This window comes from Sylvia atricapilla, chromosome 5 (genome assembly GCF_009819655.1).
Source record: "Sylvia atricapilla isolate bSylAtr1 chromosome 5, bSylAtr1.pri, whole genome shotgun sequence".
NCBI lineage: Eukaryota > Metazoa > Chordata > Aves > Passeriformes > Sylviidae > Sylvia > Sylvia atricapilla.
The window spans coordinates 35,766,564-36,054,921 of NC_089144.1; the positions used below are offsets into that span (position 1 = coordinate 35,766,564).

At 38.2% G+C, this 288,358-nt stretch overlaps 1 protein-coding gene across 1 annotated transcript; it reads left to right on the forward strand.

The window, feature by feature from the left end:
• The first annotated feature begins 10,495 nt into the window (after positions 1-10,495).
• Positions 10,496-217,196, forward strand: TRHDE (thyrotropin releasing hormone degrading enzyme). The gene is made up of 19 exons (XM_066319185.1): positions 10,496-11,443; positions 16,964-17,237; positions 48,565-48,691; positions 91,948-92,102; positions 97,885-97,998; positions 109,650-109,787; positions 125,887-125,952; positions 143,361-143,426; positions 145,868-146,055; positions 165,782-165,870; positions 174,902-175,035; positions 175,134-175,189; positions 192,307-192,454; positions 194,543-194,640; positions 195,135-195,242; positions 206,768-206,935; positions 207,454-207,594; positions 213,973-214,054; positions 215,901-217,196. Exons 1-19 carry the CDS (start codon positions 10,638-10,640, stop codon positions 216,042-216,044), a joined length of 3,102 nt encoding a protein of 1,033 aa, XP_066175282.1. The 5' UTR covers positions 10,496-10,637; the 3' UTR covers positions 216,045-217,196.
• Positions 217,197-288,358: the final 71,162 nt, after the last annotated feature.

The following is a 288,358-nucleotide window of genomic DNA, read 5'->3' on the forward strand; positions in this document are numbered from 1 at the left end:
GTCTGACTCAAACCTGGCTATCTATACATGGGCACAGCTGCCAGTGAGAAGGTCAGACTGCATCCAGCTGAGGCTGAAAGGCATCATGCTTGGTGTGTTTGGTAGGAGACTGACCTGGCAGAAGCACAGCTCATGGTGTATGCCTGTTGTTTCTGATAAAGCAGAAGCTAAAAACCCCTCATAGAAAAATGGAATTCAGTTCTATGAAGTACTTCCAAAAAATAACACAAGGACCTTTTCTATGAACAATGGTTGCAGTCCTGAGTATCCCATCACTTTTTTCTTTAGAGTATTTGTTTTGTGCCATTACACTCACTCTCATCATTGATTCTTTTTCAGAATTTCAGAATGTCAGGACTTCAAGTGTGTAAAAAACCCCCAAATGTATATTCATATCTCATTTTTAAGCATGCAGCCATTTCTCAGTACAGTAAGTGCAATGTTCCAACAGGCAAGTTGCCAGTCTATGTCTTCTGGTGCTGGTAATTATGTAGAAGCACCTGGTAACTGATCATAGTCTGGTGTTTGTGAAGGTTTGGGAAGGAAAAGTGGGGAAAGAGTGATAAGAATAACTGATGCATGGTGGAGTCATGCAGAGATGGCACTCTGTAGCTGTATCCTCTGCAACTGCTGAAATGTGAGTACAGGGTGAAAGCTCTCCCTTTTGCTGTGCGTCATTCTTCACTCAACCTTATTGTAACTCCTTTCCCTCCCCATCTTCTCAGTAGAGAAGCATTTGCCCATCGTTGTTTGGCAGTGGGTGGCTGTACAGCTCACAGTGAATTTTGGAACATGATCGGCTATCCCAGACACTGCTATCTTAGTGTTTCCATGGGGTGTAGCATCCAGACACCATACAGTCATCAACAGCTCTTTTCCTCAAAGGGTTTCCAGTGTTTGGAGGGGTGAAGATAGCAAAGGGGCTATGGAAGAAGGCTGTAGCTGTACTTACAAGTCAGCTGCTGAGTTTTCTCCAGTCTGGGCTAGTGAGCTGTTAGACCATCCTTTCTATTGCTTCACCTGTGTTTGAACTTATCTAAGGCTCAGAGAAACTGCTGGACATCTACCTACTTATTGGTAGGGGAGTTTACTGGGCTTTTCATGCTTGGAAAATCTTGAACTTCAATGCCTGCTGGGGCATATGCTTCTGTGAAGCTCCTTAGTCTCATTCCATCAAAGAAATAGCAATATCCGATCATGGGAAATGGCATTTTCTTCTGTCTTGTATTTTTTGTCACTTGTCATTTGTATGATCATATGTCTTAAGGTTGATACCAAATTTCACTAAAACCCAAGGCTACCATTTAAAATAACCCCTCTCCATACCAGCAAGATTACTTGAAATGTGACTGTTTGATTAAATTTAAGAGATTTTCAGGGATGACTTATTTTGCTTTATAAGCTTGTATTTAGTAAGAGAGAATGCATAGGAGCTGGCTAGACAAAAAACAGAATCTGTCCATTTGAAGTGCTTTTAATGTGTATGCAGAACAAAATGGGAGCCTAAAATGTACAAAAAATTTATTTTTCTTGTAGCTTTCAAAACTGTCAGCATTAAGACAAGCAACAAAAAGAATTAATGAAAGTAACAAAAAGGGCTCTTTAAAAATTAGAAACATCAGAAATTTTCTCTCTGCTCCTTTCAAGAAGACAAACTGACCGTAATTCTACTGTCCACAGTCATCCAAGTAATGAATGAGCAGTGTTTGAGCTGTTCTGTAAGGTGAGGGGACAGCTGAGTCATTAGTGTTGTATTAAAGAATGTTTATCGTGACCACACTCCAGCCAAGCTTTGATCTGAATGTCCTTTGCAGTATATGTCCCTTGACACTTTTAATTTTTATATATGCTTCTTAATTTCTGTGCTTTATCACCAGAATGAAAAGCTGGTGTATGCAAATCCACCCTGACTTTAAGCAAGTATGTTGTGATGCTGTATCTGATCATTCATCTTTTCCAAAAGTAGGATTAGTGGGAGTTTACAATTATCTAGCTTTACTTCTCTTGAAAAGGTGTTGCAAAATTAATGTCACTAACATACAAAACCATTTTTCTTGTGGCAAAAATCACACAAGCCAGAGCTTGCCACTTTCATTTTCAGGGTAAGTTTGATGATTATCCTTTAAATGAGCATTGATTTTTTTTTTTCCTGTAGATCCCATTATTTTCAGTCCAAAGAGATTGTTCTGTCTTCTTGCATACCTATTATAAATGAATAGAAAATATTTTCACCATACATTACTGCTGTTTTTCTTTAAAAAAGAGATGCCTTTAACCCTTACCTAAACCTCCCCCCTTCCCCATGATGTCCCGAATGCCAGATCCAAACTATTAGTGCAAGAGATCTTTCTGTGCTTTTATAACTGGCTGACCCACAAGGTGGCACTAAAGAGAAAAGTGACAACTTGGCTAATAAAAAGTGAAAACCAAAGGCAAAATACCATATGCTGAATCAATATTATTTTAATTAGAAGCATAGTTCCTTTATTGTCAGTTAAATTTTATTTTGTGAAAAGCCTTAAAGCTATATAGTAGCTAGGATGGTTCATTGCCCCCATCCCACATCAAAAGTTAAGTTTTTAAAAGAATGAGCAAGACATAGGTTGTCTGCTTATCACAGCTCCAGAATCTTAAGGAAGGTCATTGTGATCAAAATGTAGTTTAATTAATTTTCTTCTCTAAAGAATAAGGAATTCAAATGAACTAAAACCTGAAAACTTCTTTTCAGTCGTTAGTCATGTTGGTAAGAGATAAGACACCAGGAATTATTTATTATTGCCTGCAATGTGGATTTATTTTCTACTGGAATGTTTTGATTGTTTAATTTTTTGGCTTTGTTGTTAAGTGCTTTGGTCTTACTTAACAAGCAAATTATTTGAAACACTGAGTTCTGTGATCACGAATTTTATACCAACAGGGGTTAAATCCTGCCACTTTGATGATGAATATGAATCCTCACCAAAAATAGTGAGGATAATAGTGAAAACTCTTAATAGTGAAACTCTTTTTGAGATCCAAGTTTTATGTGAGTAGTTAGATTATCACTTTTCTAACAAATAAAAGTAGCAGCCCTGACTTCTGTAGACTGTTCTGTAGACTGCTGACGCGAAGCTTACAACATAATGAAAAAAATATATCTGAGTAATTTTTAGACCTTTAAAACCAGACTAGTTACAATATTTTAATTTTTCCTGAGATGCATGCCTGTGGTTTCAGTACTATTATGGGCGATAGGGGGCAGGAGTTTACTTGCAGAAACAAACTCAAAACAGTACTAATGCATTATGAGGAAAATCCTTAAATCTATTATGAAAGATTTTTCTCTGAATTGAGCAGTGTTACAGAATACCTGGTAGTGGGCTCTAGGGCCCATCAAATGATCACATATTATATTGGTAATGTATTTTGATCCTTAATGAAATTGCAACTTACAACCATCCTGGAAATCAAGAGTCACCGTGGGTAACTTGAAAGACTTGGATCTAGAATTATTATTAAGTATGATATTTTAATGTATTTTAAATGTTGGTTAAATTATCAATGCTGCTCCTGCATTTAGAATAGTTTTATCACCACAAATAGTTACTTGTTTTGGGTTTTTTTAAATCAATAACTGGTATTCTACATTCAAAGACCTTGTTCGATTTGCTCACATTATTCGTGAGGAAATTGAAGCATCTAATCCTCAGGATCCCAGTAAAATCAAGCCCAGACAAATTTTGGCTAAAAAGAGAACTGAGACAAACAATCTTGCCAACTCAGCTGAACTCCTCTTTCCTTTAATAATTTGTGCCCCCTGTTTATGACTCCCCTTTGGCACTTGCTCAACTTTAAAGGCCAACCCAAAGAAAGTCATGTTCTGGCACGTACCAAAGTTCTTTCTTGGAATGAACTGTAAAATCACAGCAACCATAAAAACACTGACTTGTTTTCCTTGCAGTCCTTATTCAGAGAAAGTTTGGAATCAATCAGCATTTAGACTAAGGAATCTCACAGTGATTCTGTTTGTAGGTGCTTGTGATTATTTTCTTCTTGAAAGATCATTCTTCTTGAAGGATTGCTAAGGTCTGTACTTCCCCCAGCTGTTAAATTTTGGTCACATTTCTGAATATTTTATGCTTATGCTGGACATTTCACAAATCAAAGATCTCTAAGGTATTTTGATTGTGAAGATCTCTGGAGATGATCATTGAAAGCTGAGGTGAGTATCAGTGCACTTCTTAGGGAGTCCATAGCAGGATACAAAAGGTTACGATGGAGCTGACAAAATACATTCATATTCTCATATAATGCTTACTGGACACAAATATGGGCCTGAGGCAGGTCATGATAAAACACAAGTATTCTTGCATAGGGTGAGACCCTCTAGATAAGCTGAATCAGGAGACCCACAAGAAAACATCCATATTTTTTTCACTGTAAAATGGAAACGGGGTATTGAAAAAAACAAAAGAGTACAATATGTTTATAATGACTATAGTGTTACAAAATACACAAATCTCTGTATTGAAATCCAATTCCAGAAGTCTGAATATTTATAGTAGAGTTTAAAGGATAAAGAGATTATCCACAGACAATTTTAAAAATGGGGTTTAATCTAAATTTCAATGGAAGTAAACCCTTGTCTTGCCCACTACAATGTCTCTTGTATTTTTAATGAAAAAGGTTCAGTAGATAAGACACAATCTAGACATGTAAATGCTGGTTCTTAATACAATCTGGAGTTTCCACAAGTAATTCCTCTTCTCCCCCTGAGACTAACTTCTTACTACTAATTGATTCCAATTAGCCAGTTTTAAGTGTAATTATTCAGTGCAAGAAACAAACACTATTATATCTATGCTCTACATTCCACTACTAAAAACATGGCATTATTGAACTTGTGGAATTGAAATGATTCATTCTCGGAAAAAAGGTATCTTCAAGAAGCTGTGTTTAAAAACACTGAGAAAAAAAAATTGTAAATAAACTGGAATATACTTTAAGTAAAACTTGCTACTGGGGAATGAGGACACTTGTTTTCCTTCTTAAATTTCTGCTGTAACGAAGAAAAAGAAATGTAAGGAAGAAAAAGAAAAATCAGTGGCTGGGTAGATGTGGATAAATACGAAAACATAACATCTGGGGAAAAGAATACATCTCAGACACCCAAACTGAAAATTTAAAATATTTAGGTCTCATATGAAAGCAGATACTCTTATCCTATGACCTGCCAAAAAAAATGCTGACTTTCGAAAAATTAAAAAGTATTATGACTTTGTAGGGTAGTATGGAGCAGTTTAAAAGGACTGGAATATAAAGGAAGTAAATTCCCCAAGAAGTGTGGCAATGGTGTGATTTCAAGGCACAAGGTGAATGGAAAGCAGCAGGTGGTCACTGAGGCCTGGTGGTGCACAGACAATGCTCTATTGATGCCTCCTCCGATGCAACTCCAGAGGAAAGCAAGAGGTGATGATAAGAGAAAAAGGAAGGAGGGGAAGAGAAGGATCAAGGTTACTAGGGAGCCTCTCTGTCCTGTGGCAAACTTCCATCTTTTCATTCCATAGGACTTTACCCACAGCACCAAGCCCCTTCCTCATGTATCTGTTCCTTTAAAAAAGAAAGCACAAAACTTGTCCAAGATAAAGCCATACCTAGACATCTGGACACCACTAGTTATAAACTAAACATAAATAGTGCTTACTGCCAATGAACTCAAGTTAAAAAGGTCATTTATACAGGTGACATGAGGGTGAAGGAGCAGAAAACAATGGAAGGAATGTGCCTTTTCTTGGGATGTTTAAGCCAGCACAAATCACTGTGTGTCAGCTTGTTTTACAATCCAGTGTTTTCACTTTTAATTAGAAAGTCTTTCCCTTAGCATTTTTCTTAGCAGCAATTTTTAAACTTAACAGAAGGTGTATTCCCCAATGCCATATGTTAAACTTGACATGTTACTGAAAATGTCTTTTGGAAAAAAACAAAACAAAAGAAAACCAAGTAAAAAAACCACTAAAATAGGACCACTGTCCCATTCCACTCTCTTTGGCCTACTTGTAAGCCTCAAGAGCACACAGCTGTCCCATTAGGCAGTGTCAATTTTTGAGGAATTAGTCATAACTGGGAAGCCAATGGATGATAAACTGATAATTTCCTCTTTGCTTCAGTGGCAACCTGCATGTCTGGAAACAGTTATCCCCCACTTGGTCTTGTAACAGCTAGATGGAAGCTGTGTCTGTGGGGAATGAGTAGTTCATAATGCTCTGAGAGGTCACCTTGTTGATGTTTTTTGACCAATATATTAGTAGGCTATGAAGTGTAGAACATTTTAGGACTTAAACAGGAGGGATTAAGACCTATGGGTATCTTTGACTTTAAAGTACACAAAGAGAATCCAGCTATGACCAGAGAAATGCCTGACTGAGGCTGAAAGGATCAGTGGAACACTGACTGATGTAGTCTTTTTTCCCCTGTAATTTTTCCCAGTATAAATTCCAGTAGATTTTGGGCTTTGCCTAGAAGGACATTTTCTGAGTTTTTTTTTTTTTTTCTTTTCTTTTTTTTTTTTTTTTTTTTTTTTTTTTTTGGTGAGTAGTGCCAGTATGATAAAATGTCTGTAAACCTCTGCTATATCCAGATGAAGGATGGATCACCTACATTAAAAAGCAGCAACAGTTAGGCAGACTCAGAAAAACGTAATGGGCCAATCCCTGGGCTGGATGAACTGTAACAAGCTGCATGATACACAATGAAGTCAGTAATTTGTAGTGCTTTTCTTCCAAGACTGTACAGCACCACTGTGAATACTGAGAGGTGCTGTGTGCAATCTTACCGTAACATAAACTACAGCTTTATGCAGGTCCCTCATCAGCTCTTTGGGAGCCAACCTATAAGCTGGTATAGAATTGGAAAATGTGCTATCTGAAGTTTATCCATGTTTCCTTTGATACTTGTCTAGGGAGGGCCATCTCCATAGAAATTCAGTTAAGGTGAGACACTTTTATTTTGTATGAGTACCTGAAACCCTAGGCTATAAGCTCATAAAATGAGATTGCATACAAGATGCTGATGGCCTAGGGGAAGTTTTGAACAATAAGAAGTCATTATCAGGATCTGGCTGAAAAAATGATCTGATGTATTTTGAAACAGTCTTTGCAGAAAGACCAAGGAGTTGCAAGTTTCAGAGGCAACACCCATGAAATCCATGTCTATGTTTATAACTGTGGACAAATGAAAAACCAGTAATTTTTCCCAGATGTACACACAAGTTTTTTTACGAGCCCCATGTCTTTGCATTTTCTTCAGCAAACTGGCTATATATAACAGTCTGTATATGAAACTACTTGCAGAGGGTAGCATTTGAGAACAAATTACTAAGTTAATACCTTCTTTGACCTGTATCTGGTCAAGCTGTATTTTGGAAACTTGTCATTACTAATATGAAGAAGAGGTTAATCTGGTAATGTGAAGTTTCAGAATGATGGATGAATCAAGGCACATGAGCTATTTAACACAACACCTAGCTGCACCTTCTTATTGTAAGTCTTCAGACTGACATGCCCAAAGAGGAGGGGTCACAAACCTCTCAGTACTTTGTTTCAGCAATGATGAAGTTTGGAGGTGAATCTAGACAGCCTTAATTCCCATCAGTCATGCCTTGTGCCACTTCTTGGAGTGCTATTCCAGCTTGGCTTAAAATAATCAGCCTCATGGCTCCTTACTAGCATGCATCTTAAACCTTTTACATACCCTCTCACATATTGACCCTTCATAGACTAATATTGCCGAAGTCAAATTGTGTGACTGACTCCCTCAGCAGGGATTGGAAGATCTCAGCCTGGAAAATTACGTATTTGTTATCTGCACATCAAGAATGATGCCTCTGTGCTGTCACACACAGTTGTACCTCCCTCTTTACAAGCGGCAGAGCTGGTTAGCCTAACTGCCTGCTATTCACCGCTTTTCTGAGAAGGCTTCACAAAAACCTTAACCTGTGAAACTTGTAACTATTCAACTGTATTTAATTAAAAATTATTAGAAATAGTTATAAATGGGACATACTGTACCACTTTATTCCAGGTTACTTCTACTCTTGAATCACATCTTTGCCTGAATGTCTCCTTGTACTGCTGACAGAAACAAACATAACTGAAAGGGCAGTACAGAGAGATGGAAAACACTGCCTATTTTACTAATGCCTGATACTGACAGCCTGCACACAAAATCTTAAAAGCACTCAGGCACTTCCTTTTGTGCCCACTTTTAAAGGGTTTAATGAAACATATAGAAACTGACATTTTAAACCTGTAGCCTTGGATGCTATTTTGCCATGTCAGTTTCTTTTCTTTTTTTTTCCAAATCACATAGCAATAGTTTTCTACCTTTCTGCATCAAACTTCAGTCAACAAATAATGAAGGCTGTTTTCAGATAAAAAAATGTTTCTGTTCTTTGACCCCTTCTAACTGGTGGGCAGCCAAGTATCACCACAGGAAATATGTGGTAATGCTAGTTATTGAGCAAAATCTTAGTCCTCCTAGGACATACAAACACAATACAATTAGCAAGTGTATCAACATATTCCTAATTAAAAATTGTTAAGATTAAAAACCGTTTTTTGGAGTGTGCCGCCAGATAAAAATAAAGGCTCATTTCTTTCCCGAGGCAGCAGACCTGAATACAATCCTTCCATAGGAATATATAGGGAAGCTAATAAACTCCTTATACTGAAACTGGTAATCCTTAAACTGGTTCGAGTGTCAATAAATGTTCATTTGTATTCTGCAACAGAGTGCAAAATGATGTAACACTTCTTGAAGATGTCGAAGATTCAGGACAAAGAAAGATTAGGCATTTCCTCTTGCAGTAAAATGGCTAATATATCACATTTCATAAAACTCTTCAGATTTGCTTTGCTTATGCAAGAAGTGTAGGACTTGATTTTTATTTTTTCTTCTTTTTCTTCACTATGGAAAGTAAGGCCTTTATCCTGCGAATTGTTATGTATGCATTTAACTTGATGTACAGCATATATTCCCATAGATTCCACGGGAGTGAATGCCAAAGATAGACACATCTGTGACTGCTTACAAGATTGGAGCTAAAGAGCTTCAAAAAAGAAAATGAACAGAGATAGTTTTTGAAGTATGCAAGCAAAATAAGGGGAACAGAGATGCTTGCAGACATTGATCTAGATCCTTGCTGTATATATTAATTCTGTGTTTTTGCAGATCCTATGTTCAAAAGTTCGGGCACAGGTAGAAAAAGTAGGCTGATTCAGTTTTCCAGACAGGGGTTCACTCCTAGGGGTACTCAAGCCAAGTGTTGCTGTATTATCGCAGGCAGCATTTAACACATCTTTAAATCCCTCCAGCTGAGGAGTGGGGGTTCAGCATCGGCAGGAATGAGAGTAAGAGAAAGAGTCCTGAGGCGCGGAGTAACGGCAGGGGGATTTCTGAAAGTACCAGCCAACGCTTACTGCGCGATTTTTTTCTGGGCATATTAATCCTATCGATTTAAGTAGGAGTATTTATCCTTTTCTGAGCTCCATCCTCACGTTAGTATGACAGCACTATTGTCGTTCAAGCACGTAGTCGGCGGTTCTTTATTAAGTCTCTATAAATATGACACAGTAAGGGCATTCAGTATTTACGTGGAGAGCACACGCATTCGCGTGTAATCCCGGGCAGTCCTGCGGCTCGGAGGCTTTGCAGCCTCCCCACTCCCGGCGCAGCCCGGCCCTCGCCCTCCGCCCGCCCCGGCCGGGGCTCCCGCCGCCGCCTCAGCGACCTCCCCCGGAGCCGCCGCGTGTGACACACCGGAGAAGAGCCTCCCTCGTCCCCGCGTCGCCTCCGCCCGCTCCCCCGGGGCGCCGCCGTCACCGCCGGCAGCCGGAGCAGCCGCTGAAGCCGAGGGGCGGCGGGGCTTGCCCGCCTCTCCCCCCTTCCCATCCTTTCCCTTCCCTTCCCTCGCCTCTCCCCGGTGCCTATATATAGCCGCCTCTGCTCGAGCCAGCCGGGAGATTGCTCTGTACCTGCAGGAGACAGGAAAGAGAAAATAAGAGGAGCGACTCTCCGAAGCCTGACCCGCTAGCAGGAAGAGGAGGACGGACCCGGCCCGCGCCGCTGTCCGGTGCCGCGGCCCCCGGTGCCGGGCGAGCCCCGCGGGGACGGGCCGACCCGCGCGCCGGCGCCCCGGGGGCGCGCATGGCTCGGGCGCTGCCGGGGCCGGGCGAGGAGCCCGACCCCGGCCCCGGCGGCTCGGGACGCGGGGCAGAGAGGGCTCTCTGCGGACGGCGGCGCTAGCGGGGGGGCCGGGGCGGCAGAGCCCTCCCCCTTGGCGCCGAGGCGCGCTTGGCGGCATGTGCTGAAGTGCCCCGCAGAAGCTACACAAGTTGCCTGCGCGGCGTGGCCCGGCGGCCGGCCGGCGGGGAGCGCCCGCCGCCTCTTGCCTGACCCGACCCGACCTCGTCTCGTTCCCCTCCCCGAGGGCTGCTGCTCCCCGGCGGGGCTCCCGGCGGCCAGGGTGATGCGGCTCGTCGGGAAGTGAGACTCGGTGCGTCCCACGCGGGCCGAGGGCCCCCTGCCTCGGAGTCTCCCATGCTTTCGGGGCCCCCTCGGGTGGCGGCGGCCCCGCGGGAGGCGGGGGTGGCGCTGCCGTGATGGCCCTGGAGGAGAAGCGCCCGCCCGTCACCCCCATGATGATCGAGGAGGAGGCCGCCTTGCGGAACGGCAGCCGGGGACTGCCGCCGGGACCCTGGGCCGAGGCGGCGGGGCCAAGACCCCGCACCACGGAGCGGCACATGGCCGTGCACAAGCGCTTGGTGCTGGGCTTCGCCGTTTCCATCCTAGCGCTGCTGGCGGTGACCATGATCGCCGTGCTGCTCAGCGTCCGCTTCGAGGAGTGCGGCGCCGCAGCCGACGGTCCGCCGCGGGCCGGCGGCAACGGGAGCCTCTCGGGGGCAGCCCGGCAGCCCGACGGTGCGGGGCAGCCCCCCGGCAGGCCGGAGGAGGAGGCGCGGGGCGGGGAAGCGGCGGAGGAAGAGGAGGAGGAGGAGGAGGAGGAGTGGCAGCGGCGGCGGGAGCTGCCGCCCTGGGCCCGGCCGCGGCTGCCGCGGCACCTGCGGCCGCTGCATTACAACCTGATGCTGTGCGCCTTCATGGAGAACTTCACCTTCACCGGGGAGGTTAACGTGCAGCTGGAGGTGCGGAACGCCAGCCGCTACATCGTGCTGCACGCCCACCGTATGCACATCGAGGCGGTCCGCGTGGCCGAGGACAAGTTAGCCGGCGGTGTGCGGGTGGCCCGCACCTTCTTCTATCCCCAGACCCAGGTGTTCGTCGTGGTCCTCAACCGCAGCCTCGAGGCGCAGAAAAGTTACAACCTTAAGATCATCTACAACGCCCTCATCGAGAACGAGCTGCTGGGCTTCTTCCGCAGCTCCTACGTCCTTCACGGCGAGCGAAGGTAGCGGACGGGCCGCGTCGCTTCAAACACACACAACTCGGTCCGAAGTTGGCGGCCCCCGCGCCGAACTTCGCGTAGGGCGGCGCTAGGACCCGGGGCGGCCGCGGCGCCGCCAGGCGGGTGATGCCGCGGGCTCCGCGCTGCCCGGCCCCGGCGGTCCCGGCGAAGGATGCGGGGCTCGGCCGGCTGCCCGGGGACTGGGCTAGGCAGGGGAAGCGGCCGGCCGGCTGGTAAGCGCAGGCCAGGCTTCGCCTCCCCCGCCACCTCTCTCTGGACATCTCTGTAGGGCTCGGCTGTCAGGGCAGAGATGCGGAGGTTCGCGGGGACCGCGAGCACTTCCTCGCTCCAAACCGCCGGCCGGTGTCGTGAGACAGCCGTGAGAGCGGCTGGAGGGCGGCCGAGGCTGAGGAAGCACGCGGGAGCGAGCGGGGGCGGGCGGAGCCGCCTCGGGCTGCGGGGCGGTGCGGGCTGGGGCCGTGCGGAGGCCGGGCCGGGGTCAGCCGGGGCCGCCGGCAGGGGAGCGCCCCGCCGCGCCGGGGACGGCTGCGGGCGGCGGGTCGGGAGATGGCCCAGCGCAGACCGGGGACGGACGGCTGCAAGGAGCAAACTTGCAGGGGTGGCACCAGTGAAGGAGACCGTCCGCTGGCTCCTTGTCAGGGCAGGCCCGGAGCGGAGACCCGGGTCTGTTTCGCACAAAGACTCTGTGTCAGGCTGCCGCGTACCTTCGTGTGACAGAGCCTTGTCAGGTTACAAATAGCAGCGTGCAGGGCAGCGAGACTTCGGTTTTGTTTTATTCTGTTAGGTACAGCAAAAACCTGGTGGGATGTGTTTTCACATAAGGTGAATCCGTTTACGCTTGCTGCAGCTGTGTCGCTGGAGATTTACATCCTGTGACCCCGCAAACCTGGTACGTTTGCGGGCAGAGCAAGATTCAGTCTTGATCTGTATTTACTCAGGTGGTTAAAGCCCCTTGGGTCCCCGTCGAGGCCCTTGTTGCGGTGGGCAGGGTTACTGTGGAGGGCCCCTTTAGCCAGTTACAGAGGCTTTCTTTTTAAAGAAGGTGTTTTCTACCCACATTGAGAGGCTTTGTAATGGAAAAGAAGGCGAGATAGCCTTCTTGATAGTTTTGGCATGGTTTATAATTTTAGAATTAGATTCTTTTTAAGCTGTCCCTCTTTGAAATATCTGTGCAGTAACAGGTTTTCTTTTCCTGAATCGTAGTGTTTTAGATTGTGGAAACAATCTTAAGTGAAACAAAGATTTTATAGTTGGAAGAACTGGGCAAAAATATTAAGACATGAAAAGCATCCTCACCAACTGAATTAAGTCAAAAGCCCTTTTATTAAAACGTATTTTCATTATTATGATTACTGACAATTTTTTAAAGCCTGTTATTATGACTGCAAGCAGGATCAAAGTTAAGTTTTTGCAATTTGTCATCACAGTGAAATAAAAAGGAAATTTGAAAAAGCACAGTTGTAAGAAAAGGTGCGGAAAAAATGCCTTTTATCACGGTTGACTGAATGGTTGGGGTAATTGGGAGTTCTTACAGACCTGTATTGAAATGGGCAAATCAGAAAACAAAATACTGTTAACAGCAGGGGGTATAATTCACTTTACAAATCTGAGAAGTTATTTAAGCAGTTATTATTCTCGTGTACTTTGACTCTGTGTAGGAATAATTGAGCTGTCAAATAGGTGTGGCATTGACATTTCTCTGGAGTTACTGTACTACACTTCAATACCGATCCCCTAGTTAAGATTTAGAAACTATCACCACCAAAAAAAAAAGGTCTACTGACTGTTTCAGTCATCAGGATAGTTTAGAACACGGAGTGGAAAGCAATGGTAAAGTATTTTTTGGACTGCTGTGTGTAGCTTTTCAGATAGAAATTACTTTGTTTTTAATACACTTAAGAATAGTCATGGGCAGAATACTTGCCTTAGGTAAGGTAGCATTGCTGTACTGAAATCAGTAGCATGTTTTTCCTTTACACCAGCTCACTTATATTTCTTTTGGTAAAACATTTTTAACGCTGTAGTCATTGCATGGTTGTAGTTTCAGGTGTTAAAGAGAAGAAGTGATTTTTCCTTTTCAACTGTCACAGGCTTAATGACTCAGTATAGTATAAAGTACTATAAATAATGGGTATTATTTAGAATAATACCCATTCTAAATCAGGAAACTTTTTTTGATCAGAGAGTGCTCTTACAGTAACAATTTGCATTCTGATTAATAACCCATTTTTTAATATGATACATATAACCATTTTTAGTCCTCAAACATGGTCAGCTTCTGTTATGATACCCAAACAGACTTGCATGCTCTGGGAGTCCTTGCTGTTCCAGCAGGGCTTTATTTTTTTGACATCTTTATATTCAATTAAAATACAGCAGCCTCATTGGAGTAGTACTTGCTCTAAAAGGGTCTAAACTATCATTTTTCACTTTTGTTGTACATGAGGAGCAAATAACTCTGGTGTGAGGCATCACAAACATACTAATGCCTTCACTTTATGACTTTTTTTCCCCCAAAAGTTAGTTTCTCTGGCCTTCACAGGTGAGCGGTTGTAAATCAGCCTGGAATGTAAAAGCTGCGTAAAAGTATTTATTTTCTGACTGAAGTCTTTCCTGTGGTACTTGAAATGTACCACAAATGCAAGTGATATGCTACAAATTTACTTTGCATTATGTGATAGAATATCTGACAGTAATCAACACAAATACAATACAGAGCTACTGCAGAGTACTGTATGAGTGTGCAGGCATAATATAAATGAACCTCAAACTTCAGCATGAGTGAAAAGGAAAAAAAAATCTTGTATCACACAGACAAAACAAAGACATGTTCTTCAGTCTTGTAACAACTAAGATGTCAAAATAGATAAGGTTGTTGAGGAAACACATCTTCCTTTAATAGACAAGATGGAATTAAAACACCTGCAAGTTATTGCCATGGGTATTTTGAGAAGACAGACTATGAGCCTGTCATTCTCTCAAGTACAGCCTTTTAGGTGATATTTTTGGGAGCAGGATATAAAAGTGTTGGTACCCAGAGAGGTGTATAAAGGGAGGGATAAAACAGTCAACCTGCCCTTCACTTTTGGCATGCTGTAGGTCTGCTTGTTTTACTTGAACACAGAGCGAAATAGATAAAGACAGTGTTTTGGGTTTAGCATGTTTGTTTTCTTTAAAGCTAAATGGTTAGGGTTTTTTATGCAGTTTTAAAATTTTGTTTGTTTTGCTTCATGGCACAACAAGCAAATTGATGTTTGATAGTAATGACATGTTATAAATACCACTATTATTGGTAGTTGATGTATTTTTAGTATGAAATATTGACTGCCTTGTGTTTGCCCAGTTCTGGCTATGTGGATATATCTGTCTATGTGAAGATGAAGAGTTTACCAGGATTTATTAGCCTGGTGAAGGGATTGTTTCAGTGGCCTAATATGTATTAAAAGGTGACTGATAAGATCTCTGCGAAGTGGGGTGAGATGTGGAGAGGGGATAGGGGGAAGCTTCCTTATTTAGAGAGTATCACAGTATGAGCAGTATTTCCTAAGTATGTGTTTACGTGTGTGTCTGAGCTCATTAAAATTGTTAATTGCAGAGGAAAGTTCATAATTCTTGCTTTATTAATAACAGGCCAGTACAGTTTTCCATGCTCACTTGAAGCTTCTGTTGATGTCTGTAGCTGTTTAGAATGTGCCTAGATTTCAGAATCAGGTCCACTTGAAATACTTTGCATATAAATTAAGTTGCTTTGCTTAATTTAATTGGCTGATTTGGCTTTGTTGCCGTGGTGCAAATCCACTGATAATATGGGATTTTTTTTTGGATTAACACTGGGATATCTGGCACCAATTTTTTACCTTAGATTTAACAACCTTATCCAAAATGATGGTTTTAATAATCCATGATTTGTAATGAAGCAAGAAAAATGTGATGAATTCCTTCAATAATTTTCAGCCAAAAAAGGCTTTTTATTTTAGAAAAAAGACTGGTAGTAACTGCTCCAGTGGAGAGAATTTTTTAAAAGTTTTTAAAAAGTCATCCTTATTTGCAAGAGGTGACAATTCACTGGAAAATATATATCTAGTTCTGTCATGCACTATAGCAAGAAAAAGGTGTAACATTTCAATAAACTTATTTTTTCATTGCCTCCAAGATACGTGTAAAATCCAAAAAGTTTTAGAAGAAGTTAATTAGAGACTTTATTTTCCCAGGGCTACGTATGTTTTTTGCCCCATCAGTGTTAGTGTCATATTGCAGATTAATGGTTATAGACTGATTAATAATAGGTGCCACCATTTTCATTACATCAAAGCTATTCACCCATCCTTTTCCCTCAGAGGAATAACAGATGATTAGTCAGCCTCTAAAATTTTGATAAATGTTTGCCTGGTATCTAAAACTGCACAGTTATTTCCACAGATGAAGCCTTGGAAAGTGAGACATGAATCAATAGCACTCAAAAAGCCTACATACATGCTACCTTCACATTTACATTGTTGGCCCATGGTAATTTTCTCATTCTGTGTGCCTCCAGAAAGTACTCTTACCAAACTCCATAATTCAGCCTTTTAAGTGTAGCTTCTTGTCTGCAAAAAGATCATGGGTTTTCCCCAAGTGTGTAAAATATAAGTCTCTGTCCAGAAAGCTTTCTATTCTGTGTCTGGATCAAAATTTATTTAGTTCCAAAGAAAGCAGCTACAGGTTTAATTGTCAAGCTAAAGCCATCCCATTCTTCCCATATGTGCTTAATAAATACCTTTACCTCTTTCAGAGATCTTTTCATAATTTCACCCATTAACTGAGAACATGGATTTGCTCTCTATAAAATACGCCAGAAAAGAAAAGCACATGTAGAAGAATGGTGAAATACTTTGTGCTGGTTTAATCATTTGCTTGCATTTGTGATTCTGCAAAGCTCACAGAATGGTTTTTTTGGACATGCACAGACACAGCAGTGCTGTATAGTACTGCATCCCAGACCTACGTGCAGCCAGTAGGGAAGTAATCAGCAGTGGAAAACAATGACCATCCTGAGTGCACTGTGTGACCGTGAGTTCTCGTGCCCAAAGAAAGGTAAAGCGCCCTGTCAGTGTTTCAGGGCAGAGTGAATTCTCTGAGGGCTGTTAAATCCTGGTTTGAACTGAGTGTGCTTGTTTTACATTGGATAACCAGCAGTGGCTCACTTTTTTCCCCACATGTTGATGAACAATACTGCTAGCACCTGAAGTTTGATGCGAGATGAGGGTTGATTTATTTAATGTTAGTGTGGTGTCTACAAATTTGTAGAAAATTTGTGGACTATTCATTTGTATCTATTGCATTGCAGTAGAGGTAGTAAAAAAATGATCAAGCAGTGTTCAAACACTGTGTATTTTGTACAGCTGTATTTTTTTCCTCCTTTAAACCACTATGGTCAAGCAGTGTCTTATTTGGTACGTCTATGAATCAAGTGCTCGGCACAGTTAGTAATCTGTTTTTGTTTTTTGTTTCCTGCTTTTCTAGGTTTCTTGGTGTTACGCAGTTTTCTCCTACTCATGCCAGAAAAGCCTTCCCTTGCTTTGATGAGCCCATCTACAAGGCCACGTTCAAAATCAGCATCAGACATCAAGCGACTTACTTATCTTTGTCCAACATGCCAGTTGAAACTTCTGTTTTTGAAGAAGATGGATGGGTTACAGATCACTTTTCACAGACCCCTCTCATGTCCACCTATTACCTGGCTTGGGCAGTGTGCAATTTTACATACCGGGAAACTGTCACCAAGAGTGGAGTAGTTGTAAGTATTTCTAATATACCAAATACATTTCATTACCTTGAAAACCCTCACTTTTTGTAAAGGGATTGTACCAGCAAATGCTTAAAATATTTTCTTAATTAGTATTTTTAAAGTTTGCTGGTCTGTTTAATGATTGTGTGTATTGTTTCGGACCTTTCCTGGAGGTTTGTCTAACATTTTTGGTTTGTCATGTGCCCTTTTTAAATGGTTAGCTTAGTAGGTGTAGTTATCTGAAGAAATTTTAAACTTTTAAATATACCATTAAACTACACTTTGGTTTTCTTGGGAAGTTTTTTCTTGTTTTCTGTAGCCTTTTCATTTCCAATGTTCATGAGATTATTAAAGTAGTAATACTGGTAAGGTTTCCAGTCTCCATCCTTTGGTACTGACGTGTCCCTTGGTGTGCTGTATGCTAGCTCAGGAGGCTGATACAGTAATTTCTCTCTTAGATTTTTCACTCAGGAGCAGGACTTTGCAACCTATCCACTTCTTGAGGCTGCTGGAAGCCCTCAGTTTCTGGACCTGGTTTTTGCAATTATGGTATGATTCCAGGAGTAACACCTTGAGAAAAAAGAGAGAATATCCTTTATTTATGTCAGTTTTGGTTTTGTGTACAAATATCAAGCTCAGAACTGTATAACAAGCCAAAATATACATGAGAAATGCTGTCAACTTAATAGAATATTTCACAGCACTGTCGTCTTGATTTTTCAGGTGAACTTACAGAGAAACCCTTCCTACTTAGTTACTGTGAATAACGAAACAGAGCTGGTTCTGGAGGAAGTAGAGGACTAGACAACAGTTTGAGCTGTGAGCCTGAGCAAAGGGGTGTTTTTACCTTATACTTCAGCAAATGCCATATGATTTTGTGCTGTAGCCTAGGGGCATGAGGAAGGGCTGCTGAGTGCTCATAACAGGAAATACCCCCTTAAATGCTTTGAGCCATTTAGCTTAAATCCTTTGAGCCAGTGTGAGCATTGTGCTGCAGTGGAGGGAGCTGATCCACCTTCTCAGAGCCAGAGGTATTCTTGGCCTTCCTTGTACCAGCTGTCACCTCTATACAGCCATATGATCTGGCTGAAATCTGACCTGAAAAATAACTGTAAATGTGGTAAATTTTCAGCCAAAACAGTTCACTGATCTGCCTTTTTCTGCTACTGCTGGAGTCGTAGCATGGATTCAAGGCTTTGCTGATGGGAGGTAGACCCAGGACAGCACTGGTGTATCTAATTTAGACTATCCTGAAGGGATCAACAAATCTTGTTTTTTTACTGGAACAGCTGGGTAGGACACTGGGGACCGTTCTTCATCCCTTTTATACCATGACCAGCAGACTGTGACACTATTCTTCGGCACCACACAAGGACAAAATATGACTAGGAAGTGGTTCTCCTGAGGTGCTTTAACCTATAACGATATGGGAACTGCTGAGACTTACGTAATAGTCATAGGATCATAGAACAGTTTGGATTGAAAGGGACCATAAAGGCCACCTAGTTCTGAATCCCCCTGCCACAGGCAAGCTCACCTTCCAGTAGACCTGGTTGCTCAAGACCTGTATGCAGCCTGGCCTTGAGCACTTACAGGGATGGGTCATCTGCAGCTTTTTTGAGCAACTTGTGCCAGTGTATCACCACCCTCACAGTAAAGAATTTCTTCATAACACCTAATCTAAACCTGCCTACTTTTGTTTTGAAACTGTTACTCCTTGTCCTGTCTCTGCTATTGGCATAACCAATTATTTGAAATGTGGAGGGTGGGCCTCAGGACCATCAACTTGAAACATGCAACCTACTTCCTCCTTAACTCATTTTCTTGTAGTATTGTTTAGAGCTCATATCCTGTAGACTTCAGCTGCTTTAATACATTCGATGCCTTGAAAACAGAGGCCCACTTATGTCTTGTCGATAACTTTCTGCTGTTCTTGTGTTTCCCAAAACTGTTCTCAAGACTTTCAATTTAAGTCTTGAATCTGAAGAAAAAATCAAATATTCTTTTGTTAGAAATTTGTGGTTACTAGAGCCTTATAGTTACGCTTGAGTCTGTTGGTTCAGCACATGTCCCTTCCACCAGCCTGACAGTACCACTGTACAGAACTTTGCCAACAAATATGAAAATTAGTAGGTTAATCTTTGTGAAAACTTGAAGACCAAAATCCTACATAGGTTGAGATTGTCTGTATTCCATGAAATTGTTTGGTTGGTCTAGAGTTTGAGCTCTTGTTTTTTAAAAAAAGCCCTTACCACAGCAGTATATTAATGCCAAGGAATACCGAAACAGTTTGCACTAGGCTATTGGTTAAATATGTCTTGCTATTTTCCAGTTCCATTTGGGATCTCATCATCTTTCATCATGGTTCAGTTCTGTTGAAAGAGTGTCTTTTAAGGTATGAAATCACGGCAAGTACTTCAGCTCAGAGCTGCATTCTTTCAGATGAATTGCTGAGGTAATCCATCTTTTTGAGTCTCTTATATTGCAGTGCCAGGAGTTCATGGGCGCTACTGGGTGAATTTGAAATTATCCGAATCCCTGCACGCAAAATTTCAAATTTCTTAGTTTCTTTCAAAGCCCCTTTTTACTAAAATATAGTTACCCCCATATCCATGACACTTAACTTAAATATACAATAAAAGTAAGTTTGCTTGTAAAAATGAATGGATTTTCATGAAAATTACCCAAACCTTCAGCTGAAGCATCTTGATAGGCTGTTTCTTATATTGGTGAATTTTCATTTTAATTAATGCTGTATATATTATATTTGTTTGTAGACACCTAAAAGATTCCAGCTTGTATATAGTTTTGCTTTTCTTTTGACACTTCCATGAACCTGATTTTGGTTCACAAAACATTTTGGGGGCAGTGGGCTGTCCTTTTAAATTTTGATAGCATGCTAATGACTATAATCTCACTTCTCTTCCAGCTGACCAGTATTAATGAAGTGCTATGGTCAAAGGTGGATAAACTCTGAGGAATAGAAGTAGCTATGAGATGAAAAGCAGATTTTTTAACTGCAAAATTGCTTAAATGTTAACTGTTCATTTTTTCTCAAAGAATGCCACTGACCTCAAAAATTAGTTTAAACCTAAGAATGACATTCAATACAAGTCAAGTTTTAAATAGAAACTGCCTTTTGGAAAGCTTAGGTAGCCAATCAAAATACTTACGTGGCTATAGTTCTTGCATGAAGGTTTTTTGTATTTCATACCCTAAAATTAATTGGGAAAAGGGAATTAAGACAAGCAGTTCTTTTTTAGGAGCATCCTGTAGTGGATGTGAACCATTATCACATCCATAACTCTTCACTCCACATGGGTCTGATCCAAATCCCTTCCAGATCAGGTAATTTAAAAGCTGAGCTGACTTTTTATATGTATTACAGGTATATAATGTTATTCAGATTCAGCTGGGATTACAGGAAATCACTGGACTTGCCTTTGTTTTTAGGCGAGGACTTCATTCCAGTAGAAAGGACAGTGGTGCAGTCATCTGTGCTGCTATGGACCAAGGAGCAGTGTGGTTCTACCAGGGTGGTGCCCGAGTAATGCTGTTTTGAGGGAGGAGGGGTGCCCTTGCAAGCAGGCTTAGCTGATCAGTGTATGGCTCTACTAGCAGCTGCAGCTGGGGAAAATCATGGGATCTGTATACTGTCATCTTTGAACAGTACAATAATCCAGAAAACTCCGCTTACCTCCACATGCTTGCTTGCTTCTAGTCTTAGGTTGCATTTCCTAATCATGCATCTTATGTTCTTTGTCAGTAATTCTTAAAAGCAAAATATTGCTGGTTGGATTATGTTGTCTGTCACATCATCTCTGTGTCTCTTTCCTTCATTGTTGCCTTTATTTGTGTTTTCAATCCACCAGGCCTTTTCCTACTATTGCTTTATTTTTTCCCTGCTTAGATTAGTACTTGTATTCTCCAAACCCTCTGTTTCTCATTCCTTTGTCAGGTGAACATGGAAAACTTGCTATTTCCTGCATGGCTTTTCAGTGTCTCGTAAGTTATTTTAATTCATTTTTTCCCTGTAAATTCTTTCTCTTTTTGAGTTAGTGGAAGGAGGGAGCACATAGTGTATCAGTGGAGATGCATGTATTGCTGGAAAAGATGTTTCTGGGAGATTCATCTTCTACTATTCCTTTTTGCTATGGATGGGATGTGGAGATAGGTATGAAAATAAAATGCCAACTGGCAGCACTAAAGTGTTTCTCATGTCAGGGGGAGTATCTGCTAAAAACAGAAAAAGAAAATGTATGGAAAGGAGTGAAGTCAGGAGGAATTGTGGGTGCAGGGGTTAAAGAGGCGAGTGCAGACAGTACCAGAGCAGATGGGAAGGAGCAGCTGTGAAAGAAAGTGGCTATCTAGCTGGGTGGTGGTGAGTGGGAGGAGAAATGCTGAAAGAAGGCAGTACCCAAAGGAGAATTTTGCGTGGTTTCACTTTTCTTACCCCTGCTTTTATTCTAAAGTGGTGGCAGCACCTTTTGCAGGACTAGCAGTGTATGCTTGACCACAGCTGGGTCAGCTGCTCAGGGTAGGACCTCCACTATCTGACTGAACCCATGCACGTTCCATTTTGAAAAGACCATTATGACCAGGTGTGTCTTGGTTTCAGCTGTATTAAATGTTTCTGTAGTGCCATCGATGCTGAGTACTTTGTCATGATACAAAGGCCTTAAGGCTGAGAAAGATCTTAACAAATTATACCAGAATAAAGTCAACCTTTACTGCACTGCTTTTGTTTTGGTATTTATTGAAGATGTAATTAATATTCACAAGCTTTAAAGTACATTTAAGTCTTACTCTATCCAGTGAGGAGGAGCTCTAATAATCTGGCTAAGGAAAAGTAAGATAATTGCTGTTTCTGTGCTTTCTGGCTTGCCTGCATAAAGGTCCTGGCATTGAATTCTCTTGGGCATGTGCTTGGGGGGGCTCACTCAGTTTGGCTTAATATAACTAAAGAAGATACAGTAGTCTCAAAATTGGGATCCATGTAGTAATAGTTGCTTGATTCTGTGCAAGTGAAAATTAATTTTTGTCTAGGAAGAGCTAGTGAACAGAGTCACATAAGCAGATTTAGGTCAGAATCAGTATGTGTCCAGCAGCTCATGTTGGTTTACTTCCAGCATGGGACCATGGTTTTATTCATGTCCTTAGGACAAGGTGACTGGATATAGTACAGTGCTTCTAGCAGGACAGCTGTGTTGGGCATTCCCTTGTCTGAAGTGTGATGGTCAGTCTGAGGAGACTAAAGAGCTGACTTTCAGTAATAATCTAAGAAAAAGAAAAAAACCCATGTAGAACAGCAGAATAACTTTTTTCACTGTGACTTTTGTCATTTGTTAGTTGCTAGAAAAAACTGAAAATATAAGTCTTGTTTTAAAATAACTATGCACTGACTATGCAGTTTGGCCAGTAACTTTTATAAAATTATTTTGTATTTGAAAAATGTATTTATATTTTTATCTAATAATGAGAATGACCTCAAGGCCAGGCAGTTTCTCTCAGCTAATGACTACCTGGGTTAAGGCCTGAGGCTCTTCCTTAGGCCCTCTCTTCAGCTGATGGTAGTAACTGCCAGCAAAGTCTCTTCATCAGTTATTATTTATTAATCAATATTGAAGCAATTATACATGAGATAATTCTTTGTGGGTGAGCATATTGGTTACAGCAGAATGGTTTCGCTATCAAAAGCAGAACTGGTCTTCAATTAAAATTTTCCTCCCCTGCAACCTGAATATAAATCCAACTCCAGAGTTCTGTGCTACTTTTCAAGCCCTGCAAAGTAACTTTTGTTAGCCCATCACTTACCACTGGGAGGCCACACATTTATCTGATAAACAGGTAACAGCTAATACATGAAGTACCAGGCATATTTCTGAAGCCTGGTATAATGCAGACTTGTAATATTGAATCTTTATATATCTGTGAATCTTATAATGGTGCACTTTTTTTTTTTTTTTTTTTTAATTTTATTACTAATGTCCCAGACTTGCCTTCTTCAGAACAACTTTCATTAAACAGTTAAAAATAAAATTCATGCTAGGAAGAGTGTATTGGGAAGCATGCAATTACATTGAGCTAGAAAAGCACACATGGTTATAGATAGGTGTGTTCTTTCCTTTTTGTGTGTGAAATTTTCTCTGTAGTAACAACAGGCTGGTTCTGAAACTATCTTTTACTCAGTTCAGGGCATACTACTGTGAATTATTTTAGGTGGGAAGCTGTGTTATAATACAATAGGAATCCAAAGAAATTGTAGTGTTTTCAGATTTTCCGCGTCAATATTTGTTTACCCATTCTGTTTCAGGTTTGTATATTGAAAATAACTTCTGGTTTATTAATTTTTAAATACTGTAGCTACAAAACATGCTACAAACAAACAAACCTATGTGATCAGCATCCACGCTAAACTGAATATGCCAGGGAATTTGTTAAAAACATAAATTGCAAACTTGCACTCCATTTTTATTGATTTCTGGTTGAATTTGCAAGTTGAATGCGCTAGGAAAACACTGTACATTTATTGTGCTTACTCCTTTAAAAATTACTCTCCATCAGCACTTGTAGTACATGCTGTATTTAAATGTGATATTTGTTTTACTAATGTCAATGCCCAGGTGCGCTCTGCAAGTAATGCTATTGAATTGAAAGACTTGAGTTTGTTTTGTTTTAGTTTAGGAAGATCACCTGTAAGTATCTGGGGGCAGTGGTGTACTTTGTATGTAGCAGCAAGAAGACTGTCAAAAAGCACAAATCACTTTCTTAATTTGTGGCTGTTTTGTAGGTTTATGGCTTGCTGAAATTACTGTGAGGAGAGAGAGGCAGCACGATTCCTGGCCTCATGGTTGTCAGAACAGCATCCTAATTGTAATTCTGTACATTCAAGAGCAGTTCAGCCTGTAGCTGCTTCATCTGGGGTCTCTGGCTAATGAAAGAAAAGAAAGGTCTGAGACTTAGCATTTCCCACTCATTCCCTGCCATTTGCCCAGAGGAGAGTGAAGTGCCTGCAGTTCCTCCTACTTCCCACATTATGAGCAAGGAAAGGAGGGAGATATAAGAGAAGAGACACTATTTCCCTTCCTTTCATGTGCTAATGAGCATATGCTTAGTAGTATGTGCTATGACAATGCAACTCATAGTCAAGACTAAACACTTGAGCTGCACTCTGCTTTTTGCATCATGTTGTTTCATGTCTCTCTATGCTTCTTATGTTGTGCTGTCATATTTGACTTCATTAACTTACTCGTCTGTCCTTGGCATCAACACGAATTCTGCTTTTTGACATCCAAGGAAGTAGCAGGAGTCTACTAGCATGTTCCTGTAAGAGTCATGCTTTTGCTATAAAAGCAAAAATGATGTGCCAAATAATCTGTAGGAGGTATCTCACTCCAGGACAACATAAAGGTGAACACATTCCTGCACCAGCCTGAACATCTGTCAGTCAAGCCAGTGCTTTCCTGAGTATTTACTGTAGTAACTCTGCTCTATTGCAGTGAAAATGGATTACAGACTTAGTTGACACCTAGCTGAGTGACAGATACAGTATTTGTTGATGGAGGAGAGTGATGTCTGCTTTTATTTATTTATGGACCAGTGTCTCCTCCTGGGTTTAGGTAAATTTTAATCATATTTTTCTTGCAGGAACAAGAAATTTAGCCTGTTTTTTCCCAATTTTTATAGTCAGTGATGTGAAAGTAACTGCTCATTTTGGAGATTCATGCATGTTGCCAGTCCAAGCCCTCTTTTTGGGGACAGTCAGTCAGGTGTCTGTAATGTTCACCTTTTAGGCTTGCCTTGACCTGTTGTTTTCATGTTGGAAAACCTGCACAAATGCCACCTTATTTTTGCCTTTGTCCCACGGTTTCTTGCTGCCTGGAGGTTTATGGTATTTACCCCCCTTTTTACTGGTAGAATTGCCATTTTGATTTTCTTCTATGGTGTTGTAGGGTTGACAGAGCTCTTTTGCTCTTCCAGTGGGGTGCTTTCACACTTCAGTTCCTTTTTTGAAAGTTTTTGTTAATCAGGTGCTGGAATAGAATGAGAAGCTGGAAAGCAGTGCTGTGGAAAGAGCCTTGGGGGTCGTGGTTGATGTCAAATTGAACGTGGGTCAGCAGTGCTCTGGCAGCCAGGAAAGGCCAAGCCTGTCCTGGCCAGCTGGGCACGGGAGGGGATTGACTTTGTCCTGCTCTGCTCTGCACTGGGGCAGCCTCACCTCGAGTCCTGGGGGCAGTTTTGGGTACCACAATATAAAAAAGGTATTAAACTATTAGAGAGTGTCCATGAAGACATGAAGAAGCGCCATGAGGTGGTGAAGGGCCTTGAGGGGAAGCCTTGTGAGGAGCAGCTGATGTCACTTGGTCCGTTCAGCCTGGAGAAGAGACTGAGATGAGACCTCATTTTGTCTTCAGCATTCTCATGAGGGAAAGCAGAGAGGCAGGTACTGATCTCTTCACTCTCATGACCAGTGATAGGACTTGAGGAAATGACATGAAGCTGAGTCAGGGAGATTTAGGCTGGATATCTGGAAAAGATTTTTTCCCCGGACTGTGCTTGAACACTGGAACAGGCTCCCCCTGGTTACAACGCCAAACCTGACCGAGTTCAAGAAGCATTTTTACAATGCTTTCAGGTACATGGAGTGATTCTTGGGGATGGTGCTGTGCAGAGCCAGGAGCTGGACTCAGTGATCCTGTGGGATCCCTTCCAACTCAGCATATTCTGTGAATTTGTAAATGTGCTTTTCCAAGGTCTAGGCTCCATGGCTTCACATGCCTTTTCCTGCTACTCTCCAGGGGTTGTTTTCACAGGGCAAACTGCAGCAGTGGAAATAGCGAGGCTGATTGGCTGCCTTGTAGGCAATGCTCTCATTCTCAAGTTTATTCCAGCTCATAGTGGTTGCTGTGACTGTCCAACTGCTCGAGCTGGGCACGTGGCCCCATCCCCTGGCACGCCTTTCATGCACTGGGGTGGGGACAGGTGCCAGAGAACCAGCTCTGTTGGCATGGTTCCACTGAATGGTACCCCTAGGAGATCCTCTGCTGCTCCTGCCTGGCAGCTTTCTGGCTGCTGCATGCTGTTGAGACCTAGCAAGAGCAGTTAGAAATGAGAACTGAGCGTGTTTTCTTTGTATTTGGAACAGCATAATTTGAAAGCAGATTATGTATCTCTTTGAAGGGTAAATGACCTAAAGTTTATTAAAAAAAGTTGTCCCACAGTGGATTATCATGAAAAATGTTTAGCAAAGCATTTTGTTTCACAGCATGCAGTGGCGCTGTGTGGCAATGTGGGACAGAACAAGAAAACGAATATTTTATTTATTTGAAATGACTGAGTTGAGGAGAGAATAAGAAGCAAAAGGTGGTTTATTAGCATTTACCTCCTGGGGTACCCACACTTTTTTTCCCTCTCACCTCCCTTTTCCAAAGCATGGTGATAGTTTGGTAGTCACAGCAGCTTGGAACCTCAATTAAGAGTTCATATCCTCAGGATGGCAAGTAGTACTTCAGTTAATAAAGGTAAAAGGAAATAAAAGGTGGAGGAAGTAAAAGCTGAATGAGAAAGAAGGGAAATGGATTCCTATGGAACAATTTCAAAGAAAGTATACCTACTGAATCATTTGCATACCACATGCATTTCTTGTAGCTCTTCAATCCCCTGGCTAAATAAATCACAGACCATTGTTGAACAATAATAACATCATGCTGTGTTTTGTTTTACTGAAAAGTGTTTCTATATATTTGAAATTTGATAATGTTCTTTTAAGTTTGTTCTTGCACTTTAAATACCATGGGAAAAAGGGAAACTGATTTATACCTGATGAGAAAGCTTGATAGTTTTATTTTTTTTGTCTGATAGGTGGATGTCTGTTTTTCAGGTAGAAGTCAAACTCTGTATGTGGCAGTCCCAGTGAGTGATGAGATGTACTGCTTAATTCAAAGTCATATGTATTAATGCATATGCATTCATAAATACTTAGATTTTTGGTTACTGCTGCATCAGAGATGACATACATTGTTGGTGTTTTTTGTCCTCTCACAAGACGAAAGGAATAATTCTTCTCATTCTTTTCTCAATTTCTTACTGAAATTCTACTAACTGTATTTGGGGGATGGAAAAGGAGTGATGCCCAAACTTGCTTTTCTTTTTGTCATTAAGCTTTGCTTTCTATTTCTGAGCAATTCTGTATGTTTAACACATTAAATACGCAGTTCTAAAGTAAAAGAACAGAGTGATCACAGGGACTATCTGGTTTATTTCAGTCCACAGTACTTTTACTATACAGCCTTTCTGCAATAAGTGCCAGCAGAGGTGATAGTAGTAGCATTCTGTCCTTCTTTGGAAGTCTCCTATCATGCCATGCTCAGGTTATATTCAGTCTTCATTGTGATCTCTTATTATAACTATAAAATAGGGAACGGTAATTTGTACTTGTGTTCTATTTTACTTCCTCTGGGGCTGTTGAGTATTTATTCTTGAGCCAAGACCATTAGGTCTGCAGTGGAAATTTAAACAGTTAATATGAGCCATTCTAAGGTAGCACTGCAGTCACTGATGATCACTTTAAAAAAAAGTTTTAATAGGCAGAGGATTAGGAAATAGACTGTATTAACTTTCTTACTTAAAAATATTATGTCTCCTGTGGACAGCATAGCAACGAGTATATTAAAGTTAATAGCTCCCAAGAGAGCAAAGATGAATGCCTTGGGAATATGTATCTTGATGTAGAACCAGGAAGTTTGAAACTTTTCCTTGTGTCTTGGTATTGCTTGGCTTGTGATGATCCACAGATGACCTGTCATTCACAGTGGCTGAGGCAAGTACTGTAGAGTCTGCCAAGGGAGCTTACATTAACTTCTGACCAGGGGAGACATGTGAGGCATACAGAGGAGATTGGGTGGTAGCTTAAGAGTTAAGAACCTAGTGCAAACCTTTTCAGAATAGTGATGTGTAAAGCATAAAGAGGCTGGAGAAAGTGAAAGGGGATGAAGAAGGCCACCTCTTGGAAAACTTGTGACTCCTTGCTATGAAACAACTTCGAAATGCTGAACTAGCTTGGAACATGAGAGCTGCTTGAGCAGCAGAAAAAGTTCAGTGAAAGCATAATTTAGGTATGGAAATGAAGATAAGTAATTTGCATGGTTACAATAGGGCATATTATAACATTTGTCTTTACTACAAAATACTTTGATGAATCACACATGACTAGGAATGATTATACTACCATGAAGTATTGTGAGGATAAAAAGGATCTGTGAATCATAGTGCAGCTGGTAGTGTAGAGTTGCCTGGCTTCACAGTTCTGTTATTCAGGGTTGATGGCTAAGAAGAAATATCCTGAGTGCTGTTTTGTATGTACATTTGTGCTTTAGCAGCATTTGAAGTATTTAAATACATTTAATTATACATTCTGTTCCGTAACTGATCTCACCAGTACAATGACACCTCGCAGTACCTACATGAGGAAGTCCGGAAAAGAACAAAACTGATTTCCCAGCAGAATCTATCTGCTTCGAAAGATACTTCCTCTTAAATGCAGACATGATTTACTGATGCTGGGATGTTCTCATTAAGTTGAGCTGGTGTTGTAATTACAATTAAAAGTTGAAGTGCTTTTTCATATGTTTGAGTTCTGTCACCTGAACTTGGACCAGCTCTGCTCTAATATCCTCCAACCACAGATTTTAATGTAATTTTCTTTCTTTTTTTGGTGACTGCTTTGTGGCTTCTGGTCACTTCAGACTCACTGTCTTTTAGGTCCAAGGAATTGTGTGTTTTCCTTTCAGCAGACTAAGTGCTGGTGAGACATAGATTGCATTTTACTGTTTTGAGTAAAGCAGTGTAGTTGAAAGCTGCTGCTGAACAGACTTGTGTTGTTCCTCCCCCTCCCTGGCCTGCACACTTTGCTGTATCATTGTCAAATCTAGTGACTTGTGGTTGGGCAGTGAGCCTGTAATTATCCAATGGGAGACTAAAAATTTAATGACCTTTTGACTGAACCATCTTGTCCCATATGTGGATAGTCTGTGGATCTAATTTGAGAGGAGAAGGAAATGCACAACTGTCCTTTTTTAGTGATATGCCATCATAAATGTGGAGAAAGAACAATATAAAACTCTGTGAAGATATTTTGCCATTCTTAATGACTCGTGGAGGTGCAATTGAGAAATATGACTAACCATAACTCTCTAACTTTGTGAAACATCCCTCTAACCATGAGTCTTTCACATCCAAGCTGCTGTCGTTATTGCCCAGGTGGAGAAGTTAATTCCGGTGCTTGGTATGTATGAATTACAAGCAAGATCCTTTAGAAGAGTGAGATGTTACCATTACTCTATCTGTACCTCATCTTCTTAATTATTAAGAATCTGTTTTCATTTATTTTCTGGAGTCTAGTTGTATTGGTCACTGTAGTTGAAGGAAAATGTCCTGTTATCCCCAAGGAAGAGGCACTGTTTAAGGGACTCACAGCCAGAGCTGGTCTTTGAGTCATGTTAGTTTACAGTGAGATTGTTTTTTTCCCCAGTATTTACTGAAAAGCACAACACACCTAATGTAAGAACAGACACAGAGGAAAATATTTTCCTATGTCCTATATGGAGACCAGTTTAGAGAGGACAATCAGTGGAGTATTACTTCTAAACTCCAGCTTGTCAGTGATCCTGACCTGTAGTTGCACATGGGCCACTGGCTTAATAGCTGCCAAAGGACCTGCTTTCTGTGAATGTACATTATCTGGTTTGGAAGCTGTCGCACTTCACACTCTGACAATCAGTGGCAACGAGATCTGTATTTTACTTACACATGTCATTTACTTAAATGCATTTATTCCACATTTTCTTTGTCTTCCCTCTCTTTTTTCTGTGATGATCAGTGACTGTTCTCCATTTGCTGTGTGCCAGTCCTGAGTCTATAGATAGTTTAGCTGTCCTTTTTCAGAATTCAAAAGTACTTAATCTCTCTTTGCATGGGATTCACTTCCCATCTCTTCTTATTCTTATCACCTTACTCTCTGAATTTTAAGTTCTACAGTGCCTGTTTGAAACACTGAACAAGAGAGAGGGGTGGTGCCACAACTGCCTACAGTGCTCAAAGTTTATATGCTTGAGTTTGTTCTGTGGCATAATAATTTTTTTGGTTTTTTTCTTTCCTTAATCTGTTGTTACTTTGTGTTTGCCTGTTGAATATTTGTTGAGCACTGAGCTGACATTTTCAGAGAGCTAGCCACAGTGATTCCCGGGAACTCTTCTCTGAGTTATAGCTAATGTAGACTACTAATGTGTATGCATAGGTAGGGTTATATTTTTCTATTTACATTTCTTCACACTGACTGATGTTAGTACATATGACTGTTCTGAATAATTCTGTACAGACTGGACAGACTGGACACTTCTTATTTGTCCACATTGGTTCTGGACACATTCCTTGTTGCTTATCTCTGCTGGTGTGGCAGGGTTTGTGACACTCATAAGAGTTCATGACTGACAAGAAGATGGCAGTCAGATCTTCTGTTTTGTGGCAGGAAACTTTTATGGAAGGTGACTAAAATGTCTTGCTGAAAAAGATGCTGATAATGTGATAATGTATATGCCTAATCATGTGAATAGAGAATGTAAAGGTTGTTGTTGGAAGTCATGGGTAGTTATGGTTCAGGTCACTTGTTATGTAAGAAGTCTGATAACATTAGCAGTTTCAGTTGTGCTGAGATTGACCAACGCCTTCAACTTTTCTGAGTGCATTTTAGCCAATGTATCACGAGTGTTCAGTAGTATTCTGAATCCTTCTTTAGGTTCTATTAAGTCTGCTAGACAGACTATCATTTCCTGACAGCAGAGGTGCAGATACCATCTCGTGTACAGGCACGCACAGCGTAGAGACCTTTGGGATCTGAAATGCAACTGAAGTGTCTGCTTTGTGAAGCATCAGCTATAGTGTTTCGACTGTAATTCTGTTATATTTGTTTTTTGAACAAATTTTCATTCCACTTTATTTCAAGAGGGAGGTATTGTCTCTCATGACATTAAATACTTAGGTTTTGTTTTGGTGGGAAACAAGGTTACAGCAATCCTGATTCAATACTAACAAACGAATAATGGCAAGTTCAGCTGGTGAGTTGAGAGTTTCAGTAGTATGCACATCATTAGTGAGATGCTAACACATAAAGGATAAGTACCATCAGTTTAGAAAGATTTTTTTCTTTATATTGCTATTTGTCCTGATTTTTATGGAATGCTAGTAATCTAAAAATATAACAAGTTGAATGCAAAAAAAAAAAAAAAAGTTAAAAAGTAATGGCTCTGGTATATGGAAAACTGCTTTTTTATCATTTGTTTTATGATTTGTTTAAATATACAAGGCTACACTGATAGGAGTATACCTTCTGTTTTTCATGGGAAAGATATTAGAACTGTGAGTGAAACATCATTAATTGTTTGAAAGTCTGTCTATTCTAGAGAACTGTCCAATGAAGTTTTTAACTGATCTTTATGTACCTGGACAATGCCAAAGATACAGCTTCTTTGGAAACCCCAAAATGGAAAAAAGTTGGACCTTCCATACCTGAGCTTTAATCTGAAAGAGGTTGTCTGTGGTTTTGTGCCATTTTCTGCTCATCAGCATTCAGCAACACTGCAGGATAGAGGAAAAGTACAGAAGCATACGGAAAAGATAAAAGGAGACTGGGAGCAGAAAAGATAAATGACTCTGCTGTCAGTGCAGTATAATGAAAATCAAATCAGTGCTTGGCAATGCACAATTGCCCAGTATGGCTAACCGCAGACAGTGTTTTGAATAAAGTACATGCCTTTTGTATTTTATTCTTGTATTTATATGAAGAAAAATTACTTGGTTATTAGTTGATTGCAGGAGAAAGAGATGTCCTGATTCTGTAAAATTCTGAGAATGAGTGTGACTTAGATATTTAGTGTCTCTTTAGTGATTGGCTTTGCCAGTAATGGAATTTTGTTGTTGCCAAGGTAAAGCCTGTTCCAGCCACTCTTACATTGTTTAAACAGGGTATAAAAAAGATTCTGCTTATAGGATACATTCATCTTAAAAGTGTAAAGGAATTATTTGCTTGATAATGCTTACAAAAGATATCTAGGAGTTAATGAGCTGCTAGGTTCTGTTTCAGTGTGCTCACCGCTGCTCACAATCCTTCCTGGTCTGGCAGGTATTGGCTGGATGGGTTGTCCAGTGCAGCTCCATTCTAGAGACTGCTGCTGAGCTGCCATCTTCCACCAGCTCTGTCGACTCTGTTGATGGTGATGATTCCCAGTGGGGCCAGCTAACCATGCTCTATGATTTTATACCTTTGTGTTGGTACTTTCGTCTTGAATCCTTGACCTTGATGATGTCTCTCAATTATCTTAAAGCTTGTAACTTTCTGTACTGACAACAGTATGTAGCTGTTGTTCTCTCCCTCCAGACTTCCTGGACTCTCAGTTTTTTTATAAAAACTCTCAGTTTTTATACAGCTAGGCAATACCAGAGATGGACCTGGGCATGCAGGCGGCTGAACTTCTGGATGGTGAAAGCAGAGCTAGCACTGAGGGTTATAGACTGTAGTGGTGGTATCTACATGATCAAGTTACACTAATTGAAAGTAACAGTAGTAGTAGTAAAAAAAAATAAAATTGCAAACTTACTGATTTCATTTTATAAAAAAAGAGAAGTGCATTTTCCACACTTCTCATTTTATTTTCAAATAAAATTTTACAAGTTATTATGCATTAGCACAGTGCTGTACTGCTTGTGGTAAACTTACAATGAAAATGGAAGTTGTTTTGGGATATGCCTACACTGGAATCAAAACACAAAAAGGAATCCACAACTCTGAAAGACTTCTGCAAACTTGCATTTTGTTCCCAATTGGGTCTGAGAATGTATTTTTAATAAAGTCTTGAACATCTGCAAACTGTTTGCAAGCTGGAATTTTCTTCTTGAATTCCACAGCTGACTGTGGATCACAGACTCTGTAATCATGAATGCTGTGTCTCCACAGTACCTATAGTACTGTGTATACAGTATAATACTGTTTGCAGTATAGTAATATAATAATCATAATAATAGCAATAATGAAATCCCTTCCCTCCCAGTTAAAATTCAACATTCTGGATAGCATTTCATACTAGTATAATGTGCTACTGGCTGTTTATGATGACTCAAAATTACTGCAAATGGCCTCTAAACACCTTGTACAGCTGAAAATGCATTTGTTTTCTGGTTTGTTCTTCTCCAGCGTCTTCATTTCAGTAAATGTATCTCAGAATCCACATGTGTACAGGAAACTTCTGAACTAGAGCTTGTTTTCAGATTAGATTGCAATATACAAACCTGTTGGGAGCTCTGGTTTTGTGTCCACAGAATGGTCTTAATTTGTTGCTAACTCAGGAGTTAAATGAGTCAGAAATTTTCACAAGGTGTTACTATTTCATCCATTCCTTTACTTTATAAGTATTTGTGTTGGTATTAATTGTTGTAAGTTTTGAGTCCTTGAATATGTTCATATGAGTGCAGTGCAATGTATAGCGAGGAAAGCTGCCGTTACTTAAACTAGCAGGGCTAGGTAATGTATCCACTAAAGTCAGGTCTAGAAATACCACTCATTTAATTGGAGAGACTGTATAATTGTGGTGATGCTGTGTAAAGTGAGGCTAAAGGCACTGCAGATCAGCTCTTAAAACATTGCAGCATTCAGTGCAGGCAAACCCTTGAATTTGTATTTGCTTTCTAATCTCAGTTATCTTCTGAAGCTGCAGGACCAAAATGGCAGGAAGTGTTGTCACATTTTTTCTTTACTGTGCTTACTGGCTTTCTTATGTGAGCAGCCTTGTATATTGGTCTATTTCCATAATTCTCAAGCCTTCAGTGACCTAGAATTTGGAGTTTTTTCCAAAATACCTGCACTTTCCTGAGTGTGATGAAGATGCCTTGGTTTTTGTGAGCTCAGAGGCCACCACCTATTAAACTGGTTTTTTTAAACATTCACAGAGCTTTCAGGATGCCTGTTGTTCAAGAGTGTGAAAAGCCCTTAGCCATCTCAGCGCAAATGACAGTGAAAATCAACATTCAATCAAGAGTCATTTCTCAGAGTCTTGAGTGTGCTTTGCAGAATGTGCATCAGTGAAACTTGGGTTAGAGAAGATCTTTGGAGTGACCTTGGCTGCTGCTTAGGGTTCTGTGTTACAGTGTCCAGATACAGAAAATAATGGAGAAGAATGTGGAGAACAATACCCGTTCAGCTGACTTACAGCTATTGCACAGCTCATACTTGACCCCATTCCTGTGTTGGCATAAAATGAATGAAGCCCATTTGCTCTTTTTAGGAAGTGATGAGTAATTCTCAGTGGAGTGCAGTGCAGATACAAGCATGAGGATCCCTTAATGGGATCTGGAATGGAAAGTGGGATAGCATTGTCAGCAGAGCATTGTGTCCCAGGTCATTTGCTGTGTTGCAGGTCAAGATTTATTAGCTCAGACACGGCTCTGCCTCTGCCATGCACGTCTCAGAGTGGTGCTGGATGGTAACGCACAGCGATGCTGTGCCTGCCAGCCGCTCTGTGCCAAGTCTGCTCTTGAGAGGAGCTCTCCTCACAAGCAAGGTCAGTTGAAGTTGCTCTCATCTCTGTGTGTCTTCTCTTCAGAAGTTTACCATTTTATGAGCTCACCACCTATAGGCCTGCAGTCAAAATGTGTTTAGTTTGGGTTTCTTTTTTTTGTGAGTGAATGCAACTCTTTCATTTTGTTAGGGAAAAAAAAGAGGTGAAGTTTTCCAATGACTGTTTAACATAATTTGTGACTACTGACCTTTCTTATTTTTTTTTCATGAGCAAGCTGGGCAGTGTTAAAATGCAGTAAAAATCAGGAGACCTGTTTGGATTTGTAAGTGTAATGCACAGAGGTGCATGGGCTGGGTAGCATTTGGGAGGCCCTGAAGTACAGCAGCTAAAGTTGGCTGTCTCATAGCCTTAATCCCTTGGGTTGGGCTAATGAGATTGACTGATTCTTGAACCAGGGAACATTTTAAGCTTTGGCCTTCCATTTAAGAATGAGTCAGTGCTGTGAGCATGCAGTCCAGCAGCAATACTTCTCCCTGGGATTTCTTTCTTATTCCCTCATCTTTTTTTTTCCCCCTTGCTCTACCTAATAGAAAATGGCAGCTTTGAGCGTTCTCATGGGAAAAGTATAGTAGGTATTTTAGAGGCAGTAGCCTCTACTTGAGAGCTTTAGGGAAAACTTGCAACAGAATACTAGTCAATGATATTTATACAAATGTTTTTCATGGAAGCTTCTGGTAGCAGTTCCCTTCACTTTGTAGACTGATTGAAGACTCTCAAATTTTTATTAGTTTTGTTTTCTCAGCCCAGCTCCTTTAGTCTGCTTTTATTCTTACTAGTCTTTTCACATCCACATGGTGTGGCAGTTTGTTTGTTGTGGAAATCAAATTTTCAAGCTCAGGGATTCTAGTCTTCAGTGATATTTTGTTGCATATATTAACAGTACAGGAACTGTGGGACAGTGTTCTTTGTCCGGCCGAGAACACTCAAACACTAGAAACTTTGGGGAAGAGGGCTATTTGAAATGCTGTTGTGATATGTTAAACTTAGAGGAACTTTCCTTGCAAGGTCCTGTTTTATCCTTTCCACTGCTTTTATCCTATGGAAGCTTCCAAAAAATGCAAAATTTTTGATGTCTATTTGCTAAAGTGCACAAATGCTGTTGCTGCCCATGCACTTTTGATATTGCCACAGTAATTGTTCTTAATGATGGTTAATCTGCAGATCCTCCAGTTGCAGATGCAGTTTATGCTGTGGGTGGAGATACAACAAGAGCAAATAAAGGCTACCATTTTAAAGGTTTACCTTGCACTGTGCAGTCAGGGTATGTCTCATGAGAGGGCATGCTATCTTAGACTCTAAGAAAGTGTTAAAAAGAGAGAGACTAATGAAGCTGTTATATTGATGTGAATGTCAGCTGGAAGCTAAGCAAGGGAATAGCTTTCGTCCTCAGCTAGAAAAAAGGGAAGGACTGTTCAAACAACAGTGATCTGATCCACTGTCAGCAAAGAAACATATTTGTGCAGTCTATTTTATTATGCTAGGATCTGAAGTGGTGGTGGTAGAAGCGTTTTTGTATTCCTATTTCCCCAGTTGACATGCTGTTTAAGACTTAAACCTTTAATGCAAGTTCAGTTTTGCCTGTGATATGATCACTGTGCTTGATACTAGGTGTCAGAAAAACTTTCTTCTCTTTCCATCTTTCCATAATCCATTGGAACATGTTGTTGCTTTGTGCTAGTTAGCTTCCTGGGAAAGGAATTGTCTTGACTTTTTTGTAAGAAAGGGTTTCTTTTTATAATTGATCCTGTCATAACACTGTGTTTTAATCTGATGCTAAACAACACATTGGTATAAATGAAGAGGTCAGCTTTCAGCAAATTGTTTTGTTTTAGGAAACTTGGATGACAGTCATGCACACCTAGTTTAACCTCAGTTGCTTAGCTGACTGGCTGGCTGTTTGGATATAAACCAGATACGGTGTTTGAGCTGTGACTGATGAGAAAGTCTTAGCAAATTGACCTTTTCCATAGCCATGCAGAGGACATTGCTGATTAACTCAAATCTTCCAGACAGGAAATATATCCTGAGTAGTGCAAATTTTAAGGTGAGAAATGTAATTTTAATGGTAAAATGTGCAAAAATATTTTTCCTAATCATCTGAGTGTTTCATATATTGGAAGAGATTTGATTAATAACCCTGCAGTTAAACATTTTATAGTACTTTAATTTAAACAATTCACATGTTACATTAATGTGTATTTTGTAGACTAAAACCGGCATACTTCAGAGTCATCACATTTACTTGCTTTAGTCTTTAAGTGTCAGAGTACTTAAATTTTTCAGCTTCTTTTGTCTTAAGGTGCAGGAACTTCAGTTTGGTGCTTAATTGTGTCTCCTGGCTAGTGATCAGGTGATGAATCACTTTGTTTCCTGTTTGTGGCCTTGATCTTTTTCAGATGGGAGTCCTGACATGGGAATAATGTTCTGATTGATTCAGCCCTCTATTTTGTTTTCTCTATTTATAATTGCAATTTGCCTTTGAACTCCTTTTTTTGGTTTTCATGTTTTCACTGAGATTGGTGTTCTCAGAAGGGGGCTGAAATCCTTCCTTGGAGATGTTAATGATAGATAACTACCTCTCTCCTAATTTGCCCATGGTTTTATCAGAGGCTAGTTGGAACAAAAGCATTTGAATATTATTATTGCATTTAGGTTTTTTTGGTTTTATTTTTATATTTGTCTGTCAATTTGGAGATTTAAAAAAAGATTTGAAACATTAGTTGAGAATGAGAACCAGAGCTCTTAATGAAGGTTTTTAGTACATTTTAGTGTGTGTTCATACAAAAAATTTGATTTCTTTTTCCCTATTTCATGGTTTGTGGTTTTTGTTTTCACTGGCCGAATTGCCTGTCTCTTTGCTCCTTTTAGCCTGAAGGAGCTCTCAGTGTTAATATAGTTGTTGATCTTATTGATGAAACCTGTTTTTGGTTGTGTTATGTCTTTTGTGCCAGTCAGAGCACAAAATTTCCCATGTGCATATTTTTCTCTCTCCTAAGGGCTAGGTACAATTTTTCACAAAATCTCCAACTGGATCCAGCACAGTGCAGACTTGTCTACAAAGTGCTCTGTTTCCTCAATGCCTAAAAGTTCTAAAGGATACTTTAAAATTTAGCACCCTATGGCTCTAACCTGTTTACCTTGCAAACAGTTTTTCTATGAAGTTGACTGGTAGCTCACAAAATACTTTGCTGTGTTTCACTTGCTTACTGCTACTGTTTAAACGTGTTGCATTGAGTAAATGCTCAAGTTTGCAGGTGAGCTGTGCTTCTGCTTTGCTTTTCTTGTGATTGCATTTTGTCAGTGGTTCCCTTTATTTACCACAGCTTATTTTTTTTCCTTAATACTGGTCAAGATTACTGCAAACATATGATGAGTAGAGTGAAATGTATGTCTGCCAGATTTGGGTTTCCACTGTGGTTGTGCTGAATCTGTGTGGAGCAGGAGAGTACTGATATGCCCTTGCATTCCATTCATCTTTGGTTTGTCACGTACAGTCTGTCTCTGTCTCCTCCTGTTGTTTTTTTTTTTTTTTTATGCTCTGGACAAGTACAGCACTTCACTCAGTATCTGTTTTGTAGGGGACTACTATCTTGACATGTCTTAAAGTAATTACTTTTAAATGAATAATAAAATAGCCATTGCCTTTAAACAAACCTAAATAAGTCTCAGCATGGTAGCCACCTGAGAAAAGGTGTTACGGGAGTGGGATGGTTACTCTTAGACATGAGTTAATGTGGGGAAATTCAGTATTTGGAATGCTTCTAAGTTAAGCAATTTCAGGGATTCAGGTCTACAGTTTGGAATGAAGTTCAGGTTTGATTTTTGAAAAACATATTATGACTGAGGAACCTAAAACCAGGATTTAATTTTTTTTTTTTTTAATTTGTGATGTAAAAGGTGGTGTTTTTCAGAAAGTGTATTTTGGGAATAGTAATTTGTTGATTTATGACGAAGAGATGATTCATAAGTTTGGGGAAGTGATATTCAAGTTCTATATCTGGCTCTTTTTTAGACTTTCTTCTGATATTAAGTTCATCTTTCTCTAACTTTCATTTACAAAATGGAGATGATAACAGTTCATTTTCCCAGTGTTTCGCCTGTTACTCTTTAGTCAGAAAGACTGACAGTAACAAACATCTCTTACTTCTATTTATGTAGTTGACTAAGCACAGGGGGATTGTGCTGTCACATTGACAGTCTCTAGGCAATGCCAAAATATAAATAAGCAGTTATGGTGTTTTCATATTATCATTTGAAGTGAAATTACTCTATGGTAACATCTGTGTGCTTGTGTCAAAGCAGTCTCTAGCCAGGTGAAATTGGGCATTCTGTAGGGCTGCTGAACATTGTAGGCCACTTCTTAGCACTTTCTTTAAACTTGTTTACTTCTTAAACTCTTCTTTTTTAACCAAGAGTAGATGGAATATTATTTATGAATGATGTGTGATATGAATGCTTTGACTATAAAATAGGGAATAAATAGTACAAGAGAATTCAATCCAATCGCAGGCCAGCCGAAGGAAATCAGAATTGGTGTTAACCAGTGGGATACAGCTACTGCAGTTACTTTTTTCTGGAGGAATGAGCCATTCTCACATCATTTTACCAATGGGGTTGTGATACAGAACTTTTATGTGTAATAGGTAAAAAAATGTAAATCTTTGTGCTTTGTTACTTGAAGCTATGTTGATTTTTCATCACCTACAAAGGACTGGAAGGAGCTTTGAGCACTGTGAATCTCAACAATTTAGACACTGAATTCCCTACAACAGCACTCTGGAAGAACTTCAGCCTTGCTCTTACATTAAGGTTCTCTAATAACTCGTATTTATCTATAACCAGGCTGTCGTGGTCCTCTCTTTTCTCCACAAATGTTTTTTCTTGCTGTTTCTAGCCCTGAACCCATGGTGGCCAGGTGAGGAAGCTGGGCTACCTGGGCACTACCTACCTGGTTTAGTTAGCTGACTTGTCTGGCTGGCAGGTTGCTGTGAGAGGAGATAAACTCCAGTGTGATGTAATAGAAGAGTTGAGCCCAAATGACTATGTGGTGGTGAGATTGTGGTAGTCTTAGTTGGCTGCAATGTCTCTGAAACGGTGTCTGTAATTACATTTGTTCTACATTAGTTGTTAACATGTTCACTTTCTGTCCCTGAGCCATTTCAATGAGATGATAGAGATTCTAAGTGCTCTAAATTAATCTTAATGGCACTGTGGTCAGTGGCATAGCCAGTATTTTGTTGTATGCCAGTTGAGCACTGGTTGGATTTATGTGTGAGTGCAGCTCATTAACTTTCCAAAGTATTTTATGATCTCAGGTTAGAAATTGCAACATGTCTGCATGACAGTTTTGCGTCCGCTTAGAATGAATATATTGTTGCACCTTTGGCTGGAGCAATTGCATTTGTTTTGGTTCAGGTGAGGAATTGATGAGGCGACTAGATGCTTGTCTCATGCAGTCATGTTCATTTAGAAAGGGGCTGCACGAAACTATTCCCCCTCTTTCACAACTCTGAAAGTACCTGGCAATCTTTTTGTTTAATATTTCTCATTTGCCCACTGTCACCTGGAACTCCACAGGTTTCTCTCAGTTCTTTCTCCTTCAGGGTCATACTACAAGTTTTTGTCCGGGAGTTTCAATTAGTTCTGTTGAAAGCCTCTTTCCCTTGCCCTGAAACAGTGTTCAGGTCCCCCAGTGCTTGCATTGAGTTTTCTGAGATGTCTCTCTACTGCTGTAATTCCCTCAGTGACCATTTCTCTCATATACATTTTATTTTTAGTGATGGCTTCTCTTATTTTAACTGGTCTCTTAAACGAGTCTCAAATGAGGATTCCAAAATTATGTTTGCTTACTATAAAAAAGAGTTCCATCCAACCTCTAGCAAAAGTGTTTCCTAAGAAAGTATCAGGTCATTGAATGCACGTTGGTTTCAGCTAACTCTAAGAAAATTCTTCAAATTCTTAAACATGTTTTGTTTTATTTATATTCAAGAAAGGCTCAGCGCAGTGCTGTGTGTGACTGCTCAGTTGGGAGTAAAATAATCTTTTAAAGGTGATCTGTGTCTTTGGTATTCAGTAAGCACATTTCATTATCATGAAATCTTTTTTGAGTATTGCCCATGATGAGTAATGAATAGGAGATTGAAACAAGGCATTCTTCTGTAATTTCCTCCCATTATCACGTCTAACTATGTTCACTAAAGCAGAATTGATATTTCAATACAGCTGCCTCTCTCTCTCGTTTACTTATCAATGTTGTAAAATTTATTGCATTTGCACCATACAGAACTTGTGGAGGTTTGTGCACATGTGAAACAATTCATACACATTTTTAGTGGAACCTGGCCTGTAGCTTGTTTGTGTGTGTAGTGAACTGTTATTTATTTTGAATTTTTCACATTTAAAAACCCATTTGAGATGCAATATCTTGTTTGCAGAAGTGATCCAGGGAGTTCACAGCTGAGGCTGTTGGATCTAAACATATGTCCGCTATTTTAAATGTGTGATGTGACCATAGCTTTATCTCTGCAACAATAGTAAAAGCAATACCTGTGCCTCAAATAGTCAGTGAGCAAAATGATAAAAGATTTCATATTATCAAGTAAATTGAAGCATTTGAGTACAGACGCAATGCATGTGTTTTTTAGCTGAGTGTGTCACTGCTGAAGTCGCTGCAGATGACATAGAGCAAAACACTTTTTAGTCACCTTTTATAAAATTTGTAAGTGCTGCTCTGTTAAAATGTTAGGGCCTTCTGTAACTATAACCAGTGTAAAGGTACATTTGAGGTTAAACACTAACTTAAAATTAAACTAACGCACAAGCCCTTTCTGAACTGAGATTTTAAAATCATTTTAAGATCCTAGATGTGCCAGGGCTGGGCAGAGCCTGTTGGGATAGTCACACAGAGGACAGGAGCTTGCCTCCCAAAAACAGTGCTTTATGTGGAGTTTGCTGCCTTTGAGGAAGAGATTAAAGAACAGACATTATTCCCAGGATGGCTTTGCTGACACCAGATGATGAGCAGAAACATCTGTTTCATAATAGGAAAGCACTCCAAGCTGCTTTAAAACACCTGACAAAGTTACTTTTAATTCTGTGTGAAGTAGGTGGGAGGGATAGCTATCCTTAATTGTGAAGTGGATTCCTGTGTTGATACAAGGTTACCTAATCCATGCTTGCCTGAGAGAACAAGATTTATGATTGTCACCAGACTTATGCTCAATTTTCATACCCTTTGTGTGTGCAGACTAAAGTACATGTAGCAAAATGGATCAAAGACAGAAGAAAGGGAAAGGGGACCTCTAGACATTAGCAAAACAGGTATATGGCATCCTTGGAACATTAGCCATGTTTGCTTGGAGAGATGCTGTAACAGTGGGAAGTTAAATGAGAGCAAGGCTCAAGTCTCTTTTTGTTCCCCATGCCTATGTGATGTGACAGTGTTCAGGGATGGGAAAGGCTCTCTGTGCATGTGGGTGCCTTTGGGAGTGGTTTTGTGTGGTGAGATGGTTGGCAATATCTGTGATGTAGGTGGTGTCACCCAAGGGTTAGGGATTATGTATGCCTCTTCTCCCTTTGTCAGCCTCAAAGCTGACCTTGTTGTACCTGATTCTGTGACAGACATACAGCAATGGTTATCACTGTGTAAATCCTGCATCAGGCTGTTTTCAAGATTCAGAGAGCCATTTTCTTCACAACACAAGATGGAAACGTGAGATCCAGTCCTGCTTCTCATGATCTGATCTATCAGTGGCCATGACCAAAGCACAGCCCTTTATTTAAGGAGCTGTTTTCTTTTTTTCTTGCTGTGCAACTGACTAACAAGGACTGCTTGAGTGGTGATCTGAAAACATGGACTGTACACATGGCAGATGCTGTTGGTGAAGGTTGCCTTGGTAGAAGTGTCCTTAGCCCAGAGGCTGGACCAGCAGTGATCGCCACAGATCACTGTAACAATCCAAGTGATAGATTTAGACTGACATTTACGTTGTCTCCAGAATGTCTGAAAGCCCCTGTAGTTAACAGGAGACATTCAGTTGAAGTCAGTGGATGCTGTTTTAGGCCTTTAGAGCCTGATGATCCGTCTACTTTCACAAGTCTTTCCTTGCTAAAATAGAGGTCCACTTCATTTCCTTGGAGCAGGATTTTTCATCCAGTGAGCTGTGATTCCCCCCAGGGCATGAGGAAGACAGTGATGGCAATTGCAGTGGTCTTAAGACATGAAAAAGTTGGCTAAACATTTAAAGAAAAGATGCCTTGCAGAATGAATGCAGACTCTTATAGAGGATTATTGCGAGCAGTAAACTTTACTATAACAGTAAATAAAAGAATACAAATGTGAATATGAATATGAAGCAAGGTGATGCTCCCCTAAAAACATAACAGCACTGCAGGGACAAAGGTTTCAAAGGGGCTACACACATGAAACAGAAGGTGACAGAGAACAATGTCTTCAAAAGCAGGCTTCAAATGTAGAAGTGCATATTTAATTCTAAAGAAAGAAGTGGGCTCTGGTGTATGGCATGCTTCAGGCATGCAAACTTCTTACTGTAATATCCTGATTTCTGCCCTGGTTTTCAAGTTCCTTAATTCCTTGGGAAAGCAGGTTGGCCAGCTTTTGGCAAAGATTTTTAGTATCTTCAAGTGCCAGAGGAAGAACATTGTACAGTTCTCTCTGGTCTTCCTTTATCTTTAGTCAGTTTCTGTAGGGGAGGAGGTTGGACCACAGTCTTTTTGCAATTAGACACATGTAAATAATGGGTTTTTCCTTTTTATTGCCGTGATCAAAATGCTGAATGTATTCGATATTCTTCCTATCTGCAGAACTGTACAAACCCTTTGGTTTCACCCAAAGTATTTCACATAATGGGAAAAAATTACTTCAGGTTTTGCCTTACCATTCTTTATCTGTTTAATCCTCCTCTCCTTTTCATTTTCGTTTCAATGGGGGGGGAGGGGGGGAAAAAAAAGAAGTAGTGATTTAAACATTTCAAAATAGAACAGTTCTTCTTTTGAATCTGTTCCTCTGTTTTTTGTGTGGTGAAATTATTTTTGAATTATTACTAGTCTTTGGTACAATGGAAACAATCTGGGTGAACATACTATTCTCTAGACATTAAGGTGTGTGTTGCTGTCTAGAGATGTACTTGTATTTTACCCATTGTACCTTCTACTTAGTTCCTAATTCATGGTTTTTTAAACTCTTTGAAGTAACAAGACTAGAAAAGCTCTCTTTTTTTTCCAAGTGCTGGCTTTCTTTTTGATGGATAATTTTTACCTGCTGTAGATAGGAAGATTTTCTCATGCTCTGTAGTTAATAACCTGATTTCAGTTAGATGAGATTTGTTTTAAATATGTTGCACATTTCTTAGCATATGTCATGACTCTCTATGGGAGGTAGTTCTTATTTCACAACCACATTTATCTGTTCTGGCAACCTGGTATTACAAATATTTTAAAAATTTCTTTGACTTATTTTATGTAGCAAATGCTGAAATACTAAGACTAGAGAAAACGTTGCAATATTTACAATTTGTTTGTGAAACTATGCTGTTTTACAGAGCAAATGCTTTTAATTAACTATAGAGGAGTAGGCTGTTGATCAATTGTAACAAGTACATGGAATTTGCCATACACATTTCAGGAATACTTTATTATTTTTTCTGATAATGCTGCCAAAATAATTCTAAGAACTTGAGTAAGGTTACTAATATTTTTAAAATAATCCTTCACAATGATTTTTTCTTTGGAAATATTATCTGAGTGTGGCTGAGTATTGAGTTTATTCAAAGTTCTTAGGAAACTACTCAGGGCCTCTGGAAGGCAAGCAAGGGGAAACAACTCACATTTTTGTCCAGTTTAGAAAAGAATGAGAAAATACATGTTGCAGAGATTTTATTTAGAACATCCAATAACCTTCAGAGTTATTAATAAGTATCTTACAAGGAGGAGGTCTGGGTTGTAGGGCTGCAGGCACAAACCTAGTTTCTCAAGCTTGTGATGGGAAGTAGACAGTTAGTTGGGTTCCGTTTGGGGGAGAAATGAGAGAGCTGGATTTTTCTTCTTCATAGTCAAAACTCCTGCTGAAAAATTGGTAGTGGTTGCAGATGTAGATGTAAAGGAGCTAAGAAACCCCCCCAGACTTTAGGTTAAGTGTGTGAGCTTTGTTATATTCATAGGTATTATTACAGTGTCATTATGAATATGATTCCTCATAACATTTTTCTGGTATTTTTTCACTGAGGCACATAGGGAACTGTACTACATCAGAACACCAGCAGTGTGCTGTTAATATACCCGTTGTCCAAACAGAACCTATCTTATTAATTCCAAGATGTGGAAAGTGCTTGGTGCAGGTTGTTAAGTGGTCACAAGGATGAATGCCTGCTTTGAATTCCCTCCCTGCCTCTGCCACCAGAGTTGCTGTGGGATGCCAAGTAAATCACCAACTGACACAGTCTCATTTAGTCATTAATCATGTAATACTGATTTTGTGAATGCCCAAGCTAAGGCACCTGTGGCCAAAACTTCTATAAAATGTTCACCACTGCAGTAGATGTAATGGGAACAATGCTGTAAGTATGTGCAATAAAACTGGTAAATAAGACTTGGCACTGAGAGGTGTCAAGATAGGCACCCAGAATTACTCTCAGTCTCTCTTTGGTCTCCACTTTCTTACATGAAAATAATAGTCTAACGTAATCTTACAGAGATTTTGAAGAAGAGCATTAATAATATTTGCAGGGCAGTAGGTGGCATTGTGGTGAGTGGCGAACTATGCACTTACACTAGAAACCTGTTTGTCTTTTGTAGGAGAACATGTGGTGCTTTTAGTTATGTATTTAGGCCTGACCCTGCAGAAGACTTTGGTTTTTCTCTTATTTAAATTACTGTAAAATCAATTCATAGTACAGTGGTCAAACAGCCTGTGGGAAAGTATATAATAATTGGGCATTATTCTTCAGTCCAATGCAGTTTTAAACTAACACTTACTTACCTGCCTTTTGAAGTGAAAGTAGTAAGCAAGCAAATTATTCTAGACAAATTTCATGTCTTAATCATCATTCTGTTTTATTTATTTAAGTTCCCCTTTGGAGCAGAATATTAAAACTTTATTACTTTTGACTGGGAATCTTCTCATAAACTGAGGAAATCTTGTAGTCTCCATTTGGTTGATTTGGAAGTAAGATATGGCCAAAATAAGCGCATATATGTTAAAAAAATACTGGTATGTGAGAGCTGGGGGCTTCAGTTTCAAACTTAGAGGTCCCAGCCTTTAGGCTGAACTCTAGACCAAGCTGCTCATGTTGTGAATGGCACCTCAGACAGAATATGTCATCCAAAGCAGCTAGCCAGGTAGGCAGAGTCCACAGACTGTCCCCTGCAGTAGCCCTCTGCTAACCAGGAGGGAATTTCTGAGGCTGGGATAGGTCTGTGATGGTGTGTCTAAGATTCTCCATACATTTCATGCTCAGTGGTCACTGGGTGAAAGGCAGAAGCAAGACCCAGTGTTTGAAGTTGGTTGACTGCTTTGACAATATCTGTTCCCTCAAAGCTCCTGCGAGACCTGGGTAGAGGCACTGGTAGGTTCTGCACTGTGTTCCAGCTTAGGTGTGACCTTGGTTTGAGCCATGGAGGCTTGGCAGTGCAGAGCTGTTCTGGGCAGGCAGAGAGGCACACAGGGAAACTTCACAAGCAAAATAGAACCACATTCAGCGTTAGGCAGGAGACAAATGAGAGTTTGCAGCATTGCGGCTTTTGTACCTTGGCTCCATCTCAGATACCATTAAATGCCTTTTCTATATTTGTCTGGAGACATTCATTGTAATGCAAGAAGGTGAACCTTGATTTTTCTTCTATATGCCTATTATTTTCTTCCCTTCTGTTGTCCTCTTTCTTATTGTGGACAGAGTTGGCCATTGTCAAATTGAATGATTTTTTGCATGCTTGGTTGACTGACTTTTTTTTCCCCTAATTTGCTGATACAGTCAACTGTGCCAGTAAAGCAATTATGCAAAATTGTGTATAAAGGTTTAATGATACAAAACAGTGTTCATCACAAATCTAATTGTGATTCTTAACATCCTTCCATAAACTCTGTGGTTAATACCTATTTTGTTAAAACCTGTATTTAGTTTAGTAGATAAGGGAACATTTAATGTACCTATCATTGTTAACTTTGAAAGGAAGCAGTAAATAAATATAGTGATTTGGAGGAGTTCAGATAATGATCTATGTGCTTTCAGGTAGTGATTTTAAGAAGTCTGCTTTTTTACACATCTCATCAGGTTACAAGTTTTACATTATGAATGATAACTATGTATGGTTGATTGTGCCCTGAGTCTAATACAACACAACGATTAAATACAAAGATGGACATTGTAATAATGTCCATACTGAAACCCAAGAGACAGTAGGTTAAAAGAGAATTGACAGTTACACTGTTCTTAGGCTTGATATCTGGTTTCCACTTGGATAACTGAACTGGTTCAGGAAAAGAGCAGTAAAGCAATACTTGGTAATACTTTCACTGAAGCCAAAAATCACACTGGCTTTCCTTAATCCAGAATAGACCATTTGGAAGCATTCCAAAGTTGCTATTTCTCCTTCATTTTTGCACTGGTGTTTTCTGATTTCAGCGCTACTGCTTTCCTCAGAACCCTGGCTGGGATTTAATCTTACCATAGAAAGTACTGGCGGGTCAGATATTATTAGGATTGACATTTAGTAGAGTCTCATTTACGTCAGGTCATTATGTACTGCAGGGAGAGACCTTCTGCCAGAGTCACTAGAGACAAAGCACACATTGCTTCCATCAGGCAGGGTATGAGGAGGGAGAATGGAAAGTGGTTCTCCTTTCTATGCCCTTCTTGGTTAGCAGTTCTAGGCTCTGTGTCATCTTTGCATGAAGGAAGTGCTACAGGCTGTAAGGACAAGGAAGAGGTAATAACCCAGCAGTGCTTTCTGCTGCCTCCCTAAACAGGGTCACACTTGGATGCTGAATTATGAAGGTGAGTTCTGTTCACTTGGTTCACTCCAGGTATTGAAATGTGTGAGCTCTGTTACACTGAACAGAGCAGTCTCTGGTGTATATAAGCAGCTTTAATTTGCTGCTTTCTGAAAACAGAGGCCTGAAGCAGTCATGGAGGTTTTCAGGAATGTTAATTGTTTGTGTACATGAATGAGCTTAGAAATGGTCGTTTTTGCAGTCTTCTCATAGCTCATCGAGGGTGTCACCGCTGGAGAAAAGAAAAAAGAATAAGTATTTTTTTTTTTTCACAGTCTACTAATATTTTCAGGACTTGATATAATGTGCCTTTAACAAACCATGAACTTCTATCCTACTGAGTCACTGCATCTTGCCTACATTCAGTGTAGGCAGAGAACCATTATACTAATCCACTCTTCCATCATATCTCTAGCAAACACATGTATTTTCTTCGAATATTTATTTTGATACAGGGAGTGCAAGTTTTTCTATTTGACAATACAAGTAAGTGGGAGATTGTGACTTCTGAACTTTGTAAATTTAATTGTGGTAGTTCTGGTTTTCAGCTATATTATGATTGACAAATGTATGACAATCATATTTGGCTTTAAGGGAATAATTCTGCCACCTCATAGCAATCTTAGAGTAATTCATTCACCTCTGCAGATAGGATAGGTTTAAAAGGCAGATGCTGAAATTGGACTTTTGCTTTGTTTTTTAACAGGTACGGTTATATGCAAGGCCTGATGCAATACGAAGAGGATCAGGGGACTATGCTCTAAATATTACAAGGAGACTCATTGAGTTTTATGAAGATTATTTTAAAGTGCCCTATTCCCTGCCAAAATTAGGTAAGATTTCCTAAAGAATGTCAAGTTAACCCAGAAATGAGAGATTAAGCCAGCTGTTTTAAAGGATTGCTATGTATTGGATTTCAAGTTAAATATTTGGGTTAATTTAGGAGGATCAGTAAGTAAGAAATTCTTCCTTGTGGAGGAAGAGAAGCCAAACTATACTTTCTCCAGCCTGGAACTGAAAGGAACAGGAAGCAGTCAGTATTTGCATTTGTTAGACAATGGGTACAGAACCTTTCACTGATAAGTGGACTGGATTTTTCTTTGTTTTGTTGATGTTGTCTGTTTTGGTCCTTAGTCCAATGAGATAGCCACTGGAAGATGTTTGTTCTGTAATACTAGTACCTTGGTGCCTCAGCCTTAAAAGGGGAACAGAAGTGAAAATGTTTGTGGAAACTGGCAACCTTTAGCAGTGCAAGACTGTGGGCTTGTTTTTTCCTTTTTATTTTTATGGCTCATATGGCTTATTAATGATGATTAGTAGACAAGCTTATTGTCTTGTTTATTGAAAAAATTGCTGTGAATTTGTTTCTACTGTGACCTAAGTGCAAACCCCATACATTTCTATTATTTTTTAAAAATAGTTTCTTCTCACCTTCCCTTTCACCACAATCAGTTGGTCTCCTAATCATTTAAATACTTTCCATAGTATTATTACGCCCTCCCTCCTTTGGAGCATGTTTGATAAAGATTCTGAAAAGCCTGCTCAGCAGCAGGAAGAGAGCATGTATTTGATCAGAAGTGTTAGAGTTGGAACCACAGGTGATCCTCCCAGGAAGTCAGGGTTTATTTCATTAAATCCCTTGCCTGCTGAGTAGGTTTATTGGACTTACAGCTAATGGTGTAGGAGATAGATAACATAACTGATGTTTCTAGATGAGAGTATTGCATGAATATTTTTATAAGTATGTTGTGGCATTTATTTCTTGGTGTCTTTTAATAGCAGGTTACAGGCAGTGTTCTAGAGAAATACGCAGATGAGTTAAACAAGTATATGGCATATTTAAGTATACACAGACTTTCTCTGTATACTTACATGTATGTTTTCAAGCATGTTAATAATGTTTTGTAAAGGAAGTTACAGGCTTACAGGGGCCAGAAATTTAGAGGGGAAAAATAATCAAGAACTTGTTGAATAGACAAGATTAACATAGAATGGTTTTGGTTTAAAGGGATCTTAAAGATATCTAAACATCCAAATATCATTACTTCAGGTAGTTTATTGAGAATGCCAGCTGGTAGCAGTGGTAGTAACTGTACCTGCTTCAGAGTGTCTTTCAAAATTGTAACATATGGTCTTTAAACCCAGCATGCTATATTCATTGTCATTGTGCTGTGGCATATCTTTTTAAAAAATCTCATTGTAAGTGAATATATTCCAGTTTGGATCTTTTTGGGACAGAATGGGAGGAATAAACACAAATAAAACTATTTTTTAATGAAATACTTCCAGTAAAATTGTTAGTAGGAAATACTGTGTAAAGACTTCAGCCATTCAGTATTGATACTATGAAACTAATTACTATAGAGAATAATCTTTTGTCATATAGTAAGATTGAATTTATCTAACGTAAATATAGGAAGAAAAATTTTTGAACTCAGTGATGTAAATATTTTATTTGTATATTAATACAGGTGTATTTATTCCAGTTCATCCAAACACTGCTGTATTAAAGCATGTACTGGTCTTTAACCTGAAAGAACACTGAAATTTTTGTTTTTTGTTTTAAACTTGAAAAAAAATTCAGAGGTTAGAAGGTTTGGCCCAGTAGTCTGATGGGTGAATAGAAGGACTAAAAATGGTAATACTCTAATCTGTCTGTGAAGGTATAGTATTGAAGAATATTAAAGAAAAGAAAAAACAGCATAAGCAGTGGAAAAAGCATGTGCATCAGGTAGATGTGTTGATATTTAGAATGCTCCTGGGCTTTCCAAAAGCTTAGGACTCACCTAATTTAGTGCTGTCAGCACTGAGAAGGATTGAGTACTTTATTAAGGTTTTAAGAAAAATGAGCATGTTTTCTTTGGTGGGGCATTTCAGAAGTTCTTAATTTCACTTCTAAATGTGAAAGTGGGAGTGAAAAACGAAGAATGTGCTTTGGAAAGCTTTTTAATGTCAACAGTTTTATAGAAAATGTTCTGTTTCAAACAGATTTTTTTTTAAAAAAATTGTTTTATGTAGTTTGCAGTTCTAACAAGAAACTTAGCTGAATGTAATTATTTTGGTTGAAAGGACAGTTTATGTTTACGAAATAATTTTGTTGAAATACTGACCAGTTGACTATGTAGAAGCTGTACTGGCTATTGAGTGAGACTTTTTTTGTGTCAGTGGTGTCCAGGGGCTTGTCTGTGTGTGTTAGAGTTGGAACTACAGGTGATTATCCCTGGACAAGGGACCTGCCAGCCTTGGCAAAGCGCATTGTCATCTATGTGGTCATCCATTTGAACTCTCTGTATGGTAGCAGGATTTGAGGACATTTAGGCTCTTTATATGTGTTACTGTATCAGAAAGATCTGTGTCCATTTGTTCACTTCTGAGCCATTGAGGTTCCACTTCCAAGGCTTTTGAAACTAGTGCTTCTTACTTGAGCTTGTAATACATCAGCCAGTGTTCTCTACAGGCACCAATTCCTCCAGTTGCTCTTGACTGCCTGTCTGGTGGTGACCAGACTTTCTGGCTGTGCTTACAAGCAATCAGATGGCTGTGGCTAAGATTTTTTTACATTTTACATGGTCTGTACTGCCTTCTGAGTACACTGGAAAAGGAGATTTGTTTTCAGTTGATGTGAATTCTAGTAGTGAATGAGAATTGGGAATTTCTTTAATTGGAAGAAAGAATTTCCGCTGTTAAAAGTTCTACTTAGCTGGTAAGTCTCTGCCTTTTTTTTCCTACATCATACCCTGAACTGGAAGGTGCATGTGTAAGGTTTCAAACCAATAATTTTTATATTAATTTAATTTATGAAATATATATAGATCATGTCTCTTAAAAAAACCTAGATTTTTCCAAGACTATAATGTAATCATTGTAAACATTAGTTAAAGTGATCGGTAGATGAACTACTCAATTTTATTTAATCTAAAAAGATATGCAGAAGGGCTTTTAAGTATATTCCTATGGCTAGTGAATACAAAATATTTCTGTATTTATATCACATAGTTATTTTTAATCCTGTTTGCATTACACAAAAACCTACTTTGTATGCACAGAGCTGTTTTTTATGAGGGTCTTTGAGACTGGAAGGTCTTGAATTTTTCCCCCCGAAGCCCTGACTAGTTGCTGTTTTGAAGTGCACAGAGTGTGGACACTTAAAAAGAAAAAAATACCCAAATAGAAAAACCACGTTAAAAGAGAGGCTTCGAAGGTTGGAGTAAAAGTCACACTATGAGGAATGAAAAGGAAATCAAGCCCTCTTGCCATGTGGACAGCTGTGATTCTTTAGTCGTTAATGGTTTGAGGTGGATGGGCTGACTGGGTTTTCCAACCAAGACTCTATGGCATGTGGGGTCATGTGGGAGTGGAGCAGAGTGACAGAATCCTCTCCCTCACCCTGCTGGTCACACTGCTTTTGATACAGCCCAGATTTGCTCCTGTCCAGCCTCTCCTCCACCAGCACCCCTAAGTGAAATATATTTTCAGACTTCTTTCTTTCAGACCTCTGTTCCATTCTCTGATGGTTGACAGTGAATATTTTGGTGAGAGAGAACTGCTGCTGCCTGGTGTAGGGTGAGTCATTGCAGGCCCAGAGAAAAAGTGTTGAGATGCTGTTGTTCTGTTAGCCAGGTGACTTGCTGTGAGCACTGGTGATTAACTGTTCATTTTGATTTAAGTGCTTTACTGTTAGCTTGACTCTTGGACGTGTTCCTAACCTATTTATTGCAGTGTTGCCTTCTGCCCTGCTTGGTCTTCCATCATCTCCATCAGCAGTTCTTGTGCTACTGCTTTCTTCCCCTTCGTTTGTCCTTCTTTCTGTCTCTGCTGCTCCTTGTAGGGTGAACCTCCATGTTGTTGCCTGCATTCTCTGCTTAAGGTATGCCAAAAGTTTCACAAGTCTACCCTTATGCTTTCTCTCTAGCAAGTGAGACTTCCTGCCACCTGTCCAGCTCTGAACTGAAATTACTGTCCAGCACCAAGCAAGATAGCTTGTTTTTTCTTCTCTGCCTATAAAATTAGAGCATTAATTAGTATTTATGGAATGAGGAAGGGTGGGAGAGCAGTCACTAAGAACTTAATTCATGTGCCTAAACATGATTAACTGATACTGTTAATTGCGATGGGATATCATGAGAGCTCTTAGCTAATGTTCTGCTGGTTTTCAGATGAGATTCTCTTGGGCCATGGCTTGCCCATACCTGACAGTTTCACATGGATTTATTGTGTTTTAATAGCTTTGAACATCTCAGTTGGGGCTATCACCCATGTTTAGGCAGCAGAATTGAAGCTCGCTATTTTCTTTGACCAACTACTTGCATAATGCTTCTGCACACAGAGGACTATTTGTTGAAACACATCATTCCTAGAAACTGTGTCACTTCTTCCTTTTGTAGTTTTGGCATGCAAGGGCTTTTTTTTTTTTTTTTTTTTTTAAATTTCTAAGCTGTGAGCACTTCAAAACAGAAACTGGTCAGGAGACTAGGGGGAAAAATTCCAACTCCAGCCATAGGCAAAGCAATGTATTTTCTCAGAACAATGCCTTGATATAGAAAAGGAACTGTGAATTACTAAACTGAAACAAACCGTATAGGAAATCAATCCATAGTATGATATTAACAAAGCAGGGAAAAAATAGTCATCACTTAGGACTTACTTTTACTATATTGCTCTAAACTATTTCAAGTGATAAACCAATTATTTCCATTAGTGAGTTTAATGTGGCTCACCGTGGCATTCTAACAGGTTTTGGAAGTTTGTTAAGGAGTACCTGATCTCTCCCTGTTACATTAGCGTGGCAAGTCTGATATTGTTTGCAGAAGATGAGAAGAGTTACGTATAGGAAAAAAGTAGCCTCATATAGAATAAAGATGAATGGACCCTGGTGGAAATAATCCTCTTCTGAATGGAATGTTTTCATTATGTTGTGATTTCCCTTCCCTCTTAACTGTGATGTGAACTGTAACTCTCAGATAAGGAAAGTGATCAGACAGAAGTATTACTGAATTGCCAGTAGCAATTCAGTCAGCCTGTAGTAAAAAGCAGGTGAGGAAGTCTGTGTCCCAACTGGCTACTTGGCAGAATTAGCTTGGCTAAGTTTTAAATGAGTAATAAAAAACAAAAACAAAAAACCCAAAAAAACCTGAGAGTGATGCTGTTATGAGAGGGTAATAGGATATGGGATTGTGGGAGATTCCCTGGAAAAGTCAGGGCTGTTTTTGAGCCAGGAGAATCTTTTATCTGAATGTAAATAGATTTTTCCCAAGCTGCTCTTCAGTGTGTCATTTGAGCAGTTAGTACCAGTATAGAAGTGGGTGCACTGAATTTCAGCAGTGTCTATTCTTAGTTCTCTACCTTGTGAGAAACAGATGTCTTCAGAAAAGGATGCATTTTATTATGAGTTAGGAGAAATAAATCCTGGCCAAGAATTTACCACTAAAGGTATCTCTTTTGACTACTTGGAGGGGAAACTAATCTGGATAGTTTGAACTTGATCTCTGATTTTTAGGTGGATAAAAGACAAGGTAAATACTTCTGTAGGTTTTATAGAATGGGGTAAGATCTTTGACAGACGCAGAAACCTCATGGAAATTGTGAGAATCACCAGAAAACTGTGTGAACTTCTACCTGGTATAAGATAGTTAAATGCCTAAAAGCACATTAATTCAAAGTACTTTTTTACATTACTGTGGCTGAAGTAGTTTTCATTATAGTTCCTTTCACTTGCCTGAGCAGAGCTTTCATACCTGATTGACCATGTCCAGCTTTTGAATTAATTTTATTTTTAAGAGAGGCTACAGAATTTTAATAACTTCTTAGATTAGAGTCAAGAGGGTTTATCAGAGACTGACCAACAGCTGAGCCCTTTTATACCAGCAATTGTAGCGTATGTTGGAAAAGCTTAGGCCTTTGGTTGATGTTGAACTTGATGTTTGTATAGGCATTATGAACATAGTTTTTATTATAGGATAGGGTTTATATATCATTAGGATACTGTGAGAGTTACTTTCTGTATATGATGTGACACTATGACAGTTACCATGCAAAGCTCAGAGCTGCATGGCAGAAAAACAAATACAAAAGGGTTTGGAAAAAAGATAAATGGTATCACTGAGGATACTATGGTAGATTTAGATGGTGCTCAAGAAAAGGGGTGTGTAAATCCTTGGGCAGTGTTTAGGAAGACTGGATTGCAGTAGAATGTGCTAACCCATGATTCTTTTCTTTTGAAAATTGTACCTATAGCATTTAGTATGAATAAAGTATGCAATGCAGTTGAACTATATCAGTTAGAGTACCAGGGAGAAATTAATTGCCATTTCTCTCAGAACTGAGGTAGAAATCTGATACTTTCTCTGTCTAAAATACGACAGAAATATTACATAATCTTCTTAAATATGTCATCTTATGGTGGAAAAGGAAATGGCTGTTATTGACCTAATGAAACCTTATGCAGTCTTATACACTGGGCATTATTTAAACAGCAGCTTCAAGAGAACTGTGTATTTACAAACAAGACTAATGGAATAACATGTAATGGAGTAACGTGTTCATAATGACAGTATTTGAGTAAATATGAATGTTTACTCCTGACTTGCTTAATTATCTGTAATTTTGGTTCATGGTTGTATGACAAACTTTAAATAATTTCAAGTTCAATTCATGGAGGTTCCAGTTTTCATTTAACCTTGCAGCTGCAAATGGAAGGAGGGTAAACAATGATACTATGGTGACTCCTGTATTTTCTGCCTTGACATGAGAAGTAGAGGATGTCCTGAAGAGTGAAACTCAGCAAAATCAAAGTATTATGCTGGTGAGAGGAAAAAAAAAAAAAAAAGGCAGATTATAAGACTGTACACATCAAACACTGACACAGGTCACTCAGACTTTTTTGTTTAACACGTGCAGTTTGAGTACAGGTCAATTCTATTTTTTTAAGAATTTTTGGTGTGAATTGATTGAGACAGGTAGTTTCACATACTTCAGTAGCAGCGGTGGCAGCAATATCTTCCACTAGTATTTTCTTCTCATTCAGCATTCTGGGTTTTGGCCTCCCACATTTGATTTGAAAAGTGAAGACAACTCAGTTTCAAGTTGAGAAACAAGTTCAAATGAGTCTAAGAGGAACTATAAATCAATACAATGGAATCGTTTTTCCATTCCTGTCTAAAAATGTGTTCTGTACCAGTTTTAGCCCTACGTAGTGTTGTGCTTACTGAACCTGTAGTTGCTGTGTTGGATCTCCAGCCCTGGAAGAGGTAATGTCATGACAATGTTCAGAGTCTGATTTCAGAAGCACAATTTTATTTAGCCTGAAAGTCATACTATAGCCTATTTCCTTTGTCAGGACAGCAAGAAAGCCTTAAAAGACATTTTTCCTGCATCTCTCCCTCAGTGGAAGCATTTAGAACTGTTAGGGTTTGCGTAACTCCTTGCCTTCTTTCTGCTGGGGTAAGCCTTCTGTTTGAAGAGTTAGCAAACTGATTTAGGATGCTTACCTGTAGTTTCAGAGCTAATCTGTACCTTCTGCCACTTATTTAAAGTCTCTGAATGGCTGGGGTGACAATTTCCCTGCAGAAAGACTAAAAAGGGGATTTTAACAATATTTGCATTGTGTTGTTCCTTTTGCACAGGTAGCAGTTATCATAGCAATTTCAAAGATCCTGCCATCAGTTTCATGCTGATCATTAGGACCTTTAGAAATATGTGAATTTATTTATTTTTCGTATCAGTATCATTGCTAAAAGTAAGGGAGAAGAAGAACAACTGGGTTTTGTTTTTTTGTTTTCTTTTTTTTCCCTGCAGCACTGAAGAAGTGTTCCTGTTAACTCTCCATGTTTTCAGTTTTAGAAGGATTGTGCTCCTTTGGGGTAGTTTATTACGCTCTCCAGATGGTGTTGTGACAAAGTTTGTTTTCTATTAGATGCTGATTTGAGGGCAGCAAGTATATTACATTGTGAAACAGAAGTTTCACTAGGCAAAACTGATGATAAAGCAGTTTGCTCACTGCCTCAAACTGATTTGTATTTGGCTTTGCTTATTTTCTTGTGCTTGTTTTGAAATACACATGTATGTATTTTAAAATGCTACCTATTCACACATAATGTAATACCAAGATCATGACAACTCCATAATTGTCCCTACTATGAACATTGTGCCATAAAGAAAATAGATGAAGGAAGTACACACACACACACACACACACACTCAAAATAATCTAATTAATACTCTTTCTAGTAAATTTAAAAGGCATGCATTACTGGTGCAAGTGAGAGTTAGAAAAAAGTTACCACTTACTGAAAATATCCTAAGTATTAGAAACAGTTAAAAATCTTTATGCAGATGTGTAGAAATGAGCTTTCATATCTTACTTCTAAACTGTAAAACCCCCTATAGATACAGATGTAAAGAAGATACATTTTCATATATCAGCACAGAGCATGCAAAGTTTTTTTCAAGAGATTATGATAGTGTCTTGAAAAGATCATAACACATTAAAGTAGGACTTAAGTGGGACAGAGATTCCTGTTCATACAAAAGATGTGAGAAAGTGTATAGCTACTGAGCTGAATAAACCTATTGCTGCTGGCTAGATTCTGTTGGCTTAGTTATAAACCTTCCACCTGTACTAGCTAGTTTCTGTAAGCTACTGAAATTCAAAGGGATGTGTGTGCTCACCTTCTATTGCTTTTGCTAAGGGTATTATAACTGAAAAATAACCTAACACAATGAATTATGCTACGTTTGCAGTTCCATGCCTGAAGCAACTTCATTTTTACATTATGGAAACCAATGATTTTAAGTGTAACAATGAAAATATTAAGATGGCTGAACAACTTTAATTTAAACAAGGGAATTACCATTGTGCATTTACCCCTCGCCTCACCTTGCTTCCTGTGTGCTGGCAAGCTTCTTAAAATGGTGGATGTACCTTGAAAGAATCACTTAATTAAAATTCTGTGGAGATCTCTGGCAGGTATTGCTAAACTTGCTTTCCCTGATCTCTCTTGTTGTATATGAATTCTCGTTTTCTTTTCTTCTAATTTATTTAAATACCATCTGCTTGCGTATTTAAACTGTAACATTTCCAGATTCAGGATCAGTTCTGTGAAGACACTGAATTCTGTCACTCTCTGATTCTTATCAGTAACACTTCTAACAAAGCTGTTCTCGTGAAGATGTATGTTTGTCATAGTGATAGCACACTTCTGGAAGTGTATTAAGCTGAAACAACTCCCACTGTTCAGCTAAAAAATATGTTCCTTGTCATATGCTGCTGCTCACTGAAATTGAACTTGGGCAACATTTTATTCTAGAAAAATCCAGTTGCTTTTTCTTCTTTGGCACTGCTGCATGTTGTTCTGCTTTTGTGAGTTACTAGGCAGTTAAATCCTGAAGTGGGTGGGAGAAGAAGGGAAAGGGACACGTGCACAAAAGAACTTAGAAATGTATTCTGGAGACCCTTGTCGTAAGTTTCTGCAGCTGTTGCTGGGGGGCTTAGATAAATCTTTAGAAATTGTTTCCAAATGGTCCCTGAGTTTGTGGCTTTGTAATTGATCCTGAGCTGTGCAACAGTAGGGAACTTATCGGTGGAACGGATCATGCCAAAAGAGCTCTTGATATGTATTTTATTCAGCAGGGGCTTTGGTCTACCACGACCAATATGACACTACGTTTCCTTTTGAAGTCGTGTTGTAAAAGCACAGGTAATTTGACAGAACTTTAATTACTCATGGCTCTTAATGATGTGACTCCCAAACAGTAGCAAAGGTCAGTGGTTGAATTCCACATAGGAAATTATGTGAGAGGTTTCCATGGTGGTTATAGTACCTAAGCACACTGTAATCTATGTTTACATGTAATGCATTTGCAAATGGAGAAACGCCACAGTTCTGTTGTCCTATTTAGATGCTCAGCTGAAAGCCAAGGAGTGCTGAGAGGTGAGGGCAGGCAGACGTTTTGCTGGTCAGACGTGTATAAAATGTTCAGTTGTCAGACAGAATTTGAGTAAGCATTGAGACAGTAGGCAGCTGGAACTTGGATCCTTTGATGGTTAAGTATTGATGATTCATGTGAGGGGGCATACAAGTGACTGCAATATTTCCTGCTTTAAAGTTGGGCTGCGAAGTGTCCTTCCTAAGGTGCTAATTCTCAGGTGTGGAAATATATAAAGCTTCACAAAACTGTTAGCCTTACTTAGATACACAGAAAAATGCACTATATGTCTTTTCCCCAGTAATGTGAAAATTATTTCCTAGGCATCTTTCCTCTGTATTCTTGAAATGTTTTAAGCTTTGCTTCTGTCTTAAGGTAATCACAGACAATTGAATTTTAAGAAGAAGCAGGCTGTTACTCAGTAGCAAATAGATGCATTAGAAATGCAGTTTTATGCTTCATGCCATATCTTCATGATTTTCTGTAGAAACTGTGCAGCAGTTTCCAAGTGATTAAAAGGATCTGAATTTTACAAGTTATGATTGATAACACAATGATCTTATGTAGCTCTTAACAAAACTTCCAAAGACAAGAATGTTGCCAAGTGGTACTGAAGGATATTTGAAATTGCTCTAAGTCTTTCAGAGTAATAGTGAACAGACAGCTGTCTGTGATGCTTATATTGTATTTGGGGACAGCTGGATGGAAGTCCAGCCCAGAAAAATTCACCGCTTTATCTTTGTCAGTCTGTTTCTTGAAAAACTAGCACTTTGTAATCAAAATACAATTGCTGTGACCACTTTGATGTGGAGTATAAAATGGTCAAATCTTAGTACACACCTGAAGGATAATTTTGTGTTTCAATAATGAAGTGCAGAAAAATAACATTACAAGTGAGTAAAATGTAATTTTAAACCTTAAAAGCAAATCTTCCTACAAGTAATTCTAACCTCTTGAAATTTTACATATACTTGTCTGTGAATGTCCCTTTAATATTAATCTGTCTATCCAACTATATATCCTGGCTGTACTCTATGATGGTAAGCCTATAAAGACTAAGAACACGTATCTATGGATAAAATTCAAGTCAGGAGATGCCAGACTTTTGTGGAGGCTCTCCTAAACTATAGTTCCCACTTTTCTTCTGTCATATGTAACAGGTGTAAGTAAGTCTGATCATGGAACCAGGAAGTGTGCACCATGGGATAAGGAATCTGGGAACAGAGAGTCTTACAAGCATGAGATGACTTTGGAAATGTGGATAATGAGAAGATTTGGTGTGCTGGTTTTTGCTGGTGTAGAATTAATTTTCTTTTGGTAAGGCTGTGTTTTGTATTTGTGACGAGCACAGTGTTCAGAACACAGGGATGTTTCTGTTGTTGCTGGGCAAGGCTTACACAACCCAAGCCCTTTGCTGTTTTTCTTGCTGCCACACTGGTGAGGATACTGGGGGTGCCTGGGAAGCTGGGAGGAGACACACCCAGAACATGTCATCCAAACTGACCAAAGGGGTATTCCAGACCATCTGACATCCTGCTCAGGGTATGAAGTGGGGGGAAGAAGGAAGGGGATGGTGTTCGGAGTGATGGTGTTGTCACTCCAAGTTGCTGTTACACCTGGTGGGGCTCTTCCCGGAGATGGCTGAACACCTGCCTGCCCATGCAAAGTGATTGAGTGCATTTCTTGTTGTGCTTTGCTTTTGTGCACAGCTTCTGCTTTCCCTAATATCTTTGTCTCAACACACAAGTTTTCCAGCTTTTATTTTTCTGATTCTCTCCCTGATACCACTGGTGAGGGGAGTGAGCTACTCTGGTGCTTGGCTGCTTCTTGGGATTAAACCACAACATTGTGGCAATTGTCAGGCTCTTATCTGTGGGTCCCATGGAGAAGATGGGTCCTGTTCACTGGTTATGAACTAGTTGTCCCTCATTTCAGAAGACTCCTGACCTTTTTCTAGTTGCCTCCTCCACTTACAAATCATCACTGCAGTTCTTTTTCATCAGACCCAAGAAAGACCAGGCAAGCAGACTTTCCTACATGCAGTTTTATAATACATTAATTTCAGTGGTGTAAAGTAGTTTTCTTCCCTTTGATTTTTTTGGAGGTTATTTTTAACCATGTCTTTCCAGAGAGCTGTTTGTCACACTGGTCCCACAGTTCAGCTGCACTGCTGAGAAGCTGCTGCTTGCTGGGCTTTCCAGAACTTCTTAAGTCAGGTCTACTGCCAGTATGCATGAAACTATAACCCTGGAAGATTATAGTCCCAGATGGTACAGCAGTTTAAAGCTAAGTGTAATTCCAAAGTAACTTATAACATTCTAGCGTGTGTTGTGTGTGTTATCAAAATCAGAGACCTCAGTGTTAGAAAGCCCGATTTCTGTCAGCAAAATCAAAGTGGCAGAGTCAACCCATCTAGAGAGAAAGAACTGTCTTATACTCTACCACTAGCAGCTCATTTCCATTATGTGAGTAGTCTATAAGTAAAAGATTGTGAAGTCTATAAGTAAAATTGTTTTCCTTCAATATTCATATTTAGGAGGAGGGCTCTTACAGAGAGGTAGTAGGACTAGAGATAATATAAATGTCTCTCTTCATATCAAAACTCTTGACTTGACAAGCAAGCTATTTTATATTTTCAAGGTAATTCCATGCAGAACCAGTCTTTTGACAGCATACTCTTTGATCTCTTAGACTGGTGCGCTTCACTGAAACTCACTTTAACACTCCCAGATGGGAATTTACCTTCACTGCACATCCAGGATCAAGGCATTTTGACCTAGGGATTATGAAGTCCAGGTGACAGTATTATTCCATCTTTGTGTGAAGATGGAAAATTCCTGATAATGTTACTCTTGGTTTATGGTATTAAAATGCAGAACCACTCACGTATATTTAAAAGTTTTTTTGAATGTCTTTATCCATCTATCATCACCTACAAGGGATAATGTCTTTTTTCAAGTTGCTAAAACCTTACTTGTGATGCAGATCTATATAGACCTGGGTTTAGATAAACATGCACATGTGGGTGGGGTCTTTTCAGTGACATGCCTTTCCTTTATCCTAATACTCTAGCACCTTGTTCTTCCTTAAACTAAGCATGCTAGTGAAAGATGTGTCATAGAAAGATGTGTCATGGTAAATTTTCGTTTGTTGGTGTTGTTCCCTCAATACATGTCTATGATTTTTTTTCTCAGTAGCTCTGTGTCTCATGCTCTGAAGGAAAAATTGCATGAGTGCATTCATCTCATATACAGTTCCTTCTTTTCCAGTGGGTGACTTTTCTAGAGGTGTGTGTGGAGTACCGCAGTAAAGGCATTTTCTTTATCCTCTCACAAATCTGTTATGGGGGCACATTCTCGAAAGAATAGACTATGCTGCATTTCTTTTATAATATTCATGCTGCATGAATAGGTTGCATTTTAGGTATAATCTGTATTACAAAATTGCACCTGTAAAGATTCTTTCTTTCTTGTCTTAGCAGATTTAGTGAAAAATGAAAGAGCAGATGCACACATTGGATTTTATAATAAAGTAATATTAGAACCTTGGCTTACACTTTTTTTTATACTGATCACTGAGTTTCACTTCAAAATCTAATCATGATATTTTCTCATTTTTGCTGTCTTGAGGAGGATTGACTGTATAGACTGAGTGCTGAGTATCATTATTATAGTGCCAATTGCCTTTGTTATTCTTTTCTGGTCTTTCTCTGTGTGTGCCATTTTAGGATGGCAGTGCTACTGAGTCAAACTGTTTTCTCATTTGTACATTACACTTCTCTGTGGTGTACTGTTAGCAGGCTCAGTTAGCAGGCAGCTGAAGATGAATTCTGTACCAGGTTTAAAAATTATGTGTGCCCAAAATATAGTGAAATTTTAATGGGTTTTAGCAGCATACTAAGATTTGTATTGTTTAAAAAGTGTTTTTTCAGTAGCAGGTAAAATAGGGAAAAAATCCTTTTTCATCTCTTCCTGTGTTTATCTCACCTGAAGTCACACTTTATGACATTTGGGATTATGGATTTTCCTGGACTTTATCTCGAAAGTTTGGTTTGCAAGGTGGACTGAACAGTTGAATCTGTGCATACTAGCTTCTCTATGCTACTGTGTTACCTTCTGCATCCCTGCCAACGTGATTGTGAAAGCAGTATAGTTGTAGTACTTACCAGCATATAAATAACCTTTTGTTTACATTCTCTGCTCTTGGCATTATTTTTATGTCCACTGGAGCTGTTCTAACACTGAGCGCATCTCTCCGTCTTTAAACTCTATTACAGCAATCTTTGCTTGACATCCTCCTTTCATGTTTTTATACATTGTGATGAGCACTGAGATGGGGAATCCCAGGTGCTGTGAGACCAGAAATTCAGTATGTGGTTGGAGAGCTGCCAGGAGCTGGGATGAGTTGCAGATTTGAGAATCAATATGAACTCCCTGACTTTACATGTGGGCTACCAACTGGTTGTCCTTGGTACTCAGTATGCATACTTGATTTATGTTTTAAACGGGATGGCACCAAAATATACACTTAAGGAAGATGATTTCAGGCATAAAGATAATGTTCTGTTGGCTTGATCTTAAAAGGTGATGCCTCATTTAGGCCTTGAGTTTATCATAAATCTGATTTGGAATGTTTTTAGTCAAGACATTTTATTCAATTGGATCAGACTTTATTGTCTTCTTTTATGTTTCTTTTAGATGTTTATGTAATTAACAAAAGTTAATTTCTTTTCCTTTCTTGTTTACTGTCCAAAGCAAAAATATAGTACAATTTTAGAAGATGAGATTGGGGAGCTTTTGTAGGCTGTATTTACATAGACAAAATTTTTTTTTAGAACAGGAGTTTTGAAAATACAGTAAAGCTAAACTGTATGATCAGTGTTCACATGTCCCATACTGCATACAAAAACGAAGTAAAACATATTGAGATCAGAGTACTTGAAATTTTTTTGTACTCATCACTATTGAATAATGTACCGTGCTACTAATTGCACATTTGTGTTTTGTGGCTGCCTCAACTAGGCTGTAATCCCATCAGGTATCATCAATCAAACATGGCTAGGCATGACCAGAGTTTGTATGGAAGCAGTATTGTTGGGAAAACAGTCTTTTAATTCAGTTGATGTTGTGCTTCTGAGCAACTCAATTCTTCTTTTGCAATAGGATGAAATAAACCCCCCCAAAAACCTTTACCATGTCCATGCCTTAAAATAGCTGCCCATTTGGTGAGGTATAAATACGGATAGTTAGATTTGGTGAAATTTTTCCATAGTGTAAATTGTGGTTTTGTGTCATTGATTCTCCCACAACTAAAACCCTATTAAGCAAAAACCACTTCAGAATAATAAGTGAAGTGATTAAGTCAACACTGAAGTCAACATTTGGAAAATGTCATCACTCATTTTCCAAACTAAATTCTGTAGTTCAGATAAAATATAATTTGTAGTTTTACTTTTTCTTCAATGAAATACTATTGTCAGATGCCCAGAATTTCTGTATGTTTTCTCTTGAATATATATAGCATAGAATATGAAATGAAAGTCTTGTGTTGTGCTGTCAATGTCAGAATAAATTACATGCTATATATATTTTGATATGGTGATGGGTAAGGCTGGAAAAATATCTTTGTGACCAGAAATATTTGACATTTTGAAGTACAATGGCTATGAGGTTGCAGGTTTTATTAGAAAATTAAATTTAAAAAATGATTAACAGTGTTGCTAAACACAGGATTTTCTGGAATAGGCAACATTAGAGTGTAGAGTAATATCCAAACATGTTAAAAACATTCCCACCGAAAATTAATTGGAAAAAAAGTCTTGCATTTTTTTTTTGTTAAAAATAATGCTATTAATTTTTGTTTTTAAAATAGCAGTAGACTATAATAGTTTTGGAAGAAAGGTAGTTGTAAAATGTGTCCAGTGGTGTTTTTTTAGGCCTGTTGACTGGCTTCCCCTCAATGGACATAGAAAATAGCTATTTTTTTTTTTTTTCAGTAAGAACATAATAGAAGAGGAAGAGTTGTACAGCCCTATGGATTGAAATGAATAATTTATTAATGGAGATTTCAATCCAGGAGCTATTTTAACAAGTCATTTTTGAATTTAAGTACATGATTATTTTTTGCTGACTCAACCTAACGTGTTTAAGTACCTTATTGCAGTGAGCTTTTAAATACATAACTGAGAGATGCTAACAGGTGATTTGTATCTGTAGTGGTATTAAATGTACAGAATGTTTGGCAGCTAACAGATCTCAATATACATGTGCTTACGGAAGCAGTGTTTAAATTCATATAATAAAATGAAGAAAAAGTTGAACCAGATGCAATGCATATTTTTACTTCAAGAGACTTTACTTTTGAACAAACATGTAAACTGACCTTTGCAGCATTGACTGTGCCGAGGTTTGTAATTCATAAGAGTGGAAAACAGCTCAAGTGGTAAGTAGTGGTTTGCAGTTGGCTACAGTAAGCTTTCATGGCAAAAATATGACCAGTACTTAAAACAAATTGTAAATCACCTTTTTCCTGATACCTGGTTGCAGATGAAACTATTTTTTAAATTTCCTTCAATAGGAAAGAGAAATTTTGTAGAATATTTCACTTAATGGAAGGTGCTTAGACAAAGTTACTTTCATTTGTGTTTGATGGAATTTCTGATATAGATTTTCAGTCCTAGATTTTCAATTGTGAGTAATCCTTTCCTCTCAAATTTGTAGCTGGTTTCCTGCATTGCCTGCATGGCAAGTAAACTGCAAATTATATTAAAGTGCATGTACAGTTCATAAAAAGGTGTTCTTCTGATTGATATATCGTACTGTTAGATTTCTAATGTTCATGCTGGCACATGGTACAACTAGTTGGGGTCACCTTCTCACCTGTCATCTGCCTGAGGAGTCTTTGGCTTGTTTGGATAGCACTTCAGTGTAGTATGGCTCTGTACAACACTCTGCATCAGAATTTTCCCATCCTGGAAATATAAATATCAGTGGCAAGAATAACAAAGCATAAAGTCTGTTCATTATCACATGGGTTTCCTAGAAATTACTGCCTTAAGGACCAAATCTTATGTTACTCAAAATGTAAATTCAAATTAAGGAAAAAATCAAATTGCTTTCCAGCACTCTCCACTTGTGCTTTTGAATCTATGGTCTCTTTTAGAATCCACAAAGCTGGGAAGTTTTCCTTGTTGGGTCCTTTCAGACTTTATTTTGGGGTGTAATTATACCATACATTGACAGCTGTCAGAAAAGTCTGGATTATGAAGGAGCTCTGCCTGTTACTTCTTGATCCTACTTTCCCCACAAATGGGCCATTAAAATGGCTATTAAATATTGCTGTCAATCAGCTTTTTAAAATGACTCAGGTAAAAATAAGCTGCTAGAAAAGATTCTTGTGGACCCTGGGATCTTTTAAAAAGATAAATATTCAGTTTTTAAAAGATACATGAAAGGAGAAGACATTTCACATGAAATAATTTATACCCTCCCCCCAGTATCAGGAATATCTCATGAAAGAGTGCCCAGAATCACTTATTCAAGTTGCAAAAGCAATGGACAGAAGTCAGCATTTCTCTAAACCAGATTTATAATCATGTGTTTCTTTTTCAGACCCTTTTCTAAGAGTCAGATTTTTCCTGTGATTAGTTTGTTTTCTTTTGCTTTCTGCCAACAAGCTGATATTTTATTAGCTTTCAAATGTTTTTCTGTGCATTCTTGTCATTTGTGTGCCAATGCATAAGTAGTTTGAGTAGCTAAAAATTCGTTTGCCTTTGAAATGAAGCTGAATAGAGTCAATGTTTTTCAGTGTCTCTGGGATAGTGTTAAAGTAGCTAGAGAGGTAAAGGAGCGGATTGTTATTGTTGCTTAAAAGTTCTTATTCTGATAAAAATTGCTCTACCTTTCTTTCTTTTTTCCCTCTCCTTCTCTGAGATATTTTGTCAAGCTTGTGTTGACAAGACAGCAGTGAAAAAGGTTGTTGAGAGAACAGGGCTGTAGTCCCTTGAAGAACTGGTTTAGAGGGCCCTGTACACTGACATATATAGATGCTATAAGCCAAGTAAATTATGTAAAAAGAGATAGAATAATTTGCGTTGACTTATTCCTGGCTGACAAAGCAAATTGTCTTTTCTGTCATGTTGTGGAGAATTTACATTATTTGTTAAATGATTTCTAGAATAGAGTAAAAGCATCTGGAGGAAATAATCATAGAGAAAAGCCCAAGGGGTAATCTTCAGATACAGCAAAATAACTGGAGCTTTAGCTCTACAGGTTGTTTGAAGCATAATTCCATGCCCAGAGGAGTCAATGGGAGAAACCTGAAATGGTTTCCACAGATACTGATTCAAAGCTTTGAGCTGGCAGAAACAGCAAGCCAACTTCTTGGAGCTCTTCTGTATGTAAAGAGCTATATTGTGCTTTTATCAAGCAATTTTGTAAACTCAGAATTTCTTCACAAGCTCTAATCCATCTCATAATTCTAGGCTTTGGACCAAAGAATGTTCTCTGACCTTTGTTGCTTTCTTAAAAGAAACAACCTTTATTGCAAGGAAACACTACATAAATCTCTAGAAAGAAGCTGTCTCTTTATATAGATTGTTTAGTCCTGTGTCAAAACCATGGGGCAAGAGTCTCTGTGCAATAGCAGAATAAATACATACCTTTTCTGAGAGTAGATCCACACTCTGGTGGGAAGCTCTGGTGGAGGGGGTTCCTAAACCAGTCATGTTGTTCATGTGAAGGAGGTTTATTGCACCTTTGCACCTTTTTAAGACAGTTGTGCAGCATTGCAAAAATGAGGTGCCTGGTGGACTACTGAGAGAGGGACTAGTGTTTTGCTTTAAATGTTGTTAAAGAAAGAATTTTGAAATGTGAGGAGACCAAATGGCACAAGGCAGAAGACTTCTTCAAATTTCACTGAATCCCTGGTCACTAAAAACCTGACTCCAAGATTAAGCTTGTAGATTGGTAGCTGTGAATTTGTGTTCCCTTCTGGACTGGAAAAGCTTGTGGATTTCTGCATGGCCTATAAGTAAATACATAAAAATCTGTCTGCAGCATAGATCTTTTGCTGATCATGTGCCCCTGTCCAGTTGTGTTGCAAACAGGCAAGACTCTCCTCACTGCTTCAAGGCAAGGGGGCTGAACTTTACACTGGGTTTCTGTAGGAGACTGCCAGCAAGCCTTCCCTTGGTTTCAGACAGACAGGCATCACTCTTTCATGGCATGTCCCAAATGTTCTTGCTACAGGCTGATCTGAGGAAATGAGGACAAGAATGGCATTGCAACAGCAGGATTGTTTGGTAGCCTTTTGTGTTTGAACTGTGGGAGACAAAGCCAATGACGTGTACATCACTGCTGTTGTTTGTCGCTCAGTTGTCCCACTAGTCAGTGAACCAGCATTTCTAGAAGGAGATTCTTTGGTAAATGTTGTTTTATCTGGGGAAGTGCTGAGTGAGTGAGTAAGTTCTTCCTCCTAGATGACACTTCCCTCTGAACACCATGGAGTATGTTTCCTTCACTGTGGTGTCCTTTTGAAAGACAGCAAAGAAAGGAAATGAAAAAAGGCAAAAGTAGAGTTTACTTTGGCTATTGATATTTCACTTCTGTGGTGCTTGCATAAGCATCCCAAGCTCTCTCTCAGGGATAAGGAGACTTTTTTTACCCTCCATCTTCGTTGTAGGAAATGTCAAGTGAAACATGTTTTAGTCATATTTCTGTCTGCTTTCCATGTGTTTTTCCATAGCATACATGTGGTATATGTATGCTGATTGATTTGAGAATCAGACTCTTCAGCACCAAAGCTGTTACTTTTTGTACTTTACCTTAAAAAAACCCAAAAACATACAGAACTGTTCTTTTGGTGTCAAGTTTCTGAAAGGGCTGAAAATGTCTTCAGTTAACTCTTGCTTGGCACACAAGTTGGCATCCTTCAAGTACATGACCAAGAAATAAGCACAGACAAACTGAAATTGTTATATATCTCTGAGTGCCACTAGTTGCATTTTTCTTTCCCCAATCTGAGATTTCTTCAAAAATGCTGTTTGACAACTGCCCCAGCAAGATTACTTGTACACGTACTAGAAATACTTTCACAGTAGTAAAAATGTCTTGTGGTGGGACCACCCTGAACAGGAGAAAATGCAGCGTTTGTTAGAGCCAAGCTAAGAGAATGCATCATGTAGTTGGGGGGACAGCCTGGAAAGGGACCTCCTGAGTTGTTGCACCCAGTGCTACTTTGGTGTTTGACAACCAGCTGTATCAACAACTCATCAAATGCCAGTTTAAATATGTCTAGAGTCTTCTGATTTCAGTATTCCTACCAGAAAATGTTCTGAATTCAGAATTTTGTGACAGAAGTGCATATCATAAAGTCTGAATTCTGGTTGTGGTGGCCAAATAATTCATTTTACGTGACTTTTTGGAAGAAAATAAAAACATTAATTTTAAGGCATGCATATAGAACATTACACATACTTTTTTTGTTTCTTCTACAGTAAATGTACGCTGACTTGGTAAAGGAAGCAGTGAGCTGTCTTTTAACAAATAGCTGTGTCCTTCTTGGACTTGATAGGTTTCATTGGTCTATAAGGAGTAGGCAGTAAGGAAAATATGCAAGGAAAGACTGAACCTAGACCTTATGTGTAGTTCATTGCTTAGAGAGAAACATTTTGACATTTTGCTATACCTTAGGCCTGGAGCAGAAAGGAGAAACAAGTCAGAGAAAAAGGGTTGCTTGTAATCAAGGGAAAGTCTGACAAACTAGGCATGACATGTTAACCTGTGTTCCCTTAGGACCTCTAACTACTTCACATAACATGAAGGATGGAAAATCTCCATGTCCTGGGTTGGACACTTATGTTAGATGCCACTACTGAGGTCCAGAAGTAACAGTAACTGTTATCTTGTTTCTGTTTTGTGGGATACTATGGTAGATCTGTTACTTCTCTTTTTCAAGCTGACGCTTTTACATTTTTCCCAAATCCACTCAGTTTCTTGCTACTTCATATATTGATAGGGGCCATGCCTAGCTTTACTACAGACAGTTCTTTCCCAGAGCTGGGTCTTAGAAAATCCACAGTTTCTGGGGAGGCAGATTAATTTGTAAAACCTGGTATTTCCACTTCTTATCAAGGCCAGAACCTTGCAGGTCTTGTGAAAAGGAAGAGTCAGATGAATAAAAGCATTCATTTACAGTAGATTATCTGGGACTTCTTGAGATATGTAAACCCTCTTGCTCTAGGACATAATACACCTGCTGATTGGCAGGGATAGAAGGGCAGAAGGGAGAGAGAGGCTAACAAATGAGAAAAAGGATCAGGTTGTGCTGTAGGCTTTTTACAGCTGTTCATTCGCAGTGGTGCTACTTACTGAAGCATTTGGGTAAAGTAAGATGCAAGAGTTACATGGTAACTGGAGGGGATGAGAGATTGTATTTCTAATTCTGGGTGCAAAGTCAGCTTAAGATATTTTTTAAGGTATCAGTGTACCCTTCCAGACAGGATTAAGATCAGTTAATCTCAAAATTATTATCATCCCAAAGAGACTTGTTACCACCATAGCTGTTCTCAGTAAAAAGACCATGTTGCCTTCTGTGTAGGTCACACATGTCCTCTGTGTATCTCTCTGTAAAAATAAAGAGATAATGTGTTTCAGTCAGTGTCAGGCTATGCATATGGAGTAGTTGAGTCTTGGGTGGAGTGAGTCTTATGCCATGTAGAAAATAACTTGTTGAAAGTTCACTTGTTGTCAGTCCAGGCACTGTTTGGGTGTCACCTCTTATGCCAGCTGGTGGATGGGGTCCGCCGCTTGGGACCCAGAGAGCCACAGCCACCCCAAAGGATGTCTCGCTAGAAACAGCTCTTTGGGGGGCCAGGGCGCTCCTCAGCTGGACAGAGGGGCTTCTCAGCATCGGGCAGAGCAGTGATTTTTCAGCTCAGTGATTTCAGCTCTCAGTGATTTCAGCCCTGTGCTCTTAGCTCATGCCCTTGTGAGTTAGCCCCTCTTTTAGCCGGCCGTGGTGAGAGAGAGAGAGGCCTCGTGTGGAATTTCCGCAGGTGGTACTTTATTGAGAGGGTACCAGCGAAAGGGATCCAGGGACGAGGAACCTCTGCTGACCAGAGGACACTCAGGGGTTTTTATGGGACACCAGGGTGGGAGGAAAAGGGTACAGAACCAATCAATTGTAACAGATCTACATAAAATCCCGAGGGGGCTTGTGGGTCTCCAGCCAGGTCGCCGTGGCTAGGAGGTTTGTCTTTGTCTTAGGTGCTCTGGCTGAAGTTGCAAAATTCTTCCTTGACTCGTCAGCTTGGCTCCCTCCAGGGCAGAGCAGCCAGGGCTCCGCCCACCTCCACAACCTCTCACATTAGCACTTCCCAAAGCAGGATATGCCAAGAAGATAGGTGAAGATACTAGATTTCTTCCTGCCTGGATTGATGCATGCAAACAAGAGGTTTTTTCTGGCAAAAGATGTGGAAGTGAAAGAGACTGAAAAGAGAAGAATTGTGATCACAGATCTGGGTCATAAGAGAAAAAATGTGTCTTGTTATTTGAACTCATTTCTGGTCAGGGGTGGGTGAAGGAGATAGGGTGAGAATAACAGTTCTCAGTTGGAAAAACTAGTGGTTTATTACTTAAATAATACAGTGCGGTAGAAAATTCTAAAGCTGGTTGAAGTTCAAAGTTCTTCCTTCTCTTCAAATTATCATACTTTTTTTTTTTTCTTTTTTTTTTTTTAACTACAAGCTGCTGTTTGTGTTTAGGACATAAGTATGTTTGCTTCACTTTAACTCAATTTAGGGCTGATTTAAAAATAACTAGTTCACTTCAATATGCTTCCTGTTGCTTGTAATGCTCTTTAAAAATGGAGTGTTGGAGTACTGTATTGACTAAATATCCTGCTTCCAAATTCAAAGGCATAAAAAGAAGCTACTTCTCCTCATAAATGGCATTGAATAGTTTTTCATTCATTGATTTGGAGAAGTGTCCTCCAGTTGATAATGAGGGAGAGACTTTGCCATATGGTTGGTAATGTGTTAAGTGAATGTACATCAGAGCATACAGTGTCATTCTCTGTGATTTCTGTGAGGCACATATGAGAATAAGTGTAATATAATAGAAATGTGGATGTGTAGGAGAGTGAGAAAGAGAAAGACAGATCTGCAGTGCTGGAACAGAGGCGGGACATTGTGGAATGGGGCATTGTGGAATGCCCTAGGGACCTGATTGTATCAGTTTGCATTTCCTGTTTTGCAGAGAAAACAACTATTTTCTATTTTTTAAACTGTAAATGGAAGTCGATTTTCTTTGACTTGTGGATTAGCATTGTTGACAAAGTACTCAGGAGTTGCCTCCAGGTTGTTGCTGTAAGTTGAAAGCCACTGGCAATTTTGTTTGTTAGTGGATGAAACTGTTTAAGAGAAAAAAAAGAAGAAAGGAAGGGAGAGGGGAAAAAACACAGGGTTTCCTAGGGGGTTGTTTTAAAGTGCTATCTCCCTGCTTTGCACCTGCTGAGAAATTAGAATTTAAGCTTGCCTGAGTTCCCTGTGGCTACTTGCTGTCAGTGCCTGTTCTGGCAACCTCAGAGCAAAAAGCATGAAACAGCTTTGATTCTCTTTCTTCTCCCCTCCTTCCCATCTGTTGCTTCACTCTGGATCATGAGGTGTGCCAGCCTCCTTGTGCTGGGAGTGAGATCAAGCAGAGGCTGTTCTGTAAGTGCTGACAGTGTCTGAGGCCCCTATAATTGGCATTATCTGCAATGTCCCAGATATCAGCCGAGGATCAATGCAAACAGAGCATGGAGCAGCATTTGGAGCTTTTGCACTGGTATGAGTGAGTTTCTGAGAAAAGAGGCCTGGTCTTGCAAGCAAGGCAATAAGAGCATTAGTGGGTTTTGAGGCTGGTGCCTCTCTGAAATCAGTTTTAGGGTTAAAGTTACGCAACCAGTGCTATTAAATTTTTTCCAGCATATACCACTCTAGGACTAATGTCAACTAAAGGCAAAAATGTATAGAAAAGGCTGGTACATGTACACTTCAGACTGAAGGCAGAGAAAATATCTGAGTTTTCATTTTTTATTAACTAACCCATTTTCCACCAAAGCTGAGGCAGAACAGGTGTGGCCAATTCAAGGATTCTGCTTTTCCTGGGAACAGTGCCAGGTATGAGTGACTTGAGAGTATGGGAGATATGACACTTCCTTCATTAGCTGTATGCTCATGATTTAGAAGTGTGATTATGAAATTCTTCCTGTAACACATGAATGTAAAGGTTTTACTTCCTTCCAACTGCCATTGTTGCAAAGGTGAAGGCTCCTGTCCTGGTTATAGGAGTATAGAAAGCTAGCTGATATGCTACCTATTAAAAGTTTATAAAGCTATGTTACATAAACCCAGCTTTCCAAATTTGGCTGTGTGTTTCAGTAGTGAAGGCTGACTTTTTTTCCATGTTGTAACATTTAATCCTAAATTTTCATTGTAAAGTGGGCAAAACCAGTAAGATGCTTTATTTCCTTGTTTTCAGGAGAAAAGGAGGCTAAAAACCAAGAAAAGTGTATTTCACAACATTGAAATGATTTAGATGAGAATTTTTCTGAGAGGTGGAATTTAAAATTAAGCATTTTTCTCTTTCTCCCTTCTTTCTAGACTCACCTGTTTTTAGCCAAAACAGTTTGACTTTGAGAGTACAAGATACATTATTAAGGGAGTTTTTCACAGAGAGTTTATTAAAGAGAAGGATAAAACTGCAAATGAATTAATGCAGAACTACAGTTCATCAAGTCCTGCAAGGGACACTACTACCTCTGATGCTCATCAGAAGGGGTAGGAGAATGGTTTGAAATAGAAGAAAATACTTTCTAAGAGTCTTTAGTGAAGTGCAGGAGAGAATTTTTGATTAATTTGTTCCAATAAGGGATTGGATGGAAGTTGCCATATATATAATTTCTGAATTTTATATATATGTAATATATAATAATTATATTATATATAATGTGATAATAATAAATATTATAATTATAATTATATATATAAATAAAATTTATTTTTATAATTTCTGAAGCTGATACTGTGTTTACTAAAAGTTCAATTTTTAGGGTACACCAGCATCTTCTGTCACTGACTCTACTGCTTCCTGGATGTTGAAATGTCACTTTTTACATATTTGTTTATCTCTGACTGTAACTGCTTGATATACTTGTGAAATAAAAAGGAAATGAACAGTTCTTGCAGTTTCCAAAACTGTCATGCTAAAATAAATCATAAGCATAATTTGGGAAACTTGTCAGACTGTAATTAGGATTAGTTTTATTGAAGACTGTGTTGTGGTGGTTACTAAGCAAAAGATGGAAGATAATTAATGACAGCCACTTCAAGTCACCTTGTATTATATGCCTTTTAACTGTTGATTTATTGGTGTGAAATTACAATGAGGTGGCAGTGTGTGCCAGTTCAGCATATTTGGGTGAGCCGTTCAATCACCTCGAACATATTTCCTATTTGGGCTGGCAGACACAGCTTTGAATCAAGTGGCAAGGGAAGATAGATGTAGTCTGGAACTGTGCAGAAGAATGCTGCTTCAGGTATGTTCTAAGTTGGTGTTTTTCTTGAGTGTTTTGCTGCTTTACCAGCACTATCTTTGTTCATATACCGATACAGAACCTTGACATAGTCAAGAAAAAAGACATTTCAGTAGATCTGCTCTTCTAGACACATTCTGTTGCAAGCAAGAAGATCAGTGGTCTTGCTTCAGCCGAAGTAATAGTCAGACCCCTGCAAATTCAGTCAGTAGCATTTTGAAAACAGTGTGGACCTGAACAGAGTATGAAGTCTAGGAAGTAGCAGGTTATTACAATTTTATGTTAATGTCATTGTGCTGCCTTCAACCTTAGATCTGATCACAGAGATATATAGGTATGGTTTTCTGATATACTGTGCTGCTGGGAGGGGGAGGGATAGAAAATTATCAGACCTGCAAGAAAACAATTAAAAAAAAATCTGGTCACCTTCAATTGCAGATGCTTACTTAATAGTCATTTAGTTCAGAAGAAGCCAAAAAATACTTCCCAACTGCTAGCAGTATCCTTAAAACCTTTGGTACAAAAGATAAAACCCTCAAAAGTTGCAAAGAAAACAGGGGAGACGAAGAGGTCTAAATTTTCATTGTACTTGGAATTTCCTGTATGAGCCCTGGTAAGCTAATGATGTATCACTGCATAGACTAGACCAATATAAGTATGGACATGTACCACTGTGACCTAGGAGGAAGTTTCTGGCATGTCAGTGTGAAGCGCCAGTGGGGTGTCAAAATGGTAGAATTGCTGATTCTGCATAAGAAAACCTGGTAAAGAGATTATTTCTAGTCTTTGATTACATGCCCAAGGAATTGGAAGATTCCTTGTACAGGATTACACCCACAGGAATTTCAAGGATTGATGACAAAACTACTTTTCTTTCTTGGGGGTCATAGGAGATGACCAGTTCTCTCTTCACTGTTTCTTTGCTCCTTTCCAGCAACCAAACACAGAAAATTGCAAATGTACCTAAGGATGTGAAAGGCAATAATCTAATATCGTTAGAAAGGAGATAAAGAGTTTTGACTGAGAGGGAGGGAGACATCATTACAGTACTAGGAGGGGAGACAAGTTAACAAATATAATGAGCCAGAAGAGATATGCTGAACTGACAGTGAGAGTTATGTGGAGGCCAGAATGTCTGGATTTTCAGCAGGCCAAGTCATTACAGGGATTCATGTGCCTGGAGACATGCTCTCTTAACTGTGATTTCAACAGTACTTTTGTGAATCAGATTGCATGCTGATGCAAGTCAGTTCTCTGACTATGGAAAAAGACTTAAAGAGCTGAAACCTCTAGGAATGACACTTCGTTAATGCCAGAAGGACTGATACCCTATAGACTAAGTAGCAGAATTCTGTGATAACTTTTGTTATGAGGGTTCCTTGTCTTTCTTCATTAGTTGCTACTGTATATTTCTATAATTATTAATTTCTCAGCATTGCATACAATTAATTCATTGTGTTTGGACATTTGTTTTCAATTGAAGCTGTTTTATTTAAAAAAGATTTTTTTATTACAAAATTGAACTAAAATTTATTATTTTATTACGAAGAATAGTTAATATAAAAGGATAAGAGAATGTCTGATAAGATAATGGAAAAAGCTGAGTATCTAGAATGTTAAATACCAAATGGAAGCATGTACTCTTCTAGATCCTAAAATGATGATTAGGATTTTTCATCTTTTGTCTGATGCTTCTGAAGTTTTCCATTGGCTACTTCAAGTACTGAAGTTTGAAAGGACAGGTAATAATCTTGTAACTTATCTCTTTGTCAAGCATAGTACTCTGTTCAATGAAATTTGTATTGTCACTGCAATACTGAATCTTTACTTGTAAATGAAATACTTCTTTGTGCAGCATATAGCTGTGGCAAGAGACAAAAGTGTCTTTTAATAAATACGTGTTTTATTTTTTTCTTGCTGGCAGGATAGCTGGTATTCTTGAAGCCCCTAGTAATTTGTCTCTGTAGATGACCGTCTTTGGTCATCACTGCCATACCTTCAAGCTGACATCAAGCAGAAGTCCCAGTCAGCACAGACAGCAAGGAATGTACTGAGATTATTTATGGTAATGCAAAGTTCACTGCCATTCCTCTTATCTTTGAAGAAGAATGCAGTGTACCTTTTTTTAAAGTTTTTGAAGATTTAAAGAAGAGGAAATTTGGATTGGAATATCCATAAAGAACTAGTTACAGCTGTGGATTTTTATTCCAGCTAGCCAGAGGAGATTGAGCACCTCTGAAGGTGTTAAACAAAACTACTCTTGCTTGTTTTAGCTCTATTTGAAATACAAACGGGGGAGGAGGGGGGAGTGTGAAACATCAATGTTTGCTAAAAGAGAGAGAACAAAACTGGCTTAAGGAGTAAAAGATCTTGAGAAGTATCAAAATATTAGCATGAAAAAGCAAACTGCATTGGCATAGGAATACCTGTAATGTGCCTTCCATCAAGTAAAGTCATGAGATAAGGAGAGGATTCCTCCACTGATACAATTATTACTATTTAATTTAAGCCGATAGATTTTTAATGCTTACACCAAGAAAGAATCCCTCAGTTCTCCTTTGTTTTTCTTCAGCCTCTTATGCATCTCTCATTTGCATTCTCAGATGCCAATAGAGTGCTAGTCTTTGATCTTTCACATACTTAATAATTTGCGTTAAGCAAGTCCTTAGTCGTTTTGAATCTGATTTACATTTGAACCAGCATCTGATTTATATTGTTCCAGCAGTGAAAAGGGACTGGGAGCTATGTGTAAACACAGTTTCTTTCAGGCTGTTTTATGGCCTGTCTTTTAGGAGGAAAAGATCATGTCTTCAGTGTGAAGGAGAACTTGGTTTCAAAGACTTTGGAGTCTCTTTTGTATACTTTCAGTGCAGATGATTTGATGACTTGGTGTCCTGGCTTATTATGTAATGTTCCTCTGCATAATATTATTAGGATTTTTAAGAATACTTCTATGGGGCACACTGAATTAGCTGTGTACTCTGTGTTGATAGGAGTCAGAACAAAAAGACCTCCTAAATTCAGAAACTATTAAATTCTGATTCCATACTAAGTGTTCTTTTGTGCCATTCATTATACTGAAGATCTAGCAATTTATTCTCTTCCTTGTTGTAGACATTACAATACCTGTTTTGTGCAAGTTATTCTTAGATTTTCTGTAAAGAAAAGTCTGTTTGCGCAGTCATGGTCTACATCAAACATTACCAATGCAGCAAAATCTTTAATTAGACTTTTACTTTTAAGATAAATGATCAGAAATTGTTTTCTCTGTAAATAATAATGAAGCAAGATGGTATGGGAAAATTATGATTCTAACAGAGAAAAGTCATCATAATAGAAACGTTTTAAAATGAGACCTGTATTATCTTAATGTGAATTATTCATTGGTTATCAAATTTCGATGAGGTTTGTGAACCTAACTTTGTTATGGTTCTTTAATATAACTTTAATATAACTTTAATGTTTAAATCTGTGATGCAGAGAATGGAATTCTACTCAGGGAAACCATTTTGATTTCTGTATAATTGGAAGAGTTTATGTATTCAATGGGCTAGTAGTACTGAGAGCAGGCATCTATCTCCATGACTTTGTAATGTCACGGTATAACATGGGGCATAAACAAGATTGTATTTGGACAAATAGTGCTATTTCAGGAGAAGAATGTGCTACATCTGTTTCGGTATCTTTCTTGTTGCCAGGGGCTGATCAGGAAGGTTCTCGGCTTTTGTACCTGACAGATGCAATTGATTGTACTGAATTTATGTCTGCTTTATGTTCACTTTATTCAAACTTCTTTTTATGGCTTCTTTTGCTTGCTCAGTCCAACTGCTGTTTTTCCTTCAACATCTTTGATACTCATGTGGTCAGTCAATCCTCTGTGTCACCGCGTTTTGTGTATACAGTTTGCTCTCAAATACAACTGCACCGTGTAAAGTTGTTTCGTAGAATCATAGAATTTTTAAGGTTGGAAAAGATCATTAGGATCATCAAATCCAGTTGTTAAACCAGCACTGATATGTTTGCCACTAAACTGTGTCCCCAAGTGTCACATCCATACATTCTTTGAACACTTCTGTTGCTAATGCCATCATTTCCTTGGGCATCCTGTTCGAAAGTCTCATGGCACTTTCAGAGAAGGATTTTTTTCCTAATACCCAATCTGAACTTCCCCTTTTGCAACTCAGGACCATTTCCTCTTGTCCTAATGCATGTTACTTTGGAGAAGAGACCAATCCCCATCTGGCTACAAACTCCTTCCAGATAGTTGTATAGAGGAGTGGGGTTTTCCTGAGGCTCCTTTTCGTCAGAGTAAGCAATCTCAGCTCCCTCAGCTGCCTCTCATCAGACTTGTGAGACCCTTCCACAACTCCATTGCCCTTCTCTAGACACACTCCAGCACCTGAATGTCCTTTTTGTAGTGAGGGGCCCAAAACTGGAACACAGGACTTGAGGTGCAGCCCCACCAGTGCCAAGTACAGGGGACAGTCAGTGCCCTGGTCCTGCTGGCCTCACTGTTGCTCATACAGACCAGGATCCCATTTGCCTTCTTGGCCACCGAGGCACACACTGGCTCATGTTCAGCTGCTGTCAACCAGCACCCCCAGATCCTTTTCTGTCCTGTTTCTAGCCACTCCACCCCCAAGCCTGTAGCATTCCATGGGGTTATTGTAACCCAGGTGTCTGGCATGGCACTTGGCTTTGTTGAATCTGATACCGTTGGCCATGGCACATCGATCCAGCCTGTCGAGATCCCTCTGCAGAGCCTTCTTACCCTCCTGCAGATCAACACTCCCTCCCAAGTTGGTGTTGTCTGCAAACTTACTGAGGGTGCACTCAAACCCCTTGCCTAGGTTGTCAATGAGGATATTAAACAGAACTGGCCCAAATACTGGGTGCTGTGAAACACCACTGGTGATTGACTGTTGGCTGAGACCTCCACTCCCTGTGCTTGGCCATCCAGCCACTTTTTTACCCAGTGAACAGTGCATCCATCCAAGCCATGAGCAGTCAGCTGGTCCAGCTGAATGCTGTGGGGAATGCAATCAAAGGCTTTTCTGATGTTCATGCAGAAAATATCCACAGCTTTTTCGTCATCCACTATGTAGGTCGCCTTGTCAGAGGAGATCAAGTTCGTCCTGCCATTCAATGATTTTCAAGCTATAGTTTCCCCAAGGCATTATAAAATTTCAGCGTTTTTGAGACCTTTTCTGCAGCCTATCTGGCTACTTAAAGTTCTAAAAGGCTCAAAGTACATGAACATCTAGGGTGTTAACATCTCTAATAACTGAATAATTGCTGAAGTGAGTTATTTTAATACCTCATGAGGCTTCAGCTCATTCAGTTCTTTATTGCCCAAGCAGTAGATGGGCTTTTCCACAGCTTTTCTGTTTCTTCTAGTTCTGTGCATTGAAGATACACAAAACCTTACTAGAATAAGCCTGTGGAGTTGCAGTTGTGTCCTAGCAAGGTGTGTTCACTTTCTCCCTCTTCTCAAAATATTTCTCCTGTTTTTATCATAGTCCCTGTGACAAACATTTCCTCAGTTTCTCAGCTCTTACTTAGTGTCTATCTCAGGCAAGCTTTTAATTTCTTTGTCTTGTTTTTCAGTTTGTGTTTCTCATCTGTTTCAACTTTATCTCCCAAACCTTCTGGTGATATTTTTCAGCTTTTTCCACTGTGTTTCTTGGTGCTCTGAGACAGGATCTTTCAGTTCCCTCAGCATCGTATCTACTTCTTTTTCAGAAGTAATCACATCTTTCATTAGCTTAAGATAGTGTTCTTCTGGTTTTCCAAGCTACCTTCTTAGCTTTGGTCATCACCCTGCAATTTGTGAAATGCAAAATACGTGGAGAAAAAGTCTATTACTGTGTCTGCAACTCTTCTGTTGAAGACAGTACTGAAAACAGTTATTTCATTTGGCCATGACAAAAGTTCTGTGTTTACTCCAGAGTAGTATTCTAAGTAAAACATAGACACTAACAGAGAAATATTTTACAGGAAATATATTAGTAAAAGTGTACAAAATGCTGTTATCTAAAATGTATTTTTAATCAGACTTTAGCATGAAATATCCTCTTTTGAACTAAGTTTGTAAGTTGTAGTGGATTTGTGGGTAGAAGAAATTGGTCTTTGTTCTATTTTGCTAATTTAAATTTGAGGTAATATTCAAACTGTTTGACAAAGTCTTAAAAAATGACAAACTAAACTTGGAAAGATAATCTGCTAAACCCCAGGGAGCACAGAGATTGTGGTGTCTCAGTCCTTAGACATATTAAAAAGCTTATCTGGATGTTATTTTAGGCAACTGGTTCTTGATGGCCCTCCTTGAGCAGGGGAGTTGGGCAAGAAAGCCTCTGGAGATCTCTTCCTGTCCCAGCCATAGTGTGAGTCTGTTAGAGTTCTGCCCTAATGCTGTGTTAAAGGTACTTTGAAAATTTAGCTTTATGTTTTTTTGTCATCCTGTTTCTGAATTGGTTGTGGGGTTACAGGGAGATCTCTTTATCTTTTCTTGTTGCCTTTTCAGACTTCTGTGATGTCTGTAAACAGAATTTCTCAGTATTGGTTACAGTAGTTGCTGATTAAAACCCCCCTACATCTGGCACAAATTTGGTCACATAATCCATTATTCCAAGGAATCTCAGTATCTCTTCTATTGACTAGACATGATGATAATGCTGTTCTTGTACTCACTCTGCACATCTCAATGCACTAACAGCTCTCTGTACTTCCACTACAGTACTTTCGATGTGTGTCCTTTATGCTTTTCTTTTTTTGTGTGTGTGTTTTCTAATCTTTTCCTAATCTTTCCAAAGTTGTTGAATGCCTCTTGCTGCTCTCTCTTCCTATTTTTTCCTATAGGAAATGTTACTCTGTAAAACTTGGTACGCTGTCTGTGCCATCATAAGATGAATGCATAACCTTTTCAAATGGCATCTGCCTGAATTATGCATATTCATCTAACACAGGAATACTTGATATCAATGGCCTCTCAAAATACTTCCTTTTGTAGGCAGTAAAAAATGTTCCAATATTTCACAGGTTCTTCCTTGTGCAAAAGCAAGGAAAGATGTAGCTGCTTTATGTTTTCTTATTTGTTTTATCGTGCAGTTGTCTGCTCTAACTTTGAAACAGTGAGGCTGCAGTGGGGTTCAGTTGCTGGAAGCCCACAGTGGTTCCCATAGCAGTTCATTACTGGTGTGTTGGGATTATTGGTCTCAGCAGTCAGCAGTGAGCTGTGTACATTGTATTTATTTAGATCTTTGGATAATGCAAGTAAAGATTGATACAGAATGTAAGCTCTGGTGGAGGTCACATTAGACACTGAAAAAATGCAAATGAATTACTAAAGTAAGAGGAAAATGTTGTTATCCCCCACTGAAGTAAGAAGCTGCTTACCAGCCAGTTCAACAGGGAAGATATTTTTTATGTTTATCTAATAAACAGATATTTGCATATCTAAGGAAGTGAACAAGCACTTTTAAGAAAAATGGACAGACTGTGTCTCAAAAATTGAGGAAACAGAAGGAGTCAGGATGAAAGATGTAAGTCTGTTTAGATCCCAGGAACATTTCAAAGCCTGTTGTGATTTAACTGGCGAAGGAATATGAAGATCTCAGGAGGAATGGAGGAGTGCACCTGAAAATACTCAGTAAGTTCATATCTTGCAGATGAATTCTCAGACTAGAACTTATGAATAATTTTTCGATGACTGGGAAAATGTGAACATAAGGTGTGCAAAAGGACCTGAGCTGTAATTACCTCCTTCTCAGTGCCAGCTTAATATGGATGTAGATATGTGTAGGGGCATCCGTGGATGGCAGGGACAAGGTACTCTGCAGACCGGAGATATTCTGGAAACACGTGGCTTTATTGCAAGGTCCATGGGTAAAGAGGGCCTGCTTCAGCCACCAGCCTCGGCTGCAGGGAAGCCCCAAAAGAGAGAGGGCGAGAGAGAGAGGGGGTATGAGGTAAGGGAGGTAAGAAGAGTGCCGGGATCAGGGCAGTGGGAGAGAGGGAGGTAGAAGAAGCAGAGGGAAAGAGCGGGCAAGAGAAGGGAGGAAGAGGGAAGAGAGGTAAGAGAGTGCAGGGAGAAGAGCAGGGAAAAAGAGAATGGCGAGAGGGGAAGGAGCAAGAGGTAAGAGGAGAAAGTAAGGGGTAAGAGGTAAGAGAGCAAGGACCTTGTTCCAACACATTATATCTCCTTTTGTGATGAATATTCTAATTTACAGTGACCAACTGGCACAAGATGCAAAACCTACAAACTTTGCATGCAACCTGTGAAAACTACTAAATTACCGTATCATCCTATATTCTAAACTCTAAAGACTACTCATCTACTTGATGCCTTGACAAGGTGGAGACAGACTGCATTATTTGGTCCTTTTGTTTTTTGTCCTTCAACCTATCTCCAGTTAATCACTATCTTCCTGCCTGCCATGCCTACATCTCAAAGCTGGCCTTCATTTCTATTTCACTCACAGATTTTCTATCTCCAGTATTACTTACCAGACAATCATATCCATAAGCCCCTTCCTGTCCCATCTTTCCCAACAGGTATGGATCAGTGTAACTACATTAAACATAGATTTTGTCTGTTTGGTGATAACTTCAGTAATCATTCAGCAGTGTTGTCAGTTTTGAAAGTTATTGATAAAATGTATGACTGACTTTTTTACCTGAATTTGGCTTAAATGTGATTTAAGGGAACTAACAAGGCGTACTTAATATAAAAGTATAGCAATACCATACCCTAGGGCATTTGTGTATCATAAAAGTACAAAGGAAACACTAATAGAAGTAAGTGTTGCTGTCATCATCCCCCTTGGCAGTATAGTCATTCTGTTGGTGGAATGGAGAGCTGTGATCCATCATCTTTTCAGAATTTCTTCCCACACTCTGACGAGGACTGTTTGTCCAGACTGTCACTGTGTGTGCAGCTCCACATGTTCTCTGAGCTCTGGATGATTTTCTATCTTGCGTTTATTTTCTGGTGGGATATTGGATTATCAATCTTACTCCCTGTGTCAGAGATCTGACTGATCTCTGTAAACTTTGTTCTGGACTAGATGGCTCCTGTTGTTTGCCAGGCTCTGCTTTTCCTTTTTTTTTTTTTAAGAAGTCAGGAGTCTGTTCCTGAAATACTTGGCCCAGTCTGTCCCAATCTCTTCTGTTGTCAGCTCTGAGTAGCTCCTTGCCAAACTTAAGTAGTACAGTTCATTTGGTATCAGTCACCAGCCTCTTTTTGGTATGTTGCTTTTCTTTTGTAACTTCATATGACAAATATTTATTTCTAGGGAATTTTATTTTTACAGTTTGCAGTATTCTGTTTTTGTGACAAATCTTCATGTTTGGGTTCTACTCTCTGAGTTAATTGAAACTATTAAATGCAGTTTGTCTGGAACCACAACTGTGAGAAATAAGGCTACTTTCTAATTACTGTCTTTCTCGTCACTAGTATCACTTGCTTCCAGGTGCAGAACAAAGCACCGTTTTCATTTCTTCCCATTGTTTTTCATACTCAGAGGGATTTTCAGCTCTGGTGAAGGTTACAGCTATTCTGCTTTTCCATCTTACTAATTTCCTTGGTTTCTTTTAATTAGTCCTGCCCTCCCCCTCAGTTAACCATGTGGGGTTAAGTCTGAGCCTAGACGCTTAAAAAAAGACCCTCTTTATTTGGAGGTGTGTTACTGCCTGCCTCTGCTTAACAGAGTGTGTACTGAGTGGAGCCCACCACACAGCCTCCTGCGGCAGCAAAGTGGAGCTTCTTGGTGGTTCAGATCTTGATGCTGCATTTTACTGTGGGAAGTACAGGGTAACTGTGCAAAGGCATGATTTTTTTCTATCACAGTCTTGCATACCTGCTTTTTAATTGTGATTTTTTTCACCTGTCATGAGTAGCTGCACAGCACGTGGTTAGCAGGCTGTGTCCATGCTGATAAGTAACAGAGTTAAGTAGTAAATTCACTTAGTTAAATCTCTCTAGGAAATCTTAATGCATCAGGAAGCATCTTGGAGTTCTGTATTCTTCATCAGGGTGTAATTTGAGCCTCTTGTGAATATGGATTCTGTGAAAGACTTAGGTTAGGTAGGAGTGGGAAGGAGAGACTTTGAACTTGCATGAGGACAAAGTGAGTCCTCTGTTATTTGTATTTCTTTAGAGTTTAAGATGATGGGTTTTTATTGTGATAAGTCATAGAACGATACTAATTATTTTATTAAAATAATTTAGTAAATAAAGTGATGAATAGATTACTATTTTTAGTGTTAAGATAGTAAAGTTTTATCCTGATCTACTATATCAAAAGGATTTGCGTAAGAATGTAGGATAAACTCTATTCTAGAACTTAATATACACAGCAAGATCTAAAAACAGTATCTCAGGAGCTATCCAGTACTCATTTGCATTTCTTCATCCTACTCTGGAATAGAAGATATATCGATGCAGTCTCCACAAAAACATTGCCTTCAGATGTAGTGAATATGATTAGATACATTGTAATTTTATCTCCAGGTGAAATACAAGATACTGCTAATGCTAAATAACTACGTATCTTTCCAAAATTCCTATTTCTACTTTGCCTGTTAAACTGTGCCCATCACCTATGAATGTGATCTCACTTTAAAGCAAACATAAAAGAGGTAAGTCTTAGTATATAGAGTGTTTTACTTATGCAGGTATCCATCTCTTTATTACTCTGATGCAAATCAGTTTAATGTGTGCCAGGGGAAAAAAAAAATCTCATTATTACTCTTAAGTAGAATGGAGTTTTTGGAGTTTCCTGTGTACCTGCACCTTGATTTTGCAGCAAAGAGAAGGAATATGGCAGTGGCACTTGATCATTTTCTTTGCAGCAGCATTCATACTGATAGTGCTCAGTAATCAGTGTCGTGCTGTTTTCAGCCATAGAATCCTCATGCTCTATTAACTCTGGTGGTAGGAAAATGGCTGTTGGCAATTTTCCATCATGTCAGTGCTCTTAGTATTTATGTTAGAAACAGTATTTATGAAGGCAACAGAAGTATTTCTTGTTTTTTCCTCTCTCCAGATATTTCGGTGTTGAGAGTTGGAATGTATTTTCTCTGTTTGTCTGTTGTTTATATGCTGTAGAAGATGCATAGACAATACTACCCCTTTTACCTGGAGTAACAGAAACCTGAGCTCTTTTCACTCTGTGTCGTGGTTTGAGCCATACAGCTCCCTGTTTGAATTCCTACCTAAGGCTGAAACTGAGAAAAAAAGTTTATATTTATAAGGAAACTTCGTGAAAGATTTTTTTTTCCTTGTTTAATACTGTGCAGCAATTCTTAATGATCTGTCCAGATATTATTTTAAAAGAAAGGTATTGTTCCTGTGCAGATCAATACAACCTAGATGATGCACAGTTCATCCTCAATGGGCGATTGCATTCATTTTTCATTTTAACATTGAATCATTTGATATACTTTGAAATAACAAAGCAATGATCTATGGACTGGAGGTATCAAAATTGAAAGAAATTTAATAATATGCATGTCAAATAAAATCAGCAGATTTCTATTTTATTTTCTTAAACAATAAACTAGCTATCACCCAGTGTCAAGGCTCAGTTGCTTGAAAACATAGCAAAGTTTTTTTTCTGTGTTTCTGCATATTTTGTCTCTACCCTCCCGAACTTTCTCTCCAACATTTTTTTTTCCTTCTTGGATCCTCTAATCTTCATGTTGCATGAAGCATCTGCTATATGTATCAAACACTCTGAGAATCCATCCGTTGTTTATGTCAGTTAATGTTAAGTAATACTTTGTACAGCAATAAGAAGCAATAAAAAAACCCAGCAATAAACTGCTGTGTGGTAGTGATTTCTCCTCAGGGTCCGCAACAAGCCATTGGATTTGACCGGAATAATGGCAGACAATTTGAGACCTTTGCATTAACTCTGCAGGCCAGCGTCCGTGTGGGTTGTTAAGTGTCAAGCTTACAGAAGGGCAGTGGTGCTGTAATCCTGGAGATAAAAACTGATGGGCACCAGGATAAGTGTTTGGCTGAACAGGAACGTTAATCAAAGATTTCCTGTGGGGATGTCATCCAGGTTTTTTATGGCTTCTGTGCATTTGAATACTCTACATGTACTGAGATAAGACAGAAGAATACTATTAGATTTAAAGACAGCTAATTTAGGGTATTTAGCTCCTAACTGCCAAAAGAGAAATACTGAATTGATTTAGTTTTCAGGAAACATACACTTAGTGTTTTCTGAAAACAGAGTGTTTCAAAGTGCCTCAAGGCAAACATTGGCTTGAGAAAGCTTTTGCCAGCCCAGGGATGTTTGGGTTTTTTGGTGTGTCATCCCATTCTGTCGCTCTCCTGCCTCCCTCCTCCCTTCCTCTCATATCTTTTTAAGGGGATGAAAGCATATAAAGAAGTCACTTGGTTTTCCAGAACAAACATCTCTGGCATATACTAATCAAACAGTGCACAAAAGAAAAAAAAAATCAACAGCTAATTTCAATATTTCTTCTAAGTACCATTATCAGAAGTTCTTTATCAGTAGAAAATTTGGATGTTTCTTACAATAACTACTGTTTGACTTCATGTTTTTTAATAAGTTCTGTCACTTTTTGTATTTGGCTTGTTCCTTAAAATCTGCATAAATCACAAAATGGTATTGTGCTACAGGAAAGCATCTTCTACTTAGTAAAACAAATTACTTTGATTAAGGAATCTGAGTGGCAGAAATCTACACCCTTCTGGTAAACATTTTTTTTTCTATTGCTACAGTAGCATTTGTTTACGAAATTGCACAAGGCCTTTAGAGAGATTTAATAAAGCTATTAATTACATTATGCAGTACGAGGAAAAGGCAAAAAACATACTTATGGCATGACTTAAATAAACTGATACTAGTCCATGCTTCCTCTTTAATTTACTGAATTTGTTTTCAGAAAAGTGGAAATCCTGGGAGCAAGATACCTGCACCAGTATCTTGAAGAAAGCTTCTGAAGAAATGAATGAAAATAACATTGTGAGAGGCACATAGATAAATTCAAATTATTTTTGTAGTGCCATTTTTGTAATAAAAATAGGAATTATAAGGGAAACACATGGAGTTCATGGAGTGAACAGTTTATCCCTACATGCCTCCTGGATTTATTAAGGAAAACATGTGTAAAGATGCTTGACAGAAAATTCTTGTCTCTCACTCTGTTCTCATTTACAACTTGCAGTGTTTCAGGGGTCTTAGATATTTATTTCAGAGACTTCTCATGTATGCTAACAGAAAATTTGCAGAATTAGTTCATATATCTTGGGTTTTTCTTCCGCTTAATGCTTTTTAACTTCCACCATGAGTATTAGAAATTTAATACTGTCATATGTTCTGGAGTATCTCGCCCTTAGTTACATTACAACCAGCAGCTAAAACAAATAAGATTGCAGTACATAATGTTAATAGATGTGGATGTCTGTTGGTGTTTATTCATGCACTCATATTTATATGTATAATGTGGATGTGTGCATTATACCAATATCCCTGTCCAACTTCAAATGGGAGTGGTTAAATATAATGGAATCACAGTGATGAAGGAGATGCTTTGATGTTTGCAAAAGAGTAAAGGGGGGGAAAAGGCCCGACAAATTAATGCTACTCTGCTTGAGAGAGCTGGATCATTTTGCATTTAATCCTTTTCTGTTCTAACCTTGCTCTCATTTAAAGTAAAAGTGATGCTCCCAGTTTGTGCTTTGGGGAATATAATAGTTTTTAACAGAATTGAGAAGACACCATGACTGAGTGGCAAAGACTGAAAAACAGTATCATTTGTGCAAATTGCACAGAGACTTAAGTTCATAGATAAAGAGACCCCATCAAATGTTTATTTGCTTTGTGACCAACTTAGGTGTGAAATTGCTGATTCGTATTTTGCACTAGGATGATATTGCTGATAATGTCAGAGGATTATATTTTGATGTAAGCTCACATAATTATGAGGCCTTAATTAAGTGTTTGGAAATAAAACAAGCTGTTGAGCTATGTACAATTTTTGTAACTTAATTTCTTTTTTCACAGAAGTCACACAGAAATAGATTTTTTAAAAACCCAAATACTGTCCTTGTATTAAAATAATTGTACTAGAATAGCATGGAAGTGTGAAGCTCCAGCACGTCTTTGTCTTGTGATTTTATTTTAGCCGTATAATTTTTACTTGTTGGTCATGAATTTAGTCTCTGTGAAGGCCAGGAGGTGGAAACCCTTTATTATTCCAGCACTACACGGGACTCTGCACTGCTGTATCAGGAAATCTCAAGTAACAGTTTTATGACGCATGAGGATATTATTCTCTGCAAGCTATAACACACATTTCTATTTCCCCAGCAATATCCACATAATCAAACATTCACAAGTGCTTTACAAAGAATTTAATTAAATAGTGTACAGAGTGACTGGATGCGGCATGTACACAAGCTGTTATATATTCAATCGTTCCCATTTTGCAGTTAGTGCAGAACAGTTTCATGCAGTAATATGTGTGAATGATATTTCCATCAAAATGTGCATTATCACTCCTCCTTTTGTACCTTAAAAATGACACTAAAACCTTAACAGATGTCACCTCCAGGATCACAGGATACCTTGCTCAGGGCTCTAATGGTGTGATAAACAGGGAAATACAAATTCTCGTGTTGAGACTTGAACATCACACATTGTTCCTCTGAAATTAAATGTTTATTACTCCCCAGAGAAAGATATAGATTATTGTGTCTTTTACCACAAAACTAGATGTGTTTGGAATTTTATTTAAAGGTAGTAAAATTTTTTGAAGCCAGCCACTGAAAAATTAACATTGAGAGTTGGATATTCAGAATTTAGATGTGGACAATAAGTAGCAAATAATTTTGTGATGATGAATATTTTCACAGACCATTCTGTCAGTCAGTGGAGATTAAGGAAGTCTCTTTGGCATTAAAGTGTAGTGTGTCAGACCCTGTACTGGAAAATGGTAGTGTGCTCATATTCACTCAACATTATTGGTTATGCTCATGTCACCTGCAGGGATTAGCATTCTGGAAACTGACAGGGCTATCTAATATGTTTTGTTTTTTCTCTTCAGAAAAGCCCTTTCAGCAGTAGCCGGTGCGTGAAAGGACTTTTCAGGCTTGCAGAGAAATGGGGCTGTGTTGGATGAATGTGATTTAAAATATCCCTCTGTGGTTGCCTATCTGCAAGGCAGTTATCTGTCCATCAGATTGGAAGGTTTTATTGGGGTGTCAGTGCTGTAAAGTATCAGTCCAAACCAGCAAAGCAATACCAATGACACAAATAGTGAAAGACAGTCTATAATTAGCCTGTAAGTGTGTTTAGTATGAGACTTCACCCTTGTTTCCCAATTCCACAGGAGTTATTCCAGATTATTACTGGATGACACTGACAAAATCTATCCATTTTTGACTGGAAAAAAAGAACAAACCAAAGGAGAATAAAGAGATGAAAGGATCAGTGAAAAATAGAGACCTGGTCTTACTTTTGTGCTAGTTCTGTTCTGTGTTTGAAGGAAAATGCTGAAAACTTAATTTGGGTAGATAAGAACAGTATTCATCTTCTGAAGACACCTTCTGGAGGAAAGTTTAATTGGTGTAGAAGTTATGGCTTGCTTTACAGAGTTGAGAGTGGGGGAGATCCCTATTTAATGTTAATGAAAACTTGCTGTTAACTTCAGTGATTCCACTCGGTAATGTGTTTGTCTTCTTTTTTTCTCCATCCCTGTTCCTTCTTTGTATAGCAGACAGAGGCTTTTCATTTTGCATGTCATTCGTAACAAATTGCAGTTATTCTAAAAAAGTGGAACAGTTCAAGCTTCCGCTGAAGAAGAAAAGGAAAGCATGTAGTTTTGAATTTACTCACATGCCTAATCTTGAACACCATGTTTTGGATTTTTACTTTATTTTCTTTAATTAGGCTCATGTTCTAGTGTTTGCTTATCTATAAAATATTTGTTCTTTAGCATTTGAAGTGTGTCTCTGTGATTTGGTATTTTCTGCTTGCATTTGGAAGTAGCTGCTAGACTTGCCTTGAATTCACTAGGAGGCTGGTATTTTTATGCTTCTTGAAGCAGGTCCTTTTAAGGAATGCCAGAATATACCCAAATTCTCATTTCCCAGTATTTCAGTGGCAACTTCCTATGAATCCTGGAGTAGAGCTCCTGCAGTCTGTTTGTTCTCCAAGCCAATTCCATTACATTCATCGGCAAGCCAAAACAGACAACGTAGGAGAGGTGTCAGTGCTGCAATACAATTTAAAGTATTATTTAGAATAATTAGGTCAGAATGTCTCTTAATCATGTTAGGAAGTCACCCAGTGAAGGACCACCTAGACAGACTTGTGATAACTGCCAGTGAACTAGCTTTGGAAGCAGAAGTAGTAGAGGGAAATGAGAGAGGCAGCCAGGCTAATTAATTGAGAAGTCCGGCTAATTAGTTTGACTGGAGGGAGCACCATGCTGATGTCACACTGTAGCTTCCAAAATTCTGTCTGATTTGTACATGGGTTCTACTGGGCTTCTAATAGAGAAGTAAGTTGTTTCTGGGCTCTTTCAGATGTTTTTTGTTTTGAAGCAGACTTGTGTATTGGTTCATTCCCTATGGAAATTTACTGTAATTTTAGATTTCTTTCTAGATTGGTTGTCAATCTAGTTCCTGTTCAGTCTTCTGCAATAAGATTTTTCTAAGACATGTGCTGTAGTATTGAACTGTTCAACCTCATGCCACTGGGAGAGATTCCTTGCTGCCTTTTTTTTTTCACTTGTTGAAAGACCATCCTATCTTGTTCCTAATATTTTTGCTCTTACTGAATACAAAGTGAGAAATACAAGTTTGAATACAAAACTGAAGTAAGGTTCCTTAAGTTGTATATGGTTTCATTGGTCCAGCTGGCAGTGTTGAGAGGTGGCTGTCAGCAGTCTTGCTCACAGAGGATGTGTGCTAGCAGCACTGCACACTGAAAGATGCCTTGTTTAGTAAGAACTGGGGATTCTGAACAGTTTGCCATTTTTCTTGATGTTATGAAACAGTATTTCTTCAGTGCACCCCTAAACATCAGTCATTACGTACAGTTTGATGTGTAAGATGTTCATAAAGGGATTGCTTTAATGAAAAGATAAAAAAATACTTGTAGTAAGAGTCTGTATTAATGTGCTGATATGGTATAATAAACAGGAGAAGCAGTATCAAACCCAGAAGTAAAGGTGTTGTAAATAAGCTGGATTCTGTATAGAAAGCTTAATTAGAAATACCAAGTACTATATTACATCAATACCATGGTAATAATTTGTGAGCAGATAATGGCATAAGATAAAAATAAATATTAATGTTTCCTAAGAAATATTAAGAGAGTATTTTGGGTTTTGTGGTGCGGGTTTTTCGTGTTTGTGTGTTTGTTTGTTTGTTTCGAGTTTTTGTTTTGGGTTTGTTTTGTTTTGTTTTGTTGTGGGATTTAAAAAAAAAAATTCCCCACTTACGTTATATAAAATGCTTTTAGTGATGATTATGGTCCTTCTTATAGTAGATCTTCAGCATAGTAGCTCCCACAAGGAGTTAACATATATATATTTCTGTTTCTAGATCTGTTGGCTGTGCCTAAGCATCCATATGCTGCTATGGAAAACTGGGGACTGAGTGTTTTCGTGGAGCAAAGGATACTGCTAGATCCAAGCATTTCTTCTATTTTATACCTACTGGATGTCACCATGGTCATTGTACATGAGCTGTGTCATCAGGTATTAAAGCTGTTCATGTATTTGATCTTAATGTCAGAAACCATGCACTCATTTTCAGAACTGAAAATGAATTTGTATTGTACACATGGATGGTTGTGATTTCTATTGTAACGAGAAACTGTGAAGACTCAAAATGGGGTTTGTAGAGAAAATTGGTAGCAATGAACAGCTTCCCTGTCTTCTGTAGCAGTATATTCTGTGTGTTTGTGTGTCAGTATATTTGTTATGGGTATGTAGAATAAACGTGTTGATAGCAGATTCATGCTGTTTCAGGTTCATGTCAAAAAATGTTTTGGCTGAAGTCAGTTTAGTAGTAGTCTTTGTCTTGTGTCATATATACACATATCCATGCTCTTTTTTTTCTCAGTTTTTTTTCCCAGTTTGATATTGACCCTCTCTGTTCACTAGTGGTGCATAAGTGAATTTTTATGTGTACAGAAACTATTGTGTCAATAAGAAAACTTAAAATAATGAACCCATATTACAATTTATTTTATGTTTTTTCCATCTTCTTATCTCAAACTAAACACATTACAACTGTTAGTAATATTGAATTGAAGGCAAATGTTATTGAAGAAATTTGCTACAGGGGCAGGAAACGCTTTCTTACACTCATAAGAGGCATAATCATAGCCTTCAGGTTAAAATGAATGAAATCCTACTGTGTAATCACCATGGCTTACATCTGTGACTTTACACAGTATTCTTTAAAGGCAATGCAAATTCTTAACACTTTCAGCAAATAAAAAGTACCGTGTAAAAGGGAGGCATTGTAATGGCGTTCTGCCAGATGAACCTGAAAATAATGTTTGGTTCATGTTTGTATTTTGCATTAAATCGGTCGGTGAATAGGAAGTCCTCAACTAAAACATGAAATTTTTATTGAAAGTTACTGCTGGTTTGATCTTGATACTATCATCTGTCTGATTTTTCTATAAGCTCTTCACTGTGTAGTACAACAGACTAGTACACAGTTCAGTTAGAAAAACTACCGTGCCATAGGAATCGTGTGGAAAACATACATTAGGTCATCAAGTCCCAGCTCCTGTGAGTGTCAGATTTTCCACGTGATGTGTTTGTAGTGTTGGGTTTAGTGCTCTTGATTACAGGGTTATATGGCTTCCCTTAAAACCTTTTGTTTATATATGATAGTAAGTAACTTTCTCCAAGTGTTCAGCTTAAGTCTTGTTTTTTCTGAAGTAGTTTCATTACTTCCAGTTATTCTTTGCACCGCTTTAATAATTTCCTTTGCTTCCAGAGCAATTTATATTTCAGATGTGGGCAATTATCACATCATTAACTCACCAAGTTTATTTGATTCTTATAGACACTGAAGCCTTTTTGTGTTGTTCTAGAAATTTTAGAGGATCATGAAGTGATCCTCTAAAGGGCAAAACTTACAGCTGAATTTATTTTAGGGTAGAAATACGACTATAAAGTGCATTTAAGTGATCTTAAAATTGCAGATGAGGAGGTTTACTTGCTGTCCATGTTAATATTGCTGCCCGTGCTGTTTGCTTAGTTAAAAGTAACTTCCTCTATTCCTGTTGGCTGCTGTTTCTGTTGCAGTGCCATGCAGATTAGGTCTTTGCTCAGCTGTTTCACTGGTCAGTTACACAAGATAGAAAAAATTAAGGTTAAAGAAGCATTATTTCTACTTTTTGGATGCAGAATTTGGTCACACAGAATATGGATTATTTATTACCTGCAAATAAAGTTTAAAGGGAGAAACAGTCAGAAAACATAACCTAAAAATCACTGTCTAGCACCTCAATCACACTGACTTTATTTACCCCTTTTTTCTACTTTTACTGTACCATACTCAGGAACCTGTCAAGGAACTCTAATACTATTTGAGCTGAAAATGTACTGAACCGAGACCAAGTTGGGTCCAGGATCTCTTGCCTCTGCTGGTTAATTGTTATTTATTCACAACATTTTTCATTGTCTTTTGCTGTGCATTGTGTCACCTGTTAGCCTGTGGTGACAGATGAATATTCTTCCCCTTCACTCACTGTTACCCATGGAATAATAAAAAATAACCAAAAATCTCTCTCATGCAAGCAAAATTAGAATCCACACTTCTGCATCTCCAGTTTTACTTTTTATTTATAGATTTTTTTGTTTTAGATTTCAAAGAAGGAGAAATGTAGCTCTTCCAAAATATAATTTTTTAAAAGAATTATGTCATTGTCCGGTTTTTACTGACTTTAAACCCATGACTTCAAGATTTATGGAACATATCTGAGTATGTAGTGAAAAGATCTGTATGAGAGCCTTGCTACTTAGAGTAGCACACCAATTGCTTTGCTAATGTTGTTTCCAAGATTCTGGAAATCAGATTAATATTAAAAATAGAGATTGTTGCCTTTAGATTTGACTGTTTAAAAATTGTAATTACCAAGCCTGCTCTGTATTGGTGCTTGGCACAGTGCTCAGGACAGATAGAAAATGAGAGACAGCACTACAAAAAAACCGAATTCACTGGTTGCTAAAATATAAGTAAAAAGCATGTAAGAAAGGATTTCATGTCCAGTTTCTTCACAGCTGACTTTTCATGTTTGGCCAGGTATTTTAGGTACCTGTTTTAGGAGAGATGCATAAAACTTTGGTAGTCTTGATTCAGTAATTTTGTAGGGTCTCTTTTTTGATATTTCATCTTAAGTATTCTTTTGGAATTTTTTTCTGTTAATTAAAAAAAAATTTATCCCAGGTGTGTTTTGGCATAAAAGCTTGTTCTGAGCTCCTAACCGTGAGTTGGTCAAAATACGTGTATTTCTACCAGCTTAATTTGATAGCTTGAAATAATTACCATAATTTATTAAAATAATTCTGTTAAGGTAGTCATCAGTTTTATTTGCATATCACAGATCAGTTCCACCTACAGCCTTTGAAGAAAGAGTTATTTGAATTTATGCATCATGATTTTTTGTGATAGTTTTCCCACCTGAGCACAAAACTTGGTGTGACAGATTGAGTTACAGAGGCATGAAAGCAGAAAGAAAATTAAAAACTTCTAAATCAACATTTAAAAAAACATAATCTGTAAAAAAAACCGTATCAGAAAGAGTGTCCTTTCAGTGTATCTGTGAATTAAGTACTTTTTACATATCAGGTTTAACACAATACCTTAGGGAGATGAGAAATTTATGTGATCAATACCTTTCAAAATGAAGTGATGGTCTTCACTCCAAGCAGATAGAGCCTATAGTCAAGCACACAAATAAATAAATAATTACTTAAAGATATTAAATATTTCCAATTTTCCTTTGAGACATGTAACTAGGAAGATAATAGCACCTTTCTACTGGAAAATTTGGCTTTCTTGTTTACAGCCTCTGGGTACTGCTCTGTCTCTGACATCCATAACTCTCTCTGATATTGCTCAAAAGTAGTTAAGCAAATTCCTTACATTTTCATATTGATTTCACATACTGGTTTAATGCCTTTAAAACATTACATCCTTTAGGTGGATAATTAAACAAAGAGTTTTAATTGTATCATTAATAAATTAATCCAGAAAACTCACAGAGGAGTAGAAGAAATTCGCTTTTGTAGCACCATGAATTAATGTTATTAATTCAAAGTACAGATTGAGGTATTATGAATTTTACTAACTTCGTTTTTTTAAAATCTCTCTGGCCAGTCATAGTTCAAAATGACAATTTTTTTTACCACTGGTTTCATATTTGTTCAGTAGTACTCCTGCAATTCAGGAAATAAACTGTATGCAGTTATGTTAATCATTAGAAATCATTTAAGCAACCTATTGTAGTATGAATTTAACTTCAATACTTCTTGGTGTACGAAAGTTATATTTTTTTTATTGTTTCAAGTTCTGAAAATGCATAAGCTATATGGATATATGTCCAGCATTTCTTAATTTTTTAGGTTAAATGTTCTTAAGATCAGGATCTATGTTCAGTGGCCCTATAGAGAGTTAATTTATTGATAGGCTTCAACTATATTATGCATACGCAGTGTGCAATAAGTTTAGTTTCACTTAGTGTATAAATATGACTTCTGTCAACCTCATCTTTTCTCTCAGAATTCTTAAGCTGTGACAATCACTGCCATGTTCTTAATTTTTTTCATTTGAATTCTTTTTGCTGAACCTTATGTGGCTGTCTGGTAATCTTCCAGCTAGTCTGGTCTTTGCTGCTAGTCTGTTTTTTGAAGCTCTAGTGTTCACGTCACTACTGATCCTCACTGCGGCATTGATCCTTCTGTGGTGTCATTCTCACTCCACAAAGACACGCACAGAAGTGACATCTTTCATTCAGGTCCCAGACAAAGCCTTCAAACAAGCCAGCTGTTGTGAGATCAAGCTGCTTATGGGCCAACTCTGCTTTCATTCATTCCTCACTCTCATTACAGTTCAGCATCAATTCCTCTGCTCTGACCTGAGTCTTTCTCTCTAGAATATCTAATTGCTGCTCCCTCTCTGTATTTCTAGAGCTTGTTTACACATGAAAGCTCAAAATTCTCTCTGTTGATTATAACTAATTTTTATAAATATTAAGAGAAAACTGGCAGATAATGTTACTTAAAGTTTTGGTGTTTGTTTGGTGGAAGAGAGGCTACAGAGAGTAATAGGTTTTCATAATACTGTTGAAGTTTCTGTTCTTACCACTGATGTAATGTTATTCAGATTACACATAACAATTATTTAAATAGTTAAAATAATCATTTAAACAGAGTCATACATCAGCAGATGAATATATGACATCTGATTTCTTATGAATTGTTGTCCTTGTCTGTCTTCCAATGATCATCCCTGCTCTGTGTGAAATCCCTCTGACACCTACATGTTCTATACTGTGAGATTTGTGTCTGCTGAGGTCTTAGTGAGCAGAGTATGTAATGGTTGTGTTCTTGCCTTGCCCTCAGCTCAGACTCTTCTCCTCTTTTCAGTTGATGATCTTTATTTTCTTGTGGAGTTTATGGAGTTTAGTGGTCCCTGAGATTTCTATCCTTGCTAAATTAGATTGAAGTCAGTGAGGATGTTGAAGAATCATCTGGAGGAAATGAGAAAGGCAGGCAGCTCAGGTTGAGTTCCTTTGCATATATGAAGTGGGCTGTGCCATTTCAGGTACCTCTGCTTCTGGTTGCTGTTTGTGAAGGCTGCAGATGTCCTGTAAGTCATGTATGAAACTTCCTAGGCCTTCGTGGGTATCTCACATAGCCTATTATCTTCTCTAAATGGCTACAACTACCTGCTTTAATGCATCTGAGTCTTACCCAAAGAAGTGGCATTATTGTGTAAAGCTGCTTTCTGTAAGAAACCTGTTAAGGAGAGGAGCATCCTTAGTATTAGCGGGCAGAGAGTGGGGAGAAAGAAATGCTAAAATTTAGGTCTGGGATGGAGAATCTGTTCCCATTCTCACATATATATTTTTCAATATTCACACATCATGAAGTTTCCATGTAATGGATCAGATTACTTGAGTTAAAAGCCTTTTTCTGTCCAGTATATATGCTAGTCTGTTAAATGTAGGTGAGCATCTACTTCAGAGAACTAAAGTTGACATTGTGAATACTGTCCTCAATGTTTCTTTTGCTCCTCTTGTTCTTTTCTAATGTTTTACTTCATTAACTTGTGCATCCCGTAATGTTGAATTAATTGGCACAGGAAAAATACAGTTAGTGAGTTTCAGTGCATGGTAAATACTACTGTTTCATTAATACACATGCAGACTGTATTTGTCTAGGTGAAATATATGCAAACATGGTTTCCTAAAGGTTGTTAAAGTTGTTCATTTGAACCTTTTTGTTTTTCCAGTGGTTTGGTGACCTTGTGACTCCAGTTTGGTGGGAGGATGTGTGGTTGAAAGAAGGTTTTGCTCACTATTTTGAATTTGTTGGGACAGACTACCTCTACCCAGGGTGGAACATGGTAAGTCAGTTCTATATTGTAATGTGGAGACTCCACCAAAAAGTTGCTTTGCTGTTAGACTCCTGCCTCTGTTATGGACAGGAACTGCTGAAAAATACCGAATGATGCATGCAAATATCAGATGTTGAATGAAGCAAAATCACTTAGTGTGAAATAATTGGACAGCATTCCAAAAGTGTGATCTGCAATTTATTTCAAAAGAAATAATATCATGTCTGTCGTAACCCAGAATTAAAATAGCTACTGTCTTTCTGCTTAAAAATATTTTGGATTAAAGCAGTTATGATTTAACATGGACTATTTTTTAAAACATTGAGAATATTGAATTTTATCCATAAGATAAATGAGAAAGAAATATTTGGCTAAAACGTTCTATAAAACTGAACATATTTTTTCTTACAGTATTCTGTTCTTCTCTCCCTAAATATTTTTATTTTTTTATCTTCCTGATATTGTTTGGATATCTAGAGTAAATCTAAATTATCATGGGTTACATAATTTGAGAATTTGTGTTTTGTTATGGTTTCTAGCCATACACAGTTGGACATGCTTTTTCAACCAGTGTGCAAATACGGGAGCTCTCTAAGGGAACTAGAAATTCCATGCTGGGGTATTATTTTAGAGTCCTTCTGTTATACCATATTGTACCTAGACAGGTCCCAATTTATATGAATTCCTGTAGTCTAGCTATATTATATTTATATGAAAAATAAGAGAGATGACATCTCAGTACAAGGAACTCATATATGAGACCACATTGAAGTTTCCTGTAGAGATTTTATTGTCCATTGGAGGCATGTTTATGTTTGCTAACCTTTTGTGCTTATAAATGTTTAATTATGTGGCAGAATATTTATTATAGATCATGATTGTCTGACAGACAGATTTGTTGGGGCTTGGATGTTTTGCTTAAACTCTTAAAAACAAATGTCTGATTTTTCTTTTCTTCCGTTTCTATGTGTTTTCTTGAGTGTACTTATCCCATAAATGTTTGTGTGCAATAAAATGAAGGTGCTTTAATTATAAATTCAAGCTAATTTTTAGAAAATGTTGTATACAGGTTACTACTCTTGAGTTAGTTATGCTTCTTGTGAAATTTGAATTCTTTGTAGTATTTTAGTTTTTTCTTTCAGGTGTCAATTTTGGTTTATAATTGCATTATGAAAAAGGAAACAGATCTTTATTTGAACTGACAACTGTCTTGCATAGGTAGGCTTGTTGGGTTTGCTTGGCTTTGGCTTTATTAAAACTCGTTCTATTCATCTTTATAAAGAACACAACCTGAATTACAATGTAATGATTCTAATTATGAATGCAATGAAATCTGGCAGGCCTTTGTGATTTTAGCATAGTGAAGTGTCATAGATGACAACATTTATACACAGAATTTTATCTTCAAATCATCAGTCATTTGTTCTTCACATAATCAGTCTAACAAATTCAGAATAACTTTGCTTTAGAAGTCATTTGGAATATAGTATATTTGCTTGAAATTTCTGGGGAATGAATATAATGTTCACTGTTACGCAAATAACATGCCCATCATCTGAAATCTTGGCATCTTAGCAGAATACAAGCAAGAAGACTGGATTGAACAAGTTAAACTGGGAAATCAGGAATGTGCTGCATAAATTAGAATTAACTACAGTACTATTGCTGTTCCTGAAAGAACATTAATCTGTCAAGATTTTCCTTAAATTAAAAAGAAGAGAGACATAAACTGCTCATAAGGATTGGATATCTTTGGCCTTTGATATAAAAATGACCATATTGATGTATTTAAATGACTGGAAAATGAGCTGAAACTCATAATGGGTTAAATATGCTTTATTCTTTTGCACACCAGAGAAGGAATGAATACTGTCATGTTTCAGCATGTTTATTACATAGATTGTAGGAAGAGGAAGCAAAAGTTGCAGTTACTGAAATTTGGCTTGCTGGAAATTTTGTTATTTTTGTGAAGTGCAGTTGCAGTTTGAACATATTTACTGGCATTTGTAAACTAAAAAAAATTAAAATGGTCATATATAAAAAGAGAAACTGTTTCAAGCAACTTACTGTTTTTCAGAAGAGAAAGATGAAGAACAAGTTGCAAAAACAAGAACTACAAACCTTATTTTCTGTCATGGCCAAGCAGTGCAATATTCCAGCATTCTGGATGGTGTTTTGTCAGTAGTAATTCATACCTGTTAATTATAAATAAAAAAAAGTATGATAAATGTTACCACAGCTCTCTGTGTCAGGAAAATAGTGATGAACTAAAATCCTCTTTATTTCTAAAGAATTGGGAAAGTTAGACAGTTAACTTCTTTCCCTTGAAGTTCTGCAATGTTAACCTTGAAGGTTTGCTGAAGAAGCTCATGGATTAAAATGTCAAAATAAGCTTATTTTTAGCTTATTAAAGACTTTTTGTCACATTCTTTTTTTGAGAAATGTAGAAGCAGAAGACTGGTAGTCCATTCCAGAAAAAGGACTTTTGTTTGAAAATACAACTTGAGCAATATGTATACATCTGAAAAAATGAGATCTATCCACAGCTTCCTTTTTAAGTTTTTGGATATTTTTAGGCTACAGGCACGTAAGTGTTCACCCTTGAGGCTTATAAAGCGTTAAAGTTTTGATATGGCTTGTCTGAAGGTGCTTCTCTTTTAGCAGAGCTGAGCTTTCTTCAGTGTCCACCTTATCTGGCATTCACAGTCTTGATATGGCTGAACCTGAGACTCCTGAGAAGAGCTGTCTGTTAGGCATGTTCACCCCATTATTACTTAAACCAACAGCACCAAGTTCTGCACAAAACAGGGATCCATGATTTTTGTCTGAAACCAATTTATTGGCTTTTCCTTTTTTCTAGGTTCTTTAGCTTTGTTAAATATTTCTTCCCCCTGCCATTTATGACTTTATCAGTTTTTCTTCAATTGTTTTGTAGGCTGTTTTATAGCAGGAAAGATCAATGGGTAACAATTCCAACTGCCGTGGAGCTGCAACACTTTATTGAGCATTCCAGATGTCTGGAATTTGTGTTGTCCAGAAGGCAGAATTTACTGCCATATTTCATTATGCTTTTATAATCTTAATGAGAAAGGAAATCCAGTCTGTATTAGACCCTTGCTATCCTGTCTCTGGGAGGAGAGCAGACTGAGCGGGGACCTCATGGCAGTCTACAACTTCCTCGTGAGGGGAAGAGGAGGGACAGGCACTGATCTCTTCTCTGTGATGCCCAGTGACCCAAGGGAATGGCCTGAAGTTGTGTCAAGAGAGGTTTAGGTTGGATATCAGAAAAAGGTTCTTCACCCAGAGGGTGTTTGGGTGCTGGCACAGGCTCCCCAGGGAAGTGGTCACAGCACCAGGCCTGTCTGAGTTGAAAAAGTGTTTGGACAATGATCTTGGGCACATGATGTGACTCTTAATGATGGTCCTGTCCAGGGCCAGGAGCTGGACTCAATGATCCTTGTGGGATCATTCCAACTCAGCTTATTCCGATTAAAATTTTGGGTGAGTAACAGAATGAAGTGGCATTCTGATAGAGGTGTCTGTTATCCATTGCAATTAATGTAAAATACATCAGAACTTTCTCAAGGAAGGGAATTAATTTTTGCTAGTTTTAAAACAGGAAGACAAGCTTTCTGTGCTGAGATCCTTAATGGGTATCTCACTATCTTAATATTGTTTTTCAAAGCTAAGTCACTTCACATTAAAGCTATATATTCTCATTTCCTTCCTTTAGCTAAAAAAAGTCCCTGCATATTACTTTTTACCTTGTGAAGGTGAAGCTACATTTAATTTTGCAGGAAAGCTCTCTCTGCTGTACAGTGATCAGACACTTGCCATGAGAAGGAATTCACCATTCTTCCTATTTCAGCCTTTTGCCTGGCCTGCCCCCCAAACTAAGAGTTTTTGGAAATTCTGAAATGCCTCAACTTCTTAGTGGTAGATCTCATTCTTAAAGGTCTGGGAAGTTTAAACTGTTGTTTCTGTGTTGTCAGGATGATTTAGAAAAAAAAGCTGGTTTTGCAAGGTGTTTCTGAGATCAGAGAATTTTGCTTGATCATGTGTGCTCAGAATAGTCATCTGCATGTGAATTCCCTGGCTGTTGCTATTTCATGACTTAGAAAAGGATGAGATTTCTGTATTAGAGGCTTACCATATGGTTGTCTCTCCATGCCATCAAAAAGCAACCACAGCTGGATGTGAGTTCTTGAGCTGTAAGATCTTATGACTGATACAAAGTAGTCTCACCTCTGTGGAAGGGGTCTTTGCTGGTTTTAGGATCAGAGAAAAGAGAAAATTACAGTGGAAAACTACATGCTGGTAATTTCCACTTCAGAGCTCTGTCTTTTCTTGTCTACCATGCTGACCTACCTCCTTTCGGAAGCCTGTTTGCAGCTGTATGTTCTGTCGTCCTCTTGGCTTGTTTCTCTCATATCCTGAAGTCCTTTGCATGTGGCTTTTTAAAGGAAGGAATTCAGCTGAGGCTTGCAGATCCAGTAATTCATTGGCTGGTCTTTTCCATCCTTATTTTCTGGTAGAAGGAACCATCATGTTTGTCCTTGAATGTCTCTGGTATTGGGGTAGATTTTAAAGACTATGACAGCAGGAATTACTGGCATGTAATTTGCCCTTACATCCATCAAATGACTATCACATACTTCAGCAGTCAGTACCTGGCTTGGTGCTGAGAAAGCATTTCACAGAGCCCAGCTGCATTCTCCCTTTTCTTTATTATATAAAAGTTAGCTTTGCTGACAACTTTACTGGCTGGTGTAGCACGTCAGCAATAGCTTTGAATCCTATGCCTTCTAGATCCATTAATGCCTTGGAATAGGATTTCCCTCTTTCTTACTTGCTTGCTACTTTTTTAATTAAGGATGGTCATATCTTACCGAATTTTTCCTAGTATTAAATTAAAAACTTTGTGCCTTAGTAGAAGGGTATCTTTCCTCCTTCCTTAAGTGAGCTGTGCATCCTTTACACAATTAGGTTCCACAGTCTGGACAATCCTGCCATTACTACAGACAGTTGAAAATAACTATGAAGTTGCATATCAACATGTCTGTATTATAATAAGTAAGAAATAGATAAATGATTTTAGCTGCCCATCTTTCTCATTGACTCTGGGATAATGAGTGAATTCAGCCACTAGACACATGCATGTCTTTAATGAGCTTCGCCTCACATGCCTCCTAATGCATTTGCCTCCATCAGTAAAGATTTCTAAGGCATTGTTTGACTCATACAAAACTCAGAAAATCATTATAAGTTTTGAAGTAGACTTAAGATATAGACCTTTTTGATTTATTTCATTATTATTTTGCCATTTCAGACCTGAGCTATAGCCTGCTTGATCCTTCTAACCCAACATAAATATCATGCTGGCTCAGCATTGAGGGAGATTCAGCCTCTCGTTTTTCAAAACTACTTTCATCTTTTCTTTTTTGGTTAAAGGCTCCCCATGCTGGTGTAAAGTAAGCCTTTAATTAATACCGCATGGAGTGTTTTTCCTCCAGTAGCTGCTCAGTGAAGTCAATCCTTGTAGGACTTTTTTGTTTTAACTCACTTATGGGAGAAGCTTTCAGTGTAAAATTAACTAGAATCTCATGTATAATTGACTTTGGCAGGAAAAAAAGAGATTGCAAAGGTAAGGTGCAATATCTTCTGTTTCCTAATTACTAGCTCTTTTTAAGTATACCAGGTAAGAAATCATTATACTAAATTTTGCTTATAACTAGGAAAAAAAATTTTGTCCTAAATACAGGTCTGCATTTTTTAATGCTCTGTCAAAGTAGATTAATATAGAGAATTCTTTACTTTAAGCAGTTACTTCATAACAGTTAGAGATCAGACATAAGTGAATATCAATGTTTTAGATGAAACATTTTTTCAAGAGATTAAGTATAGGTTTGGAGAATGTCAGTGTCTCTTCTAGCTTCATGTCATTTTCTGCTCATCTTGAGACAGCAGTTTAAATGACATTATGATGAGAGCTTTGGAGTCATGTGAGTTCAGACCTTCTGAGTTCAGGGTTTAGATGAAGTTTTAGTTTCCAAAAAAACACTTCACTCAGTTGGCTGAATTTTACATAATTTTGAATCAGTAGACTCTTCATTAGAGATGAGATAGAAACTTTGCAGAAACTTTTGCCTCAAAGTAAGGACTCATTACGGGGTTGCCCTGTTGAAACAAGAACATGCATTTCATCAGGAACTGTGATTGATATGGGAAATTCAATAGAAAAGTTTAGTTGTATTTTTGAGGGCATTCTTAACTGAAAGACTGCTGCTCAAATTTTCAGCAATCCTGAATGTACTACCACTTTATTTTAAAGTTGGGGCAGTGTGCAGTTACTTAGAGCACAGACTGGTAAGTAATTTTTGGTGTGTTTGCAAAACATGTTTGGTTCCTTCAGGACTTGCTGAATCGTATCACTTTCAGGTTGAAGCATCGTCTAGATGTGCAATACCTGAAAAGTATTTTCATGGAAGGTAATCTCTGACAGTTGTTGCTGGAAGTTGACTCAGTATACCAATCACATCATAAAGCCACTTTTCATTTAAGTCTTATTTACTGTTTCTGGAATGGAGGTGATTTTTCTTACAGATTTCCTCTGTGGTGTTTGAATTAGAGGATAAGCTTCATACTCTGTTGCCTAATATTTTAAAATGCTCTGAAGACAAATGTATGAGGGAACCTCTCTGTTCATCTGTTTGCTTAATAACTATTTCAGTAGAGGCAACTACATACATGGTGGCAAAACATGATCTTGGAGAGTGAAATTGGCATTTTTTGTGAAGTGTTAGTGGTCAGTATGTGTTGTTTCCTTTGTTAATGCTCTATTTTTGTACTGCATCCTCTCATTCTGTAGGTATGCATTTGGCATAATGCCTCTGGTGTACAACCAAATCAAAGCTGTATATCTAGTAAACAGCGTAGAAAAAGGAAACAGAAGTTGAAGTAGCTGGAAGAATTGCTTAAGAACTCCAAATCAGCTATCCATCTGCTTGGCAGTGTAGGCAAGGAGGTCATGATTGAAAAGAAAATACATATATAATTCTCCTTCCCAGTACTTAAACCTGCTGGTGTCTTCCTTAACTATAAGCTCCTAGGACATCTACCTTCTTTCGTAACAATAAAAGTTATCAGTCAGTCTGAAAATTTCTCAATAAATTTTGCAACATCTTTGACAGAAAATGCAGAAAAGAGGATTATGAAGGTAGATACGGAACTGTGACATGTTTGCAGCTGCTCAGTGTGGAATGTGTTGCGGGCCTCCTTCAGAAAATTATACACATAACTGAAGCACACATCAGAGATGTAAATTTAAAAAATGTTTGTAAATTGCTCAATGTATTTACAAAGGATTACTCTTGGAAAGTAAGAAAGAAACATTGCTTTCATTTGCAAGTACTTAGGAGACTTCCTGTGCTATGACAATTTAGGATTTGTAAGCATGTAGACAGAAAGAACTTGATTTTGGCTCTCAGTGGATCTTATCTGGCCTTAATGTATTTTACCAAACCTTAGACTTCCTCGTAGACTATATTCCTCTGGTTTGTTAAGCTTCATCCTGTAATATATATTGTTAGAACTCAACGGCTGGTAGTGTGTATGCTGGTGTTCTTCAATTGCTTTCGAGATTTACCCCTATTTCTTTTTCCATAGGGTGTACTTTCCCTGTAAACCCAAATATTGTGTCTTGCAAATGCTTGTTCTCTTAGGCGTGAAAGATCACTTACCTTTTTTGTATTCTTGATGGCTAGTAAAGCTCTTGTGGAGACAGTATTTTCAGAAAATTTGTCAGGAAAGTCATTTGCAGATTTGCACACCAATGTTAAGCTTTATTCATGTAGATTTCGCAGTCCATAAAGTGTTCAAATGGCTGTCCCAGAACAAAGGCAATGCCTTTAATATTGAGGCCTTTGATCTCTTTTGCGCACTAATTACCAGTTTGGGCTTTCATTATGCTGCATCTTTAATTCCTTCTTTTTTCTTTCATTTTAGTTCTTTTCCCTAGTATTTCATATCAATTTTTTTAAATAAAATTATTTTTATGTGACTGTCTTTAAGTATTACATTATTATAATAGTAACTTTTACTCTTACATTTTACCTCAGTGTGATATTGCAAAATGACCAGCAGCAACCCCTCTCCATTACATCATTATTATTCTGTTAGACACAACAATTTTTTCTTGAAGGTAAATGTTTCTTGGAAGTACAGTCTTTTTTGCCAAAAATCTTATTTCCACAATTGCTTTCTTTCCATTTAGAGATAGACTAGTTAAATGCTGGGCATGCTGGTGGAGATTTATACATGAAGACTGATCACTATCTCTCTTTTTCCCAAGAACAAGCTTAATTTGAGTGTTGGCTAAGGAGGAGACAGCACAGAAAAAACAAAGTCTTTAGGAAAATCTTGTGCAAAGCAGAGAAGGTCTTTCTGGTCTCCTGTGAAGAGACAAATACTTGAATCTAGTGACCACAGACATTTGTGAATAATCAGAAAATATAGATATTTTAAAGACATGTTAGTCTGATGACAGCACTTCAGTCCCTGCATCTGGAAGCATTCTAAAGAATAAGAAAGAGAGCAACCAAAAATAATTGTCATGTGTTTTATTTTCAACACGGGTTTGGTTTCTCAGACTTTGACTATACACAGTTCAAGGAAAGCTATGAGGAGAAGAGACGAAGCGTTGGAATTCCGAGTGCATAGTAGGAACCTAGGGAGTAGAACAGATTCCTTCCTCTTTGTCTTTAAAGTAAGTCACAAATCTGTGTGGCAGCAGCTCTGTCCTTATTTCAGACTCACCTTGTGCTGCTGTGATACCCTTCCTGCTCAGAGCCCTGGCCCTGTATTAGTGTTGCACTTGCACGTGGCTACTGACACTTTCCAAGCAACGCTGCAAGACTCACCTGAAGCTCTCTTTTCCTCACAGGTAGATCACAATCTTGGCTTTTTTCTTGCAGTTGAACTTCCTTAGGGAAGGGTCATTTTGAAGAGCATTTTGTCATTGTTTCAATGTGTAGCTGCAAACCTGACACCTATCATGTTGCTGGTCTCATTAAACACATTCCAAGATTGATTTCCTTTACAATTTCTGTCCTGAGTGTTTCTTTTCTCCTGTAGGTGTCAGTTAAAACAGATCAATTCCACTGTATGCATAGGGTAAAATAACTAGGGAATAGAAAGCCCTTCTTCCATCAATATAAGCAGTTTGGTCACACATATTGACCTTTTCCCCTTAATGTGATATTAGGACTTCAAGAGCTGAAGTAGTGTTTTGTCAACATAATTAAGGCATTTTTTGTTTCTTTCTGCATTTCTGCTTCTTGTTGCCTCTTCAAGCTGCAGGCCCTTGTCAACCAGCAGTCTATCTTTGCCTCCCTCGAGTTAATATTTAAGTCTTCTTCTCCAATCTGCTCTCAGGGGCTTTATACTAAAGGGAAGGGCTGGGAATGGTATGGAAATCCTCTTAGTTCAATACATTCAGCTTTTTAGGTCAAAAGCCTTCGTAATTCTCACTAAACTGTAGGTTTGCATTTTTTAAAGGCATACTGACTATTCCATTTGTATCCCAGTGTGACAGTCCTCTGTAAATTTCAAGGAAGACTTTTCAGCTCTGGTAACTTGAATGAACAAGCATGAATCTGAAGTTCTACTTTTCAGTCCTTCAAGACATGACCAAGGAACCAAACAGAAAACCAAAATGTAGCCTGCTCTTTTTATATGTTCCATAGTTTTCTTCTTACAGCTTCACTTTATGTTTGCCATGTGCTGATTTTCTTGATTCTGGTTCTGTATTTAAGGTATTAATTTGTGATTATCCAAGGTCCTTTTAATAGGTTAATTCCAAACAGTAACAATCCACTCACACAACTGTTTCTCTTCTGGGATCCAAGCCTGAATTTGGAGACGGGTCTGTGTGTTCACACGTGTATGTGTTACATATCTTACATTTGATGAAACTGGGGCTTTGTTACTGACTGATAGAGGGAGAATGTGAGTGAAGTGGAACCAAAGTATGTACAGTTTTTACACCTCAGCAATTTCCCCCCTGAGTAGGACTGTCATGATAATTGTTTCTCTACACTTTTTTCCCCATTAAAAAAGGACAGCTACTAACTGCGTATGCCTGAGAAAATTTGGAAATTAACAATGATATGAAAAAGACATTACTTTTTGTTTTACAAACCTTACCTCAAGCAGCCAGATGAGAACACTAAGAGTGTGTGGGTAATTGGCTTTCCTGCACCCTGTGTTTTTAATTGCCTGGATATGCAGTCAGCTCAAGGTACATTTCTTGTGCTCTAATGAATTTTAACATAAAGGTTTAATTCTAGGTAGATCAGCATTGGAAGAGCTTTTCAGCTGTCTTATAAAAATAATTTAGAGTAACACATTGATACCAAAACCTTGGCACCCAAGAAATTAAACATAGAATTTATTATGTAACGGGGTGCGTATTTTACCTGAGGACATCAAGGTGGCTTTTGAAAAACAATGCAGCATTCCCCAGAGTTTCTTTACATCATAGCAGTAGGTTGACATTGATTCAGGAATTGCTACAATTTAGATGAAGTTTGAGATATGTCATTTCAGGTGAAAGAAGCTTATTTAAACCTTATGTGATTTTTAATTCACTCTTTACATTTATTTGTGACTTGAAAAAGTAAATAAAGCTCTTCTTTCCTGACACGGTGTTTTGGATAAAATACATCTAAATGAAGGCAACATGAGAAATTTTAAGGGCATGTCATTTCTCAGCTGAAAAAGCTCTACCTGGCTGTACTGTAAAAATGAGTGCAACACAATGCATAGAGTATACATGAACATTTCGTTAATGTTGCTGCCAGAGTAAATAGGCAGCAGTTTTGAAATACCTCTGCTAACCATATTTATAGAAGGTATTAGGAACAAATGTGTATGTTGGATGGTGTTTGAGTTTGTACCTGCCTCTGTTGTAGCTGTGACTTTGACTATGTCATTTAAATACATGCAGCTTTTTTCCCCCCCCTGACGTGGTTTCCTTCAGATGGTAGTTACAAAGTTTGTAGATGGCTCAAGCTCTGGAGGAGGAAGGATTTCTATACTATGGTTATGAAAGACAGCGCAAGCATCTGCTGCTCACTGCTGTGAGCTCTCTTCATTGTCCTGTCCCACACTGATCTGCTACGTGAACTTGTCACTAAGAGCCAAGTAACTTAAACTTCACTAAATAAAAAAAATAGTAATTGTATTTAGCTGTCTTTGTCAAAAGGTTTTGTACCTGCATATGCAATGAGCTCGAGGACTTGTAGCATCTATTTTCATGATTAAAGATTTTGCCAGTTTGCCTCTCTCCCCACCCTTTTAAGTGTGTATGAGTGAGTAGTCATAATCAGAATTCCAGTCTGCACATATGGATGCATTTTGGTTCATTTAATGCGCTTTAATTTCAATCAAGTTTCATTGCAGCAAGGGATCTCAAGTTTGAGTCTATTCCAAATACCTGTTCAACATTGTAGGAGGTCATAGTGGTTTACATTCAAAGCAGAATTTAGTCTGATTTTAGTCAACTGTAATAGTACTCAACTGCCTCTGGTAACTATGTATCATTTCTATATTTCTGTAAATATGTATTTGTCTGTGATACTACTGCATATGCTGTATTTCAGGAAAAGCAGAGATTTCTGACAGATGTCCTACATGAAGTGATGTTGCTGGATGGGTTGGCCAGTTCACATCCAGTATCCCAGGAAGTGCAGCAAGCCTCAGACATCGACAGGGTGTTTGACTGGATTGCCTATAAAAAGGTGAGACTAACTAAGCTTATCTATATGATGCAGATATGTCAGTAGCTGTAAGATCGTGTTCCATCTGTAAAAGAAACACCATTGTACAACTACATATGGGAAACTAATCTGTGTGGAATGCATTTCGAATATTCTACAGTGATTATAGCCAATTACATTCAACATATCAAGTGTTACTAAATGTTATAAATAAACTTGGGAAGCTGTCAAAATTCAGTAAGAAGATTTAGGGCTTTTCATTACTATTTATTTTGTGACAGGGTCTGAATTGTGTTAGATGCTTTAAAAAACAGAAGGATATGTAGTTTTTATGCTATTGAAACTCTCTAGAAAACGTACCGAGGCCTAAATTTAAATGTGAAGTTTTTTCTATGCATGAGAGTTTTTCTGTCATCTAGTGAAAACTCTGAAGTCATTACTGAACAGTGAGAGTGGAGAAACTGCCTTCTGGTGGGGTGAAGGAATATGTGTTCAAGTAATTTTAAATTGCATTTCAATGATTAGAAAGTCTTTTGGCCAGTTTTTGGATTCAGCAGCTTCTGCACAGGAGAGAGAGGGTTTCCCGTCCTCCATAACGTGACTGGGCTTGCTGTTAGCACGTGGCCTGAAAGCTGGTGTTTCCCATCACACTACGTGTTTATTCTCTGCTACAGGCTATACGACATATTAAACTGTGCCTGTGTCATGGCCAATGTGTTTGCTGTGTGACACAGTGGCTGCTGTCTGCAGCCTTCCTGTACAGGAGCTCTCTGATCATGATTCAGTTGCAAGAGTCTTTTGACTATGGCCTTTGTGTCTAATAATATTTTCTTTGGCATCATTTTCTGCCTGACATCAGACTGTAGCAAGGCAGCATAGAACTGACTTGCTGACTGAACTTCCAGTTTATCCAGTGCCCATTCTGGGCTGAAAGAGGTGTTATCCTCTCTTGTAGTCACAAGTTGTTCCTAGACTGCAATAATTTGGTCCTCTTCCATGAAAGGATCATACACCTTTAAGTATGGGCAGATGAGAGTGTGTGTGTGGGGTATATGTGACCATGTAATAGGTACCTGTGATGTAATATAAAAACACAAAATAGCTATGAAAAGATTTTAAAGTGCTGCAGTTGCTCAAGAGCCCAAGTAACATTTTCAAAAATTCCTTACCTGTCTTGGAAAATACTGCTCTAGGTCAATTAAGCTGTAACAGCCAGCAGCTTTTAGCACACTGAATATTCTTGCTTAAATCTTTCAGTCATATGCTTTCTGGTGATAGCTAGACCTTTGTAAGTTCAGAGGCTTATCTCACATGAGTATCTTCATATTTCAATCTACTTACTTTTTCTAATTTATACACTAATAGTACTATTTTTTAGTTAACTGTATTACATGACAATTTATGAACACTCTGCAACCATCAAGTAATTTTCATTTACATTGAAATGACAAATAGGACAATAGGACACATCTGTGTACTGATAGCTATTTTATGCAGGGTAATAGGATCAGTCTGTTTCTTGTGGAGATTACAGTACAATCTTTGTCTTGTATCTATCTATGTAAATGTTCTCTTTTTCAGTGTAATAGTGGCCATGCCCAGTGGATACAGCAGCTTCTCTCCACTTAGCTGCTCTGGTGGCCAATTCTCCTGAGTCTTAAGTGACATTGGATGTCAGGGCACGATCCTGTAAATTTTGAACCCAGTTACCAGATCTAGCAAACCTCACGGAATGGAATTTTTTACCTGTCTGGTAATTCTTTGTCTCCTATTCTCTGTAGCTGTTCATCCTTTTGGTTTAAGATACAAGCTTAATTGTTTAATAGGAACATACAAGTTTGATTAACAGCATACAAGCCTGTTGTTTAATAGGAAGAAACTTTCCTGACTGACTTTGTAGCTGTTCTTTTCAGTGTTTCTCTACTTTCTTCAAAACACTTGACACTGTTCCTTCTGAGGATAAATTAGAGCAAATTCAACATATCTGACATCTTACATTGTTTCTTTCCTACAAAATCTTGTATGCATGCATGCATTGCTTATGCTGAAAATTAGCTGTGGAAATGAGCTCATTTATTAGATATTCAGAATAAAGCCTATTCCTCTAACTCTCTAGTGTCTGGCAATATAAATACTGTGGTGAACAGTATGTCAGTAAAATCCAAACTTTAAAACTACACTGAAGGCTTTCACCTGGTCAGGTGTGTCAAAACCCAAACTGTAAAATTACATGGAAGGCTTTCACTTGGGTAGATGTGTGCTCAAATATTTTCAGGTGCCACAAAGCCCTTGACACACAGTGAGCCATTCTCACTGTGTGGAGGGAAATAATTACTAGTGTTTCTGGGATGACTTTTTGGTTGTCTTTGGTTGAGTGACTTTTTAAATTGCTGTAAAATACTAAGCTGTTAGGAATCTTTTTCTGTTGCTTCCCCTAAACTTTGGGTTGGGACCATCAGTGAGGACTTTTCTACTGTCCTAAATAAAATATTTTTAAACAGTTTGCCACTGTGTCCAGTATGTGTTCTCTATATTTTGGGCGTATTTTTCATTGTCATTAAACTTTTTTTATAATGTTCATCTTGTGCTCCCTGAGCTCTTGGATTGCACTTGTTATTTCTATTCTGTCTTCACAATTTTGTATATGATACTGAAATGATGAAACTTTCTCCCATATAACTTTTGTTCAGTGAAATGACAGTCGTAGAATGTCATTGTTATTTCATTGTCTTTACTGTCATCAGTATGGCATAAATCAGACACCATGAAAGTACCCATCTCTGCTAGACACTCAGCTGTCATTCTAAAGACACACCTTTCTCTACACACTTCAGAAATGACCATTGAAAATGTGCTATATAATTGCCTCAGAGTTAAATATATTTTTCATTTTCACTTTCTTGTCCTTGGTGATTGCATCTGTGAAGAAATCCATGACATAAACCGCTGAAGAATGGCATTCATGTAGTCGCACAAGCAGAGTGAAACAGACACTATGGCCTGGCAGCAGACAATGTTTTTCCACTTAAACAGTTGAGGGTAAAGTTTGCCTCTTTGAAAAGCATCATCCTAGTCATTCTTCAGGATAGATGCATGTCATCCTCCACTAGGGCGACAAATAAGTAGAGAAAAATGAGAAGTCGTGATAGTTCGTTAATAAACAGTACTGGTAGATGATTCAAGGCTCTCAAGTTGCATCAGAGAGTGCATATGTCTTCCTAGTGCAGCTGGAAGTGAGATAGTGTCCTCCCACGATGACGGGAAAAGTGGTTATATCCCAAGTGCAGTAGAAAATATAGCCTGTTGAACATGAGAGTAGAGCTGAGAATTGTTAAATCAAAGCAAAAAGCGTGACAGCCTTTCCACACCAGAAATAACTGACAGCAGGAATCATAGCCCTGGAGAGCTGCAGCATCAGAGGAGGAGAGAGTGCAGCAAGAATAACATAAGGAGCAACAATCAGCATGGAACAACCAGCTCTAAGAAAATGGAGAAACAAGGCAGCTGCATCTCAAAGGGAGCAGCCAGACCCAGAGCAAACTGAGGGAGAGCCATCTCAGGCAGAACTAAAGGAGTCATAGCCCTAGATGAGCAGCCACAGCCAGATAAGAGACGGGATGAAAGGATGTGCAGAGAGGCAGATATCTGAAGTCGTTTCTGTCAGCCTGCTGCGTGCTTTGAAGTGTGCTGGTTGAAGATTCTGGCAGCAATCAGTGCAGGCTAGACCATTATGATGGAATGTAGCAATAAAAGTATCCCCAAAAGAATGTGCCTTGGCAAGTGACAAACACTAATCAAAACAAGGAGAAGAGGATGACAGGAATACGGAAGAATGTTCATTTTTTCCCTCCCTATAAGGTAAATTTACCTCAGCAGTGAGATCAGTTAATGGTCCTGACTTGGTAGTGCAAACAATTAATTTTTTCTTAAACCCTTGTATGTATAACTTCTTTTTCTTTTTTAACTCTATGCCACATGTTTAAATTTTTCTTTTTCTGCTTTCAGTATCAAGTGATGGAAGGAAGATTTATTTCTGATAATAATAAAGGAAAACCATGCTACCTGCTTCCCCTCTAAAGCAACCTTCTGCATTAGATCTGTTCAGCTAAAACTTTACACCGTTTTACACAAGAAAAATGCACTACTTGCTTGCATTCTGGCAAAGGAGAATTTAAGAAATTGAAAGCAGTGGCTTGCTCACCCTTTTGGGTGTAATTCTCTTTGAAAATTTACAGTGTAGCATCTTCTGCAAGAATGTGGAAAAACAGGAGGGCTAATGCAGTCACTGGAAAGGCTCTCTAAAAGCTTCATTCTTTTCACTTCTGTTCCTCAGGCACTGGGAAGCACATTCATACTGAAATAACAAAATCAGACCAAGACAAAAACCCCAAGCCATCACCCCAAATTCTGTTCAGGAGTAGTAGTTCATAAGAAAGCTAACTCATGAGTGCAGTGAAATTGCAATGATGTGCATCTGTGAAGTGACAAAAGAGTGAGAGTAGCTCATTAGCAATGAAAGCAATACTAGATAAATCCTTATAAATTGTAAAAAAAGGTTTTATTTTTAATTTTCCTTTTAGTTGAATTGATACTATAAGGTGGTATCAGACTAAATGAAAGTCTTACAGGACAACAGAAATGGCCTTGTAACCCACCCACTTGCCATGGTATAAAAGGGAGAGCTTTTTGTTCTCCCTAATTTAGCTGCACTGTTGTCTGTGAGTGCCATTAAGTCATAAGGATGCACATTGAGGGGTGCTGGTTTTTCTTCCATGACTTGTGAGTGCAACAGGTCAGTGCCCAGACTGCAGAAGGTGCTTTCAGGAGCCATTTGTTCCTAATGCATTGTAACAGAGGAAATATCTTGTAATGAAAATAATGTCTTTCTGTTTCAATAAAAAGGGTATAAGTTGTTACTGCTCCCAGTGTGAAAGTCATTGGAACGCAGTCAGTGATACCGATAGGTTCGAGTTCAGAGCAGCCCCAAGAGTGCCTGTCCTAAAGTATGGAGGCTGTCCCAGTTCAGCTGGTGGGTGCCAATGCCTACAGCTAGACAGGTGCTTCAGGATACTTAAAATACTTCTCTTAACTCATCTTTGTAACCATCCTGACTCAAGCAGGAGCAAGCGGTCGTTAACCCTTTACACTGGTTAGTTTATGCTAGGTATTATTTTCTGAAGAAGAAACATGGAAACTACAGTGTGTGGTACATAAGCAGCTACACATGCACTGTGCTTCAGGAGTGTTATGTTCCCCATGCCAGGGACAATTGCATATGGGTTTGATTGGAAATAATAAAGATGGAGCACAAATGTTAATAAAAGCATTTTGTTTTAAAGGAGAGCTCATTAGACTAGACTGCTCCGTCAAGGTAGAGTTATCAGGAGGACATGACCAGTTGTGGTACAAGCCTTCTGCCTGTTGCCTTTCCTGTGGAAAGGCAGTGGCAAATGGCAACTCCCAAGGGCGGGCTGGAGGAGATGGTAGAAGCAGAAATGGCAGCAGTGAGTCTAGACACGGTGTCCTACCATCCTTCCTTCCCCAACAGGAAACCATTAGAAGGAACAAAATAATGCATCTGTGTCTCAGATGTTTTCATGGCTTAAAATAGAGCATTCATAACGACATGGAGGTACTTGCACTTGACATGCACTTGGCTTTTCTGCCTCTCTGTTTCTGCTTTGTAATGATCATTTTCAGCAAAGGGCAAAGCAGAAAGTTACAGGTATTTTTTTTCCCTGAAGGACTCCAAAAAAACAATGCTGGTGTACAGGCAAGGGCTGATTTTGCTAATACACATCCTGGTTTAGATCAATAACAGAAGTGCAACAGTTACAAGTGTTAAAGTAACTTGGAAGAAATGGTAAGAATTAGAAATAGAAAATAAATTTCAGTTAATGAAATAGAGTAAAAGGAACAAAAAAACTTAACATAAGAATATGGTCAATATTTTTATCGCGTTATGATCCTATAAGATTTCTGTTCAAAAGGAGACTCTAGAAGAACCTCTGGCACTGTTTTGTTGTTGTTGCTGTTCTTTTTAAAGGTATGTTTTAGGTACCTAATAACTTATGGAGCTTAGAGGAGGTATTTAAAAAGAGAAATTAGAATTAGAAATTAGACAGGTTTAGTTGTAGATAGTTGCAAATCAGTCTTAGGCCAAGGGATTCAGATTCTTATGTGGTATTTAGTGAACTAAAATAGGATATTAATGTTTCTTGAATATTTTCATATAAAGGCAGTTAATAAAAAAGTATAACGTTCTTTTGTCCTTGTCACTAGTGTCAGAACATGTAAGAGGGATTTTGGTGTTGAGGCCAAGTAAAACTTCTGTTGTAAGTTAAGTCACGATAGCATTTTATCTGGGCAGGGGATAACATTTTATTATTCAACGAAAAATGATGTGACAATATTCAGCTAAAGAATATGATTATTTATGGTCATATACCCCTGAATTTTCTTCTATGTGTCATGTTCCTACAATTTACAGTGGAATTTATGACTAAGAAAATCATTTCACCAAAACCATCTTACTATCTGACCATTTTGGTATTATCCAGCTGTGTTTGTCAGAATAGAAATTGATTATGATTTCCAAGTGAAAAGCTCTCCTTGAATATAATGTTGCATTTTAAGTGATATCTTGGCTTCAGATAAATGGCCTTTCATTCTGTAAAAACAACTAAGGTAAGGTGCCTTTATGCATCTTTGAGGGTTTAATAAATACATAACAAGTGTGTAGGTATATTTGTTGATGTGAAAAATACTGGTTTACCCATGCTGTATCCATGTAAGTTTATTTTGTTTATTAAAATATATCCTGGTTTTTTTGCTGAATATTAGTAGCATGTTAATTTGTGAGTGTGCACTGCTTGATAAGCAAATAGAAATTGGAAATTCTGTTGCTTTAAAAAGTACAGAAGATCAATAAATGACTGATATTTTTGGTAGTCTATATCATTAAAATCAAGTAGGGATGTTTTGTTTGGACTCCTTTAAACAAGTATAATCCCTTATTTCTAAAAATAAGAAACCAGTCAGAGCCACAATCAGCCAAGTACATAGACGTTCAACTTTATATGTGTAGGCTGTGGAATTTATTTGGGTTGCTTGTATGCTTAAGGTACTCCAGTGCATCACAGAATGATTGCCTGGGTGAAGACCCTCATGGTTGTCTCATATTGTGACATTTGGTACCAGTATGCTGCATGATCTGCATATACCTATGTCCTTCTCTGCTTATTCCTATGGCTTTTATGTGGGTCATCCAAAGACAAGGCCTCTAGGAATTAATTGGAGCATTTTACATTTCTATCACAGGGAAGAAATCAGAGACACATGTTTACTCATTTAAACAAGTATGTTTTGTTACCCTAATCAAATAAGGAAGCATTTGCACTTATCAAATTCACTTGCATTAAGCTTCATTTTTTTCTTGTAATATTTGGAGGTGCCATTGGAGAATACAGAAAATAGCTACGCTGTTGTATTAGAGTGCTCAGTTTCTGAAAATGAAAGAGGAATTTAGTGCTGGTGACTCATGATACAATCTAATTAATTCTCTGAAAAGAATTTCTCGGTGGGTACTTATGCAGTTCTCAGAGATAAGATAGTTTTGATAGAGACAGCCGAAGAATTCCAGAGAAGCCTTTGCAATTATCTCTGCTCTTACAACTTGATAGAAGTACTTTAGCAAAGGTCTCTCTGGAGCCTGCCACAGGATCATGTTGTAACTGATGTCATGAATAGGACACTCTTGTTCCATAATTTTCAGAGTTAGGCTACATAAGATAAAAGACTGTTCAGATGATAAAGGTAGGAAAGTAAAATACATTTCAGCATACCCTCCTGAGTGGGAGCTGAGGAATGGCTGGACTTCTCCCTTTGTGGGAAAATGAAAAAAAAGAGAGTATACAGTGAATATGTTTGCTTAAGGAAACGCAGCTGAAGTACAATACGTGTGTTTGAAAGTGGTTACCCAGTGTTCAATTGCTCATGTGGGAGAATTCAGTAAATTCAGTGCACTGCATGTAGTGTAACACAGCAGATCAGTTAATTAATTTTTAAATAATTCATTTACGTACATATGTTTCTGCCTAGGTTTGAGCAAATTCTGCAGGTGTGACTTAGTCAAAACATACTTTTTTTCTGTTAAATAGCTTCAAGATTCAACATATTTAATTTCGGGGTTTTTAAAAATTTTTATGTAATTCTTTTTTAAATGTCACATTTTTGCTGCATGTTTGATGTACATTATTCTTTTGCTTTAATTCATGCTGTGTTTTTACCCAATAAGCTAAATTTCATGGAGTATCCAGCTGTGGTTGCTTAGTACCAACACAGAATGATTGTTTTGAAAAACGTGTCTTGGATATTACTTAGTGGCTAGTGTTCACATTACAAAATTAAAGTGCAAATGTGCATTCTTTGTTTAAGTGCTTGGTAACATGCTCCTCTAATATTTGAAATGAACTTAGACTCACAGAATTATCCAAGATTTTGAGAAAATAAAGAATAATGTGTGAATTCAAGAAATTTTAGCTTAAATGAAATGATACTCACTTACTTAAAAGCCCATTTAATTGTGGATATCCCTAAGCTTCCATTTGACGAAGAACTCTAAAAATATGTTCAACATTTAAAAGAAAAAAACCACAACCTGTATACTGCTTTTATTACATTCCTAGTTCTAAAAGAAAACCTTCTTTGTGTATTTCATGAAGAAAAGTTTCAAGCATTTAAATCACGTTAGCCAAAAATTGGAAGTTCTTCTGTGTTTTTAGTAATTCTGGTGAGGTACTGTATTCCTGATTTGACTATGCAACAGGTATGGCTCTGGCTTATTTAGGGAGAGCCATGTCATGGTCAAAGTGTAAAAGGGGGGACTGAAATTTTTAAGGATATACTAGGGGAGTGCAATGAATTTTTTTATGTTGGACTTTCCTGTTGAAGAAGGGTTAATTCCCATGCTCAATTTATTCTTTGTAACAGGCTGCAGAAACCATCAATTTGAGTTAGGTATGTGGGAAACAGCAGCTGAAAGAGCTGTTGTTAGGAAGTCTGCAGATCTGAGTGGCATCCACCTGCACCTTCTGAGGGTAAGCAGATATGGAGCTGCAGAACTTCTGGCAGTGGGATGCAGACTATCCTGGCAAATAGTTGCTGTGCCAGAGAATTGCTTGGGCTGGTGAGTTTGTTGTCCTTCTCCAGTGAGATGGGGACTCTATAGGGTATAAAGGGTAATATAACTAAGCACATGGATTAATGTGTTGATCTTGCCTGCTGCATCATTCTTGCTATCCAGCTGGAGTTCTTGAGGGGAGAATGAGTAGACGATGGATTTCAAAAGAGTTTTTGACAAGTCACATCACCAGTAGCTCACGGGAAATCATTAAAGGGAGAACTATTTAATGTGGGTGTACTGCGACTGATCAGTTAAAACCCACCAGTACTAGTATACATCAGGTATATACTAGTATATTGATTCTCATCTTAAATTAGGAGGTCTTTATGAAAGAATGATGCCTTTGTGTGTGCCTGTATGTGGTCTGAGTCTTGTTCGAATCAGTGAAAAGGAAGCTGATTATTAGAACACTATTATTGATAACACTAGCTCTAATAGTGTGAATAAATTTTAATTGTAATTGAGGCAGAGGATAGAATAATTCGCATTGCTCTTAGCTAGAGAGAAGGTAACCTTAATCTTGAATTGCAGGTTTATCAGCACACAAGAACATAACTGTAGGCCTTCTGTTTGTGTCCCATTGTATTTGAAAAACAAGTGGTGTTACTACATATTAATCAAAACTGATTTTGAACTGACTACTGCACAGTAGAAGAAAGTTAATAAATTGCCTGTACATAGTGTTGGTTTTGGTTTTGTTTATTTAATGAGAAGAAGAAGCAGAATGGATGGGTGTAAGTTTTGTAGAAAATTGATGCATTAAATTTCTGTTTTAGAACCTCAGTTGTATAATTTTTTCTGGTAGTGCAGTTTTCCCGTTCTCAGCATTTCACTCCCTGCTTATACCTTGGATTCCATGATATCCTGGTTTTTCTTGCCATGGTTCTTCCTGATTTTAGTTTTTGTGTCACAAGAGTATTTTCTGAACTAAATCAAACAGCTTTAATTCCTAAAGAGAGGTGGCAAGGTGGACGTTTAGTGGAGATAAATTGAGGTCTGTGTAGTTACTGTGATTGATACTTGTTGTTACACAACATAAATTGTTAGGTTAGCCTGCAAGGTGCTGTATCGACCTTTGCGAACTCGAGGAGGTGTTTTTCCACTGTTTTCATATTTTTGAATGTTATTTTGTAATTTACAGGGTAAAATATCTTCAGAGAGATTGGTGTCATCTTACTTGAGATGTTCACTGTGTAGACACCTGCATTTGAGTATCCTCCATCTCCCTGTATCATCAAGTGAAGATAAATAAACAGGCACCTTTAGAGTGAAATTAATCCGTCCTATTTTAGATGCATGTCTTTGGATGAACCAGGATGAACTGAAGTACTTGCTTCTCTCTCCTTTGCCTTGAAAGGAGGTCTGGGCAGCTGCCTCAGCTGTGTAAAACTGAGTAAGCATCACTTACCTGCAATGTAGGCATTTGCACTCAGGTGAATCTCAATCCTGTGGTTAAAACAAAAACAGCAACGCACAAAAAAGCCCAACTAAAAAAAAAAAGAAGTTGATATTGCAGGAAAAAAAAATTCTGTGGGAAGGAGGATGGAAGAGGTGTGTGTTTTCCAGGTCAGCTGATTATGATCTCCTTTACTTCCCCCACTCTAATGCATTTACAGAACAATTGATTATTTGCCCTCACAAAAAGTCAGCTGTAGTTCATGGTTTCTGTTTTATTGCTGGCATTTTTTTCCATGAGAATTTTTTAGAATGATGACATCATTTTTGGTTCTTCAAAGAATAATGCTGAAAGAGTATCTAGCTTATTTGTGTCTCTTCACATATGGCCTCTTGCCCCTGCCTCTTGGCTTCTGCATAACCCTATGTGCTGGTTTGCTGACTTTTATTTGGTTCCCTTGCCTGCAGCTGCCTCGCCAGTTCTTTATTTCAAGTGCTCTTCTTTGCTGTCTGTTCAGTATAGAGCATCTACCTTCAGCTAGCAAGCACTCTGCCCTCTCTCCAGGGCCTTCTGTTGAATACCTACCCTTGCTAGTCTTCTTATGTAAAAGTATGGCATGTAGAATAAAGCAAGATACAATTTTTGTTATATGACTGTATATATAAAAGGATCACACCAATTCTGTACCTCCACAATTGTGGAGTTCCCCCAGAATGGGGAATCAATCTCTGTATGGCCTTTTTGGACAGTGCAGTTGAATTCATCTCACTGCACTTTAGATGTCTGCGGCAGAGATGGGTACATAAGAGATAGTCACTCAGGCCTGCTTTTGGAGTGAATTACAAGAGATGGGTGCTTTTAGAGTACAATTCCCCCGATCTGAGGTTTACTATAAGATTAGATAAAGTGCATCTTTAGATGCACTAGAGGTGACTCTTAAAGCCTATTGATCGTAAGTAAGGAAAGTCTAAACAACTAAAGTGATTATAGTCACAGGTGCTACAGATACCTGCATTGAATCAAGTGTATCACTTCCTATGTGGCTCTGAAGCAGTACTGTGCTGTAGCAGTAGCAGTCATGTTTTTGTGGGTTTATACATAAGATTTAATTTGTTTCCAGCTAAACAAAATTCCATTTGGTAATATCTTCTATATTAAAAAATTTTTACAAGATGGAAGTTGCAAATGAAACAATTAATTAAGGAATTCAAGTATAATAAAATTGAGACATTCAATAAATCATAGAATTAAATTGACTTACAGTAATTGTGATCTGTAATGACATAAGAGGATCAAGATCTAGGGAGTGGGTCTTCAAAAATTAGTTAAAACTAGTCTAGGATCAAGGATGCAATCACATTATTTTATATTGGCATGGCGAGAATTAGACTTCATGGAGAGAATTAGATTGAGTACCTTAGCTCAGATCTGCATTTTGTAGATTTCAAAGACATGTTCAGTTTGCATACAAAGGAATTATACTCCTAGTTTTGGCTATGGATTGTCTTTACCATGTTGAGAGTGTACAAGTTTCTTCAGGGAAAGAAAGTGCATAAAATTCCATCCCTTCAGGCAGTGGTGGCTTGCTGTCCATGAACAAGCCTTTTCCCAAGAGCACTTTGCAAAAAAGACATATATGCACCTAATTTCCATGAAGTAGCCGAAATATTCTTTTTTCTTTCCTTTCCTATAGCAGTGGAGTCACAATGCTGAGGCTGAGAAAGCTTCAACTGTATCATAGGTACATGAGGAGTGTGCTAGGTGATCTTTGGCAAGTGATTTCACTAGGGTTTGCCACAGTTTCCTTTTAATTTGCAGAATATTGGCATTAATCTTAGAGGGCACTTGTGAGATCTGCTAATTAGCAGTGTTTCACTAGACCCAGGTAGTGCCATTAATCATTGGATGAATAACTAGTGTATTTGTCTGGGTAGACATGTTAAGGTAGGGTACAATGGCTTAAGGCAACTCAGATTTTACACTGACAGGAACTAGGTATGTTTTTTGAATAGGAAAGGACTGCTTTCCACTAGACCTCTTAAACCAATGTGCTTTACCTCTTGACAAGGTACTGTGTCATCCACTGCCGGGAGGAAAGCACTTAAATCCTCAATAAACAGTCATTCTGCCCAGTAGGAGAGGCAAGTTCACTTCTCTAGACAGCCTCAGTTGTTCCTGTTGGACAAAGGTTAGCAGAGCAGAAGTGGCTCTCAGATTGAAGTGGGGAGCAGACTCCTTGCGTGTCAGGGTGTTCACAGAGTGGTGCTGACTGCTTCCAAAGAGCATCTCCTACAGCAGGACAGATTTGTTGGGATTTTTTTGTAGGTTTAGGTCTTGAAGAGAAGCTTTTAGAAGGTACAGGAGCATAACTCCTGTGGACTTAACCCAGTTTGCTGCTTGCCAGACTGACAGGCTGTGGGAATGTCAGCATATTGGGCCATTCAGATGACCCCAAAGCTATGTATTCTGTTTTTCCTATAACTGAATTTATTGCACATACCTTCTTCACCTCCCATGACCCTCTGTTTAGAGTCATCTTCCAAGCTCCCCCTTTTAGTAAGCCACTCTTACTTAGACCAGTTACTCTCCAGACCTCTTACCTTTTATCCTCCTGCCTGCAAACCTGTTTTGGCTTAGTCAGAGTGCTAGTGTTTGCTGCCTTATCCTGCTCTGCTTCCTGTGAGCTGTGAACATGTCTCAACATGTTCTTCTCAAGCTTCTTCTCTTCTTATGAATGTATCATTGTTCTCTGTTCTGCCCACTTTCAAAAGTTCGGGAAAGGTGAAATAGGTGGTTTCCTCCCATTTCTTTTCCCTCTACACCAAGGGCTCTATTTGCTCCTATTTCTCCTCCCATCTATCCAAGACACTTCTTCCCCTCTTAAAGCTCTCTCGCTTTTTGGATACATTCCCTTCCTGAAACAAGTCAAGAAACAAGCATTTGCTTTTCCTGAGTGGGGAAGATGACAGAACTGTGACAAATGTATTGTTCTGCAAGCTGTAAGTAGGGTTTCTATGTTTCCGAAGGTAATTATTTAGTAGAAAATACCAAAGAGACCTGTCTTGAGAGAGTAGTCCTGCCTTGTGCCTTGACTCTCCATTCAGTCTTTGCTTGCCATTTTATTTTGTTTGCTGTATAATGGCCAGCCATAGTCTGTCCAACTGTGTCTAAATGTTACCTGTAAGGGGAATTCTATAATTTTTTTACATGTATATGATAGTTCTTGGTCTCTGGATAGAAGAAAAGACTCTGTGGGCAAGATTACATGGAACTATTTGCTTCCTTACTTTTTACTGAAATAAGTGGAGTCATGGTGCTTATATAAATATGTCTTTTGTTGCTATGCGAAATTTATACTGTGAGAAAGAAACCAGAGCATCCTGGAATACTAAATACTGAGTATGAAAAAGGGATGTGTGATGAATGGAGAAGTGTCTTCTTGTTGAGGATTTTATCTGATAGGTTTTATGGGTTTTTTGTTACTGCTACAGATGTTTGGGATTGTCCTGCCCCAAGTTACTTACAGAATAAATAGGATTTATCTATTTATGAGATTTTTTAAAAATCTTCTGTTTATCTGCTTAAATAGATTTCTCTGCTGTTTATCTGCTTAAATGTCTTTGAGAACTTTACACATTCTGTTTCTCTAGTAATATAAGGGCAATAATGTTTCCTGACCTGTGGTCTTGTCTGCTCAGGTAATAATCTGTTTTGAAAGGCATTATTTCCTATTCTGCTATGTGTTCCAGACATGATTTGTCTTCCAGTAAGATTATATACCACTATAACAACATATCCTAGTGTTAATAATGTAAACACCATGTTTTGGTTTATTCACTCTTCAATTCCTAAAAGCAGCTCAGTTGCTCTGCAACCTATATAATATTTGTTGTTGCTATATGTTGGCCTATATGAAGGACTTGTGTTTTCTTACAACTTACTAATAATTCACAAATATTTTTGATTTATGTCATTATTTCAAGTGTTGTTTATTACAGATAATCCATTCAGTACTTAAAAATAGTCACTGCTTAAACACAATCAGTGCAACACCTGTAAAATTATCTAAAAATTAGACAACAGTTCAATTTCCAAACTACCCTCAGCTTTAATTTAGCAGGAAAAGACATAAAGTCTTCTTTTGAAAACTGAGGCTAGATAAATTCAAGCAAGTGAAACTAGATACCTTCCTGTTAGTAAAAAGGTGTGTAGTTTCATTGTGAGAGTAAATATTAGTTGTGACACATTATATAGTACTCTGAAACATTTTTCGGATTTTGAATTTTTTAAAATAGAAAGAGAAACCATATGGGGTTTTGTTTAAATTACAGTTTGATCTCTATTAATGCAGAATAAATGTTGTGATAGTCCTTTTGGCTTTAGTATCTGTAAATTTTTGAACCTATGTAATATTGCTTTTTTTTAATTATTATTATTTTCTAATTGAGTGTTAACCTAGTTCCTGGACCTTCATCTCTAGATGAGGTCTAGCATCATGTTTTCTTAAAGCCTTTGCAGTCACAAGTGTTTTCCTTCTTGTATGGTGATTCAGTACTAAGTATAACATTTAAATATTGGGATTGGAAGACTGGTTGTCTTGAAATTATATTGTAAAGTGGATATTGTAGCTAAATGGTCACATTAGATCTGCAAAGTTATTTCTGCTTGAAATAGAGCACTCGTGCAAAGGGAAAAAACACAGCAATCATGTTTCTGAGAGTGAGTGAGGAAACACAAAAAGGATGCTTAAAAAAAGCTACTCTTGCAAGTATCTGTCTGTTTCTTGCAGTAAGTACTGAGAATTAGAATCACCTGTCTTTTCTTATACATAGCGCTCTATGCTTTGCCTGAAGGAGAAGAGGGTAAGAACTGCTGTAAGTAGAGAAAGAGTGCTGTACAAGTATTTACCTCTTCGCAAGACAATCTGGAAAACAACCTGACTATTAATAAGTCAAATATATATATCCACATCTTACAAAATTCCTATGTAAATTATTCACTTTTAGTCACGAGATCTTGAAGGCTTTTACAAAGGGAAGTTGTATCACTGAATACTACTTCCTTCGTTCCTTCATTTATCTCCATTACACTATGGTACATTACTGATGAACAATAGTGTAATGGAGATAAACGTATTATGAATAATCACTGAGGTAGAATTTGCAATTGACATTGTTTCTTTACTCTCAGTTAAAACTGGGCATTTCTGTTGAGTGCATAGAAGGCTTGGGGTCAGTCACCTGTGGAACTGACATGTGCATACTGCAGCAGTGGCGAGAGGGTGTTGTTTGACCGGCGCCTTATTCAATATATGGGGCAGGATATTAATATCACTCTGCCTCCTCACTTTTCCAAGCAAGCATTTGCATTATCTTCTCTCTCTCTCTCTCTCTCTTTTTCATTCTAGCACAAACAATGATTGTATTAGCTACAGGTTTTGGAGATATTAGTGTTGGGTGGAAATGCCTGCTTCTGAGTATTTTTATTGTGTTATATTGGCATTCAAAACTGGTAATTTTGTTTCTCTATTATTTCCATAGGGTGCAGCTCTGATTCGGATGTTGGCTAACTTTATGGGTCACTCTGTGTTTCAAATGGGCTTACAAGTAAGTAAAGGCATTTCCATCTTTGGGTAGATGTGCAGTTTCTCTTGCTCTTTTTTCTTTTGAGGCTTTATTTGCATCAATTTGTGGAAAAGTTTCTTTTCTGGATGTAAAAGGGCCATCTGAGGTACTACTATGTCCCTGAAGATGAATTTGATTGAAGATGCAATTTCACCTATATTTCTTGATGTATAAAGTGATTGCACTTTAACTGGCATACAGTTTTGTGTAGAGTGCCACATAAAACCACTTTATCCAAGTGACAACTATGTGAAGGACTAGCTGAAGAAGTAGCTACTTCTCTTCACCTGTATTTGACTGCTGTTGTAACAAATAATAACAATGTAAGCCAGCTGGAAAATAAACAGCCCTAAAATGAATAATGCTTTTCAGATAAATATTTTTGCCATCCTTTCCTCCACAGCAAAATCCTTGAGCTTTATTTTTACCTTTAATAAGCATGGAGTGCTCTCTGCCTTAATGTTGTTTTGAAAACTCTGTCTTTTAAAAGAAATTTAAAGAGGTAACATTTCTATACAAAGAAAAAGAAATTCAACATCCTGATTACCTAAGATGAACTCCTTTCAGCAATAATTCAGCACAAATTAGTGTTTCGTAAACTATTTAAAAACAAACAAGCCAAAGCATAAAAAACAATGCAATTCCTTCTATTCCGTTGAAATCTGCTTGAGTAAATCATGTTACAGGCAGCTGTGATTGATGAATTATGTATGATGCAGCCTGGTACTTAGAAGTGTCCTTTAAAGTAAATTGATGTTCACCTGAAATACAATTATGCTAAGTTGGAAGGAGCAATCAATCTTATCTGTTCTTAGTAAGCTTTTCATTTTGAAATTTAAATAAACTACGTCTAGGATCAGGTCATTTTTTAACAGAATAATTCTACCTATAACCAAAATAAATTGGAAGATAAAGTATAAAACAAAAATTAAATGAATGCATTGGTCATGTCAGAGAGGTGTTTTCCATGCAAAGGCAATGAAAGGAAACTTGCTGAGGAGATGCAGCTTTTTGGAGAGTTTACAGTACATTCAGGGTTTGTAGCATAACTTACTCATGGGACCCAGCTTGATTATTTGTTTAGTTGTAACACCAGGTCAGATCAATTAGATAAATTTCTCATCCAGATGAGAACTCTTTAAATCAGAAGTTTTCTTTATAAAATCTTGTGTATGTCAAGGGTAAAACTCTCATGTCATTTAAGACAGTAAGACTTCTATTTTTAGAAGCAAACTCCATATTCCAGCCAGAAACTTTTGTCTGGACAGATCCATTCACAGAGGAATTCAGTAGCAATTTTTCCCAGTGGAGTATGTCACTCAGGGTTTTAGAAAGGAAAAGTTTCAGTGTGCACATCTTAAATCCTGTTTTTCTGTTTTTTTCTGTGTTTGCCTGAGAAATGACAGCAAGCAAGTTGTCCTGAAATAGACGGAGAAAAAGGTTCAGATCAAAGAATAGCTATGCAGGGATTAACCATAATTGCCATAAAGTTGTAATGGAGCTTTAGTTTTTTATATGAGTGGTTTCCTATTATTTCTGCTTTTCAGTGGTTTGGCTCTAAATAGAAACCATTCTGTTTGCTAATAAAAGTCTATGAAAAATCTAGCTGTGAAAATCTGACTAGTGCAAGTCTTGGCATCAATTCAGTAGGAAGATGATGATTTTAACTAAAACCAGTTTGAAATCCAGATAGAGATTTTCCATGTGTATGTCTTCAAGCTGAACAAAATAAAACAAAGTTCATAAGTTTTTCATAAGCTACAAATTATACAGTTGGAAATATCTGTCAATCATTTAATTCTTTATATTTTGCAAATCTAACAAAATACTGTTCCTGCACTGTACATTTGGGAGGGTATAGCTTTCCTAATGATAAAGGAAATTGGAGGACGATTTTACCCTTTTTGTCATGCACTGGTTTAGGCATCTTCAGCTTGGTAGCATCACTTGGGTTTTTGAATTATGTTGCCTTGCATCCTGTTTTAACATGAATTCTAATACTCAACTAAATGTCCCTTCTGCCGAATAGCAAAATTGAATATTACTAGTATTTATAAAACTCTTCAAATAACAGATATTTAGAAAATGCACTTGATGGCTCATTCCTCCTGTGTTATTCTAATGGCTTGCTGAGTAACTGAGTTCTAAAAGACCTCCACAGCCAGGTTTTCCAGGAGAGTGCTGTGGGAAATGGTGGCAAAGCCTTTAGTAAAGTCTAGGTAGACAAAATTCAGAACCTTTCCCTCAACCACAAAGTAGGTCGTAGAAGGGGGTCAGGTTGGTCAAACAGGACCTTTCTTAGAACATGCTGGCTGGGCCTGACACCCTAGTTGTCTTGCATCTGCTGTATGATTGCACTCAAGGCGATCTGCTCTGTGACCTTCCCTGGCACTGAGGTCAGGCTGACATTCCTGATCATCCTCAGATCATCCTTCCAACCCTTCATGTAAGTGGATGTCACATTGCTAACCTCTGGTTGTCTGGGACCTATCCACTTAGCCAGAACTACTGGTCAGTGATGGAAAGTGACTCAGTAAGCACTGCCACCAGCTCCCTCAATACCACTGGATGTATCCTGTCCCTTCCAATAGACTTCTGTGTATCTAAGTGGTGTAGAAGACTGCTGACCATTTCCCCTCAGATGTTTGGTGCTTCAGTTCTGCTCTCAGTCTCTGTCATCCAGCTCAGGGGGTTGGGTACTCAATGAACAATTGGTCTTACTGTGAAAGACTGAGCCTAAGAAGGCATTAAGTACCTCAGCCTTTCTCTCATTCTTTGTCACTATGTTATTCCCCATATTCAGCAAAGGCTGTAGCTTCTAAGCCGTCCTTCTGTTGCTAATATATTTATAGGAACATTTTTTATTGTATTTTATAGCAGTGTCCAAAGTTCTAGTTTGGCTTTGGCTCTTTAAGTTTTCTGCCTGCATAACCTTACAGTGCACTTTTGTAGTCCTCCTGAGTTGCATGTCCCTTCTTCCAAAGGTCATAAACTTGTTTTAGTTGTCTGAGCTCCAGACAAAAATCTCTGTGCAGCCTGGTGGTCTTCCCCACTGGCTTGTCTTTCAGCACATGGGGATGGCCTAGCTCCTTTAAAATTTCTTAAATATGTTCAGTCTTCCTGGACTCCTTTGCTCTTCAGGCAAAAGTCCAAGGGACTCTCCCAAGAAGTGTCATAAACAGGCTGAGGTGGTAGTTCTGCTGACCCCTCTCCTTACTTCTCCAAGAATCGAAAACTGTATCTGCTGAGCCCAAGACACCCTTCAATCATCACATCACCGACCAATCTTTGTTCACAAACAAGACATCCAGCAGGGCAGCTTTTTTTGTTGTCTTGCTCACCAGCTGGGTCTAGAAGTTAACTTCCACACGCTCCAGGAACATTCTGTACTGTTACCAGTCCACTCTATTATATTTCCAGTATTATTTCAATTTTTTTAGTGTATTAGCTATTTCCTTAATTGTTGAAAAGATGATAAAAAAGAGTAATGCTGAAGTCTTATTAATGTAGCATAAACCAAAATGAGTAGTTCTTTATTTGTGTTTGCATTGTTTGTGGTTTCATCAAAATCAAGGCATGATTCATCATCTTTTTAGGAGCTAAAAAATTAGAGCTCTTGTATAGGAGATGCTACAACAGATAAGGTAACCTTTGGGTTAAGGAGAGGAAAACGCAAGGTTTAGAGCAAGAAGCAAATAGGATTGCTACCTTTTTTGTTAATTGCCTGTTTTTTCTTACTTACCTGGCATGTGGACTTCTTGAAGAGAAGGTTGAGACTGCTTGGCGGTGAAAAATCCCTTGTTTGTCAAAGAAAACAATCAATTGTATTAAAAAGAAGAGAGAAGTTGATGGAGGAGAATGAGGCTCTTTGGTGGATATTCTTTACCAATAAATATGAAGGAAATGTACAAGTGTGCATGTGATCTGTAACAGTTCAGCAAACTGTTCTGTTAAGGAGTCTTCAAGGAAGTAGAATTCTGGTAGAAATTCTCATTTTTACAGTGTAGATGTCTTTGTAGAGATTCGAATCTGTCAAGAATAACTGGCCTGTTCCTATGACAGTAAATACACTTGAAAGGGCATTTGATTATAGTGAGGCAGTTTCACAATAAAGGTGCACCCAAGAGACTAGTGAAGGTATGATTTTTGAAAAGCCCTTCAAAGATATGACGTCTTGAATCATATGACATTTCAAAGAGGAGATTTAGTTACAGACAGAACATTCTCACTGTAGCATTCCATAGACAAAAGCAAAAGAAAATGTATTTCTATTGGCTGTAATGAATAATTGAATAAAAAAATGACAATAGTAGCCACAGCTGGTAGCACTTGCATATGAGAAAGTTACAGCTATTATTTTTGTAGAAAATGTCTAATAAATTCTTCCTTGTCACAGTAGGTGATTTCTGTCTTTTAAAAGTTCTGGCATCATTCATGATGTGCAGTTTCTTACGCTCCAGGAAAATTCAAGAAGTGCACATCACTGAATGCCAGTACTCTTCATACAAAGTGGTGTTATTCTTCAGTCAAAAAGCTATTAATCAGGTAAGAAGATGGTTAAGTATAAAGAGGCTTGGTCAGCACCACTTGATCTGATTATGTTTCTGAACTTCACAGATTGATAGAGGTAGAAGGCATAAGTTGCCCTTATCGTTCAGTCATCACTCAGGGTGGTAATGTATAATACGATTCTAGGTATGTGTGACATTTTCTTCTGTAGACTGTTTTTCCAACTCTGCTTGAAATAGATGGTTTCTTACATGTTTGGTGTGACTGGATTGCATTTTGGGGAAGATTTTACTGCTTTATGACAATGCATCTCTTCAAGTAATCAGTGCTTGGTTTTTATTTTTTTCAAATTAAATAGAAAGAGAAGTACCCGTGATTTGAATGTCTGGTAGATTTGTTTAAAAAGGCACCTCCAGTGCTGTAATGAGATATTTCTGCACTGTTTTTTTTAAAGTTTTCTTATATTTGGTTTGATTATTTTGGAGCCTCATCTCTATTACTGTACATTTGTCAACACTGCCTTTCATTTGCTGTGTGACAGCTCATTGATCACATAGATCTGTATCCTTTTGAACTTCACTTGCTGCTGTGTATGTGTTCATCACTCACTCTGATTTAGTGCATTATCAGCAGTTTGAATTAGTTACCATAGGAATCTCTGCTTCTGTGATAAATTAACTACTTTTTAGGCTTCACATTGCACATTTGGAAGAATTTTCATACAGTGCTCTGGATATATGCTGTGTCTTTTGGTGCTGTAGAGTGGCCACTGTATTGAAACAAATTAGTCAGTCTTTCGCAGGAGCTGTCAGGGGAAGAGTGGTGTTCAGACTATTAAATTCAGCAAGGTTCAGATTTCAGTCACTTCCTAGTATCATATTGCTGGCTATTTAAACTTCCTTTCATCCGTACTGCATTTTAGACACTTAAAATGTGCATGAAATGGTAATTCATGAAATATTTTCATCTATTTCCATGGTATTATATGATAATCTATTTTTTACATAGTGTATTAAAACAGTGTATTTATTTAATACCTATTTATTACATCTTCATTACCAATTCATAACAGTTAGTTGTTTGCTATCTTCTATGAGACATCATTAGAGACTTATTTTCAGGAGTTTTTTGTAAAAACATAAAAAATCCGCAAAGACAAAAAATCAGGCATCTTAGGATCAAGGTCACTGAAGCAGTGAACTGTGATGCTGCCTTCAGATCAACAATGCACATGGGAATCTTCCTTTACTCAGTCAGAGGATGTAACTTTTGCCACCCAGGAGAAGCATCTTTACAGCTAGAGTACCTCTGGTGTTTCAGCTGGTGCGTTTACTAGATGTTGAATAGAGTACTTTTCAGCTGATTCTGCACCCACCTCCTCTGCTTTAGAAAAGCAGTGTATGACCTTGGTGAACATCAAAGTACCATCGTGGATGTTCTGGCAATTAACTGTCTGAATTAGTTTACTACCAGTCCCTTTATCTGAGAATTGTCAACTGGAGAACTTGAGCATGTTAAAGGGAGGACTTCAGAAATCATAGGAAATTTCATAGGAGCTGACATCACTGTTTTCTACACTGCATATCATATGAGATTGTTAGCATCTTTTACCTTTTTTGCCCCATCAGCATTTCTTTTGGTTCTCATTTACATCACTCTGGATTTTAGCTTACATTTGTTAAAGGAATTCAACATTATGGGCTGAATTCCTGTATCTTCTTCCAGCTTGGCTTACACAGGTGAGTAAAAGACAGTAGGTTAGTTTCTTGCATAAGAAACTTCTATAAGTTGTCATGTCACAATATTTTTTTTCCTTTGAAAGTGTTAAAGATGTATAGCATAGTAAGGGCCAGACTTGGGTATTACTCCAAAAATGGAAGTTCTTTCTCTAACTCTGAGAGTATTTGAGTATACTGTGTGAAGCAAAATGCTAATGCTTAAAGGAAAATAGTATTTGAAGTTGCATAATTTAAATGTAAAGTTTTTGAGAAATGCTGAAGTTAATTTTTTTTCCCCATGTATGCACCTTTTCCAGTTTTTTTTAATTATGCAAGTTCCCAGTGTTTTCTACATAGGACAATGTCTAATTCAGTTGACAAGGTGGACCATGCTAACTGAATTATTCCTCTGTTCAATAGTTTCATATACTTTTCATTTGCTTTGTAGCTCAGTTTGTAACTGCTACATTCAGTTTTCTTAAATGCCATCCAGTGTAGTATCAGAGTGCATCAACAACAGTTAATGCAGAGGATATAAACCTCATAGGACATGGTGCTAGGGTGGAGATCTAGGCACAGAGAAACTGAAGTTAAAATTTACGTAGGTGAAGTATGCAAAACTCCCATGTGTCTCAGCACTCAGGGAACAGAAGAGTTTATGTATTCAAAGCACAGCTTCCACTGGCATCGTCACCTGTGTGGCTGCAGCTCAACCTGTGAAGACACCAAAGTGGGCCTCCAGAAAATGTTGATCATTCAACTAATATTTCTTAAAAGAAATTAATGAGAATGGAGTACCTGTACATCTGAGGAGAAAGTGGACCAGTATGAGTAAAATGAAAAAGAGCCATGACATTTGGATATCTGTTTTGAAACCCAAGAAGATGTTCTGTTAAAATATTTAGCATTATAAACCATTTCAGATATTCAGAACAGGTGTCACATAAGATTCAGTCACAGAGTCCAGCTCTGCGACAGATGAGACCATAGTGCTGTCCTGGTGTGCAACAAGCTGATCCATAGACAGAGTGAGGGTATTTGGTTTATCTGCAGTTCTACAGTTTAACTGTTACCTTCTTGAAAGCAGAACACTGGCTGAACATAATGCTCCCACAGTTTTATCAGCCGCACATCATGTGTTCTGGTGGTTTTTGCCTCATATAACATTGGTGCTCTGCAAAGGGAGATTCTTCCTGAAATGGTGCATTAGCAGAATATTCCTGTTTGGTGATATTAGCTCCTTTCCATTCCTTCTGTTCTGCTTTGTGTTCCTGGAGGATTTAGACCAGACAGGTTTTTTCCCCAACTGTTGGGGATTGCCTGGAGAAGGGGGGCATGGGCTCTTTGCTTTCTGCTTTAGGGCCTGAGTTTCGCTCTAAGGTTAAGCAGCTGTGAGCAGGGAGAGCAGGGAGAGAGGGTCTCTATAGCTGCTGGGTTATCTAGAAGTGATCAGTGCTAGGAAAAAGTATTTTTATGAAACAAGATCACTTTCCTTCTGACCTTTAGAGCTGTGCTCCAGTGCATGGGGACAACAGAGGAAAGGACACTGAGAAAAAAAGGTGAAATGTGATACTTTTTAGTACTTTCTGGTGTTGACTGAAATTTTGGAGAATTCAGCCTAAGATGGACTCTTTGAAGATAGGATTTCAGTTACACTTTGCCCACATTGAAGATTGCCGCAAGGAAATACAAAATGTTGTGAGGGTAGGTGCTGCTGAACCTCAGTAGTGAGCAGTGTCCCCAATGCCTGGGTTCACAGCAAGGTTATGGATGGTATTGCCTTCATTAGGAGGAAGTTATGGTGTTTTTCAGCTAGTATAGAATGTTACTTTGCTCTACTGCTAAAGCTTTTTACAAAAAGAAAAGCAGTTAGTGTACAGACTGTGTATAAACACAGTTTGTTTTCTTGGAACAGCATTGCCCTTCATGGCAATGTTAGTCACTCATTTTCAGATACTGCATAGCTATTCACTTGGTGTGCCTTCAGTGAGCTTCTTTTTGTTGCGTATGAAATTCAGTTATGACTGTTTTCTCCTTCATTTTTATTATGGGAATTATTAAGAGGAAGAGTGATAGGTATGAATTCCCAGATAATGTCAGCAGGCTCAGCAGCTATTTACGAAAATGTTTTCTTTTGGAAATTACACTGTTTTCCTGATAGCAGCTCAGTGCCAACCTTACCTCTGTTGCTATGAGGCAGCTCAAAGGATTTTACAGGGCACTGGAAGTGAAACATTTTGTGTGTGATTTTTGCTGCTCTTATGCAATCAGAATTTCCCTTAGCTCTTTAGAAGTCAGTGGGGATATTTTCAGAACAAATACTGCAGGATTGAACTCCTGGTTAACGCATTATATATATTGGAAATCAGTCAATCAATCAAACAGTCAATCTATCTACTTCCGTTTAGTGGAGGACATTAAAATATATTCTGAATCTGTGCTGGACAAAACACACTTTTGTGAAAACTTTCTCCTTTTCCATCTCTTTCTTCTCTTCCTCCTCCCTTTTTCTCTTCCCCTTTCTTTTTCTTTTCCTTTCCCTACATGCATTTAAAGCTGAATTACTATAGCTAGGATGACACACATATTGCCAGATGTAAGGACTAATGATTTTTTAAGATTTTTCACAAAATGGAAAAAAAAAAAAAAAGGTGCAGCTCTTGGGACTGAATTGTATGAAGGTGTTTTGCACAATGAGAAACATTTGCTCATTGATACAAACAACAGCCAAACCCTCAAAGTTTCTGCTTCTCTATCTGGTATTCACTGTTATTGAACAAGTGTTGCAGGTCCTTATGATCTAGACACAGTGGCATGCTTGCAGTAAGTTTTCATGATTGGTTAATGGACACCTTTTCATAATAAGTAACAATAATTTCTTTCTAAATCTGATATTTATGTAGAGAAATTTGTTACAGAAAAGTAAAGCAGAGATTTTTTTGCCTGGTTAGCAATTCTTGGGCGTAGTTCAAGTTAATGCAGAGGAATGAGCAGCCAACCTGTCACAATTAGTAGGTGCCATCTTAAGTATCTGTGGAAAACTTCCCACCTTTTTTTTCGTGTGCACTAAGAATTTATTCATTGAGCAATGTGTGGTTTTAGGTTAAAGTGTATTACACAACCAGACAAGACAGAATTAAATGAATGTACAAATTCAGTCAAATATATGCAGTTCAATTTCAGAGAGTGCTTTATTTCTGTAGGATTTGTCCTTGGCTGAGTAGTTTAGTACCACTACCAAATAGTACATCAAATACATTTTTCTTTAAAGCTAAGCTTTATTTACTAGCAGGTTTCTCACTGCATAGAAGATACCATCAGGCTCTGCAAAGCACAAACTTTGCAGTCCTTCTAACTGTTTCCCTTTAGACTTTGCTTGCAAACTGCATTGCCACCATACTGCAACTCCTGCTGCTGTGTTTCAAAATAGAACCTCCCTCCTCTTCGTATTAATAGCTTAAAGGTGAAATTGAATTTTACAAGGGAAATAAACTTTGCAATATAATATTTCTGATATTTTAACAAGGATTCTCAGAAAAGCAAGTTATATTTTAAAGTAGCTGAAAATTTGCCTGAATACAGGTTTTATTTGGTTTTAGATGCCCAATTTCCATTGGGTTCACAGAGTTGCACTACAGAAGATTATTAATTGAAAAATTGAGTTCCTTATAGTCATTTGAAGTTTTTCTTCTTTTGTGTTGGAATGAAAATGAAGGGCCATGTCGATTTTAGTTGGCTTATTTCCAATTTTTAGTCCTGGTTTCTTACCAACAAGCAGCGGGTAGAGCGAAGAAAGCAGTCCCTTTGATTTAATGATAGCTCTTGCTTGCTTTCTTCTGTATCACAGCCTGCATATAACAGGACACAGGTCCTGTCTGGATCCTCTAAATGGATGTTATACTTTTAATACCATGGATGAGATACTCTCAACATTGCCCTAATTTTTCTCCTGCAGAATCAATGCTGGAACTCCCATTGGCCCATATAATGCCAGAAATGTCAGTTCTGCTGATCTGATTATTGTTAGCATCAATGGGAGTATAATGAATTACAAAGGAAAAAGGACAAAGTAAAATGCTATAATTATGTGGCCCATTCAGCATCATTGGCTCCAGAGAAAATTAAGATTTATTTCCATGTGTGGTTCCAGTTTCACTCTTTCTGATTAGTAGTTATAGCTTGCTGTTTAGACATAATGATTTAATTGCAGATATGACATGTTGACTGGATATTTTCCAGTTGCTGCTGGTTTGTCAGCATTATATCACTGTTGTACATGAAAAAAGTCTAAATATACCTTTTGGAAATTAAGGAGTAGAATTTTAGCTGGTGTAGTATTTCACCAGTGATAGTATTCCACCAAGTTCCTTCCCTAGGATTTTATGTGTTGGCTGAGGTAGTAACCCTAAGAGAAAGCAAAACACAGCTGAAGTGAATTTTTGTATGATGACTTTGAAGTATGTTGCACACCTTTCAGGCTTTTAAAATTTGTTTTTACTATTCGTGAGTTTAAAGTAGAGGCTAGTGAAGAAGCTCCTGGTAGTAGACTTTTTAAACAGGGTTTCACAAAAGTTCACTCAAAGCAGCAGAAGGTGGGAATTATATTTGGATTAGTTAAACCTCATGGTAGCCCTATGTGGACACTTTGAAAACTGGAGTTAAATGTTATTTTACTTTCTTTGATTTATGATAGTGTTTTTATTATTATTTAAAGTTTCTGAGTTTAGTCTACTTCAATTCTGAATGCAGTGTCCACACATAATTTCTAATGAAGGTTAACTAATTCACTGTAAAAATTAGCTTATTGATGAGAAATGACACTACCAGTCATTACTTAAAGCATTTAAAAAATATTTGACCATTGCTTTTAGAGAAATGGCACTTAAAAATATTTTTTTTTTGTTTTTATTAAATGTGATGCACTGATTATCCTTCTCTTAACTGTAGCCTGTCTTATCTTTCTGTCCAGTCTTTTTCATAATATTTGGCACATACTTGCACAGAGCACTTTTTGGAAAACACTGTTCTGTTTTCATCCAATGCTGTCTCAGCTGCTTTTTCCTCTCCATTCATGGCTGCCCAGCACTACTTCATTTATACCACTGGAAGAGTTTTGAGTCCTTCTTGGTAAACTTGATCAAGGAAGAAAGTGTGTCCTCAGTGAGGAATGTTAGATTCACTCCTATACTGACCTCCTTTTCAGAGGTCTAGATATGTAGTAGCATCACAAGCAGGGGGATGGGTCCAAGGAACAGCAAAAGTTGTGGGACATGCTTAGTCTGGCTGTACCACCAAAGGATCATCAAACTGTAGCTGAAGGCAGGGAACTGTAGCTGAAGGCAAGTACAGGAATGCATTTGATGCTCTGACTGTAACAGATGTGATAATTTTAAAAATAGATAAGGACTGTCTACATAGTCAGGACTGCTATCTGCAGTCATTACCTTACACTCCTTATGTGCTTGCTATTTCAATATAATTTTGATGCTGGCATTTTGTTACTGTAAGTTGATGTGCTTTTTTAGTTAGTTAAATTCTTGACTTTTGACTAACTTTATTTTTTGTAGGAAGAACACATTTTAATGCAGTTATAGATTAAAATATAGCAAGAAAACCAACATTTTTGATCCTCTGGTAGAAACTGTGATGAAACTATATTCTATGACTCTAGTGTATTCTATTCGTTGGCAATTTCTTCCTAGACTTCCTGAAAGCAGTTTTGGGCACTTCTAGTAAAACAATGTAGAAAATGAACCACTTGTTTGGCTTACTTGTCCAGGAAAAACCTGTTTCCAGTTTTTTTTTCTTAGATGGCATTGCAGTAGTGCTTTGATAACTGGTCTGATAACAGCTGTTCTTTCAGTTTGGAGGTAGCTCTGCAGCTTGACTCACTGGTACAAATTAATTCTTGACAAAAGTAGAGTTAACCTCCAACTAATTTGCCTTACACAGTGTTCACCATGACCAGTAAGGTGATTTAAGTAATTTACCTGCTCCTTATTTTGTTGCTCGTCTGACTGCCCAAACAGGAGGGTGGTCACTTCTCTTCCTTATGGCTGTTTCTTCAGGATTAGTATGTTGTACAGCTGAAAAACACTGCAAATCTAGTTGGCTATTTTAGCTTTTCTGTTCAGTAGTCTTCCTCTCTTACGGGAATCTTTGCAGTTTTGTAGCTAGCTGGTGGTAGTCCTTTACCATTGGTTCTCACTCCCTGTTCTTTGTCGCTCACCTTTGCAAACATATGCACTACCCTCTGACCCTTGCCCAAGCTTTATTATTTGAATGTTAGACAATGTTAAGATAATATGTGATAGCAGATTTGATGTTAGCAGTGTAAAAAAGGAAGGGAGGGAAAAGGGGCATGTTACAGTCAGAGAGTCAGCATCTGTCAGATAGTGTCTGGTAGCTTAAGATTAAGTATATAAATTTCTAGGAAAACAAACACACTGGATTTGATACCTGGGGCCTTAGAGCATGAATTCTAAATCTTTTTATTTGTAGCGTTAAATCTTTGGTGATATACAGCAGTCATGTATAAAATCATTGAACAAGAACATATTGTAGGCCAAAGGGAGGAGGATGTGCACTGAGGAGTAGGAATGAAATAAAAAGAAGGGAGGTAGAGGCAAGTCTGCTTTTCCTGAGCCTTAAGAGAGGAGAAACATAGCCTCAAGAATTGGAGATGAAAATAGTTTGCTACTTTTTCCTCCCTCATATAATGGAATTTTCCAGTTATCTTTAGGAGAAAAATAAAGTTATTCAGTATCTGTTTCAGATCTCAGAACCACCCATGTTAGTCTGGAACTGTTCCTTCAGCTGAGCAATCAACTTCATACAGACTAACTGAGACAGGAGTTTAGTCTTAGATTTCATATTTCAGTTTCTGTTTACAGATGTAAAATCTCCCCTGAAAGTAAGACACATGTTTGGAGACTTACTCTTTTTTTACACTTGGTTAACCTTTTGGTATTCATCAGTCACTACTTTTGTTAGTTGTAAACATTATCATGTTTGGATAGTGGGGTGTTTAATTTATTTTGAAACCATGAGGCTTAGTTACTAGGTAATATTGCAAGGAAATGAAAGACTTTTCCTTTTTAAATAATCTTCTTAAAAAAATCTGATACAATAAAAGGTCTGAAAGCTTAATCAATACAGCATTACTCAAACCATCTTTCAAAATCTTTTATCATTTTTTACTGTTCCTAGTGCTGTTCAAGCTATCTGCTCCACTTTTCAAAAAATAATTTCAAAAGCATTGAGCCTTTTAATTTTTTGGGGGGGAGGGAGATTTAGATTACTGTTTGAAAGCATATTTCTCTGTAATCTAAATCTGTTGGGATTTTGAGAAGGATCTTATGTTTTGGTCGTGCTGTAAATGGACTTTGTTTTCATGGTATCACAGAGTCAGGATATTTATTTGTTTCTGTGTTTATTTAATGTTAAGACTTGCTAAAACATGTTAGAAAACTGCATTGTCTGATAATTTTTTTATTGGTAGAGGTGAATGCATCACAAAGAGTGATGGCAAAGAGTGGCTTTGTCTTTTACTGTGAAAATATTTGGAACAATATTAGAAGAGGATATGAGCTGAAAATGTAAATCCAAATGATTACTTTTGTGTGTGTGTTTTTGATTAATTTTCATGTTGAGTGACAGTGCCCTAGGGTCTGTGAACTCTTCCTGCTTTCTCCACGACAGTGAAAAACTTTGGAGGCAGCATTACAGTGAAGGAGATTGGAAGAGTTGTAGAAGAGCACTCTTGAGTTGTTAAAGAGATTTGCACGCCATCTTTTTTGCTCACATACACTGTAGGGTTATGGCTGACAGGAAGGTGGCTAATGCATATCTTCATGCTCCAGCATACTCCAGTCGATGGAACAGCTTTTGTCTGTGATAGACTTGCAAGTTTATGATGGGAAGCAGCCTTGCAGCCAGATGGTTTTGGGCATATGTGTTTATGAATAAGTGGCTTTAAGTCACTTTGCCTCCTTTGGAGCTGTGCTGAGTGCAGCTTAGATTCAGACAGCTGTGTTTTCAGTGTCATCCTCCTTTTCTGCTCTGTGGCTTGCATCTCTGTTCTGTTTGCTTTGGTTTTTCTACTGAATATACAGGCTAAGGGTGGCTAATACTCCTGCCCTGGAGAATTGCAGTGAATGAGAGCATGTATTCTGCCCGTCTGCAAGCTGCTTAAGACTTATATATGAGTCCCTAAGGAGGAAAACCAGATTATATTCCTGCTTGTTCCATCCTTAGAACAGACAAGCAGAGCATGTATAGATCTTTTATTTTATAGATCTTTTATAGGCTCCTATTTTACTACTTCCTGATATGTATTTGATGCTGACGTGTCTTATCCTTTTAAAGCTGAATGCCTGTTTGGTGGAAGAGGAAGTGAGGGTCATCTTCTGGTAATGAAAGTTCAGGCAGGGTCAAAAACTATCCAAACTACCTGTGGAGTCACCAGGTGGGGTGGCAGTATAACTTTGCAGCAGAGCTGGGAGTGGTTGAGTCTGGCAGAGTTCTCAGTATAAAACATGTAAAAGCCCTGGGGTGGATACACATTCCGTAAAGGTCTGTATAAACATGGGTGGCTTGGGCAGAGTGAAGTGGGGAACAGTAATTCACTGTGTCTTCTAATGCCAGAAGTAGGAAGCAGCAGATGAAAGCAGTGGACAAGCAGGCATTTGGAACAGGTATCACGCAGCAGATCACTGAAGTAGGAAATGCTTTTTCATAAGGTGTTGCAAATGCTGATTTGAATAGGTTCAGAAGGCAACCAGCCAAATTCACAGAAGATAACTATTAAATGCAAGGATACTAATCTGCTTAGGATTTCTTGCGCTGTGAAGTGCTGGATGATGGAAGAGCAGTTGCGGGAGGTACCACTGTATGCTTTTCTAGTTTTATACTGTTTCCAGGTGTCTGCTGCTGGTTATTGTTGAAAACAATATATGAGGATAGGAATAAGAGGATATTTGATGGGACCTGGTTCAGAAGCCTTTTGCTCTTGTGCCTTTGGAAAGCACATTCAGATTTGAGATGGCAAACTACTGAAAGCGTATGTTGATACATACTGTCACTTAGGACTGCTTTTTGTGTATGTGTTTCATGGCACTCCTAGTTTTATGCTGTGTTTATGCTCTTGATGCAATTTTCATGAAATAATGACAAAATTGATGATTAGGTTGTATGGTACATAGATTGTACCAAGATGTGTTTCTTATTGTACATTCTTATTTCATGGTAAAGGTTAGAATTCCTTTTGTTTTTCTTTGTGAGATAAGCACATTAGATTAGAGGATAATAAATTTTTAACTGAGTGACAAGCCACATTTAAACTTCCCAATCTTTGTATTGGGAGGGAAAAAAACCAAACATAACCAAACTCAAAAGAAAAGGACAGAAGCATTTAATCTTTCTGCAGTCTTTCTGAACACAAAATATAAAAGTCAAATATAATGTCTAATGGTAGACTGGTAAACAGGAATATTGCCTGGGTGAAGTCCTCAAGTGTTCCACCCATTTTATTTTTCGCTGTAATGATTCTGAATGCATCTCTCAGAAGGACAAATACATGCAGTATTTTCTAGTACTGCTTAAAATGTGGATCCTATATCTGTTGTTATTTATTTACCTTGTCCCACTTTTGTTTATTCCTGTTTTAGCTTTCTAATTTGCAATTCAGCTTCTCTAGCTTTGGAAGCTGTTGAATGTTTCACTGTGCCTTAAATGATTCTGTACTTTTAGAGAAAATGGAGGCACAGTGTGCTTGCTATAGGGGCAGCCTATATAATATCTTTTTTCTGAGTTTGTCTCATGACATTGTTAAGACTCAGCACTGCATTTACAGAGTCAGTGTTCTCATTTAGCCTTCCTAGTCTGTGATTAAATGGGAGTTGTTGCTTGTTTTACTATAAGTTGGCTGACAAAAGCTAAATCTATCACAGGTGCTACAATTTGTGTATCAGAAAATTTGCTTTCCAAATACTAATTATTCCCAAAGTATCTTACTTCACACAAAGCACAGATAACACAGTCAGCAAATTTGTCCCAGTTCTATCATTGTGCAGTAAATTAGGGTTTGTCTTCTACCATTGTGTAAGTGAAGATGGTAGAAATTCAGTTGTAGAAGAACCAGTTGATGTACAAATTCTGATTTGTTTTTTTCACTTAATTCTCCCAATCAAATGCTTCAAATGTATGTTATTCAAATAATCACTGCTGAATTTCACTTTTGTAAATGAATGAGCTGTTGTCAAGGGACATAGGGTGGTGGGAAACAACAGTGTTGTCTCTCCAGAAGTCATTTTAAAAAGGAAGTATTTTGAGCTTGAAAGACTTGGACCCAAGCTGGTAATATGCTTAAACTATTAATTTGGGTAGTGATTTTAATATGATGGAAGCTTATTGGAAATTTCTGGTTGTTATGGGAGAAGAATGGACCTTCAGTTACTGAAACTGTGACAGAGTAAGTGAAAGCATTCAGTTTATAACCTCCTCAGACTGAGTCACAGATGGCATGACAATACACTTGTAGGTCCCTGTGCACAACCACGGAATTTGATTCCTGTTACATGTCCTCCACTGCTCCCTGTTGTGGAGAGCCTTTGTGATAACCTGTTACAACCCTGGTTGCCAGGATGATGTATTTTGATGCTGAAGGGCCAGGATCTCCCTAGATAAGAGTTTGGAGTTCAGATGGACTATTGCTCAGTTAAATCTTCTGTAATGAATCCAACTGTCATCTGAATGAACAAATTTTTGACACTAGACAAAGCAGAATGACCTGCTAAAACAGCAACTGGAACTCTATTTCAGCAGCTTCTCCTTTCATTGCCAAGAATTACCTAGGAACCTTTCCCAAGATTAGGCATGTACTTTAAATATATATATTAAAGATATTTACCTTATAGAATAACTTTCACTGAAAAGGAAGAGCAGTGAATGTTGTAAATGAAATTTTAGCAACAATTTTTTCATTGCAAAGTAGCTTAGGAAACTGTTTATTTATTCCCTTAGGATGAACATATTGTATATTTCCAGATTTCTAACAAATGCAAACATCGATGTGATTTAACTCCAAATAGCAGTGATGCACAGCTCTAGTTGTTTGGCTTGTGTATTGTAATACTGATTTTTATTTTTATTTTATTTCTCTAGGACTACTTAACCATTCACAAGTACGGCAATGCAGCCAGAAACGATCTCTGGAACACACTGTCAAAGGTAAAATGCTTTAATCTATTGCACTGAGGGAGAAACAGGAATTTGTGATGGTGTTTTTCTTGGTGAGATCAGGAGTAAATAGTGCATATTGAGATCTTTGAACCACAGAGCAAGTACAAAAACTGATGCAAAGAAATTCCATTTGAGTTAACCTAGTGGCAATATTGAAAATCTGAGTTCTGCAGCATTTCTGTTCTTTGCTATGTTAGAATATATTTCCCTGCATGTGCTGTGTCACTGATGTGCAGTGAAAGACTTCATAAAATCTTTCACTCACCTCAGTGGCAGCACACTGAGATCCATAAGCTGGAAAACACGTGGAAGTGCCGAGCTTTGGCGTTTCCATCTTGTATGTTTGTGATTTTGTATGGAGTTAAGGTTTTTGTGAAGGACAAACCTATTGAAGCTTCAAGGTATGGTGTAAACAGAGAACTATTTACTGTAACATTTGGCATACTTTGGAGACCTATATTACTATATCCAGGCTTGACTTGAATTCTAGATCCTGGTCTAGGGCTCCGCACTGGCTAACCACATTCGGTAAGATGAGCAAAGCATGCCTGAATTTCTCCCCTGTGGGACTAGTCTGAGCTAGTCTGAGTCTTCCCCAGAAACAAAGACTGAGTGGAGGGCAATGTGGAGTACAGTCAGAGAATTTTGGCACAAGTAGCAAGTAGTTCAAGTAGTTCAAGCCATACAAAGCATGACAATCTAGAATGTAACTATTGACATCAAAGCAAGGGTTCAGCTGGAGGTCAAGACATCTAGACAAGCAGGTATATACATGTAAACTAGGTGTCCAAGATCCTGTTGTTTTCACTGAGTCTTCAGTTGCCAATTCAGTCTTCTAACAACTTTTACCTTACTTTATCCTACCTGGCTTCCTGCCACATTTAAAGCATGTCTGTTGTAGAAAGAATGTGTTGAATATTTAAGGACATGTCATTTGACACTAGTGAATAGGAACGACTATTTCTGGAGTCCCAGAAATCTTGTCAATATAGTCAGCAGAGCATGGAGAATAATTCAGTTGGCTAGCCCACTACATGATGATTTTACAATAAGCCTGAACCACTAACTGTTGACTAGAGACTTGAGGTAGTTGTTCAAATATAGGCAGTTAGTGTCAGATTAGATAAAGTGGGATGTTTAAGGCATTCAGGTGTGTCTAACCAATTTAGCATAAGATATATGGGGAAATCTGTGCTCTTCTGGAGTGGCAGGTAAAGGTCAAATGACGTTAGTCACCTATGTGTGGGCAGCTGAACCAAGTCCTCTGTACTGACTGCTAATAAGAGTTGGACAGGTAACATACAGTCAGGCTTTTAAATCTAGGTCTGAATCTGTAGGAAACTTTCTTGTTCCTCTGTTAAAGCCTCTGGGACAGTTCTGGGCAGTGAGAGGTTGGAGGAATGAATGTTGTCTTGAAAGAACAGCAGAATCCACAGCATCAGTAGGAAAAAAATGAGACTCTATTCTGGTCCATAACCACTGTAGCTATACTGTATGCTCATGTTTACTGTTGCAGCTAATAATTCTGTTTGTATCAATTGTAAATGCATTTGCTGCCAGCCCCTTTGTTCCTAATGCAGTGCACCTGCAGCTTCAGTTCTGAAGACATCTTCTGCTTGTATTCATCAGAGGTTGCTCAGTCTGTGATCTTGGACTGTTTGACAGCTAGGAGCATGTCCGTCACTGAAGAACAAATGGTGCCTCCTTCTCCTCATATGCAGTCTCATCTTCCATGATGCTATAGTATCTCTTTGTGTTTCAGATGAAAATCCACTTGTAAAACAGCATTTTTATTGACATATGGAATCAGATATGAACACATTAATCCTCCATGTGTTGTGACAGGTGCAATTTATGAAGCAGCAGGGGATATCTCAGTATACATAGCCTCACTTTGGACATAAGGGACCGTATTTTCAAATAACTAGTCATTTTGATTTTCAGAACAGAAAAGCTCTGTACTTTTAGAAATTGGGGCCCTTCAAGTATGCCTTATTGTAGGTGCCTAGATCAACTAACATTGTCTTTTTTAACCTTAGCTGGTTAAGAATAGCTACCCAGAATTTCAGTGGCTTGTTAAAATCCTGTAAAGCATGTTATTTCTTCTGTTACAGCAGAAGCACTTCAGTGATGTGGAAAACATGACTTTCTGACTGTTACTCTCCTCTCTGTTAATATTACTCAGCATTTATTTTTAAGATACACAGAGCCTTAAGTTCAGTTATGTAGTGTGTGTACGTGTTGAGTGTAAGAGTATGTGTGTGTATGTGTATCTGCATAGATGTGTGATGGTTATTTTACCCTCCAAAACCATGATCAAACCAAAACCAAACAAGGACAAAAAACCGCAAAAAAACCCCCAAAACAAAAGAAAGGTTTTACATGTTGATACTGCTTCAGTGTATTGAAACTGCTCTCTTTTTTCCAAGGCTTTAAAAAGGGTTGGAAAATCTGTAAATATCCAGGAGGTAATGGATCAGTGGACGCTACAGATGGGTTATCCTGTTATCACTATCTTGGGAAATGAAACTACAGATAACATCATAATCATCTCCCAAGAGCGTTTTGTTTATGATAGTGATACTAAACCCAAGGATCCTGCCCATGGGGACAACAGGTATTTGTATTTCTCAATTACTATCTTTCAAGATGCTGTAGTTGTTTAAGTAAGTGCTTTATGTGTGTATTTTTATGAAAATGGCTTTTTTAGAAATCTGAGCTTTGCTTGGGATCAGTAGCATGGGGTGATGCTTTAATTTGAACTGCAGTAAAGTTGATGCTAATTAAAAGAATTGGAAAAAAATGCCAGTTTGTATCCTGACAGTTCACTGTGGCAGTGTCTTGCATCACTCATCTGTTTTCCCCCTTTTCTTTTGATCTGGTCACACTCCATGAAGTAACTTGGAATGTGGCTGGAAGGTCTGATAGTTCTTAAGAAACTTTTTGGAGTGGACCTCTCAATGCTGATACAGTGACTAGGCAGATATAAATATATGTCAGCTACAGACCTCACTTTACTTGGGAAGCAGTCAGGAGCTGGTCTAGACCTCTGTACAAGGCAGAGGGTTCCAGCTCTTTAATTTTTGGAGCTAGCTGAACTGGTCCTATGGAAACTGTTACACTGTCTGAAATCAGCATGTGTCTCTACTCCTCTTCCATTTATTAAACTGCTTTGTTCTTGCTCCCAGCTGATTTTATATGCTTCCTTCATCCCAGAGACAAGCTGACATTCCTGGCTGATCCTGGGGAATCCTCATTGTTTCAAATAGTTTTGGCATCGTATTTTAAAGCCAAGAATAGCTGTTACTAGCTGATGCTAGAGAATTTCAAGATGGCCTTTGAAGTTTCTGTATTGACCTGTTCATGCTCAGTGTGAAAGAAGGCACGCTATTAACCTGGAATATTCTGTGTTTGTCCAGTAGATTTAAATTGTTAAAAAGTAAAATTTAATAAAAAAATTTGATGGACATATCCAGAGATTGTAGAATGTTCCTGTTCAGGAAGGCCTAAAATTATAGTAGGGTTTACTGGAGAGTGTTTAGAAGTTCATTATCTTTTTTTAGAACATGAATACTGTGGAACTCAAACATGACACAGAGTAAATAGTTGTTTTTCAGGCTGTATTGGAACAACCTAACAGGTTATTAAGCATCTGTCTAAATTCTGGGCTGAAATTAGTTCCTTTGTGAAAAAGAGATTAAACAACTGAATGTGGACTGTTGGAAGTGTTCATGACTCACAGCTCAGTGCAGCAGGAGAGAGATTCTCCCTTCCCATCTTGAAAATTTCTTTTGTGCAAGTATATATATGTGTAATATAATGTGATTGGATTTTACTACTCAAAAAACCAGCAATTATTAGCTTTTTGATTGACTAAAACAGGCATGTTAAGCCTTCCAAGTATTGTAGAAACTTTAAAACAGATTTTCTAGGTATTCGGTATTGATTGAAGTAACTGCTGCTGTAATTTTTGAGTGAAGACTACTGGGTGTGTAAATGATACCAGGGTGATATGGTGGGTTGACCCTGGCTGGATGCCAGGTGCTCACCTCAGCTGAGCTGAGGAAAGAAAATATAATGAAAGACTCGTGAGTTGAGATAAGGGCAGGGAGAGATGACTCACCAGGTACCATCATGGGAAAAACAGACTCAATTTGGAGGGGGTGAGGGGGGAAATTATTACCAACCAAATCAGAGAAAGGTTCTGCACAAATAAACAAAAATCTTAAAACACTTTCCCTGTACCTCTCCCTCTTTCCAGGCTTAATTTCACTCCTGATTTTCTCTACCTTGTTCCCCCCAGCAGTGCAGGAGAGCAAAAATAGAGCCAGCGGTCAGTTCCTCGCATGTCTCTGTTGCTCCTTCCTTCTCAGGTGGAGGGCTCTGGCTACAGCATGGGGTCCCTCCCACAGAAGACAGTCCTCCACAAACTGCTCCATCATGAGTCTTTCCCACTGGCTCCAGTTCTTCACAAACTGCTCCAGTGTGAGTCTGTCCCTCAGGGTGCAGTCCTTCAGGAGCAGGTTGCTCTAGTGTGGATCCCTTGTGGGGTCAGAAGTCCTGCCAGGGCCCTGCCCCAGCACAGGTTTCCCACAGGGCCACAGCCCCCTTCAGGCCTGCTCCAGTGTGGGGTCCTCCAGAGGCCGCAGTTGGATCTCTGTTCCTCCATGGACCTCCACGGACTGGAGGGTCCCATCCTGCCTCCCCATGGGCTGCGCCTCGGGCTGCAGGGGAATCTCTGCTCCAGTGCCTGGAGCACTTCCCGCTGCTCCTCCTGCACTGCCCTTGGTGTTGCAGGGCTGTTTCTCTTGCATATTTTCCTTTCTCAATCTGCTCTTTCCCAGCAGTTTTTTCCCCACATTACCTCAGAAGTGCTACCACAGTGACTGATGTGGCTTGGCCTTGGCCAGCTGTGGGTATCCCTTGGGGCTGGCATTGGCTTTGCTGAACATGGGGGGAAGCTTCTGTCAGCTTCTCACAGAAGCCACCCCTGTAACACACCAAACCCAGTACATTGAGAATTAGACTTAGTTTTCTTTTCATACGTGACAATAATTTGTAAATCAAGCTGTATGTTGTCGTATGTGGAATGGCCGGGGTAACACCACCAGGGCAAATTCTTAAATTCTTAGGAGATTTTGTCCACAGATTTTATTACAATTCTTGTTTCTCAACATGGGAAATAAGATTTAGTGCTAGAGAGAGCACAGCAAAAATATTCATGTGAACCCTGCCAAAAATTTAGTATCCTAACAGGCAGTACAATATATATATGTGTCTCCTTTGGCATATCTGTTCCCCCTTCGGATTGCTTTTTTTTCCTATTCTTCCATTTCCTTTTAAGCACAAACAAGAAAGAAACCCTTGCTCAAGGAAAGCTTTACAGATGAGTTGTTTACTCCAGCCAGTTAGCAGACGGAGCTAATGCGCCACTCCCCAGTTGAAGTTACTTGAAATCTGTGCTACATAAGTATAAATACCAAAGAACAGGAACTACATTCAATTAGTGAAAGGTGAAACTTACCTATGCCATTAACCTTTTAAAAATCATCCATCAACTTACATTAAAGCCATATGGCTTAGTTATAAATTGGTATGAGTGTTATAACATTGACCATGCAGTTCGTTTGTGCACTGCCCACAGGCACATGTGGCTGGGTATGCACAATGACCATGTGTCAATAATGCCCTTTCGTACCATCAAATTAAGTAAAAAAAAAGGCTGAGATAATGAAAATAAATTTAATCTTTTAGTTGGTAGTGACCTAGTTATTTTTCAGTTGTTTTGCTTCTTTCTTTTTTTTCCACTGCTGAAGTGACTGTTGTTTCAGTTATTGTGAAAGCGGTAGACAGGGAAAATCACATTAATGTGTGGTCATTTGATAGTTCGAGATGCATTACTCTACCTTACTCTGTCTTGGTTTTTAATATTGAAAGATCTGAACTTTGTATGACATGACACAATTTTTCTACAGGTTCACCAAGGGGAGTGGTAGCATTGTTGTGCAGTGCAGTGTTCTGGATGTTCTGTGGATGGCTTTGGTCAGGAAATCGGCAAGGATTTGCTGATGTCTGCTGATGGGATATATATATATATATTTATCTGATCAGCATGCAGGCTTTGGGGGTGTTACAGATCAGTGGCCTAATTCACAGTCTAATAAAGTTGATGCTTACCTCCCCTGCATGACCCGTGAATTTAGGTGTTGGACTCATGTCTCCCTGGGGAGCCGTAATAGGCACTGTAAATAACAGAGAGCAAATGGTATTTATGCCACATCTGAGGCCGTGCTCTTGCAGGGCAGGCAGCACTGGCTTCCTTAGGGTAGTTTATCTATGGATTAATCGTGATGATCATTCTAAACACCATAAGAAGTAGATCTGTACAAAACACAGAAAAATGTTCAGGTCCAGGCATTTCCAAGAGTTTATCATCTAAACAGACGACACAGTACACACTGGAGGGCTCCAGGGAAGGCTCTTAAAGCATCCATCTGCCCTGTAGTCTTTCATTATCCAGAGGTGGGGCTGTAGTTTGGTATGGCACAGCAATAAATGTCAATTCTATTGCCTTCAAAATGATGAGCAGTTTAAATTTTTGGTTCAGATGCTGTCTAGGCAAATTTAACTTTGCCTTACTGTAGAAAGAGTAACTTAAGAGTAGGTTTTTCAAATGTATGTGCTGCATAAGAAATGTAAATAAAGAGGCAACTGAATATTTCTGAGCCATTCTGGTTTTACAAAATGTCTGTGCTTTGCTTTGTGCTGTGTATTTATGCAGCAATTAACTGTTAAAAATGAAATGTGAAGCTGCATATTTAATTTTTAACTCTGAAATCGTGTAGAGGAAGACAGAAGCAGCAAGCAGATTTTTCTAAATGAAAAAGGATAAAAGTGAAAATTGTTGATACCTTTGTCAGTGGTTGATGCCTAGTCCATTACTATAAGTGTCTTTAATTCTTCTACAGAAGAGAAGGAGTACACATTTTCAAATCTCCTGCATATTTGCGGTACTTACCATTATACCTGTAGAAGAATGTGTTTCAAAAGCCATACATCTGCAAAGTGTGATTTATTTCTGTGCATACGATCGACTGTATGGCTTACTAAGCTCTAACATTTGGACTGAAATTATAGAAGGTATACAGTTTCACTTCTTTGTAAACTGAACATAGATTTTGCTTGACACTTATGCCTTCACATGATCCATAGTTCTTATTTTATGAGAAAATAAAACTAACAATGACAGACACTGTTTCTAGAAACATCATTCCTTAGAAGGGCCAAAATCACCAGCTTTGGTTTGAGTGCCAGAGCCTGTGGTTGGTATAATGTTTCAGTAGCAATTTCAGCTTTTGCAAGCAAAACTTTGAAACTCCTATTGTAACTGTATAATTCATATTCTATCCCCATATAACAAGCCTTTAGTTAAGTGTAGGTTTGGTCCTGGACTCCTGCATACCCCTCTGAGAATAGATCATGCCCTTACTTTATAAGGCTCCAGGAGAGAAGGTGATATTCCATCTGACAGGGTTCACTGCGTTTCCCTGCTTACAGAAAGTGATGATTTTAAGGCGCTAGTCTCATCCATCATTACAAAACAGCCCACAGACACGACAAAAAAATCTTTTGAAAAATAATCTGTGGTCTAGACAATAAACTAACCAGTTTTGATGAAATCCATAAACCTTTTATATACTATATTGAAGAGCAAACCAAAGCTTTCTGGTTGTGGGTGTGTTTTGCCCTCTAAAAATATACAGAGCTTGTCTCTGTAAAAGTGGAGAATAACCTTTCCAGTGTTATCAAAATAATTAAGTTAATGTTGCTGGGATAATATTCATTTATACAGTGTTCTTATCATGCATGCAGTTTCCATAGCTAATCTTTGCTTGTTCTGATAATATCCTAAAGGGGAATGTCTTGCTAGGCACTGAACACAGCTAGCTGTGAGAAAAGAAAAAAGCAGAAAGATGAACAGATCGGGATATGGACAGGATATGCATACATGCTGTAGTGTGGTAATCCTCAGTGCCTTTCTCTGTGTAGCTGAACTGGAGAGAATTCAGTTGCACAGTGCAAGCCATGGACATGACCAGCAAAACCAGAGCTGTGGAGACCCATGGGTCTAACACCCTGTAGTAATTGCGACAGCTGAAGGGCTTTTTACAGAGGGCTGCAGAGCTGCTCAGCAGTCACTCCACTTCATGATGAATGATTAACTGCAGAATTTATTTCCCTTCAAGTCTCTTCTGAATTTCCTAGACAAAGCTCCTTTATTTATTCAGGCTTTGCAGAAAAAGGGCTGTGCTTGTCCCTTTACTGATAATGATTTGCATAGTAAAAGCATTGCTGTGTTTGGATATTGCCATGTGTATCCTTACAGTTATATAGCATTATTACTTGAGCAGCGATGGAGAACTTATTCTGTCCACTTACCACCTAAGGAGCTGGTTAAACACAACCCAAAATGTTAGGAGCACACGGGAAATGCTGATTAGTATCTTTGCTGTGTTCTTAGAGCAATTGCGGATTAATGTAGCATATGTAGTATTAATTATGTAATAAAAAGGACCATAATATGGACAAATATTATTCCATAAACTGAGGAAAGAGGGCTGACAAAATAGAAGTAGAAAACAAAGTGCTCATTTACCTCCCTGTCTCTGAGAAATGTCCTCTCTTCTTCCATTTTCTCAGGTCCTTTGAGTGTTCTCTTGTTATGCCTTTCATCTTTACTCTACCTGAAACATTGAGCCTGTATCAGTGTTTCTACCAGAAACAGCTATTGTATTGTTACCTAGGGAGTATATGTGGTACCCCTAGTTCATCTCGAGTGACCTAAATGTCTCTATATCAGCTGTAATAATGATGAAGGGAACAGGCTCCAGGAAAGGAAGGTACCAGTGTATTAGGCACAGAGGAAATGGAATTAACAGGAATGAGATGAAAATATCAAGAGGCCTTAGTGGATCACAGAGCTGTGTGTGAACACTGCCAGATATTGATTTAACCATTTTTTTAGCTGGTCAAGCAGGGACTTGAAAATACTTGTTCTTTCAGAAGTGTAGGAAAGCGTGGGGTGCTCCTTCCCTTGAAATGCACACTGGAGTAGAGGCCAGCTCTATGACACCAATAGGTCTTGTCCTTTGATGTGTGTAAGGACAGTCCTTAACCCAGCAGCCTGAGAGAGGACAGTGCTGTGTGCTGAGTGCTACTTCTCCATCGGAACCGGCACAGGAGCTGCCTCTGTCAGTGACCTGGAGCAAACCTGCCTGCCTTGGGCACATGATGGAACAGTGCCTTTGCTGTGTTCACTAGCCCAGCCCTTGTGCTGTGCACTCCCCGTTGCAATGGGGTTTTCTCTTTTCTGTAAAAGCCACTAGAATGTCCTGGGGTTTTTTTTTGTCTTGTTTTTTCATTTTTAGATACTTTTCTATTTGTTGCATTAAAAAAAATGAATAGGAAATACTCTTAAGATCTCTTCCAGTACATATCTGTGCTAATGTCTCTAGCAAGATTTTGCTGCTAGCAAAGATGGCAGAAATGCCAATTATAATTGAACATTTAATTGCCAAAGCCATTTCACAGCTTCTATTTGCAAGAAGCTCTTCTCACTGGGAAACTTCCAGGATGCTCTGATGTGGAGTATATAGGCAGATTTCGGTGTTAGAATTTGCAGAATGCTAAAAAAGACAAAATTAGTGTATTGTGTCATTGCTTCATGTGTGGTGGCAGCACTTGTATCCTGATAGAAGTTAGACTGACAGAGAAAAGCTGCTGTTGTATTTTATTGTCACTGCAGAATGTGCCACTTTCCTCATCTTATTTGCTAACATTAACTCTCAGGAATTGCTAGATATCCAGTCTAGTTAATTGACTCACATTAATTAAATCAATTTCATGCTGAGGAAAGGAGCATGTACTTGAGGGCAGTGCTGTGTTTTAATATAGAGTGAAGTCTTTGGGAGATTAAGAGGAGAATAAGGACAGCAGTGCTCATGGGGAGCTGCTTAACGTGCTGTGGGTAGGAGAGGCAATGTGGCATGGCAGGGTGCAGGCATGAGCCGGAGTTGGAGCATTAATGTTGTGTAGCTGGATTAAGCAAAAATGGAGTACCAGGGAGCTGGGAGAGGGGTTTAAAGTGAGGACTTTAGTGAGGGAAAGATCAGATTAGGGAGGGCCCAGATAGCATTTGGCAGAGACAAGTTTTATAGGAGGGGTGAGGGTGAATAAATGTCATATTTCGTTTGCTTTGGAAAAATCAGAGATGTGAGAGCTCCCCACTGTAGATCAGAGGACAAAACTTCTAACATACTCCATTTTTTATGTCTTCTTCCTCCTGCTTTTTAAAGTTGCTGATAATAGCTTTCTTTTCTTAGCCCTTTGCATGAGCCTTTACACTCCATAGTTGAATCTTGGGTTTTATGGAGGGGATACTTTGGTGAGGGACTCCTAGGAAGTTTACTGAGGGAAGAGAAAGCAATCATAGGAATTATATTTTAAACTTGCTTAAATTCACAGTATTCAAAGGAAAAATCAGAACTGAGCATTGTAATGTGCTGAAAAATATTTGATACTAAGTCTCTGAGAACATATTGGGGGATTGTAGACATAGCTAAACTGCTACTCTCTTTTTCCTTTGGATCCTTCTCAGTCCATAACACATCCTTGTGCTCCGCTCAGAGAAATCTCAGGTCTGTGTTCTAGTCAAGGGGTTATGCTTATGGGTAAAGGACAACACAGACGTGGGCTTTACATGATCAGCACCTCGAGTGCAATTCTGCAAGGGTGTTTTGTGCTGGTGCGAGGCAGAACAGAGGATGTTGGAGAGATTAAGAGCCTTTATTGCAGGGTAAAGAGGCAGCTGTTAGGACAGACCCTTAACACTGCTAAAGCTTCTTTGTATCCATCTTTGATTCAGCACCCAAAATTGCTTGCCACTTTTGAAAATGAAGCCTTCTGTGTTTTATTGTGAAAGGTTGGGCTAGGCAGGGAGGAGACAGCATGTGCTGTCAAAGAATTTGTAGTATTTGTTCTTTGTCCACATTATTTTTCTAAATTTGGTAAGGTACGCTGCTAGCACTGGTATTGAAATGAGTGAGTTTTAGATAGCTTCACAATATTCATAACCACCTCATTTATAATTTATTTTGGATGAAATATTTAGCTAATATTACACAGAATTTTATAGAAGGTTTAGTAATGAGATAATTATGTTAGTTATGCTATATTATGTTATTATCAGACAATGCTTTTTTTCCCCTCAGATTTGGTAATTTAATTCAGATTTACTCATTTAAATGTCCTTGTGTCTACCCTTAAAAAACAAAAGGATAATGAAGTTTGGACAGGATGGCCAAAGACATACAGCTGTTTTCTAACAGAATATGCAGGGTGTCATCTTAAGGCAGACCCACAGTGCAGAGCCACACATGAGCTCTTTCATGCTATGGCTGCTGCTACAGCAGTGAATCTTTTTTAATGTCTGGAACTTTGTGTTGTTGTTACATTGGTGAGGGCATTATATTTTTCATAAGACTCCTGGAAAATGTAATTTTTTCCCCTTTCTCTGCTCTAGGATTACTTATTGCCAAAAATTATTCCAAAGATTCTTGCAAAATCCAGAAGTAATTAGGACTGTGGCAGAGTAAAGGAAAACCACAATATCTGCATCTTTAATACATCGCTGTTAAACACGTTAATGGGTGTTGTGACTGCAGATGAATTATAGTGTCAATTATTGTTTTAAAATACATGCCTCTAAAATTAATTCCTCTAAAATACATTCCAGCAATCCTGTGCTGACGTTGAAGATATTTTCTCTATATATCTTTGTATTTAGGTCCTTATACAGAAAAAATCCTAAACAATCCACGATTGTATAAATAGTTTCTCTTAGCAGCTGTCAACCATTCATTTAGAGTATACCAATATGATTGCCTTTTTCAACGTGTTTCTAAATGAAAGCATATATAATAGACAAATATATAAAATTAGGAGCTGTATTGAGGCAGACCTGCAAATAAAGAAGCTTAAAATCAGAAGCAAGTTATCGTAGGTGTGGTAGCCTCTTTCAAGACTAGAATATAATCTTCCTAGTCACTCTCACGCAATTTTAAATATTTCTCTAAACTATAAAGACTATTCATGGTTTCCTTCATGTGTGCAGCTAAGTATAATTTGTGTTCAAAATTACGATAGGTTCACAATTCCAAATACCTTCCAAAATCCCAGAATTTTCCCTCTGAAACACATATTACCTGTATTCAAGTGCCTATCCAATCAAAGCCTCAGACAAAGTAGATGAATCTTAGTAGTTATGAGGCAAGAATGGTCGACAAATTGATTTTTGTTCATCCATGAGACATCTTCTAAGATCACTTCTATTAAAAACTTGAAATACTCTTCAAAATCCTGCACCTCAGGTGTGAAGCCCATTCAGAGCCACAAGGTAGTGAAGCCATTTTCTGCCTGGCAGCACATATCATGACCTGACCCTGTTGAGTTGGTCTGGTAGGTTGGTCTAACTGAAAAATCTAATCACCTCCATAGTTGGGGCATTAGGGAGAAAGAAGAGAAGAACTGATGCAAAAGCTGAAGTAAGTTTTGACAGTGTTTGGCTTAGGTGGTAACAAGAAGACCAGTAATTTCTGAGTACTAGTGTGTGCCTCACTTGGAATTTTGTTACCTGCTTACACTATACTGTATGCATATTATATCACACCCTACCTTCACTGTATCTTGACTTTTGACTGAAAAAATTACTGTCTATATTACAGCCAGATAGAGCTCCTTAAAGACAATGCTGGAACATTGTCTTTAATTCACAGAGTTCATCCAAGTCCACCAAAGTTTTGTAAAGGAGCACAAAACTCCTCTGCCCAGTATAGTGTAGAATAATCTCAGAATAAGCATTTCCATGACCTTTTTCTCCAATCTTTTTCTGGTTGCTCTTGTAGTCAGTGTTATTAATGTCCTTTTTTTTTTTTTAATTTGCCTTAGCTTACCTTTTTATGGTTGACCAATCTGTTAGTCTTGGGTGAGGGCAGAACCCCTGTAACCCCAGAATCCCAATGTCAGCACTATTTCCTTTCCTCATTTTACTTAAACCCAGCAAACTGTGGAACCTAAAATTAATGTGGTGTGTGTCACACTTACTGTGCCCTGCTGTTTCTTTTCTGCACTGCAGTCAGAAATTGTCTATCTGCAAGATTTTTGTCTGATTCAGACATCAGGAGGCCCTCCTGTATTCTGTTTATGCAACTAAAGTACACTGTCCTTTCTGTTTTCAAGGTACCTGACTGCAACTTGTTCCTTGATAAAAAAGTCTGATGTCTGCTTTTTCACCCCCCGTTATAGTCAACTTAATCAGTTACCATACCAGTGTTTCTCGTGCATTTCCCCCTGTTGTTTGTATTAAACTCCTTATTTTCACTTTGAACTCAGGAATTAAGGTCACACTGGGCGTATGCAGGTAACCAGTGAATATCTCAAGCTGTTCAGGGGATCTCAGTTATTTCAAATTGTTCTTTTTTTACCAATTTTTTATTTCTATTTGTCTTTGCTACAAAGTTAGTGAAATCTTCCCTTCCTATCTGCCATCTTCCATGCTCACAGGGTATGAGGAATCCCTTGACACCCTGTCTCAGTGTAGGAGGTGTAATAATTGCGAAAGAGGGAATAACATTTTCTGTTGTGTTATGCCTCTGGGCACAGCCTACAATCACTTTACTGGCATGTATTAAATCTAATGAAATCTCTGTGTTCTCCAGTCTTGTGAGAATGATATTCACAACATGAATATATTGTCAGCTCCTTATCCATTAAACAGAACTAACACTCTTGTAGGACTGCACTTAATAAAAATGTGTGATTTCCTGTGATACTCACATGAGATTCCTCTGGAACCTGAATTACTCCTTACTGAATGAGATACTATACTATATAATAACCTGGGAAAATCTCTATGATGTTTTTAAATTATCTTTCCCAACACAATCTTGCTAGAAAGTGTGGCTTACAAAATTGTATCCTGCTGAGTTTTGATTCTTGTATAATCTTTTTCTGTAGTAGGAAGCTCTGAAGCTGTTCTGCTGTTCAACAGCTTTCACTCATTTTCCACTGACCACCTTACATGTACTTTTGCTCTCAAGCCTAGGATTAAATGCTTCCAGGTACCACTGCAACAAGGCTTGTGATTTTATAGATTAGTTGAATACACTTTCAGGTTTTCTGTTAACAATTTATCTTTGAACCTTCACTATCTTAATGTTCAAAATTCAGTGGAAACAAGGGCTTTCTTTTGGCTTGTATTGTGGTTTGATCTCAGCCAGCATCTAAGCCCTGTGCAGCCACTTGCTCTCTCCCCACGTTGGGATGGAGGGGAAGAACTGGAGAAGTGAGAAAACGCATTGCTTGAGACAAAACCACCTTAAAAGGGAAAGCAAAAGCTGTGTGCACAAGCAAAGCAAAACAAAGATTTTAGTTACCACTTTCCGTAGGCAGGGAGGTTTTCAGCAATCCCCAGGAAAGCCAGACTATATCATGCTTAAGAGTTACTTGGGAAGACAAATGCTGTGATGCCCCCTCTTCCTCCCTCTTCCTCCTTCTTCCCCCAGCTTTATATACTGAGCATGAAGTCAAATGGTGTGGAACATTCCTTGGGTCACTTGGTGTCTGTAGTCCTGGCTGTGCCTCCTCTTGGCTTCTTGTACACCCCAAGCCTCCTTGCTGGTAGGGTGGGGTGAGAGGCAGGAAAGGCCTTGGTGCTGTGTAAGCACTGCTCAGCAATAGCTAAAACATCCCTTTGTTATCAAAACTGTTTTCAACAAAAGTCAGAAAAATAACCCCTACCAGTAGTAGCCCAAACCTTGCTAATCTTGCTAACAGAAGCTGTACTTGTCTCGGCAAGAAAAGTGTCTACTGTCTCTACTGTCTGCCTTCTATACTGATTTAATATCCAGATATCACACAATCCTTTACTTAGTTCATTATCAACTTTCTGTGCCTTTTAATTTATAATGAGTATTAAGATAATTTGCCAGAAACATCTGCAGCCATCCATCTAAATGCTTATTTTACTCACCGCTATTTGTGTATGTCTCTGGAGATCAGCCAGGTATTCAACTGAAGTAAAAATACAAATCTTTAAATCTTAGTTTTTGTTCTGTAAGATTTACTTGCTTTCAAAAGGTCAGATTTTCTCATTATTTTGCTTTTGTGTTTTTTCTGTGTTTGAAATCCAAACACATGAGTTCATGCAGATGACTCATAGTGATATATTCCCTTGATAAGAAACACTAATGTCAGCATCCTAACCTGTTCAGGGAATCACCAGGGCCACACTGGGAAAGCGTTCCATTCTCAGACTCAGTGCTGCTCAGCTGAACACTTGTGTTTATGTACAAGACTTCAGAATTTCCATCTGGAGAGAGCTGAGAATGAGAAACTAATGTTGAGGAGTCCTTGCTCCCTGTTTCTCATCTTCAGCCACTGTGGATGTACCGGGTTGTTATCTTTAACTGAAGAGACGGAATTGGCATTTTGGGTATTAAGTAGTTAAAATAAAGAGATAGGTGTCTTAACCAGTCAGTTTTACTCTTGGTCTTTCTTTTTTATGCTTTTTACTCTTAAACTATTTTTATGCCTCACTTTATCTTTATGTATAAGTTCAGTCATATCCCTCCGTGATACAAGGTCTTAGATCATTATGTTCTCAAAATACTTCACAAAGATTAGTAAGTATTACCAATGAAGAAGAAATGGATTCCCATCCCACAGAAATTTTCAACCCATCAAAACATTTCCCTGCACTGAATCAAGACAAAAATCAAAGCAAAAATTGGGGAAAATTTGGGTTAGAACATTCATTTCAATTCTGTAATTTAACAACCTTACATTTCAGTTTCAGTAATTTTAACTTCTCCCTGCAATTTTTTGAAGCAGCAAACTGAAAGTTCTTATTTAAAGCAGTAGTTGTAAAATTTTGCAGCAGTGCCTTTTTTTTAAAGTACTGTGTTTGAAAATCTTTGCTGAAGCCTTCTTTTTCTTACAAGTACCTTGGTTTTGAAAATCGGCCTTTTTCACCTAGAAATGAAAAAGTTTCATAGGGAAACTCACATATAATTATGGAAGGTCTCTTTGTCAACACTGAGTGGATGGAGAGGCCCATTTAGTTGCTTGCATGTGTGACAGGTGCCATCATTACTTTGCCTTGTGCTGCCATTACATGGGCGAGACAATCCTTCTGGTCTTACAGACCATAGCAGATGTCTCAAATACCCTGCAGCAGCTCATTTGCCATCACCTTGAAAACCGAATTTATGCCAGAGAAACTGAGTCTGATGTTGGGATTTCACCAGTGCCAACTGATGACTACATGATTTCTTTTCTTCCAGCCTGAGATAACTCACAATTCCATTTCTCAGCCTACTGAGATATTGGAAAATACATACAGCTTTTGGTGTTAAGCTTTCCTGAAAGTAATTCTGTAGAAGCTTTGCAGTGGGAGAGATTAGGAAAAAAAGCAGATGGCAAATAATTTGCCTCAAATGACTTGATTGATTTTGTGTGATGCCACTGAATATAGAGCCTGTATATCCTCCTTTGGTACCATGTTCTACCTACAGTGAAACTTGTTTTCCTGTGCTCTGATCACGTTAGAGCAGAAGGTTTTATCTCCTAAAGTCTCTTCCCACCTAAATAATTCTATGATTCAAGTTTATGATTTCCACTACACTTTAAATTAATTATCCTTATTGTATTCTGCCAAGAGGCAAGATCACTTAATTTGCTTTTGTGTAAAGCCTTTTAATTTTGCCACTCATTCTTCTGTTGTTAGATGTACTAAAAAAAGTAGTTTTTCCCCTCAAAACTGTACATTGTTCTATTCTTCTGCCTTGCCATAGTTCTCTTCCTTTGATTTCCTAGCTAAGTATATAATCAAAGACTATTATATGTCTTCTAAATCCAGATGTATGTAGCTCCTTGTAGTTTAACTTGGTTTTTATTTTTTGAGGTCCAGCTTCCCTCTTAAATATTCCTAAAGAAATTAATATGTATCAGGATAAGAGAGAATAATTGTTTAGAAATATAAGCAAAAAGTGAAAAATTAGATGGTTGAATTTCTTAGTGGAAGGTCATAGCCCATGAGATTCTTGAGAAACCTGCACTGAATGTGTTCTCCTATTCAGCCATGAGATAAAGGGTGTGGAAGAGTTAGGTGTCAAGATTTTTCTGGTAATAGGAGTTTTGTGAGTGTAATAAAAATAAACATCTTACCAAGAAGACAGAAGTATTTCTTAGTGCTAGTTGACATGATAATACAAAGACAGATGGAGCTTAATGTTGATAATGAGGTGATACATGTGGGGAAAGCAGTTCTAACTCAGATACCCAGTGGTGGGTTCTGAAGAAACTATTTTTTCTCAAGAAAGAGATCTTGGACCTGTGCTGTGGTATGTAATGTTCTGTAAACATCAGCTCACTGTCCAGACACGGGCAAGCAAGTAAATGGAACAGTAGGGATTAATAGAAAAGTAGCATTTAAAAAGCCTAAAGAGTGTAGAAGAGAAAAGAATTATGCCACTTTTAATCCCTGGTGGGTATGCCTTTAAAGCACTGAAGCAAGGCTTGGTTTTCTAACCTGAAATAATAAGTAGAAAAAATACAGAGGTGGACAATAAGAAGGATTAAGTACAGTTTCTCTGTAAAGAACAGCAGGATAGATTAGAAATCTTTAACCCAGAGGTCCGTAAAAGCAGGATAAAAGAGGAGTGTGGTTGTTCACTTTTACTGCCATTCAAATGTAGGTGAGCTGAATTCTACAGTGGTGCTTTAGTTACAGATGTTCTGTCACTTTTTGTGAAGCAGTGACACTGCTTGTATACGTGTATAATGCAGGATAATAAGCCTTTGAATATTGAGCAGATACTTTCATTGTTGTGTGAGTAATGACTAAGAATAGCTCAACTTCTTTGTTTGGTTTTGAATCCAGGGAAGAAGGGAGAAATGCCACTGGAAGAATGTGGTATTCACTGCCAGGAGTGTTCAGAAGCTTGGTACATTATGGTTACTGGGAAGATGAATCTTGAAAATCTATGGATTTACATACCAGCAAAAATATTTCACATTCATTAATGTGAAAATTATTTAAAAAGGTGTGCAAAATCTGAAATGCCAGGAACCTTACCTTTTTGTTTTTAATTACCTGAGATCTTTATTTTGTAAGTAGAGGAAATAAACTGCTGCCCTTTTTCTGGCTTTGCTTAGCTCTTTGCAAAGAAGCCACTGAAAACCCGATGTTACTACAGTATTAATACTCATCAGAGGCAAAAGTGGGAGGCATCATGTTTGTAGTCTCAGAATTTACCCACAAAGGGGTCTCAGTTCTTTTTTTGCTGAAAATCAAGTTGTAACCAAGTAATCATCACAAATATGGTGATTTTTAGAGTGAGATAAAGTATACTAATACTGCCTACCTAGTCATTATGTAATGCTCAAGAAAAAAAATCTTTATAATCCATACAGAGCATAATTAGTTTGCTTCTAGTACTGCATTAGCTAGCTTCTAGTATTACATGTACCCTGGCTGATGCAAGATTCTGATACTTTGTGAAATAAGTCCTTCTGATTAATCTTTAAGCTGAACGAACATGCTTCAGTATTATGCATTGATACAGTGCTAAAAAAAAATCCACCAATGCATTCTCTTTAATTGTGCATTATCCTGTCAACCTAAGTTTAACTATTTGACATGAGCAGTTTCTCACTTGTAAATCAGCAATAATTTATTTATACTACCTTCCAACAAGATTCCTCTTTCCTTACATTTCTTGAAGATTGAACAACGTTATGTTCAGCACAGTTCATGTTAACATGTCTGTTCTAGTTTGAGGTGTTTCTCCTCCTCAGCTTCAGAGATTTTTTTTTTTAAATTCCTGAAATAGGCTTTAGTTTTTCCACAATAAGAGGTTTGCCTTTAGCTCCCTGTCAAAGTGATCAGGTTTGATTGTGGAGGGACATTATGTGGGGCACCTGTGCAGCTGAGCAGCATCTCGGGCAGACTGAACACACAGTTCATTAGCACCATTTCACCCAGGGGCTGAGTGTGCTATCTGTACAGGCATCTGAGTCCTGCAGACATAATCTTGACAGTAAGAGGACTAAATGGGTTGTTTCAAGTCTTGCCGCCCTGGTCACTGGGCCCTCAAGGCTAGATTCTTATTGTCACTGCAACTGGTTTGTCACAGCAGGCAGCACATGCCCTTTTTTTATCCAGTTAGATACATACTGAGAGCATGCTGGTGGTGCTGTAAACATATAAAGAATAAATAAAAGGTCTGCACTACTCTCAGACAAAGCAGGAAGAAAGCAGGACAGTCAGCCCCCTTTTTCCTCTTTGCTCTGTAAAGTAGAAGACTCCTGATAGAAAAGTGAAAGAAAAGTTTGCTTCTTTCTAGTCACACCTGGAGAACACAGTCCCTACAGATCATTCAGAGAAAGTGAATGGAAGATGCCTTTTTGGAAGGTGAGCCAGATGCATCTCCCTCACATACACTGAAGTTAGCTACAGCTTCTGCAACAGCAGCAGAAGTTTCTCTGAGAATGAAGAGGAATGGAAGGAGAAAACAGCAGCAGTACAGTAGGAAAAAAATGTGGTTTTTTCTGTATGTCTACTAAAAGGACACCTGCGGTTCCTCTGGGAAACCACTAACTAAAAGAGTGAGATTTGGTGGTTCTGGAAAGCACCAAGAATGTCAGGAGGTCTCTTGTATTGGGGACATAAAAGTTAAATTTGCCAGTATCAATATTCCCAACTAAATCCCACATGTTTTCTGGTGGGTAGATTTTGTGACACTTGTTCTGCAGCCAAATTGCCTTTCAGAGAAGGATCTGTCTTTACTTCAGTAGGATTTACCTTAATTGCAGGCAATATAAAAGATTATAAGGTAGTATAAAATTCTTCTCTGTATATATATTACAATGTACAGAATACCTTTCTGTGAAGTTCCTTCTCAAAACAACAGGTGTCCATGTATATGTTCATACGTGAATATTTGTGAGTGTGTATATATGTGCTTAAATCAGCTACACAGACAGCTTGCAGTATCTTTGATTTTGCAGTTTAGCTTTTTCAGTAAGAGTTTTCATAAAAATACCATGCAAATGCAGTTTCAAATTTTTTTCAGATACCAATGTTCCTGTTCTTTGAAATAATGTAGAAACTCTATGCTAGATTTTGCCTTACTTTTCTTAATCATAGTTTTCTAGGATCTTTGTCATTTTGGAGAGCCAAGTATTTAGAACTGGGTATGTTTCTAAAGATGATGTATTTCCTTGGAGGGTTTTATGAAAAAACCCTAAAATACTGATGTGTGTCTAGTGAGGTATAAGGTATTTAAAGGAGCAGTGAATATAATTCTTTGCATCACGTCACAGCATCTCCTGACTGCCCTCACCTGTTGAACCCAGGAGGTACTACTGCTGTAGTTAAAGCAGCAGGACACAGTACACACACTTGCATCTCATTAGTCCAGTCCACAATCCAGAATATTAGTTAAGCCAAAAATGAAGGTAACTTTGTGTGAAGACTCCAGTTTGTGAACTGGAAAAGCTAGTGTATCAATGGACATCCTTTTCTGCTGACTGTGCTGTGGAGTGTGATAAGGTCTGGCACAAGGAGTGGGCAGACTGATAAAGCAATTAGAATCTTCAAATGACACAGCTTAACTATCCAAGAAGTGTCTGCCAGAGCATGTGCTTATGTGGAACTTATATTCAGTGCAGGTGTAGAGCTAATTATTTTCCCAGTGTATCATGGTACCAACATTCAGAGAACCTAAAATCACATGGAAACTCTTTTCTTCTTTCATATGGCAGTAAATGCCATGTTTTATTTCTAGTGACACTCAACTCTTTCAGCTGTGTGGTTGTCCAAGTATCTCCCTATCTTTGCTGAATCACTGCTGTATGGCCTAAGTGTTTCCCTGCACACGATCCTGTTCTAAGCAGTGCATATTCCTATGTGTGCTGGAGGGTCTTTGCAGATGGGTGGGGAGCTGTGAGCCAAATGTGGTGGCAGGGCAGGGCTCTGTCCCTCCCCCAGCCTCCAAGTCATGCCAGCAAGGCAACCCTTGGAAGCCAGCCCACGTTGACCATGGCTGTGGAACATGTGGGTCGTGTTTGTAATTCAATGGAGCAGACTTCTGTGTTAGTGGAAAGAAGCAAGCCTTTTTTCTTCAGTTCCATGGGCTAGTTTTGAAATGCTGTGTTACTAGCGGCAGAGAACTGGCCTGCACTCATCTTTGCACCATTTTAATGCAATCAGTCTAAAATGATATTCTTACTTGGTATGAAAGTGGTACTGTATGGTGATAACTGGATTGGTGGCAGTCTCCTGCCATGCTGCCTTGCTTATCTGCACACGTACTCCCAGTGACCACCTATCTAAGGACCATCTTTAAGGCACCTGAGGCAGAGGGACCACCTGTACTATTACTGAGTGCTTTCACTTTACTAATTTACGAAATGACATGGCAAACCTGTGAGAGAAATGTCTGCTTTTTCACTGACTAGTGAAATGCTCCTTTTGAGAGTTAAGAAGTAGAGGTGATGATGAAGACATGAAGGAAATAATCCTTTCCATCTGTCCCTAAAAATATTCACTTCATAAGTCAGTTTCTGTTTATTGAGATAAAGATGTTATTTATAACATTTACTTCAAATGAGAAGCAATTTATAGTATCCTGTAGGGAAGATGGTGTCTGATTATACCAGTATATCACCAAACCCGCATGTAGTGTGTTTTGTCCAGTTTGCATATGCATAGGTGGTCGTAAATGGTGCCAAGAACTGGAGATCTGTCCCATTCATTTTGTTTTTATAAACCAGCAACAGTGAAAGCCCATTGTAGCTTTGTAAGAAGTTGCTAGAAGAGTATGGTATTTTTAAACTTTGAAGTCCCTATAAATCAAAGCATGTCTTACGTGGAGGTTTTTCTAAGTAAATGTAAAGCGTTCTTTTTATAAAAAATCATTATTTCCTCTTTTGTGAAGCATTTTCTAAAACTAGGAAAAGCTTTGTTAAAAAGTCCTCATATGATGATAATGTGTGAAAAAATGTAAAATATAATTTAGGTTGGGGGTTTTTTTATAAATTATTTTTCTTTGTTTTATTGCTAAATGCAAATGCAATTCAAAGTCAGAGTAACTTATTAGAATCCACAGATCTTTACACTGCTACTGAGATGTGTTTTAATTTCTTTGACATGATCCCTGATTGCTGTGAGAAGAATCAGTTCAGTATTTTTGTTCTTAGATTCCCCCTCCTTTGTCTTGCAGCTACTTGTGGCAGATTCCATTAACAATTGCAGTAGGAAATACGAGCCACATCTCATCAGAGGCAATTATATGGGTGTCTAACAAATCAGGTAAAAATAAACTTTCCTCCCAGTGGAATCTCATAAAGCATACTTGTGTTTTCCTCAAATGTATCTTTGGAATTGATCCTAGATAATTGTTTAGTTGCTCTGCACCCAGTTTTAACTGCTTAAAATGAATTGCAAAAAAAGCAGAGCTGGGAAGGGAGGGAGGAGGAATGAAGGATGAGCAACTATGTAGATTTATAATACTGCAGAATTTAGACAGTACAATGTAAAGCTTTTACAAAGAAATGTAAAGTGCTAAGTATTTTATATTTGGCAACACATATCAAATAATTGATAAATGTAATTCACTTTATTCATTGGTGAAAGTTAAATGTAATATTGTATAATGAAGCAGATATTTTGAGTATAATTTAGTACATGTAGAATTCTAGCATTTTTAACTCAGTTCATAGTGTGAACCAGGGCTAAGAAATAGTTGGTGTCATTAAAATTGTCCTTTTTGATCTATCAAAAGTATTTGTTCTCTCTATTAGATAACCGTATCCTGGACCTCAAAAGTGCATTGTTTTGCTTACTACTCATTTTCTTCCTCCTCAGTTCTTGCATGATCATAACAGTAATAGTTATTGTTTGGAGGAAAGTGAGTGCTATATACCAGTGACTTTTTATCACCTGAGGAAGCCCACCACAGAAATTTCATGAAATATTTATCTGTTTCCTTAGCACTTCATGCTACATTGTCTGACAGTTTTGGACTAGAATTGAAGAGAGGGAGGGAAGACACATGGGGACTTGAATAGAATTATTATATAGAAGGGAAAAGAAGGATGCATGCAACGCCTTTACATGTGGGCTGTAGAGGGAGAGCTGACCCTTTCATGTATAATTAGAAAGGTATAGAGATTTCCCTCTAATAGAAGATTAATGGGAAAGAGAAGAGTCAAACCTGTGTGAGATTTTTTTTCTCTTTTGTGAGTTGCTAAAATATATAAGTCACATAGGGCATTAACAGCCAGAAGGGCTGGAAATGAATGGTGGGTGGTCAGTAGAAATCTGAGTACCCCAGCTTCCTAGGTATAAAGCATGTGTTTTCTGGCCAGATAATTTGCAGCCTATGAGAAAGTCACATGTTTTATGCTGCTCCCATGATAGAATGATCTAGAAATGTGCCTGCAACCAGAGCAATTTTCATACCTGGGAAACATACTCTTATCGAAGCATACAGGTGCTGCCTCATTTTTCAGAAAGTTACTGCTTTGGCCATACTTTTTAACATTAACACTTCCAAAATACTTCAAGACCTGTTTGCACTTTCAGAGTCTCCCTTAATGACCTGCTCTACTTTTGTCCTTTAGGGCTTGATTGAACTCTCATTGAAGTTATTAGAAAGGTTCCCACTGACTTCAGAGCATCCCATCTCATTAGGTTGCACGTGCATGCCTCCCTCCCTTCACTCCCACCTTCAAAGTTCAGTATATTACTATTACCTACACAGATGCTTCCTCATTGCCTTTTACTTGCAGAGAGCTGTGGAGGAACAAGTCCATAAAACTGCTACCCACTCTTTTAAGATCTACTGCTTCTATTGGAATGCCTTCAAGAAATCAACAAATTAATGATGGCTAGTGTGAGCAATTATTTTGGGCTGGCTACTTTATAGAAATTAAAGAGGAACCTTTCCGAGTCATCAGTCTCATGTGTAGCAAATCAATGACACTGTGATCTATTGTCATTATCCTTGTTCTTCCTCATTACTTTCACTCACTCATTCACTTGCTGTGCCTCATTGAAAATGAGACTGTAAACTTGTGACTACAGCAAGAATGTCCTCTTGCTTCTCCTTATTGTGGTCTAGCTCAGATGAAGAATTCCTCAACATAGAAATGTCAGTAAGAACATGCCTGAATGTATACTCAGTGTATGCTGCTGTGTATTGAGGCTGCTATACATATTTTGTGATATTCTTGAGAGGTTTTCTGCAGCTAGTATGTTTGTTTTATGGGGATGAGGGAGGCATTCTGAGACTCCAAAGGACGATTTTCTGGTTTGATTCTTGTGGACTGGAAAAATCTTGAAGAATCTGTTGTATAGAGGACAGTTTCAGTATTGTCCCAGTGGGTAATCTTGGAAAAAGTCTGCAAGCTGGAGGGGAAACAAACTGCTCCAGAAGATATTTGGAAGATTGGAAGTGGTCACATTGTTCTTCAAGTGAGTATAATTAAATGCAGATCCTCAAATCAACTTTGGAGTAAATGCTCTTCATGAGCATGGTTTCCGTCTGCTTTTTAGGAAAGAGTTGGCAATTCCTTCTTATTGACTAAACTGTTGTGCTGAAGGAGCTTCCAGTGTGACTGCAAGAGTGGATAGGAGCTAATTAACTGAAGAGCTATGAACGATGAGAGAATGAACAAGCTAACAGACAGGCTCTGTTGCTTGTTACTGTGGTGTGTTGACCTTGGCTGGACACCAGGCACCCACCTGAGTCACTCTATCACTCCCCTCTGAAACTGGACAAGGGAGAAAGAATGTAACTAAGTGTTCATGGGTCTTGGATACGGTCTGAGTTAGAGATCCCTCATCTCAGCAAAACAGACTCAAAATGGGAGCAGGATAATGAGAAGTAAAAGCAGATCTTAAAATGCCTTTCCCCCATCTCCACTCCTCCCTGTTTCCCAGCTCTGTCTCCTCTCCCCCAGTGGTGCAGGGAGAAGGGAATGGGGGTTATGGCCAGTTCATCACACATTGTTTCTCCCACTGCTCTGGGAGAGAAGTCTTCTCCAGCTCAAATGTGTGGTCCCTCCCTCAAAGTCACAGCCTCCTCTCAGGCATCCACCTGCTCTGGTGTGGGTCTCCTCCACGGCTGCAAGTGGATCTCTGCATCTCTGTGGATCTCTGTGGGCTGCAGAGGAATCTCAGCTCTGGTGTCTGGAGCACCTCCTGCTCTTCCTTCTCCACTGACCTTGGTATCTGCAGGGCTGTTCCTTCACATGTTCTCGCCCTGTTCATCTCTGACCACAACTAGTCTGAGCTTTTTTTTTTTTTTTTCCCTTCTTTTTCTTAAATATGTTATCATGGAGGCATTACTACCAATTCCAGTTGACCCAGACTTGGCCAGTGGCATGTCTGTCTTTGACCCAGCTGGTGTTGGCTCTGCTGGACACAGGAAAAGCTTCTGGCAGCTTCTCACAGCAGCCATTTCTCTAGCCTCCCCTCTGCTACCAAACCTGGGCATGCAAACCCAACAGAGTCATTATTACTGATCACACCCCTGATTTCAGCTGCCAGTTGGGAAAAGAGTTCAAGTTGATGCCTACCACTCTGATATCTTGACATATCACTTACTTTTTCCAATAAAATTAACCTTGTCGGTGGGTAATCTGAGCGAAATGAAACCACAGCAGTTTTAAAATAGCTACACATAGAAATACATCAAAAATGTTCCTTTTTTTTGGGTGGTATTTCAGATAACAATACCCATCAGGAGAAAACCCAGTGTCTTGCCCTAGCTCACCAAGAATAGTTACTTGCTGATGTAAGTCTTTTACTTTACGTACATCCAGAAAGACAAAAGAAAATTGTTGATTTTTGCATCCTCTCTGCTACCGTGTCTATGACCCCATCAAGGATACCAGTTGGTATTTTCATGAACAAGGGATATGAGGCTGCCCTCCAGCTTTGTGAGAGCAGCATGAATTCAGGATGATTGAGTTGCTGCTCTGTCCTCATCTTGTCTGTCCCTGGCTACACGCCAGAGATGGTGAGCATGCAGATCACTGATTGTTCAATATGCTGAGCAGGATCAGTTGAGATAACTGCATGTCACCGCAATTGCTGGCAACGGTGCTAGATCTGTCCATTCTTCACAGCACTGAAGTGAAGGAACACACTGGAAATTACAGCTACACAGTCTCTTTTTGAATTGTAATTCATTGTCCTTTGCAGGAAATCCTGTAGGGAGAACAGCGCAAGGCCTTGGCAACTTTTTTGACAAGGTGCATAATATCCAAGATGTTTAAAATCTAATATAGCTCTTCCCACCTGTTTGCTGAAGGTATGTAAGCATAGTTTTGAAAGCTTTTCATTTTGCAAGTACTTCTGCCAGTCTCTCTTCTCCTTACCAGTGAACCATAGCATTTATGTAACTGTATTCCTACTCATCAGTTCATATACCAGCCAGATGATGGTTCCTTTACTGGGTTCAGTTTGTCTGGCGTGTGAAATAGAGCTGTCTCAGTTGCTCTCAGAGTGCTGCACAAATAGGTCACCACCACCTTTTCTGTGTTCACTCCCCATGGCCATGGAGGAGGCTGTTCTGCTTCAAGTAACTGTAAACCAGTCACAAAGGAAACATCTTGTGCCAAACTTTCCTATCCATGCCGAGGTCAGAAACATCATGCTAAATTGGCTGCAGTGCTCTTTGTGCCCTAGTCTTGAATGATAAATTTTGCTGGCACTGTGGAAATCAGTGGTGTTACAAACTTCTGCTCTGTCATATTCCAGGGCTTTTTTTCTGTTTCTCCTCGATAAGTTGCCTCTTTTGTGGTTGCTGTAATGATCCGTGAACATGTATCCACAGTGTTTTTGGATCAGCCCAAAATCAGTAGTGGGTAGAAAGCCAAGAACCAGCTTTGAACCCATTCCATCCCTATGACTGCTAAGCAGGGCTTGCGGGAGTGTGTTGGTGATTGCTGATGAAGGTGTACTAGGTGTGGGAGCACAAGCTTGCCTGTGCATGTTTCTGCAAGTCCAGAACTGACCTCATGTGAGGAGATTGAGCTAGCATCCACTTCCAATAGGTGAGCAGGGCTTTGGAAAAAGGCTTACTTGCTGTTCCCTGGGAATCACTGCTGTGGTGCTCAATCTCCAAGTAGGAAATTTTTCCATGCAACTCAGCAAGTGCTGCTGAACTGGCTGATGCAGCTTTAGTCTGCCTCCCTGCCCTTTCCATCCCCACCTCTTGTTCACTAGCTGAGCTGTTATGTTCCAGGGAAATACTCCTTTGATAGACCTCCCTGCCTCGGTTAAAGTGACTGCTGTTCAGATGGCTCCTTATATCTCCTCAGGATTGCCATGAGATGGAGGACAGCAAGTTCAACAGGGCAATTCCCTTCCAACAGCAAGTTCCAATTTACTTTGCCACCTCCTACAAGATAATCTCTACTGTAAGCCACTCAACAGTCAGATTCTCCTCCAGGAAGTGTTTTGTAGAATACAGATGCTTCTGAGCTGAGGTTTGCTGGCTGCCCACTGGGGAGCTGGGCATTAGTTGTGGCTTTAGAAAAATACTATTTCTTTTCTTTTCTGAAACTCAGCTGTTGAGCTTTACCTGTGTTCCTTCCGGACTCCACTCTTTTATCTTTAAAAAGCAGGAAGAGGGGAAGCACTGTGAAGAAAGATCAATATACAGGTCCCACTTTGAGCTTCAGCCAGCCATAGTGAGAACCAGGGATACAGGACTTAGAATCCTGTGTAATTTTGACAGAATGAGTCAGAATCATTCCCGTTATTCTAACAGCTGAGTGAAGATCCTAGCAGAAGACTGCTGCTTACATTATCACCTTAAACATTAGCAGTTTCATCATAAAGGAATATTAATGGATGGAAAGGTAATCTGAAGAAAGAATTATGTCAAATGGAACATGAACGTATTTCCTGATGTGCTCCATTTATTTTGCTAATATCTATACCGAAATATTTTCTTTCAGCATGGAGCTGTGGCAACACGGCAAGTAAGATAAAACTTTTTCTTCTGGTTTACCTTCTCCCTGTATGAAAAGTTCTTGCAAGAAGATTTGCAGAATTTAGTTAAAGCCAGTATGAATTATTGTGAAATTCCTCATGGAACACTTTTTTGTCAAAAGAATTTCACTTGCTGTTGTTGTCAAGAAATTGTACTACACTTGTGCAGTTATTTTTTGCAGCAAAATGGAGTCAATTCCCCAGCAGGGAGTCTACTAGCATAAACCAATTTCTAGTATGCTAGGGGCTGTATGAAGTGAAGAGTTAAAATAACAACTGTGAGTCTGAAGACTTGAAATGGTACTGAAACTGTGTTTGGTCTATGCTTTTGGCTGTACTGTCTTGCAGTAGGGTGCCCTTCTCCCAGACCTGCCTCACATGTTGGTTTTGATGGAATTGAAGCTGCTGGGAGAGCTCAGAAGTTCAAGCCACATGCACCAGCTGGAGGGACTATCTCAGACTTCGAGAGCAGACAGACTGGGAATGAGACACTAACTGATTTTTTTACTTCAAAATAAATGTTATAAATTTTAACCGTTTTTCCTCCTGCATGTTTCCTATACGTATGTAGCAAAACAAGAAGTTTTAGAGCAGTGTTATTTTCTGAGGCATCCAAAACATGACCATGGAAAAACACTTTCTGATGGAAGGAGATTAAATAAAATTCCCTTTACTCTCAAATACAATGGGATATATACTTTAGATTGACTTTTGAGAGGTGAACTAAAACCTTCAAAGATAGATTTCATTCCAAATGAAATCTCTGTTGTTGCTTAGAAAGTCACAAATGGTTTAATGTAGGGTTTAATACTGGGTTGCTACCTTTTTGCTAACTATAATACCTTTAATAGGAAACTAATAAATGTGTTTGTGGTAAGTGGAAACATTACCAGGGTGTACAGAAATGTTTAGTGCCTGTAATTACCAAAAGAAAGAATTTCTTTTATAGGAAAGCATGAGAACTGACAGACACAAGTAACAAATTCTACTAAATTACATAGAACTATATGAAGCACATGTATCAGGCAGCCCCTTAAAATAGCCACCTCTTTATGTGAGCTGGGGAGGTGTGAAAGATGTCTGTCCTTTATTTCAAGAGAAGTTCGATACATGAGTGGTCTTATTGAAAAATAATAGCAAGAGGTTATGGTTGTATTTAAACTGACTGAAACAGCAATAATGCCATCATCATTGAAAAGATACTCTCTTCCGTTATAGCGATGTGTATTGGGGATGTTGCACAGATGTTACATGTGAAATTGCTTATTCTGAACTTGTCATGTTTGGCTGGCAAGTATCATTCAATACTCTGTCAAAGCATAAGTAATTTCCTCGCTTTGGAGCTGAAAATGTAATGCAAATGCTCAAAGAAGAAAAGGTGTGTGTATTTTTTAATTATACATGATTTTGAAAATTTCCATTTAATGTATTTATTTACCCTGATATTGTTTAATATGTGCTGATAGCCTATTTGGTATGCTTTTAGGTAGCATTGTAGAGGTGCAAAGATTAACCAGTTACAAATAGCTGCTTTCTGGACTGGTGGCATTTAAAGGTTAGTTTGCAGCCAAAGAGCATAGGCAGAAAGCTGTACTGCATTAAGATGGTACAAAGGAACAGGATTCAAGTCTTCTCTGAATAGGATGCAGCAGTGAGCTGGTTCTGACTTGGACCCAATGAAAAAAGGATTTAAACAGATGGGCAAGTCTAAGAGGGTTTGCTTAGGACTGATCTGTACAGCCCCTTGTGGAAGAAAGGACTCGCAAGTGTTAGAGCCTTGTTCCAAATCAGATTGTGTGGCAAAAGCAGCTTAGGTGCTTTGACAGTATGAATGCCTGGGAAGTCAACAGAGTTGTAGGATCAATTCATATTTTCTCTGTCCTATTTCCACAGGATATGTTGGATCCTAAAGAATGTGTCTGCTTGGTGCTTTACCACAGATAAAAGAGCAATAACAATTGAATTGAACAGGCATCAACTGCATTATTCTGTGCTTAATATTTTTAATAAGCATATTTTTCAGAGATTTTAATGGTTTCAGAACTATCTAGAAGGAAAGAGGACTTTCTATTTAATCTTGCAGTTTTTTATAGAAATCCACATGCATAATGAGGGGTCATGAATTTAAACATAGAATTATGTGTTTTTATGATTTGGGTCTTGCTGATCTTTGTACTTATTACACCTAAAGTAGTAGTTTTTTGTGTGTTTGCTGTTAATCAAGAGAGAAGCACAACTTTTATTTGTACTCCTAGTTAACTATTATTTCCTCAGAAATTACTTTTTTTCATAAGAAAGACTGAAACAAATAAATTTCTTTAGTAAGCCTATGCACTAGATAGTATGTGTGAATTGTAAAAACCATACTGCTAACTTTTTTCCCATTTGTTACCTGCAGGGAATTCAAGCACACCAAACAACTCCCTAATGGAAATACATTTATAGCAAATTTTATGTATTTCTTTTTTATTTTTAAAAATGAATGAGAAGACTGTTCCTTCAACAGTGTACAAACTAATTTTATTGGTTGAAAAAAAGGTTTCTGAATTTTTATAGAGTTCTCATTCATAGTTAGTTTTGTCAAAATAATTTATTAGATTGAAGACTTCTTCCAGAGATGTTGAAGTCTGATGCTTTGTGCCATGATGAAAAAGTAGTGCATGTTTCAGTTCAAGGCATTTCTGTTGCTGAAATTTTTAAATCCCTATTCCTGCAAATAGTTGTGGAGTGCCTGGCTGCACAAAAACGATAATAAATTTAGACTTTCAGCCCTAAAGTGATTGCTTAAAACAGGGGGAAAGATGAAGAACAGGTTAGGTGATATAAGGTTAATTGGTCTGGCTCTAAAGAGGAGGCTCTCAGTGCTGAGTAGCTAGAAGCTGTACAACTGGAAGTACTTTAATTTAAAATCCAGTGTAAAAACTTAATCAAATACATGCAGAAACACTTAAGAATCAATTCTTTTAATCATGGGTTTACTCTTCTCTCTATAGCACATCCATTGAATGTTTTGAGTTACAATTGTAGAAAACTACTTAGGCATGGCCAGAATAAGGGTACCAGACTTAAAGTGGGTACCTCTTATAATATTTGCCATGAAAGAAAAGCACACTTGAAGTTCTGTGTGGGTAAAAGGTCCCCATGGGGATGTCAGTTGGCATCTCTCTACATCAGAAGAGATGAAATTATTAATCAAACACAGTATTTTTGTTAGTCTTTGAATTAATTTGACTGCCTTCATGTGTATTTAGAGAAGGGAAAATGTAACAGATGCATCTTTAGAACGTTTAAGTTTAAAACCAAGACCCCTTCCCTTCTTCTTCTTTGTTTCCAGAACACCACAGAATTCCTGCTTTGGAAGAGGCAAGTTGGTTGCTGGGGAACATCAACCAGACTGGCTACTTTAGAGTTAATTACGATATTAGGAATTGGAGGCTGCTGATTAATCAGCTAACAAGGAACCATGAGGTAAGCTCCTCTTCTCATCCCTAAAATCTGCTTTCATAGGTAAACCTTCACTGTTTCATCACCCTAAATGGTTCAATTTTTGTGCTTGCCCCTCACAGGTTATCTCTGTCAGTAATCGAGCAGGCTTGATTGATGATGCATTCAATCTAGCCAGGTATGTTTTCCTAAAGATCATCTATCCTCATACACATTGCTGCAATAACTCATGCAACCATTAACTCAGCAGTTGAGTGTGTTTCAAAGTTAAGCATGTTTTAAACACACTTCAGTTCCCCTTCCCTGCCTTTTTTTTTTTTTTTTTTTTTGTACAGCACATAAACATGGTCTGTAGCACATTCACTACTCTTGATCAATAATTGCCGTAGGGTATTTCCGAGTCTGAAGAGATTTGATCAATTTTGCAGCAAGTTCAATTTAACACTTTGCAGATAAATAATCTCTTTCCTCTTTCTCTAATGAATGAGCGTTTTTTTTCTTCCGTTTCTGCTGGTTGTCCCACCTCTCCTTTCTTTTACCACTGATCCTTGTGCTTTATTTAATTTGAGATGGAAGGCACCTTCAAGCTTCAGTAATTTTGTTGCCCTAACTTGTACTGTTACATAATTTTTCCAGTATCTTTGTTTTCTTACAGTCTGCTAGAACATACTTTTTTTCCCTCTGTGGTGGTTTTCAAATGTAATGGAAAGGCAGTTCCATTGAGCATTTCTAGAATTTATTTAACCTTTTGTGTTTTATTATGATGACAGTTAATAATTAACACTTACAGTGCTGGTTAGGTAGTGCCTTCTTTACGAATGGAGGCAATGGATTGGTCCCCATTTTGCAATCCAGTCTATTGATAGTGAAAGTGTAAAATGAGACGAAAATAGTGGAACATTTGTAATTTTTGATTTTGAGGTACCTGGGAACATAGCATTAGTATAGGGTTTTAATTGCATAATTACAGATTTAGTTGCAAAATTGCAAATAATATGACTTTACTTGCACTGTCTGTCAAAGGTAGCATGAAAATAATTCCTGATACTTCTATCTTTATATTTAACTACAAATGGTCACTGGAGGTGTTTGGGATACAGTCACAGTGTCACAGCTCAGTGATTTTCTAGCATCACTGCAGTAAAACACAGTTGTGTGCCCTAACACTCTGTTCCTGCTACTAACATAAAGTAGTGATTAGCCCTTACTTAACAGTCTAGAGATGTTGTAGGGAAGGAGGTATCATGGGGAGATGTGTATCTATTTGCTTTTGGCACTGCCCTTCATTCTTGCTTTGTGACATCTTCCCATCGGTAGCAATAAAGAACTAGAAAGAGGTCATTACATCAGACTTCTGTATATTGTGATTTGTCTTCTCTCTGACTAGAAGAATATTGCAGATTATTCAGAAATATCTAGACTATTACAACTACCAAACGTTTAGTAAAGTCATAATCTGCTCCAATTTTATTTAATTTTGACACATCAGAGAAGTAGTGTGCAGTTACACAGAGCCAGTATTATCACCTTCTTTTTCCATGCACTGAATGTAGTCAGATGTGGCTAGACTTTCCTGAAAGTCTAGATCTTGAGAAAAGCTGTTTCTTAAGCCAGTTTTTGTAGGTGGGTGTTTTTCTTCTGAGTCAGTATTGAGCCAGTGCTCTAGGATGTCTTGTTCATAGAGTATTAAGTTGAGGTCTTGATTAAAGACCCAACATGCATTATCTGGCCAAGTTTTGTCTACCTAAAAACTACTCAAAAGATTAGATGAGTAATGCATTCCCCACTAATTTCTGAAGTACTTTAATGGGGAAATTTGGGGATACTAGATACTGCAGCTTTTTCAGCGGTAACTATACTAGAGCCTTGTGGAGTCTTTCACAAGATTTCACATTATAAAAATTTGACTTTGTTTTGGTAATGATGGTCTAGAGCAGACTGCTGCTGCATTTCATTTTCATGCACTGTGGGAAAAAAGTAGTGGAGCTATAAATGTATGTGCATAAATGGATATCACTTAAGAGGAAATATTCTTCCAATAGGAATATGTAGCTAGACTCCTGTTTCCAGAGACCTGTCAGTAGTGTTACCTTGAGTGTGTGCCTCATAATACAGTCTGATTGGAGGAAGGATCTGTTTGCAAACAGTAGATTTATGGTCTGTAGTTCAAGAGTAGCAATAAGATGTGTGGATCTGGCTAAACTTGCCATGTAGGGTATACTTCTTGTTGATCTTTCTTGCGTTACTCATCTATTATCTTCCTATTAAAAAAACAAACCCAAGCTATTATAGTCATGCTGAAGTTATTCTGATTGGCTGGCTGAAAATATGGTAACTTTTTAGGAAAAGCTTGATATTTTCTATTTTCATTCCTTTTTTCCCAGACAGAAAATTAAAAAAGACCAGGAATAGGCCTAATACTTGCTATGTTCCTTTATGATGAATAGGACTAGGAAGGCGCTGAGAAACATTTAGCAGTGTGTTGAGGGCTGGCCTTGATGTCAAAGCATCAGAGCTTCTTGGAATAAGAAACCAGTTGGAAAAGCTCTTGCCAGGACAGGCAATGGGAATTGAATCCTGATGATGCAGTGTGGTGCAGCTTCTCCTGCTGTGTCTAGTGCTTTGATGTGACACAGCAGTGTTCCTAAAACAAGCTTTGAGGGCTATCAGAATAACACAGACACTTTCAATTTTCTGAAGAAGTCACTGTTCGAAAGGCCACCATCAGCCTAAAAGCAGCTTAGCTTTCCCTTCCTCAGCTGCAAGGCACAGTGCAGAAAGTTGCCCCACTTTATTTTGGAGCAGTGCCATAGTTGGATGTTATCTGCCTCATGGGTGCTGTGCTGTTTCAGCCTTGTGTCAGGTGCACAGTGAGCATTTCTTCCTGCCCGTATGACATTACGTGATGGGGAGATTAAACATGTACACTTGTCTCTGTGACGTGAGAGAAGGTGAGTAACCTTGTTGACCAGACATAGAAGTAGTAATTGGTAGTTCAGAACTGATTTCTGAGAAGACTGGCCATTTTTCACAGTAATTCAGTCCTCAGTTTTGGTCCCTAGTTGCAGTGATCTGTTTTCTTCTTGTCTACAACTATAAACATGCATGTTTTGAGAGATGGAAGGGAACTGTAGAATACATACTTCAATTCTAATCCCTAGCTATTATTTTTAGTGTTAAAATAATGCAAAAATTAAAACATAATTTCTTAAATTCATGCTGGTTCTTTCAAAAATTACTTCTAATGTAAACAGTTCTTTTTACTGTACTGCGAGCACTGTATTTCTTCAAAATATTCTGTCCTTCTTAGAAACTTCTGAAGTACTTCCTAGTGTGCTCTTGAACTTGATATGGATAATACCAAAAGGTTTTGACTCAGTTTTTCCACTATTATAATATTGTCTGCCCTAAAATGATTATTTCTATGTTGTTATACTACTGATTGATTTTGTTTATAGAACGAGTGCAGCTTGTTCTTTTTAGTAAAATTTAATAATATTTAAATCTGGAGAAAAATGAAAATGCTCATATAAATTGTTTTGGAATGGCACATTTTTATTTTTTTAAGGTATGTTTGATTTCATTCCTCTGAAATGTTTATTATCTTTTTACTGTCCAGCATAGTGATTTTTGAAAATAAACAACATAAATGAATTGATATTACCAAGGAATATTTTAAGCTCTATAGCTTTTAATTTCCCTTTTTTTTTTTTTTTTTTTTTTTTGTCCATTTTATGTGAAAATACATTCCTTCATCTTTCTGCTTGCTGTATTTTGGTTGATATAACATCAAGAAGAGTTGAATAACAACAACAAAGAGCGGAATAATAACAAAAAAGTTTTAAAAGAAAGTTACAACTTGTTTGTTTTTCAGATTTTTAAGCCTAATTCTTGGCTGTAATGCATGGACATACCCTTAAGATCTGAAAAGCTGTAGCTTTGGCAGAACACACCTTATGGCAATTCAAGTTCCATGTTCTTGGGCAAGAACAATACCTTGACACTCCCTCTTCTCCTCTTCTGGAAGATTCTTTATCTTTTTGTTTGTATGAAGTTTCAGTAGAATTCAAAAATACGTTGATTCTTGTAAATTGTACTGGTAAATGTTGACTGAAAAAGCCCAGGAGCCAAGAGAAGACAAACAGAACTGTGGTTCTCTTTTAAGCCTAAACAGAGCAGAGGGCAGATAGGTAGCTCCAATAAGCCATGTCACAATAAATAACACAAGTTGAACTATTTCATAAGAGTGTGAGGAATGTTGTCAACTTCTCACATCTTTCTCTTCCTTAGGATAAGGGGTCAGTTAGTGTCTATGTAAGGTGGGATGCCTCCCAGTTTACTTTAGGCATCCCTAGGTAGATCTGTAAATCTGGCCTTCTCACCTTGTAGTGCACTGACAGTTAATGGAGAGAAACATGCACCTGACCTCTCAAAACCACTTAATCACATAAGATAAATGACTCACTTAATGTTAGAAGTGTTGTGTCACCCCTGGTTCTTCCCTGATGGGCTCTAAATCTTCATAAAAGAAGATTTAAACTGGTTGATGTAATCAGTATTATGTGAAAGAAAAAGGTCTGGTTTATGTTTAATGTTAATCAGTGTTGAATCAGATGTGGCTGTGAAATATCTCTTTTGCTGTCATCTGAAATAGCTGTTGTTGTTTCTAGTTCTGTAAGTGCTGAATGGAAAACATGAAGCAGTGTCATTGATAATTGTTCTTTGGCTCAAAGGATGGATGACTGTGTTGGAGTGCTGTCCATTTCATGCTGGACACGTGCTGTAGTGGTTTCACATTCACTGAATTCTGTTCTGCCAAATTTAGTGTAGGGGTTTGAGTGTCTACTCTCTTTTCCCTCTGGGAGAGAGGATTTGGGAGAAAAAGGCAAAACAGGCCCAACTTAAGGTAAACAAACAGTTTTATTAACACACACTGAGAAAAAAAAAAAAGGAAAAAACTCAAATTAAACTTCTAAGCCAACCCTTTCTCCTACCACAAACTGTTCACTTTCCCACACAACATAGAGAGAAAACTATGATTTTCAGTCAGTTTCAACCATCTAAACATAATCTTGCATCGCTTTGGGAGAGGAGTCTCTCTAGAGTTTCATGGAAATGCCACAAGAAAAAGTCGTGTGGGTCTCAATGTCACAAATCTGCAACAGCCTGGAATTTTGCAGATTTGTGCAGTCCACCCATTAGCAGCCTTCCCCCGGCTACTCATGGGTGTCCCAGCGTATTTGGGGTACCGTGTAAGAATGCTTCTTCTAGTATAAAACAAGAATTCTCTTCTTCTATCTCTAAAATCATCTCTATCTCAAAAGAAATAGAGACCTATTAGCCCAGGAGCTAGGGCTTCAAATCTCTTTCTCTCTAGAATCATCTTTGTCTCAAAAGCTGAGACCTCCTTATTTTTATCACAGGAGCCAGAGGCTTACTCTATTCAAAATTCTCAATTAAATCTCAGTTATATATTCAACCTTTGGCTAGAACCTGCATTCCTCCAAACAGCATTATTATATTACAAGAAATAGCCCGTTTCTCCATGGTTTACATCCAGAGAAATCCAGTCAGAAGTGTTCACTTCCTCCATCCCTTCTTCCAGTAGTCTTTATCAATTCTTTTACTGAATTTGTCTCAAGCTGTCTCTCTACGTTTTAAATCACTCTCTTTTCCATGGAGGAAAGGGGTAATGTCTTTGCCCAGAGTCTGTGTTTCTCTGGAGCTGGCTCCTGCTGTGGAACTTCAGAGCTGCACTGGTGATGGTGGATGGTGGGAAGCATGCTCAGGAACGCTGATAGATGCCTCCCTGGGGCCGGCGGACCAGCAGCCCAGCCAGGACACGGCCCAGCCAGGGCGGGCCTCTCCCTGCCGCTGCCACAGCCCCTGGCGTGGGGCCAGCAGGGCTGATCTGCAGCCTCCCCTTCCCCCCGTGGGCAGCCCAGGGCCGGGGAGAGGGGGCACGGCCAGCCTGGGCCAGTGCTCACAGCAGCGGTCCCCGGGGGCCCGGCTGGGCATGGCCCCGACTGCCTCTAACTTATGATGGGATGTTAACTTCTGGCCAGCCAGAAGAGCAAAAGGGCCAAGCCGCCTGGGATCCCCTGATTTAAGCCTGGGCTCTCCAGAGGCGTAAGTAACTCTTTAGTTGGTCAACCAAGCTGTCAACACCTGCTACAACTTCCTTAGGAAAAAACCCCTCACATCCATGCTAAACTACCACACATGCACAGATTAGGGGCAGATTGAGTCACAGTCTCTTCAAATGAAGCTTACCTCTGTAGGCTTCACAAATATGGAGAGCTGTATCAGAAATGAGCAACGAGAAAAAATTGTACCTTCAAAATTTTCTGTGAACTAAGTGACTTCCATGCTGTAGATGGCCGTCATAAGTGTTCCTCTCTATCAGAATTTCCTACACCAGACCAAAACCAGGGTCCTGGTGCAAATAGAAATATGTTGAGTTATGATGATTGTTTTCCTGCTGTAAAACAATTCTTTGTGGCTTGTTTCTTTCCTAGCTGTGAGTTCTGCTGACTCTATAAAACCCAAGGCTGAGGGCAAGGGAAAAGGCAGTACCAGCCTACTTTTCAATATATAAATCCAAATTATCTCCTGTGACACAAATTTATCTTTAACAGCTGGCACATTTGACTCCAAGATTGATTCCAGAAGTAAAATACTGAAGTAAGCTAATGCTGACTCCAGATCACTTTCTCACCAACTTGTAGAGAGGAATTAATTTAAAAAGTAAGTCTTGCTTAATCAAGTATGGCCTTTTGGATCTGGAAAATCATGTCTTTAGAACCCCTATTTTATTGTTTCTTTAAAAATTAATTCCTGGCTGTGGAGTCTTGACACTCTGGCAAAAAAACTCATTTTATCCATTCATCTACCTCAGGCAGCAACACTGTACATAATGATAAGCTGTTCTTATTTCTGGAATTGAGAGTTATCTTGTAGCTAAGCCTATAGTTTGTATACTTCCATATAAAATCCAGAATTATTACTGCTAAATTGGAAAAATGTTTTCTTGAAATGTCTGATGGAAATACATGCATAGCAAAACTAAACTATGGAGTTGAAATTATCTTCATTGCTGTTTTCCTTCACAGAGATTAAGATTTCCTTTCTTGTAGCATTTGAAGTCTTCCAAGGTATGAGGCTAACTGGTTCCACGATACATTTGTTTGTGCTACTTCAAGTCCTGTTCAGCGTAATGTTGGGGAGAAATCAAGGGATTTGAGGGCCTGTGTGAAATGCTGGGTCTGGATGATAAGTAGATGACTAAGGTAGAAATTCTCAGCATAATTAATGTACTTCAGTATGCTTCAAAATTTCAACAGCCATATTCAGCGATGTTGACTTTGTTTTTTTGGGCTATCCAGAAACAGTCATAGAGGATCCATTTAAATTAGTAAACTGCACTTTGACTTTAGCCTTTGTCTTTGCTCCTGATTGCATTTTCTAATAGTTCAACTCAGAAGAAAACAAGATGTGTTATGCAGCTCCCTTAATTAGTGCCTCTGAGTACCAACTGAGGGAGTGAGTATTAGATCAATACTTTGTATCATGCTTGATTAATAGTGGTATAGATTTACTGTTTTAATAAATGAGGCCTCATCTGAATTATTTCAGCAGATGCCGTAGTAACTCCCATTCACTGTCAGGCAGATTTTTGTGATGGTTCACTAGCAATTGATTTAGATGTGCTTTCCTGCAGAAGTTGTTTAGTTTTTGACATAAATACTGTCTCAGTAGGCCAAAGTAGCTGTGCTTTTTTAGAGAAAATAGAAAGTTACAATTATTTTAAGGTAGCCATCATTCATTCCATATGCTGCACGTCAGTCCCTATGTTCTGTGACATGTCTCTGCATTGGTATGTGCTTTATGTGAAGATAAATATTTTGGCTAACATTTGTATGTGTTCATAACAGAAGGAATCAAAGCAATTCCGGCAACTAAGCACACTAAAAGTCAATTCTGCTTTTGTAGTATGTATCACTTGTGCATCTGATCTGTTATGTACCTAAAGGCAGTAAAGCAAATTGTACAGCACATTCCAGGGAAGTGTTGGTGCTGTGAGAGCATCTTGAAAGATAGAAATATCTGCTGAGAGTCAGGGAGGAAGTTGAAGACTCTTCAGCGTGTACTAAAAACCCTGTAGATCTGACTGCAAAGTGTTTAATGCAGAGGGAAGGTCTTGGTCTAGTCATATCTGAGCAAAGTTTGCCTAAATTATTTCCGGTACTTCTGACTAATTATAGCAGTAATTGTTTTATCCTGTAAACTACATTAACTCTATTCTTAGCCAAACCCAGAATAAACTGCCAGGAAGACTTGACTCTGGTTTCAAGGGAGTGGCATAGTTATTTTTAGCCAATGGTTGTTAACTCACTGTCTTTTTACCACATAGTCTTAGTCTCGTAGTTCAAGCTGGTCTCTGAAGTCAGCTTGGTATGGATGTATCCTTGTTGCATGTATCCCAGGGGGTGCTGTGTAATGAGAGGGAAAAGGAACAGTCTCTGAAATTTGTTTTGGGTGCATTAATTGAACCAGTCTGAATTATGCTTCAAAAAAAACTTGAGTTTGAGGTTAAACAAGAAGAGTTCATGAGTAGAGCTTGCTGAAGGCTTCTTTTCAACTTCAAGTACTGGAAATAGAGCTAGGAGCTGCAAATATGGCTTGAGGAATCTGTGTTGGTGGGACAGGGGGAAGTCTTTGTACAGCCTCAAAGCCTGTGGCATTCTTTGGGGGCCCTATCCTCGCACAGTAAGGATACATGCATTCCCTGAGACTTCATCTCGTTTACATAGCCCTTTTAACTTCCCCACAGCTGCCCGATTAGCTCTAGTCTCTACCTCTCCCAACTGTTCTCTCAAAATAAGCAGCTTTTTTGAGCTCTTACCCCAGAACCCGATTCCTTTCCTTTCTGTGTGTCTGACAGGACTAATATGGAGACCGAAAAGTCCTGGTACACTGCTTAAGGTGGCAAAAACAAGCCGCTCTGAGAAGCTGGAGATGCTGATCTAAACGCGCTGGCTTTTCTAACATCAGAAAAGGGTATATGAATGAAGGCATAAACCGACTTTTCTAGTCATAAAAGACAATACTGATGCCTCACTAACATTAAGAAAGAAGTCTGTTACCACAGGCTACTGACTGCTTGTCTTGCTGTTTTCACCTGACTGCACCATTGCTTCTCAGAAATGATCCTACTTTTTGAGCTTATCTGATTGCTGTTGGCCAGGATTGTTGTCTAGAGGAGGTCTGGTGTTTGTCCATGTATGCTCTTTCTGCTGGAATATTTTAATTGATTAGCTCCTTCCTATCTGGCTAGAAGTATGTTTCCCTCTACCCAGAAATCAAGCAGTAAATGACAGGAAGGAATGTGTTATGGCGAAGGCACAGGGACTGAAGAAACCTGGCATGCTCTATCTGCTGTAGCCTTCCTGCGTGATCTTAGTAAAATCACTTAAATTGTTGGTGTCTTCTTCCTCTCTGCAAAATGGAGATAAGAAAATAGGGTTTGAGAGAATTTCAGAGAATCTTTTGATTATAAATATGTTTATTGGGAATTGCCTTTAGAAAAGGAATATCCAATTCTGTAGATATTCTGGCAAACAAAATTTGTATTGTACGTGTATGTTCTCAAGATCAGAGTTCTGTGCTATCCATATGAAGCTTCTAGCTTTTAAACACGTATTTCACTTGGCTGACTGATATGCAAATTATAAACATTAGACCAGGCAAACAGGGAGTGATGAAAAAGTATTGTGGATTATAATAAACTAACTTAATTTTGATTCTGCTGAAACATACTCTCATAGATACCATCACCTGTTGACAACTTAATGAATAGAAGAGCTGTTTCATTCTACCCTTCCCAACAAAAATCACCAAGAAAGAAAATAAATAACACTTAATAATAATTGAGTCATCTGAAATGGATGTCTATTAGCCCCTGAAATACATTAGAATCTCTTTACTTAATTTAACTCTGTGAATTACATACTTCTCAAGAATCATTGTTTCATGATGATGGAAAAACATGACATACCTTACTGCATAGCCTTAATTTTTAGCAGTAAGATTATTCCTTTTCTTCTTGTATTACTCCTTTTTAATTAATTTTTTCCTTCATGTGGGGAAGAGGAAAGGAGAGAGTGTGAGCTACAGTTTGAAGGGTTTTTTTACACGCATAGAGGGGTTCACATTTGAGGTTTTCTTCTGTTTTCAACAGAGATGAGTAATTCAAATTGATATTAGTCTTTGCTTATGTGGCAACTCTAAAACAGTGCAAGATAATTTAAGCCACATAATACTCTGATAATTACATTGAATTTGAACTATTCTTTGTAGGATGCTTATAATGCTCTTGTGTGGAGTTGAATGTCACTTGAAGAGTCCTTAAATATTTTGCATGTGAGAAAACATAATAAAAAGCTGGCTGTACTTAAAACTGTCTTACTCTCTGAATCTTTTAATGTTGGAGAGGTTGAATGCTAATTAAATGTAGTTCTTAAAATGATCTTGTAAGCCAGAACTTGCTGTTGTATTCATCAAAGGGCACATATGCATTCCTCTCCTGTTTACATGGGAGTCCATAACGCATACAGATCATAATGTCTCCATCAAGTCACTTTGGCATGTTAGAAAAATAAAGTCCTTACATGGTCTTTACAAAAAATCAGGCCAATCCTGGGAGGGGAGATTATTCTTTGGTACTGGAGATCACAGGGCCTTTTTTACAGATTGTCCATTAGTTTTCTATGATAAAACATTCTGTCTGCTGCTTCTGTGGTTGAACATGGATGCCTGTCATCCTAAGTTTTTAATCCTTGGCTTCTAGCCTTGCAGGATTTGAAGGGGAAATCTGTGACTACAAGAGTTAATTTCCCAGTTGTATGGGTCACCTTGCCCAAAGCTATTTTTGACATGTCAACATTTATGTTTTTACTCAGCTCTCAAGGAATTGCTGTTAAAAGGCTGTGGGAAAGAATATCCTGACTACACTGGTAGAGACACCAGTCCTTGATAGGTCTTGAAAAAATGAAAAAGGCAGATACAGTTATATGTCGATGTTTATTGGTGTGAAGTTTCTCTGTGAGTTATTGTAATCCACCCACTTAAGGTAAAAGAATGAATCAGCTGTCTCTGGGAGTTAATGACTATCGTCTAATTATTCATATATTGCACATGCACAGAAACAGAAGTGGTGTTATTCTGAGTTGCACATCTGTGTTCTGAAGAGCTACTTTTTACCCCTTCAAAATTACCCAGACAAAAAGCTAGTCATGTTTTACACATTTCTAAGAAACAGACGAAGCAGGGTGGGTTTTAAACCAGCAGCAAGTAAATCACCTCATTTCCATTGTTTCTGTAATGCAGACCAGTTTGCTGCCAGCTTGGATTTTCTAATTTTGATTTAAACACATGACTTAAAATGCCTTTGTTGGGTGGTGGGACTAAAGGATTTATGGTGCCCTTGTACGTGGGACTCTCATCACTGTATGGCAACCCTGTAGTTTTTGTGACAGAATCTGTTTGACTGGTGCTGGATTTATGATAGAGATAATTCAGAACAGAGTAATAATTTTCCCTTGGCAATTACACTACCATTTGGTACTTTGTCCCTAAGGGGAAAATGAATGTGCTGGGATCTGTCCATAAGTTCAGTGGCTCAGTGTAAAGAACAAATCAAGGTCAGAATGCAGTTGAATACGCACTGATGTTTCATAATATAATCTAGATCCTCTGCTTTTATCAGACTCATTAAAAGCTCATGTAATTTAAAGATTTTTTTTGATTGCCATGAGATTTTTATTGGGAATTCTTTCTGAGGGATATTTCATTACCATGTTCAGTACTTTCTTTTTCTGTTCATTGCCTCTTTTCTCTGTAGCAGTGGCCACTGTAGCAACTTCTTCAGTGTAAGGAGGATAGTACCTTGCTAAGCATGTGTGCTTATGATATTGTATGATATGATATCATAAGCCACATAATACTTATATATTATAACTTCTGGAAAATCTGTTTCCACCTCTGTCCTTTAATAAAAAGGATAGATTATGCTTTCAATACGGTTCATCAGCCGTCTCCTTCAGCATGAAAAACCTGCTGAACCAGGATGTTTGTCTAGAAGTAATTTGTCTCATAACTAAACCAGATCTTTTTGCCAGTCCATGTTCTTCTTCTGTTCTCCCTGTCAGTTTGGCATGCAACTGTGAAATCAGGAACCCAGATAATAAGACACCAGTCACGTGGTGCTGTGTTTCTAATACATGCTCTTGTGTGTAGGGCTGATTGCTGAATGATTGACAGGGTCACAAACTGATGGGAGAGCAATGTAAAAATTATGTAAAAATTGGTAAAGTTATGTAAAAATTGGTAAAGAAGCATCTCAAATGTGATCTTGTTGGTTAAATTTTGCTTTTGTAGTCATGTCTTTCAAATGACTCAATATGGCTTAGAGAGGGCGTGTAGAGGCTGTTTTAAGTCTAGGCTGCTTTCTGTATGACCTGTGATGTCAAATCAAAACTCTCTAATCTGAAACACTATAAAGAGGGATGTCTGCTTTTTATAGTTTATACTGAAGATATGTAAACAGCAGATCGTTTTATATATAACATGAAATGGATCTGTTGGTACTCTTCTATTGGTATTTACAGGGCAAAAGATCAGAGCTATGATATTCTTGTCTCCTCTTGGCAGAGCAGTACTGAAATAGTAGTGTTCCTAGGATATCCATTGGTAGAGACCTATATAAACAAAACAAATTTCTCTCAGGAACGCCGCTGGTATGAATCTGCTTTGGGTAAGGAGACACTAGATGAGTTCTTAAAGCTCTTTTAATTCTAGAAACTATAGATGAAGTTTTGTAAATTTTTTAACCTTGTCTTTGAGAAATGTTTTAGCTGAACATCAGTATGCTTTCAGCATACTGTTTATGTGTCAACACTGTTTAATTTAACAGTTTTATCTGTTTTCATATTTGCCAAAACTATCCCAGGTTCCTCTGCAGAATTTTTTAAGGAAGAGATACATGTTTGCTAAGATTCTCAGGTGGCTGCTGGAAACATACCTAGAGAAAACTGTGCCTGTTTCAGACTAGACGTAAGGTGGAACATCACAGTATTTCTGTGGTGTTTATGCTTGTTACCTGGTTTCAGTCTAGCTCATAATCAGTTCTTTTCCTAGTGATAGACAATATTTCAATTTTCCTCCAAGATGGCTAGGCTAGAAAAGAACCCGTCTCTTAGCCCTGACTCTCATGCATTTGGACTTTGACAGGCAATATCTGATAATAATTTTGCTGGACTTAAAGATAGTAATATGATTGATGGCTAAAAACACACAAGAAAAATATGGATTTCTGTCACTGACCTTGAAAGAGAGAGTAATAAGTCAAGCTGCATGTGTAGAGTATGTAGTAAACATACTCTCTGTAGTACCTTTGAGTGAACATTTCTAGGCAATTATATGACAGGGAAATTATTTTTCAGTATTGATTTTGATGGGAAAGTTGCTACTTTTAGTTTTCTTATTATTGTTAGAATAATTTTGAAACATTTCTGTTCAGCATTTCCACAGATTGGTGTTTTTCAACAGAGTTCACAGAGATACTGTTCTGCCTTCTTTCATCATTTTGGTTATTGTCATACTCCATAAATGCTTTTTGCTGACCAGATCCTATCTAACCATCTTTGAACCTAGTTCTTCCAGGCTAGTGAAGGAGAATCCTGGAATCATGCTCGCACCCTTTGTCTGGTTTGCCACTGTTCAAGTCAGCCCAGTGTATGTTGCTGAATACAGTATTCCCTGGGAAAGAAGAGTCTTGAAGTCACTCTTGGCACTGGACAAGCTTTTAGTGTAAACTAAAATAGTGTGATTGTACTAAAATACAAAAGTTAAGAAACCAGTTGTGCTTTGTGAAGATGCAGAATATTAGAGCATAGCTCACCACACTGCTTTATCGAGGTTCTGTCTTCTGCTGACCTGGTTGTCATGGTGGCCATGCTGCCTCCTGGGACACTTCACACAGGTCCTAGATCTGTGATCTGGATTTTAGGACTTCTTATGCATTTTATGGTTCATGTCTTTTATGGTTTAGCGTGAGAGTTTCTCCTTATATCCTATTTTCTCAATTGTGAATGTAAAGAATTAGCAGCCCTAGTGTTTGACCTTACCCTTGCTAAAATATATATATATATTTATGTATTTAGGGTATTAAAACTGTAGTATATAGTTAGTACTGTAGTATATAGTTAATAATTTATAACATACACATTATAGGCCAATTTTAATACAAAAAGATGAAACAATAAACATACTTACTATCTCTTGACAGGAGCTATTTAATGCCAAATAATCTAGGAATGCAGTGGATTTGGAGTAAAAAGTTTGTAAACACAGCTTAGCAACTAGGATAAAAGAATAGGGCTATCATGATTTTCTGTGGGCATCCATGAAATAAAACACTGTATAATATAAAGAACATTCTGCCGAGGTAGTGTTCCAGAAGCACTTAAGTTTTCTTCAGGAAAGTTGCTGTCTTAACTGCTACTGTAAGAGGATTTGAGATACGTCTCTGCTTGAGTTCTCTCAGAGGTTCGTCTTAGCATCTGTACTGCCTAGCATGTGCTCACAGAAGAATTTAAAATTAATTGTAGCAACCATATCCACTTTTCCTCTAAACCATGTTCTGAAGTGATGAATTTGTTGTCATTTATATAATAATGACAAGCATCTCCCTTCATCCCCAAGAATCTTTCATCTCCCTTCATCCCCGAGAATTCCCCTTCATCCCCATCCCTTCTCTCGGGATGGATTGGTTGATGTGTGGTTGAGGGGGTGATTCTGATGATACTGAGCATAAGCTCTTTCTAGGGTCGTACCCTGAAAGAGAAGGAGGGTCAGGAGTAAACAGGAAAAAATCTAATTTTGCCACAATCTGTTTGTGTAAGTTGCACAATACTCTTAGAGAAACAATAGGAAAAGTGGGAGTCAGGAAGTGAGATAGGCATAATTGAATAGTCTGATAAATTTGGAAGTTAGAAGCAGTGAGTGATGAGAATAACAGCTGTTGTGAACAGGATGAGTGAATATCATCATCCAAGAATCATGATTTTGAAACTTACCAGGAAGCTCTGAGCTCAGGAATAAGAGATAGGATCTCTGAGTTCACTTCTTATGATTCTTTATGGAGAAGTTAAGAAGAACTAATCTGTTTGTTTTGCAGTGTTGATTTCCTTTTTGCATTTAGTATAGGTAGATTTAATTTCAAAACATGAACTTAAATGTCCATTTATGCAGCTATAATAAATATTAATCTGTTTATTCCTTGAGCAGCGTGTTTCCTAGAGGTATTCCTCTTGTTTCTTACTCCATACTTTTTCATGTCAATCAAATTATCAGTAAAAATAATCACAAATTCTCTTAGAAACTAATTGTATATATGCAACTTTAAGATAGTTTACCTATTTGCTAACATTACCTCCAGAATTTCTAACTGCAGTCAGTCCACCATACTTATGGCTCCATTAATTACGTTTAGAAATCTTTACAAAGTATTAAGGCATGGAACTCATATTAATGATAGTCTGCTACTTCAGAAACAAGACCTATTAAATGGACTAACCTTCTGTCTTCGGATGTGTTGGACTTTCTCCACTGCCTACTCTAAAGGCTTGGCCACTTTCATTTCAAATCTGCTCAGTTCCTCAGTTGGCACAGTGGGCTCCCCAAGTGATCTTGTTTTTCATGCTTGAGTATGTGCTGGAACCAGAGTTGAAAACAGAGCTAATAAAATGTGGACAAAAATCACATGGAGCAGACTGGAGGGTGGGATGGATACTTTTGAAATCTGTTACATGAACTCACTTATTTCCTGAGAACATGAAGGGAACAGAGTATAATTCTTCCAATAGATAGTGTAAAAAAATGGTTGATTTTTATGTCGTTAAAGTGTGTTGAGTTGATCATGTTTTTCTGCATTTTAATGTGCATGATGTGGTGCACATTGCAAGAAAACAAACTATTTCAAGCAGCAAGGCAGCTTTTACATGTTACTACAGCAGAGATAAAATTTTATATTAACAGGTATGCAATGGTTAATTTCTGTACTAATATGTGTAATTTTGTTTGCTGTATATGTACTTTTCTTCCACACTGATGGAAATTGAAGGACATTCGCATTGAAGGAGAAAAACTAGTCTGTGAAGCTATATCATAGTGTAGCCTATTAAACTGAACTTTGTGCAATCTACCTTGCTGATTTTAACTGTTTAATGAAAAGAGAATCATCTCCTCTCTAGGCAGATAGTTATCTCCTTTGGGATTTAAACACCTGCATCAGGAGAAGAGCAGACAATGTGTTTCTGGAAAGTTCACACCCACAGGGTTGAACTTTGTTTCTGCAATCTGGATAGTTAAGAAAAAGTGCTATTCTGAAAAAGAAAGTGAGAACAAAAGCTAAAGCTTGGCATTTTCTGTATTTGGTTTTTAAAGTCACTTTCAAATGCTTGTATCTGTATTGCATTTTACGTGTTGTGCTATTGTTTCAGGACCCTTCCTGTACACCCCTTACACTTTTTCCCATGCAGGGGGAGATCTTTTATGATTGCAAAAAATGGGACAAAATTTTAGCTGGTTGATTTATAAACACCTGAAAAAATCCATGATTTATGTGCAAAATGCTGGAGCATCCTGAACCAAAGTGATGTCACTGGATAAGTCCTTCCAAAGTGGTTTAGGGTGGATAGAAGACAAGACAGTTGTAAAGGAGAGAGAAAAGAGTGAAGAGAATAAGAGAATAAAACTAAAGCTTCCTCTTCAGCACTAGTTTTTTTCAATTGCTGATGGTCATTAGAAGTGTTTTCTTAAGCAAAATGCCTTGGGTTGTTGATTTTATGCAGACAGCGTTCTATCTTACAAATCAAACAAAGCAACATCTTCCTTTTGTTTGGGATATATTTTGATTTTTTTTTTTCCCTTGAAGGCGGTTACTTCTTCATTCATGTTTTTCATAGCCTCGGGAATCCGTTCAAAGTAGGGATATCTTGTCTGGTTTTCTTTCATGTGTGTTCGTGCCTTACTTCATCAAGTCTGTATGCTTCCATGTGTTGGGAGAGACTGAAGTTGCTGGTTTTTTATAAGGTTGATTTTTATGTCGTTAAAGTGTGATGAGTTGATCATGTTTCTCTGCATTTTAATTTCATTTGGGAAAAAAATAAGTTTATGCACTATCGTGAATATCTTCTGAAAACCAATTTAATACTAACTTCTTTTATTGTGCAGAGCCGGTTATTTGCCTCAGAATATTCCTTTGGAGATTATGAGGTACCTTTCAGAGGAAAAAGATTTCCTGCCTTGGCATGCTGCGAGCCGAGCTCTTTATCCTCTAGATAAATTGTTGGACCGTACAGAAAACTACAATATCTTCAATGTAAGAGATACAGTCTTCCTCTAGTTCTTCCTATAGTTCTTCCTCTAGTTCTTCCCCTCACTCTCTCCATCTGTCTGTCCTTCCTGCATTTCTTCCTTTTGCCTCTTACTCTCTCATATTATTGCCAAGATTTGAACTGTTCCCTAGTCAGATACTGTAAATGACCTAGGGATATTAACTTTCTTCCTAATTACTCTTTATTTAAACATAGCAATTATTAAGCTTTGGTTCATTTGCATTTGAACGGTGATAACTGTTGTTTGAGGTATATATGACTAGAAGAAGGAAAGGTAATTATCCCTCATGTAAAATGTTATGACAAATGAAGTGTTTCACTTAAAAGAGTCAGAGTATTCTATTGCCAGATTTTCTCTTTTGAGGACCCCCATGGTGATGTTTAGGTGGGTGCCCAAGATCAGCAAGAGCAACAAATATAGACACAGCTGAGCAGAATACATGTAACTGAAGCAAAGATTTGTAGTCATAATTTCATCCCAAAATCCATGGTGAATTCAGTGCAGTTACCTTAATTAACAAGAATTAGATACCGTTGAGTCAAAAGCCCATTCATAATTGTGTCCAAAGGGACAGCAGTAATAGCTCGCAGTAGATAATTAACATAGACATGGCAAATATTTTAACATGTACCTGTAGTTACACTGAAGCATAGTTTATGAAGTACACAGGATTTGACTGCAGCCAGTGACAATTACAAACTCTAGGGGTTTTTATTCACTATGAATTTTATGTAGTCTACGTATTTGCAACAGCCAGCATACGGTAACTTTATGTAATGTTGTAAAGCCTTCAAATGAAGGAGCTTTTAAAAACCTGAAATGCTTAAGGATGCTTTTTTTTTTCTTAAATTTGGGAATATTTGTTGGTGTGTGTGTAACCATTGACACTATGCTCAGAGAGGAGAAAGTTAGAAGTGACTGCGTATATATATAGGAGTTAATACATATATAGATATATAGATACACACACACACAGAGTTACCTGATGACATGGAAAATTATTTTTATAGAACATACACTAAGGCCTACATACCAGCTAGAGCCATAATGTAAAATGCAGTTGAAATAATTTGCATATTTAGTCTGTTGTTAATTGCAAAGAAAAAATTCTTATGAGTCTGCCATTGCTATTTACTCGTAAACATGGTTGTGTAAAGAAAACACTATTTTAATAAATAAAATCAGTAAAATTCACAGCCAGGTTATGTTTTATTACTACTGATGGGAGTTTTGAAAGCTGGGGTGATAGCAGAGGGAATGAAAAGTCTTTTTAGTCACAGAATAACATATCTGCTAGAGAAAGCTGCAGTATGAATCTTTTGTGTTGAGTTGTATACACGCCTATGCATCTGTAATGATAAAATAGATGCTCTCCTATGATGTTCTGTATATCTCAGTTCTCTTTTTCAAATTGATGAATTCAACTGGGAAAAAAATTACACTGGATACAATGACAGGGTTTTCTTCAAAACTGGTCAGAGTATGTAAATATGTCTTCTGTCTAAAAAGTAGAAGTCACTTAAATGTATCTTGTGCTTCTTTTGTTCCTTAAGCACACCAGGAGCCTAAACTTAAAGTACAGTGTCATTAAGTGTGCGTGAACAAAGCTTATTTACAGCCACGTTGTTAGGTATTCTGAAGTCAATTGACTGTACACACATAACGTTTTTGCCATGGCTATGGATATTAAATAGTGTTCTTTTAAAAGTGAACATGCATGGTGTAGTCAAGATTTGCCACAAAGTAGAAATTAAGCTATTGACACTCTTGTAATTTTTCAGCTGTGCATTTTGAGTTCAAAGTAGCGTGTAATAAACTTTTGAAATTCATGGATTTTAAACCAATGTATTGTCTTATGCTAGGCATCTAATCAAGTAGCTTATCTAGAGACTGCTTCTTACTATAGCAGTGAAGGAAGTTTGTAAGTGGACAAACAGCTTTGCTAAGTCTCTGGAATTGGACATTATTTGAGGATAAAAAGAGAGGCCAAACCTCACTAGTCAGCAGTATTTAAATTTCAAGTAAAATAAATGATTTTTAACATGAAATATACTTTTCTTTTCTTCCTCAGGAGTATATTTTAAGACAAGTGGCATCGATGTATCTGAAGCTTGGATGGCCAACAAACAATTTAAACAAATCACTTGTTCAAGCATCATACCAACATGAGTACTGTTAAATTTACTTTTTTATTGTTTATTAGTGAAATATAATTATATAAAGGCATCCTCCTAGAATTTAGTCATGTTTAGCGTGAATCAGTGATAATTTCTTAGCTCTGTCGCCCTTCTCTTTTTTCCTTTCTGGGTTGCAGTGAGAGCAGAAAGATGCTGTGAGATGAATTCTTCTTTCTTAAGTTGGGAGAACATTATTTCCTAAGCTCTAACTTAATATCTGACTGGATACACTGGATTTCTAAGAACTTGTACTCATGTGACCACAGAGGTTGGGAAGTGTGCCGAAGTGTAAATGGGGGCTAGTTTTGATCTATGACCTTTCTTTAGTAGTTCCAGGCATTAAACTGGCACTGAGATCTGTAAAGCCAGATTGTCTTGGATATGTTGCCCAACTACTGGTTGCTGTCACTGTATGAGAAACAGTTTTTTGTAAACATTCAGACACATTTGTTGATGCGGCCATATTGCTTTCTTTAATTTGGACAGAGAGTTGCGTCGGGAAGTCATCATGCTGGCCTGCAGCTTTGGGAACAAACACTGTCACCAGCAGGCTGCAACGTTGATCTCTGACTGGATTTCTAGCAATAGGAACCGGTAAGTGGAGCTGAAATGTGTATCTCACATTTCTCCTACTGAGAAGCAGTTTAGCTCTTCCTTGCCTGCCTGCCCTGTCTGCTGTGCCCTCTTTTGCAAAGATTTTTTTTTACAGGAGGAAGCAGAGGTTGCTGGCTGTCATATGAAAGTGCCTGTGGGGTTTCAGAATGAATTATTTGACTTTGCATATATGAGTGGGTGGAGGGGATTCTGCCCACTCCTGATAAATTACTGTTGGATATTCTATGTAAGAAGATGATAAGATGGGTTTTAATGATGGACTTAAAGAGAGGTGAGTGAACACCATGTTGTCAGACATGTTGGGGTAAGAGAGCAGAAGGTGCTAAACCTATAAAGAAGTGGGAGAGGTTAGCAACAGAAGGACTGAGAAGGAAGGATATGTGTTGGAGGGAAACATTACAAGGTATTTAAGGGTTAGGACTTAAATATTAATATGATTCAGGAATACATGGAAAAGCTCATGTAAGGTTTCAGAGAGCAGGAAATATTAGAGATCTGAAGCCTTGAGCATTAGCAGCACTGTAGTGGTTTGACAGCAAATATGTAAGTTAGGCTGTCAGGACACAGGTTTATTCAGCTGAGGCAAAGGAACGTGAGCCATGGATAGTGTATGAAGTTTATCTTTTAAAGGCAGGCATCTAAGAAACTTGAAATAACTGAAATTTCAAATATTTAAGTATGTAGCGATCTATGGACAATGAGATGAGTGCAGAGTATAGGTTAAGACCACAATTTCTTTAGAAAGAACAGTGGATTTTCTGATTATGTGAAATATTTGCACTGTACACATTTGTACATGGCATGATATTTTAGTTTAAAAGAGAATATTTTACTTTCAAATACAAAAGAAGAAGGTAAGAGAAAAAGTCCCTCATTTTTAGTTGCAGGCTTGTATTAGCTCATCAAAAAGATCAAATCTGTCTAGCCATACAAGCAAGCAGGAATTTTCAGAGATTTCTTGGACTTAGCGGTGTTTGTTTGCAATTAGTTTATCTCTGTCTGTCTTTGTAGTCTTTAAAAATCCTTTATGGGCATACCCAGTTACGGAAGTATCCAAGTGTCTTTTAAAACCAGCCATGAAGAGAAATTACTTTCCTATATGACTTTGAAACTTCTGGAAAAAAAATAGCTTGAAACTATGACTATGTAGCTTTAAGTAAATGTGTGTAAGATGGAGGGTTTTCTTGTGTAAGGTGATACCAGATATATTTACTATGAAATATATACCCCAGGGTTTTATATGAATTCTTACCATAAGCAGCAACAATCAGTATGAAGCTATTCAAAGAGGCAATTAAAGAGAAAGAATCATTGGAAACAGTCTGCAAAAGTAATTTACTTAGATATTCATTTGCAAAATTAGTTAATCAAACCTAGCATTACCTATTAGCATGCACAGCAGTAGATTATTCAGTGTTAAAAAAGCTGTCACCCTGCAAAGCTACCTGCCTGTGCCTTTCCAATAGGATTAAGAAAGGAGGCATCAGAAAAGAAAAACATAACAAAACACAAGCTTATTGCTTTACTAACAGTAGCAAGAGAGAAAAGGAATAAATTTAAGGAGCTGTCTGAAGATTCATCTTAGCCTTTCAATGGGGCCATTTTTGGCAGCAGAAGATTGTGGTTGCCAGCCTATGATGAGTATTATGATAAAAGCACCACAGCAGGGCAGAGGAGAATAGCTACTAAGTTAAAGCAATGTGTTTCTCAAAGGAGCTGCACAGTTTTGAAAAATGGCTGCAGCAAATAATGTAATTACAGAATAGAGATTGACAGCTGATAAATAGGGGTACAACTGGCAAAGAATATAGGGACACACTTTATGTATTTTTTAAGATTGTAGGATTTGTTCAGTCCCCCTCCAGAACTTCCCAGTTTTCTCAGAGCAGTCTCACATCCTGAATGTAACTAATATATGCTCAAAACTCATCTCCTATCTACTTACATTGAAACAATATTGCAAAGACTAGATGAGCCTGAGTTTCACAGTAGCAGCATTTGTAGGGTATGTCAGTGTCAGTGTCAGTGTCAGTGTCAGTGTCAGTTGGGAATGTTCGGATCCTGTTGAATCAGAGCTACCCCGTAGCACCTTTACTCAGTTTAAGCTAACTCGGACTGAATCCTGAAAGTGGAGCAAGGGCTCTTTTGCCTACTTTTTTACCAAGAAACTGATGATTCCACAATCAGAACTTAATTAGCATGGTGTTTGAGTCATGCTTCTGCCTCTTCTAGCACTTCAGAGACAATAACTTGCTCAAGTGCAAAGGGCAAGCAGATAAGTACAAGATATATGCAGAGAGCACGTCTAAGAGGTGCCATTTTGTATTCTTTCTCATCAGTCAAGTGCTTGCTCAGTTTGATGCCCTTAACAGCTATTTGTGAATTTGCTGCAAACAACCTCCTCAGAACCTGTAAGATTCCCTCAGAGCCCGTTTCCTCACAAAGAAGGGGAAACTCATGCTGCTCCTATGTGACGGAGGGTCACACTTGCGGCTGCTGTTAGGAGCACGAAAGGACGAAGCAGGCAGCAGGAGGTCAAGCAGGAAAGCTTCTACTTTGTTTTTCTGACTCCATATTTATACAGATTTACAGACAGGCCAAGATTGGCTACACAGGTAGCCACCTCTTCGACCTCATTGGTGACCATCACCATCAATCATCATTCTCCTCCTAGAGAGGAAGAATGTAAACAATTCTAATAATATACATAGTTTACTCGAAGCTGCGTGAGAACAAAATGCAAAAAGTGAAAAACAGGCAAACTTGAGGCAACACTCCTATGTCTCCAGAATTCTCTGACAACTGGTGAGAAAAGTTGGTGACAGATACAGAAACTCTATGTATCCTTGCCCATTCCATTCCTTATCAGCAGTTACTGTAAATGTTCTTGGGTTTGCCATTCCCTCTTACGAAACAGACCCACGTGATTGACTGATCACTGCAGAAAGACTGGTTTTGCTGGGTTTGCATAGCCAGAGCACAAAAACAAAGTTCCAGAGAGTTCAGATACATTTTATATATAGATATCATTTAAGTGTTACCGTGACAGTAAAAATAAAGGCTAATTTGCAACATTTCCACCCATCCCCTCCCAGAAACTTTATTCTGGAAGATTACACAAACTTTTCAAAGCAGTAGGGACCATGGAATAAGGTTTGTGTCTCAAGATTTTAATCAACTGAAAATTTAGTCAGTATTAAATTAAATGTGATATTAAATACCACATAAATGCACAGTCAGTAAATCATATAGGGGAGGTTTTTGATTCCCCTGCAGTTAAAGTTGAAATAACTATAACAGAGAATGTGCTATAAATAATACTGAAGAAATGCTAACATTCATAACTTTCTTTGCCACATTTTTAATCTATGAACTTTTTAGATGTTCTTTAGAAATATTTTTTATGTTCTACTTGTAATATTTAATTTTGGATAAAGTTTTGGGTAGTACAGTAATGTCTAGCTCTGTTTTATTGGCATATTCTTACAATTGCTGTGGTGTTTAGTAATTACATTTAATCTGATACGTCCAGAAATTAATTACCATCTGCTCTTCACAATAAGAAAGTGAAGTAATCATAATATCACATACTGTTTCTATTTAGTAATTATATACTCTTTACTGTGCAAACAATTTGCCAATGTTCACCAAGTAAAATAATGGTCATTCTTAGCACAAAGCCAGAGGTCCTCTTTGTATTTCCAGTACTGTTTGAAAAAGCCATTATAGTTCCAACTATAGTGCTGCAGATTTTCTTCTGGAATTAGTGAAAAAAACCCAACTTATATGTATGTGATCTTCAACACTAGCCTCTATTCATGAAAGTGGAAGTCAGCTGAGAGGCTGTGAAGACTCGAATTTCTGAAGTGACTTAGGTATTGCTTTGTTTTTGAATGCCTGGCTCACAGGGCAGAATCAGATGCTCAGAGTTATGCTTCCTACAGGGGGATTTGGGGGCCTCTAAAAATGCAGCAGCCACTGTGCTGTGAAGAGCCTCTTAATGTGAGATTCTGAAGCGTGAGTGGGCCCTCTTAAGGTCCAGCACTACAGGTAGTAGGAAAGATACCTGTATCAAATGATATGTACGTAAATGGCAATTGTAGGGTATGTGGTCCTTGCAAAAGATGCCTTTCAATATTGTCGCTAAAGCAGGAAAAGGACTGCTCCTTTCCTTTTCCAACACAGCTGGCAGAGAAGATGCTCTTCAGCACCATTTCAAACAGTAGTGCTGGGATACCAGCAGTTTGCTGTGCTTCAGTTCAGCACCTCAGCCCAGTATCTGCCAATGCAGAAAGCAAGCCTGATGACCTGTCTGTGAGGTGTTTGGGACAGTATTAAGGTGCTGCAACACACCTTCCTCCTCTAGCTTCAGCTCAGCCACTGGAATTTATTTTATTAACAGGAGAAATGATACAGCTCTCTAGTCTAAAGATGAGAGAGTGTTCATCTGAGGGAAAAGGTGCCTCAGTACCTGAAATACTAGAAATACTTAGTGTGCAAGAGGCTTTAGGTGGTATTGCTTGTGCCTGCTTTTTCAGGAGAAAATACAATGGAAAAAAAGAGACATAACTGAAGAAGAAATTTATTTGTACAAGGAGCAAGCCAAACACATAGCTTCAGAAGCAGAATAGACTGTAAGGAGACATCTTGTTTTGCTTGTTTAGGAATTGATATATTTTAATCTTTGCAGTTGTTCGAAAGGTCGTAGTTCCTTTCTACGGATGATGATCTGAAGTTACACCTCCAAGCAGATCTTGCAGTGTTTTAATCAATGAATTTAAATAATTTTACTCTTTTTTAATGGCTGATTGCTTGAAGGGCTGTGTTTACTTCTGACTTGACGGTGATATTGAAACAATCATTTTCACCCTCTTAAATTGGGATATATGCTGCTCCTGTACTGGAACAATGGAAACTCTTAAAAATTTCATGTTGATGTTCAGAGGAATACAAACAGAATAGAGAACATAACCATTTTGAAATTTCCCTTGTCGTTTAAGAATGTAAAGTTACTGGGATTCAATCAACAGGAGAATGTTGTACAAGAGAAGCTACTGTTGGCTGAAAATAAAGATGTTTGCTTCTACTTTCATTTAACTGAGCTCATCCCTGTGAAGCTTTCATGTATGAAGAAATACATTATTCACACTCCGTGGATATAACAGTGTTGTGGTTCAGCCTAAAAAATTAACAAAATTACCATTCAATGCCTGCCTGAGCTTAATAATCAGCCTTGTTAACCCCTTTAACCTTCACTGCATCTATTCTGTAAGAAAAACATGTTTCTAAGAGGATTAGCATTTTCAGACTTCTTGCCTTGGATAGGCTGAGTAAACATGTATTTCTGAAGTTCAGGAAAGAATGCACAGAGAGCTGTTCAGAATATGTGAACTCCTGACAGGCGATAATGGGGTAATATTCAAATACTCATCATGATGACTCGAAGCACAGCTTACCCATAGACATGAGCATGTTTTTGCAGACATCTCTGTGGGTGCAGGCGCAGTTATCTTTCAGCTGCTCTTGCCATACATCAGCTACAGGCTACTATGTATACATTTCTGCTGGCAAAGTTGACTGTGGATGTATGCTTGCTTGGGGCAAAGTTAAACAGGGTGATGTAAACGTGAATATGTGAGAGAGCTGCTTTGATTTGAGACAGCTGATTCTGCCTTCAGCAGAAAAAGGAGTACTTGTACTCTGATTCTGTTGGTAGAGCTGTGGTGATGCTGTTCTTCTGTCATGCAGCACTAAACAGTGGGGGATGATAGTATTGCATTAGACACAGTTATGTGCAGATGTTCTGTGAGATGTTACTGGACCTGTTGGAAGGTCCCAGCTGGTCATAGCCACTTTCCTTTGCTCTTGATTTTTAGAAATGTTACCATTGCTATTTATTGCCGTTGTTAACATGGAAATGAAGTAACTTAATTAATTGCCTTAATACCCCTAGAAAACTTAGAGTAAATGTGTTTCACTAATGAGTCACATCACTTTGGGGTGATTTTAGCTTTAATACAGTTTTTTAGTATTTCCACTATTAATTTTCTGTCACAAGCACTCTGATCAATTTTGATGATATTTGCAGCGGGGAGTGCAGGCGCTGAATTAGGCTAAGCCAGCATCCATTCTGTAACCCATGGGTTAATGAAGTATGCATTTGTTTGTCTTTGTGAATGGGGAGTAGAGACCAATGGACAATTCTGAATACAAATACAGATATTTAAAAATTGATCTGGTCTTATCATCCAGATTGTTCTGAGAAATTTTGGAGTGCTGTGGTGGGGGCCATGTCACAGGACCAGTGGGAGCTTCAGAGAAGTCCTGTCTTAGCCTTAGATTTTGGCAACAGTTTCAATTTTAGAAATTATTCTGGCCTGCACATACTAAGGATGGCAAATCAGGTCTATTTTAATGAAATATATTTATTAAATAGAAAGGCAGCAATAGACAAAAGGTCTTAATCAGACTTACTTATTACACAGTATAAAACTAGAAAGAACTACTAGTAGATTACAGCATGACATAAGGCAGTGCTGACATCAAAGTACCTATATTAAAGATAGCAAAAGAAATGGTATTGTTTAGGAGTCAAATGTTACTTACCACCGAAATGATGACAATGTACACCAATTCCTTCCCTCAATCCCCGTGGGAGTAACCAAAAGCAAGCATCCCTACTCATGGGAAAAACTCCACACATTTCCATGGAATGTGTAGAGGATGTCTGCTTTGTGGGAGTTTGGTGTAGTTTTTGGAGTTTGTAAAGTGAGGTGTCTGTCAGTGAGAAATCAAGCTTGTCTCCCAGATCTCACATCAACATTAAGATGCTTATTGGCAGTTGGGAGATGCCAGACCAGTGTTAACCCTATGGTGCCAAAAGAACTCACTAGAAGACAGCTGTTCCTGTTTCAGTTATCTGACTGGTTAACAAGCAACAGAAAAGTTCTTGTGGGGGGCAAGATGCCCTGCTACAGGCACTGAAAAGAGAATAGGAGATGAACTTTGCTGTTCTCTCTGTGGGTTTCAAGTCAGAACACATCTGTGTGTTGTTTGCATGACAAATGAACCACTTTTGGTTACTAAGTAATGAAATCAGGATCTTACATCTCTGCACACTAATACTAAATAACCTCATCTGATCTTTTAAAGTGTAGTAATGTAGATAGGGACTTTCTCAGTGACTTCTGTTTGCCATTTCACTTCTGTCGTGCTGCTGTGATGGTTAGGAACATTGGTTAATTTTTTGTCATCTTATGAAAGGGGTAAATAATGAAGTAAATGTCTTCCATCACATAATTTGAAGGACAGTGATAACCAGCTGGCCAGATTTGTGAGTTGTGAACCTCCACACTTGTTCATGCAGTTTTTGTGTTTCCTCTACAAAGGACTGATGGATTCATGTCCATCCATCTGCCTGAGTTGGCAGTATACTTACTTGACTGCACCTTTAACAACTCAGTGGAAATGCCACCATAAAAACAATAGCACATGTGTATAGGAATGTGTTGCATGTCTGTAAACAAAACTCCCCATAGATCTTAGGGAGCAGTAAGTAACAAATTACCATTCATTAATTGAAGTAGTTTCAATGAAGTCTGTCTTAGGTGATAGAAAATCAGAAGTTTTTCCAAACAAGCATTTTTTTCTTTCTTTTTCTTCCTGCTTTATTTCTGTATCTAATTACTTGCGGTAGATAATTTTATTTTTGTGTTTCACATGGACACAGTAGTGCTACTGTCTTGCAACAACTTAGAGATGTACTTACGTTTAACCGCCTACAGCAGTATTTGTGAGAACATGGCCAACAGGTTAATTACTTTTGTTAGTTTCTTGGAAGACACACTGGGTTCTTTCAAGGGATTGATGCCTAACAGCTATTTTTGGAAGTTGTTAGCAGCAAACATGAAAAATGAGAGTTGTTTAAATTTTTTTCATGCGTGAGTGTCTGATAAATGTAAAAAAATAAAGTGAATCCCTTTTTCTGTGTTTGCAACCCCTAGAAGCTTTAATTACTGAAAAAAATCAAGCATAGCTATTCATACGTTTTGAAATGTTTCTGGAGCTTTGCCAGCTAATGTGAGCCAATGTTGCTGAAGTGATTTGCTAATTAATAGGTTGTTACCACATTTGAGTAGACTCTTGGACTCAAGTCAATAAAACTTAAGGAGGACGAAAACGCTGTTGAGTGCATGAGTTAATCAAGGACTTAGCACTCTGAAAGACCATCTGGGTCTAAATAGAGAGAGGACTTCATCTTGTAGAAGTTAAAACTGGGCAGCTGGTTCAGGCAGTGTTTTTTACCTTCTGACTTCTTTGTGTTACTGCAGTAAAATGACCCTATATGTAGTAATTATAGATTAGCAGTAATTAATTTGAAATCCTTAGAATTTAGATAGATTAGTCTCCAATTTTCTCATTCAGGGACAATCTCTCCACAACTTTGCAAAACAATTGATCAGAAATTGCCATATTTTTGTTGAAAAAACTGTCCACAGAATGGACAAAGGCATATCTACTCAGGGATCAGTGTCACAAAGAAGTACTCATCACTCAGTCATTAAAATCAGCGTTGAAGAGCTTAGCTGTGCTGGTTGCATATTCACTTGTGGGGGATCTGCAATGGAAATGGGATGGAGCAGTAGCAGTAACCATCACTTGAGGCATGGTGTATTCTCTGCCAGCCTCTGTCAGACCTATGTGACACCTGAAACTTGGGAGCACAGGACAGGGACTGTGCATAGCTTTGCCCTAGATACCTTGAGTAGCCACATCCTCAGTTAATGCCCCCTGAATCTGAGGTGGGACAGGTGCCTGAGTGTCAAGCCCATCCCAGCTCTGTGCCTCAGTTTTCAAGTGGAAGTTCTGCCCTCTCTCTTTAGACTGGGTATGTGCTATGGCAGAGGATCATCCCCTCCTCTTTCTGCACAAAAACCAGCATGACTCCTGGAGTTTGTTATAGAGAATGGGAGTATAAAATTTGGGATTGAAGTTTTTAAAAGTAAGCTGTATGGTACTCTTCTTTATAATAGAGTCTGTTTTACAGATCTGCCAACAAAGTACTAATATTTCATTTTTGTTTCTTATCAGAGCCCTGTAACCTATTAAACAAGATGATAAATATAGTCATCAGGAAAAATAGGCTTAAGTGTTAAATTGTTGCAAAAAATAAGAATAATGTTCCCGATTAATTTTCTTTGTCAAATATTACCCTAAATGGTATTGAAACATGTTACCTAATCAAGGAACTGTCTAAACTGTGTACATTTACATTTAAAAAAATTAGAACACAGTTTCCCTAGAAGATAAATAATTGTGGTCCAATTTTATAAGTGTGTCTTCAACTGTTAGAACATATTTTAAATAGGAGCAAATATGTACCAATTAATTATGACTTAGAACATTATTCTTAGCTCATTGTAGAGCTTTATAATTCACTCTTGAAAAAAAGAAATCTCTGTAAAAGCACAGCACGATTTTAATTAATTTTTTTCTAACTGTTTAATTTTTAACTTTTTCTCCCAAAGTGTTTAATTTTTAAACAAACTCGTCTAGCTACATATTTCATTCTCACCATCATATCTGTAATGCAAGAAAAATAAAGTTAAATAAATTGGATCAGTATTCAAATTAAAGTCATTTAAAGTGATGGTCTTAAATGTTTATTTTTGTTCTTCTAAAGTACCCATCAATCATATTAGCTCTTTAAAAATGAGAGCAGCCTTGAAGGCACAGATGAGGTTTTACTGGCAACGGGATGTGTTCTGCAGTGTTACAACCCAAGCAGTACCAAAATAATGGTAATTTTATCCACTTGATTCGGTTAATACAAGGGGCAAACATCCACATGCTGATCTAGTGCCTTGGAACTACAATTTTCCAGGAACCTATAATCTTAAAAGACCTCTAGACTGCAGAGATTTCAGATATTGAGATAATGATAGAATATGTGTCCAAAATGACTGGATGAGTGAGAAAGCAAAAATCCCCACAAATGGACAAAATTCAATTAGAGGACTCTCTTGTAGGGGCAGTAGTTAAAGAGAAATTATTTTGGGGATATTTGCATTTTCATAAGCAATTTTCTTTTCCATAAGAGGAACCCCCTGTCTGCAGTGCTGATTACAAGCCTCCCACTGGAGTAGTTTGTAGTGTTTCATAGCTGTACATTTTGTAATCTCTGAAGGTAAGCCTTTTAAAAGCAGTATTTGTGTTTGATGTCTTGGTTTGTAGGGGCTGATTTTTTTCACATTATCCTAATTATTTAGCTTATAGGTGCAGACCTAAAACCTTCTCTGGAATAGTTGATTGGATGATAACTGATTAGATCTGCTGCAGCACTGCCAGTGTACTGCTCCTAATTTGGTGGCAGTAGAGTTTTTTTAGCAAGGAAAGGCGTGACATGTAGGCTATGGTCATGGGATCAGCTCCATCATTTGTCTTAAGGTCTCCTTCCTTCCCAGAGATGCAAGTGTTCCTGTGCTTACTGACTACACTGCTGCTAAAATTGCTGGTGTTGACCCTTAGAATGTAAAAAAATACTAGTTGGGAAAGCCCATTGAATTGATATGTTTTACTGTAAATTTTGGAAAATGCAAACATCACAAGAGAGGAGGGCTACCCATTCAGGGGTTAGACATCCACTTCTAGGTACATCTGCTGATGTGTCTGTACTAGCCAAACACAGAGTGACAGTCCTTCCAGCCCACAGTTCTTACCTGAGTTAATGGGACAGTGGTACAAATGTTTCAGCTTGTATGCTTGTACAGGAAACATAAGCAAGGTAAGAAATTGAAGGCCCAGCTGAGACCTTTTTTTTAAAAAAAGATACATATGTACATACTATATTAGGTCTGAATTTGGTCATTAAACTGTAGTTTCATTGATAATAAGTTAGCATTAATCACAGTTCTCAATGATCCTATGGCACAGCTGGTTTTGTACTGGTATTATTATGCTGAAAAAAAAAAGAACAGATTTTCTATTTTCTTCTCTCCTGACAATATCATGTTTAAATGTCATTGTAACAGCACATCCTTTTTTACTTGTATGTTACTATATGAAGATGAAGCACTTTCCAGCACAAGCAAAGAGGAGTTTCTGGCTGCTCAGGTCCTGTTGTAAAACAGTGCAAAGGACAAGAAGAGCAGATTTGGCATAGAGCCCAGCAACAGAGTGATAAGATTCCATACTAATTTGGAGAGCTTATGTTACCTGTAAAGTTACATGGCACATTAGGAGTTGATGAACTACATGACTATATTTTACAATCTCCTGACAATGTGACAGCATTATGAAGAGCCTAGCAAGCATGTTTCTACCCTTTAGGAAGCCCATTAGGATGGCCTGGAAGATGCTGGTGGCAGTGAAGAGATACAAATGTTATTTTAAAACCCCCCAAAATATTACTGTTGGACAATAATTTAGAAGTCTCAGAAATGGTCCTTCTTTGTATACAGGAGACTGCTTATTTACCACAACACTATTACTGATTTCTTTTGTAGAATCCCTCTCAATGTGAGAGACATTGTCTACTGTACAGGAGTTTCACTGATGGATGAAGATGTATGGGAGTTCATTTGGATGAAATTTCATTCTACCACAGCAGTATCCGAGAAGAAAATACTATTAGAAGCCTTAACTTGCAGTGATGACAGAAACTTGCTCAACAGGTAAAAAATATTCTATATTTGAATCTGTTACTTATAATCACTTCAACAGTTATGGATCATCACTTGAGCTTTCATCTAAAGGAAAGAAATTTGCTTGTCAGGTACATGCTTACTGTCTGTTTAAACTGTCTTGTACTTTTTTCCAATTCATATGAAAATTAACATGTATTATCTTTTCAATTCCAGATTTTCCTTTGTTCACTGGAAATGTTTTAAATCCTGTAATAATTTTTGTATTTTTGTTACCATGTCCTTTATTTGCCATCTTGACCAATCTGATTTAAAGATTTTATAAAAGTGCACATGTAAAGTTGCAATCAGCTTTTATTGAAATCTTTTTACATCAAGATTTTTCTAATTCATAAATGTGTCCAGTCCTTGGAATCATAGAAATAAACCACTGAACTCACTTGGAGACTTAAACAATTCAGCAATGATTTTTTTTTCCATGAATTTTCCAATGGACTGGTGTTAGACAAGGTGTTTGTGAAACTACATGTTCTTGTTTCTCTCTCTAGACTTTTGAATTTATCTCTCAACTCAGAAGTTGTCCTGGATCAGGATGCAATTGATGTGATAATCCACGTAGCTCGAAATCCACATGGAAGGGATCTTGCTTGGAAGTTTTTCAGAGAAAAATGGAAAATACTAAATGCTAGGTAAAGACATAAATTCTTATCTTGATATAATTGATATAAGTATTGTATAGGTGTATATTTATGTAAGTTTCTGAATCTAATCCATTCTCTTCTAGTCCGTAAATGGAGATGTCTCTAAATATGGAATACCTACATATGAGTCATAAACGCATTTATTCATGGATTATCACACACATAGAGACATTTGTCTCATAGCAATCATCTGTGTATATATTAGTGTATTGTGTCTGTGCTTATGATAATGAATTCTATCTATATGTCAAGTGCTGCAGTTCTGTTTTTACACAGACAAAAATGGCAGTTCCCAAAGGAATTTTTGTGATTTAAAGTCTGATGGAAAAAATAATCTCTTCAAAAATATTATTTCTGCTGTGGAAAAAATGCACATTTTTAAACATTCCCGTTTTCAAAAGGATGTTAATATAGTGTTATCCCGTTTCTTTCCACTCTGTGTTTCAGGTGAGTTTTAAGTAATAGAGGAGCAACATTTTGAATTAAAAATAGATTAACATTAAAGTTCCTCCTTACACCTGCTTCTCTTTCTCTTTGAACAAGTGCTACATGCTCCTACTCTGAAGCCCAGTCAACATTTTAAAATCCTTTTTGATTAATATTTTGATACTAATTCAATGAATGTAGTTCTTTAGAGACAGCCTGAGAGCCTGAAAGATTGCACAGCAGGCGTCTGCTACTGACAGATTAAAAAGGACTACAACTTGGTTGAGGTTCAGATTCTCAAAGGCAGGTGTCCAAGATTTTTAAGGCATCTCATGCCAGGTCACACCTTTGGTGTTGGCAGGAAAGGCATTGCAGACCTGTTCCATTCTGGACTTGAGAGGAGCCAACCATTGTACTACCAAATATTTGAAATGGTATATTTAAGATGCTGTGTTTAAGCAACTCCATCTCAGTGGCCGATGAATACAGGTGTAAACTTCCTATAGGTTTCACGGCATCAAAATAGGAGTCAATGAAACTGAGACACTGAGTTTTAATTTTCCTAAAAATTCACATAGTTGTTCATGCTGTTTTGAATAATGCTTTATAGTATAGTGGAATTTTAGAAGAAGTCCATCTGGGAAAATAGGTTTCAGCTGCAGTTGGTTTTCAAACTTTATATTGGAGGAGTGTACTTTTTGAAAGCCATTTCCAAAAAAACTACAAGGGTGCTGAAGAGTTTAAAAATTAGGAATTATCTGCTTTTGGTGTGATTACTTGAGGAACTGGACTTTTGCACTGAAAGTGGATGGCAGATGTATTACTATTATGCAGCCCATTGCAGATAGCAAATAATTTTTCAGGTTTCTCCAGGGATTTATCCAGAGTTTAGGCATAAAGCCATCATTATCTGTATGGGTACAAACAAACATGCTGTACTTGTGTCCTGCTTTAGTAAGTATGTTTATCTGACAACCTGGCTAATACCTGTGATTTTAGATGTGGTCAATGTTTAGCAATGTATACAAATAGAAAATATTTAACAAACCATATTACATGCCAAATCTTTTAGCTGATTTAATTTTAAATAGAATTTGGATTGTATTTATTTCACTTGCTTGGAATGCATCACTGTGCAATCTAAATTCATAACAATCAGTAAGGCCTCATGAAAGACTTGTTATTGTCCTTTTATAAAATTACATAATAACAGTTTGTCTTTTTGCTCAACAATGTCTTTTTGTTACCTTCATTTAGTTTGATCTCCAAACAGTCAGAGCCACCAAAAAGATTGTAGCAGTTGATTTTTCTAAAAGTGACATCCAGTTGAGTTTCTGTTGATCACCAAAAGATTCAGTATAGTAAAATGAAATAGTTAATGCAAGCTGTATATACATGTTATAGATTGAAAATAATATTGTTTTATAATCATAGATTAGAACCTTTTAGATGAGACTTTGAGAAAGTAGAATCAGTCTAATTGATACCTTGACCCTTAACTGTTCAGTGAAACAGTGACATGATAGCATGCAAGGTCCTACAGCTGGGTCTTGGCAATCCCAGGCACACCCACAGGTTGGGCAGAGAAGCAATTTGGGAGCAGCCCTGCAGAGAAGGGCTTGGAGGTGATGGTTGATCAAAAACTCAACATGATCCAGCAATGTGCAGTCACAGACCAGAAGGCCAGCCCTGGGCTGCATCCAAAGTCAGCAGGTCAAGGGGGGGGATTCTCCTCTCTGCTGTGCTCTGGTGAGACCCCACCTGGAGAGCTGTGAACAGGTCAAGCGTTCCCAGGGTATGAAGGACATGGAACTGTTGCAGCAAGTCCAGAGGAAGGCCATAAAGTTGGGAAGAGGACTGGAGCACCTCCCCTACAAAGAAAGACAGGCTGAGGAACTTGGGGTTGTTCAGTCCAGAAAAGAGAAGGTTGCATGGAGATCTGATAGCAACATTCTGGTATCTGAAGGGACCTACCATGAAACCAGAGAGGGGCAGAGTCTTCCTCAGGAACCATAGTGATAGGACAAGGAGGAATAGGTACAAATAGAAGAAATAAGAAATCTATTAGGAAGAAATTTTTTACTGTGAGGGTGATGAGACACTGGAACTGGTTGTCCAGGGAGGTTGTGGGTACCCCATCCCTTGGCAGGGTTCAAAGCCAGGCTGGATAAGGCCTTGAGCAACCTGATCTAGAAGGAGGTGTCCCTGCACATAGAGGGGTGGGGGTTGGGACTGAATGATTTGAATGATCTTTAAGGTTCATTCTAATCCCTAATGTTCTATGATTAGGCTTCCAATTTGAGCTCACCATACTACTGCATTTTTAAAATATAAGCTTTATTGTGGAATTATGCTTCAAGAAGACCATGCACATCTTGAAGCAAGCGCCAAGGACAGTCACAAAGATGATATGACAGCTGGAGTATCTGACCTGTGAAGACAGGCTGAGAGAATTGGGAATGTACAGCCTGGGGAAGAGAAGACTGGGGAGACTTTTTATAGACTTTTTATAGACTTTTTTGTGGTTGCTAACTTCCAGTACCTAAAGGGTCCTTACAGGAAGGCTGAAGAGGGACTTTTTGCAAGGGCATATAAGACAAGGGGAAAAGGCTACAAACTGAAGGAGGACAGGTTTAGATTAGATAATAGGAAGAATTCCTTTACTGTGAGGGTGGTGTGGTGTTGTTGGATAGGACTTTGGGCAACCTAGTCTGGTGAAAAGTGTCCCTGCCCATAGCAGAGGGATTGGAATGAGATGATATTTCCAACCCCAACCATTCTAGGATTCTATGATGCAAGTAGACCTTGTCCCAAGGCATCATTTTTCTACGATTATAATTGATTATTTAATTTGATTCAAAATTAAAATACTTTGTATGAGACATTAATTTAATAAGATGATATTTCAGTGGTATTTTCCATTTAATTTAGTAAAAAAAGTGTTGATGTTTCAGATAGTAAAGTGAAATAGCTGAGGGAGATAAAATTATAACTATTTCCTCTTACTTTTAAAAATAGCATGTCAAGGAGTTAGAATTGCCACAAAATGTTGTTAATCCTTCATATTTTTGCAGTATACTTGTATTTGCATTATCCAGAACATATTGATGATGTGTAAAGTCTTCAAAGTCACTCATATCATTTACATAGGTGACTTAAAAACTGAGGTGTCTAACATGTCTTTAGTAAGAAATCTGTGGGACTAAGACTGCTACAGCTCTGAAAAAGAGAATTGAAAATACTATGCTTGACTTCATGCTACCTGAGCATGCACTGCCTTGTCTCCTAAAGCATTTTCATCCTGTGAGCACGTGTCTGTGTGTGAAAATTTAATCCATCAGCTGCCTGTAAGAATTCCTTCATTCTCAAGTGTTGAATCATTTGTCAGCATTTGGGAACCTGACAGTATTTGGGAAGGCATTTATATCTGTCGAAAGTAAATGGACTATGCTGCCTCTAGAGATTGCACAAGTGCAAAGCCTGTACAAATGTGGGGCACTGCAGGGTTTACATCTGCAGAAGGAAAGTGCAGTGGAGAGTCTGTGTCTGAATGCTTCCAGGAAGTTCAGCATGTAAGGCCCTGGTTCTGATGCGCTATTGTCTGTCCTGTGAAGGGTAAGAAGACTGACTCTTGTAAGACCAAACACTTTTCCTGTTTATTCTTATCTTTCACACCTGCATAATACAGTTTTGGAAGGTGACTCTTCTGGCTTTTTTGTCAGCAGAGCTTCTATAGAAGTTGCCATAAATGGCTGACTTTTTACCAGGTATACATAATGGGCAGTAATAAGCACAGGTATGCATGAAGGTATCATTTTTAGTGGAAGGAATTCTGTCACTTCTTGTTTGTACTGTGGCTGCTACAGTGGACTGTAAGAAAAATACCTGCAACTGTTTTTCTGAGGTTGCTTGTCTAAAGTGGATTGGTAACCTTGTCAAAATACCCCATTAGGAGGAACTTCCAGTTTTCCAAACAGTCAGTTATGTCTGAGACTGGAATAATATAGGGCTTTGTTAGAAAGCCTAAATGTGCTTAAAGTACCATGAAATCCTACTTTCCGTAGTTTGCCTCTGGATGTCTGTATATTCCAGCGTGACTGAAATTTTGGGAAAAGAGATGTACTTGCTGAAATAGCCATGAATAATTCATTTATTAGTGGTCAGAGAGTAGGATTTTTGATGCCTCTAACGGCATTTTTCCTCATAAGAGCTCAAGATAGCAAGCAATATAACATAAACCTTCCCTAAAACAGAATCTTCTCAAAGAGATCCTAGTTCTCTTCCCTCCACGTCTTTCTATACCTATTGCTTTGGCTGTCCTCCTTTTTTTTCTTTCTCCACTTTGAAAGAGCTGTGGCTTAGAGTACCTAAGCATTTAAGGGTAATCAATTTGGGATTAACAGAAGCAGAACAGAAAGCTGTGACTGTGCCAGATCGTTTCACTTTGAATTTTGAACTCCGTCTATAAATCAGTCTGTAAAAGTGGACGATGAATTGAATTGTTCCCCCAGATGAACATAATTTCAGTAAAGTCTGTTGGTAGTACTTACACATGTCTGACAGGAGATCTAGATTCCCTATCTTAAAACCAGTCATGTTCAGATTAGCTAGATACTGCTTTGGACACACATGCAGACATAGATAAGGATAACGATTTGTCAAGTGCCTTTCACTATGCTGAATGACATCTAACTTGACTTACTTCTGGTTTCCAGTGGAACAATACTCTTCATGCTGGACACTGAAAAAAATCCCAAGCCTCAGAACAGAAAACCCCACAAACAATTCCAATGTGAAATGTGAAACTTAAGGAGTGATCTGGTCAGTAGTGATGTAGTGCTTAATTTGGAGGATTTAGAAAAACTTGTGGAAAGCCAAGTGAACAGCAGGATTTGAATGAAAGCAACTGCCTGCCAAACATCATTGCTGATTGCTTCTGCATATCCTTTAGATAATCCTTGCCCAAGCTTTCAAATTTTCGTTCCAGGTTGGTTCTTTGAAATGCTACATTGTGGCCCAGGGGATTATTTTAGTAGTATTATACCTATCAGCATTATTTATTTTAATTATCGCATTCTGGAACAAGAAAATTTGATTCAGTTCAGTTTTTCAAAGGCCACTTATAATGTAGATGAGGTGGATGAATACAAAATGCAGAGAAGGCTGCAGCACATCGAAAAGTCTGATTTAATGGTACAGCTTGAAGGGTTCCTCAGAATAATTCTCCGTAGTTGCTGCTCTGCTCCTTCATTGGCACCTGTATTTTGAGCTGCATTTTACAGAATCACAGAATAAGCTGAGTTGGTAGGAAATCCACAAGAATCATTGAGTCCAGCACCTGGCCCTGCACAGCACCATTCCCAAGAATCACACCATGTGCCCAAGAGCAATGTCCAAACACTTCTTCAACTCAGACAGGCCTGGTGCTGTGACCACTTCCCTGGGGAGCCTGGTCCAATGCCCAGCCACACTCTGGGTGAAGAACCTTTTCCTGATATCCAGACTAAAACCTCCCCTGACACAAATACAGGCCATTCCCTCAGGTCATTTGACATCACAGAGAAGAGATCAATGCCTGCCCCTTCTCTTCCCCTTGTGAGGGGAAGTTGTAGACTGCTGTGAGGTCCCCCCTGAGTCTCCTTTGTTTCCTTAAGTGGGAGGTGGTTTGGTCCTCTCCTCCTCTGGAGCATTCATCTGTGCCTTAAGTTAAACCCATTCTGCTTAGCAGCGTCTGACTTAATAATTACAAGCATTTCAGCCTAGAAGGTTTCAGTCTAGGTTTTTATCCTGAAATACCAGTACCCAGTTTCAATGCTGTTCCCTTGATCCCCCAAAATCAGTCTTGTGCCTTCTCCCTTGCTTGAAGAAGATTACTTTCTAATTTTCAGTTGACCTGGCTCATGCAGTAACTCTCTGTGCATCTTCTTTTTGCCCATGCAGGTATGGAGAAGCGTTATTTATGAATTCAAAGCTTGTCAGTGGGGTCACGGAATTCCTCAATACTGAAGGAGAACTAAGAGAGGTAATTTTTAAATTACTTCTATCATGTGAGGCTGTATTCATAGCGAGTAGGGGAGGAAAAATAATATGGTTGTCCAGGAGCTCTGTTCTCTCTGCTGCAAAGGCCCAACCGGCTGTGCAGCACCAACCTGTTGGGCAGCACAAGGATGAGAAGCAGATTGAAAAAGCACACAAGTGTGTTGAGGTGTCAGGAGGGGGATTGTGCAGGTAGTTGTTTGTGCTTGGCTGGATATAAAGGTTTGTCTTTTTCTCTTCATTATTGGTTGAGAAGCTGAAGATGAGAGGTTTATCTTCATTACCTCATGCTGCAGAGGACAGTCCTTGAAAACATCAGTGTTGAAAGTAGAAGCTGCCAATGTGTTCTCTGTTTTTCTCACAGTATTTTCCACGTGTAGAAACCTGCTAACTGAATATGCTGGCCAAATGGCTCCACAATAATTTGTACTTCCATTTAGATGGGAAAGATTTCTCATTTTAACTTAACATCTGTCCTGACTGAGGTAGTTGTGCAGTTGTGCTGTACCCTGTTTAGCACCTACTCAATGCTGCTCCAAATGGATACAGTGGTTCTTACGCAGCACAACCACCATTACGTGAACTCTGATTGAGCCCTGATTTCCATCCAATCATTTGTGTGCACTCAAGTCTGGTGGCTTCAATAACTTAGGAGAGAGCCGCAGGTGGTTTCATCTCCCCAGGTGGGAATGACACTGTTGATTAGATTTGAGTATCTGCCCTGCACAAGGAAGCCTTCTGTACTCTTAGTTTCCACCTTCATGATAGGATTGGTAAGATGCCTGGTTATATTTCCCTAAAAGAAACTGGTATTATAAACGTTTTGGTATGAAAAGTACAGCGATCAGGTAAAGTCTGATTTTGGTAGTTTCCAGTCCCTTTCATGCTTTTAACTGTGATGAGAATGAGGTAGTTGCAAAGTCAGCCTTTTGAGTTTTGAGCCCAGGGACAGAGATGTTGCTGAAAGTCAGAATTTAGAAACTGAGATGAATTTGGTGTCTCTGGGAAAAAAAATTAACTAGTTATTCATAAGTGTTGCTAAAACCATCTAATTTTGTACAGATCAACATAACCTGCAACCTATTGTGCAAGATCAGCCTTGCAATTCTTACTTGAAAAGAACAATAGTTGTAAACCCACTAGAGCCATTGGTTATAATAATCTAAGTGCTAGTGCTGTACTTTGAGTATACACAAGAACAGAGCAGGAGCCTTTTCAGTCTGCAGAAAAAACGATCAGAGTTTTCTCATAAGGGAAGGAGTATGTTTCAGGCATTCAAAGATAGTCAAATGCATGCCCACTTGCTGTTTTGCCATTCTCTTCTCACTGTAACTATCCCTTCCTTTTTTCAGCAACTGACCTCTGTTATATAACTAAAAGAGATCTGCACATCAAAATAAAATTAATGGGTTTTGAAGCTTGATAAAACCAAAGGGCAGTAGAGCTGCCTTCCACTGAAATTTGCATATAAACCTTAATTAGAAGCAATTTCAGCACTCCCAGTTTGGTTTCTTAGGTACAAATAAAAGTTTAGAGCATCCATCTACGCAGTGCAGCAGTTGAGCTGCAGGAGGGAAGGAGGTAATTATATTAATGTGATCCAGCACTGACATATCAATATCTTCTAGTGCAATGTGAAGCAACTGCATCACATCTAATTGACAGTTTGCTGTCTTAATACATTTACTATTAAATCTTTCTACATTGCATATTGCATTTAATTCTACATTGATTGTAGAAGTTTGTCCAGAATGGCTGACTTATTTGTGTACACTGGAAATGTTTGCTTTCTCCGGTTGCTGCAATTTTAACCTGTTAACTTGTATTTCCAGCTAAAGAACTTCATAAGAAGTTATGAAGGGGGAGCTGCTGTCTCCTTCTCTCGCGCTGTGGAAACAGTGGAAGCCAATGTGCGGTGGCAAAGGCTTTATAAGGAAGAACTGTTCCAGTGGCTAAGAAAATCCTTGACACAGTAATCTGTCTTTTTAGCCAATCATTTAACATGGCTCATTGCAAGAGAAAGAGGAGACTTTTAAAAGTGTTCAACATGAAAATCATGAAGACAAGATCAGATTGCAGGGATAAGGTTTTTTGTTTTATTGGTTTTTTCATTGTGGATTTTTCTTTTTACGCTGAACTCTTGTGAAATTGTCAAGATTTTCAGAAGAGAAGATCATGAATGCTTGTGAAATCCAGTCCTCAATGTACACAACCCAACAAGATATTAAGTGGTGCATGTAAATGTTGGAAAACAAACAAACAAAAAAATCCTTCAAAGACTATTTTGTGCATGCTTGTACTGTCTCTGCCTGTATTTTAGCATGCTTATGTATAACAGCCACATTTTGTATGTGAGTTCCAGTTACATCAAAGTTGGGCATTATACAAAGCACAAAGACTCTACGACAATCACTAGTTCAATCAACAAAAGAAAAGCAAGGAAAAGGAAATGCAGAAGGCTTCCAGCTTGGGGTGGTATGAGATGTAAAATCAACTTTCCCACTTGCTGCCAGTTTTTCTACCACTCAGATGGTCTCTCAATGATTACAAAGATGACAGCTTAATTTTTGAGTTACCAGTTGTACCTGCAGTCTCTATATTCCTATAATTGAATAAGAAGAATAGTGAGAGAGAGGAGAAAAAGAAAAGGGCCAGAAGCAGGGTTAGAGAAAGAAAATGAGAAGGACATCATCACTGCATTATAATCATATATGTTTGTTCACTACTGATCAGTGAAAGAGTGTAGTTTCAACTGTGAATGTGTGCTGGGGCAGGAGTTTTGCATTGATATCACAGAATCCATGAACCAGCTCTTCTCAGCTGCTTTACAAGGCACTGATACTCACAATGGATCACCCAGGCCAACCAGCCTGTGCAGTAGTAAGTTTTGTAGCTCACAGTGCTGAAGTATTATAAATAAACATAAGATTCAAATGGAAATGAGGGAAAAGGGAGAATATCCTGCGTGCAAAGACTTAAAATTGCCCAAGAGGGCTGTCTTGCATGTGGTGGACCAGTCTCTATAGTGATTTATTATGATGGACAGGTCAGATTCTCTATATGGGCAATACTTCTGCAAATATGGAATGTACTATTTATGCCATCATTGAAAAGTGAAATATGGAGAAAGTGAGGGGGTGTACGTGTGTTTATTTGTACTGATTAATACTGAGAACATGGTTTTCTTTCTATTCCCTTCTACTTCACATAGACTGTTGTTCATGAATGACATTTTTCTTAATTGTGTTTGTCTCTTCTCAATCTTTAATCTGAAAGATCAGTGACACAGTGGAATTGTACATTGAGTATTTGCACTCTGGAGCTAGATGCTGAGGATGGAACTGGTGGGAGCCAAATACTGTCTAATGTCTACACTGTACAGGAAAAAGCCACAAGAATACAGTTTTCAGGAGTCAGATTGCAGTGGCTTCAGAGGTAGAATATAGATGTGGGGCAATGTTTCTTTACCCCATCCCAACCTATCCCAGCTATCTGACCACATCATGGCTGTGTACATTGGGAACACATGGCCCACCAAAGTAGAGAGTAGCCATTCTACCTGGTTGTTGCCCTCACAAGTCCTGGGAGTTACCAACATGCTTTAACACTTGCAGTTGCTTATCCCCAGTAAGTTGTGAATTGAAACATTTGTGTGAAAAGAACCAAACCCAAGCATCTTCAGGTATTTTCAGAATTGTGTGGAGACAGTATTGTTTTCTGGGCTCTCATTCCCAAGGTATTCTGCTCCTCAAAAACTAGCAGACCCATCCCATAACTTAGCTGTTGTACTGATCTTGAGCCTGTCATTGTGTGCCCTTTACTTTCGGAGGGTGTTGTTTGTGGATTGGGTGCATGAAATCCTTGTGTGGGCAGTTTTCCAGCTGTTTGGTGCTTTGTAGCACATCAGCTTGACTCATATATAACCAAAAGAAGAGGGAATTCTGTGCTCTTGTACTGTTGACTCTTTGCCTTATAGTAAGCCCTAAACCTTTGTGTGCGATGTTGCAGTGCTAGTGAACCTGCAGCCCAGAGACATTATCATGTCAAAGCTGAGTGAAATCCTCCTCCTCCTTTGTATTTTACCTACCTCACAGGGGTGTTGTGAGGCTTGACTAATGTTAGCAAAGCACTTGAATATCTTCTTATGAAAGGCATTTAAAAGTGAAAAGTATTATTTTATGCGGTTGACCAAACTCAACCTCAATGCCAGTATGTAGCGTCACATTTTTAATTTCTGCTGAGAAAAACCACGTGCAGACTACTTTTTTTATAATAAAAAAGCAAGCCAAATACTATTTAATATAACCTCTACCCTGTAATGAAGGCCAAAATTGTGATATCCAAAGAGTGTGCAGAAAGCCAAGCTCTCAAATATGAATTGCTTGGAGGACTTCAGAGAACAGAAGAGTGTGAAATGGTCTGTCCCTTTACAATTTTATTCAGTATTGTCTTTGATGACTTTTCCAGAACCACAGATTAAACCACATACCTTGCAAGATGGACATAAAAGTTTCTGGTCTTCCCACTGATAACAGTATATTCTAAAGTCAAAAGTTCATTACAGCCTGTGTGTTTTGCACAGTGCACAGAAATTTCCACTCTTGCTCATGTGGATTGAAGTTCTTGCACATTTAGCTGGTGTTGGATGTAAATTCATATTTAGTGGCCTTGAGCAACTGGTCTACCACAGATATCAAGTCCCAAATGTATATATTATACTTACCCATTGATGTGTTGCTTATAATTGTTGTATTTTAATAATGTTAAAGTTATTGCTCTAAGGGTTGAACTGGCCTTTCCATTATAATTATCTATTACTTTATTTTTTATGTTTTGTATTTTACTGTTTCACACTGAATCAGGATTAAATCTAAAAAAACCCATAACTGTTTTCTGCAATATTCAAACACCCTGCATTTTATTATATGTCTTTAGAAACCTTTTTTTAGGAAGTTTCACACAGCTGTGTGTTAAAGTATAGTTGATTCCTCATGGAAAGTTCTAATACAATCTGCTTAGAAAAATCTATCTATCATATTTATTTTCTTTCTCTTTTACCAGTCTTTTTCTTCCCTTGTCCACATCTAAAGATGGTCCTCATTTTTATGATTTGGATTGTGATTAGGAAGCCAAGTACTCCATACTTCTCAGCATTTTCTAATCTAGTGTTTGACTTTGTCCTTTATAGTGAGAAAAGATTGTGCAAAATATGAATGCAGTGTGGACATAGACATGGGTGTCATTTTACAGAGATTTGATGGTAGAACCTCTAATCAGCCTTTGTATGACTTAGGATCCTTTGCAGTTATTAATTGATATGGCTTCCCAAATCATATAGGAAGACATATGAATATACATGATTCTATGCCAGCATAAGGAAATAGGTATTTTATTTTTTATAACATTGTTCACTACAAGTATTTGGCCTATTACTTTGTAGCTGGTAGAATTATTAATGTATCCACTGCTAACAGCTGTTAAAATGGTAGTAGCTACTAATTGTGATGAGGGCAGAACACGGTGAAAACATTCTTCTGAAATGACATGTCATTTCTGCTATTACTGGGAGTACTTGGACATTTATTATGATTAAAAAAACCTTCATGTGTTCTCAAGTGCATCTAAATTCGTGACCTTTGATAAGTTTTTCAGTGAATATAGCAAGAATTCTGATTGGAAACTGAATTTTATGTAGTTTTTCGGCTGTTGCAGATATTTCACTGATCTTTAGAGTGCCAAAAGGAAATATGCCCTGGTGCAGAAGGATGTTTTCACAGCAAAGATCCTGAATCATACAATTAATTCTTAAGTCGTAAGTAATAAAAAAATGAAAGGGGGGTGTGTGTGTGTGTGTTCGTGTGTGTAAAACCCTCCACAGAGATACTTTTCCAGCAAAAATCTAATTACTTGGATAGAATAAAGCAAAGCTAATTTTGCTATTTGCAGGGGAGGGTGTCTTTATTTAGATACCTGCCTAATATGGTTTTGGTTTTCCACATGGCCATAAATGATACTGAAAATAGACTTTGAGTCAAATGTACAATTTTCTCTTTGAGGAAAATGGATGTGGGTTTGAAAACTGCTAATGTATATAATCAGCTTAGCACCACTCTTGCTCTGAGTACTCACTATATCAGGCTGCCTGCCCTAAGCAGGATATGTAGCCATGGTGTCAGTATGAGCATGGAGGAGTAAAAGGACCATTCAGCTGTGGAGCAGCCTGAAGAGAGTCTGTGTGCCTAGCTATGGATGGAGCACTCAAAACTGCTGGCTGTATCACCTGCCTCTGCTGCCAGACCACCTGGGTTAGGAAAATAGCTGGGAACCACTGAAATGCAGAAAGGCTCTATCCAACTTTCTTTCAGCTGTATGAAAGAGACAGAAGTTCCCTTGGCTGAGTATTGGTTGTGGGTGATCTTCAGAGATAAATGTCATTGCCTTGTGCTAGCGGAGAGCAAAGGTCCAGCTAGTGAACCTGCACTGCTCAGGAAAAAACATGAGCCCTGAGCTCTGGCCACCCCTGCTCAAAAGCACTGACCAAAATGTTTGTAAAGGTCTAGAATACTGTCCCTTTTTCAGAAGTGTTTTTGAACAGTCAAATACTTAATTTTCATGCATGAATAGGAACAGACATTCTTTTTCTTTATGATGGGGTTTTTTTTATATTTGAAAGTGTACCAGGAATTTCTTGGGCTTTTTTTCTAACAGGTGGGTTGTAAGGATGTACTACAAATTATTTGTGGTAATAATTCTAGTAATAGTAGTAATTGTACTCATACCATAAAAAACCCAAAAAGCAAAAAAACAAAAAAAACCCAACCAACCAAATAAAAAATCAGATGCCTGCATAAACTAATGTGGTACCAGTGACTGTGCAACACTCTTCTTGCATACAAAAATGTAAAAAATTGGCTACTTTGTTTCTCATATGACTGTGCAAGGTTCTGCTGGTCTTAGTACCAGTTCTGAAACCCAGTGAAACGACTCTGACTTGAGCAAGTAGTTCATGCTGATGATTAATTTTGTTATCAGTGGGAGGGAAGGGGAGAATGGATTTTTCACCAAAGTAAGACCACATGGGAAGAATTTTTAAATCAAGTGTATTTTGAAGAATATGGTTGAACTTAGCTCTGTCTTGTGTCCATGCTGACAGTGGAAGGGCATTCTGAGCTTGACCTCAGAATATGGTAACACAGTTGAGGCTGGGATTTAAAAGACATATGGAGCCAGTTTCATTGAGATGTGTTTAAGGACAGTCACCCACATGAGAAGCACTGTGAGTCAGGCCAAATGTAATTTCTCAGGAGAAAAGGCCTTTATATTTGACTTGATCTGTAACTGGTGAAGTATGACCTTGCCAAACAGTACTTCAGAATGCTTTGCCTATTTAATGTCTAACATTTCCTAAGAATATCAAAGCAATGTTGGTAGAGAACACAGGTGAGCAGCTTTGTGAGAGCAGAGGGGCTGTGCTGCAGCAGGCAGTCATGAGCTGGAGGCTTTTGCCAGAGTGCCCCAGCCTTTTCTGGACAGCATCACTTGGATTTGCTTGATCAGGGTGGCCATGGTACAATGGACCAGGCCAGCAGCCAGGATGCAGCCTCAGTTCTTTGTGATACATTTCACTCCACTTAATCGGTTGGTTTCTGTAATTTCAAAATAATCTGCAGCCAAACTGGCGGAGCTTGTGTGGCTGCAGAGCCTCTGTTGGTGCCCAGTGAGGTAGATCTGTTGAAGTGACTGATGTGAATTCCAGCTGAGGATCTACCCTATTGCTCCCAAAACAGCCCTGGAGGTGGCAGCTCGGCTGCTGTACAGGATGTTTTGTGTATTTGTATCTAGGCTTCTGTACCACATATTGGATGACAAATGTTTTTTGTTTTCCTTTGACTTTCCATTAGAATAATACTTTGTGATTGGTTCTAATGTGACAAAGCTTTGTAATTTTTTTTGAGAACTGTAGAATACTGTGCTGTGAAGAGTGTGGCTACTACCCTCTCTTTTTCCTGCAAATAATAGATTTCAGCAGAGATGGACTTTCCTGGACTTAGACACTCTGTGAAGAAAAAAACAAACTGACAGTTTTTAATGGAAAAATCATTGTAATTACTGTATAACTACCCTGTATAAAGACAGCTTTATTATATGGGTAAATGTAATTTTGCTATGTTGTTGTTATATTTGAGAGACAATAGGCTTTGGTGTGGGTGAAACATACAGCCTTATAAAAACAGAGATTGTATCTCCCTGTCTGATGTTTTACTGAAAGGTGTTCAGTTGCTGTATTTTTGCAGAAGACAAACTGGTTCTCTGAAAGCTAACTACACACACTTCAGTTACAAAACCGGATTATATTGTTGAAAATAAAGGATTGATGATAATTTCATTATTTCTCCAAAAGACTCCGCATGTAAGATTGTTTGACACCTTAAGCAGAAAGAAGTCATCCTGCAGCTGTTAATGCTGGTTATAATGGATTAGTCCCTCTGTTAATTCTATCTCAACCTTTGATTAATTCTGAATACTGGAATTAGAAGAACATATTTTTCCATCAGTTCTCAAATCTGTACTCTTTGGAATTCAGGTTTTTGTCATGCAAGAGGTGCCATGTAAACTGGCTCTGTTTAGATACAGTTTTTTCACATAAATGTCTGTTTGCCAGATCAGAATGCCGTTTTCATACAGAGAAAATACAGGTGATTGCATAATAACACATTTCTCTTTCTGTGTACCATGTGTACATGTGTGTAAAGCCTCTAGTTCTGGGCATTTTGCTTTGAAAAATTATTTATTGGTTATTTGTATTTATAGATCGTACTCAAATAGTTTCAACTCAGCAAAACAGCTGGATGTAAGGCAGGATGTGAGACTGCACTGACCAAAACACAACCATATATATAAATCTTTAGGCAGTCCCACTGATGTCTGTGGGATTAATCACATGCTTCAAATTATTGTATATTCACTGTAAACTCCTGCATATGACTGAACTAGTATTTCTGGAAAGTGATTTAGGTTGAAACCTGTTTCTATACAGGTTTCAGGTGCAGAATATGGTGATACGTCTTTGCTGAATTTAAAATCAGAGCTTTATATAGAGCCGACTACTCTCTGCCTTTTTTTTTTTTTTTTTTTGCCTTTTTTTTTCCCACAGAAAAGGATATATTTTGCATATAGAAGGGAGATGTTTACTCATTCTCAGTCTATCTGAAATGCCGCATTGAACAAAGTTTTTCATTTATTGTTTGGAGCATTGTAGGCTTTTTGAACAAAAGCAGAATTATTCTTTCAATGCTATATATGGTGAATATAGAACTAATCAGGAATCGAAACCATTAGCCAAATAAAAGATGAATTTCTGAGAACAGTGTTTTCTGTTACATGTCTTAAAAAATGATTACATATGGGACCGCTGTGTGTTCAACTTGAAATTTTTATTCCACTCTAAGGACTGACTAAATGTTTTTTTTTTTTTTAAAGAGAAACTTGATCTTCTGTATTTTAAGCAAAACAAATTTGAATTTTGTCTCTGATAATAAAATTTTATATAGTAATGTGTAATTCATCATTGTCTTAATTTTCTGATGTGGAGACATAGCTAAGATAAATAATGCCCAACCTTTTGATTGTGTTCCCATTTCATTGAGATAACAGTTTAATAACTGAGCAGATATGCTGATGTTTTACAATGAAAACCATGCAAGATAAGGCATTTTTTGACATGAGGAATTTTTCAAAACACTGAAATGCTGGGACTAGTAGAAAGCAGAGAACCAAAGAAAAATACAAAATCTGGGCTTCAAGATACTCTTAAGCACTTCAAGACTAACGAGACTAAGACTGGAGAAAAAAGCAGTCTCTTGTGCTTTTTTAATTATGTAAATTTTGAATAAACAAAAAGATCTTTTCATTGGTAAAAGTGATTTCAACTACAATGCAGTTTAAATTACTTTTTAATAGTGTCCTTGAATCCAGGCTATTCTTTTCCTTTTTTGAAGAACAGTTTTCTGTAACAATGAGATGTGAAATATGTGCAATTATTTACCCATTGGATGCAATCATGTTCCCACTGAAGTCAATTGGAGCTTTGACATTGACATCACTGGGAGTAAAAGCCAGCCCTGTATTTTTCAAAATACAGCTTTCAATGCCAGAGTGCCTTTTTTCTTTAGCAATAAAGATGTTTTCTTTTGTATTACACATCTTAGTCTGCTGAAAAGCTGAAGGGAATTTTTAAGGTTCTTATTTTGCAAAGCACAACAGGCAGCTTTTGGAACCAAAGTAAGCAGAGCTGAGGCCTAAATTAGTATGTTTATAGTATCCTACCTTTAAACACTTCACTGGGGCTATTCTAGCCCCACTATACTGGAGCTAGAATTTTGACCATCCAACTTGCATGTCAGCAGAGTACGTAAACGTACCTTTCATACCCCTTTTATTCCCCTGTGTCCAGGGAAAAAACTCTCCTGGATCAGGAGTTTAGCAAACCTGAAGAATTGGCTTGGGGCCAACAGAGAGCTTTCACATTAAGAGCAGATAGTGGAATGTAAGATGAAATATGAGAGGGTAGGATGTGCTGTCACCGGAAGGGTCCTTGCCCCCTCCCTTTTCTGCTACATGTGTCTCTCCATGAGTGTTGAGTAAGCTGAGACAAACGGGCATGACCAACTTGGAAACATCCCTGGAAGGATGTGAAGAAAGAGAAATGGCACTTCCTTCTGAAATCCCGCTGGCAGCACATCTCTTAATCAAACAGAAAGAACTTGCTTGTTCCTTCCCCAGTGTGGCCACTGCAATCAGCAGCACTTCAGTTTTGGCTGAGCTACTTTCAAGTTGAACGTTTTCATACAAGACCAAATGAAGAGCTGCTTATTTGCTCTCAGCTCAGTATCTTCAGTAGAAGCAGAACTTTAAAGGGGCCCATTTTCTTTGAAAGCTCCTCAGCTGAGCTGCAGGGTGTAGGAGGAAAAGAAACTAGAGCCTTTGGCTTGTAAATTAGTAAATTTGCTGTATTAATAACAGAAAATCAGCTTTTGCTGACTAATTTGCTGCTTCCTTCTGTTTGTAGCAAAAACATATCCAGCTCCTTTAAGCAGCCCCTGCAGTATGGAATCCACCACTCAGGGTTGTACTGCTTTCAGAGGCACTCTGCTGTGTGTTGATAGGAAAGTGGAAAGAAACAATTCAGTGAGCTGATGACAGTCCCAGCTTTTCTGAGAATTGAGCACATAAACCCCATGTTAGGGAAATAGTATTGAGAATGACGTGACCAACGCTGTCTTACAGATGGGATGAGCACAAAGATATTTGTGAGGAAAGTCTAATAAAGGTAAGGCTGAAATTATGTGAAATAATGAGGGTGTGCTTGGGAAATTAAAGCTTCATTATGCTGAAACTTAGTCTTTGAGTTGGCAGCCACGTTTACTATGGCCAAAATCTAATTAAAGTAAAAAAAATCCTGAAGGGTTAAAAGGAGACATGCTGCACCTACCAGTGGTTGTTGTTTGCTTCATGGGGCTGATGCCAAACTACAGAAACTCTTCTCTACTGTTTGAATTAGCCCATACTCCCTATCTCTCTGTGTCAGATTGTCCAAAGCTAACCCATTAAAATCTGGACCTTGCCATTAATGGTGCAAGGCTCAGTGAAAAGTGCATCAGCAGGGTCATGGTGAGACTGGATCCTCATGGCACACATTCCATGTGTCAGCTCCTGCCCTGTCTGACATGGTCCTGTTTCTCTGATTCTCAGGCCGCAGCGACTGTAGGAACAGCAGGGAGAGCCCGGGTGTGTTAAGTAAAGTTTTGCCTTTGTATCACCTTGCCTTTTAGCAGTAATAAGAGGGCTGCAAGTGAGAAACCAGGGCAGAAGGATCTAAGGGGCCTTGGTCTTCCATGGTGCTAACCCTCATGCCCTGATCCACCCAAGTGCCTCACTCCCTGCTGAACTGCTGGGGGTGAGCAGCAGCACTGGGGCTCAAGCCCTAGTATGCCATTTTCATTAGGTAATGTATTGAACCTAGAGTTAATCACTCGCTGTACTGCTAGAGCATTATTTTTAGCAGGCATAATTTTGCTTACTGAACTTTTTCAGGAGTCATTTTGTCTGTTCTACTTACCATCATTTTTGACCTGCTTATTGCAGAAGGTGAGGAGAAAGAGGGAGAGGATAATAAGATGCTATTACATGACATGTCTATTAAAGTAATTCATTTCATGTGGCGCAGAGCTGTTGCCAATGATAAATGCATGTTCCTGGTACAATTATGAGATGTACCTTGAATTTTTGAACAATGAAACTGTCAAAAGGTTGCAGTAGGCACAAGCACAAATGTGAATTTGGCCCTTAAGAATATGAAATAGCTCACAAGTGATTTTAAGATATGTTTTCATTTCGTTTCAAACGTTTTCAGAGATGTGCATTTAGATCCATTAACTCTTTACAGTTAATACCAAAAGTGTCGAGTGTTTCTGTTGTACAGTCACGGATGTAACACATCTTTTTCTCATCCCACTCACCTGCTTGGCTAATTGATATGTTTCAAATACATTTCTATGGAGGTTACAGTAATGATATAATAATAGAAGTCTTAGCAAGAAATCAGCATGTATTTCCCTATATGTATATAGGAGGAAATCAGAGCAATTCTGCCCATTTAAAGTGCCTATACTTTGTGTGGTTGATATCAAAAGTAGATTAACCCTAGCAGGTAAGTAACCCCAGAGACAGATGCCTTGTTCCAAAGGAGAACATGCTGGCATGGAGAGCAGTAGCAGAGCAGTATCACTTTGAGGAGGGGTTCTTTCCTGATTGTTTTCTGAAGATCTGTGGAGCTGTCAAGAACAAGCAGAGGAAGATCCCAACCAAGAATGAGGACAAAAAACAAAACAAAACAACAACAACAACAACAAACCACCAAAAAAACCCAACCAAATAAACAAACAAAAAACTCACAAAAAACCCCCTCCAAACCAAAACAACAACAAAAAAAAACCACAAGTGAGGAAAATAAAAAAAGCTAAGACAAAAAAGCAAGAACTGGGTCTGTGACTCTGGGAGAAGCTTACAGAGAAGGCATTTAGGACTAAATTCTGAGTGAAAAACCTAAAATTTATCTAGAGAGGGTTATTTCACATTAACAGGTCCAGTTAATGATAATCTCCAGTAGAACCACTATGATAAGAGAGAGCTAAATATTTTCACTGGACAAGATTAATGAAACATGCACTTCAAAGTATTCCTCCTGCAGTTACCATCAGCTGTAAGATGTTATTTCTGCTTAAGAGAAAGACTGGTTGACAGTCGCAGCTAAATGTGAAGGGTTTGAGAAGCAGTAAAAGATCCAGACTTCCATAATGCCTTATTGTGCCTAGTTTAGGCTGGTGAACCAGAAGCCTTGGTTAGGATTTCACCCAGTGTACTCTGCAGCTGCAGATATTTCCCTTTAGTTTTAAACCAAATTAAGCCATAAACTGTACCATGTATCTGAAGTGCTCGTACCATATTAAAATATATGAACTGCTTAGGGGGAGCTCTTCCTTGAACTAGGATTAGTTCACACAATTCAGTAGGAGATAAATGGGTGACTCAGGAATTTTTTTTGTTCTTTTTCAATCTCCTTATTGTAGAGCATATTTTTCAGTAACTCCTAGTTCTACCTGGGAAAAATAGTTAGATGAATAAAAAACTAAGGACAAAATACCAGGATCGTGGTTCATAAAATCTCTCTGCATATGTCTGTATACAATTCATTCTTCTGTGACCTTGCCTAATATAAAAACTTCAAAGGCATGGATGGGGTTTGCATTTTGCTATTTTTGTGTGCACAGTAAATTAACATGGGCAAATATTTAGTTGATATATCTGCATAGATTTTCTATGGATGTTACCTAGTCAAACACATAGCGAGTAGGAAAATGAATCATATTTTTAAAAATACGTTTGCAGATGCAACTGCAATTTTAAAAGCATTTCACTTACGTTCAGCAATTGTACTTTGTAATTGGGTATAAAATGGTGCTAAATATTTTTAAGTGTCTAAATAATTTGTCTAGGCTTATAAAAGGACAGAATTCTACTACTTCCTCCCTACATATATTAAACTTGCAGTTTCTGATACAGAACCTACATTTGAGAAATTGGTGTAAACAATGAGATGTGCTAAAATGAAGCAATTAAGGGAAATGAATCATGTTAATTTGCTCTACAAAACTGAGCAAACTAAGTGCAGGTATGTACAGACAAGGGCACAAACTCAAATGAACAGAGCTGACTCACTTTCAGTTGGTCAAGATTGAGTTTGTCTTCCTACTAAGTCAGTATATTAACTTTGCATAGTGCTAGCAACTTTCTAATTTGTATCAGAGTTGGTGGCAGAAGACTTGTATCCAGTGGTCTGAAAGCACAGCACAGCTGGGACTTCCATGTGTCCTCGAAGTAATGATTCAATTAATGTACTATCCAGTCCTATTTTGGCAGAGCTAAAGAGATTTGAACAGCTGGGACAATGCAGTGCAATGTACTATTTCCAAAGAGCCTGCTTCCTGTGGTGTGTGTCAGACTTGCTAAGTTGAGTTGACTACTAGATAGATCAGCCTGCATCTGAGCTGGTTGTTGAGGATCCCTTAGTCAACATGGTGAAAAAAACAACCAGTCTCCTAACAAAATATGCAAGTAATGTAGTAAGGTGGATAGAAATGCTGAATAGAATAAATTTTGGTAGTAGGATAATGTACGTAGGAAATGTTAAGGCATAACCTGAAGTGAAAAATGAACTTGTGGGAAAATCTAATGCCATTTACTGTAAATTAAATTAATAATTGAAGCCCAGCTCAGGGGGTTGGACAGAACCTGAATGTAAAAAAGCAACCATCAAGCTAAGGGAGCCTCAGCAGGACTTTTGGGTTTTTTTCATAGAGCTTTGTCACTTGTGTTAGATTGGAAGCAATATATCCCAATCAAAATATGTTTGAAGACAGACACTCTCTGTTCTGACAGATGACAGTCCTCTGGAGTGGATAATTGCTGTGGAGCTGAAAAATCGATTCTTTGTCTTAATCTGATTTAAACCCAGATTCCTTTTTCCACACCATTGTGTGAGATACTTGCTTTTGTTCACTTAATTAGTATGTCTTTAGGATTTCACTGTTTACTGATGATATTACTCAAGAACAGACATGGAGTAGTGCTTTTGGCTAAAATTAGAGTAACTCCAGGAGTGCTCCAAGGGCACAGAGCAGATGTAGTCACTGAGCAAGGCTTTGGTTTGCTTAATTAATGAATAATATAATTTTTTATTGTGTCTTTGATGCCATGGTAGGGAAGATGTTGTCTGATACAGAAAGTCCTTTATATTGTAGAGGTCTTTTCAGTTTGTAATGTCTTGTGTCATAAAACAGAAGTAGGTAGTATTTAAGCACTATGTTCTGGCAAACATAATGATTTCTTTACAGTGCAGCCAAGTGGCAGTAAGTTATGGGAGAGGAGAGGAGAGGAGAGGAGAGGAGAGGAGAGGAGAGGAGAGGAGAGGAGAGGAGAGGAGAGGAGAGGAGAGGAGAGGAGAGGAGAGGAGAGGAGAGGAGAGGAGAGGAGAGGAGAGGAGAGGAGAGGAGAGGAGAGGAATATAAAACAAATAAATACCCATGATTGTGAAGAAAGGCATTGGACTTAGCACACAGCTTTAATCTGGTACAGGAAAAAGGGCACCAATAATCTGGAAATTATGTATAAAGATAAATTATTGCCTTTGACCAAGCAGAAAGCAGCTTTAGGCTACACAGCCTCTACACATATTTCAAACCATTGGAACATGGTAGACAACTGAAAGAATAGAAATGGAGCAATTATTACCTACTACTGGGCTTCAGAAAATTGGGGATGGCAATACACAACAATTTTGTATACTTAGGCAGCCAGAGTGTTGCCCTTTAATAACTCTAATATTGATCATTAGGTTGTTAAGTAAAAAGTGTTGGGGAAAATGCATTTCAGTAGTTGGGGAGGATAATGAATGCAAGAGCATTAAGTAGCATGAATTTACCAAGTATAGGTCTTGCATGATAAGCTGAATGATGGCTCTGTTTTTGATAAAATTGTGAGATTATTGGATGAATTCAGACCAGTAGTTATCAGTTATTTAGATATTCATAAGGCATTTGACAGCAGCTTTCCAAATTAATTCAAATTGACCAGGAAACAAACTTGTTCACAAAGAGTGAAGTTGTCTGAAAAACTGTTAACCAGAGCTAATGAGGACTGGCAGTCTGTAAGACTTGGGTGAGATATCTAGAGGATGTCTGGATTTGCTCAAGTTTTAATATCTTCATTAATGATTTTTCAGAAAGGAAGGAAAAAAAGCAGCCTCTTAATGACATGTACAGTGTGAGAGACTTACTAACAACTGTGAGAACAGGGAAAATTTATGATACCCTAAGTAAAGAATTTTTTAACAGACAGGAAAGATTCACCTCTAATTTCAGGCTAATACTCCTGGGAAAAGCTCATTTGCAAGCTCAGTTACTTAGTTATTCCGTAGAACGGAGAAACCTAAATAGTATCAGAGCAACACAGTCTAGAGAAACTGTCAGGGCAAAGCAAGTGCAAATTTGTGTAGTGGTTTGAAAGCAAAACTAGTGAGAGACTTTAAGTTAGAAATACAATTTAATAGGAAGGAAAAAGAAGTAAAATAAAATAAATGCAATAATACAAAAGACCACTGACAGAGTCAGAATACAGCCTGAGCAAGGTGGTGGAAGCAGTCCAGATGAAGTGGTCTTGTTGAAGCAGTGATCCAGTAGAAAGGTCTGGTAGCTCTGATCCTCTGGGAATCCAGTGGGTAAAGCCTGCCAGTACTGTTCTAAATCCCAGATTATATCCAGATGGGAATGTTTGGCTCCTCCCCCTGGGCAGAGCATCTCACAATGGGATGATCTCTTTCTATGAGCTATGCAGTGGGTCCTTTATGGCCCATTAAACAAAGGGAGCTCCCAGAGGGAGTTACCTGTGAGTCCTGCAGCAAGGCATTGATGGGCCAGTAACAGAAGATAGTCCCGAGGGAGGGGGCAAGGGAAACACTGCCCCACCTGGTTTCAACAGCTCATGAGGATGGTGATAGAATACAAACTTCGGGCACATCCTACACTGCAGCGCAGGACAGTTTGCAATGAAGTTGTAGTAGCCAAATGAGCAAGTACCATTATGGGACCACACTGTAAAGCATAATTTCACTGGGCAAGGAATATTTGTCTACCAATTTTAGTTTGACTACAGTTGGATATAGGTTTTCCTTCTCAGAAAAAGATTTAGGAAATAGAATTGAATTCAGGATGAGAAATAAAACAAGATTTAAAGACATGGTAATTGGTTCCTCCAGTTAGATATCTCAACTTGTTAGTGAAATTCAGTCCTTGGCAAAGAGATTATGAATATAAAATGTGTCTGTATATTTATCAGTAGGTATAAGAAAACCTAGAAAATTTTAAATGTAAGACCAATCACCAAAAGCCTATGAGTATTTTAAATGCAGTAAAGGAGAGGAAGTTTCTATTATTATATCTGAAGACAAGAAGAATCCTAATACCTATAGGAAGAGTATTTGCAGTGTTATCTTGAAGTACTTTGATCATTTATGTATTTAATATTTGGATCCTTACATCAGCTATTATAACATGGGCCTTAAGAGGCAATAAGAAGAACAAAGGAGAATTGCACATAGCTTAGCTGTTGCAAATTTCATAGAATGGAGAGGGTGAATATTCCAGAAGGAATAACAGGATGAAGATAAAAAAATAGAATGTCAGGCCCAGGTGAGTGGTCTCCCTGCTATTGCCTCACGAGTCTAAAAAACATTACAAAAGGTGAATTGACATTAACAGTGGGTCAGATTTACTGCCCAGTCACATCTTTAAATTTCCCCATCTGCTACCAGTTTGTGTCTTTAAAAGGTGTTTGAAGAGCATCAACCACCTTCACTTGCTAGCTAAAAGGTGTGTAGATTGACATCTGCCCCTGGGAATGGATTGTGCCTGCCTGCCAGTGGCAGAGTTGCAAAGACCATGCTGTCCTTACTGGGAGCTACAAAAAGTAAAGGAAACAGAAGGGTGTGGGCTTACTGTCCCTGCTATCAGAGCCTGAGATTAGCCCATGATAAGTCTTGGAATAGTGATTGCCAGAAGGGATAGCTTTGGGGTGAGTAAGTACTGATAAAAATTACAATTTAATTTTAATTTATTTCCATCTTTACCTTTTTGTGTGCATGTGATTGTGGCTATACCTTGAAACACACTTACATGACTCTGATTTCTAAACCACAGAGTCTCCCAGGAACAAATTACAGCAGTGCTCAGAACTTTACCCCATTGGTAATTGAAAGCACTTTGAGCATCCTAAAAATGAGATCTTGATGCATAGATAAATCTGGTGACACATTACAATATTGCCCTCTGAAAGTGTGTAAGATATTCCTGGCTTGCTGCATATTACATAACATAGCCATTAAATGCAGATTATCTTTCAAAGGAGAGGCAGAGATTAATGAGTCAAACAAAAATGATGAATTAAATGAGCCTGATCAGACACACTCGCAAAATTAGCTAGCGAAGAGTTCTATAGAAACAAGAAATATTAGGGCTAGATTGCTCAAACACAATTTTAAGAAGAGTGGCAATGGATATAAACATACATTATCACATTTTAGTATTCTTATTATGTTATTTTAATTTTCCTGTCAAATGCATAATGCAAGGATATTGCAGGCATTACACTGCAAACAGATATTTGGGCAAGAAAAAGGTGACTACTTTATCCTAAATTGAATACTGAGACTCTGCTGGATTCTGACCCTGTGCTGGTTTTTTCTCCAGTAGGGCTGGAGTCTTCAGTGGGACTCTACGCAAATGCAGAAAAGTCTTCCCTTGCAGTCAGGTCAAAGGAGAGCTATAAATCAAAGCCACTGATTTGCTCTTTGTCTTTAGGCAAATCATTTATCCCTAGCAGAATGCAAGTCATTTAGCCTTTGCATAATAACACTTTACCCCCAAGGGATATTGGGAGATCTGAGTTGTTGAAAGGTGGAAAAAAGTTCAGAGAGTCTTTGGTAGAAGTTGGTTTGTGAATTCAAATTCTTCTTGTTTTAGCATGCTGTGATGGACAGGATGATTTGCTATGTATGACTCTTAATGGCAATTTCTCACTCATATGTGCTAAGATTTCCTTGTGTCTTGGCAAAGCTGTCACTGATGCAGTTGTATGCAGCTGTCACTGATGCTGTCCTTGAAACAGAATGTTAACACCCCCCCCCAGCCTTTTTATGTCCATGCAAAGTGCTCTCCAAAAGGACACAGTCAGTACAACAGGGACACACACAACTGGTCCTTGAAAGTTTCATGGCATTCCCAGATTTTTGAGGCACATTAGCTGACACAGCGAAGTACTGTGGTCCTTCCAGTCCAGCTCACAGCCTGACTGTGCCTGTTTTGTTTAACCACACCTCTGTAATTGGTTTTTCAGCTTAAGGACTGCACTGTTCAAAGGGACTGAGTGGTTGGTACTTCTTTCTCTCCCACAGGTACAAACTTCTCTATTGTCCCAGTCTCACTGATAGACACAGTTAAGAAATGATTTAAACTTGTAATTGTTCTGTTTCAAAACTAAAGAAGGGATTTTGTGCTGAAAATCTTAGGTGTTTTTTCCAAATCCATCAGTAGGTTTGAATAAAAATTATATTTCTGCATATCAGCTTTGTAAAGCATTCTTGTGGACATTCCTGGCTGCATTAACAATATCTCTGCAAAAATTTAAAAACTCTACTCCATGGAGACTGCCAAGATGCCTTGCTGACACCAATCACCATAGCGTCTGATAAATGGCTGCGTAGTTCAGTGAGACTCCTTTGGTTGGCGAAATCAAGACATTGGCTCCACCAGAGTGAGTACAACCTCTTTATTTAATTTATGTAAATCTCTGAAATCAGTGAAATTCCCAGTGTAGTTTCTGGAACTCCATCCATCACCATCATGATGTCTTTATCAGTTGATGCTAATGCTGCTGTTTCTAACTTGAAAGCTAAGAGAAGGTGTAAAAATTGATGGAAAGATGAATAGCTTCTATTCTGGAGATTTCCTATTCATGACAGAGTTGGGGCTGACAGGTGTGTGGTGAGTGAACTCAGTAACATCCTGACTGTGTAATTAGATTCCCTATATTTATTTTTGCAATAATTCAGTGTTTACTGTTAATGTTTCAAAATATTGTTGTAAAAGATCTGTGATCTAAAATACTCTATCCAGAGCTTAAACCAGAAGTAATATATTTTCTGAGAATGGGCAATAGAAATCACTGCAAAATGAAAATAATTCACATGCTTGATCACTGGCAGAGGCATTAGCCTTGGAGAATGTAACGCTAGCAAAAAGAGGAACATACAAGATCTATGTGTGGCTGTGCTGACTACGGTACAGTTTAATTGACTTGGATGGTTGACCTTCCCAGATACCTTCTAATGTGAGGGATTTTCATTGTGCCTTGCAAGGAAGATGGAGAAAACACTGAGCAATGTCTCTGGAAGAGTCAAAGCAGGGAAAATGTACTGCCACTGCAGTTTCCATCTGCTGGCAGAGGCCTGAAAAAGTTTTAGCTGTAGGTGGGCTGGGATGCAGGGTAGCTTATGCCTAGTATGCTCAGAGAGGCACAGGCCACCAACCAGTTTGTGAGAGAAGGTGAAATTGAAAAGCAGCTGCTTTAGTACCATTCTTCTCAAGGCTCTTCTTCCTCTCTCCTGCCAGCAGTACCTGCCATCAGTTCCTGCTGCTGACTGGTGAGAATTTGGCTGCATGAGCGACAGATGGGCTGATGTCTTTCATTGACACAGGATACTGTGGGGTGTTCTACTGGCTCTGTCTGCACACTGCCTTCCCAGCCTTAGGGCTGGACACCCCTGCAATTTGCCAAATAACTCGATGAAAAAGGTGGCAGAGGTATATTTCTGCCGTGGAAATAAGTTAACCTTTTTTTTCTGGTTCACCCTAGCTAATAGTAATTTTCTGACACTTTCATCTGTTACTCACACAATTTTTGGCACTGGTAATTCCCAGGAGTTAATTGCTCCCTACAGCAACCTGAGAGAAAAACCAGTATAATTTTAGGAGACACCTAAAAAATCTGTGTACATTTTTCCCTTGGGAAAGATGGAGAAAAATAAATCCAGTGGCAGAGCACCTCTTCCAGAGTTGTGGTGCTCTTTTTCAAGCCAGAGTGCCTTGACAAAGCAGCATTAATTTCTGTGGTTAGTGATCTCATGGGAAGAGCAGTGCCGCCTGATCAGAGAAACACTTCAAAGCACTATCAAAATTATGATAATTCCCTCATTTAAAAACTCTTTCTGGCTTCTTATCAAAGTGTATGCTTACACTGTAGCTACACAAGTGTTATTATAGATAGCTTTAAGCTAACTATGTCACTTTCATAGCAGAGCAAATAAACGGATACTTTTCTGCATGCTGCCTTGGAACTGAGGAGCTTCAGACAGCTCACAGGCAGTTTTCACATGATGTTTGCAATCTTTAGCTCATATTTCTAGAATAATCTAGTCTAGCTTCCTACTGTTGTCATTTTCAAGTTCTTAATTGAATCGTTCTTGTTCCAGAGCCTCCAGTGAAGACTCATGGCTAGAAACTACTCTCCTTGAGGACTCACATGCAAATATTATCATTTCCATTAATGCCACTTCTGCTTCAGGGTAAATTCAAAGATATGTTATTGGGGCTAATCTTCAAGCATTCTCATTCACCTTTTGTGAAGTGCAGAAAAGCCCTAGGCCATATTTTCCTTTTGAAAGACCAAGTGAGCCCATTGAATATTTATAGCCTACATCAACAAACAGCTGGTGAAGGCCATGTGTTGCAGTCCAAACTTCCCAAAGGGCTGTAGATGTCATCGTAGCTCATGACTTATTGCCTCTTCAAGTGAGGATGATATTATGACTGCAGTCATTATAATGTGATTGGCATTACCAGACAGAACCAATTCACCAAAAGAATATTATCTGCCTCCAAGAGTAATATTTTAGAGTATTTAGTCACAAGAACATAGAGAGCAATTGTCTTTTAAGCCAAGATGGCATAGTAGAAGTTAATATAGTAATTTTTTAAGTTGTAAGCAGCCACATTTTAAGACAGCCATTTTCTATCAAATAACTCTGATCAAGAATAATGACTTTCTTTCATGCTCCCATGTTTCTTAGGATCTCCATACTTCCTGTAAAAACCAAGGTTCTAATTATATTCTTCTTCCCTTGAGAAGGACTTTTATGAAAAGAAATCTTAAGCCTTGCAGCACTTCAGCATTATACCCTTACTTCCTATTATTAGTGTAATTAAACAAGTTGATTTCACAGAGCCTATGGGCACATTTTTTATTATTCATTTCAGGGACTCCAGGACCAGATCCTGCAGAGTTCTTTCCACAGGATTCTCAATGTACTATCTCTTCTTTCTTTGTCCATATAACGGGACTCTAAAGTTTTCCAAGGGAGTGCTCTACTTGCATTTTGTTGGGCAAAACCATCATGCTATTCAAAAGGATGTGTTAGGATTGTTACTTCTTTCCCAACTAAATTAATTGTAAATTTCTCTTTATTCTCTGGAAACAGAGTTACACAAAACTACTAAAAGTAATATCACAGTCTTTGTCAAGCTTGTCTGCAACAAAATGCTACCATGCTGAACCTCAAGAATCAAATTTCATGTTCTCCATCATGGTGCAGAAGAAATCAGATGAGATAAGTTACAACCTGAAGTGCCAAAGGAAAACACCTGTGGGATAAACTTACCTCCATATTGTCAAAATATAGCAATGCACATTTTTTCCATCGCATTAAAAATGTATAGCATAGGAAAAGGGTGTCAGCTGGCAGAATTAGATTTCAGGGATCAACTACTTTAAGAAGAGAGAGAATTTGTGCTGCAGTGTGCCACATTTTCAGTGATCTGAGTCCTGACAGGAGAGAATACAAACGTAGTCAGCTGCAGTGGCAATATTTTCCACTGCTGGTAGGATAACAGAGCAAGAAGAAGCAAAGTGTTTCAGAACTTCAGGTAGAAGTGTGAATGCATTGCAACTATTTAACATCACGTTATAAAATGAGTTATTTTGTCATACAAGTGGGAAAAATACTTGAACCAAAGGAAAATGAAAGTTTAATTCTAGCATCTTGGCTCATAAAAGGATTGCTACCCTTATATTTTGTCAATTCTACGTTGTAGAAAATTACTTATGGTAAAGCAAAACTGAAGTAGTGCCTTTTCAGGCTGGAGTGCCAAAGAGTTGTTCATCATGGGGACATACACAAGGAAGAACAATAATTTGTTTCAGAATTGCATCACATGAAGTATAGTGCATTAAAATGTGACACAGTGAGTCACTGGCTAAGGCAGACAAGTTGTGTGGTGTGGGGGTGTGTGTGGGGGTGTGTTAGGAGCAGTGGCTCTGTACAGAGAGAATGGACCTGTGCAGCAGGAAGTTTGTGTCTGAGTAGCTCAGTCTGCTCCCATGGACTAAATGCCTGTTAGCTGCTGAAGTGCGTCTTCTGGCTCAGTTTCCTCCAGAAGGAATCCAGTGAAAGTTATCCCATATGAATCAAACAGGAATAGAGTTTCGGCAAATGATGGGAAATTCTTTTGAAAGGGCTATCATCATAAGCTGCTTGCAGATACATCAGCTTTGAAAAATAAAGCCATAGAAGGCACAACATATTACCTATGATATTAGAGCACAAAACCATTCGGTCACTGATCTTACTCATAGTTACCAAAACAAGAATAACACAAATTAAAAGTTATTTTTAAATTTAAGGATCTAAATCTATACAGGATAAGTAATTACATAACCCCCCTAAAACTGATAATGAAATAACTTCTTAAAACTTACTTTGATTTTATATAATGGGAAAATTTATTATCAAACTTTGATTTTTTTTATTACAACTGGGCACTGTGAAGTTGCTTAGCTCACTTAGAATTTAATAATACGCAAACAGGGACAATTAAAAAATATATTTGAAATACTCATCCAGACTTTTCATAGTTAAAGAAAAGTAGATTGTTGTTCATCTGATTGTAATGTGGATATCTACATTAGGTCAGGGGGTCATAAATGTTTGTCTGTTTTGCCTGTGTGAAAAGACTAGATAATCAGGAAGGTAGAGAACAGATGAATACAGGTATATGAGGGGAGATTAATATCAGCTACAATATCCTAAGTGTTCAGAGTATTATTGAATCTTACCTTGATGAATCATAAATGTTTTACACAGGCATTACTTGGTGTAAACATAATGGGTTTCATGATTTTTATGTCTATGTCATGATTTATTTATACAACATCTTTTGACATTGGGTGGTATTAAACCAGTATAGAAACATTATAGAGGGCAGAAAAATTGCATTTATGTTTGAACTACTGCAATATTGTTTTTTCAAACTAAACCCCAAGATCCATTTTCCTTCAGTTAAGCAATTGAAATGAGACATGCAAAATGTCAATGACTATCTTTTTAGCTGCTAGTCCTTTCAAATAGTAACAAAAGTAATGCTTGTCTTTGTTTTTATATGATTAGGAATGAGATTTTTCTGAATCTTCAAGGAACAGTAATATACACACTCAAGAATTATCGCCACAATTCACTCTGGATTTGCTCCTTCACTCTCTCTGGGTCAGAAGGTGCTCTCATTCACCACCAGGAACAATCTCCATGACTGATACTTCTCTAGATGAGGGCATAGAGGAGATGAGGTCCTGAGCTTTTTTGGAGCCTTCTCATAAAGGATTCAGGAGGAAATAAATGATGTCAAGGTCAAAAGTGACTTTTCCATGATTGTTATTAATCTTTCCAAGATCTTACCTCTGAGAGTGATGATTCCGTTTCTGAAGCTGCTGGCGTTTCAATACCTTGCAGAAAATCTACACAGTTCTTCACATCTGCCATCTTCTGTGGTAGTTTTAAAATATCTGTGTGGGACGTAACTCAGTCAACAGTTCAACCTAGCTTCCGAGAAACCTTCATATCTTGGATGATGGAGTATAGGCACCTTCTCTCTCTAGGCTGTGTCCACACTGCTAAAAGCGTTTGCATCAGGGAATGGTGCCCAGCTCCCAGGCCAAATCACACCTACTTTAATATTCATTCTCATTATTCTACAGACTGGGTTCATGTCTTTGGGTAGAATGCTTATGGCTCCAGGATACTGCTTGCTTTCTTTGTCATTCTGTTGTGTTCAAAAAAAACACCTGGAATAATGCAAGGATTTTGTTCCAGCCTGCCAGGCTGCTCTAATTTTCTTTTCTGTCAAGCTCCCTTTAGTGTACTGTGGGCCCTAGAGCATGGCAGGGAGATGCAGGAGGAGTTTGAGGGGTGCAAGGCCTTCTGAGCTGTTTTTTGAGGGCTGAGATAGCCAAAGCTGGCTGATCATGCTTATGAACTGTGAGCCATATCCCAGCCTGGCTCCTGTTGCTGAGGAGAGTGACCTAAGATAGTGACCTAAGGCACAGAAATACAGTTTGTGCAAGATCAGGAGGCCTGGGAAGGAGCTGGGGAGGTAAATTATTGGACCGGTTTATAACTTTTGGCAAGGAGAAAAATGCACAAAAAGATTGATAATTATGATAACAATTGAAGTGAATGCTTCGGAAGGACAAAAGAATTACAACTGTAATGACAAAATATATCATCAAAGTAAGATACATGGGGTACCAACTTTTGCTTTGATTTTAAGCAGGAGGGCACAGCAAGAAGGTATGGTCTTTTATATAGCATTATAATTACTCAAAATCATGCTACAAAGACTCCATACGTTTACACTGCAAAAGACTGGCATAATACAGGAAAAATGCTGCAGGTTTTGGAAAGAGTTCTTTCTAGTATGGTTTGTTGTTGTTGTTGTTGTTGTTGTTGTTGTTGTTGTTGTTGGGGTTGTTTTGTTTTGGTTTTTGCCTTTTTTGTTTGTTTGTTTGTTTGGTTTTTTTTTTTTTAAATTTTATTTCCTGGGTTTTGTTTGTTTTTGTTAGGTTTTGTTTGGATTTCTGGTGTTTTTTGTTGTTGTTGTTGTTGTTTTTTGCAGGGGTTGGCTTTGTTTGTTCACTTGTTTGTTATGTTTTGTTTTGTTTTTTTAAATAAAATATAATAATTGTATGCATTCTAGGACTATGGGATGCAATTGCACCATTAAGCATGAAAAAGCCCACTGATGTATTTACTTATAGCCCACATATTGCTGAGGGATGGGGATAACTCTATTGTTTCTCTTCTGTATGTTGCAATTAAATTTTCTTCTCTATACAGTGCAAACCACAAAACAGTCCTCACTGAAGACCTTGGGAAATTACTAGAATGTCAATATTTACTTCTTTTCTACCAATATGTAGCAAAGCCAAAATCTCCTTGTGTATAAGTGTGTGCATGTGTGCACGTCAAGCAATACTCTACAGTGTATAAGGGCTAATCAGCTACAGAGTTTAATATAATTTCCTAAGAGAGCAAACACTGTAAATAAAGGGTTTGTGCAGAAGATGAACTCAATCTCATTTTAAATAGAAAAAAACCCCAGGATATAAAAATACATAGAATAAGACAGTGACTTTCCCCAAGGAGATGTGAAAGGGAGAGACAGCAATACAGATTAGCCAGTGTTTGTAATTGTATTAGTGTGGGTAAGTATTTCTTTGCGTGTTAATGAGAGGCTAAGAAGGATGCTCTTAGAGACGTGATCCTATTTTCCCTGTAGAATGAGAAATTATGACTACAGCTCTTTAATTTGATACCCTAAGGAGGTTTGAATTTGAGTCCTCTTAGATCAGAAAATCTTAGCATGAGTGGTGCAAAAAGGAGGAGGTAAAGCAGGGAGAGGAGGGCTATGTGCTTAATTTTAATAAAATTATACATGTTGTATTAGACAAGGTAGACATGATGGGGAAAGTCCAATATAATTTTTAAAAGCTTTCCAAATGTATTTGACACAGACTTTAATTTTTAATGAAAATATTATGCATACTACACTTTTCTATTTTATGGATTCAGTATACCTTTAGATAGAGAAGCACTCTTGATTAAAATTTTTGTGTTAAAAGAAGTCTAGATACCATTTTCTTTCTTTTATTTGCTTATTTTTTCTTAATTGTGTCATCAAACATACAGATTTTGCATCTTTTCATTGTGTAGTCTTGAAACAGTGTCATGGATGTCTTCAGCAATTTCTTTGCAAATACATCTTTTAGAGAGTGTTTGTACTTATTGCCTCTTCCAGACCTCACTGAAGTAATTGCCGAAAGTCCCACTGATTTTTCTGGACTTCAGTTTAGATCTCGTATGATCTTGGAAGAGTGCTGTAGTATGAATGCCTTAAGACATGTATTGTACAACTTACCTGCAGGTTTCAACCTGCAGATATACAGCAGGATCACACAGTCATGCCATGGCAACTGAGGAGCAGTAGACTGGAGCAGAATAACATGTAAATCAAAGTGAGGTTATCAGCTGAATGGTACATGTTGTCCTGAGTGAGCATAAACTTTAAAAGGACATGTTTAAAAATGGACTTTTTAAAAATATTGTGGACTGTGTGTATATATGTATGTATGACCCTTACGATATGTGATTTATACTTACATAAACTCCCATGCCTCACAAATCCTCTGCATGCCAGGCTGAAAGGTCCTTATAATTTTAGACAAATTCTTTTTAATCTAGTAAAAATATATTTTACTAAAACAATGTATTTTGAAATAGTGCCTGACTGCTTTGATGTGGAAGCTATGAAGCATAGATTAGTGACCCAAGCAGGGAGAGAGCAAGATCTCATAGTCATGCCTCTTAAAATTATGAAAGACTTCTAAGAGAAGAAGTTTGGTCCCTAAAATGGTAATGGATCTGATAATCACTTTGGCTTTGGGCATAGAAGTAATGCACAGTACATAGCTACTGCACAGCAGCTCCTTCAGTAGGTGCCCAGAAGCTCCCTGGTCCATATGATGATGTTTGCCCTCTTCTGTGTTCCCCTTTGGCTAACAACATCCATGTAGGAAATTTTCCCTAATGACCAGGGTGTTCTGAGTTAACACCTTTTCTCACCCCGATTCTGCACAGCTTTTATGGCCTGCAGTGTATCTCCAAGGATGAGAGCTGTCTGAAGAGGTTTAGGAAGCTGGGGCTGTCCCTGCTCTTGCCGTTCCAGCTCTTGTTCTTCCACCCATGGTAGCCTCTGTTAGGCATGCTGGCACCCTCCTCCCCCTGGGCTAGCTCAATTGCCCTACTCTTTCAACCACGTAAGTGACAGCACAAGCTCTGGTAGGCAGAAGCCAAGGAGCCAGAGAGCCATGAGTGCTGTTTTGCCCTTCCTTAGCCAAGTGGAAAGCCAGGAGTCCTGAACAGCTCTGTGTTTGAGGAGAGCACAGCTGATGGTGATGCGGTCCCTTTGCCAAGTTGCTCTTGTCTGAAGCACCAGCTGACTTCCCAAACCTCATCTGGATTTTTTCCTGCATCTTTTCTTTTCCTCTGTTTCAAGCTTTTCAATAGGGGTGGCAATGAAATTCAGAAATTGTAGTCCCCAGGGAGAAATAATAATACAGAGGGGAGAGAAGGGGAGACAGAGAATATGTCTGTAGATGACAGACAGCTCAGATATTCCTATCTTCAGATTGGATGTTGCTTATGTCTCATAATTGAGCATTTTCCCAGACTGATCTGACCTGGAAATGGGGTCTGAAGAATAAGATGGAGCCAGGCAGCACAAGCAAGATGTGTCCAGGATTTGGGTCTGGCAGCACTTTGGCAAAATGACTGTAAATGCAGCTCTTCAGTGGTCATCACTGCGATATATAAATTGAGAAAAAGTAGAAAAGAGAGAGAATTAATTCATCGTACAGTGGAGCAGAAAACTCACATCTGTCCTTTATACAAGCCAGTACACCCCATTTATTAATGCTGTTCTCCGCACTGACGGGTCTAGGCAATTAACTTCCCTTGACTGGCTTCCCTAGTGTGAGGAAGGAGACAGTATGTTTATCTTGGGAACATATTGATTTCTTTTTTAAAATTCTCAAGTAAATTGCGTAATTTTCAATATGTTAGAGACTGGAAGATAAATGCCTGGTCACTGGCAATAATTAAGGGATGAGCTTAATCCTCTAAATTCTGGGCTGAAACACCCCTTAAAATGGAAACAAGTAAAAGGCAGTTCTGGGTAAATCGAGATTTGGTTTTTTCAGTCAGCAAATTAAGGTCTAGTTTCAAAACTCCAGGCAGTTCTGTACCCCAGAAAAATGTATAAAAATTAGCCCTTCACATGTGTAAGTATTAAGAGCATCAGATTTTCTGAGATAAGGCAACCCATATGCAGCACTCATCTGAGATTAAAATCCACTTGCCCAAAGGCACCTATTTGTAAAAAAAATATTTAGGTTATTTCAGTGCCTGTTCTTTGTGTTTTGATGTGGAAAAATATGTAACACTAGCTTTTCTGTAACGCTCATGCCTTCAGCTTGTTAACTCTCCTTCCTCCCTCCTCATGTCTCTCAGTCTAACCCATGTCTGCTGTAGTCTAAGCTGAAAGGGAAGAAGAGGTTCAAAAATTAAGGACTGTCTAAAACTTCAAAGCAAATGGCTGTGCTTGATACAAGAAAACTGCATGACTAAGATGCATTATTACCTCCAACATTTTAGAAAGATTTGGCCTGTTTGCTGTGAGCCTCCTTATCCAAATTTTATTTACCCTGATGTTTTTCACTTTGAACAGATGGTGAATCAACCTTCCGGGTCTAAGGAAGGCTGGGCTGGCTGGGCTTTTTGAAAAAGATTTAAAATAATAAATAAAAGGATGGCTGGAGTGCATCCTTGTAGAGAGGCTGTATGAGCAAATACAGAACACAGAGCACAGCTAAGATTAAATGTGGAGAAGGGGAAGCTGCATCTGTCAGGAGCAAGGGGACAGCCAAGGTGAAAGATGGCATGTTCTCAAGTGCAGCACACTCAGCTCTGCCAACCATCCTGACCCTGGTGCTGCCTTACCCTGTGGTTTGCCACTGGAAGTGGGAGGCAGAGTCTTGCCAGCAGCACTAAAATGGCATGACAATTCTGCCAAGCTGGGGGAGCTAGGCTGATCCATGCAGGAACAGACAACTTGCAGGAGGCTTGTCCACCCCCTTTAGCTTTAATCAAATTCTAGTGGCCTTTCTTTTCTCAAGAACTACTGTGGGACTTGCAATATCAAGATCAGGAAATCTGAATTCCAAATGGCATTTGAATGAGCCTCACATGAAAGAGGTAATTTAGGATAAAAGTCAAGAGGTTATGTTGTTCTAGAAGTTGAGATCAGCACCACAAAGAGTAAGGTCAGTCTGATAAAAAAAAAGCAATAACAGTTAAAAAAAATGGAGATAGCAAAGAAATAGTAAATCAAGTGGAGACTCATTAAATAAATATTAGGCCAACGAATGAAAATGCCTGAATGTAAAACATCAGGAAGAAATGACCTCTGAATAAAATGTCCTGAAGATGTGAAATAAGACATAGGAAAATTAGCAGGAGGCAAGGACTGGCTAAACCAAAGGCAGAATAGAAGGAGAAGGGCATGTGCTGGGTTCACAGACCCTGGACCCTGTGCATTTTCCAGGCAGCCCCTGCCAGCTAAGCTCTGTGGAATCTGGCTGGAGTTTAAAGCCAGAGTGCTGCTAGCAATGCACTAGAGTGGATGTTTCCACTGGCAGAGAACCACTGGCAATGAATCAAGGAATCAGTGAATGAAAAATAAGTACAGCCAGACATTTGATAACAAAAATATTGTCAGAGAGAATCTCCAGCTAATTTAGAGCTGTCTGTTGTTGTGCTCGAGGTGCCTCTGTGTTTCGGGAACTGGGCAGAATGCAGAAAACAAGACACACTGCTTCACCAAAGTGTAAATACACCACAGGTTTTGATCTGTTTCAACAAACAGCTGTTTTTGGGAAAAAATTCAATAATCCCCAGGAAGTGCTAGTGAAAACCAGAACTGGATACTGTCAAACACAGGACACTTCTCTGAGCAAGGCAAGGGATAAATATGTGTTCTGCTTAACTCTGGAGGTGATACAATTTGAGATTGTCTTTCCCAGGTGGGTACCATTACTATTGGGTCAAAAATTAATACTCAGTCAGAAAATTTTTGGTGGACCCAGCTCTGGCAGTTTAGGAAACTGCTGTCCACAGTCATCTGTTCTGTCACTCTGTGAAAGGCTGCTGGTATAAAGACATCAAGCTATGAACTCCAGTGGCCAAGATATGGGTTCAGTTTAATCAAGCCTGATTTATAATCTCCAGTGAAGTGTCGAGTTAAGCAGTGATTAAGAAGGTCTTAAACCACCTCAGCTATTAGCTTCATTGCAAGTGAGGCAGAGCTTTCACATAGTTCTTGACCTAGTGCATATTTTAAATAATTTAAATCCATATAAAATGGAATAGCACCAACAGAAGATATTGAATAATCTTTGCAAATAGTTATCCTGAAAGAGATTTGTATAAGTATCTCAGAGTAAGTGAACTATATTCATAGGGCACTCACATAAATATATGACAGCCTTGTAAAAATCTCTTCACAAAATCACTAAAACCAAGAAGCCAAAAGGTAAATTTTCACACCTGCATTGTAACAGTGATTACTGACTGTACCAGTATTATTAGCAATTTGCAAAAAATAATTAAAAGAAAATTTCTCAGTTTCTTCCTAGTTCATAGCAGAAAAAAATGTTTAAAGGGACAGAAAAATCCCCTCAATGTTAATGCAAGAGTGTTTCAGGACTGGGCTAGTGTCCTACTATAGATAGAAATTCTACTGATAATCGAACTGGTTTTGTAGTGCATCTGGTTTGCTTTTCATTCTTACAGAAAGATACGGCAGAAAACTTTTCCTTCTTCTGGTTGTCACTTTCCCTCCTTTGTTTTTTGTGCTTTGTTTCATTTTCCTTCTGTTCCCTATCAGTTGCTTTCTTCTCTTCAGCCATTTTTCTTCCTTCTGTTCTCTTTTCAGCAACATTTATTTCTTCTTTGCAGTGGTTCCCTTTACATCACAGGAAAATCTGGAAGAAAAATGGTCAAGGAGTATTTTCTCTGCCTTACCAGAGGACACTTGCTGACATTGTGATCCATCTCTCAAAGGGACAGAACTGGGCTCCTGGGATGCACACACTGACTATGTCAGCTCTGCTTTTCTTTTGCTATTATATGCTGTTACATTGCAACTTTTTTTCCAGGCAGCCTTGGTGTTAAGATTCAGCTTTCCCTTTCCTGCTAACCTTCTATAAAACCTTCTTAATCACTTTAAAATATCTGTCCTTCAGTTTGTTTACATCACTCTCTGGATCATCTTCCATGTGCAATGTGTGCTCCTCCAGCCTGGAGCTATCCCCTCTAGTCTGGTGTCTGGTGGTGTAGATGTCCAGAGAGGACAGCTGATAGGGTAACTGCCCAGTTCAAGCATGGATGAATCCACAGACTGTACTTTTTTTTTCCCTGAGTGTGTGTTCTTTAAACAAACAAAAAATAAATGAAACAATTACATCAGATCAAATCCAAATAAAAATACAGAAGATTCAGAATATGGAACTGGGATACAAAAGGAAGAGAAACGCCTTCACTAGTGAATAAAATGGCAAATATTAACCTTCTTGTACTTGTCCACACAGACATATTTTGAGGAATAAATTGTTGTGAAGGCATAAAATTGGTTGGAAAATTGCAGAATACTGTTTTTGACATTGCTTGGATTAAATGACTTCTAAGGGATCAGTTTCTGTTGTCCTCTTTTCTTTTGTGTAGATTTGTTTAATTTTTCTTTCTATTAATAGCAACTGGAGGGAAGAAAAAATATTGTCATAGCAAATGTACAGGAGGTCTAATCAGTTCAAGGATGACTAGTTTTTATTTCTTTTTCTGGCTTTAAATATTTTAGCAATAATGCAGTGTGTATGCAGCACTCTAGCTGCCCATCACAACCACATGTTCTTGCAAACACAGGACCATGAAACACAGATCAATATCACAGAGGGGCTATAATCAACATGCAGATTAATGAACAGAATTGTATGCACCAGGGAACAGTAGAAGAAAGACTAGCTGTGCAATTTAATTGCTGAGTTGCTACTAAATCTCTGCTTTCTATCAATTGTTGTTCATTATAGCTATTGATGCATAGCAGACATAGTTATTCAGAGCTGCTGGGGTTCAAGTGAATTGCAGACCTTAATGAAAAAAGGTTGGATTGTTTTCTACCTCTGAGTCTGTGACAAGATCCAAGAGATTATTCCTATTTTTCTCTTTGAGTAGGATTTTTTGGTAATCCTTTTGCTCGGTAAAACTGGTAAAGCAAATTAATAGTTAAGCAGAAGCTTCCTGGAACAATTTTAAGTCTATCTGTTTCAATGTGCTTTTGAATGAAAGTTCCCACTTTTCATTAGTTCAATTAAGTGAAGTGCTATAGAAAATTAGTATAGTGTAGTGGTGGAAATGACCTCTAGTTATGTATTATTTAGCTTAGCTACCTCTAATGAAAGCTTGTTAGCTGCATCAAACTGTCTTTTTAATGCTTTCTTTGGACCCTTTTACAGACATATGGTTCAGCAGTTCCTGAAGAGGCTGTTCTTCACTTTCACAGGCTCTACTTTGGGGATACTTTCTTACAGTGCTCATCCTTAAATTTCCTGCTGCTTCATATAACTTCTGCTCTTCCTCATCTTTATTCACATCCCTGAGTTTTTAAAATCTTGTTCCTTTGTAGCTATACCGTTTCATGTAGATACCTTATTAAAAACTGTCCCTTTCTCTTTTTGTTTCCTTTTTATTTTTTTTTTAATAAAACTAAGTACCTTGCTTTCTTCTATTGGCATTACAGCACTATTAGTTAATTCTTTTCCGTCCTTGTACCCTTTTTTTCTCTTCAGCTAATCCCTGTAGAAGCATGATTTTTAATTACACCTCTCTAAATTCTCTCCCAGCCCCTGGAGGAAAACTAAAGCCCCAGGATGTGATCCTTTAGCTTATTCAACAGAAAACTGCACTGAATTTTTGATGGCCATTATTGCTTATTACAAACTCATCTCCACTTGTATGTTTACATAGCAATTTCTCAGCTCTCACATAGTTTGGGTTTTTTTAACTCATTGTTTTCCAGTCCTCTTCTTCATTGACTCTCCGTATTTTTATCAGTCTTTACCAGATTAAAAAAAATTAAAAGATTAATGCTGGCCCAATTTAACTGAAATTTTGGTGCTGGTTTTCTAAGGCAGCTGCATGTAATAAATATATTCAGGGTGACTATGATTTTGATGTTTTTAACATCATTCCCCAAGTTCTCCATGACCCAACAGTAGAACTCCAAATGTGGAATCTCTGCTAACTCATTGTCTGCTCTTTTCTTTCAAATTCCTGGACAGCCAATCTAACACACAGAGCTTTTGCTCATTGTTTATCATGTTGAGAAGCATCTCCATCTCATTTTTATAAAATTTATACTGAAAGTACAGGTCAATATAAAACTTTTATTGAATCTTTAAAGAAAGTCGTTTGCCATCTATCCTTCTTTATTATTTGATGTCTTAAGTCCTGGTTAAATAGGCTGTGAGAGGGTATTTCTGTCTCTTCTTGTGAAGGAGGGTCACATGTGTGGCTGCTGTTAGGAGCACGAAAGGATGAGGCAGGCAGCAGGAGGTCAAGCAGGAAAGCTTCTACTTTATTTTTCTGACTCCATGTATACAATTTTACAAACAAGCCAAGACTGGCTACACAGGTAGCCACCTCTTCGATCTCATTGGTGAACATCACCATCAATCATCTTTCTCCTCCTAGTGAGGAGAAATATGTAAACAAAAGATATAATTTTTAAAAACATACATAGTTTACTTGAAGCTGTGTGAGAACAAAATGCAAACAGTGAAAAGCAAGCAAACTTGAGTCAACATCTTCCCATAGGTTTCCTGACTGGCTTTCTTTCTGGCGCTATTTCTGAATCAATACACAGACTCTTATCAATATGTCTATTCCTTTGCTAGCAGGCTGAAGATGAACCTAGAGAAGCAGATTGCTTGAAGAAGAAGAAGATTTTATTTTCCTTTTCAAGGTCACTTGGGTCATCTGAGAGTCTCTCTTGCCTCTCTCCAGTCACAGGTTTGTGAACAAGTGGAAATTCCCCAGCACTTTACAGAGCAATCTTTGACCTTTCTGTCACAACTCCTGTCCTGGCACCCGCAAGGCAACAGGCCATCCTGCTCTCCCTAACTGGGTCACAGATGGCCCAAGCCACACTCTTCACTTACTCGCTGAAGGAACATCCATGAGATAAATTAGAACAGATGTACGGCAACTTCTTCTTTTGGCATTTATACCACTCTCTGGTCTAATTAATCTTGACATTGTGACCATCGTAATGTGAACAGCATCAAAGGAATCAAATAGCAGATTGTCCTCTCCATGGCAAATATGCTGATTTTCCCTGCCAGTGAGACATGGTTTTATGTTCCTTTTTCTGTGAGACAAGTTCTTATTTTCTCCTGCTATCTCTAAACTTATAAAATGAGACAAAACACCGTGAAGTGCTTACACTGATGTTTGTTTCATTTCCCATGAATGGAAAGCAGATGCATTTAGGAAAAAAATCCTGTCTACTTTCACCCATCTCTCCTGGTGCAGTATTTCATATCAGAATTCTCATTTGTTTTTCTGGTAATAAGGTATTGTGCTAACAAATTTGGGTATCTGTTAATAATATATGTGGCAGTTATACATATTTTATAGTAAAGGCTGTCTTAAAAGCTACATCCTTATAGGTAATAACCTGCTTATAAAAACACTTTCTTGAATTATTTATACTTATTTAGAACAACAAAATCAACTATCTTTTTATAAGGTCAGGCAAACAAGAACCATTAATAATGTAGTAACATATCTTGGGACTAAGGTGGCTCAATATTTATTTTTTAATCACATAGGTAAGACAGTTTGCTGCAATATAACTAACCAAGCAAGACTCGTCTATAAAGCATTCTAATGTGACTACATAGGTTAATTGAAAATTACCAAAAGAATAATGTCTGAGAATGTTTTCACATACAGGGATAATATAAAAGATTTTTGCAAAACTCCATCTCTTTCTGTGAAAACTGTAAAAGTAAGTAGCACTAACAGAAGTGTTATTTTGAAAAAATTTACAAAACTACTAAAATTTTAGGTCAATAGTGATAATGAATGTCATGATACTGAAAAAAAAACCTAAAAGAAACTTATCACCAACTAAGCCTCATGCATCATCATGAGTCTCTAAATGGACATTACCAAATGTAATAATCCTGATTCTTTATTGTCTTAAACACTTTTCCATTGCCTTTAAAGACAGTGCAAATTTCTATCATGAAATTATGGTATTTTCACATAGTCTCAGACAAGCATTCTTTATTGCTGTGTATATAATCCCACAAGAAGAGGGGATCATTCTGGAGCTATTCTGTGTGACCAGCTTGATCTCCAAGAATTTTCAGGCCACTTACAAAATTAAAGTCTCCAATGTCTTTGCTTTTAGTCATATCTGGAACGGACAGCACAATAAATTGCATCATTGGAAGAGTTCCATGGAGACCAGGTGGTAGCAGCTTTGTCTGAATTCAGACCTGTCCTTTCTCTACCTACTTTGGCTCTGCATTTTGAGGAACTCTGGAGAGGAACAGCCAAAAAGATAGCTGGCAATTTCTATGTGAAAGAGAGAAGATGCTTTGAAGGCAACACTAGCATTTAGCATCTTTTGTTCAATAATAGTTTTACATTATTACCATACACCAAGAACAGGAAACAGCAGGGAGCTCTTTCTGTTACCTCACTGAGTGATTCCCAAATCCACAAATAAATTTTAATATCCATTAAAAAACAGGTCCTGAGAAAATGGTCCCATGAAAACATATGAAAAGAAATTCTCCACTGGCTTCCAATTCCATGTTAAAGCCATGTGCCTTCTGGCATAAATTTAGTCTTACTTCATTTATGTCACTGGAGACAATGTATAAAGAAAATAAAAAAAATTAGGAAAGTGATTTTAGAGAATGGATTTATATTCAGAAAATAAGACTCACAGTATCCTAATTTCCCCACTTGAGTGTTTTCTTTCTCCTTTTCATTTTCTGTAATTGTATCTTGCATTTAAGCCTCAGAAAGCTGTAAGCCTCAGAAAGCTGTAAGGCCTGATGCACATATTAGGACTCTCATTTCTTTGAAAATCTTGCAACCACAGCTTTTGCTGTATTTGTTTTGAGAGGGTCATAAACATCTGGGAACCCAGTGTTCAAGCAAATGGGGATGAGAAGAATACTGAATGAATTTCTGAGCATACTTTTCTTCACATTACTAGCCATCCGTGCACATGAGATACTGTCAGTTCTCAAAGAGTTATGTTAGCATTTCTGCACTGTGTTTTTCCAGGGCATGAGTGAACATACTAGGCTGATTGCATGCTTGAATAGGTAATACTATATTTCTTCCATTACTGCTTGGTTTGTATTAGGGCAAACTGATAGCAAGAAAAAAAAATGACTTCTGCTGTTCTCCTTCATTGTTATTGTAAAAAAAAAAAATAAAGGAATATTCATGTGGATGGATTTTCAGTGTTATTCCATTTTCTGTTTGATTTTGTTCTTGGCTGGGGTGGGTACAACCTTTTAAGCAGAGACAGGTATTAATGGAGCTACTGTTCCAGAGAAATCAGCAGTCCGTGAAGAAAACTGCTGCCTCCCAGTTAGAGAAGGAAGAAGGCCCCAAATGCTCTGGTCTTTTGGCTGCAACCTTGCCGCAAATCTGTGTGGAAATAGATTGTTGCTGTCATTCATGTAAGAGCTGTGACAAAACTTTGATGCAGGACTTTGATTGCACTGTAAGGGCAAACTGGACTTTACCTAACCCTTACTAATGCTCATCAGATACTTCCAACCAACCCCTGTGGAGTGCTGCACAACAGTTTCTGATCTTTTTTCAGTCAATAATTTAAAGCTTTGCCAAGAATCTTCTGGCTGTTTTTAGTGAGTGTAAATACCAGCAGTAGTTTTTGTTAGACATTCTAAGGAACAGAAAAGAGAAAGTGCTGACATTTTGATATCAGCTGAGCCTTTTTAAAAATTCATTGCAGTGGACCAAGTGGGTTAATTTGGGCTAACATCTGGGAAAAGGTAACACGTGGGGAAACAGAAGAAGTGGCTAACTAGAACTTCTAATTTTCTTTGCTCTTTTTCTTCTCTGTATAGTTTTACAATTGCAATGATACCATTTAACAATCACCATTGTTAAAATAGCTTAGCCAGCTAACTGAGAATCCTATACCATGTGTTCCAGCAACTTTGCCATTGGATGGAATCCATTTTTTTTGAAGGCACTGTTAGTGTCCTGGACCAGCAATATACAAGAATTCATGCTTGTAGCCTTTGCATTTCTTTGGTTTCTCTCTGCTGTGCTCCCTTTCAAGCTCTATGATGCATCAAATGAATATTCTCTTTGGTCTCTTTACTTCACACATATCAGGGTGTGTGGAAAACTTAGAACTAGTATTTGGTAGTCTACTGTGTTTGTGATAGAGGCTTGTTAAAATAAGACTTTGGCAAAGGCAAATGACCACATATTAATGCTAGGTAGTCTATACTTCAAATCAGGAAACACTTTAGGCTTTAATAAATTAATTGTCTTCCAAAATAGCTCAGAATTTTTAAGGCTAATATTGTACAGTTCTCCAAAAATAATGTTTCCTTGTTATTTGTCATTGAGTGACCCATGAAAGTGTAAGTGAACCTCGTTGAAAGATAAAGTGAGCTGTAAAGAAAATTTTGTACTTCCAGGTCAGCAGGAATGAAACCTCATTGCTATTGCTATAACTAAGTGTTTGTAATGAAGTCTATTGGCTACTTTAGATATTTAAGATCAATTCACTTCACAGTTCATTCTAATAACAATGCATAAGGGACCTCTATAAAATCTAGGATTATGATGAGGCTGAAAAACTGAGGATAGTACCAGAGCCACAGCTCAGCCACAGTCTTGGGGTGTGCATGGCTAAATATCTTAATGATTTGGGCAATAGCCCATTGTCCTGGGTTTTTTTTTCCCAACCCCTTTCAGAGAAGCAGAGCTAGTGCCTTTTCTAATAGTATAATGACTCTTCAGTTGTGATGACTTTTTTTCTCCCCATTCCTTTATCCTTTGGTATTCCACTCAGCGCAGATGTGAGACTGTCCAGGAGAAAAGCTCTTACCATATGTGCATAAAAACCCTATAGGAAATAGCAATAAATTAAGGGAATGCATTTCTTCCCTTTTTTTTTTTTTTTCTCTAGAATTTAACCATCCTAATTTTTGGCTGGTTTAGCTCTGCAAGTAGTAGAAGCATCTTGTGTTCCTGCGGATTTATGTCTCTAATTCAGATTCTTGGGTGTTTAGTAGCATGTTAGCTGTAATGGAATTTTTTCTGTAAATTTAGAGCATGGATAGCAACTCTTCCAGTGGGGATTCATTAAAGTCTGGTGGGAACTGAGTGCATGTCTATCCTATCTTGGAAAAAATCCACACAGTCTTCCTCTTCTAGCTGCTTATTTTCCTGCATCTTGCAAAGACTTAGTAATTTTTAAGGCAGTACTTCTGATATAATGAATCTTCTTCTGTTCCAAATGTGGTGGCAATTTATCAAGAGACTCAAGCACAAACAGGGAGATAGACAGACAAGACAGACACGATGAAATTCCTTTCTTTTGGAAGGCAAATTAAAAAACACAAGTTGGATTTTTTGATGTTAATTTTTTTAGCTTCAGCACCAATTTCTGTTTCTTGGTGTACTTTTTCTGCAGATTATAAAGGTGTTTGTGCTTATTTTCTTCCTGTCAAAGCAGTTCCATGCTATAATCAAGTTCCAGCTCCCGTTTCTTTTGACAAACTCAACAAATTGTGTGGTCTAAATCTGTCAGTGCAAGGTATTTTTATTCCAGACCTGAGATCAACCCTGTAGTCCTAAGCATTTTTTCACGTATTTTTCCACATTTTTACTATCTTTCATTGAAAGCACTTACCAGACACATATACACTATTCTAATATCAGCCTTCCCTTGTTTTGTAAGTTTTATATTCTGCTTTGATCATGAATAAAATCTCTTCAGAAAAAAAAAAAAAAAAAAAAAAGAAAAAAGGATTTGAATATTTAATAGATTTTGTAAGATTTTACAAGTTTCTAGCATAGCCATAGCTCTGATACATTTGTTACAATTGCTGGTTTTAGCAGCCACTGGAGGTTTCAATTGTCTGATGCCTCATAGAGCACTGTTTGTTGTGAATTGTTTAAAATGAACAAAAATGTAATAACCTAATGGACAGTAAAAAAAAAAATGTATTTAGAAGAATGTAATAAGTGCTCTGCTCCCTCCTTTATAAGACAACAACCCAACCCTCCTATTATCTTAAATGAGATTACAAACCTGAGCTTTAGAGGTGCAACAGCAACTTGTAAGCTTATTATGTGACTGTGGTGTGCCAGTGCCTGCCTACCAGCTGCTGAATGACCCTGTTGTATACTATTTTTTTCTGCACAAAGACCCTTCTAAGTCTTAGAAATATTGCATCACATCTCTGGACATGTCTTTCATTATGCTTCAGAAGAATGCCCTCGTTACAGTATAGTTCACATCTTGTTAACATGTGTATTTTAATAGCTGTTTAGAATCTCTTTATTTACTTTTGGGGACTAACTCTGTAGTTTTCCTCACTGCTTCTTCTGCTTTTTGTAGTTTTTTTTAATTGTAACACATCATACTTCAAATACTTTAACTATTTTAAACATTTCATAATATTTAATAATATTTTAAATATTTCATATTTACTTTGTCTTTTTTCCTCTTGTTGAGTGACTACTACAGGATGTAGGCCTAATCAAAGCTGGCCTTTTGAGCAGTTGTAAACACCAGATAACCTCCCAATGCCCATTCAAATCTGTGATTACTTTTAGAAGGAAACAAAACCAATCCTGAAACACCTTAGAAAAGAATTTATTAGAAAATGTATTTTAAATTTTTGTGTCGACTGTAAAATTTCTGGCAGAAAAACAAGGGGTAGCAGAAGCTATCTTTTTTTGTGATTTCAAATCTCACTTGTCATTTTGGTATTTATGTGACCTGCTGTAGAAAGACCAGATGTAGTTTCATGAGGGAAAAGAAGGGAGGAATCTCCCTGTTCTAAAAAATGCAGTGCATGAAGATAAATCAGTGTAAGTTCATGATTATCTCTGCTGAGGCTTTCAAGTACAACAGGTCAGGGTGGAGGGACAGAATTATAAAGACCAGCATTCTCATCCTTCTTGGAGACAAGCTCTTGCCTTCTTTCAAGGTAGGGAGAAAAAAAACCTTTAAAAAAGAAATTGTTCGTTTCTTGCTTAAGAAGCTACTGCTTTAATTTAAAACATTGAAAATCTCAACATTTTATTACTCCAGTTTTTCTTTAGAAAACAAAATAAATGTTTCTTTATCAATTAATACAGTTTTGTGTTGCTCTTGTTGCTACAGCAGCAGCTGTTCTTGTTGCTTTTGATTTACACCTGGACAATTTGACAAACTGAGGAGACTACTCTTCCTTTCCTCTGAAAAACATGCTTATGTAGCTGTGAATCATGACTCAGGGAAATGAGGCACTCTAATAACTGTAAAAACTCAGATAGCAGAGCTGGACTTTTGTGTGGTGTTATTTGTCTCCTCAGTTATTTCTACTGACATTGACTTTTATGGTTCAGATTTAAAGGCAGCATTTTCATGAACAAGTCTTTAATTTGATTCTTTGCTAGAACTTACATAATGTTAAAAAAAAAAAAGTAACTACATTACTTAAAGAGAAGATTTATTTTCCAACATCTGGTTTATTCATCCACACATAATTATTATACATTTATAGTTTCCTTACTTTGAATGGCGCACGCATGGAACTTGGAAAGACACTTTCTCCCACTTTATAGTACAAGGCAATACAGTTGTGTTCTAAGTTCCATTCACAGTTACTTTTTCTAGTTTTTTTTTTCCTTTTATTTCCACCTGCTTTCTTACTGAAAGACTCCAAAGGCCATATCATGTGCAAAGGCCAGCAATGCAATAGCAAGTATAGACAGTAACAAAAATGATGCATTTCTTCTTGACTGTTCACTTTGTTTGCCTGTTCTTGACTTTATATGCTAGGGGTTTTTTTTGTAATCATTACTGCTTTTTTTTTCAACATATTTTGCCTATTGTGATGGTGCCATATATTACTTTATAGTTACTAAATTGCAATTAGGTTAGGAATGTATTTGAGGTTGAGGACATGAAGGCCATCTTTGCACCAGAAATGGCTTTCAGAGTGATTATGTCTGTCTCAGGCATTTTATATATTACAACAGGTTTGTTGATGTAGCTAAGCTGATGCAGTTCTAGTAGCAAATGCTTTTTCTGTTTAGACAGCCTGTGCCAGGAAAGAGAGGTGTTGTGCTGTAATTTATATATTTTTTCCCGATAAAATAAACTATACTGGCAATAACATTTTTTTTTCCTTTCAAACACAACTGTATAAAGCATTGGCTCAGTGCCTTAATAATCCTCTGCAAGTTATTGTACCAGCACAGAATGATTATAGGTGTACTAGAGCTGAAGATCAAATACGGTGCCCATGGAAACCTAAGCTCCTAGCAGCATGGACTGACACTTCAGTTAAAAAAAATTTCTGTGTCCGAGACTTTCATGCTAAGCAATACCCCACCCCCCCCCCCGCTTTTTTTTTTTTTCATGGGTTAATATCAACATCTTCAACTGTGATGCATGAAAACAGGGTTTATATTCCTATTCTGGACAGTATAACTCAATGCCTCAGCCTAAACTTTTTCCCACCCATCTGTTTCAGATGTTCTGAGGTCCATAAATCTCATTGTTTTGTGACAATGGACATGTGAATTATGATGAAAAGCCAAAAGCTACTGAAATAAAAAAATCTCTGCTCTGAAAAAGTAGACTTTCCAATCAATTCTACTGATTGCTTATGTTTCTTCTCTATTACTTCTCTATATAAATGGTGTGAAAAGGAACAGAGGAGCATTTTACTATCTCCAATAGCCTATCTCTTAAAGCTGTGAGGTAGAGAGCTCTCTTCTTTTATCTCTCATGCAACTCCTACAGAGCTGAGTTTGGGAATGCTCATGTCCCATGGTGCAACAGAAGATGAAGAAAGCATCTTGAAATCTTTTCTCTTTGGACTAAAGGAATTGATTGTGTGCAGTTCTGGTCACTGCAATATAAGAAAGACAAGCTTTTAGAGAGCATCCAAAGGAGGGCAACAGAGATGGTGAAGGGTCTTCAGGGGAAGCCATAGAGGAGAGGCTGATCTCACTTGGTCTGCTTAGCCTGGAGGAGACTGAGGGGAGACCTCATTGCAGCAAAACCTTCCTTGTGAGGGGAAGAGGAGGGGCAGGCACTGATCTCTTTGTGGTGACCGCTGACAAGACCCCAGGGAATGGCCTGAAGTTGTGTCAGGAGAGGTTTAGGTTGGGTATTAGGAAAAGGTTCTTCACCCAGAAGGTGTTTGGGCATTGGAACAGGCTTCTCTGGGAAGTGGTCACAGCACCAGCCTGTTTGAGTTGAAGAAGTTTGGACAATGAAGTTTGGACAATGCTCTCGCACATCGTGTGACTCTTGGGAAAGTTGTTGTGCAGGGCCAGGAGTTGGACTTGATGATCTTTGTGGGATCCTTCCAACTCAGCTTATTCCATGAAACTCCATGAAACATTTTCATGAAATGAAATCTATTAAAGAAAAGGTAAGTGATGATTCTGTGGGGAAAAAAAAAAAAAAAAAAAGTATTGCTATTGCATTGCTATTGTGTAAGCTGCTGCAACAACGGTTGCAACAATATAAAAGCTCACACATTTCCCTGAAGAAATTTTTGTAATCCCAACATAAAGAAAATATAGTTTTATTCACTGGTATGAACAGCCTACATCACTTTGGAAAAAAATAGTATTCTTTGCCTGACTGATTCACTGTGTTGCATATTCAGGACACATATTCAGCCCATCAGTTCTTCCCAGGTAATTATTAGTTTCCAGATGTCTATGTTACAGTGGTCAGAGGAGTGAAAATGAGCTTCCCTTTGCACTGTTTCCCTTCATTATGACTCTCATACCACCCTTATTTTTTGTTCTTTTTATGATCTTTTTGAGAGAAGAGAATTTGTGCCATGCAAAATATTTAGTGTGAGCTAGCTTAAACCAAGATGAAAATGCCTGTTTTATTTTCTACACTGTTTGCTCAACTCTAGTTTCTGCTCCTTGCTACAATTCTAGTCAGAGAGCAGAAAATCCCACTATTTTAATCTGTATTTTGAATGCTGTTAACCTGCAACTCTTCTTTTTACTTTGTCAGCCACCTTTGAGAAACAGATCAGGTTCTATGTGAAGGCATAGAATATTTACAAAGTTTGATTTAAAATATAAATATATTTTGAAAATATATAATATAGTTTGATTTAAATAATATAGTTTGATTTAAAATATAAATATAAAATCAAACTTTATAAAATTTGATTTAAAATATCCATATTGCACAGAACCCTACTAAGCACATCTGTACTCTAATTAATCAAACAGAAGTTTACTGTACTTGTTTTGTTTTACTTCGTACTAGTGATGCTCTTTATAGGTTTAACACAGTAAGAGAATGAGTGCAATCCATTCTTCAGACATGGTGAAGATCAGAATCATGTCAAGTTACCACAGGCATCAAGATTGGTGTTTTGGGAAATTAGGTAATGGGAACAAGGTCAGAGTACAGTATTCTTACATAAATATATTCAGGAGGGGAAGTTACCACAGTGGCATATTAAAGTATCGATTCAGATATTTATGTAATGCACTATTTATATATAATATACTGTATAATAATCACAAATAATAATGCCCCGTTCATAATCAAATTAAAATTAATCTCTTCTATTAGTCATCCTGTTCCCTTTTTCCTCTACTTTACCTTTTTCTCTTGTTTTCATTTTGTCCATTTGTACTGTAGGAATAATTTAAATGTCTCATAAGTACTTGTCTCGTGAAGTAGTTTCTGCAGATACAGAAGCTTTGAAGTTCTGACTTAAATTATTCATATACCCAACTAATATTTCTTAAGACATATCACTCTGAAAACTTTCAAGTTGCAAATACCAAAGTTTTCATACATGCTCAAACCTTGCCAGATCAATGAACAGTTGTTGGAACTTATTGGTGTGGACAATTTCTCTTTTTGTATGATAATTGCTGATGAACTTCAGAAGAGTTTCTTGTTTTCTTACATGGGTTATGGTCTTTTGAGAATTGGCAAGTGAGAAAGAATGGGGGGCTTTGTTCCTGAGGCAGCTCCAGAGCAGACTTGAAGGCGACTTCAGACAGAGAAATGCTTCCTTGGGGTTTGAAAACTGTGTCAGAGTTGGTCAGGGGTTTTTACTTGATCCTTCTGAAGTCCAGATGGGTCAGAAGTGAGTGTAAGAAACCACAGAAAAGCTGTCTCAAGCTAAATGGACAGTCAGACTTCAGGAGACTTAGCAATGGTGGGATTTTTCTGGTGTTTGAGACTACATGAGGCACAAGAGGCTGAGGTGGCCTTTGTCTCTGAGATAGTTTTCAAAGTTTCCTCTACAAAAGTAAAATTCCTAGATGTATAAGCTTCATAGAGAGAAATTTCCCAAGTTTTGCCTCTTCTCCATATGTCCTAGTTTAAGTCAATGATTTTGGCAAATATAAAGAAATGTGCATAGTGCTGTCCTTGGGGGAAAGAAACTGAAATACGACCATAGCAGAGATGTAATTCAACTTCTCACATAGACTTATGCTCAGATGTATGCTCAGACCACTATTTAAAGATCTTCTACCTTAGAGACACTGTTGTTAGATTAAACAGACCAATACTTGTCCTGTCTATCCCTGGCAGCATGGAGATCACCATGGATCATCATAGAACACCATGGCAACGAGACTATTGCCTCTGTACTTTCAGTGTGTGTTCAACAGGTTTTAGATTCTACTCACCTACCAAAACAAACTATTGCCACTAGATTTCTACTAGAATTTGATCCTAGTCCAAGTCTCGCTCAAGTGGACCTTTGCTGCTGTCCAGAGAGTGCAGCATAGCAGTTATTTAGTGATAATAATTATTTAGTTCAACTTGCAAAACTCTTTTGTATCAATCTTTTGCCCTGCAGCTGGAGATGGAGATAACACCATCTTTCAGATGCTGATTTTGAACAGCATTGCTAAATTGCAGTGCTTCACAAACAGATGCTTTGTCCAAACTAAACAGTTCATTTTGGTACACCTACTGAAATGCATTCTGGTTACTGGTGACATCTGTGAAGTGATGAGATGAAAACTATAACCTCAATCTGAACTTCTTACACGGTAGTCTTTTTCTACCATTTTAACTAGATTTTTATAGAATTCCACAATTTTGCTATGACGATATGTGTATCTGAAATGATTCAAAGCTATTAAGTATAAATATTATTTCTGTCATTTTGTCTGTGGTATTAATTATTAATAAGATTTTTTTGATGTTCATAGCTGAAAATACAAGACAAGTTGATAGAGGTAATTGCTAGTTTTGGTAATATTTCTGGTGGCATGTTTGATTTAAAATATCAAGTGACAAGGAAGTCCTGAGCTATGGCATTGTACCAGGGTGAGTGGGACCTTTCCAGACAGAGCTTGTCCCAGGGTAGGGCAGTTCCACCCAGAACAGATTTGGGGCAGTTTAGTCCAGGGGGTGGGAGGGATGTACCTGTGAAAAGATGCAAAGACAAGTTCCATGAGACATCCTTTCCCCAGAAAGGGAGAGTGAGAGCAGGGGAGAGCAGCAGGTGCCACTGAGTCTTTCAAAACAAAGTTTTTCAAGCTGTGTCTAGGCCAATGCCTAGAAAAGGGCAGGGAAAGAGGCCTAAAAACAACCCACAGTAATCACAGAATTGGAGAATGGATGAGGTTCAAAGGGGCCACAGTGGGACATCTAGTTCAACCTCCCTACTTAAGCAGGGTCAACCTAGAGCACATTGGACAATAATGAGGCCAGACCATTCTTGAATATCTCCAGTGAGGCAGACTCCACAACCTCTCTGTTCCAGAGCTCAATCACCTGCATGGTAAAGAATTCAGGCGGACCTTCCCGTGCATCAGTTTCTGCCCCTTGCTTCTTGTCCTGTTACTGGGCAGCACAGAGAACAGCCTGACTCCATCCTCTGACACCCTGCTCTCAGATACTGATAGCCATTGATGAGGTTCCCTCTCAGCCATCTCTTCTTGAGGCTGATCCAGTTCAGTACTGTAAAATGGATGAAGTTTTGGGACATCTCTAAAATTCTCTTCCCGTGTACCTTTGACTGAATAAATCTTTTTGTTCTCCATACAATAAGGATCAGCTCTGGTGATACCTCACCCAGAATAACTGATATTCCATCAACTGTGAAACCTTTTGAGGGTATAGATTTATCTCCCATCAGGCTATGAAGGGACTTTAGCCCAGATTCCCCTGCATTGCAGCAGATGATCGACATATTGCTTTGTGGTGCCAATATACAACAACACATCATCTGTTAATTGCTGTTATCTTTATAAAACATATTTTGATTATTAGTAGCTTGAAATTTACCTTTTAAGAAACTTTGGTAAAGATGAATACTTAGTGCTAGAATCATGATGTGAATAGAATGTAGTTTCTAAGAAGGTGAAAAACCCTTTGTGTAGCATACACCTACTTTTTGAGTTGTGTTCTTCCCTGTGTTAAAAAATGTGGTCCTGAAGTTCTCTGTTAAGCACAGAAATCAGAAATTTTTACTGTGCCAAATGTTGCAGTTATTTGGGCAAAGGTAAATGGGCAGCAGCACCCCAGTACAAGGGATCCAAAGATTCTACTGACATTTTTTTTTCAGAAGTGATGTTCTTCCCAGACATCAGAAGGCAGTAGTTACAGCCTCTCCTCTCAGGCCTGAGGTTCTAGGGCCCATTTCTCAGTTTTGCAGTCTTAAACATTTTTAGGTACCTGCAATATAGAAATAGGTGGATATAAAATAAATGGTTATTTAAGAATCAGAGTAATGTACTTTCTCTGTGCAAGCAGAGAATAATTAATTTTCAGTCACAAATACACTTGCTTATTTCTGTACCACACAAAGAAACCTTTAGCATTCATCAGGATTTCAATATTTTCTCAAAGAGATGAATCTAATAGTGTCATCTCTTTACAACTTAAGATGATGCTACCAAATTGTGCTGTTTGCTATAGGATGCTGTATGTAAAGAGGAAAGAAAGAAAGAAAGAGTGATCTTTTAATGACAGCTGAACTTTCTTTTTGACATCCTTCTGGTTTACTAACATTTACTAGCTATTCATTATTCACTGTCGGAACACATTACTCTGTATTTCTAATAATCATTTTCTGGGAGACATACATTTTAATCATCAAAGTGCTTTGAAATCAAGCACAGTAGCAAAAGCTTGGTGAAATTTAGGTACAAGCTGACAAGTTAATATTTGCTTAAGAATGGGAAAAAAAAACATTTAAAAAGTTGTTTGAGACTGAAGAATAAAAGGCCATGGAAAAAATATAAGGCAAAACAATTTGAAACATCTACTACCCTACTCAGGCTGCTAAATATACAGTGGTAAAGAGAGGTGCATAGAAATTGTGACACATCTGATGTTTGCCATTATATTTTTTTTGTCTGTAAGAGAATGATCACTAGCTTGTAAATACCAATTACAAGGCAGAATGAATACATTCACAAGGCATTGATATTTTATTTTCCATTAAGTTCGTGACCAATAGACTATTTCATATGGAAAATCTATCACAAAAAGCCATACAGCAGAAATATACAATCTACGTGTGACTAAAGGTGTGTAAAGGCATAATTGAAATTCCTAATAAATAAGTCCTGTCTGATTTATAACAGTAAGAAAATAGCAACTTTGTAATTTAATGTATATAGGCATAAGTAATTGCATGTAATTGCAAAATCATACTTTCTTTCAACCCTTTTGCTACAGTATCTGTATTTTCATCAAACTTCACTCTTTATCTTTTCTCATTTCCTTTTTATTTGATTTTTGTATAATAGTTTCTTTCATATTTGAAACAGTCTATTGGCCATCAACAGCAACAGAAGAATTCTGTGCTTTATCTAGTCTTTTCTGTATGTGATTTTTGGAACTATTTCCTGCATTTCTGCAGCCAAAAAACCCCCAAACAAACTGCAGAATTGTTTTTGGAAGTCATGTGACCCAATGAGATACTTCTGTCTGGCCATAATAAACAACCAAAAATCCCCAAATATATCTAAGTCAGAGCCTCATTTCATGCGTCTCAGTTCTATATGGAGAAGGAAGGAAATGGTGTATTTGAGAAGTTGATGCTCAGATGACATGAGAGTCTTACCCAAATATATAGATATCATATGAGTTAGAACTTAATTTTTTACCTGAATATTGTTTTTAATATTTTATTGAAAAGTAAAATGCAACCATTTGCAATGCCAATATGTACACAAAAATTATTTCCCATGTTACCAGGTTTTTCTGCAGTGGGTAGCATGACTCTTGGTTACATTTATCCACAATTGTTTTGCTTTTGAAAAGCCCAGTAGAGAACTTTAAATCTGATTCATGGAATGCAAGTTCCAGTCACAGGATTAGCACCATAATTTGTGAGAGTTTCCAAAAATAAGTAAAAAGCTTCTGGTGGGAATGCCATGATTAGCTCTCTACACTCAGTGCCATAGTTTCCACTGCCAAGACTCTAAGTGGCACAATTTTATGAAGTATTTCTATCCCGGTTTGAAGAATCAGTCTGATTTACTTCTTGGTGGAGGGTGAGAACAACTTCCAGTTTTTAAAGGGAAGTTAACACTTCCAAATCTCGATGAAGATGGAAATGTTGTCAAAATATGCAGGTGTCGCTGCTTTGTAAACAAGATTCAGGTAGATCACATTTTTGGCTTTGGTAACATAAATTTTTATATTAATTTGTAATATATTTCCTATTGTACTTTTACACATGAGTGCCATACTCTTGTGATGTACATGCTGTGAACTAGCAACTGCTGGCCAGTGACACACTGCTTGTCATTTCATAAGCTTATTCATTTCTTTCTTCTCCCTGACTACTGCTGTTTTGTACAGCTTTTGGAATATCTGGCTACTTCTCTCAGTCAGAATTGGTGATAAATGAATTTATAAAATCAGAAACTATTTTTGGTGCCTGGTGTTTTGGATATGCTCAATTCTGTTTAATGGGCTCTCATGATTAGAATCTCTATTGTAAGTATGTCTCCCTGTTGAGATATTCTTCAGTAAAATACTATAACAAATCTTCTGCAGCTTGTGGAAAGTTGATAATTTCTACCATGGTGACACACTTATTTCCTGGTTGACAAGTGCATTATTTCTATAATTGTTTAAGAATTATTGCAAAATCTTCTGATACTTATTTTAAATTCTGTAACATGTTAAGACGTGGCAAGATTTGAAGAGAATTAATAGAAATTTGTGAGGAATATGATGTCAAAGTTGTGAAATCAGTATCATCACTGGCTTATTGGAATGTATGTGTACATACATAAAACTTTACATTTGGTTTCTATGTTTCTACACCTTAGCAATTTTTTAGTAACACTGAAAGAGCAGCATCCTTGACCCTTGCCTCTTTTGTGTGAATCTCAGTATTTACAGTTGGACATTCTCTTGATCACAGTGTTTTTGACTTGTGAAGTACTAAATGGCCAAGGACTTGACCTCTGACTTGATAAATAGAGCCATACAAGCATTCAGATTAACAGTTTGTGGTCTCAAAGGGAAATGGATGGAAGGTCAGGTACCCAAAGTGTATTCTTGTACTTCATTCTGGCACAGCCAAAAGTCTTTGCAGCATTCATTGTGATTCTTCTGTGTCTCTAAACATTCCAGGGAGGGTGGTGAGGGAGGGTGGTGGACTCCTTGATTTTTGGTTGATATGACATATTTTTAAATTTTTTTTTTTTTAATTTGGCTCAAGAAGCAGCACTCTGTAAAGTGCATCTGAAGCATTTTTCCTTAAATATTTATCTGCGCTTTTCAAGTATGACAGTATAACCAAAGTGGAGCTATCACAAATAAATGGGACCTCAAGGTTTTTGAAATAATACTGACCATTTTTTTTTTTTTGTGGAAAAAATTTCAAAAGAAGTTTCCTTCCACCTTTATTAAAATTTTTGTGACTGGCTGTAGAGCTTTAAGTGAGCTTAAACTTTTGCTTCCAAGCTTCCTCTCTGTAATGAATTAATTAACTTTTAGAAATGCAAAATACTTTGCCCCAAACCCACAAAAAACTACCAGCCTAAGATATTTCATATCTCCAATGACCTACTGTAGTACTAATGTTCAGTGCTACAACCATTTTTTGACAGAGGAAACATTTCTGCAAAGAAGAATAAAGCATTGCTAAATCTTCTGATTTGTATACATATCATTGTTTGGTTTTGGTGATGTGACACTATAGGAATGCTGATTAATGCATTTCTCTTGAACTATCTTCAGTGAAATGAATGCCTCTCTGCTATGAATATGGACATCACATTTCTACTGGGTTGGAAATGGATCACTTTTCTGTAAGCATGAGGCAGCTGATGCACAGATAAAAAAGGATTTGGTCTGACTCTGGGTGTATGCCCCTTGAAAAATATTGCCTCTTACTAGGGCTATCCATATTTTTACATCTCATCTTTAAATATATTTCATGGCAAAACCAGCAGCACCTAAGATCTGGAAAAATTGTCTGTGAAACTAACCACAGTGGAATTACTGGAGCAGTGGGTCAGCCCATGGCCCCCTCAGGCTGGGCTCTGGGCTCTGTTCTCCATGAGCATCACAGTCTTTTGCTGGTGAACTGCCTTCCGTCTACTGAGAATTGTGTGAGATGTCTGAGAGAGCTTTTCTGCTTTTAGAATTTTTTATTTTGTTAAAAATGATACACTTCCATGGAAGCAAAGCCATTTGATCCAATTAGTCAAAAATACTGTTTATAATAAATATAGTTTTCATGGAAATGTTTTTTATATAGCTGTAATTAACAATGCATTAATGCTGATAGTACCTACATGTTCAGGTTAGACGTGAACACAGACTTTGGAGAAGATTAAAATTTCCAATGACTTTAATAATTTGCTTTCTTAGAACTGAGCAAATGTATCAGGACACTGATATCAGGATACCCATTAAAGCTTGATCTTGCTGTCATTTCATTGGCAGCAAGACTGGACCCCAGGTAAACTTCTAAGATTACTGTTACCTAGCTTAAATTAATTAACTATCTTCTACCTTCCAGCAGCAGCTGCTGTTAGCAATTTCATTTCATTTTCTGAATTGAAATTACAGTAATGGTAAAGCATTTAACTTTGTCTCTTTTATATGACACTATTTTTTGCATCTAATAGGAATATGCTTCTGGCATTTACTATCCTTCCTTTATTACAAGTCTGTCTGCCTTTCATTACATTTTCATTTTTCTCATGGTGACTATTTTTCATATTTATCACAGTGGTTAAAATTGTATCTGTCACAATCAGCAATCATATAAATTCTTGAAATGTTTATTGATCTGTAAGCAACAGGTACAATAAATTTAAAAACCGCTGTTTGTCAAAGGACAGGAATTAATTCTGGTGTCTTGGACATAGGCAAAATACTCTTACTGTGGTAAGGATGTTAATTTATCATGCAATAAATCTTTTGCTTAACTGGTCAATATTAATTATGTGCAATGACTATAACTGCAGTTGTAGGCAGTGGTAAAACAGGAAAAAACAGATTTTTTTTAAGAACAGTTTTTAGTGTTATTAAAACAACAACACTAAATTAAAATATTCTCACTACTAATGGGTTTCAATAATAAAAAGAGTATAAATCCATAAACTATCTTATTTACTAAAAATGAAACTTATTTCTTTGTTCAGTTTGTTTCTGGTTTCAGATTTTAACTTTTCATCTTCTGTGTTTGAGATTTGCAAGAGAAAAAATACAGCTTTTTACCCATTCTAAAAGCACTGTTGACTAATGTTCATGGTCAACGCAAATAGACTTGGTTTCACTTTAAACTATACTGAAAATTAATTTCCAGAAAACAGTCAAGGTCAATTCTTCTTGGCAAATGTTCCCTTCAGAGTCATGCAATTATCCTGCTGCCTTGCTTTCTTAGGAAAGCCTAATTATCCAAGGTCCGTAGAGCACACATAACCAGCCTATTAAGGCATATTTCAGTTTCCTATAAACTCTATCCCAATAAACCACTTTTATTTTAACTAGAGAGCTATGTGGATATCCAAACCTTGTGTGTTTGTGAGGAAGGAGGGGGCTGAAGCTGTGACTGACCTAGTGTGTCAGTCTTGCTCCTCTTCATTGACTCTGTCTCTCATTTCACCACTACGTCTTCCTTGTCTCAACAGCTGAGATTCCTGACAAAGCTGAGACCTGTGTTTCCTTGCCACTGTCTACTTGGAAAGGGATGCTCACCTCTCCAGATCATCACTCCCATACCCCCGAATGGCTGGGAAGTTTATTGCTCTATAGTTGTGTAGAATGAGAAGAGAAGGCGGGAGAGAAGGAGTTGAGGAGAAGGTACACAGCTCAGTGCTTAGGGTGCTAGTTCAGGGCTTCAGAGATCTAGAGTAAATCTCTGGGTACCAGTACATACACGGGAGACAGTCGTGGAAATACCTTTTACATCTCTTTGTTCCCCTGGCTGAGGACAAAATCGCTTGTGACAATTCAGTACCGCTCACAAAACAACAGAGAAACAAGTTTCCATCCTGAAGTGTTCAAGGAGAGGAGCAAACAGATAGCTTCACCTGTGGAGAAACAGCTGCGGGAAGGCAGGTTAGTGACAAAATGAACTATTCCAAAGAAACCCATAGAGAAGGGTGACAATTTCTGCTTATACTGCATATAGCCAAAGTGGCTGCAGTTGTAACATACAAGTGAGGTGTCACCCACTTCTCTTTTCTGCTTGATGAGGACATAGCCTCCCAGTTATTCAAATGCTGCTTGATATTTTAATTCAAAGGGATAACATGAGGCAATTCTCAGATATGGGGTCACCTATGGTACAGGGCTGCACCATTGCCCTACACTTTCTGGTATTCGTTATGTAGAGATGTGTATTTCTCTGCTGTATTAAAAAAAAAAATATATTCACTATTTAATGGACATTGTACAGAGGACAAAGCACTGATTATTTTAAAGTGTGAAATGAAGTTTCTGTGTTGTCACCATTCCTTATTTTTGCAAAACTGTCATCAGAGAGAAGGTGTCTTGTGGGTAAGAGTAGAGCCTTTGAAAGCGGTTTGTGACTCCCTTATCTCATTGTTCAATGTCAACAGCTTCTATTTTTTCTCAGCCTGTTCAGACAGTGACTGAGAAAATTGGTCCAGGACATTCTCCTGGGCCCTGAGTGCAAGTGGCATAACAAGTACCAGGCTGATAACTCATTTTTCCTAAAGCAGGAGGATCTCATCCAAACTGCTAACTGGGAACAGTTTGGGGCTTCTAATGTCTCTTGTCTGGGAAAGCACTGGTTTCAGGAAAGACTTGTGAAATCTGTATCAAGAAGCATCTTCAACAGCAAAATGATACTGGCATTTGCAGGGCAGTAACTGGGGCTGTGTCCTGGCCAGTTGGCTCACTAGAAGCACAGAAACATCACAGAATATTCTGAGCTGGAAGGAACCCACATGGATCAGGTCCAACTCTTAAGCAAATGGCCCATACGGGAACCAAACCCAGAAGCCTGGCATTATTAGCACCATGCTCTGATCAAATGAGCTAGAACAGATCTTGATGTGGCCAAAATGGGTGAAGAGGAGTTAGGAGGATGAAGGAGCAGTGCAATAAACCTGTGAGATACAAATTACTATTTGGAGGTAGAGAATAAGTAAAGTTGTTGCTTTCTTGTAAGTAAACTACTTAAGACCTTTAGCTTAGACTAACCCTCTTGGAGTCTTACAAATCTGAAAATAATGTAAACTATAAAGTACTTAGAAAACCAGTTGTCAAACAATCAGGTAGTACCAACTGCACTACTGCACTCCTGCAATGTCTTTGTAACATAAAAAGCCCACATAATTTCTTCCTAGGGCCTTTTCTCCAAATGTCAATGGGTTTCTATCATACCTTTTACTTTTTCTCCTGAATGGGATGTGACTCCAAACAAAAAATCATAGTCTTGTTACATACTTGAAATGTCTTGGTTCTTAGACATATTCAAATCATAGCCATTTTTCTTTTGTTTCCTCTTTTTCTACAAATTCTACTAAACTCTGCCTTAGTTTGTCTGGATAGCTGGCCAGGATAGTAGGATTTCTTCATATGCCCATGAAAAGAAAATATCACAGGCAAGAAATAGCAACAGGAGGGGTAGGTGGCTGAAGGAAGGAAAAACTCTGACAAAAATAATTCAAAAAAGTAAAATTATCCATCTGTCATTATTGTGATATTACTGCCCTGTAGACCTGTCTAAAATTTCAATCTTTGATCTTATCATATAAATACAATTATTTTAGGTAATGACCCCTATGTAAGAAATTTTTCTCAAAGAAAAATATTTTTATCTAAGAGATTATTCATTCTGATGTGTCATTTTTGAAATTTGAATCTAGGTGGACAAATATTAGAGTTTTACAATGCCAGTACAAGAAATGGACATGAACTATTTCTTTGCAGAAGTGAGGCAATAGGGACTGAAATATTTCTGTTATATTATTTAATGAAAAATTGCTACTTTTTTTTTTTTTTTCCCCAAAAGTTTAAATCAGATATGGATGCTTATAGTGGCCAGAAAAACTGTGGCTTAATGAAAAAACACACCATGAGAGTAATTATGTAGAGATGGCAGATCCATAGTGGAAGTTTGTGAAAAACTTCCATATTTGATATTTGCACCTCAAGTCAAGTTTTTATTTCAAAGCCCATAGCTGCATGAGACTTAAAGTAATCATGACTCAGTAAGATTGAGATTTTTACTTAGTGTGCTCATATTAGTGATTCAGGAGCAGCTCCTGGTGTTGTTTTGTTGATGATCTTCATCATGATGAAGATGACCTTCGTTTATCTGGGACTGTGGAGACACTTAATTTACTTTCACTTTTCTTCTACTCCCAGAGGCTCTACTTCAAAGTAGAGCAATGAGTTGTGTATCTTAGAAACATGCCATAGAATCTTAGAATGGTTTGGGTTGGAAGAGACCATAAATATAATCTAGTTTTATTCCTCCTGTCATGAGCAGTGATACCTTCCACTACACCAGGTTCCTCAACTTCTCATCCAACTTGTCCTTGAACACTGCCAGGGATTGGGGCTCCTACAACTTCTCTGGGCAGCCTGTTTCAGTGTCTCACTTCCTTCATAGGAAATAATTTTTTCCTATACCCAACCTAAATCTTTCAGTTTAAAGCCATTCCTCCTTGTCCTGCCACTACACATCCTTGTAAAATGTCCCTCTCCAGCTCTCCTGTAGGTCCCCTGTAGGTACTGAAAGGCTGGTCTGAGGTCTCCCTAGAAGACTCTTGTCTGAAGGTCTCATAAATCATCTCTTGCTCTATAGGAGCAAAATAGGTGTTAGCGAGGCTTTATTTATTTTGGAAAATGATGGGAAATGTTCATTTTTTCATCATTTTGGGAATGACAGCACACTTCATTCTGAGATGCAAAAAAGAACTTTATAAAAATATATCCTTTTAGGTCTTTTCTGGAGCACTTTAAGTGCTATTTATATCAAAGCAAGATACTTTCCACTGGGTTTTAAAGAAAGACATCTAAACCAAACTGTCAAGTACACGTATATATAATTTAATGAATTTTCTTTGATTCTCTGCACAGAGCAGAAGCGAGCTAACTGTCCCTTTGATGCTGTAAATGATGACAGTGAAGAAATCAGAGGTTGGGTATTCTGTGAACATGGGCCATAAAAGACTGCAGCCACTGCCAGGAGCTTACTTCAGGTACTAATTCTTTTTCCTTTGCGAATTACAGAATCAAAATATTAAAAAAATGAGGTGACAAGATAATATCTCATTTTACCCAGCTAATTGAGAGCTCAAACACTCGTAGCAAATACTTCAGCAGAGTACAATAAAGATGAAAGGTAAACTATGAAAATATTTAAAACATATAAAAGAAATTCTATTGTTTCCTTGGGTGTGTAAATACCCCAGATAAATCATTAGCCTCCACTGGGTTTCACAGAACCTGTATTTCTTTAGCACAAACTTTCCTCTCCTGCCCCCTTTCCAGTTTTTTCTGAAATAACCTTGTCATAAGACACTGTCAAGAAATGTCAAACGTTAACTAGTGTGTCCATGGAAACAGTAGGAGCTGATGAAGCCATGTGTTTAGTGAGCCTCTTGCCTTTAACCCTCTGACAGGCAAGGCTTTTTCTTTAAGCCTTGAGCAAACCTAGAACATTATAAATAGTATTTGAAGAATTTCAAAAAGGATCGACATCTGGGCTGGATAGTCTCTTGATTCTGCCACAGATTTCCTAATTTCTGTGGGCATGCATAAATCTCTTCAACATCTGTTTTCCCCTTATGCTTTTGGTTTTTGTTTTGGTTATTTTTGGATATTTTTTTCCCTGAGACTCCTTAGGCTGCCATTGGAGAAAAAGACAGTCTCCTATGGTGTATTTATTACAATGCAGACTACTTTGGGATTCTGACATTTAATATCATCAGGTGCTACTGCAGTGTTAAATCTAAATAATAAATATTATAGAAATACCAATATGTATTTTAAATAGCTTTGGAAAGATTGAAAGTTGTTTCTACTCTTGCTTTAGTAAAGTACAGCTGATGATACTTGATTTTTTCTAAGGCCCTACCCATCTGAGCAGGGGTAATGATTCACTGCTTCCCTAATCTTTTCTCTCATTAGACATTTTAAAAACTAAAATACCAAACTAATGAAGGACTGAGGGTTGAATAGCAATATGAACCAAACCTATGTCATTTTCCTAATAGATTACTGAATTTCAATAACATTATTCATCTACCACAAGAAGCCCACAGACCTTGCTGTCATTTTCAGCTGAGGCATTAAATCCGTGACAGAACACATTAGTTTGAGCAGAGAACTCTGCTAAAGTGGGTGTGCAGCATTTGGGATAGACCTGACTTAAACTTGCCCTGGTTAGTGTGAGTTTAGAGCACGTTGAGCTGCAGGTGAACAAATTAAATGGACAATCAGGCTAAGAATGTGCTTTCTCCCAGGCATCCATCCCTTTATGTATAATCTCTGTTGCTTTCTGGCTTTAGGTGCAGTACCTGGGAGTAGACTTCTCCAATAAAGTTTTTCAAAATATAAGGCATAAAATACTTTTCTGAAGACAATGCAGTTTGCACTGAAAACTTGGTTGTTTGAAATGGTTTCCATTAGAATGCAAAATCAGCCTTTCTGAAAAGGAAAAAATCAAAACACTCCACCTGTTCTAAAACCCAAACCAACAACAATGCCTCCCTTAGTATATACAAAGCAAATTTTGGAAGTTGTGATATGATGCAGACTACAAGTTCTCGTTTATTTCCGTGATGAAATTGAGTTACATTTTATTAGTGCTCCATGTGCTACTAGTATAAATTCAATATACAATACAAATTTTAATTAGCAGGAAATGAAATACAATGGCATTAGCAACAAAACTCTAAAACCAGCTCTAATATCTGTAGCATATTTTTGTTCTCAGAAGAAAGCTGGATCAAGCATGTTTTCTTTTCTGCAAGCCTACTGCTTTATTTGGTGACTCTTTCTAAGAAAAAAGCCTTCTCCTGCAGTTTATGCACTTATTTCTCATATAATTTATCCTGTTTAAAAACTAATGTCATTTAATCACTGATTTATGTCTCTGAGCTGTTTTGCCTTATTGAGAACAACATCTCTCAATCTTCTTACCTTTTATTTCAATGCAGGAAAACAAATATGCTCTATTAGAAATAGCTTAAACCCCCAAACAAACAAACAAACAAACAAACAAACCCCACAGGTTTTAAAACCACTATTATTCTTGAAAATAGTGGTTGTGAAAGGAAAGCAGAAAAAAAGGGGATATTTAATAAAGGAGACACAGTTTAGACTGAAAGAATAGACACAAAAAGCCTTTCACATTGCATTTGTATAGTGTCTGTTTCAAGGAAAGAAGAGGGGTTATCAGGACTGTTCTTGCAGTCTGTAGTGTAATAGTTACTGTCGTGAGAAACCCAGACTGAGACCATCAGCTGTGTTAAATTGTAGTAAGTAATCAGAGTGCTAACAAAACCCACAAACAGCATGTGTCTCTCTTTTGGCTGTATTCATGGCTCATATTTCATTTATTTCACAGATTCAGGAGTGCTAGGAAAAATAAAAAGATACTGGGTATTGATTGTTAGAATTCCGGAGGAAATATCACAAAACATTAGGCAGAGAGATTGCCACAGGCCAAGAAAATGCCATTCACTGTTCTCTGCCAGATCCAAGACCCCTGTGGAAGTTACCCAGCCAAATGCAAATGTGTGATTTGTGCACAGCCTATTAAGATCCTCTCTACTTTTGTTTCAAGTTCATGCAATTGAATACGAGGTCAATTTTAGTTTGGCTTTTGCAAATTTGGAATTTGAGGTCTCATCTTGCATGGAGAGAACCTCAGGAAAGGCCTTTGTCTCTCTGGCAGCCTCAAGTAAGAGCTGCTCTCCTGGACCTGCTTCCTCCTGCGCATCCCAAATGGTGCAACACTGGAGAACCATCTTAGCATGCCCTAAAACAAGCATGTTCTTCAAATGTCCTGCCCTACGAGCAGATGCACATCCACGTAGCACCAATGCATATCTAGCTTAGGGGATAGTTTGTGAGAGCAACAGGAAATAAGTGATAACCCCAGTCCCCTCTGTGGTTCTCCTCATCTGGAGGACCCAATCTGTACATCCCAGAAAAGGAAGCCAACAACAAAATGAGTGTGAGTCCATCCACCCTGGTCAGGAGGCAGTAGGGTTATTTTATAATGTGAAGTAATGGGTAAAATAAAGATTTTTAAAACACTTCTCTCTCTTTTTTTCTCACTATTTAATATATTTCCTTATTTTCACTTATTTCAATTATTCCCTTTTGTCTATTATTAAAATTTATTCAGCCATGCATATATAAAAAATCTCCCATTGATCTAGAGTGTACTATTTCAAATCTCATCTGATTAAAGCTTTTGTCTTAACCTGCTCTTTGTCTTTACATGCTATGTATTTCTCATGAAAATCTACCCATTTCTCCTGAAACACGGCAATATTTAAATTCTTTTGTTTGTTTGTTTTTTTGTTTGGACATAAAGAGTAAAGGAGAAGGAAGGGGTGTAATTGTCCTCCATATTCCACAGATAATTGTTTTACTTAGGAAATCTAAAGTTTTGATATGGAAATTTAGCCTTACACTTCCAAATAAAACCATGGCAGGAGATTAATCTCTACAATTTAAGCAATATGATTAACTAATCCACTATTTCTCTCTATGTTGGGTATTTTAGCCTAACCATTTGTAATGCACTTTATCATGATAATCAGTAAAATGTGTGTAGTTTGCATAATACTTTAATAGGTGTGTTTGTGCACAAAATAAAACTTTAATTGCTGGTTTGAAAAGGTCAATTTTAGCAGTCCTCTGTCAGCCTTATTTTGATGAATCAAAGTAATTTATACATGTAGTGTACTTTTGTGTCTGAATCTATCTTACATTTTCACTGGCTTTCATTGAAGGAAATCACAAGACAGTTTTCTGAGGCTGGGGTGGCTGCTAGGCAGAAGGTGTTCAACAGCCACAACCTTCTTCCACGTGGAAATGGGACAGAGCGGGATGTGGCTGCAGATGGCAAGCACAGAGCCAAAATTTTGTGTGGTGAGTCAGAACATTAAAAAAATTACTTTCCAGGAGTGTTTTCTTGAGAATTTTGGCTGCAGGGGGAAGTCTGTTGTGCCTTATTGAGAACAACAATGGAAACTCCATTTCATTTCCCTATGTAAGAATGTTATTGTCTTGATCAGGACTTTTCTAGGCAAGGGGAGGTAGGTTGAACTTTTCTTTGCTTTAGAGAATCCAAAGCCATGACCATAAATGTGTGTCCAATCTGGCAAGTTCTGATACATTCCTGTATACACTTCTGCAGGAAAAGTTGTTCCTGGAATGGTCCCACTAAAACTACTTGGGACTACTCTGTGAGTAAGCATATGTGTAATTATCTGTGGCATGTCTATGATGGCTGGTGAAGCACAGTATAGAACTGAGAAGGATTAAAAATGTAAATTTTCTTTGTTAATGAAGGATTCTCCCGAAAAAAGAGAGGGATCACTTAGTACACATACCTGTATCTTTTTTCAGGGTTTGTTCTGTACTCTGTTATATCCAAGAATAATTTTCCTCTTTACTACCTAAAACCAAAACAATTAATTTATAGTGATTTCAATTACAATTTCACATGATGACTAGATTTTAAAAACAGTATCAGGTCAATATATACACTAGAAAAATGACTATTTTCTTGGAGTCTCTGTTGTATTCAGACAGCTGCAGGTTCATAAGGGAAATTTGAAAGAAAAAAGACCCCCACAAACAGAAAAAAAAAGGTAAAAATGAAACTACACAATATTTATCTTGTTTTTGGGTGATAGCTACTCTTCATTTTCTAGTCTACTAAGCCTTTCAATTCCATTGCAGCGCAATTCCATTACATTTTGTAAGTTTTAACAAGAACTGTGAAATACTGTAGGATAAAATCACTAGGAGAGACTGGAGCTATATAACCTGTAGCAGTTTCTTCAGTATGTAGATGTCAGGTCAGAGAGCCAAAATGTAGATCTCAGCTGCAGCTGCTTACCTCAAATTATAATGCTATTCTGAGGAGATGATAAGGATCTTCTTGAAATAAAATAAATTGAATAATTCCCTGACTTTATTATGTGTCCCCAAAGACATAAAAAGCCCTGAAAGAAAGACCCATTGCAGGGAATTCCCAGTTCCCACACTGAGGAAATGGATGGCTTTCTGGTGACAGATCAGGCATAGCTCATAGTGAGGACAAAGCATAGAGAGCCTGCTTGGCTGTGGAGGGTCCAGACCTATGCAGAACTTTGAAGAAGTTTAGGGAATGAAAGCACCATGAAAATCTCTGGTGGAGAGAGAGCACCATTCATTTTGGGAAGCCAATGAGATGATCTCAGTTTTGTCATGTCCCAGTGGACAAGTCCAGCGTGTGGATGCGAATGCAGTGACCCAATAGGACCCTTCACAGGAAAGGCGCAGAGGAATTGTAAACATCTTTCATTTTGGCCTTTTCATACAGCCTCAGGCCTGGGCTGTATATGGCTACAAACACAGGTACTGTGAGGTCCTTACAGTTATGAGCTTCATTAGCTGAAATCCAAGGAGCTAAGATCCACAGGTGCATCACAATGAACAGCAGGAATTCTCCTTATGGCTGTATAAATATGGAATTAAGTTGTTATGGCAGAGCTGATCATAAAACTGATAATAATTTTACAAAGGCTCCAATATAGCAAAGTCAAACATGACTATTATTTTTTGTTTGCAAAGATGCCTTTGGCATTAAGGTGCTAAAATTCAGTGGAATTTAAAAAGTAATGAGTTTAAAGCAGGGTCCTTTTGAGAAATTATTAAAATCATTCTGTAGCAAACCTTGCAGTTTCCCTTCTTATTTTTTTTGTAATGGAAAAACCACTATCCATCCTTAACATCCCCATAATTTACCAAGTTTCATAACATGGCTGTAGACATTGGCTCTGAGGCTGAATTTATGCCAGATAACTTCTGAGCCTGGAAAAAATTTGGGCTTTGGCATGTGAAATAGAGATACCCCAGGGACTTTAATCTTACTCTGAAAAAGCTTTTTTAAGTTTCCTGAAATGTTGTGTAGGAAACCCATGTATATAGGGACCAGATTATGACCCAATTATCACCTGTGCAAATCCAGAGTGATTGCACTGACTTCAGTGGAGATGCTCAGAATTTGAAATTACATCAGCTAGGATCAGAATTTAGCTTGTTGTCTCCTGTGCTAACTTCAGATCTAAATATTCTACCAGAAGCATTGAAAGTTTAATTATATGGCCCTTTTTCCCTCTTAAACTCAGGTGTTAGAAAAGTAAATCTTCCTTTTTTATGCAAGGCTATTTCATAGTGGTTTTTTTTCTAACAGAAGTGATAGTGTGGAATATAATTTTCTGTTGGCAATTTGTTTTTAATAAGCTCTTTAACATTCCAGCTATTCAAAGCTCCATGAAGCAAAGTTACTGCTGGTTACACTTTACTCTAAAAGGTAATGATGATTATCAGCTAGGCAGAGTGCTGTAAGATAATTCAGGTAAACTGAAATGGCTAATGTAGATTACAGTGAATTAATTATTTGGAGATGTTCAGCAAAGGATTGTTAAAACTGTACTCTCTGTGCTCACATCCCAGGACAACCAGACCCATAACTGTGACGTCTAGACACACATAGTGCAAATTATGAAAACACAACACCCCCAAGGAAATCAATAATGGGTGAATCTGATTTCAGAGTGGTGAAACTGTGTTGTCTTAACAGTGGCATACCCTATTTACTACAGTGTAACTGTGCCCCACTATAGCTATTCCCCTACCTAGCACTTCAGTTTTATTACAGCAATAATGAGTATAGCACAGGGCATTTTCAGTGGATCTTTATTCGACTCTGTCACAGTTTCAGGGCTGCTGTGGGAGATGCAGTAGCCTTTCTTTAAAGTATTAGACCCAACTCTCTTTTGTCTGGCACAGATGGAAGCATCTGATTATGTGTCCTACCCTTGGACAGGTCATGCTAAGCAGCATTCAAGGGGTTAAATGATCAAGTGTTTTTAATAGCCTCTGGTTTCACCTCAGGCCATCAGTTTCATTCCAGCTGGCCATTAATCCTCAGGAAATGCCCTACAGATAGATGGTTATTACTTACATACACAATTAGGGATTTACAGTACACTGCTGTCTGCTGGAAAGTAATAGGGAAGGAGGTAAGAGTTAAAACGTAAGTTAGCTGCAGTAGTGTCTTGGGTCCCCATGTGCAAAAGGATGTAACTCCCTGACCAGTGCTTTGTGAACATAGTGCAGAAGCCTCCTACAAGCTCTCTTCACTTTCTGCCTTTTGTCCCCCTTTGCTGCATAGATAAACTTCCCATCACTTTCCTGATGTCATTTGCCTTTCTCCCAGGACTCAGCCAGTTGTTTGTGCTCTGGACAAGACATACCCACAAGTTGCCCATGGCTGATACTGGCCCAGACTCATGGGGCAGCTGCAGGTGCAGCTTTCCAGGACCTCCACACAGCCTTCACTCTTTGGTGCTAGGATATCTCTTTCACAGAGGTTTTTTCTTTACATGAGAACAATAATTTCCATCCACAAAAGCTTCGGCCCCGGGTTTTTCCATTTGCAAATTGCAAATGAAGACCTCTAATCCAGACTGTCTTTGTCTTTTGAGACACCATATTGATTGGAAATTTGCTCTAATGCCACAGGACAAAGTGATATGAGCAAGTGATAAAGGATAGAAGGGAGCTATGGGCGTAGCAAGTTCTAATGGTGTGATGGGGATTGGCACAGTGGGAGCAGCTTCTGACTGTTCTCACCCAAACTCCATAATATTTTCTGCTAAACAAAGCTTGAGGTTTGGGCTCTCACAGTGGGGCCTTTGATCACCTGGTGAAAAGAAGGTACTGACTCCCAAGGCTGCAGGCAGCCACAGTGTGCCTGGAAGCATGTCTCTTTTTGGGGATGTGCATGGCCCCACAAGAGGGCCAGGACCCTCCCAGAGGCGAATGATGCTTTGCTGGCAAGTTTTTGCCTGACACAGGAAGTAGGGCAAAATGCATTATATTATTCACATGGGCCCAGACTTCAGGACTGGTAATGCCATTGGTAATATCTCAGACTTGCTGCCAATTGCATGGGAAGTGTCAGGTATGAACATCCTGAGAAAACTTTTCAGCAGATATTTCTTTGTTTGATTCCTCAGACCAAAGATGATTCCAGGTTTCCTCTTTCCTGTCTGCTGTACACAGGAGGGAATTCTGTCCCAGGCCAGAAAATTTACAGAACACCACACAAATAACTTCAGGGCTTTCAGGTAACTTTATTTTGTGTGATTACTGTTCTGTTCATCCTTGAAGTTGATTCGGCCCCTTCTAAGGGCTATTCCCATGGGAGCACACTAAGGAACAACATTCCTGGGCTTCATGTCATTTGGTACTGTTTCTTTACTCACTGTAAAGTGCTGTGAATATTTAAGGTGTCATAACAGATGTTTAAATAATACTGCTTTGGCATTTGACCAAAACCATTGTATTTACTGGGAAGATCAAGAACATCTCAGATTTCTCACATATAATAGAAGATGAAAGAGATAATTTTTTTTTATTTTTGCAGTTAAATGTACTTAAAAGTCAGAAGGGAAGAACACCTAAATTACTGTCACATACTCCAGGACCTATCTCTTAAATGAGTGAATACAACTAAGTTGTGGCTTAAATTCTCAATGAAAAGACTGAATATGGGCAGAATAAGTTATAACAGTTGTCTGTAATGTATATTTTTCTCTGAAAGCAAGGATGTACAGATCACCTTGAACAAGGATAGAGAAAATTTAGATACCTCTAAAACTGCAATCCAGTCTTCTTGCTTGAATGTTGCATTAGGAAGACACTTGGGTGCTTTAGTTTTTAGCATGAAAATGCTAATGGACTTTTACCTGTATCTGGCAGGACATTAAGGTTTTCTGTGTAGATCACATGGAAGACTTAGTTTATGTATGCTTTCCACAAACACCTTAGGGGTTTAGATTTACATGAAGTGCACCTTTCAAAACAAGGCCTTTTTTACAGAACAGTTGCGTTTCCGCAATATTAAATGAGCTTCTTAACATCAAAGCCAGAAGAGATAGGGCCAGTCCTTCTCCTTCTAATGGGCCATAGCCTTCTCCAGGGAGGGGTTAACCAGTATCTTGGATGCTATTTTTTTCTAGTCTGTTCACTTTTCAGGAGGTAGGGGTTATCTAGGTCATTGAAAGAGAAGATGAAGCTTCTGAAGTACCCTAAGGAATGGGGCTTTTATATGGGAGCTGGGAGACCTAACCTCAGTCCCTAGCCCAAGAACAATATACACAGTTTAAAACAAATAATCCTTAGATAAAGTTGTTAGAGGCTCAAGTCCTCCCAAAGGATGCTGCTTAACAGATCTGAAACAGTGAATCTCTGAGGTCAGCATAAGGTGCAAGTGCTGCTGGGGAATTCAAATGAGCAGGAAGCACTGGAATGGTGTTGGCACAATGTTTAAGATTTTCTCCTTGGAGATTTTTAAATTCTTCAGGCAGTAAAGTGAACAACCAAGCACAAGGCTATTACGTTCTGAGTGAGGGCACTGACAATTGCCTAATGCAAAGCAAGATTTGCTTTCTTCTGCACTGTGTTTTTCACACTCTTCATGTTTTGAAAGGAAGAGCTTTATCCTTCAATCTCAATAGGTCAGAAGAAAATGTGTCAGTTCCCTAAGTTGCCCCTGGATGTACCTGAGAAAAGTACATGTATTTAATGGACTGGAGGAATGTTTTATGTTTTAGGGATTCGGTAGCTCTCAAAATGCTGTTCAGCCTGCTATCTTCATGGACACATTTCTCAGGTGACTCTGCACATTCATGAAGCTGGATGTAGGAGGTTTTATTCATTCAGACAGAGCCTGAAATGTGGATCATATGGGCAAAAATTAGGGAATAGCCATATTGGTGGTGGTTGCACCCATTTGAAGATGTGAGACAGAAAAATATGGTTTATTCCTCTGGTATTAAACTTCATTGGATGAACAGTTTTGCATATTGGTAAGTAGACTGGCGCTGTGCTAACAAAAGTATTGGCAGTAGTTAACATTTATGTTTCTTTAGGGAGGGAAAATGTCCAAAACCTAAACAAAACAAAGACGAATTTTCGGATAAAATAAGATTACAAAAATCTTTGGCTTTGCACAATGTGTTCCAGAAATATGGAAACAGTTTGATTCAGAAACTAAATCATGAAGTATTTCTGTATTTTTCATGTTCTTTTACATAAAACCAGTTTGATTTCCCAAAAGTAATTTTGAACCAAAAGGCAGCAAACTACATTTAACAAATGTAGACATTATTAAAAGGTTTTACTTTGATTTTTTTTAATAAAAAGGTTTTCAGAGTTGATATTTTCCTTAAAAGTGAATTTCAGGAAAGGTTGTGTAGACTTTTCCCACTGAAAATCTGTATTGACACGGGAGTTCAAATAGAACTTAATGCTCAGAATTTTATATGACAACCTGGGTCTTTTTGAAAGTGGAGTTGAATTTGAATGCATAAGAAATAATTTGTAAGAAACTGTTTTCCATGTTTCTGCTAAAATTGCGTGACTCCAGTAACAGTCACACAAAGAAAATTTGGACCAAATAAATCTTGAAAGAGGAAACAAAGAGAACAGAAAGAAAAGAAGTAACATTGCCAGTCTGTAGAGTAACAGTCATTTTCTTGGAACACTTTTCCGAGAAGTCTCATTTTTTAATTCTTCTGCATCAAAACACAGAGAGTGAATGGCTTTGCAGCTACTGTCCCAGCTGAGACAGCTATAGGGTTAGACAACTAATGCAGTGCACACAGAAGGGTCCACATGGGGCCCTAAAGGGATAAGCCTTACCTAAACCTCCCTGTGGGTGAACATGGCCATAGGCTCGTAACCCACATGCCTAGATAACTGCCACATCGTTTTCTAGTGTTACTAAACTCATAGTATGTGATTTGCTGTGATCATGTATGAGTTATTTTTGGTGCCCTGAACTGCACCAAACACTTGTATGTGACAGGGGCATTAAATCATCAAGAAACCACAAGTCTTGAGTAGGCAGGAGTTATCCTATTCTTGGGATTTCTGCTGAAAAATTGAAACAGGAGACCTAAATGAGAGTCTCTCAGCGTGCGTTCAAGGCAGTTCTTACAGTAGTGGCTGAGATCTCCAGAGGTTCTACAGTGATGTATTTAGTTGTCAAGAATTAATGTTTTAAAGGTTTCCTAAGAATAATTCAAATATACAAAGTGCAGATGTAGAGGTCAATAGATATGTTTGAAGCAGTTCATAAGCATGCGAGATCTATTAGAGTTCAAAAGATCAATAATTCTCTTCAGAGCCCATACATATGCATTGACAAGACAGTGAGGACTGTTATTATAGTCTCTCAAATCAATAGTCCACATTTAAGGACTGTATTAAAGGTAGTTTTAAAATAGCAGTTCAGGTTGTTAGAGATCCAGGTTTCAAGACATGGGTTGTAGCCAACTCCAAGGTGAGAAAAATACAGAAAAGGATCTTATGGACTCCCCCAAATATTTTGGGACCAAATTTTAGACGATATGACCAGCTTTATTGCAGCAGCATTGATGACATTTTTCTGACAGTCTCAAGTGGGTTCTGAGCACTACCATGTCCTCATTCACATAGACACTATGTGTTTTCTTAGCTCTCAAATACCAGGAAATTAATATGCAATTAATAAATTAGTTTATAACTGTCAACATTTTCTTGTCAACAAGATATATCTTATCTTTGAAACAAACAAAAAATGCAAAGCAAAACAATCTTCCACCAAAGCTCCAGACAAATGAAATATTATTTGAACCACATTGCTCTAGCTGTGAAACCTGCTGAATTATCCTGATTCCAACGGATTTCAGCTACAGAACTGTGAATGTCAGATAGAGGTCCAGCCCTGATATATTTAATTATAAATATTTTCCCCTGAGAAATCTGATTATTCTAAGCAATGCTCCCCAAGAAAGTTATTATCTTGATTTGATCTATTTAAGAAAGGATTTAATCTGTTCAAGAATGAGGTTATGATGAGGCAAGTAGAGGAGGGTATTGCTCCTTTTGTTGTAGCCTGATGTGTTGCTAATTAATTTGCAGAATACCAGATACTGTGGACATGCACATAATGATACAATTACTGGAAATTCAATCATAATAGTGCCAACTGACACTCCCACCAGGGCTTCTCTCTGGAGAGTGAGCCCAGGGAAAGGAAAATTCCATGTTCTTCCTGTTCAGTTTAACATTAACAGGACACATGATTACAGGGATTGAAATGACTTCACAATGGCTTAAAATGTGTGTTGAGTGTGTAGGAGACTGAAGAATGTATGTTGTCCAAGGAGCAGTCATCTTGGAAGCAGGAAAAGGAGCAGGAAAAGGTGGAGAGAAATCTATGGCTTGGTAATGAATGACCTACAGAAATAATCCTGGTCTAGTTCCTGCTTTTCAGGAAGTTACAGACATTAAATCATGTCTTCCCAAGATGATGGTGTCTAACTTGTGTCCAGAGGTGCCAGACATGTGCTCTTGTACTTAAAATATTTCATGGAGTACATCATGTCCTCAGAAAAATAGTCAATGTATAAGCTGTATTACCTGTACTGGCAAGCCCAGTCTGGCCACAGTAACCCTGCTTGACTTTTGAATCTGTCATGTAGAATGAAAGCCATGAACTACATCCTGGTCGAGAGGATGTTCCACTTTCATGAAGAAACTGATTTTTTTACTGTGCTGATAAATATTCCCAGCAAAGAAGCCCAAAGTTTATGGATCTCTATCTTGTAATGCCAGAATAGTGCCATAATGCTGACTGATTTCTTCTGCATAGGAAGGTCTTCAGTGTAAGTACGACCAGAGTCAAGTTTTGGATTACTCATTACTGGGAGTTAGCTGTCAATTATAAAATGCAAGGAAAATCAGAACACAACCTGACTTTTGAAAACAGTGGTACACCCCAAAATGAGACAAAAAATACTAAAATAAAACATGCTAAAAGGAAATTTCACATCTTAAATTTCAAGCATGCTTCAGATGATAAAAATGAATAGATAAAGTATAAAGTAATAAGAATTTTTCTAAAATCTTTTCCTCTCTTCTCTTTCTGGGTCTCCTTCTATTTCATTTAGAACCTATATTTACACAGTATATTCTGACATATTGAAATAACAGTGGAAAATATGTCATTCAGCATTTCAATCTCACATGGAAGTTTATTTACCTGAAATAAACAGCAATCTTCATTTCTCAAGGGCAACTAACCAGAAGAAGTACGTAAAACCTTGCCACTGATAAACTGAACAGATCAGAAAAGAATACTAGCATCATAAAACTTTAAAAAGCATAAATGAGGGGATAATATAAGGGGTGGGATTTGCTAGTTGAAAAGTAGGGACAGAACATAATAAGAGTGGTCTACTTTCGTTCTTATTAAGTTACTGGCAAAAATGCAAAGGTTGGCTGCAGTCAACCTTTTTTGTCTCAGAGGTGAAATATTAAACAGTCAAATGAGCATGAGAATAATATGGCCCTTATTAAAGTGATTTTAAATTTAAGCATAATTTTTGCTAATACCACTGAGCAATGGGAATAATTAGAATGGTTTCAGTAATGCTGAAGATTTTAATAATTAAAGATGCAAGATTAATTTGAGAAGAGGCATCATTAACCCAAATCAAATATTAGATTTGTTGTAAAGGAGACGGGGTTTAGCTGTAGCCACATTTTTCAGATGGGGAATCTCATTAAACACTATGCTTTGCCTTTTACTCTGCACCCACAGGATTTAATTGCATGAATATTAAGTCTCTGTGTATTGAATATAAGCATTAAAATCCCATGATATGGACCAACATTTTTTGTACTATGTAGAGTATTAATTGAATGATCTTGTTTTTACTTTGGATGACAATAGCCATACATAACCTGAAGGTTATGACTTTTTTTTCTTTTTTTTAATAGAAAAGAACAGTAAAAAGTTCAAGCCTAATCTGGTCAAAACCTTTTTTCTTCCTAAAAATATATCTCTCTAGGCTCCCTTTAATAATGTCACAATTTCTTTTTTTGGATGAACTAAAAAGTATTTTCATGAAAACAAAGCAAATGGAAAGTACAGGACAGAATGTATATGTGATGCACTGGAAACTGCAGTTATCTAACAAGGAAGTGAATTCCTCAGAGAAATAATGAGTAAAGTTCTTTTGTTACTTGGTTGTTAACAAACATTTTGCATTTGTATTGATTAAAATGAAGTTGATAATTAAACACAGAACATGTAATAATAAACAAAGTTTTTCTCCATTTATGGGGAAATAGTCCTTCATAAATATTGATTTGGGTTTTTTTTCCACAATGTGGTGGTTTTCTATAAATATCAGTATCTGATAATGAGCACTTCCACCACTCATTATTTCTCTACTTGCAGAATTTAATGAATAGAAATGCGTTCATTATATGGAAATCTATCTACCTGTTATGCCTTTGATGAAGCCAGCCTCTGAGTTCAAATTTTGTGCACCATTAATGATATGCAAAGAACTCTGTCTTATCTTTAATGATATGCCTGAAGAATTTATCAATGGAATTTATTAGATGTTCATTCATCTTCCATGAATTACTTAGGCAGTGGCATCTTACTTCTCTATCACTTTTTGGAATATTGTTCCTCTGATGTTTTTTGTTCCTTTGCCCTTCTCAAAAATCATGGAAACATAACCTATTTCTAAAACAGGTTTGAGTTCATTGACTCATAAAAACATGTTCCTTGTCTTGAAAGCTCCTGGGAAATATTGGCTGATTGTGATGAATTTTCCAAGCATGTAGGACAGCCAGCTCTAATTTTGAATCAATCAGAATTTTTGATTGAATTTGTTTATTCACTGTTGCATTAGAAAATCAGCTTCTTCCACCTTCACTGCCACAAAGTGAAAGCTTACATTGAACCAGCCTGGCCTGCACAAGTGGTCACTCTGCACTGAGGCAGCACCCAGTGCTACAAGCCAAGTTGGGCACTTTTGGTCCCTAAGCACCTCTGTCTTCACTGGGGCTGTTTTGGTGGCTGCAGTTCTTCCACCTCTGCACTCTCTGCAGTCCAAACACCAGTTGCTCAGTGAAGCTGGAGATTTGTGTCACTGCTGATTGACTTGTGGTAAAAAAAATGCCTACAGTGCTTTTGCATAACTGCAAACTAGTCCTTGCAGTTCTCTACAGTCCTGTTGGACTTGGTAAAATGGCTCCGCTCCTCTAATACCTGGAGTATTTAGGGATACTTAATGGAGGATGAGCCTTCAAGACGTCCAGGTAGAAAGAGCACAAGATGATTGTCTGCCTAGATACTATACACATTCTCCCTGACTATATATTCCTCGTGCTTTCTTTCTGCTCTTCTCAGGTACAGCTGTTTTGACTGGACTTTCCATGTCACTAGCCTGTCAAGCCATGTCAGAAGGGAATCTTATTACAAGCATGAACAGGACTACTCTGAAGAAAAACAAAAGAATCCATTTAATTTAAATGTGGTACAAAAAAATTTCCTGTTCATGTGTAGCTGGATGAAAAATACTGGCCTTAGACTGTAGCTAGGATGTTCAGATTAGATATTAATAATGGTCTGATCTGCTCCAAGAGTAGTGAAGTATTGAACTGTGCAGGTAAATAAAATCTTAATCTACAAATCTTTTTAAAGGATGTAAATTTCTGTTGAAAATTGATTCTGCCTTAGCAAATGAGCCCCTGGCTTGTTTTCTGTTGGGCAGGAAGGCAAATGAACATCAAATTAGGGTGTTGCATTGTTAGCTGCCTTATTCCTTGGCAAGGGGGCTAACATCTAGCACCTCTCATATTCAGATTTGATCCTTTTCCATATTGTCTGCCTGCATGGGTACCTCCATCTATAGTCACCCTGGAAGAACACTGTGCCTTTTCCTTCTCTCCTAAGAAAGAGAAAGTTCTATCTTCCTAAGAAAGGGAAATGGATGTATGGACCTCCCCTGCACATACAATCTGGCTGGCAGGTCTCTGTCCCTGCAGCACGTTTCTGTACTTTAGCTGGTGAGGAAATGTGTCCACAGCTATGTGTCCACCTTTCCTTCCTCTTTCCTCAACCCATATTTTCACTTCTATCATGATCCTGGCCCCTGAAGCAAATACATGCTTCACACCCAAAACAAAGGTTGAACTGTTTTTGGCAGACTCCAACTGGATATTTTGCCTCACCCTGTGCAGCTTTCAATCTCATTCACTTCCAGTGTGAGTGCTTGGGTCAATTAGCACTGATGTTAGCTTCCCTGGAGAGACAGGCAAAGCAAGTACTTAGCGTGTTCCCCTGGGCATTCTTATTTTTAGCCCCTCCTCAGTCACCTTCACTGTTACCAGTAACCACAAGCCAGGCATCTGAAACAGCGTCAGCAGCACCTTTTTGGAAGAGACTACAGGAGATAAGGCTAGAAAGCATCTTCCCTCCCTGCTGTGTTTTGTCCCTGTCAATGACTGAAGAACAGGCTGATCAAGTGCTGCAGCACTTTTTTTCCTGAGTTTTTTATTTTTCCCCTTTTTTTATGTGGAAGCTGACACAGTTTCAGAGGTTGTTTCTTCCAAAATTATTCAGGACAGCTCTCAGCTTTAAATCAGTTCTGTGGAGTGAAGCCCTCTGTTAAATTCCCTATATGTATGCTAGATTTGGTTTGCTTGACTGACATGCACATGGCTTGGCTTTTTCCTCATGCAGCTATAAGTTTTGTGAAAAATCACAGAATCACAGAAATCATTATGGTTGGAAGAGACCTTTAAGATCATCAAATCCGACCATAAACCTAAAACTGCCACGTTCAAAACTAGGCCATGTTGCTAATGACATTGCAGTGAGTTTTGAAAAGGTTACATTTCTAGAATCGGAAGCAAATTACTATGAATCAGGATTGCGCCACTGAAGTGAAAACTGAAGGAAGATCTGGGGTAAATTTTTGGCTTAAAGGACTCACTTTCCCAAAGACTTCATAATTGCTCCAAATTTGTGGGGAGATGATTTTATTTAATAAGTCTTACCATTCCTTCTCCAAGGATCCAGTAGATACATTTTCCAAGGAATAAGATCCCATTATTTTCCAGTTAATTCCTCAAGTTGCCAATCCTCCTTTAGGGTATCTACATATAGTGGCTTGGTCCTGGACCCTGAAGATTTCAGATGTAAATCAGAGCAGAGCTTCAGCACTGCTTTTATGAGTCTCACTTGCACATATGCCTGGAAAACTTCACCATGGAATGGAGGGCTTTTTGTGGACATTCCAGCTGGCAAGTCAGTG

Coding starts and splice junctions, on each gene's coding strand:
- TRHDE (XM_066319185.1), top strand. CDS start 10,638: ATGGCCCTGGAGGAGAAGCGCCCGCCCGTCACCCCCATGATGATCGAG. Junction 165,871..174,901: donor ATGGGTGTCTAACAAATCAG/GTAAAAATAAAC, acceptor CTTTGTTTCCAG/AACACCACAGAATTCCTGCT. Junction 194,641..195,134: donor CAAGCATCATACCAACATGA/GTACTGTTAAAT, acceptor TAATTTGGACAG/AGAGTTGCGTCGGGAAGTCA.